General features: G+C 37.7%; 1 protein-coding gene and 2 pseudogenes across 3 annotated transcripts; 2 read left to right on the top strand and 1 right to left on the bottom strand.

The window, feature by feature from the left end:
- Window positions 1–74,536: 74,536 nt before the first annotated feature.
- Window positions 74,537–177,723, top strand: HACE1 (HECT domain and ankyrin repeat containing E3 ubiquitin protein ligase 1). 3 transcript variants are annotated; one of them, XM_045806983.2, is made up of 24 exons: window positions 74,537–74,852; window positions 80,423–80,477; window positions 81,832–81,921; window positions 82,678–82,782; window positions 87,210–87,285; window positions 97,988–98,119; window positions 107,324–107,406; window positions 114,752–114,848; window positions 115,121–115,222; window positions 116,096–116,202; window positions 121,339–121,489; window positions 128,616–128,950; window positions 129,450–129,518; window positions 129,759–129,846; window positions 144,187–144,298; window positions 144,391–144,488; window positions 144,669–144,756; window positions 148,930–149,079; window positions 149,597–149,793; window positions 158,117–158,248; window positions 165,118–165,216; window positions 165,492–165,562; window positions 173,946–174,059; window positions 174,602–177,723. In XM_045806983.2, the coding sequence occupies exons 1-24, from the start codon at window positions 74,777–74,779 to the stop codon at window positions 174,702–174,704; spliced, it is 2,730 nt and encodes a 909-aa protein (XP_045662939.1). In that variant the 5' UTR covers window positions 74,537–74,776; the 3' UTR covers window positions 174,705–177,723. The 3 variants fall into 3 exon arrangements, with proteins under 3 accessions (XP_045662939.1, XP_087721471.1, XP_045662940.1); XM_045806984.2 differs by lacking the exon at window positions 74,537–74,852 and adding an exon at window positions 81,279–81,419; XM_087865345.1 differs by lacking the exons at window positions 173,946–174,059; window positions 174,602–177,723 and adding an exon at window positions 168,214–168,480.
- Window positions 177,724–177,917: 194 nt separating this feature from the next.
- On the top strand, window positions 177,918–178,525 carry LOC123798577 (cofilin-1 pseudogene; annotated as a pseudogene).
- Window positions 178,526–187,766: 9,241 nt separating this feature from the next.
- LOC123798578 (piezo-type mechanosensitive ion channel component 1 pseudogene) lies at window positions 187,767–190,313 on the bottom strand (annotated as a pseudogene).
- Between the last annotated feature and the right edge of the window lie 98,045 nt (window positions 190,314–288,358).

The raw sequence follows: 288,358 nt of genomic DNA, 5'->3' as shown, positions 1-288,358 counted from the left end.
AAGCAAAAACAGTTCTTGTTTCAAAAATATGAGTAAGTATTGATGTTTCTAATATATGCACTGGCAGATGTCATGACACAATAAAACTTGAAATAAAGAGGTTATCCAATAATGAAGTATAGCAATTGGAAGAGAAACTCCTGCTGACCACTGAATTATCATTTTTTCCCTGGGTTTAGAGTTATGGAGGTTTGGAAAATAGATGGGTTTGAACATGCATCCACTCACCTGCTACCACCCAGGGTTGTCTTTCTTCCCTTAACTAAGTTTTACACACTACATCTACTACATCAACTCACGAAAAATAAACCATTATGTGTAAATTCTTTAAGTTGCAATCTAATTTTCTTCTCAAAACGAAATGGAGGTTTTTCCAAGTTCAGAGTTCTACTGAATGTTGACCCAAGATTCTTCTTACAAAGGATGACAATCCCACTGAGTAAGATTTGAAAAGAATAGAGGAAGAATGTGAACAAAAGGCACGTGAACCTCTGTACATTAAATCCTTCAGTTATCCTGTGTTTACAACCAAAAGACAGAAGACAATGACAGACCCTAAAGTTAACAAAATTCATTATTAAAACTTATTGAAATAGTTTTCCTTTATATTGAACCTATATTGTTTTAATTTATAATTTGCTTTAAGTGGGAGTGTATTTAAATATTGTACATAAATTTCAGCAAAACCCTAGCTCATGTTTCCCTATTCCAATAGCCCAGAGCCTATGCTTAATCTTCTCTACGTGCTTATAGTTACAGAAAAGTTCAAACCAACGTATTCAAAAGATGTGTAAAAACAGTCAATAGGGATTTGTCTAAAAATTTAATAATTTATTTAATTATAAATGGTAGCTTTAATAAAGAGAAAATCAAATGGTGTAAGAAAGTTAGCTAAATAATACTATAAATTTGAGTGACAGAGATGTTCAGATTTTTCACTACCCAAATTTGTCATATGATGTTTTTTGGTTATTGGCAGTTTTAATATTATCATCCCTTTCAAAAAAAAAGTAAGATGGAAATTATTTTGACGTTAATATATTTCATTGATTTTAAGTAACGGTTTAAAACTTTTCAAAAACAAGAGCAGGTAAAAAAAAATTAGAATTAAATTTAAAGATGGATATTAAAATCTGTCCATCCAGTGTTTACTGAACAACTATCTTACGAAGGAGATAAATATTAAATGTTCATATCTTTACTACAGACGACTATTTTTTGACATGAAGTAATAATAAAGAATAAAAAATAAGCCTTTAAATGCATGAATACTCCAGCTTTTTGTAATTTCATAGATGGGTATTTTCATTTGATACTATAATTTTTGGTAAGTTTTAGAAAACAAAAATCTAATTAAACTGTGATATCCTAAAATATGTTTCTCTGCTCCTTCACTAGAACAATCTCTGTTAATCATTTAAATCTCCACTTAGATCTCTTTTTCTTATTGTTCCATACTGAGTACAATGCCTCTACCATGTAATACTGTAATGTAATTGGCTGTAATAGCCCATGAAAATGTTCCCTGTCACAACTTGACGCTATGCTTTATGGTGGTGAGGGTGGAGGGGGCTGTGTATATTTAGCTCATCATTGTAATCCTAGCATTCTTTAGTGTCCAATACAAATTTTTCAATGAATCAATGACTTAGTGAATTTCTGAACCCCAGCTGACTATTCCTAGGATGGTTTTTATGAATTAAATGGACTTGTATACAAAATTTTCTTAAAACCATCTTTTCATAAAAGAGAATGTGATAGGGAATTAATCACTTGACTATTGCTAATGTGAAATATATACATGTGAAGTGATTTCAATAATTTTATTTTAAATATACACTATTATAAAATTGCTTAACTTATAAACACTATTCACTACATTCTTAGATTTCACAATTCCTCCTATTAAAATATGTAACAGTATTCTTCTCAAGTACTTTATATGTTGCTATTAATCCACTATTGTAACTATTCAATGTAAAAGAAAATGGTTACTATTCTGTACTACATGCTGTAATTTATTTAAAAATTGCCAAGTTCTTAAGCCCAAAGAATTGAGTAGTAATAAATAAAAATAAAATGCTTACTACATATTATTCAGAACTTTATTTCAATTCAATTTACATCATGTTAGTTTTTACTTCTAAAAAAACAAAAGTTACTTTAAGTTGGCAAAAAACAATTTAGCAATAAAAAATATTCACTATAATAAAAGGAAAATTATTTCATTACTTATTCTCATCAATCAACTACAATTTCTCAACATTTAAAAAGATATCTAAAATAACAAATTTTCTCTTATTATAAGTATTTTCCAAAATAATGTTAAGTATAAAGTACATTATAGTTTACTAAATAAAATATTCACTTTATGGCTTATAACAAAAATTAGTCTATTTACAATATGTCTCAATTATCATTGACTAAATACATTCTTCTGAAAGCAAAATAGGCAACAATGTGACTTTTCCTTTCTAGAATATTTAGGAGAAAAGGTTTTTAAAAATGACTACTTAAGATCATATAGCAAACATTCTATACAAACAACACAGTAAAGCCTAAAGCACAATATTTATTACATTTGTGGTAACTTAAATATAACATATACACATTTGAAATAAAATATTAGATGTAGAAGTTCAATATTAAAGTTGATGTGTATGCTTCATGAAAATGTTTTCTCACTCTGTCCTCTAAAGGAATGGTAATATGTATTAAAACCCTTCACTGTAATTTTTTTTTTTTGCAAATTGAGTCAATAGACAAATCCAAATGCTGCTTAAGTAAACTTGGGATAAATCATTTTGTAATTTAACTGAACATCCTATTGTAATTTTAGATAAAACTGAAAATGCTATATTTTCACCTACACAGATACAGAAAAATTAAAGAAAATAACCTACTTCAAACTAAAGTAAAACAAATATTTACATGTGACTTGATACTGTTGAAAAACTATTGGTATTGGAATATTAACACAGGAAAATTCACATTTACTAAAATATTTAGAACCTCATCTTGAGAGAATGAAAAAATTTATATTACTTTAAGAAAACATTTTAAAATTGTATTTTTATATTTATGAAGTAAATTATAATACATTATCTTTTATTATTTATAATACATTATGTAAACACTTAATCTTAGAGGCCAATATTTATAATACAGCTGAAATACAGAGATGAATTTAACTTTCTCAACCATTTTACAAACTGCAATTTTATTGGTTTTGCATAAGATATGAGCAGCTGTAGCATTCTCTTCAAATACTACAAGTAAAAAAAAATTTTTTTCTAGAAAATAAAAAACTTCAATAAGTAATAATTTAATTCAACTGGCAAACTGTCATGATTGTTTAAAGGCACTGACTATGGCACAAATGTTAAATGTTACTTGGTAAACAATTCTTTAACTTGAATGTGAATGTTGTAACACAATTAAGGCACAGCAGCTGGTTCTGCTAATGAAAACTGTATTTTTCACCATAAGAAAGAATAGTTTTATATAATAAAGCTCATAGTTGAGTCACTGTTGAGGTTACACTGAGTAAAAGAAAATAAAAACAGTAGTGATTTTAGATTAAACAGTCAAAATAATGGCAAAATTACTGTCTTAATGAAGTTAATCACATATACTTTGAAGGTCCCCCATAACTGTAAGATGAAAACTTTAGAGTAGCTTCTTGATATGATAAACAAAAATGACCCTAAATAAACCTGAACACTTCTAGTTAATTACAGTATTAACAAAACTATTTTATTTGATAATACATTTTAAGTTTTAATATACAACATGAATGATTAAAAATTTGTATCACAAGAGATTAACAACTAAATGAAAACTCTCAGTGCATTTGAAATACTTTCAATAAACATTTAACAAAGATCAAGAAATGTTTTAGAGGCTGCTCACCCTTACATCACTGCCAGTGATCTAATGGTGTAACAAATATAATACTAAATAAAAATAACAGGATTTTAACTAGCAGAGAAGATTATATACTAAGAGGCTAATACAAAAAGATAAAACATAATTTACAGATTTTTTCCCCAAAATTTTAAAACTACAAAAAAAGCAAAATCTGTTTTTAGCCTATGCAGCATAGAATATTTTGGTTGAAATGTTTTTGTAGAGTCTGAAAAAATATACTACATAAAAGAATTGTTTGAAAAATATAAAAGTAGCATTTTGGCTCTTGCATTCCCAAATAAAAAATAGTGATTTGAAATATGTAGCAAATTTAAAACATGTTTTTCCACCATTAGAACTGGTCATTCAACACTAAGTCCTTTTTTCTATATAATTAAGCTTTTGTTCAGCCATGAAAAAACTAGAAACTGATTGCTTGAAAATGAGCTGCATGCCCTTTGTCCTGGTTTGTCACCTTTGACCCTTAATTTGATGATCCTGCATATCAACCCATTCTATTTTTAGGAAAATAATGTCAAAGTTCTATGCCTAAAATAGTACTTTTTACTGAAATTTTAAATGTATTACAACATTCCTTTTCAGGTAATTTCTACAATGGTTTCACATCAGTGTTCATTTCACAGAATGTAGAACTCAGTAATATTGTAAGCAATGACAGCCTTGTGTTTATCTTGCTTCAGACAATAGAAAATTTCCCTCAAAGTGCTAAATCAAGATCATTATAATTTCAAAATTTATATTTTTCTCTTTATCTAGAAATTGCTTATATTATTGTTTCTAAGTAGAATTTAGTCATGATTTCTAACTTTATTAATTTCAATAATCACATGTTGTCATGTTGATTTTGACAGTGCCAGAATATAAACCTGAATAAAAACACAAGTATCAAGTTCCCACTCAAACTTAAATAGTGGTATCAACTAAAAGTGTAGTTTTTGAGAGAACTCATTGGTTGGTTAAATTGGTTTTAAAAACCTTCATCTAAGTGGCAGCTTTCAAAGAAAGGAAAAACCTCTAGCATTGATCCTATTGATTTTACTGACATTGAATAAAATCAATTTTATACAGTAAATTAATATACTTAAGAAATAAAATTTCTCTATCACAATTTCTGGTTCATTCCAATGCAGTTGGGTAAAAAGAATACATAAAAAACTATGCATGAAATATAATGTATATATTTCCTACGATGATGAAATTGAACCTCTATACAATTTCTGTGTACAGTTTTCAGTCAGATTTAGCAGTGACCAATATGGCTGTCTTGGTTCAGCACTATGGTCAGCGACTTCATAGAGTCATTGTGTCAGAGAACTACAACAGTGTACACATGTACACAGTGGGCAAACCAATGTGAATCTATATTTCATATATTCCTAGATGTGTTCATATGAATCAATTTTACGTTTTTTAATGTAAGGAATTTTCATTGTTCTGAGTGGCAAGCTAGAAATTCTTTTTTTCTTGTGGTTCATCAAAATCTGTACTTCTTTGAAAAAATACAGTGTCTTTAAAAGGCAAGAAAAATTAGGTACGGGTTCTAAGCATTTAAACATTAAAACTTGAGGCATTTGTGGACTTAAGAATTGTAAAAGGAAATAGGATTCCATTAAAAATTATCAAATAAGAAAACTCTTCAGCTGACCAAAATTTTTCCATGGCCCTTTCATAATCAACAGTTTTAATTACTTCTGAATTGTTTCGTCTATGAATCTCCACTTTCCTTTTTTTAAAAATCAACTCAACTATGGATTAAGATAAACGTTTATAGGTCATTTTCTGACTGGAGCCTTCTAATATAGTCCCCAAAATTGGTACTTATGAATAGCACTTTAATTATTTTAAAGAGATATCAGTCCTAAACCTGAGGGCTGTTTTGCATATATGTTTTATTTAATAACTTATTTTTCCTTTAATCATAGTTCATAAATTATGATAGCAGTGTGTTACAAATACTAAAAAAAGTTACATGATCAGATAGCAAACTATCAAACTATCAGAGAAGTAGGATCTGCTTACTCTTAATCTTCTCAGAGTGAATAGGATTAAAAAAACTTCAAAACAACTATATTTACTAAAATCCTGATTTTTTTGGAATTTACATGCACAACACACTTTAAGTCATTCTTTAGACTTTGAGCACTATCACATTAACACTCAGTCTGCTTCACTTACAAAGTATAGTTAACTGTATTTCCCCCATAACACAGATTTTTTTTAATATGCTGATTAATTTCACAACAAATTTTTCATTGTTTCTGAAAGAAGTTTGGCACAGACAGATAATAAGATGCTACAACTGGACAATGATTAGTGAGAACTGATCCTTGAATCATTTGGTTCCAGATCTGTTAGCAGAGAAGCACATATAAACAGTTCTTATAACCAATATGTATTACAAATTGATCCAGATACTTAAATTCTTGACATTTTATTATCAAACAATGATTAGTTGATCCTAGAAAAGCCAAATAAAGCATTTTGTTCATTTGTAGTATCTTCCCCTCCTTATCAAGTACTAGAAAGAGGCCTGTGTGAGTTTAATTCCTAAAACTGTTTAGTAAATTTAGGCATGCTGTATTGTCCTATTTCATACATTCAGAGATAAAGAATTTGGGAAGCAAGAATTCTCCCCCAAATGGACAAGGGTCTAATTATTAATCTAAATGGAATACTGATTATTATATGTTCTGTTGTTAACTTATAATATGACTTCTCTCTCAGATATGTGCACATCCATAGCAGAAAGAAAATGGCATAAATTTCATCACAAATTTATATTTTGAAAATCACATAAACTGGCATAAATTTTCAAGAATTTAATTTTAAATTTTAAATTTTCCCTGAAATCTTTTACAAAATCAAATTGTGATGTTTCATAACTTATTGTTGGACCAACAAATACATTTCAGAAAGCATTTTTACATTATCACCTAGCTAACTATGGTAATAATCTGGACAAAAAAAGAAGCATGAGGATTTTTTTGATCAGAGTAAAAATCACTTTCAGTCACACTTTCCAATGATACTGTAAAATATTTTAAATTCATTCTACATTAGTTGTCATGTATAATTTTAACTTCCACAATATTTGTGACTAAGAAATAAAAACAATAAAACACAAGTATAATTTATTTTTCCCTTGCATTAACAATTGTAGATATAATAATCTTCACTGGGGAATTTAGTTCTATGAACTGTAATCATACCTGGTAACCTTAAAAACCTATGGATGAAAACAAATCCACAGAAAGAACAGAAAGGAACTCAAAGAAACACAGGAACCTAAGATTTCAGTCTGTGTTACATGAAACAATTCAAAATGGCGGACTATTACTTACATTTAAGAAATTTCCGCAATGAGGACACTAAATACATACTGTAAGATGTTACTCGAAAACACTCAATATTTACCAACGTGCAATTAAAAAAAAAAAAAGTTTTGGAGTACAAATCCTCGTAATGCACCCGCTTCCGATGTTCCAGTCAGTAGTCTGTTAATGCTCTTGCGAATGCATCGGGTTTTTTTCTTTTCAAAAGCAACCTAAATCCAAGTGCGTTTTTCTCCGTTCTCCTCAAATCCTTAGTTTTAATTCATTAATTTACACCACCACTACCGGAGCAAAAAGGATCCCCGACGCCTGCCTGCTACAAAGCAGCACCGCTGGCGGAGTGCGCGAAGGGCAGATGCGGACGCCCTCTGCTGGTGCGGCCCCGCGTGTCCGAAGAGCCAGCACCGGCCGCGGGAACCAGCCGCCGGGACCCCAGCCGGCTCAGCACTATTGCGACCCGAGACGCCCGCGCCCCCTCCTCGCCCGGCCTTCCCGCTTCCAGCTGGCTCTGACCGCCGGGCGGCGACCGCGGCGGAGAGACTGGGCGACTGCGCTGGCGACGCAGCGCCGGCACCGAGCGCCGACCCAGCTGCACGGAGCAGGGAGAGAAAGGTGTGAACCCGGAAGTACATCGACCGCCCGCATCTCAGTGGTAACACCGGGGCAATAAATCAGGGCCCGCGAAGGAAGGACGCGGCTCCGGCTCCCGCACGACAACTTGCTGCGAGACCTGTCACTTCCCCACCTTGCCCTGTCCTTTCCCCTCCCTGGCGCTCGCGCCTCCTCCTTTCTTCCTGCTCCTCGGCACCGAGCTCCCCTCGACGTTGCTCACGTGCCAGACCCGGGGCCGCGAGCGGCGTCCGCACCCGCGCGCACACCCGGCCCCACTCGCACTCGCCCCGCTGCGGTGCGCGCTGCTTACCTCCGGGGCCTCATGGTCGCGTCGCTAGCCCGGGTGTGAGCGGGGGAGAGGGTGTGAGTACGTGAGTGGCGTTCAGTCCGGGGGGACGGGGCGGAGGAAGGGGCCTGGAGTCTGTCACTTCCTGAGGGAGCGCGGCGGCCGGAGACCCGGGATGCGCGCGGCGGGGCCGGGAGGGTCAGCACATTGTGAGCCAGAGGGTGGACGCGGTGCGGAGGGGCCGGGGAGCGAGGGCGGCGCTCGGCTGACGGGCGCGGAATCTGCTGTAGCCGCCGCTCCGCCGCCGCAGCCCGGCGGGTGGCTGGGCGCGGGGAGGAGGGGGCCGGGCCGGGGGCGGATGGGGGCCGCGGGGCGCGGCGGCGGCGGCGGCAGGCTGCACGGCTCGAGCCCTGCGTCAGGCGGCGGCACGCGCACACCTGCCCGCCGCCGCTCCCGGCCGCGTCATTGGCTGCCCGCGCCAAGCGCGCGAGATTGAACTTTCCATTCATTCTTGGGCCGGGCTGGCGTGCACGGCGGTGGTGCAGCTTTCCCCGCCGGCTCCGGGGGACGCGCGCAGCCTCTCACGGTCCCAAGGGCGCGTCCCCGCGCGGGGTGGGGACGCGCCCGGTCGTCTCCGCCCGCTGCTCTAGTGAAGGCTTCAAGTGTCCGGGCCTGTCACTCTGATCCCACAGCGCGCAGCGCCTGATCCTGGGAGAGCCTTAGCTGGCGGTCTCTGGGGTGCGCCTGGAAGGAGGCGGGAGCGAAACTGTAGGAAGGTATCAAATCGTATCCTCAGCCCAAGTCGTCTGCTGCTTAACTAACAAACGCTCTGGAGGTACCATGCAATAGTGAACTGCTAACTGTGCACTTCCAAGTAATAATTGTATGTATCTCAGAATCCATTGAGTGTCAGAAGTTTGGGGAACCTGCTATCAGCTGTGTTCCATATTGTACTTTAGTAAACAGTAATTACTCAACCTCAAATTGAATACAAACGTTAATTATCTCACAAAGTACCACAAGATCTGTGGCCCGAAATACTGTTATGTGCATACCTAACCATGGTGTTTTGGTATATCTTCCCAAAATATCACTGCCTTCTCTCCTATTGTTTTCTGTTTCATGACTTCACAGTTGTTTCTTGTCAGAGTTTCTCTTTATACTCTCAGAACTAAATAGTCCTGGTCAACCACTGTCTGACACATAGCCTGTGATCTGTGATCTGGACTGATCCAATATAGACTACAGACAGTCCCTGACTTACAATGATTTAACTTAACCATTTTTCTTTCGACTTAAAGATGGTGTGGAAGCAATAGGTATTCAGTAGAAACCGTTCTTCAGAATTTTGAGTTTTGATCTTTTCCAGGACTAGGGTTGTGTTACAGATTCTCTCTCCTGAGGGTGGGCAACAGCAGCAATCTTCAACCCACCCCACCCCCCACCTCCCTGTCAGCCAAGTAATCTCAACGGTTAATAACAGATTCACTTATAACCATTCTGTAACCACACAGCCACTGTGTTTTTCATTTTGAGTACTTCACTTTTTCACTTTCAATTTGAGTAAATTACCTGACATATTCAACACTTCATTATAAAATAGGCTTTGCGTTACATAATTTTGCCCACCTGTAGGCTAATGTAAGTATTCTCAGTACGTTTAAGGTAGGCTAGGCTAAGCTATGACGTTTGGTAGGTTAGGTGTATTAACTGCCTTCTCGAGGGGCACCTGGGTGGCGCAGCCGTTAAGCATCTGCCTTCGGCTCGGTGTGATCCCAGCGTTCTGGAATCAAGGCCCACGTCAGGCTCCTTCACTGGGAGCCTGCTTCTTCCTCTCCCACTCCCCCTGCTTGTGTTTCCTCTCTCGCTGGCTGTCTTTCTCTGTCAAATAAATAAATAAAATCTTTAAAAATTTCTCGAATTACAATATTTCCAACTTGGAATTGGTTTATCAGGTCATAACCCCATTGTAAGTACAGGAAGAGCTATATTCTGTGCGAGTGATTAAAGGGGTTAAATCTTTCAGTAAACTAAAAGACAGATGTGTTAAAAAAAAGCATATATGGTATAAAAACAAAAGTGGAAAACTTTGAACATGACTACTAAAGCCCAGTTAGCTGGATAACCTATGACTAAAAAGCAAATCTCCAAAGCATTACTGTATAATGATGACCATATTCTCCCTTCCAATGCCTGAGTTAGGATTAGGAGACCAGTTCATTTCTCAGGGATAACCACAGTCTAGAAAAAATGTTTCTGACCTGGGGATGAAGTAAGTGCAGACAAACTAATCAGAAGCAAAAGCCCGGGGTGCCTGAGTGGCGCAGTCGTTAAGCATCTGCCTTCGGCTCAGGTCGTGATCCCAGCGTTCCGGGATCGAGCCCCACATCAGGCTCCTCCACTAGGAACCTGCTTCTTCCTCTCCCACCCCCCCTGCTTGTGTTCCCTCTCTCGCTGGCTGTCTCTCTCTATCAAATAAATAAATAAAATCTTAAAAAAAAAAAAAAAAAGAAGCAAAAGCCCATTGTGACTCCCTAAGAATTTTCCAGACTTGCTACTTTTGGCAAATTCCCTAGATGGCTACCAGACTTTCCATTGAGCCTGTGTAGAATGTGACTGACTTTGAAGATGCTTTTTCATTGGCAAGTACATAAAGTAGTTCTTACATTACTCACTGAGTAGTGCAGAGTAGTACAGAGGATTCTTTTAGATGCAATTCTTAGTTATATCCATTGTATCAATCGATTGCAATTGATTTGTTATAATGCTATATACTTTACACTATGATTCCAAATATAATTTAGTGGAAAAGGATGCAGACATTGATCACTAGAAATGAAAAACAGCAATTAATTATATATCACCATCTGAAATGTGATATACTTTGACTTAAAAGCATTATAGTAATTTTTTATTTATGAGTAGAGCTTACAAATGATGCACTTATAGAGTGGGCTTTATTTTCTTTTAATAAGTATGTCTTTTAGATGCTTTATTAGACTTTAGGTATGTTTATGTAATACCTATGTGAAGCCCTGAGAAGAATTGCAAACAGAAAATAAAAATTAAAACATTGAAACACAACCTAGAGTCAGTATCCCAGACACATCAAGAGGTAATTTTCCTTTTTGATTTCAAATTAATTATCATCATGGCATCATGCTGCTGTCACAAAAATGAAAAATAGGACATTATAATATTTAATGTATAATTTCATATCAGGTGCCAGGAAGGGGAGATAATGAACTTTGATAGACTAAGCACTTGCTAAAGAATATCTTAGTATGATTAGGAGTGGATGAAAAGCTATAAGAGAAAGTTAAAGGCAAATGAATTTATTATTTGTGTATGGCTCTTGGCAATTTCTCTCTAAAAACTTTTTTTTTTTTTTAAGATTTTATTTATTTGGCAGAGAGAGCATAAGCAGGGGGAACAGCAGGGAAAGGGAGAAGAAGACTCTCTGTGGAGCAAGGAGCCCTACGCGGGACTCCATCCCAGGCAGGACCCCAGTACCATGACCCAAGACGAAGGCAGACTTTTAACCTACTGAGCCACCGAAGTGCCCCTAAAAATATATTTTTCTACCTGGGGCCATGTTGATAAGTTACTTTACTCTTACAATTATGTCTGATAATTACTCTCTAAGAGAACAGGCTCTATCTTACTATTCTTAATATTTCCAGCATCTGCCAACAGTGCCTGGCGCATGGTGGGTGAGAAAGAAATATTGTTTTTTATTTTTATTTTTTATTGAAGTATAATTAGTATACAGCATTGTATTAGTTTCAGGAAAAAAATGTGTTTTTCAATTAATTAATTTATTAATTAATTAATTTATTTTTAAAGACTTTATTTTTAAGTAATCTCTGTACCAAATGTGGGGCTCAAACTCACAACGCTGAGATCAAGAGTCATGTGCCCTACCGACTGAACTGGCCAAGGGCCCCATTAGTGCATGAAAATGCTCCCTGATTACATTTTCAAGCAAATAATTAACAAGATATTTAGAAAATACAAATGCAGTTGCAGTGTCTTATCTCTCATCCCCCCCCCCCCCCGCCTTTTAAATGACTGGAGTATAAAGGGGTACCTGGCTGGTTCAGTTGGTGGAGCATGCGACTCTTATTCTCCGGGTTGTGGGCTCAAGCCCCACTTTGGGTGTGGAGATCGCCTAAAAATAAAATCTTAAAAAAATAAATGACTGGAGTGTATGAAAGTAAATCCTAGATAGCATGTCCTTTTGCTTATGAATTACGAGTATTGAGCGTTATAATACTGAAAACTAGTCTCTTTATATATTCATTCTCCTGTTCTAAAACTATTTTTATTTATTTATTCATTTTCTAGGATTTTTATTTATTTATTTGAGAGAGAACTAGCTGGGAGAGGGGCAGAGGAAGAGGGAGAAGTAGGCTCCCTACTAAGCAGGGAGCCTGACCTGGAGCTCAATCCCAGGACCCTGGGATCATGACCTGAGCCCAAGGCAGACACTTAACCATCTGAGCCATCCAGGTGCCCCACAAACAATTTTTAAAATAGAGTTTAAGAATAGGAAAGAATAGTATTGTATTTGTTTGCTAGAGCCCACCCTAATGACCTCATCTTAACCTGATCATCTGCAAAGACTGTTTCCAAGTAAGGTCACATTTGCAGGTATTGGGGGTTAAGACTGCAACATCTTTTGGAGGGGAAGCAATTAAACCCCTAAGGTATCATTTTTAGAAGTAGATGATTTTGCTTCTTTGCTGAAAAATGAGTATCTTTCTGGGTGCCTGGGTGGCTCAGTCGGCTGGGTATCTGACTCTTGGTTTGGCTCAGGTGGTAATCTCAGGCTCATGGCATCAAGCCCCGTGTCAAGCTCCATGCTCAGCATGGAGTCTGTTTGAGGCTCTCTCTCTCTCTCTCCCTTTCTGCCCCTGCTCACACGTGCTCTCTCTCTAAATAAATAAATAAATAAAATCTTTTTTAAAAATAAAAAAAGAGTCTATTTCTGCAGAAAACTGATTAGATCCACATCAGTTTTTTATAAACTCTTGTGTTTTTTTTTAAGTTTTAGGGTTTTTTTTTTTTTTTAGTATTTTCTACACCCAGCACGGGGCTTAACTCACGATCCTGAGATCAAGAGCTACATGCTCTTGGGATGCCTGGGTGGCTCAGTTGGTTAAGTGCCTGCCTTTGGCTCAGGTCATGATCCCAGGGTCCTGGGATTGAGTCCTCCTCGGGCTCCTTGCTAAGCTGGGAGCCTGCTTCTCACTCTGCCTTCCTCTCCCCCTGCTTGTGCACTCTCTTTCTCTCTCTCTCTCTGACAAATAAATAAAATCTTAAAAAAAAAAAAAAAAGAGTTGCATGCTCTTCCACCTGAGTCAGTCAGTTGCCCCTCACATCAGTTTTTTTCCCTATTATTATAGAAAAAGAAATAACTCCAGTCACAAATGTTTGCTTTAGAATTCTGTATACCTATCATAAATATAATTTATCTAGTTTTCAAAATTAAAAGTTTATAAAAGAATCACTATCATCCAAATTATAAGGTATCTACTGGACTCTCCCTCACATATAGAAGAGAAAAATGAAAACTGGGCAGAAAGTTTAGCTTTCATAAAAATTATGACAAATTTGTACTTGCCTATTAACCTGACAAAAATCCTCTGGTTTGACACTGTTTGGACAAGGCTATGGACAAGCCACTATTCTCATACACTGCTGTGGGAGTGTAAAAGGGGCACAACGTTTAGAGAGGTGAAATGAAATGAAAACAGAAAAAGTGGAGATTAATAGATTTATCCCTATTCCCTTACTTCTGGAAAACTAAAGTCCAAGACTTAATTATGGTGCATCAGTAGTGTCATTTTCGTATATTGCAATGTAATTTAGTTTAATCCCATGAGGAGGTGTTTTTCTTGCTTTTATACTTGGGGTAGGTACCCAATAAATAGCTGTAGAATAGATTGAATAAATGAATGCTTGCACTACTTTCATCCAATTCTCCCAAGCCTTGAGGCAGAAAAGGATTTATTAGTACTAGCCACAAGAGAGTCAGAAATCAGGGTCTTGCTATATTTAAAATGGCAACTGCATTTTCACTTCATAGGATAAAACATAAAAGTTTGTAAAGGTTTGGCTAATTAAAAATTGGTCTTGGAGCAGAAGCTAAACGAAAACCTTTAGAAGGATTAAGATATCTCAGAACAAAGATCAAATTAAGGATATGGCACCCATGCATTTATATTGAGACATACTTAGAATATATCTGAATATATAAAAGCAACAAAAGAAATACAAAACAGTGACCTAAGTAAAATTTAGTCCACTTCAATTCCAGGGGCTGGATCCTTGGCCTGGTAGAGTAAGTGTGAGAGAAGCATTTACCTCTGACCACTGCCTTCAGTCTATACTCTCTCCCAATGAAAATCACTTCCCAACCCAAAGATACATTGGAAATAATGTGTTTGAAGTTTTAAGCCACTACATCTTGGGGTGGTTTGTTACACAGCAAAATTGATATGAAAGTCTGTCTGCGGGTCCTTTTCCAGCTTCAGTCATATGATGTCTCCAGGTCATGGGAACCCACTTGTCCACAGTCTAGAGAAATGAGTCAGATCATTTTTGCATGGCCTCTTTCTCACCCTTCCATTTTCATCCAGAACCACTTGCTCTCTGATGAGAACTAACCTGGTAAATAAACTCTTTGTGCACACGTAATCATAGGCTAGTATTTCTTATGTGGCTTCTCACACAATTTTTCCTATTTTTTCTTTCTAACCAGGACTTGGGGGAGAATTTCCAGGGCAGGCAAATTTGTTCTGAGTCACTTGGAGGAGTAAGGAGTGGTATTTGGGGAGCAGAGATGGAGAACACTTTGCTAACCTTCAAATTGCGCCCATCTTCTTTACCTAAAATCATTACTGACTTGGAGCGCCTGGGTGGCTCAGTCAGTTAAGGCATCTGCCTTCCAATCAGGTCATGATCCTGGGGTCCTGGGATTGAGCCCCACGTCGGCTCCCTGCTCAACGGAGAACCTGCTTCTACTTCTCCCTCTGCCACTCCCCCTGCTTGTGCTCGCTCTCTCTGACAAATAAATATTTTTTTTAAAAGGGGGGGGCTTTGTGAAATAAGACATTTAACCCCTCAGTGCCTCATTTTTCTCTTCATAAAATTAATTTCATATGCTAACATCTATGCCTTAGTTAATAGTAAAGTTATATTAAAGAAGGAAAAAGACAGGGCTCTTTCAATACTTGTTTTAATTTCCTCAGGCAGCCAAAGACCATCTCTGTATCTGCTGCCCTGATATCGCATCTCTGTAATGAGAATTTATAAATTATAAGAGGTACTAATATGGTTCAAGGTTCTGTTGTATGATCATTGTTTAATCTAGAAAAGGAGTACCTGGAATCATCTGCTTTTAGTTTTGTCAGAACCACAACGTATGAGGCAATACATTTAAAGTAATTTTTGTAATGCTTTTTTTTTTTTTAACTGGAGACCCCTCTCCCCCCATCATGGTTGTAGGTGGTGATAGACATGAAGAAGATGTTTCTGCTAATTTTTATAGTCCATTTCCAAGTTTTATTTCATTTGTGGTTTTTAAAAATATTTTATCTATTTATTTGACAGAGAGGGTGAAAGATCAAGCACAAGCAGGGGGAGCAGCAGAGGGAGAAGCAGACTCCCTGCTGAGCAGGAAGCCTAATGTGGACCTTGAATTCAGGACCCTGGGATCATGACCTGAGCCAAAGGCAAAAGCTTAACTGACCGAGCCACCCAGGTGCCCCATTTTCAAGTTTTAGATATGAAATATCTCCCCCACCAAAAATTCATAGAGTTTAAGGATTGTCCATAAAAATAGATCTATTGAGAAAAGGAAGCACTGGATTTATTTCATTGCAACATGTTTCGAAATGTCAAGAAAAATGGAGGATGCCTCAAAACTTTGCAGATTAACACACAACTTTTCTTATTACTTAGCTTTAACATAGATTATGTTAAATGCTTGATTTTTAAAAATCATTCTGGGGCACCTGTGTGGCTCAGTCAGTTAAGCGTCCAACTCTTGATTTCAGTTCAGGTCATGATCTTGGGGTCATGAGATCAAACCTCCATCAGGCTCCATGCTGAGCATGGATCCTGCTTGGGATTCTCTCTGTCCTTTATCCCCTGCCCCTCCCTCCCCCATTCAAACTCCTCTCTCTCTCTCTCTCTCTCTCTCTCTCTAAAAGAATAAAATAACAAAATAAAATAAAACAAAATGAAATAAATCATTATAGAGTTAGGCCACCTGGCTGGCTTAGTTGGTAGAGCATGCAACTCTTGATCTCAGAGTAATGAGTTTGAGTCCCATATTGGGGATAGAGTTGACTTAAAAAAATAATTATAGAGTTGATGGGTAAGGAATTCCCAACCAGTGATCTGCCTGGAGTCATTCTTCCATTAGTCTTACCTTAATAACTGAAATTGCTGTGCTTTCAGCCCTACAAATCAAGTCGTGGAAAGATAGTGTTAAAGTACAAGTGGTATGTGGTATTTAAGATAGTGACAAACAAGTTAGCTCAAATTATGGGACAGAATTAAAATATTATAACAGCCATCTTGATTTTCATGTATTAGGATATAGTATAACAGATGTTAACCTGGAGCAGGTGGTAGACCAGTCAGTAAAGCTATTCAGAAATAAACCTAACGGAACACCAAAATACATTCATTGTGATTTGATTAAGTAGGGAGAAATTATATTGTAATCCAGCGTTTGTCCTTTTTGTATAGTGGAAAACAATTTCTAAAATAGGAAGGGATATGGAGTGAAGAATTAACATGTGTTGAGTCCTTACTTAGTGCCATTTATATATCATAAAAAAGCCTATGAAGTGAGCATAATTATTTTCATTTCCAGAGGAGGAATCCTTTTTTTTAAAGATTTTATTTATTTATTTATTTATTTATTTATTTATTTGAGAGAAAGAGCAAGCGGGGGGGGGGGGAGGAGGAGCAGAGAGAGAGGGACAAGCAGACTCCATGCTGAGCTTAGAGCCCGACTCGGGGCTGAATCACAGGACCCGGAGATCATAACCTGAATTGAAATCAAGAGTCAGAAACTTAACCGACCGAGCCACCCAGGTGCCCCTCTAGAGGAGGATTCTAAGACTGTTTACTTCATGTTTCTCAAAGGGTGTTCCGCAGATCATTCACATCAAAATCGCCTGAAGAGCTTAATAGAAGTTTAAATTCCTGGACCTCGGTTCAAATTCCCCTGAAACATGATTTCTGGGACACTTTCAAAAGAATGATTGAATTAAATGTTACTAAATTTCTAAAATACATGAAAGTTTTCTCTTTTGGTGGGTGGGTGTTAAAGTCATCATTTAACCTCCCTCTGTTCATGATAAAGTTGTTCAGTGACCAGTATCTGTATCTATAATTACATTTCTGTGCTATCAATGGTCAATTACTAATTTTTTGTCTGCACACAATGGCGGCATTATAAAGAGGAAAGAGGTCAACATTCTAGACTTCAGCCTACTGAGTCTCTTCAATTGGCTGTCAGGAATAACACTGAAAGCAATTGTTAGTGCCATTCTTACCACTTTTAGTTGTTTTAAAAATATATTCTTCCTTTGTTGTTATTTTGCTTTTCTTATTTCAGTTTTTTTAAAGTTATTTTGTTTTTATATTTTTATTTTTAGAATTCCTCTTTTAAATTTTAATTCCAATTAGTTTATCTTTTCTACTTTCTTATTGTACATTAACTTTTCTTCTTCCCTTGCTATGCCTTGGGTTTGTCACCAATTTCAGATGATTTGGTAAGGCATTAAATAATACTCCATTTTCCTTTTCCCAGTCTGAACCAGTAATGATAAGCAGAGGAGCAAGACAGATTGAGACTAAACAAAAAAGCTAGATTGAAAACTAGGCCTTAGATCAACAACCAGTCAGGCCTCCTAATATTTCTCACCAATTCTAGACTTTGGAATGACCCGCTGACTTGGAATCACTACTTCAAATGTCAAGCCCAGGGAGCAGTAACAAAGACAAGTAGTAACCTTCAGCCATATTTCTAGAAGATTGCTTTAAGTTAGGTATGGTTATTAGTACATTTATATTGGGATGTATTTAGAATACATATGAATATAAATAAAGGCAACTTTTTCTACAAAATGGGGACCTAAGTAAAATTTAGTCAACTTCAGTTCCAGGGGCTGGATGCTTGACCTGGGAGAATAAGTGTGGGAGAAGCATTATCTCTGACTATTGCGTTTAGCCTATGCCCTCTCTCCCAATGAGAATATACAGAAATAAAATAATACCATACAGATTTCCTACCAGGTTCACTTTGCTTGAAAATTCACCTTGCTTGAAGAAATTTAAAAAATCATATAGAATCATGATCAATTAAGTGAATTAATTATGCTACATCATCCAATGGGAATTAACATATGGTTCAAGAAGTCACATAGTGTTGGTTAGAAATGCAGATGCCCAGGCTCCAATGCCAGTCCTCTGTGACTCTGAATGGGGTTTTGAGAAATAAAGAGCCAGGGATATCTCTACTGCCTCCTGGTATATTTGGTGATATCATAATAAAGCAAGTATGGGATTTCCCACCAAATTAGAAGGCTGTTGTGACAGTGTTTTTGTAGCTATGTAGCAGAGAGTTCCGGTTAGAGAGGTATAACAGAGTCTATGGCAAAGGTGGTGGCAATAGAAACTGTGAAAAGGGGTCAGTCACTTTCAGATAAAGACTCCCAAAATGGTATACAGAGATGATTAAGACTGTCCTGACCTCACAAAATTTATAATTTAGTAAATAAAGGATATCAGAACAACTTAATTCGATGATAAAGAAGAGTGATAATAGCCAACATTTATCAAGTGCTTACTATATTCCAGGCACTGTTGAGCAACACAGTTGATCTTTCCACAGAATCATGATATAGGTACTAATATAATTCTCATTTTATAAATGGGTAAACTGAGACATGGTTGTGGGGGGGGCTGTTAAATAGTTTACTCATGGACACACAGAACATAGGTCCTTAAACTAGGATTTAAACTCAGGAAAAATTATGTGTGAAGTAATATAAACGCAAAACTCCATTAATCAGACGGAAAGAGAGGCTTAACTGGGGAGATGCTCAGTGAGGCTGCTGCCTGTTCCCTTTTCTCAATAGACCATTACCTTGCCTGGGATACAATAAGCACTTGTTGAAATTTATTTTTTAATAACCATATGAGCTTGTCGTGAATTTGGGGGAAGGAAGTGGCAGGAGCCACATTTCATGATTTGTCATTTGAGTCCATGTTTTCCTGTTATTCTCCCTGTCTAAAGAGAGCCAGGAAGGAGTGGGTTTAGTGGGCAAGCTTCAAAACAGAATGAAGCCAAATCTGACAAGTGAGAGAAGTGCCAAGAATTCAGGTCTCGGGGATTATGGTGGATTCAGGGATAGATAGCTAGGGCAATTAGAATATGCAAGTAATTAGCCAGAGCTAATTTGTTAACAACAGACTTCCCCTAAGCTCTGAAAGCCTAGTTACAAAGCAGTTGAAACAGCTAAAGTAGGGCTTTAGATGTCAAAACTGTTCCCAAAGCAGAACATACAAATTGAATCAACAGGCATAAGTGCGAGCAGTTTCAAAACACCATAAGGAGAAGATTTGTATTTTCCTGGGGTGCCTGGGTGGCTTGGTTGGTTCAGCGTCTGCCTTCACCTCAGGTCGTGATCCCAGAGTCCTGGGATCAAGCCCCATGCCGGGCTCCCTGCTCAGTGGGGACCCTGCTTCTGCCTCTGCTGCTCTCCCTGCTGGGTCTCTTCCCCCCGCTCCAGTACATAAATAAAAAAATCTTTTAAAAAACATGACTTATATTTTTCTTAAAGGTAGCAAAGAAAACCAAAGATTAAGGAGTCATTGATAAAAGTTAAGATTTACTCCGAAAAGGATATGACTTATATACCAAAAAAAAAAAAAGTTTCTTTTATACTTCTTTTTGTATATTTTTTAACTTTGTATAATGAGTAGCTAACTAATTTATAATATCTCAATAAAAGTTTATATATTTAGATATAAGCATTTACTTTGCAGATTTACAGAGCTAATTTCTAGAGTTCAAAGGATTATTATAGATAGATTCCAGACTGTGCTTCTGAGTGCTGTTGGGGCAGCCCAATGCTGTCTCATCTGAGGAACCATTAGAAATGTCTGTTGGATGGGAGGTGGAAGGATGCAGAAAGTGACATTGATTGTTAATCTACCCAATGAGAGCCTTGAAACAGATTACAAAATTTCCTTTTTGCTTAGAGTCCCAGGAGCCCTTGGTGAAAGCTTTGGGACTGATAGCTAGGTAGGTCCCTGTGATAATGAAATTAGGATAAAGAAGGAAGATGAAATCCATCCAGCTGGACGGGAGTGGGGTTTAATGCATCAGAATGGGAAACAATTCACCTCATAGCAAAAGAGGTTCTTGTTGATCATCAGGGAAAGGGTATTCTCTTCATGAAGTCTAGTTTCTTTTTTCTGTTATTCAGATTTGGTGAATTCTATTTATGTTCTCGAGTTTACTGCTTCTGTCCTATCATCTGCATTGTACAATTGAGCCCATCTAGTGATTTATTGATGTCGGTTATTGTATTTTTTTCAGTTTTCTATTTTCCATTATTTTAAACACCTATTTCTTTACTGAGATTTTCTACATTTTCCTTTGTTTCAAGAGAATTTGTATTTGCTTGTTGGAGCATTTTTATGATGGCCACTCTATAATCCATGTCAGATAATTCCAAAATCTGATTCATCTCAGTGTTGATTTCATTTCATTGTCTTTTCTCATCCAGGTTGTGATTTTCCTGGCTCTAGGTATGGCAGGTGATTTTCCATTATAGTAGACACTCGGGCTGTTGTGCTAGGAAATTCTAGGTCCTGTGTACATCTTCTATTTTAGCAGACAGTCACTCTGTGTAGGTTTAGCGTGCAGGTCACATTCTATTTATAGACTGTGGTTCCAATGACAAGTTAATTTTTGGACGCTTTGCTGTGTTATTTTGGTCTGCTTGCCTCCCCTGGTGCCACTAGGGTTCCCACTGATCTCTGCTGTTGCCACTTGTGGGGATAAAAGGCACTTCCTCAGGCCAAGCCCCCTGTGCCTCTAGGTGGGAAAAGGAAGTCTTCAGCCCACAAGGATGAAGAGTAGCTCCCCAGGGCCACTTGTTTTCAGAGGAGCTTCCACTCTGTCTTCCTTGTCAGTGCCCCTTGACCTGCCTGATGTTATTGCAGGACTCCTATTTGATCCAGGGGAGGAATGAGCCTACCTGGTCCATCTTTTGCCACTAGGTTGGGGTTCAGGGGACATAGGGTCTGGGTTGCTTTCTGTTGCTGGGTGAGGAGGATAATTAAGATGACTGGCCGCTTTGTTTTTCCTCTAGTCTTGGGTCCCTAGCCAGTCTGCCTTTCCCTTTTCATTTTTCTTTTCTTTTTTTTTTTTTTTTAAAGATTTTATTTATTTATTTGACAGAGATAGAGACAGCCAGCGAGAGAGGGAACACAAGCAGGGGGAGTGGGAGAGGAAGAAGCAGGCTCACAGTGGAGGAGCCTGATGTGGGGCTCGATCCCGTAACGCCGGGATCACGCCCTGAGCCGAAGGCAGACGCTTAACCGCTGTGCCACCCAGGCGCCCCCCCTTTTCATTTTTCAAAGTCCTCCTATGATTGCCTCTTTCGTCATTTCCAGGGTGTATATCTGTACTTAGCAGGAGCAAGGAGAGAAGTCTATGCCATCTTGTCTAAAAAACAAGCCCACCAGAAAGAATATATTTAAAGTCAGTGTTGTCATTTATATCCTCTCTAGCCAACCCTTGAAAGACTTAGTCCATTCATTGAACAAATATGATTGAGCACTTACTACGTGCCAGGAAGTATCCTAGAAATATGGATGGTTTGGTGCCTGCCTTCATGGAGGGGACATTTCAGTAGAATGAAGAATCATTTCATAGTGAGAGTTACATTTGGAGACCAAAAGAGTATCATAGAAAGCAAAACAAAACAACAAACCACTTTATCAACTCTCTGTCTTCCACTGTGGTGTCAATACAGCAAAGACCAGGGGAATATTGTGGCTGGAGATGCAAAGGCCTGTGCCAACATCAGGATGATAGTGAAAACAGTAGCCCAGAAAGCACTGCCAAGGAACAGAATCCTGCAGTGTTTACCAAAGAAGAGCATGAGCCAAATGGGCTAGTCAAAGGAATGGACTTTACCCAATCCTGATAGTGGGTAGAGGCTCCAGCAAATTCTCATTGCCTCCTAGAACCACACTGGGCAGAGATGTAGAGGATGGTATGACTATCCCAGTGGTTGTTTGGATAATAATAAGATACACAACCATGAGACAACTGGGGCTGTGTTTCACACAACTAGTAAGCAGGATTGGGACTAAGATAAGACTATGATATTGATTCATAAAATGTTGTTTTTCTCTAACGACCCACTTCACTATAGTGATGCTTATCTTCAAAACAAGTCTGTGGGGCAGTTAGCCATAAAATAAACAGCTGGTTCAGAGGGGTATGGAAGTGCTCAAATTCCTTAGACTCTCAGGTTTCTGCAGGGTTCCTCAAGGGCTTGGAACACAGGCACCCCTACTTAGATGAACAGGTGAGTTGGAAGGGGTTTGAATAATAATTAGTGCATTGTGAGGGAATTTTCTGGTTCCAATTATAATATCCATGTGTGAGAGAGCATCTATAATATAATCACTGTCTCATAGAAATACCTGAAGTTTGTTTTAAGGGCTTGTGGTTGATGCCTACGGCCTACTGAAGTGGGATAGTTTTCATGATAATTGGGAAAATCAGTTGGAGCACTTCTATAAATGCAAAAGCACTTTTAGCATCCTCAAATGTTTTAACATTTCTGAAGTCAGTCAGTTAATTCCATAAGCAGCTCTGGACCCCTTTTCCTTCAATATTTTCTTCAAATTGATATTTAGATTATGCTGAATACAATTTTCATTACATTTCAATAAAATTAGTGCCCTTCCTCAGTCCCTGTACTTGCTCTGGTGTATTTATCTTCATTTGGAAAAAAAATTCATCACTGCTACTTCTTTAATCATAATTGTATCTACTTTTTCTACAGACTGTTTTCTTATTAGTTATGTATGGCCATGCCATATTTAAATTTCCAGTGTACTAAATTTTATTTGCTGCAAAATTAAAGCTGACAAATTTTTAAAAACTAGTTTTTTTAAAGATTTTTTATTAATTTATTTGACAGAGAGAGAGAGCACAAGCAAGGGAGCAGCAGAGGGAGAGGGAGAAACAGATTCCCCACTGAACAGGGAGCCTGATGAGGGAGGGACTCAATCCCAGGACCCTGGGATCATGACCTGAGCCAAAGGCAGATGCTTAACCATCTGAGCCACCCAGGTGCCCCACTTTAATCTTTTTTTAAAAAAGATTTTATTTATTTATATGTCAGAGAGAGAGAGAGAGCACAAGCGGGGTAGTGGCAGGCAGAGGGAGAAACAGGCTCCCTGCTGAGCAAGGAGCCTAATGCGGTACTCCATCCCAGGACCCCAAGATCATGACCTGGGCTGAAGGCAGATGCTTAACTGACTGAACCTCCCAGGCATCCCTGAAAACTTTAGTCTTAAAATTATGGAAATGAGACAAGTTAATTGAAAAAAAATTAGGACATGATAGGGTCCATAATGTAACAAGTAGAATTCTCAGAGTTAAGAATTTGGTAAATGCTTGGGGCTCCTGGGTGGCTCAGATGGTTAAGCGTCTGCCTTCGGCTCAGGTCATGATCCCAGGCTCCTGGGATCGAGCCCCGCGTTGGGCTCCCTGCTTGGCGGGGAACTTGCTTCTCCCTCTCCCTCTGCTGTTCTCCCTGCTTGTGCTCTCTCACTCTCTCTGTCAAATAAATAAATAAAATCTTAAAAAAAAAAAAGTTTGGTATATGCTTTTCCATGGCATCAACAAAGCATTTCCCTACTTGAGGTCATACAATGTTATCAGAGGTAAGTTATGGTAATAAGGTACCCACCCTTTTGAAGATGGAAGACTAAAAGAATGGGAGGCAGTAAGAAAGGCAAAGACCAAGCCTCCTAGAGCCATTTCTCCATTGCAGAGTTTCAATTGTAATACACCTGTGGCCACTAGCATTTAAAAGTTTAATCTGACTCCTTAATCAGGATGAGGGAGCTCTGAAGGATAAGAGGGGATTCTATATTGGGAACTAAAGTTGCAGCAGATGAACATCCAGTTGGATGGAGAAAAGGATAAGCTGACCTGCAAAAGAAAAGAAAGAAAGGGAAGGAAGGGAAGGAAGGGAGGGAAGGGAAGGAAGGAAGAAAGAAAAAGAAAGAAAGAAAGAAAGAAAGAAAGAAAGAAAGAAAGAAAGAAAGAGAGAGAGAGAGAAGGAAGGAAGGAAGGAAGGAAGGAAGGAAGGAAGGAAGGAATCATGAGCTGTCATGCTAACCTGATTTTTTACCAAATTCTGTAACACACCCTTAAATTACAGAATAGACCAACATCCAAGGACATCCCACTGAATAAGAAAGATAAAACATTTTTTGTAATTTGACATCAGTAGACACTGGTAGAGTTGTTAACATAAAGCCCTAATACTGTGGGTTACCTATAGCTGTGGGTTTTTACACCCACCCCTTGCCCCCCTAGGCAACTAGGGAACTAATTACAAAATAATAGCATTGAAATGAAACTTCCACATCATATTCTAAGGTAAGGATTCAAAGGGTCTCCAAATGAATAAGAAAGCTATTAAGATAATTCTATCACACTATTTTTTTAAAAGATTTTATTTTATTTATTTGACAGAGAGAGAGACAGCCAGCGAGAGCGAGAACACAAGCAGGGGGAGTGGGAGAGGAAGAAGCAGGCTCCCAACGGAAGAGCCTGCCTTGGGGCTCGATCCCAGAACCCCAGGACCACGCCCTGAGCTGAAGGCAGAAGCTTAACGCCTGAGCCACCCAGGCGCCCCGTATCACACTATTTTTGACAGGTAATAAGAAACACCTCACATGGGACCTGTACAGAAAAGCTGAAACAGAAACAGAATGAAGTAGATGTATATTACAGATGAAGAACACACTTCAAAAGAACAAAATTTTACTTAATTGCCTTGATTCCCAAAAAGATTAAAAAATATGAAATCTGCAAAATAAGAAAAGACCATGTGAGATACCTTCTCTCTGACCCATCATATAAACTTGACTGAAACAAATAAATAAAAGCCCTTGTGTGTTTTTTTTTTTTTTAACATAAGCTCTACACCCAACACAGGGCCCCAACTCACGATCCCAAGACTTGGTCACACACTCTACCGACTGAGCCAGCCAGGCACCCCAATAAAAGTACTTTGAAACTTTTTTCTTTATCTTTAAAATGTAAATGAAAATAAATGATCAAGTTATGTAGGAAAAGACCATCAATACACATTGAACTCACTTAAACACAGAATTAAGTTTAAATAAGTCTGGCAGTTATAGAAAGGAGAATATAAATCTTATTGAAAGAGAATCTTAGTGTATAATAATTCAATTATAATAGTCTAAGACCAAATTCTTAGAGCATGCAAACAAAAATTTGAAGTTGGGAGAAATGAAAAGTAATATTGGTGCCTTATTTTACTACTCTGTCATAAGGCACCATGAATAGAAATTCTAACTTTGGGGGTACCTGGGTGACTCGGTTGAGCAGCTGCCTTTGGCTGGGGTCGTGATCCCGGGGTCCTGGGATTGAGCCCTATGTCAGGCTCCCTGCTCAGCAGAGAGCCTGCCTCTCCCTCTCCCTCTGCCCCTGCCCCGCCTCTGCATGTGTGCTCTCTCTCTCTCTCTGTGTCAAATAAAATTAAAATCTTAAAAAAAAAAATTTAATTAAAAAAAATTTAAAAAAGAAATGCTAACTCTGTGATGTAGTTTTACCATGTTTTTTATTTTTAAATAAGAATAACAATTTTCACTTTCTTTAAACTAAGTGCAGATGGTATAAGAAATGGGCTATTTAATTATTCTCCTGCATTACAGAATTTCAATATGGAAGAACTCTCTGAGGCTACCTATGAAAGTATCTAATGGCCTAACAAATTCTATTGTTTCATTTCAGACTGTGATCCAAATGATGCCAGTCCTCTGAGCCAAGTGTGTACATTCCTCGCTCAACCCCAGACAGCTTAATAATGGTTCATTAAGCAGCTAATTAGACTTGCATTACTCTCAGCCACAAGCTCACAGACCCCGCCCTGTGGACACACCTTTGCCATACTCCTTGCTCTTTTTTTTTTTTTTAAGATTTCATTTATTTATTTATTTATTTATTTATTTATTTGTTTGTTTGACAGACAGAGAGAGAGAGAGAGAGCGAGGGCATGCACAAGCAGGGGGAGTGGCAGGCAAGGAAGAGGGAGAAACTGACTCCCCGCTGAGCCCAAGGCAGACGCTTACCCTACTGAGCCACCCAGGTGTCCCGCCGTACTCCTTGCTCTTGATGCATCTTACTTTGTTTGCTATTCAGAAACAGCCAAAGAGAGACTTTTGTTTATTTGTTTTAGGAAAAAAACAAAACAAGTGAACAAAGGTTTGTAATTTAAAGGGCCTGTCAGTGCACTGATTTTGATATGTTGAATGTGTTTCAAAAGCAAAGGGAATTTGGGGCGCCTGGGTAGCGCAGTCTTTAAGCGTCTGCCTTCGGCTCAGGGCGTGATCCCGGCGTTGTGGGATCGAGCCCCACATCAGGTTCTCCCCTGGGAGCCTGCTTCTTCCTCTCCCACTCCCCTGCTGTGTTCCCTCTCTCGCTGGCTGTCTTTCTGTCACATAAATAAATAAAATCTTAAAAAAAAAAAAAAAGCAAAGGGAATTTAATGATTGCATGGCTTATATTTAAAAGGAGAAACTGGGATGCCTGGCTGGCTCAGTGGGAGGAACATGAGACTTTTGATCTTGGAGTCGTGAGTCTGAGCCCCATGTCAGGTGTAAAAATTACTTAAATAAAACTTAAAAAAAAAGGGGCGCCTGGGTGGCACAGTCGTTAAGCATCTGCCTTCCGCTCAGGGCGTGATCCCAGCGTTCTGGGATCGAGCCCCACATCAGGTTCTCCCCTGGGAGCCTGCTTCTTCCTCTCCCACTCCCCCTGCTTGTGTTCCCTCTCTCACTGGCTGTCTCTCTCTGTTAAACAAATAAAATCTTAAAAAAAAAAAAAAACTTGAAAAAAAAAAAAGGAAACGGAAGAAAGTGGATCGGTGGTTGACAAGAAGCAACATAGAAAATGCATGTGCAGGACCATAACTAGTATGGTTTTGTGAAGAACATCTTGTCATGATTTGAAGACGATCCTAGATGCATAGATTCAAAGTCCACTTCTTTAGTTCTTGAGATGATAGGGTATTGGCTGTGGGAAATCCTTGCATGTAGAATCCTGTCCTGATCTGTTTTGGCAAGGTACCAGTTGGTGAACCTCCCTCCAGGATTTGCAAAATGGTCACTTAAAATGTTAGAATTGTCACCATAATTGCGTTTATTATTTTCTAAACATATTATTTTATCTATTTCAAGCAAACATTTCTCATGTTTTCCAGGTATCTTTTATTATAAATCATTATCTTGAAAACAAAAAATTAAACCGACATCAGAGACATTGATGGGATTACAGTTCTTAAGTGCTGACATCTAGTGGTTGTTGCTCTTCTTTGACAAAGAACTTTCCAGGTACTCTTCGTGGGTTCTGTCATAAGTGGTTAAAAAGTAATTACTTTAAAACATAAGTAATTTCATTTCTCCTTATAAAACTCTATGCATTTAAGATCCTTTGGTTAAGAAAAATAATTCTCAAACCTTCAAATTCAACAGAATTTTCAAACATTTTCCCCCTGCAAGCGTATCATTCACAAGTGCTTTCCCATCATAACGTCTGCTATATATAATGATTTTCAAGAGAATCATGGAAGAAACATGGGAAGTCCTAGAGTACAGGTAAGGAGTTGCTTAAACCTTTTGAAACTTAACTAGTTTTCAGTTTTTCTTTAGTGTCTGATTATGAATGCAGACAGCATCAGGCATGGTCATAATGCTTAAATTAACTGGGATTTTCAGGAAGCTTAGATCTGTTTTGGTGATCACAGCACTGAGAATGAAAACATACACTTATTAGTTGTGTGCTATTCCCAGACAAGCCCTAGGGATGCAAAATGAATTTTTCTGGACCCTAACAGTAAAAAATTTTAAGGTAAGGAAAACGAATGTGTCAATGAGATCATTGCAATTTATTATGATAGGTAGAATTTTTGACTATGGTAGGTTGAAAAGCGGAAAGGAGGAAATTATTAGGTGAAGAAAAAATGTCATATAAGAATGATCTCCAAGGGCACCTGGGTGGCTCCGTTGGTTAAGCGGCTGCCTTCTGCTCAGGTCATGATCTCAGGGTCCTGGGATTGAGTCCAGTGTCAGGCTCCTCGCTCAGTGAGGAGTCTGCTTGTCTCCCTCTGCCCCTCCCCCTGCTCATAGTCTCTTGCTCTCTCTCAAATAAATAAAATCCTTAAAGAAAAAGAAAAGAATGATCTCTAAAACAGGTTTTGAACACTGAATTAACCAGGTGGCAAAAGCGAGGCTTCTACAGAGCCATTTATTCATTAGCCATTCATTGAATATTTATTGAGCACCCACCATATGCCTGGATACAGCGTGTGCAAAGCCTAGAGAGAGAAATGGTACTTTAGAGTATGTTATTGCTGAAGCAGAAAATAGAAGAAATTAAGGGAGTAGTAGGAAATGCAGGTGTGTAATGGGAAAGACAAATCTGAGTTCCAATCTCATATCTACCACACTTAGTATGTAAACTTAAGCAAGTAACATAAGCTCACTAAACATCATTTCTCCCACCCGTACAATGCAAAAAAAGACTTTCACAGATTATTGAAAGTTAAATGAGCTAATAGGTGTGAAACTTTCTGGCATGAAATAACAATAAATTTTAGTTATTGTATCCATCAGTTTTGCTGCATAATAAACAACCACAAAAAAATCTTCACGACCTCCAACAATTAGCATTTATTTTCGCTGGTCTGCAGGTCAATGGCAAATTGGCTGCGGTAGCGTTGGCTGAGGGGCTCTGCTTCACGTTGTGGGTCCAGCCCACATACTCCTTCTGGGCTCAGGTTATAGGGACAGAGGCTATCAGGTATGTTCTTCTTATAGTGATGGCAGAAATGCAAGCCTCTGCCCATGTCACATTCCTAACATCCCGTTGGTCAAAGCAATCACATGGTCAAATCGAAGGTCAAAGTGGGAAAGCACAAAATGCCTCCATGAAGCCATGACATCGGTATGATGTGTAATACTACCGAGGGGAACGAGATTTGGGAGTGATTTATTTTGCTAGCTGTTTGTTTGTTTGTTTGTTTGTTTGTTTGCAGAGGCCTGTATATCCTAAGAGGCTTGGACTTCATCCTGCAGGTAATGTGAGACACCTGGTCAAGGCTGTAATGTTAGAAAGCTCATTCCCTTGATGCCATGGAGGGTAGAATTGAAGAGGAACAAGTTTAAAAACAAAAATACCAGTTACAGTAAGTTTTTAGAGATAACAAAGGCCCGGGCTGGAAACATGCTCTGGGCTGCATAGAGGCAGGAGACTATTGAATGAGGAGAGTAGTATAGTTCATTGAATCCTGCGTCTGGATCCTGAAGCGTTTATTAGTTTTATTTGCTTTGTTTTTAAAAATTGCTGAATAACTCTGACCAGAGTTGTTCTTCTTAGGGCCATGGAATTTAGACTAGATAAACTAAAAGTAATCTTAAATTGTATAAAATAATGTGTATCAATTGATGCAGAAAGTGAAGTTCAGGGAGAGGTGTGCTAGCCTACACCGGCTTGTGAGAGCCAGTTGTTAAATTTTCAGGAAGTTTGTGGCCACGTAATTTATTCAGCCATTATAAAATACTAAATTGTGTAAATTTATACTGAAATAAATTATACTAAAAATGAAGGTAAGCACTTTTGCTTCCAGCCAAGATGAAGTAATAGGAAATAGATTTACTTGTCCACCTGAAAAAAAAATTTAAGACTCCAACAAAATACATGAAACAATTTTCTAGGCACTGGACATCAGTTAACAAAAGACAGTGATCTCTAAGAGATGAGAAACAGTTGCCCCCAGCTCTCCTCCTTGAGAAAGGTTCTAGGCCAGGAGCAAAGGGGGAGAATGTGGGCAGAGCCCAGGACTCCCTAAGTTGAGGAGACAGAGCTGAGAGTCCAGGAAGACCAAGGCAGCTAAAGTTCTCAGGACAAAGTACCAGAAAGGAGAGAGCTGCAGAGAGAAAGCATCTCAGAGCTCTGTAGGGTCCCTCTAGGGTATTCTGCAGAGTACCATCAACACATGCCTTAAGGAAATCTCTTGAGGCCTGCCAAATAACTATCTGAAAGGATTAGAGGAAATAGTATTCTGGGCTCACACATGATCTGACATTGTGCCTGTTCCCACCAGCTGGAAAAAGTCATAATTTGGGTACAATACTCAGAGGGGTCTTGCCTCAGTAGTGGAGAATAATTAACTCTTGACTAAATGCTGCTGTGGCCTCACCCTAAAAAAATCTGAAAATTGAGACCCAAAAGAATCTGTTTTCAAGTAACAACTACTTCTCAGAAATAGCTCAAGAAAATACAAAGGAGCATAAAAATATGCAGTAGCCAAAAAAGTAAAATTTACAATATACAATCTAAGATTAAGAAGCAGGAAAGAAGCTGTAAGAAGAGAAATTAATCAATTAAAACCTACTCAGAACAGATACAAAGGTTACAATTAACAGAAGAAACTGTATTTTATTTTAACTATATTATTTACTTATTTTATTTTTTAACTCTATTATTTATTTTAACTATATTCTATGTATTCAACATTTAGGTAGAAACTTGGGAGATATAAAAGAAGACCCATATAGAATTTCTAGGGATGAGAACTACACTGTCTGAGATGAAAACACACTAGATTGTATTAACAGCTCATTAGACATGACAGAACATTGGTGAACTTCAATACACAGCAATAGAAACGGTCTATCATGAAAACCAAAGAGTAAAAAGAATTTTCTTCTTTCTTTTCTTTTTCTTTGCAGTAAAATATTTCTTTTATTAATCTTATAGAAGGGGGCTTATAAAAAGGAACTAAAATAACCTATATGATAAGTAACCGCAAGTAATCTTTTTTTTTTTTTTAAATTTCGGTATTTCTTGTTTCGGTTTCTTAGCATCTTAAAAGAGCATAATGGCCTCACATATTAAAGCCTAATTATATTGGACTGTTTTGACCAGATTTAACTGGGGTTTTTTTTCCAAGTTTTTATTTAAATTTCAGTTTGTTAACATACAATGTAAATTTAGTTTCGGGTGTACAATATAGGATTCAACACTTCCACACATCACTGTGCTCATCACAAATGCACTCCTTGATTCCCATCACCTATTTAACCCTTCCCCACACCCACCCACCTGCTTCTGGTAACCATCAGTTTGTTTTCTATAGCTAAGTATCTGTTTCTTGGTTTGCCTCTCTTTTTTCCTCCTATGTTCATTTGTTTTGGTTCTTAAATTCCACATAGGAGTGAAATCATATGGTATTTTCTTTCTCTGACTGACTTATTTCATTTTGTGTAATACTCTCTAGCTCCATCCACATTGTTGCAAATGGCAAGATTTCATTCATTTTTATGGCTGAGTAATATTCCATTGTCTATATATACCACATCTTCTTGATCCAGTATCAGTTGATGGACATTTGGGCTCTTCCCATAGTTTGGCTCTTGTTGATAATACTGCCATAAACATCGGGTGCATGTATCCCTTTGAATTAGTATTTTTGTATCCTTTGGGTAAATACCTTGTAGTGCAATTGCTAGATCATAGGATAGTTCTATTTTTGACTATTTTTAGAAGATTTGTTTATTTATTTTACAGAGAGAGAGAGCCCCAGAGGAGGGGGAGGGGCAGAGGGAGGAGAGAGAGGTAAAGAAGCAGACTCCCCACTGAGCATGGAGCCAACATGGGGCTTGATCCCAGGATCCTGAGATTATGACCTCAACTGAAACCAAGAGTCAGAGGCTCAACCGACTGAGCCACCCAGGTGCCCCTCCTTTTAACTTAATGAGGAAATTCCATACTGTTTTCCAGAGTGGCTACACTGGTTTGCAGTCTCATCAATAGTGTAAGAGTGTTCGCTTTTCTCCAAATCCTTACCAACACCTGTTGTCTCCTGTGTTGTTAATTTTAGCCATCCCGACAGGTATAAGGTGATATCTCGTTGTAGTTTCAGTTTGTATTTCCCTGATGGTGAGTGATGTTGAGCATCTTTTCATGTGTCTGTTGGCCATCTGTGTGTCTTCTTTGGGAAAATGTCTATTCATGTCTTCTGCCCATTTTTTAACTGGATTATTTGTTTTTGGGGGTTGAGTTTTGTAAGTTCTTTGTATATTTTGGATACTAACCCTTTATCAGATATGTCATTTGCAAATATCTTCTCCCATTCCAGAGATTGCCTTTTGGTTTTGTGGATTATTTCCTTCACTGTGTGGGTTTTTTTTTTTTTTTTTTAATGAAAAGAGCATCACTGAACTTCAGGATAGAAACAACCCAAACATCAATAGATGGGTGGAGGGGTGCCTGGATGGCTCAGTCAGTTAAGTGTCTGCCTTCAGCTCAGGTCATGATGCCAGGGTCTTGGGATCGATTCCCACATAGGGCTCCTGCTCAGTGGGGAGTCTGCTTCTCCCTCTCCCCACTGCTCGTGCTCTTTCTTTCTTTCTTTCTTTCTTTCTTTCTTTCTTTCTTTCTTTTTAAGATTTTATTTATTTATCTGACAGAGATAGAGACAGCCAGCGAGAGAGGGAACACAAGCAGGGGGAGTGGGAGAGGAAGAAGCAGGCTCCCATCGGAGCAGGGTGCCTGATATGGGGCTCGATCCCATAACGGTGGGATCACGCCCTGAGCCGAAGGCAGACGCTTAACCGCTGTGCCACCCAGGCGCCCCGTGCTCTCTCTTTCTTAAATAAATAAAATCTCCAAAAAAAATGGATGGGTGGATATTCATACAATGGAATACTGCTCGGCAATAAAAAGGAATAAACTATTAACATAGACAACATAGATGTATCTCCAAGTAATTAGGCTGTAAAAGAAGCAAGACAACAAAATATACATAGTTGTGATTCTACTTATATAAAGTTCTATAAAATCCAAACTAATCTCTAGTGACAGCAGATAGTGGTTGCCTGGGGATAGATGGTAGGAGGAACAGGAAAGGGATGATTGCAAAAGGGCACAAAGAAACTTGGGAGATGATGGATATGTTCTCCATCTTGATTTTGTTGATGATTTCATGGATGCATACATATGTCAAAAATTATCACAGTGTACACTTTTTTTTAAAGATTTTATTTTTTAAGTAATCTCTACACCCAACGTGGGGGTTGAACTTACAACCCCAAGATCAAGAGTCACACGCTACACCAAATGTGCCAGCCAGGCACCCACCAGAGTGTACCCTTTAAATATGTACTGTTTTTTTTTTCTTTCAAGATTTTATTTATTTATTAGCATGAGCAGAGAGAGAGGCAGAGGGACAAGCAGACTCCACGCTGAGCGCGGATCCCGACGCAGGGCTCAATGCAGGGCTCGATCTCAGGACCCTGAGATCATGACCTCAGCCAAAGTCAGACACGTAACTTATTGAGCACCCCAGGCACCCCTAAATATGTAGTTTATTCTATGTCCATTATACCTCAATGGAAAAAACAAGCTGACCCACAGTGGTAATTCAATGAAATTTAGCTCCTATGAACACACAGACACACACACACAGACACACACACACAGACACACACACACACACACACACAAATGCAAACACATAGGTAAGAAATACTGGGAACTCATCATTTGCTAATTATTTCACTACATTTTATTATCTGGATTCTTGGGGTTATCTCCACCTACTGCATCTGTATGGTGGCAGTATTATATAATGATGTGCCACTTCACATCTCTTCACAACTCTGTGTTCACTGGCATCATGCTGGTACCCTGAAATTGGTTACATTGGGGATATTTACATCATGAAAATTAGCAAATACTACAAATCATGGCCACTCCTCTCCCCCACCTCCCACCCCCATCCCAACAGCCAGTTAGCTGGTGAGAGAGACAGGTCTAAAACCCCATGTCCTATTCCCAACTCCAGGGATTCTTTCACCAAACCACGCCCCCATCTCACCAGCATAACTACAGACTGCTGAGAGACACACTGGGGTGGGGGGTCTGAAGCAGAGACTCAGGGGGTCATTTCCTCCTGCCCTTCAACCAGAGGAATAGTACTAATTAAGACTGTGAAGCAAGTAAAACTAGAAATAATATGCACTCTCCAGGTTTGGACTTTCAGAAAAAAAAAAAAAAAGTCTGTGAAGCACAAGACATGTTCCTCATTTCTTCTCATTTTTACTTCTTCACTAGCCCTTCAACTCCCTTCATGACTCCTTTTTCACCTGATAAAGAAATGGACTATATTATTTATGCTGGGCCTCAGCAGTCAATGAAAATGTTTGTTCTCTGATGATCACATATGAATATGGTAACTATATTTCTGCCCCCAAATCAGGTATATAGTTTGAAGATGACACTTGTGGCTTTCCATGGTTTTTAGATAACACGGGAAGAATATTTGAAATCTGGATTTTGCCAGAAAATCCATATAAGCTAATTCCTCAGTCTTCACCAGCCTCTGGGTACAAATGGACTTAAACAAGTGATTGATCAAAATCCACATCCCTGCCCCCTCCCACTGTCACAGGGCTTCCAGCCTCCCTTGAACTTCCCAGGCCATGCCTCGCACCAGCTTGGGAAGCCCTCTTTTTTTTTTTTTTTTTTAAAGATTTTATTTATTTATTCGACAGAGAGAGAGACAGCCAGCGAGAGAAGGAACACAAGCAGGGAGAGTGGGAGAGGAAGAAGCAGGCTCATAGCAGAAGAGCCTGATGTGGGGCTCGATCCCAGATCGCCGGGATCACGCCCTGAGCCGAAGGCAGACGCTTAACCTCTGTGCCACCCAGGCGCCCCGGGAAGCCCTCTTATATGCTCTGGAACTCTGGTCACCTGGTTAACGTGCTGCTTGAGAAAGGAAGCCCCTGGAAGTGGTGCCTTCCTTTGTAGCCCACATCAAATATGATACTGAATCTGTTAGAAGTGTCATCTTTCATTGCTTTCAGAGCTGCCAAATATGATGCCAGGTCATGCTGTACTGTGAGAAAACGTGGAGAATGCCCCCTTTCTTTCTTATATCCAGCTGTGTTCCCTTGGCTCCTAGAGTGCCATATAAAGTATTCCTTGGAATTCTTTTTGTAGCTTCTCTTTCTAGAGGATTCCACTAGCCATCAATGGAGCTGAGCTAGAGCTATGTCATCTAAAACATGACATACTATTTTCTCCATCTTTGGCCTCTGGGATGTGACTTGGGTGGCTGGGGGTGGGGTGGTGCTGTGCGGGGTGGGTTGCTCAGGTATAGGAAATGGCAAGGGAGAAAAGAAAAAAAGCAAGTTAAAAATCAGGTCCAGGGACACCTGGCTGGCTCAGTTGGTTAAACATCCACCTTCTGCTCAGGTCATGATCCCAGGGTCCTGGGATCAAGTCCTGAGTCAGGCTCCTTGATCAATGGGTAGCCTGCTTGTCCCTCTGCCTACTGTTCCTGCCACTCCCCCTGCTTGTGCTCTCTCTCTCTGACAAATAAATAAAATCTTAAAAAAAAAATCAGGTCCAGACATGTCTAAATGCTCTTTATTTTTCTTAAGGTTTTAAGTTTATTTAAGTAATCTCTACACCCAATGTGGGGCTTGAACTCACAACCCCAAAATCAAGAGCTGCATGCTTTTCCGACTTAGCCAGCCAGGTGCCCCTAAATGCTGGTTTTGACTCACGAGGGGCCTACTATATCCAGTCATGTGAGTAACCTTCATTTATTCCTACAGTGGTAAAAACTGGTCGTATTTAAACTCTCTGACCTAATTCTCATTACAGAGATGCGATATCAGGGCAGCACATATAGAGATGGTCTTTGGTTGCCTAAGGAAATTAAAACAAGTATTGAATCATATTGCTCAATAGCATAACTTTCTTTTTTAAAATTTGGCCAATGATCTTTCTCATTCTGTTACTGAATCTGGTATTTTTATTTTTGAGAAGACTGAGAAGAGTGCATTTGAAAGGCAGGGAGAAGTGCAAAATAAAGAACCCTGTCTTTTTCTTTCTTTAAGATAACTTTACCGTTAACTGAGGCATAGATGCTAGCATGTGAAATCAATTTTATAAAGAGAAAAATGAGGCACTGAGGGGTTAAATGACTTATTTCACAAAGCCCCCCTTTTTAAAAAAAATTATGTATTTGTCAGAGAGCGCACGCACAAACAGGGGAGCAGCCTGCAGGGGGAGAAGCAGGCTCCCATGCTGAGCAAGGAGCCTGATGCATGGGCTCAAGCCCAACACCCCAGGATCATGAGCTGAGCTGAAGGCAGATGCTTAACCGACTGAGCCACCCAGGTGTCCCTTCACAAAGCCCCTTATGGCAGAAATGAATTAAGGGTCTGTGTCTCTTAACTCCTAGATCAGCAAACCCTCTGTGTTGGCTGCTTATCACCTTATATTATCTATTCAAATCATAAAGTCCTACCTGCTGATAAATGTTATGGAGGACCATCTTAATGCTACATTTCGATATTTGTTCATGACTGCAGCCCACGTAGTTGTTGAGGGTTTTCACGTTCAGAGCCTTTCTAGGATGGGTATTAGGGAAATCATGAAAGCCTTACAGAATGGGAGGATCTTTTGCCAAATCATAAACCTCTAGGAATGCAGTTTTGTTAGTGTGTTTTTATATCTCTTATAATTCTCCAGAATGTAATTATATTTACATATCTTATAATTCTTGAAGAAGACTAGCAAATATGTGAAAATTAAAAACTCCAAATGTTTAAAGTCACCCTTTAAGTTCCAAAACTGCAGAAGCAATTGGATGATTTAGTTCAGGCAGGGGGTTTGTAGGGCTTGGTTCTAATATTAGACAAATCAGTTCACTCATCTCTAGCTGACCTATTTGTTCATCCATCCAAGTCATTACCCTAATCTCTCTATAGCTTCTGTGCTCTATAAGGTAATTAGCACATATGAGAATCATTTGTAGCAGGCAGTGTCACCTCCTCGACAATTTTTTTTATTTTACTTTTTTTTTTTTCACATGGGCTTGAACTCACAACCCTGAGATCAGACCTGAGCTGAGATCAAGAGTTGGATGCTTAACTGACTGAGCCACCCAGGCGCCACTCTTTGACAGTAAATTTAATCTAAATATATACATTTATGATTGCACGGAGCACTGGGTGTTATATGCAAACAATGAATCATGGAACACTACATCAAAAACTAAGGATGTACTGTATGGTGACTAACATAATAAAAAATTTAAAAATATATATATACATTTATGAAAAACTTCCTCTTATAAGAGGAGCTGCTGATTTATTAATGAAAAAGGGTGTGATGTGCCTTGGCAATGGTTGTTGAACAAGTGTAGAAGAACCCTCATCACTCTATCTATGAGTACTGCTCTATAAAATGACACTGGAGGGGCACCTAGGTGGCTCAGTTGGTTAAGCATCTGCCTTCAGCTCTGGTCATGATCTCAGGGTGCTGGGATGGAGTCTTGCATGGGGCTCCCTGCTTAATGGGGAGCCTGTTTCTCCATCTCCCTCTGTCCTCTACCCCCATCCCTTCACCCCTGCTCATACTTGCTCACTCACTTTCTTTCTTGGATGCTCTCTGTCTCTCTCGAATGAATAAAATTGTAAAAAATAAAAAATAAAATGACACTGGAGACCTCTTTGCTACATGAATGTGTATGTCCTGTGTCTTATCGGCATGGGAGGCAATAATTGACAAAACTAGTTAACTAGATGTCTGAGCAGTAACCATTCCTACTCATTCAATTATATTCTATTAGTTCCCTTATATATCTTTTGAGATTATATATGTGTTTTGTGTTCTGCAAAAGTAGGACCTGTGAACTAAATAAAATATATAATTGTGTTTATATATTTATTATATATACACATTTTATAAATTCATTATTACATACGTAAACATGCACATATATTTTTATCTATTTCCTAAATATATACACACACACATCACATACAGATACTTTCTACATAATATGGAAGGAAAGTTTTCTTTTAAATTGTTGCTTAGGGGCACCTGGTTAAACATCTGCCTTCGGCTCAGGTCATGATCCCAGGGTCCTGGGATCAAGCCCTACATCAGGCTCTCTGCTCAGCAAGGAGTCTGCGTCTCCCTCTCCCTCTGTCCCTCACCCCTGTTCATTCTCTCTCTCTCTCTCAAATAAATAAATAAAATCTTTAAAAACAAAACAAAAAACCAAATTGTTACTTAAATAGTTGATATGAGGAAGAAAATAGCTGATACGAGGTAATGAATATTCCACTTGAGTTTGTCAGAAGTGTTTCTTACTAGTTTACTCCAATGAACATCATTGCTTGTGTGGAATGAACAAGCCATATCATTTTCTAAGCGGCAAATTTGTTTTAGTTGTCAAAACCAAAACATAGATGGCATTCCTTTGAAAAAAATAGTATCACTTTTTTTTTTTTTTTTAGGAAGTTATTTATGTTTCTCTGGTTCTATTGATGAGACCTCATCGTATTCCTTTCTTTAGGTCAGGTAATTCTAATCTTCTGAACTTTTTCTTGCAGAAGTTGGTAAACTATGTTCTATGGGTCAAATCTAGTTTGTAGTCTGTTTAAGAATGTTTAATATAATATATATATATATATATATATATATATATTTTTTTTTTTTTTTATTTGACACAGAGAGAGAGCACAAGCAGGGAGAACGTCAGGCAGAGGGAGAGGGAGAAGCAGGCCCCCTGCAGAGCAAGGAGCCTGATGCAGGACTTGATCCCAGGACCTTGGGGAGACAGATGCTTAACCAACTGAGCCACCCAGGTGCCCTGTTTTTTATACTTTTTTAATTACTAAGAAAGTTTATATATTTTTTTAAACATGTATCCTTTTTTTTAAAAAGATTTTATTTATCCATTTGACAGAGAGAGAGAGAGAGCGCACAAGGAGGGGGAGCAGCAGGCAGAGTGAGAGGGAGAAGCAGCCTCCCTGCTGAGCAAGGAGACCGACGTGGGGCTCAATCCCAGGACCCAAAGGCAGACGATTAACCAACTGAGCCACCCAGGTGCCCCTAATTGTTACGAAAGTTTAAAAAAGAAAGGAGATAATGTGATCGAGAAGAATATGTGGCCCACAAAGGCCTAGAAATATTTACTATCTGGCCCTTTACAGTAAAAAGTTTGCTGACCCCTATTCTAGAAGTTCACTCAAAGCCCCTAATCATGGTATCTACAAAAGAAAAATCATTATGGTCCAAGTGTGGCCCTTGATCATCCTAGATATTAGGCAAGACCTGAATGTGCTTTAAGCAGAAGTATAGTTTTTTTTAAACATATCTCTGAACAAAGAATAAGTCTCTTATCTAGAAAGGTATTCTATAACCAAAAAAGCATACATTTGGGAAAAGTACACATGGAGCACTGAAGAAGTTTGAGAACATCCACATAGTCACATCATACCAAATCTATTGTAAAGGCTGATGAAGAGACTTACCTTAGTGCAGATGACATTTGCACCCGTGATAATTATGCCAGTAATGCAGCAAAATCAAGTGGGTATATGGTCTTCCACTACTTCTGCTTGCTTCTTTGCCACTCTCAAACTTCTGTTTACAATTTCTTCCCACTAAGTGGGCAGCATTGTCGATCTCTGAGAAAGGAATCTCTGATTTTAAGAATCTTACCCACTGTATCCTTGGATTGTTTTCTCTAAGGAGTCTGTCCTTTATTTAGTATACATTTAGTAAGTTTAGTATTTAAAAAGATAGTGTAAGGAATCTCTTGCTCTTAAGTGGTGCTTTTCTTCTTGAGTGGAAAAAAAAACTTTATATACAGTGTTTAACTGTCCATTTCTCTCAGTTGTGTTGGCACCCCTTTATATGTTTTGGATAAAATCAAAACAAAATTTCTCAATTTATACGCACATGTATGCATACACACAGACACACACGTTGTTTTCTTCCTAAAGGAGTTCCATATTAAGTCACTTTTGACTAGAGAGATTGAAAAAAGTGTTAAAATGAAACACCTAATAAAAGGGTGGGGATAATCATGTCAGTATTCATCAGTTTCCCCTTCCCCAATGACCTCATTCTTCTTTTCATTCTGTTTTCTTTATCTTCTCTGAGTTAGTGCTAAAGAATTGATGGTGAATTAAGGTACTGTTTCCAGATGTCAAGATCTTGAGGCTCCAGAAGACCTAGGTCACAGGTATAATCAGTAGCATCTGTTCAATTTTGTTTATGCCTCTGAGCAGTGAAAATCTGTAGCTCTTATCTGTCCACACCAGGATTACTGCCTAAAACCATTGTCTCACTATTGGTGTGCATTGAGTGCTTGTGGATTTGAATTAACTTGAACTGAATTCGGATCCAAAGGCAAGGACACCTTACTCTAGTTGCATTGTTGTGTAGATCTTGTTTCCTGCTTCTATACTTGAAAGTGCTGTTTCTAGTCTTCATCTCTGAATGGCTTCCCTTTTCCATTGTATTCGGCCTTATCTTATACTTCACTCCTTTTTTACTTCAAATTTGACTTTTTATTTCCCTGAGTGTGATTCCTGCATTTCTGTCTTTGGATTTTAAGGCCTTTACCAAGGCTTTACCTGGGCTCTGTTGACCCTAGAATGGACTCTGCAGTTGACCTCTGAACCTAGCCTGTGCCTTAGCTCTAGCCACTCCTAATACACATATACTTCTACCACTGGGATGGTAAGAGAGGAGAGAGCACCACTGTCCATGGTTCTGAATCACCATTGCACTGAAACACCATGTGATTACATTCCATTCAGCTTGCTGTCCGGCCTAATGCGTGGTCTCGATCTCTGAGTTCTACTCTGTCTTGCATTGGAAAAGAACCCTATTTTAACTTGCAAAGCACTCCAGGAGGATGCTATGTGGAGCCACTGAAATAGTGAACTTGGCTTGCATCTGCCACCTGGCTTATTTTCATTGAACCAAAAGATGCTTAAAACCAAAGACCATGAAAGAAAACGTTAAGTGTGGAAAAACTTTTAGGTCATTTCCCAGATTATTTTCTTTTCTGATCCCCCCTATTTTACTCAACTCTTTATCTGTCAGTGCATCTGATAGCTTTAAATACACAATTACCATTGTAGTTCTTTGCACAGGATTTTTATATTTTTGAAATGTCACAGGGACAGAGAAAATCTTAGGGGATTTAGATTTTAAATAAGTTTGCCCCAGATAGTTGTGAAACTCTGATAAATAGCCATGTTATTAACGGAAGATGATTCTAAAGGTTAATTAAAGTTGTTGAGAATGGTGAATGAACCAGAGTCCAGATATTCATGAGATCTCTTCTTCATCTTTAGATAAAGATGATTACAAAGAAAAAGAAGTTATATGAGTAGAGAAAACGAAGTTTTCATTTAGAAAAACCAGTTTTGCCATAAATTGATAATTATTGAAGCTGGGTTATAGATACTTGGGGGATTCTTATATATATGCTATCTAATTTTGGTTTTGGAAAACTCCATAATAAAAAAGTTTTTAGGGCACTGGGTGGCTTAATCGGTTAAGTGTTTGCCTTCACCTCAGGTCATGATCCCAGGGTCCTGGGATCGAGTCCCAAGTTGGGCTCCCTGCTCAGCAGGGAATCTGCTTCTCCTTCTACCTCTCCCCCCTTAGTTTTTAAATTGTTTTAAATAGTTGGAAACAAAATAAAAGACTTAAGAATAAAATTATACTGTATCTGTATAATAAAATACTAGATACATATTAAATTACTTCTAGACTGTGTTATGTAACATGCTCATAGTATAATTGTGTCATAGTATCAGAGCTATTAAGGGCATGAGAAATTTTATCTTGCCTGAGTCAAATTCTGCTCTATCAAGTCACAAGGGTTTTTTTTGTTGTTGTTGTTTGAACTGGCAAAATTGATACTTAATACAACTTGGGATATTTTTGGCAAAAACTTTATATGTCTCTATATTTTTTTTAAGTATAAATTGCTGCATGTGACCTTAATTTTTCTTCTCTCAATATGATGTGATGATGCCATTATTAGGTTTATGGGTATTAGCCTTGTGACTTTTAAAAAATGAATTAATATTGATGTATAAATGTATGAATATGTAATTATATTACATACATATATGTTGTGTTATGTAATGTTTTTCTGCCAATTGATTTTTAAATTTAAGTGTATTTGAGACCTAGCAATAGTCATTAAATAGGTATTTACTCCTCTATTTAAAATACCTGTTGCATCTGTTAAATAACAAAATTCAGCCAAGTAAATTTGAAGATCTAATTTCTTTATTAAATGAATGTATGAATCAGGCCACACCCCATCTAGGAAGTAGTGAGGTGCTCCAAGGAGTTGTAGAAAATGAAAGGTTTTTAAAGAAGGAGAATAGAGGCAAGAAAGTTATTAGCAAAAGAAAAGGATTGTCCCAGGTGAGGCCACTTTTAGGGGGAAAAGCAAAGTGTCTAAGTGTCTTATGCAGATTACCTCATCTTTTTCCGTGAAGTGAAGAGGACCCAGGCGGCAGATTCACAGATGCAGGTTGAAAACTTCCAGGCTGGCCAGTTAAGAGTACATTTCTGGAGGAGGTTGATATTGCAGTTAGATTATATATTAAGCACTGGTTTGGGAACTTGGTCTAAGTGACACCATATTGGGCCTGTGTTTTGGGGTTTTTTTTATGTTTGTTTGTTTGTTTAAACACATTTTAGGACTAAATCTGTTGTCTCATTCTAATGACAAGCTTCTGAGCCTTCCTGGTGTAGAGAACAAAACAAAGGATGAAATTTCAAAGATAAAAGAAAATATTTATTGCCTCTTATTACTGCAGTCCATGTAGGTATGATAATTTGTTAACCTGAGATTATAAAACCCCTGAGGCACTAGTGATTTGGAAATATTTCTTTAATTTTCCAGGAGCTATGGTACAGAGCTATAATTAGACTTCTAGTCATGGTGGATTCTGCTCTGATCTTATAATTATAGCCTCACATGCAAAATCTAACAACTTTGTTCTCGGTCATCCATACGCTCACGGCTGCTTGTCAGTTGCTTTCTGTTACTTTTATTTAATGTATTTAATTTATTTATATACTTATATATTTATTTATTAACATAATCTTTACACCCAACGTGGGGCTCAAACTCACAACCCCAAGATCAAGAGTCACATGTTCTACCGACTGAGCCAGCCAGGCACCACTCTTACTTTTATTGAGCAATTACTACAATTACAGCATCAAAGCACTGGAGGGAGTATAAATAATAATCTGATTTGCTTAATAAGAGAGATAGAACAAAGCCACACCATTTTATTGACAAGTCAGTGCCTTAAAACTTTACTTGGTTCCTTAAAATCCAGATTTTTTTCTTTGCATTAGCTTTTTTATTCCTTTATTGAGATGTAATTGATGCATAACATTGTGTAAGTTTATGGGTGTTGATTTGATATATTTTTAAATTACAAAATGATTACCACCATAGTATCAGCTACCACTTCCATTCCATCACATAGTTAACCATTTCTCTTTTGTGATGAGAATATTTACGATCTACTCTCTTAGCAGTGTTCAAGCATATGATACAGTATTAGCTCCCCAAAGTTGTTCATAACTGGAAGTTTATACGCTTTTGCCAATATCTCTTCAATTTCCGCATTCCCCATGCTGTACGTTAGTTCCCCAAAGTTGTTAATCTTATATCTAGAAGTCTGTACCCTTTGACCAATATTTCTTCAATTTCCCCACTCCCCAATGTGGTGTCTCTTCCAATCAGATGAGGGCCCCCAAAATGTGGGGCAACCCGATCAGGTGGAAACTGGTGGTGCAGGCAGTGAAAGGATTCACCTGAGACAGAACAAAGGAGATTATTGAATACACCTCAAGGGAGGTGTGGGCAGGACAGCAAAGGAGAGAAGGCCACAAGGCAGTTGGTAGGGGCTGTTTTTAAAGGCGGAAGGTGAGGAGTATGGGGATGAATGGAATTTTCCCTTATTTGGAAACTGCTGGTTGTAAGTAACCCATTGGTTAGTTAGGGCCTATGGATATTTTGAGGTGGATTGCCTGATGGGCCTGTCTGTATTCAGCCAGGGGGACACTGTGGGCCCTTTCTACTTTCCACTGCTCAAGCCTGTTGCCTAAAAGAGATCTCTCTACCCAACACCTGGTAACCACCACTCTAGTCTCTATTTCTCTGAATTTGTCTTTTTTAGATTTCACGTAAGTGATACCATACAGTACTTGTCTTTTTGAAAACCCAGATTTTTGCCTTCACATAAGTACCATCATTTCAAAGATTTCTAAGGCAGATCAGGTGACTACATTATAAGATCATGACTTTTAAGTACTTTATGATGGAAAGAGTTTCTATGTATATGAAGTCAATACAATTTGGGTAACTTTTTCTGAGGTGCTATATAGTCTCTTACTCATAAGAGTTGCTTCTGGGGCAATATTCTTGAATATTTTCTACTTAAAATCATACGTGTCCCTTCCATATGTAGGGGCAAATTTCCAGAATCAAATCTGCAGTGAGATTTTTGTAAAAGGCAATATGCCTTTTAGAAGGGAAGTTGTAGTAGAGAAGAGTGAGTAATGAGTTAGGTATTAAGAATTCTAGTTTGGGGGTTGGGTGCCTCACTATCTCAGTTGGAAGAGCAGTCAACTCTTGATCTCAGAGTCATGAGTTTGAGCCCCAAGTTGGGCATAGAGATTACTAACAATAAATAAGTAAACTTTAAAAAAAACCAGAATTGGGGTGCCTGGGTGGCTCAGTTGGTTAAGCATCCAACTCTTGATTTCTGCGCAGGTTGTGATCTCAGGGTTGTGAGAAAAAGCTCCACATGGGTATGGAGCCTGCTTAAGATTCTCTCTCTCTCTCTCTCTCTCTCCCACTGCCTCCCTCCACCCCGCAACTCTCTGAAAAAACAAACAAACAAAAACAACAAAGAATTCTATTTGGGGGCCCCTGGCTGGCACAGTTGGTAGAACATGAGACTCTTGATCTCAGGGTCATGAGTTTAAGTTCCATGTTGGGGTTAAAGATTACGTAAAAAAAATAAAAGAATTCTATTTTTTGTTTTGCTACAACTAGCTGTACAGCTTTGGACAACTCATCCAATCCACTTAGATCTCAGTTTCATCTGTCCAACGTAAACTTCTTTCTTTTCTGCTTCCAGTGATGTTTTTTGTTCCATCACCAAATATTTATTGAATATTTAAGACAGTGAGGATATAGAGATAGCAAGACTCGACCTCAAAGAAATCACTAGTAAGGGAGACAGACAGTAAAGTAACCTAACACATAGTGATTAAGCTGATGTATGTGTATAGAATAAGCTGTGTGATCAGAGAAGGGTGAACCCCTAACTCATCCAGGGGAGGGATGAGCTGAGTCTTGAAGAAAAATAGTACTTAAGCAAGTAAATGAGGTTGGAAGACATTCCAGGGAGAAGCAATAGTATATGCATAGATGTGTGAGAAAGCACTATGTATTTGGAGAACAAGTATTTTGTCGTGATTGAAGTGAAGGGTTCACATAGCAGAATGTTGAAAGAAGATGAAGCTGAAAATGGGGCCTCAGAAGGGCCTTGTATGCCATTCCAATAGTCTGAACTTTATTCTGAATGTGATTAAGACTGCTTGACAGACTTTAATTCGGGGACTGATACAACTGTGTATTAGAAAGACATTTGTGTAATAACAGTGTGGAAGACTGATCGAGTGGGGGGTAAAGGCCTGGCTCAGGGTAACCAAGCAGGACACAATAGCAAATATTGCAGAGGAAATGATGAAGGGTCAATTGTGGCCATAGTAATGGGGATAGAGGTAAAAGGCAGATAAAATATGCTTGATGGGGAGCAGGGGGATGGTGAAGATGGTCAAAAGGTACAAACTTCCAGTTACAAGAAAAAAAGTTTTGAGGAGGATATAAAGTACAGCATGGTGACCATAGTTAACAATACTGTGTTGTATAGTTGAAAGTTGCTAAGACAGTAAGATCTTAAAAATTCTCATCAAAAGAAAAAAAATTTTGTAACTATGTAAGATGATGGATGTTAACTTAAACCTATTTTAGTTATCGTTTTGCAATATACACATATATCAAATCATCATGTTGTACACTTTAAACTAATGCATTCAATACATCTTTTTTTTTTTTCTCAAAAATCCTTGAGGGAAAGAAGAAATGCTTGAGAGGCGGGGGTCAGTGAGATGCAATGAGACCTTATTGGGTGAAGCGGTAAACAGTTCAAAGATGCTGCCATGATTTCTGGCCTATGCATTTGGATGGATATAGATTAAGACTGAGATAAGGAACACAGGTAAATAGCCAAATAGTGGACATCTCTTGTTTTTGTGGCTGCCCAGCAGGAGAACTGCCTTATTTTGGGGGTACAACTCCCCATAAAATAGTCTAAGCTATAGTCAGAGCTCACTTTCCACCCTAGAAGCTAAAATGACACACTCACTTTCCTAGCCTTCTTTGCAGCTTGGGCAGAATCACATGTCCTAGGCTCACCCAATCAGACAGACGCTCCAGCCCCAGAGTTTAAACAGGAAACCTGTGATATGAAGAATTGACTCTCTAATCCGTTCTTATGGTAGTAGTGGCAGTAGCCAGAAGCTCTGCGGTGGCATCCAGTATTTGCTCTCAGCTGCTAACAGCTGATAGTAGCTATGTGGCTGTGACGCCTGGCATTCGTCAGCAGTCACGTCAGACTCGTTCTGTGGAATGATCCCAGTTGTAACCCCGGTTGCTGTTCAGACCTCCTTGCCTGGTTTTCAAGCCTGGCTGTATGCTTCCTAATGACTCTTCAGCTTAAATCAATGAGAGTAAGATTTTGATGCTTGCAATTAAGGTCCTTGCTGGATACTAGCAAATTTGGAGGGTAAGATGGTGGGGGGCTGTAGAGAAAATATTTTTAGGTTTCTGCACAGCCAGGGCTTTCTGAACAAATGTAAATGAAACATGGTTCCAGCAAGCACTGAAAGGTAACTTATGACTAATTAGATAATGAGAGACTTCCAGAGAGATTTGCCTCACAGAGGCATGTGTTTATAGTTGTATGTGTGTGTGTGTAGGGGGGGTGTTGTGAAAGCCAGAACCCTGGAGGCATCGCTGGGTTTTAAAGCTGAAGACAATGATCTTATCTTTCCCCTGAGAGATTTATTTATAAGAGAATCGAGTATCCTCTCCATCCCATCTCCAAGGGGACTTTCAGTAGGGAAGGGGACATCTGTCTCTCTCTCTTTTATACACATGTCCAGATTCTTTTGGGGGGCGTTACTCTGCTACAATAGAAGCCCTGTATTTATGGAGTCATATCTAGCTTTTATTTTATCATTCCAGGGGAAAGAATTGGGACACGGGATACCATAGGGGAGTTATTTGCTTTTAAGTGAATAATAACAATCTGTCTCTACTCTAGGAACCTAGTGTGTGTGCATTCAGGATAATATTAGTAAACACAGAGATAGAGGAAGAAATAGTCAATATGTTCATGTATCTTGGACACATTGATGACCTGGAAGCAGCAGTTTTCAGGACGTCATTGAGGAAGGACAGGGGGACTACGAATTTAAAGTGGTAGCAAAAGATGAGAAATTGGATCAAAGTTGCATTTCAAGAAAAAAGTTGTTCTGATCAAGAACTGATAGTTGGGGAGAAATAGGAGCAAAGGATTAAGGGCTCAACACCTAGAGAATGTATGTCCTCAGGGTCAGGGTCTAATCCATTAACCAGGAAATTAGAGTAGGAGTGCTTTTCCCCTGAACCTCAGTCTAGCCAACAAATACTGTGCTCCTACCCTTGACAAGTATTATGCTAGGTTCTGAGGATATAGCAAAGAACAAAAATAAACAAAGGTCCTGCCCTCAAGGAGCATACATTCCAATGGGGGGGGGGGAGTAGACAGATAAACAGCTATATGTGTCAGGTGGAGATAAATACAATGAGAAAAAATAAGACAGCATAAAGGGTCTAGAAAATGGTAGGAGGGGTTGGATGGATACTGTTAAAAGATAAACTGAGTGTATTACAATTTTAAGGTTTATTTGAGCAAAAATCTATTCAAATTTGGCACCATCCAACTGGAGGTGGCTAGAAGTGCTCCACTAATAGGAGTTAGGGGAAAGACTTTTTTTTTTTTTTAAATGATTTTTTATTATATTATGTTAGTAACCATACCGTACATCCCCAGTTTCCGATATAAAGTTCGATGATTCATTAGTTGCGTGTAACACCCAGTGCACCATGCAATACGTGCCCTCCTTACTACCCATCACCGGTCTATCCCATTCCCCCACCCCACCCCCGTGAGGCCCTCAGTTTGTTTCTCATAGTCCATAGTCTCTCATGTTTCATTCTAGGGGAAAGACTTTTATAGAGAAAACATGGAACCAAGCAAGGAAATTTGATTGGCTATAGCTTAAATGGTTTCCTTATTTGGGACAGCCTAGTTGGCTGTTCAAGATTGGTTGTCCTTAAGTTTTGATTTCTTGACCTTGAGACATTTACAGTCTTAGTATCTGGTTTTCTTACATAGGCTGCTAAGGCATAAGAACCATCTCTGTCTAATGGCCTTCTTGTTTAATTAATTTAACACTTAATTTATATAAGATGGTGGTCATAGAAAAAGAAAGTAGAAGAGTGTTGCCGGGGACTGGAGGGAGGGGGAAGGGGAATTATTGTTTAATGGGTACAGAGTTTCAGTTTTGTAAGATGAAAAATGGTTCTGGAAATAGATGGTGGTGATGGTTGCACAACAAAGTGGATGTACTTAATTCCACTGAACTATTCACTTAAATATGGTTAAAGGTCATAAATTTTGTTATGTAAGTTTTACCATAATCTTTAAAAATTACCTTTATGTATGTTATTTTGTACATATTCATGTAAATCTACAGATTAAATTCCAAGTTGAATTGCTAGGTCAAAGACATGTGCATTTGAATTTTGTTAGCTATTGTCAAACTGTCCTTTAAATGAATTATATGGATTAACACTCTCTTCAGTGATACAGGAAAGATGTTCCATTTCTCATTAAACCCATTCTAATCAGGTTTTACACTCGTCACGCCAATAAAACTGCACTTACCAAGAACACAAATGACCTCTATGCTGCCTCATTCAGTAGTCAATTTTCAGACTTTTTACTCTCTCAGGTGCACTTTAAATACTTTCTTCACTTGACTTCTGGTCTACCAACTCTCACTGCTGCTTCTTAGACTGCTTTGTTAGATCTATCTACCTCTTCCTATCTATACATGCTGCATGGCTTATTACCTCAAATTTCTCTATCTACAGTCATTTCCTAAAGGGTCTCATTCAGTTCTGTGGTTTTAATACTACAATGCTGATGAGATAGGTAATGTAAATATGGTAAAAAAAAAAAAAAAGGCATGTGTCTAGTATTGACCTCCTTCCTCAACGCCAGACTCATCTATCCAGCCTTCTCTTAGATGTTTCCTCTTAGATAAGCATCTCAAATGTAAAGGACTCTTGATTTTTCCCTGCCCCAACCAGCTCCTCCTCCAGTGTCCTCCATATCAATAAATAGCAACTTCAGTCACCCAGTAACTTGGGGCCAAAATCCTTAGGTTCTAAATCTTAGGCTCTTGACTTCTCTTTTTGTCTTAAACCCCTCATCCTACACACCAGAAAAATCTCAAAAAACATATATCTCACCACTTTCACTGAATACTTTTGGTTCAAACCACCACCATTCCTCTACTGAATTATTGCCGTGGTCTCCTAACTGACCTTCTAGCTTGTCCTCTTGCACTCTTATACTTTGCTCCCTACTCAGTAGCTAGGCAAATATTTTTAAAATATATATGAAATTATATCATTCCATTGGTTCAAATCATTTGGTTCATCAGACTATAACTACCTAACCCAATACCTGTTTAAAAAAAAAAAAGATTATTTATTTGACAGAGAGAGAGAGAGAGAGAGAGAGAGCACACAAGCAGGGGAAGCAGCAGGCAGAGGGAGAGGGAGAAGCAGGGAGCCTGATGTGGGGCTCAATCCCAGAACTCTGAGATAATGACTGGAGCCAAAGGCAGACGCTTAACCGACTGAGCCACCCAGGTGCCCCCCCCCAATACCTCTTTGACCTTATGTCCTACACTTTCTCCTAAGCTCATTGTATTCTAATTACACTGGGCTTTGTCTATTCCTCAAACACCCCAAACTCTTTTCCACTTAATGACTTTTGTACTTGTTCTCCTGCCTTTTCCCCCCAGCACTTTTATATAGCAAATATCATATTATTTACTTTTATTTTTATATTTTAAGTTTTCTCTACTAGAGTGTAAACACACAAGGATAGGAATATCCTTGTTTATTGCTATATCCCCAGTACCTAGAGCAGCACCTGGAATGGAACCGATGCACAATAAAAAGGTGCTCAGTGAATTAAAATGTGCATGTCTTAATCTGTTTTCTGCCATGTATTTGACCTCTCCCCTATGTCCACCACCAGTTCTCACTTGTTATTTTTTTATCGATTAGAACATTTATATTTATCATGATCTCTTTTAGCATGAAACACAAGTCTCTGCACTTCTTTCATCTGTTGAGCACATGGTGAAAATCAGAATTTGGAGAAATAAGGAGGTGTCAAAGGATGAAATGCTATTTCTTTTAGCCACAGTCTGATGATATCTTCCAAAAATGATGAAGTTATAATCAACCCAATTATGAAAAGCTATTCAGAATAGACTACTATGCTGTAGCTATTATACTAGCTATAGTATTATAGTATAGCAGCTATTCTGATAGCAGTAATAGAAGAGTGCAAGCTCTAAGTAGGACATGGCCATGTGGGTCCCTCAGTGAAAATCAGACCTAGTTTCACCTTCAATCCTCTTGGGAACAATACCTTCCCGAAATGAGGGAGTCAGGGGCATGTAATCCTCTAACAGGAAGCTCTTCCAAGTATCACTGGGTCGGAACATAGGAATGCAGATGATCTCCCCTCCCCCCACTATTTCTCAGGCATCCAGTCTAGAACACCCACTTCCCCCTTTATCTGTCTTCTGCCCCCATCCCAGCAAACCTTTCTCTGTAATGACCCAGGAAGTATAACTGGATCTATTGTGTTGAAATTCCGAGATACTAAAGATCCTTCATAGATTTTTTTAGGAAGATAAAAAAAAAAAAACAGCCCTCTCCAATTGATTTAGTGATCATCTAAGAAAGTACTGTTAAGCATCAAAGATTTGCTACATTCTATTTCTAAATCTATATACATGCATTTACAGGTATCCACATTTTAGGTAATTATGAAGAAAAGATAGATCCAATATTGTTTTCCTGCCAGGATTTCCATATGAAGCCAAGCCCTGCCTTTGTGAATGCTATAGGCGTACTAAGTTGTAGATGTGATTTGAAGAACCAGTGCCCAAAATGTTGAAATGCAGGGGTTAAACTGTAACTGTGGAGTTTGGTAGGAAGCAGGTTGGGGTCCAAAAGTCAATGGTTACTTAGGTAGAGCTGAGGTTAAATAAGGACTTTGGAGCTGTAATATGTGTCCAGGTAAAATAAAGCTATAAGCTCAAGTTCTACTCTTCCCTTGATAACATGAAATCTACCATTTCCAAGGCTCAGAGTGGAGAGCGGATCAAGTATGCTTGACCCTGGGGTGCCTGGGTGGCTCAGTCGTTAAGCATCTGCCTTCAGCTCAGGTCGTGATCCCAGGGTCCTAGGATCAAGCCCCGCATCAGGCTCCCTGCTCAGCGGGAAGCCTGCTTCTCCCTTTCCCACTCCCCCTGTTTGTGTTCTCTCTCCTGCTGTCTCTCTCTGTCTGATAAATAAGTAAAATCTTAAAAAAAAAAATATGCTTGACCCTGTCCCAGATGGCCAGTTGGGGTCAAGAGAGTGGTGAGAGGGCAGTCTTCCACAGGGGCTATTGTGGAGAAGAGATCTGGCAGATCAGTTCAGTGTACCTGTTTTCCTAAAGGCAACAAGTGCTGTGAGAATTCCTGGGGGCGTGGTAATGCTAAAAATGAAGGATTCAGGAGATAAATGCAAGGCTGGAAGTACAAACAAAAGAAGCAAAACATTTACAGAACATTTTGGAAGAATAGATGTCAAGGATGTGCCCAAAAAAAATGTCATTTCCCAGACACAGACTTTTCGAGTTGAATAAATAAGTCCACATCCTCTGTATTGGCCAAATTATTTCATTTTATTTTGCTCCTATTTTTTGGGAAACTATATCTCTCATGCACATGGTTCCTAAGAGAGCAGCCTATTAAAATAGCTTGACCTTGCACCGTGGTCTGAGAATGGGCCATCAAGGAAAGCTGTAAGATGTGAAACTCGGTTTCCTACTGTGAAATACAGAATGAAGTAAGTGAAGTAAGACAGATACTGTAATCACTCCCATTTTGCAAATGATGAAAACGAAGTCCTCCAGGGGTTGGGGAAGTTTTTTTCACAACACATGGTTAGTAGGGATTGACCCATAAGTTCTAATCACAGCTTGTTTCCCTCTGGGACAAATCGTGGTTGCAGTAAGTGCTCAACAAATGCAGACAATTATTAAAAGAAGACTGAAAAGGTGGTTTGAAAACAGATTGTGTCAGGTTTTGAATAGCATGCTTAGGAGTTTAGACTCTAAATTATGGAGAATGGGGAAAAATGCATAGATTCTGAGGTGGAAAGTGAAATGTTTCGAGTTGTTCTCTAGAAAGATAAACCCAAGGGAGAGCAGAGAGAGTTCTAATGGTGCTTCCTCCCATGGAGGTCTATAAGCCATCCTCTTGTGTTAATAAACTCCTTATTTAACATAAGCCGGCTGAAGTCACATTTCTGTCACTTGCAACTGAAAAAGTCCTGATTAATAAATCTCTGTTTGCAGATGAAGAAACTTGAACCCGGACAGTTTGAAGGAATCACAGTGTTCTGGTGTTCGTGGCCACACCAGAATGCCCACATCTCCATTCCCAGTCCCAAACCACTCTACTCGGGCAAATTAGACCCTTTACTTTTTCATGGCACAATTTGGCTTGAAGAAAAGGTGAACAAATCAATTCTTCTTCATGGTGATTTAAGGTGAGTTTATGTAAATTGAACACAACTGACACGTGGATGTGGAAAACCAGTACTCATATGACAGATGCACTTGTTACATGTCTCTTTAGATCATCCCATACTCCAGACTCAGTCTTGAGAAGGCTCTTCAGACTCTGCAGTCTAATGATTTGGAGCTAGAGACACAGCGTGTGCACATAAATAGTAAGAAACATGGTAACACGTGCTTGTCAATAGGCCACTGCACAAGTGAAGGGGAGACAGAACCAAACATACATAACACTAAATTTGGATGCCTGAGACCTAGCTTAATGAGAAATGGATGACTTGAATTTAAAATAATTGTCTTCCTTTGTGAAAATCTGTTTAAAAGTTTCGACAACTTTTCTTTTAAAAAAGATTTTATTTTTATGTAATCTCTACACCCAATGTGGGGCTCAAATTTACAACCCAGAGATCAAGAGTTATACACACTACCATCTGAGCCAGCCAGGTGCCCTAGTTTTAACTTTTTTTTTTTTTAAAGATTTTATTTATTTGACAGAGATAGAGACAGCCAGCGAGAGAGGGAACACAAGCAGGGGGAGTGGGAGAGGAAGAAGCAGGCTCATAGCAGAAGAGCCTGATGTGGGGCTCGATCCCATAACGCCAGGATCACGCCCTGAGCCGAAGGCAGACACCCAACCGCTGTGCCACCCAGGCGCCCCCCTAGTTATAACTTTTGAATGAGCTTTTCTTGCTCAAAAGGACTTGCTCCTGATTACCACTAACTTTGGAGTCATCTTTAACTCTTCTCCATCTAGTCTGCTGCCCCTCTAGATTCTAGATTCCGCATTCTGTCAATCTGCAGTATGCACATCCATCTTTTTTCTTAATACAGTGTTTTGTTTCCACTCACCTGTATAATTGTAGGTCCTGTTAACTCATTTACTTGTTGCCATTCTCTTCTACTACCATGTAATTATGTTGCTCCTCGCTGCTTGCAGAACTGGCCTCTTGCTCCTACACACAGTATCAAGGCTAACTAAAATCTGACCAACACATGTTAGCCTTAATTCTCCAATTGCCCATAAGCCTCAGCTAAATCAGCTGTTAATGCTCAACAATTATCAGCTATTATAATTTGTTGTTAATCAGATTGTCCTACTTGTTTCTATTCCCCATGTGTTAATGTGACCTCCTTTTGGGCATGAAAATTTCCTTGATTCCATTCCCTCCCTGCTATGAAGTGATCATTCTCCCCCCTCACATCTCCAGGGTTTTTGGCACAACTTGAAGGACTCTCCACAGTTTGCCATGTATTACTATCGTATTTGCACATGTCAGAACTTTCTAGACATTGAACTCCTTGAGAGTAAAATAAAAAAAAGTTTATTCTTTATTGTATGTCCACCTTCACCTTGCATATAAATATTCGTTTGCATCGAATTTGGGACTAAGTTGTTAATGATGACACAAACTCACCAACATCTTTTGTCTAACCCGAACTGAATGTTTAAAAAAGGCAGAATTTTACTGAAATGGGAAAAAACAATAAATATAAAAATGGTTTCAAATATACACAAATTCAATGATACTAGTTTCCCTGACACTATTATTTTTTGGTAGGAAACATGATCTTTCATGCTCTCAAGTGACCACTAAGGCCATTAAATTACTACAAAATTTCATAGGACTAATTATTGATTTAATTTCATTTATTATGAAATTCAGAGACTTGTGCAAATGCTTTAGAATTTTGAAATCTTAAAATTCTCAGAATGAGTCTCATTTTGGAGGTTGCCTATCTCTATTTATATCCTAATGCCTCACTTTGGAAGACATAGGACTGCTTTTAACATTAGCATAAACCATGAAATTTTTGCAACAGTTATATGAAGGTTTTAAACATCAAAATTATTTTAGTCATAGCTTCTATTACCAAAAGCTTCTACTTTACACAATCACAATTTATTTTTGGGATTTATGGAAATCCCATGATTTACGTCTCTCCCAAGAGTGAATACATTTTTTAATCCTAAATTTCATGTAGGCTTTTAATAATCTGCTCCCGAGAAAGTTCTAGTGCCTTGCAATTTGTATCCATGAGGAATGGCTGCTGTTGGCATGTACTTACCATGGTTGATATGTGAAGAAGAGAACTGGTATCTATAGTGCTTTGAATTCATAAAGTTAGGTATGGATTTTTAATATATATGTCCTCAATATTTGTAGTATGTATCTCAAGACTCAAAAAAAATTATTTTACTACAGTTAGGGTTTTCCAGGACTAATTATCTCCCATATATTAAGCATGAATGTTGTCTGGAAAGGAGAACATCTCCCACCCTATTCCTGTATTATTTCATTTTAGTCTTAGAGAAGAAGCCTCCTGCCTTATTAGAATAAATACTAACTTTGTATGTCATAAAAGATATAAGAATGTCTTTCTATCTCAGGGCTGATTATTTTCTGAGAGTACTATAGCACAAATATCTCCAATTTATTAGGTTGTCTTTTATTTATTGATTTTAAAAAACATTTTTTTAAGCAAGCTCTATGCCCAATATGGGTCTTGAACTCACGATCTGAGATCAAGAGTCTTCATGCTCTGCTGAATGAGCCAGCCAGGCATCCGTACTGTGTTGTCTTTTAATTGGTAGGAGTTTTTCAAATAGAAATTCTTTTTTTTAAGATTTTATTTACTTGTTTGTGAGAGAGAGAGTGCATGAGCAGGGGGGAGGGGCAGAGGGAGAAGGAGAAGCAGACTCCCTGGTGAGCAGGGAGCCTGACTCGGGACTCGATCCCAGGACCCTGGGATCATGACCTGAGCCAAAGGTAGATGCTTAACTGACTGAGCCATCCAGGCACCCTCAAATAGAAGTTCTTTAGGAGGGGTGGCTGGCTGGCTGGTTTGGTTGGTACAGCATATGCCTCTTGATCTTGAGGATCTTGGGGGTCATGAGTTTAAGCCCTAAACTGGGCAGAGAGCTTACTTAAAAAGGGGAGAGCACCTGAGTGGCTCAGTCAGTTAAGCTTCCGTCTCCTGATTTTAGCTCTGATCATGATCTCAGGGGTCATGAGATTGAGCCCTGTGTCGGGCTCCAACCTGGGGGTGGAGCCTGCTTAAGATTCTCTCTCTCCCTCTCCCTCTGCCCCTCCCCCCGCTCCTCCACCTGGCACACATCAGCTCTCTCTCTCTAAAAACAAAAACAAACAAACAAAAAACAACAAAGAAATTCTTTATGAGCTATGAGATACGTGCTTTGTGAGTATTCTTTCCCAAGTTTGTTTGTTTGTTTTTGTTTTGTTTTAAGTAGGTTACATGCCCAGTGTGAAGCCCAGCCCGGGGCTCAAACTTATGACTCTGAGATCAAGAGATGGAGGCTTAACCGACTGAGCCATCCAGATGCCCTCCCATGGATAATTTGCCTATTCATTTTCATAATGATATCTTTTAATGAGCATGAGTTCTTAACATTGAAAACATCAAATGTTTGCTTTTATGCTTTTTGCTTTTGGTGTCGTATATAAGAAATCTTTGCCTTCTCCCAGGTGATGAAAGTAGTCTCCTATATTTTCTTCTTGAAGCTTTATAGTTTTAGGTCTTATTTGCAGATTTATGATCCTCCCCAGATTAATTTGTGTGATGCGACATAGAGATTGGGATTCTTTTTTTGTCTCCAAATGAGTATTAAATTATTCCAATACTGTTTTCACTGATTAGGACTACTAGTATAATGAAGAGAAGTGATGAAAACAAATATTCTTGCCTTATACCTGATCTTAGGGGGAAAATGATAAATATTTTGCCATAAATATGGTACCAGAGAAAGAGAAGGAGATGGGGTGTGGAGAAAGAAAGCATACACGAAGTACTTGAGTTCTGGAGGCTTCCTTAGAAGAGTGAGGAAGCTTCTTTCCTGAAACTTTTTAGCAACTTTTTATTTCTCATTGGTCTGAATTCTGAACTATCAACTATCAGTAGTGGCCTGGGATGAGATTACATCTGAGCCACATGGCCCTAGAGTCAGGGATGGTGTCAGCACATGGGCTGCGCAGAAGTTTGGACACCTGAATGAAAGTAGGAATTATAAATAAGTGTTCAGGAAAAAGAAAGGAAAAAAAAAAAAAGAGGAAGAGGATCCTATAGAATAAAAGAAGCTTTTGTACCATATCAACAAAATGTGATATGTGAGCATTATTCAGATGCTGATTCAAATAAACCAATTGTTGGGGCACCTGGGTGGCCCAGTCAGTTAAGCGACCACCTCTTGGTTTCAGCTCAGGTCGTGATCTCAGGGTTGTGAGATTGAGCCCCACATCAGGCTCAAAGCTCAGTGTGGAGTCTGCTTGAGATTCTCTCTCCCTCTCCTTCTACCCCTCCTGTTCATGCTCTCTTTCTCGAATAAATAAATAAATCTTAAAAAAAAAACCAATTGTAAAAAATGTCTAAGATATATATATATATTTATACATATACACAGTGGAATATTACTCAGCCAAAAAAAATGAACGAAATCGTGTCATTCATGACAACGTGGATAGACCTGGAGAGTTTTATGCTAAGTGAAATAAGTCAGAGAAAGAAAATACCATATGATTTTACTTATATCTAATACAACAAAAACAAACGAACAAACAAGTAAAATCAGAACAGACTCATAAATACAAAGAACTAACTGATGGTTGCCAGAGGGGAGGGCAGAGGGAGAGGTGGGTGAAAGGGATTAAGAGTTACAAATTAGGGGCGCCTGGGTGGCACAGCGGTTAAGCGTCTGCCTTCGGCTCAGGGCGTGGTCCCGGCGTTCTGGGATCAAGCCCCACATCAGGCTCCTCCGCTATGAGCCTGCTTCTCCCTCTCCCACTCCCCCTGCTTGTGTTCCCTCTCTTGCTGGCTGTCTCTGTGTTAAATAAAGAAATAAAATCTGAAAAAAAAAAAAAGAGTTACAAATTTATAAGTCACAGGGATGAAGAGTACAGCATAGGGAATATGGTCAATAATATTGTAATAAGGTTATATGGTGACAGATGGTAACTATACTTATGGCAAGCATCAGGTAATGTATCAGTTTGTCAAATCACTATATTGTACATCTGAAACTAATATAACATTATATGTCAACTAAACTTCAATTTAAAAGCTATGTCTAAAGGACACCTGGGTGGCTCAGTTGGTTGACTGACTTCGGTTCTGGTTGTGATCTTGGGGTTCTGGGGTTGAGACTCATGTCCCCTAGAACTCAGTGGGGAGTCTGCCTCTTCCTCTCCCTTTACCCCTCCCCCTGCTTGTGTTCTCTCTCTCTCAAATACATAAATAAATAAAATCTTTAAAAATAAAAGATATATCTAAGACAATTGAGAAAATTTGAACATCATCCGGATATTTGACAATATCAATGTATTTTTGCAAATATTTTATATACAATAATAGTAATATAATAATTTTTTGGAGTCCTTTATCTTTTAAAGATACATGAGAAATGTTTATAGATAAAATGTTATGATGTCTGAAATTTACATTAAAGTAATTCAGTGTGACGCCGTGCTGCTCTGAGACTGATCCAGACTGTCTCTTGGGCCCAGCCAGGAGGCTTATCCTGTTGCTGCTAGTTTTGGCAGTGGTTCTGTGGATGGTTTTGGAAGGCCCAGCTCTGGCCCAGGTAGCCTCACAAATCTCCAGAACCTTGGATTGCATCCCTGATAAGCTGACGGAGTTTGGTAATGGCCTGGAGGACAAGGCCCAGGCAGATATTGAGAGCATCAAACAGAGTGACATTCCTGTGAAGACCCGGAACTGGGTTTTGGAGACTTTCAACAAAGTGAAGGAGTGGTTTAACACTATCTTCTCCTGAACACCAGGAGAGCCGCCCCTCCCTTCTGCGGCTGTGCCCCTGGAGGGGGCTCCAAGATTTCCTATGCCCCGTCTCCTGTGCCAAGAACTTAATGATACCCCCATGTTTGCCTCCACCCCCCCAATAAAAATCCCACAGGGTGGGGGAAGTAATCCAGTGTGAGGGCGGGGGAGTAAATGGGAATATTGACCAAACAAGATTGGTTGGGTGATGAGTATATTGGGTTTTATTTTGCTATTTTCCTTACTTTTATGTAAAAAAAATTCCTTAATAAAATTTTTAAAATCCTCTACCTTGGAAAAAAAATTAAATACGGATTGTCATAAAAGAAGAGGGAGACTGAATGTTTTGGGAGCAACCACAGTGCTCCCTCTATTAATACTTTTCATATATATAATTGTTTCTTGTTGTTTAAAATTATTTACTATGTTTATTTTTACAGTGTTGAATAAGAAATGAATTTATAGAGGTCAAAATTAGGAAGATTTGCAAAGGTATACAGTGATAAGTCTCCCTTTCACTTAGTCTTCCATTCCCAGAACCCCCCTCCCACCTTGCCCTTCCCAGGATCAATGCAATCCTTTTCTCATACACACCATTTTTAATGGCTGCAAAACATTGCATTATGTAAACATACTGCAATTTATTGAAAATTTTTCTTATTGTTGAACATTTAAGTAGTCCGCATTTGTTTGTTTTATTATTCATTTATTTACAAAGCTCCTTGTGATTTAAATCTTACATCATTGATTAATCCTTATTATGGACCAAATGTTTGTGTTCTTCCAGAATTCATATGTTGAAATCCTAACCCCCAAAGTGATGGCATTGGGAAGTGGGGTCTTTGGGAGGTGATTAAGTCATAAGGATGAAGCCTGGTAAATGGGATTAGTGCCCTTAAGAAAGAAACCTCACAGATCTCTCTAGCTCTCTCGGCCTGTGTGAGGGTACAAGAAAACAGCAGTCTGCAACCTGGAAGAGGGCATCATCAGAACCCCACCATGCTGGTACCCTGATATTGACCTTCCTGTCTCCAGAACTGTGAGAAAAAACCTTTCAAATCACCCACTCTCTGAGATTTTTGTTATAGCAACCTGAATGGACTAAGACTTTCTTTTTTCTCTGAAAAATTCAAGTAGTTTCAACCAGAGCGATTAAAACATCTTCGATTATCTGATTACTTGAAAACACAAAACAAAACCTTCTCTCAACCCCACATTCCACTCCAGCTACCTCTCTGTTACTCTTTGCCCTGCACACCCTGATCCAACACCTCAATATTCTATTGGGGTAGCCTACCTTTACCACTCAGATTTATCCAGTTTCCATTGAGCTTTTCATGAAGATGGCTCCCCCTCTGAGAAGTCAAGCTGCAGGGATCAATCATGGCCAAATTAACTCTACTTTTCTACTTTATACTCTTTTCTTTTTTTACTTTATACTTTTTTTTTTTAAAAGAGTTTATTTATTTATTTGACAGAGTTAGAGACAGCCAGTGAGAGAGGGAACACAAGCAGGGGGAGTGGGAGAGGAAGAAGCAGGCTCACAGCGGAGGAGTCTGATGTGGGGCTCGATCCCATAACGCCAGGATCACGCCCTGAGCTGAAGGCAGACGCCCAACCGCGGTGCCACCCAGGCGCCCCTACTTTATACTTTTAACTTAGGTTTCAAACACCATCTATACAGTGATATCTCCAAATATTTATCTCTAGCCCAGAATAACTATATATGTTCAATTATCTACCTGATTTCCAAACTTCAATACCTCAAAGATACTTCAAACTCTCATGACGTGATCTCCTTCTCTAAAGTTGGTTCTGTTTCAGTGTTTTCTGTTCCAGGCAATGGTACTATCAATTATGCAATTGCATGAGCCACCTTTCTCTTATTTCCCATATCAATCCATCATCAGTTGTTATTTAATCAGCAAAATATTTCTCAATCCAGCCTGTTCTCTCTACTTACAGTCATAATGCTAGTCCAAAAGACAATTACTTCTCACTTAGACTAGTATCCCTAACCAGTCTCTCTTTACCTACTCTACCATGAATCTAATCCATTCTTCATACTTTAGGTGGAGAGATTTTTTTTTTCCTTCTGGAAATGGTTCTGATCATATTACTCCCATGAGCTTACAATTCTTTAATGCCTTTCCACCACTGTTATGGCAAAGGCCCTACCATGGCCTTCAAAGCCCAGTGGGGACTGCTTCCTCTCATGTTTCATCTCACAGTGTACTCCCTTTTACTCCTTAGCTTTTAGTGACATAACTGAAAGACAACTTTCTTCAGGGTTCTTAAACATTCCATGCACCACAATATCTTTTCAAATACCTCTCTCTCCATCCAGAATGTTCCTCGCCACCATTTCTCCTATGTGTAGATATCTCCTATTCATCTTTTGATTCTTAGCTTAAAAGTCTGTTTCTTTTTTAGGTCTCCTTTTTAAAGTCTGTTCCTTTTTAGAAAGGAAAGCCTTTCTAAATGGCCTCAGTCTATCACAGAATGGTTTTCCTTTCTTTCAGAACATTTATCTCTATTTGTAATTATATATTCATGAGTGTAATTATTTGAACAGTATTACTTAAAGATATATGGTATAGTGCTTGGATGTGGGACATACTCAATACATACCTTTGAATGAATGAATGAACATATTTATCTTTAATTTTTAAAAAAATTAAAATATTTATTTGAGGGAGAGAGAGAGGAGAGAGCATGAGTGGGAGGAGGAGCAGAGGCAGAGGGAGAGGGACAAGCAGATCCCTGCTAAGTGCAGAGTCCGACTCGGGGCTCAATCTCAGGACCCTGAGATCAAGACCTGAGCCGACCTGAGCAGACGCTTAACTGACTGAGCCACCCAGGCACCCCTGAATATATTTACTTGTTAATCTTTGTCTTTATTTCAGATCATTTATTTGGGCTATATTTCCAGAGGTGAACTGAATGGATTAAAATGTGCACAACCTTTTTTTTTATTATTATTATTGGCTTAAAACAACATTTATTATCTTGGTTTCTGTAGGTTAGGGAGTCAGGGTGCAACTTAGAGGAGTTGTCGGCTTCAGAGTCGTTCACATAGCTGCAGAGTGTCAACCAGGGCTGTGGTCACCTGAAAGCTTGACTGGAGAAGCATCTGCTTCTGAGCTCACTCACGTGGTTGTTGGCAGGATTCAGTTCTTCACTGGCTCCAGGCTGGCCTCAGTTCCTCACCACACAGGCCTCTTCATCAGGCAAAAGGTGCACAACCATTTTTACATTTTACATTTTTTCATTGATTCATTTGAGAGAGAGAAGTAGAGTGAGAGCAAGAACAGGGGGAGCAGAAGGAGAGGGACAAGCAGACTCCCCGCTGAGCAGGGAGCCCAATGCAGGACTCAATCCCAGGACCCTGAGATCATGACCTGAGCCGAAGGCAGACACTTCACCGACTGAGCCACCCAGGTGCCCCAGAGCCTGAACTTTAATTTAAAAATTCTGTTGCTTATAGGGATCTCTTCTCTTTCTTCAAAAAAAAAAAAAATAAATAAAGATAAAAATTCTGTTGCTTGTGTGCTAAATGAGAGAGTATGGCTTAATGAGACCTGTAGCTGCTTCCTGTGGCTCAGCCCCAGAGTTAGTTTTTCTGGCTGCTGTGTTCTCTGCCTTCCTTGACCCACACGCTGCTTCATTTTCCTTTGATAACTGCCTCTGTCCACTCCATTCCTCGGGGTTACCACCCTACCCTAGTCCAGCTTCTCTCATGGTCTCCTTAGTTGTGTCCTGATTGATACTGTTTGGAAGACAAGCACTGCTGCCCTTTGTGTTTTTGTAGATGTAACTTAGGTACTTTAAAATAATGTGTATTCCTTTTATGTTAGGGGAATGAATATTTCACCAGGCCATTCATGAGGCTTGTATTTCAATTTTCTGAATCTTGTATCTCCTTACCTTTCTTTTTCTTCTAGCTCTATCAGTTTCTGAGAGAAGGGTATTAAAAATCTACTGTTCAGGGAGTCTGCTTGGGATTCTCTCTCCCTCTCCCTCTGCCCCCGCCAAAATAAATAAATAAATCTTTAAAAAAGCGGGGGTGCCTGCGTGGCTTGATTGAGTGTCTGACTCTTGATTTTGGCTCAGGTCATGATCTCAGGGTCGTGGGATCAAGCCTGTGTTGGCTCCTTGCTTGGCAGGGAGTCTGCTTGGGATTCTTTCTTACCCTCTCTCTCTTCCCCTCCTCCCCTCAAATAAATAAATAAATAAATCTTTAACAAAATCTACTGTTGGTGGTAGAACTTATTTTTGTAATTCTGTTGAGTGTAGATATATTTTTAGTCTGTGTTATCAGTATAGATATAATATGATTATAAACATCTTGGTGACTCTCTTTGACTCTAATAATGTTTTTTGCTCTAGAGCTCATTTTGCTAATATTAATAGTGTTTGTGATAGTTCAGTTTATGTGTCCATTTGGAGGATCTTTTTGGATGAGATTAACATTTAAATCAGTGAACTCTGAGTAAAGCAGATTGCCCTTCATAACGTGAGTGGACTTCATCCAATCTCTTGAAGGCCTGAATAGAATGAAAAGACTGGCAAGAGGGAATTCGTTGGCAGACTTCCTTCAGACTTGATCTGCACCATCTGCTCTATTGGGTGTCCAGCCTCCCTGCCCACACTGCAGATTTTCAACTGGACAGCTTCCATAATCACATGTGCCAACCTTATAATAAATCTCTTTCTATATATGTACATACATCCTATTGGTTCTGTTTCTCTGGAGAATCCGGACTAATACATAACAAAACCAGTTCTTTAAAACTTATTAGGTATATCTTTTTTCCCACTTCCTCTTGGAAATGGTGGTCTCCTGCAAATGGTGGTCTTTTATTTTTTTATTTTTTAAAGATCTTATTTATTTATTTGAGAGAGAGAGAGGGAGTGAGAGAGAGAGAGAGAGCACACAAGCAGGGGGGAGGGGCAGAGGGAGAGGGAGAGGGAGAAGCAGGCTCCCTTCTGAGCAGGGAGCCCAATGTAGGGCTCGATACCAGGACCCTGGGATCATGACCTGAGCCAAAGGCAGACACTTAACTGACAGAGCCATCCAGGCGCCGCAAATGGTGGTCTTTCAGAAATAGGAGATAAGTATTTTGTTTTACATTTTCATGCAATCTAAGACTTCTGTCTTTTAACCATTAAGTTTCCCCTGTTTATGTTTTCTGTGACTATGGCCATGGATGTATTTGGATTGATTTCTACTGTCTTATTTTTGTGTTTTGTTTTTACAATGATGTTCCTTGTTCTTTGCTTTTGTTTTTGTTTTTTTCCTGCTCTCTTCCTGCTTTTTGTTGAATTGATTGTTTTCTTCTTTCAAATGGAGAAATTTAAGCTTGGGTATCTCCAATAAAACCAATTTCCAGGGAGAAAAAAATATTCAGAAATAGAAAAAAAGAAAGTTGAAACGGGGCCACAGAAAATTCTGACTTTTTTTTTAGAGAGGGAGGGGGGTGTGTAAGGGCAGAGGAAGAAGGAGAGAGAGAATCTTAAGCAGGCTCCACACCCAGTGCATAGAATGATGCAGGACTCTGATCCTACAACCCTGAGATCATGACCTGAACTGAAATGGAATTGGACAGTTGACTGACTGAGCCAACCAGGTGCCCCCGAAATCTGGATTCTTACAAGTGAAAAACTCTATGCTTTAATAATAGAACTTCTGATAAAAAATGACCTTTAAAATTTTTTCATTTGATATTATTAGGTATAATTAGGTATTGACTTCCACACAAGTGAGAAAATCTTCAGCTAATTTGATTTTTCTGTTGTTGTTATCCTTCTTGATGTGATAAGCTGCTCTGTTCAATATAGAAGCCACGAGGCAGATGTAGCTATTTAAATTAATTTAATTAATTACATTTAAATACATATCTATTTATTTTTAAAGATTTTATTTATTTATTTGAGGGAGAGAGAGAGTGTGTGTGCTCAAGAGCAGGGGGAGGGGCAGAGGGGGAGGGAGAAGCAGACTGCCTGCTGAGCAGGGAGCCTGACACCACACTCAACCCCAGGACTCCGGGATCATAACCTGAGCCCAAGGCAAACACTTAACCAACTGAGCTATCCAGATGCCCCTTAAGTATGTACTTAAAATTCACTTGCACTACCCATATTTCATGCACTCAGTACCTCCACTTGATTAGTGGCTACTATTTTAGACAGTGCAGATTATAGAACATTTCAATCTTTGTTTTTTAAATTTATTGGGTTTTTTGGGGCGGAGGGGCAGAGGGATGTGGGAAGAGAGAGAATCTAAGCAGGATTCATGCCGTGTGGAGCCTGACACAGGGCTTGATCTCACAATCCTGAGATCATGACCTGAGCCCAAATCAAGAGTCAGACGCTTAACTGACTGAGCCACCCAGATGCCCTGAACATTTCTATCTTTGTAGAAAATTCTATTGGACAGGAGGTGATAAGCCTGTAATCGTATTGTAGCTTCATACACCTTAGAGCTATTTAAGAGACTGCATTGTGTTGCAGAATTTAGGCCTGACAATCTATAACAGCAATCTTCCAGCATCTTCTGCTCTTATAGAACAGTGACCAGCATGGGGAACAATGCCCCCTGTGGAGATTACTGGGCAATCCTGCCCTTCAGACTTTCAGGCTTGGTGCCCACAGGACATTGGAAATAACTTATATAGAGTAACAGCTTAGGGAGTAGTAGTGATAACAGGGGCTGAGGTATTAACTTCTGTACAGTAGTAGTCGTACATTGACCTGAATGGTAATGGGGGGGCCAAGAAAGGCTGAAGCATTTCCTGTTGAAACCAAGTTGCAAAGGGTTGGGCATGACCCAAACTGGGCTGTAGCATTTGGGATTCCTTTGAAGCTTTGACCTCCCAGTCTTGTTAGACTGGTTTAGGTTTCATCTGAACCAACTAGTTAGGAGGTCTGCCCTGAGCCTGTTGCACGGCTGACAAAAGTGACCAATAGCTGCAGTTTGAAACTGATTTAGGTTGGCATTGGCAGGGAACACCATGCCAGCTACCATATGCCCCTGCATATCCTGGATGGGCAGATGAGACTCTTTCTCTAGGTCAGCCAACATATATCATCAACATACCTGTGCCCATTCATTGCAGGAACAGCTTTGCTGCTTTTTTTTTTTTTTTTTTTGAACAGCTTTGCTTCTTTGAGGGAGAAGTTGAGAAAGTCCCAGTTCTTTTGCTTCTCTATTACTTCAGCATCCAAGAAAATTCCTCCCATAACTTTTGTCAGTGGCGTAGCCAGGTTTGTATTTATCTGGATTAGATTCTTTCATGTTTCAGCTGCTCAAATTTCTGTTTTTACTTTGGCTTGTGCTCAACTTCGGTGATGAGCTGACAGATATGGTTTTTCCCCACTGATTTCCTCATAATTCATTTCTTCCACACTTTGTTGGTATTGTCAAATTTTTTTGCAACTCACAAAATCAAAGTCTGGATTCCCCACTGGGATCTGTCATCACCTTGACAATTCGGCATTGTACCAATAAAGCCAAAATTTTCTTTCAGGATGTCATCATCTAGATCTTCCTTAAAGTTTCTTCTTTCTGTCAAGTGGTAAGTATGGGAGTACGAGACACAAGATAGAATGATGTTTTGCCCTCATGAAGTCGCCCCAAAGGGGAGACAAATAATTAAGCTACTTGCAGTGAGAGAAAATATGTATTCTGCTTTGCATTTGTTTGCGTTTATTCTTCTTTAAGTTTGACATATGAAAATATACTATTTCCACAGTTCATGAATCTGGGAAACAAATGTACCCAAACTAGAATGAGGAGGAGGATGGATTTATATTAAGAACATCTTACAGGGGGGCGTGTGTGAGAGACCTAAGAGCGAATGTGTGTTGGTGCGCATTTGTGAGATTGTGAGTGTGTGTGAGACAATGTACATTAAGAGACTGTATGTATGTGTGTATGTGTGTGAGAGAGATTGTGTGTGAAAAGTCTCTGTGTGTATGAGATTGTGTGTGTGTGAGACTGTTGGAGTGTGGAGTGATTATGTACACAATACACTGAGAGGTTTTTAAGAGATTGTATGTGTGTATGTGAAAGTGTTAGAAAAGGAGTGTGTGAGAGAGACAGTGTGTGTATGTAAGAGTGTATTTGTGAGGGAGAGAGGAGAGAACGTGTGTTGGGGTGTGTGTGTAATACACAGTTACACCCCAGCGGGATGCCTCTGTTCTTCCCTGGCGCGGGAGCTGTTCCTCGGTGTGCTGCTGGATGCCTGTCCTGAGTAGCTGTCCATCCTTTGCAAGAGTTGGAAGGAAGTACCTGCAACCCATCTCTAGAAGATTGCCCCCGTGTCAGGAAACTGATTTTACCAAATAGTAGACTGGATATTAAAGTTGTCACACATGGACATATGGAGAATGGAAATGTGAGGAGAGGTTACACCACACTTGAGAAGGGAAGCACCTACACTTGGGCCCATTTCTCCTTGAAATACCTCCTGAGGGAGAGTCCCGCACTTGGAGGGAGGAGGAGCCGGATCCAGGGACAGCTGATCCCGAGTGGAGCTGGATATCTACCAGACCATCCTGAACACCCATGAATTCAGCCTGAGATGTAGGAAGATACATCTGGATCTCTGCAAACGAACATCTCCAGCGCTGAGTATTGAGGTGCAAAGCGGGGAGCCGTGAATCCGCACACAGATATCAGAAGATAAATGGAAGGGGGAGGGAGCTGAGTGCTTGGGGCCGGGAAGTGGTAGCCACCTGCACTGGGGAGTGGGCCGGACTCGAGGACCGGCACCAGCGAGAAAGCAGACTGAGACCGTGAGCCCGGGAATGTGTGCGACCAAACTGAAAACTGGAGCTCTGGAGCGCTCCCTGGAACGGGACTGAAACCGGGAGCTAGGGAGCACTTGCGACCAGACTGAAAACCAGAGCTCCAGAGCACGCGCGAACCACACTGAAACAGGGAGCTCGGGAGCACGGGTGGGAACGGGGGGCGGCTGGCAGTGTTAGAAGCACAAAGGGCAGAGACATGCCAGCCCTGGAAGTGAGGGCTGGGAGAGCGGCTGTGGGCGCACATCCCCGGATGCTGTGGGGTTTTTAGCAGCACCGAGGGAAACAGAGTTAGAGTGGCCAGTAGAGCTCAGTGGAGACCAGATTGCGATCTCTCTGTTCTGAGACAGAGGCTAGGATAAGGCCACTGCTGCTCTGACTCTCAGAAGAGCCACAGAAAACCACCAGGGAAAGCCGCCAGAGAACAAAAGCCCAGAAATACCGGTTCACATTGTACCCATCCCCATCCCCCCTTGCAGGGGACAGGGCAACTCTACCCAAACAGGGCTGCCTGAGTGTCAGCACGGCAGGCCCCTCCCCCAGAAGGCAGGCTGAAAAATCAAGAAGCCCACATCCCCAAGGTCCCTATAAAACAAGTACACACTGTGTGGGTCCTCGTCAATAATTTGGGCTCTGGGCATCCCTGCAATCTCTCCTCATCAGAATGACAAGGAGGAGAAACCCTCAGCAAAGAAAGGATGCAGAGACTGTGGCCTCTGCCGCAGAACTGATGGATATGGATATAACCAAATTGTCAGAAATGGAGTGCAGAGTAACAATGGTCAAGATGATGTGTAGGCTTGAAAAAAATATTAATGAAAACATTAACGAGAATATAGAATCTCTAAGGGTGGAAATGAGAGCGAATCTGGCAGAAATTAAAAATGCTGTGAATCAAATGCAGTATAAACTAGACTCTCTGAAGGCCAGGGTAAATGAGGCAGAAGAACGAATTAGTGAATTGGAAGATGGGATGGTAGAAGAGAAAGTAAAAATGAAAACTTGGCTCAAAAAAATCCAATCTCAAGAATGTAGATTATGGGAGATTACTGACTCAATGAAACATTCCAATGTCAGAATCATGGGTATCCCTGAGGGGTTGGAGAAAGAGAGGTCTAGAAGAGATATTTGAACAAATTGTAGCTGAGAACTTCCCTAATCTGGCAAAGGAAGCAAGCATTCATGTCCAAGAGGCAGAGAGGACCCCTCCCAAGATCAATGAGAACAGATCTACACCACGTCACATCATAGTGCATTTCACAAATATTAGATCCAAGGATACAGTCTTGAAAGCGGCCAGGGGGAAGAAAATCCTTATGTATAGAGGGAAGAATATCAGAATAACGTCAGACATGTCTACAGAGACCTGGCAGGCCAGGAAGGGTTGGCAAGGTATTTTTTTTTTTTAAGATTTTATTTATTTATTTGACAGAGAGAGGCACAGCCAGCTAGAGAGGGAATACAAGCAGGGAGAGTGCGAGAGGAAGAAGCAGGCTCCCAGCAGAGCAGGGAGCCCGATGCGGGGCTCAGTCCCAGGACCCTGGGATCATGCCCTGGGCTGAAGGCAGATGCTTAACGACTGAGCCACCGAGGCGCCCTGGTATTTTCAAAGCTCTAACTGAGAAGAACATGCAGCCAAGGATCCTTTATCCAGCAAGGCTGTCATTCAGAATTGATGGAGAGATAAGGACCTTCCAAGATTGGTAGAAACTGAAAGAATTTGTGACCACCAAGCCAGCCCTACAAGAGCTATTAAGGGGGGGTTCTATAAAAGTAAAAAGGCCCCAAGAGTGATACAGAACAGAATTTTACAATCTGTAGAAACAAAGATTTCGCAGGCAACATGACATCATTAAAATAATATCTCTCCGGGGCGCCTGGGTAGCGTAGTCGTTAAGCATCCGCCTTCGGCTCGGGGTGTGATCCCGGTGATCTGGGATCGAGCCCCACATCAGGCTATTCCGCTGGGAGCCTGCTTCCTCCTCTCGCACTCCCCCTGCTAGTGTTCCCTCTCTTGCTGGCTGTCTCTCTGTCAAATAAAAAAAAAAAAATCTTAAAAAAAAAAAATCTCTCAATAATCACTCTCAATGTGAATGGCCTAAATGCTCCCATAAATGCCACAGGGTTGCCGATTGGATAAAGAGACATGACCTATCCATTTGCTGTCTACAAAAGACTCATTTTGAACCTAAAGATACACCCAGAGTGAAAGTGAAGGGATGGAAAACCATTTTTCATGCCAATGGACCTCAAAAGAAAGCTGGGGTAGCAATTCTCATATCAGACAGATTAGATTTTAAACTAAAGACTGTAGTTAGAGATACAGAAGGACACTATATTATTCTTAAAGGATGTATCCAACAAGTGGATAGACAATTATGAATATCTATGCCCCCAACAGGGAAGCAGCTAGATAACAAGCCAACTCTTAAACAGAAAAAAGAGACATATAGATACTAATACGTTAATATTAGGGGACCTCAACACTCCTCTCTCAGCAACAGACAGATCACCTAAGCAGAAAATCAACAAAGAAACAAGAGCTGTGAATGACATACTGGACCAGATGGACCTCATAGATATGTACAGAACACTATACCCCAGAACAACAGAATACTCATTCTTTTCGAATGCTCATGGAACTTTCTCCAGAATAGACCATATACTGGGTCACAAAACGGGTCTCAACCGATACCAAAAGACTGAGATTATTCCCTGCACATTCTTAGACCACAATGCTTTGAAACCGGAACTCAATCACAAGGAAAAATGTGGAAGAAACTCAAACACTTGGAAACTAAGAACCATCCTGCTCAAGAATGATTGGGTAAACCAGGTAATTAAGAAGGAGATTAAACAATTTTTGGAGACCAACGAAAATGAAAACACATCGGTTCAAAACCTATGGGGCGCTGCAAAGGCAGTCCTAAGGGGAAAATACATAGCCATCCAAGCCTCACTCAAAAGAATAGAAAAATCTAAAATGCAGTTTTTATATTCTCACCTCAAGAAGCTGGAGCTGGAACAGAAGAATAGGCCTAACCCATGCACGAGAATGCAGGTGATCACGATTAGAGCAGAGATCAATGAATTAGAAACCAGGAGCACAATAGAGCAGATCAACAGAACTAGAAGCTGGTTCTTTGAAAGAATAAATAAGATCGATAAGCCACTGGCCAGACTTATTCAAAAGAATAGAGAAAGTACCCAAATTAATAAAATTATGAATGAAAGGGGAGAGATCACGACCAACACCAATGAAATAGGAGGGATCATTAGAAACTTTTATCAACAGCTTTATGCCAATAAATTAAACAACCTGGAAGAAATGGATGCCTTCCTGGAAACCTATAAACTACCAAGACTGAAACAGGAAGAAATTGATTATTTAAACAGACCGATTCATTATGAAGACATTGAAGCAGTGATCAAAAACCTTCCCCAAAACAAGAGTCCAGGCCTGACGGATTCCCCGGGGAATTCTACCAAACATTCAAAGAAGAAATAATACCTATTCTCCCGAAGCTGTTTCAAAAAATAGAAACAGAAGGAAAATTACCAAACTCATTCTATGAGGCCAGTGTTACCTTGATCCCCAAACCAGGCAAAGACCCCATCAAAAAGGAGAATTACAGACTGATTTCCCTGATGAATATGGATGCCAAAATTCTCAACGAGATCCTAGCTAATAGGATCCAACATTAAAAGGATTATCCATCATGACCAAGTGGGATTCATCCCTGGGACGCAAGGGTGGTTCAACATTCGCAAATCCATCAGCGTGATAGATCATATCAACAAGAAAAGAGTCAAGAACGATATGATCCTCTCAATTGATCCAGAAAAATTATTTGATGAAATACAGCATCCTTTCCTGCTTAAAACCCCCCAGAGTGTAGGGATAGAGGGTACATTCCTCAATTTCATAAAAACCATCTATGAAAAGCCTATAGCGAATATCATTCTCAATGGAGAAAAGCTGAAAGCCTTTCCCTTAACATCAGGAACACGACAAGGATGCCCACTCTCGCCACTATTATTCAACATAGTACTAGAAGTCCTTGCAACAGCAGTCAGACAACAAAAAGGATAAAAGGTATTCAAATAGGCAAAGAAGAAGTCAAACTGTCTCTCTTCACAAATGACATGATACTCTATATGGAAAACCCAAAAGACTCCACCCCCAAATTACTAGAACTTATAGAGCAATTCAGTAATGTGGTGGGATACAAAATCAATGCTCAGAAATCAGTTGCATTTCTATACACGAACAATGAGACTGAAGAAAGAGAAATTAGAGAATCGATTCCATTTACAATAGGACCAAAAAATCATACATTATCTCAGAATTAACTTAACCAGAGAGGTAAAGGATCTATATTCTAGGAACTATAGATCACTCTTGAAAGACATTGACGGAGACACAAAAAGACGGAAAAATATTCCATGCTCATGGATCGGAAGAATTAACATAGTTAAAATGTCTATGCTACCCAGAGCAATCTACACTTTCAATGCCATCCCGATCAAAATACCAATGACATTTTTCAAAGAACTGGAACAAACAGCCCTTAAATTTGTGTGGAACCAGAAAAGGCCCCGAATTGCCAAGGAATTGTTGAAAAGGAAAAACAAAGCTGGGGGCATCACAATGCCGGATTTCAAGCTATACTACAAAGCTGTGATAACAAAGACAGCATGGAAATGGCACAAAAACAGACACATAGACCAATGGAACAGAATAGAGAACCCAGAAATGGACCCTTGGCTCTTTGGGCAACTAATCTTTGACAAAGCGGGAAAAAACATCCAGTGGAAAAAAGACAGTCTCTTCAATAAATGGTTCTGGGAAAATTGGACAGCTACATGCAAAAGAATGAAACTTGACCACTCTCTCACACCATACACAAAGATAAACTCCAAATGGATGAAAGACCTCTATGTGAGACAGGAATCCATCAAAATCATAGAGGAGAAGATAGGCCGCAACCTCCTTGACATCAGCCACAGCAACTTTTTTCATGACACATCTCCAAAGGCAAGAGAAATAAAAGAAAAAATGAACTTGTGGGACTTCATCAAGATAAAAAGCTTCTGCACAGCCAAGGAAACGGTAAAAAAACCTAAGAGGCAGCCCGCGGAATGGGAGAAGATATTTGCAAATGACACTACAGATAAAGGACTGGTATCCAAGATCTACAAGGAACTTCTCAAATTCAATACACGAGAAACAAATAAACAAATCAAAAAATGGGCAGAAGATATGAACAGAAACTTTTCTAATGAAGACATACAAGTGGCTAACAGACACATGAAAAAATGTTCAAAATCATTAGCCATCAGGGAAGTTCAAATCAAAACCACATTGAAATACCACCTTATGTGTTAGAATGGCTAAAATTGACAAGGCAAGAAACAACAAATGTTGGAGAGGATGTGGAGAAAGGGGATCCCTCTTACACTGTTGGTGGGAATGCAAGTTGGTACAGCCACTTTGGAAAACAGTGTGGAGGTCCCTTAAAAAGTTAAAAATAGAGCTACCCTATGATCCAGCAATTGCACTACTGGGTATTTACACAAAGATACAGACATAGTGAAGAGAAGGGCCATATGCACCCCAATGTTCATAGCAGCATTGTCCACAATAGCTAAATTGTGGTAGGAGCCGAGATGCCTTTCAACAGATGACTGGATTAAGAAGATGTGGTCCATATATACAATGGAATATTACTCAGCCATCAGAACGAACGATTACACATTTGCAGCAACATGGACGGTACTGGAGGAGATTATGCTAAGTGAAATAAGTCAAGCAGAGAAAGACAATTATTATATGGTTTCACTCATTTATGGAACATTAAAGAAATAGCAGGAAGATCGGCAGGAGAAGGAAGGGAAGAATGAAGAGGGGGTAAACAGAAAGGGGAATGAACCATGAGAAAATATGGACTGTGGGGAAACAAACTGAGGGCTTCAGAGGGGAGGGGGGTGGGGGACTGGGATAGGCTGGTTTTGGGTATTAAGGAGGGCACATATTGCATGGTGCACTGGGTGTTATCCGCAAATAATGAATCATTGAACATTACATCAAAAACTAAGGATATACTGTATGGTGACTAACATAACATAATAAAAAATTATTATAAAAAAAATAAAGTCACACGTGGAAAAAAAAACCAAACAACTGTGCAACCCCCAATCGGCTATATAGGAGAGTGACAGAATTGAAAGAAGCTGCTCCTCTCCTGTACGACTTTGGAGGGCAGGAGAGGGCGTGGGGCCACACAGCTAGTCTCTCCAGGAACTTGGGGGTACGCCCAGTCTTAGCTTCGCTTCCCCCGCTCGCCTCTTTACCCGGGCTTCTGCGTGGTCTGGGCGCGGAGCCACCGGCGAACCTAGCGTGGCTCCGCCTCAGGCGCGCTGGTCGGCTGGCTCTGAACTACCGTTCCCAGAAGGCCATGCGAAACCGGGAGGGAAGCGGCGGCGGTGGCAGGAAGGGCGCGAGCGGTGGCGGTCGGTGTCCCGTCAGTGGTCGGTCCGGCTGTCCCCGGCTCCCAGACCCAGGACGCGGTCCCCAGCGGCTCGTGCACCTCCGGACGTTAGCTGGGGCGAGTCTGTGCCTGCGCCCTCTGAACGGGCCGGGGGCGGGATGTAGGGCGCTGGGCGCGGAGGCCGCCGGGGCGGCGGGGTGGGCGCGGAGGGCGCGCCGAGGATGGAGAGAGCGATGGAGCAGCTCAACCGCCTGACGCGCTCGCTGCGCCGCGCGCGCACCGTCGAGCTGCCCGAGGGTGAGCGGGGCGAGGGGTAGTGGTGTTCCGGGCATACGTGGCGTGGCGGAGGCGGGGATGGGGGGGGGGCGAGGTCGGGTGGATAAACTAACCCAAAGCCGAGAAAACGCCCACATTTACTTTCCTTAGCTGGGAGGGGCCAGGCTGGAACCCCCGGCCACCCCTCGCCCGCTGGTCCCACCCAGGCAGGTGGGAGTTTGCTGGAGGGTCTGGGCTCTGCGGGCCCTGGTGCTCGGAGAAGCAGGAAAGAAGTCTCTCCCGACCGTCGATTTGGGGTTTTGGCAAAGGGGCAGAAATAGTCGGATGTCGGAGACCCGGATTCAGAAAACATTACAGTTGTGGGTCATTTTACAGTCGTTGATAACTGGGGGTAGAGAGATGCACCAAAATAGTGTTTTTTTTACTTTAAGCTGCAGAGCGGGAATCAAGTAGCCTTTCTTTTCTTTTCAGAAATGGAGAGTACTGTGTTTTGATATTTTGACAATAAACACAAATAAAAGGGTGTTAAGTATCAAATATGTACTCTTAAAGTACTGTGCTTGTGTATACATACACTTTGAAACTATGCCAGCCTGTCTTCATTCATTTATCAGACCTACGTGTGGGTTGGGAACCTTCCTTCCACAGAGAGGAATAAGGCATGATCCTTGTAGTTCAGGAATTTTAGTTCGTTGTGCCCCGGTTTCTTTAGAGCAGGTAAAGCGCTAGCAGTAAAGAAGGTGAGCAATAAAGCCGTTTTGTTTGCAGCCTCATGAATTCTCACTTTTTAGTGGCAGTGGGAGATGGTAGTGCTTCCTCTAGGAGGCTTTCTGTTCCCTGTGCCCCGGTGAGAGAAGGGTTAGGAGGTTAAGGCTGGTGATTTTTTTTTTTTTAATGCATTGTATTAGTGTAGCTTTCATTTTTGAAAACTTTCTTTGAATTGCTGCTGGAGAGGTGATTTGTAGGTTATAGGAGACCTTCGGAGAGAGTCATCTAATAAATGTGGGACTGGGAACTTTGGGGATAATTTTCATGAAAAAATTTCTCTACTTGGGATTAAGAATAGGGATGATTTGTGAGACTTTCTGAAAAATAATTTTCTACTTGGTACTTTGCTAGTATGAAATAGTTGTCTGAAAATGATTATGATTTTGATAACTAGACTTCCAAGTTGAACTACTTTCTGTGTTTTCTTTCCAACTTTTACCTTTGAATCCATACAAATTATTCGTATGGGTTAGTGAAGAACACAGCATGCACAGTTTCATTGAATTGGCAATTGTGTTGCTTAGTTTAAATCCCACTATTTTTTACACAAATATGATTTAGAAGACTTTGATAATGTTTCCTGGTCTTAAAATTAAGTAATATATTTTCATTGTAGAAAATTTCAAGAAGAAGGAAAAATTAAAAAATCTGTTATTCTTCCATTCAGTAACAATGTTCATATATTCTTTATTCCTTCTATTATTTTTTCTGTTTTTCTCTACCAAATTAAGATCATACTGTACATAGTCTTTTATTTTGCTCTTAGAAAACATCACTTTTAAAAAATATCTATAAATATGCCTAATGACATTGCACAATTTCATAGGAAACGTGTAACAAATAGTGAATTTAATTTTTGTTTTGATACTAGATTTTATGAGGAGCAGCTTTGTAGTTTTTAAGTCTTAGTCTTCCTCTAAGTCTTTCTTCAGGATTAATAAGTGGAAGAGGAATTACAGATCTAATTATGTCAACATTTTTAAAGCTCTGAGTCTCAACCTCTCAACTCTTTAGAAAATTCCACCAACAGTCTTGAGAGTCCCTGGAAACTAGAGTAGTAAGTAAAAATGAAACATTTTCCCATGTTGCTAGGCAAGAGTGGCATCTTGGCTTTCATTTGTTTTTCTTTCATTAAAATGAATCTGCTCATCCTTGTTCCTTTGTCCCTAAGTTCTTTTTTTTTTTTTTAATTTTATTTATTTATTCGACAGAGATAGGGACAGCCAGAGAGAGAGGGAACACAAGCAGGGGGAGTGGGAGAGGAAGAAGCAGGCTCATAGTGGAAGAGCCTGATGTGGGGCTCGATCCCATAACTCCGGGATCATGCCCTGAGCCGAAGGCAGACGCTTAACCGCTGTGCCACCCAGGCGCCCCTGTTCCTAAGTTCTGATGGATCTTTCTTTTTGAATTCTCTGAGATTGGCTCTTTCAAGTACATATATGTATGTGTTATAAAAATCTAGTTATATAAATCCGGATTGTTGTGCTTGCATTTTAAAGATTGCACGAAAGTTCTGAGACCTCTCTAAATTTAGAAAATCTTCAGCTACTTATTTTGCTGTATTGGAATTCAGTGATTAATAAGCATCTAATTGGAACACATTATTAAGGTTAGAAAGTTTTTAATCAGCTTTTACTCCAAAATTAACTTTGTTGCATAGGATTAAGCTGCAGATTTGATTTACTGTATTGGATTCTGGTAGAACACATTTATGTTTCTTTGGGATGATGAAAACCTGTGTATTACTGTGAAGTAATATCACTAAATAATGGAGTGCAGGTTGTTGAGTCATCCTGGGCAGGGCTAATATAGGAATATTCTTGTGAGACAGGAAGTGAAGAGAAAGAAATAACTCTAGGGATATGGATTCTCAGTGGACTTTAAAAAATTGGTTTATTTTGTTTGATTATGTGGGAAAATAGTCTTAAATTACTGAATTTACAGTGAATGTAGCTTGTGTTGTAAGATAATGGAACTTGAGCCCATATTAACCTATATTTGAATGTTGCTTAGGGTGATAATCAGTTTTTTAAAAATTACCCCCATTTGCTGGTTTAAAGAGAAATAGTATATAATATAATGAATCTGAGCCCCCTATTCTTTAAGGTTTCCTTTTAGTTGTGGAGTCCTGGAACTTTATCAACTAATCAAAATGGCCAACATATCTAAAAAAGTGAGAGATTAAGCTTTTTTTTTTATCACTCTGAAAACTTTAATTATATACCTAGTTCTTAAGGTATGTTCCTGAGTGTGGAGAATGAAGCACATGAGAACAAATTTTATTCTGTTCTTTCATAGTATACTATTTCCTGGATAGTCTCCTCCTAGCATCATAGTTGTGGTTATATTTATTTTCTCATACCATTTAGTGTATGTGAGCTATATTTTTATAAGGTTATATGTAAATTAAAAAGTGAGATCTATATCTAAATTTTGTCTAAATAAACACCCTATTAAATAAAACCCATGCAAACCTTATGAAGCTCATGCTCACTTTAAATTATGTACTAACTTGATTTATAAGTTAAAATTAAAAATAAGGGTACTTCCTGTTTATGACTTTGTTTATTATGGAGAGACTTAATGAAATTGTCATGGTTTGGAAGTTCAGATGTTTGTTGGGGCATGTATCACATGAGAGATAAAAAATGTTGCTATGCCCAGTGAGGCTGAGTGGAGTATTTTTCAACTGCTGGTGGTGATTCACTGGTAGTTAATGAGAACAATTTAGTGCAGTCAGCATTTTAAAAAATGAAATAGAAGAGAATAAAACAAATTAGAGTGTATTGCACATAAAAGACTAAGTATTGTATTGTAGACCTTTTGGTTACTGTATGTAGTATACCGGGTGTACTATAAGATTTTTTCTGTGTGGGCTCTGGAATCAGCCAGGTTTGAATTCAAGCTTAATGACTTAATGCTACCATCACACAGTTTGTTACTTAATTTAGTGCTTAGTTTTTTCATTTGTAAAATGGTGATAATAATAGTACCTACTTCATAAAGTGATAGGATAAAAGAAATGATGCATGTAAAATGTTTAGAACAGTGCCTTTAAGATAATCATTTAAAACTTTTGGGCTTCTAGGACTAGGATTTTTTGGTATTATTATTTTTTTGTAGTGAAAGAGTTGTTGCTTCTGTATGCTGAACTTGTGAACAGTCCTGACTAGGACTAAATTGCTTTTCAGGGATATACTTACACATAGTGAAATAATGAACAAAGATGTGAAGAAATGGTGATAACTTTTTTCCTTCTCCCTGGTGTATATTTCTTCAGTATATATTTCTAAATATGTAAACTGCTTTTTTCAAACATAATCACAATACGATTGGTAGAGCCGACACAAATGACAATCATTTTTTTTTTTTAAAGATTTTATTTATTTGTTAGACAGAGATAGAGACAGCCAGCGAGAGAGGGAACACAAGCAGGGGGAGTGGGAGAGGAAGAAGCAGACTCATAGCGGAGGAGCCTGACGTGGGGCTCGATCCCACAACGCCGGGATCACGCCCTGAGCCGAAGGCAGACGCTTAACCGCTGTGCCACCCAGGCGCCCCGACAATAATTTTTATTATCATCAAGTCCTTATTAAGTTTTCTTCTTGCAGAAACATTCTCTTACAGTTGGTGTGTTTGGATAAGTACCCAGAGTCCACATACTATACTTGGTTGATCATTTCTTAAGACTCTTTTAATGATAACAATTCCCCTTTTTTCTTCTTTTGTTAAAACTTTTTATTTTAAGTAATACAAGACTTACAGAAAAGTTGCATAAAAGTACCCAGGTTTGTCTGATCTTTTTTCATGATGTGCTGTTCTTAGTGGATCGTATCAGAGGCTACATGATATTACATGATAACACTATGTATTATATCTGGTGGTATTGCTGTTTATCAGTTGGTCAGGGTGGTATTTGCTGGGTTCTCCACTGTAAATTTACTGTTTTCCTTTGTAATTAGTATTTTGGGGAGATACTTTGATACGATGCAAAAACCCTTTTTCCTCCTGAAACTTTAACTCTTTAATTTTAGCATTGGCATTAATGTTTTAAGAGTTGTCAGAGTTACTTCTCTGTAAATAACTTACAAAAAACCATAAACCTCTAAAATGCATTGATTTGAGAAATGACCATTAGTAATATATAAAAATAAATCCAAACAAAGCTGAAATTTACATAAGTATAGTCTAATATCATAGATATTGTTGACTTTTAACCTCTCTCTTTGGGTCCTATTTCTGTGAACTTATTCTATAAAAGATATAACTGAAAATGTGAATAGTGTAAAGTAACGGGAAAGTAAGATTTTAATGCTGTTTTGTAAAAGCTTCTAAAATAATTTACTTTGTTATAATATTGGCAAGAAGCAAGTACTAAGTATATTTAATGTTTTAGAATTATTTTAACATATATATGTATATAAAATACCTATATATGCTTAAAGTTCCTCCAAACTACATGTAAGTTTGATAAAACATGAAGTCAGTAAACACTTTTTTGGAAGTAAAAGAAATTTCTGTTGATAAAGCTACAGAAAATATTAGGTCTCATTTTCTCCGTCAAATCCAGAACCTAAGCATTTTGGTGATGATGTAAAGGGGCCTAGCATTAGAATAAGAAATTCTGCATTGTTGCAAATTTTGAAATGCTTCTGGTATTCTGCACTATCTTTAGCCTTCTTTCACCTCTTCTCACTTTTTATATGTAATTAAGAAAACTCTGAGGTAGTTTTAAATATCACCCTTTGGGGAAAAAATAGGACGTAAATTAATTCTTTTTATGTTTTTTGTTTAGTTTTTGTTTTGTTTTGTTTTTTACTCAGATAACGAAACTGCTGTTTATACATTAATGCCAATGGTTATGGCTGATCAACACAGGTGAGTGCCTATTTCAAATTTATGCTTTTTGTATAAATATACAAAAGAAGGGTGCCTGGGTGGCTCAGTTGGTTAAGCGTCCGACTCTTGATCTCAGCTCAGGTCTTGATCTTAGGGTCATGAGTTCAAGCCCCATGTTAGACTCCACACTGCATGTGGAGCCTACTTTAAAAAAGAAAGAAAGAAACAAAACCCCCCAAAACTAAAAAAAACCCTCAAAAATATGAGAATTATAAGTTTACCTATGTTATGTACACATACAAGCACACACACAGTTTGATCATAGATGTTGTCCAGGGACACGTTACTTAACCTCTGTTACAGTTTATTGTCTGTGAAATAAAAACCAGGATTATCCAAGGTCTATCTCAATTGTAAAATTCTATGGTAAGAGATGTTCTCAACAAATTATCAGATATTAAGTTATTCAGTTGGTCACTGACAGAAAAAACATGGTGATGGTTGCAATCAGAGATCACTACTGATCTTTATTGCAAAAGGATAGGGCTGATGGACAGCTTACTTCCTAATGTTCTACTTTGTTGTTCTTTTGATTGATGTAGTGTGGACACTCTTTTTACAGGGCTCATATGAAGTATAGTTATCTGGCTGGGTGATAAGATGTTTATACTTGTAGCAGGCACTGCTATGGTTAGCCATTGGGTAGTTGGTATAATAAGGTGACAAGGAAACTGTTTTGAAACAAGTTTAAAATATAAATAATTTTTTGCTTTAAACTTCCTGTGTGATACAACTAAAACATGTTTAAATCTGATTTTTATTTGGCCAAAATTAATATAGATAGGCTATACGTTTTGCAAGGGGAGCAGCCAGCCCAACTCTGTTTCTCAAGAATCTAGGAGGAATTGAAGCCAACTTAGGTGTCTTCAGAGCAGATGATACAGATCAGTAGATGAGGAAAACTTCAACACCAGTTTATAGGTCAGTGCAGTTTTTTTTGTTTGTTTTTGTTTTTAAGATTTTATTTGAGAGCAAGAGAGACAGAGCACAAGCTGGGGGAGAGGCAGAGGGAGAGGGAGAGGGAGAAGCAGACTCCTCACTGAGCAGGGAGCCTGATGCGGGGCTCCATTCCAGGATCCTGGGATCATGACCTGAGCCGAAGGCAGACGCTTAACTGACTGAGCTACCCAGGTGCCCCAGTGCAGTTGTTTTTTGAATGAAACTGTGCTGGCTACCATGCTATGCTTAGAGAATAGTGCTTTGTTTTTTTGTTGATGTAGGACAGAACTTTTTGGATAATTGGTTAGAGTAACTGAAGGGCTATTAACTTGAGTTAATATGTTTAAAAAGCATTTTTTTTTAACATATTGACTTTTATTTTCTTTTGGCTTAGGTCTGTTTCTGAGCTACTATCAAATTCAAAGTTTGACGTCAATTATGCATTTGGACGTGTGAAAAGAAGCTTGCTTCACATTGCAGCAAAGTAAGAAGGAAGATATTTTGGATTATAGTCTGGTCTAGCACAGTGATCAGTAAGCCTTGGATCAGTGTTGTCCCACAATATTTATGGGAAGAGATGAGAACGGACTGCTGAATGGTTCTTTATTCTGTTTAGAGCATAGTGTGCTCTGTTTGCATTCTTTTCTAGATATGTTAACCTTGAGACCAGACTCAAGTCTCACATCTACTATCTTAGCTTGCTGTAGAGCAGATCAGTAGGTTGTCTTTCCTGCATGTACTTGAGAGGGTACATTCACTGACGTTTTTCTCTCATCCTACCAGTATGACATTTTATATGTTAACTGCACATGAAGCCATTGACTTTATATTTTTTACTTAGGTGTGAGAATGATTTTTATCCATAATCTTCCAGCATGTAGTCAATCAATTATTGATATCTAACTTCCTTTCAGGACTTAGGTAGATATGTTAAAATTAATTTTTCATAATAAATTTGGCTTCTGGAAGGCCAAAAAATTGAGAATACTGTGTTTCTTTTATGTATTAATACTTTATTTTGCTTTATTTGAGCATCTCAAATACTTTATAGCTTTCATAATAGAATGTACCTTTTTGAAAGTAGAGGATATTTACTATTTGTGACAAGTTAAATCAAATTGTAGGTGAATAACGGACCTCAAAAATAATGTGTGTAATAGAGCTTTTTGTTTTTTTAATTAAGGTATGTCACTGTGGCTGTTTATTGAATGTATCTGAACTGTTTTTAATATTGTTTTAGTTGTGGATCGGTGGAATGCTTGGTCCTGCTATTAAAGAAAGGAGCAAATCCTAACTATCAAGATATTTCAGGCTGTACACCTCTTCATTTGGCAGCTAGAAATGGGTAAATATTTTGTCTCCTTGAGTAGCTTAAGTTGTATTATCAGTTATGAGTATTCAAGGCACTCTTGATTTGGTGATTTTTTTTTTTTTTACTAATATTTGCCTTGGGAAGAGGATTGTGGGTAATTATATTCAATATTTAAATAACTATCATATTTAACAATTTATTAAATTGTTTACTAATACTTTTTTCTTGAAAATATTCTTGAAGTTCATTTTTACTTGTATTATAATGATATTTTATTTTCTAAAAAGCGTCATTGTCACCTCTTTTTTTGGTGTCCTTTTTCCTGACCATTCTTTTCCACATCTACTTCCATACCTTATTTTCTAAATTGCTTATTCAGTTAATTTTATTGATGGGATTAAAGACAGAATAAATATACCCAGCTTATTTATAACTTTTTGAGAATGGGCTATACCATAGTAAGCTTTCGAAATTAGGGTAGCTTACTCCTTTCAGTGCCAAAGGTTATTTTTCCTTTTAATTATGACAAAATTTTTCTAAATAAATAATGTCTTTAGTACTCTTCCTTTTGAAATTTTTTATTAAATAATTTTTCCCCTTATCAAGGTAGTATTTCCAAAATGTAAATATATTTTTGCCTTTTCCTGATAACTCTGGTCTTCATTATGAGCAGCTTTATGTTATTGTGTGCTGTTTTATTTTATTTTATTTTTTAAAAAAATTATTTATTTGAGAGAGAAAGAGAAAGAGAGATGCTTGAGGGAGAGAGTGGAGGCAGGGGCAAAGGGAGAGTCTATCAAGCAGACTCCCTGCTGAGCATGGGGCCTACGACTTGGGGCTCCGTCTCAGGACCCTGAGATCATGACCTGAGTTGAAACCAAGAATCAGACACTTAGCTGACTGAGCCTCCCAGGCACCCCCATTGTGTGCTATTTTAAACTCTACTATACTTTTTATGGCTTTCTTTCTCCCTTTTTTGTTGAGAATTTCAGATGTCACATCTCTGTGTCTGCCTCTACTTACCACTATTTTTTACATCTTAAAATTCTTTTGGGCTGAGGGGTGCCTGGGGACCCAGGCTCAGTTGGTTAAGTGTCCGACTCTTGATTTCAGCTCAGATCATGATCTCAGGGTCCTGGGATCGAGCCCCACATTGGGCTCCACACTCAGCAGGGAGTTTGCTTGTGATTCTCTCCCCCCATCTACCCCTCCCCCCTCTCTTGTGTGGGAGTGTGTATGTGTGTGCGCTGTCTCTCTAAAATAAGTAAATCTTTAAACAAAATTCTGTTGGATTCAGAAACCATACCAAACGCCTAGAATTATGTTTAAAATGAGATAAGTAGCATTTGACTCAGTGTTTGAAGAACTTATATTTATAAACATGTTTCAAATGATATAAAACATATATATAAAAGTATATTGCTGGGGCACCTGGGTGGCTCAGTTGGTTAAGCTTCAAGCTCTTGATTTCAGCTCAGGTCATGGTCTCAGGGTTGTGAGATCCAGCCTGGTATTGGGCTCTGTGCTGGACATGGAACCTGCTTAAGATTTGCTCTCTCCCTCTCCCTTTGCCCCTACCCCCCTCTGTCCCTCCCCCTGTTTCTCTCACACACACATACACACAAAGGTATATTCCTATGTGTTTCTTTTTTTGTTTACTTTCTCTCTCTTTTTTTTTAAAGATTTTATTTATTTATTTGAGATAGAGCATCAGTGGCGCGAGAGAGAGGGGCAGAGGGAGAGGGAGGAGCAGACTCCCTGCTGCGTCCAATTCCAGGACCCTGAGATCATGACATAAGTCGAAGGCAGATCCTTAACTGACTGAGCCACCCAGATGCCCCTCTTTTTTTGATTACTCTTGAAAATATTTTTGTTTCCTGTTTTGACCTGGAATTCTAGGTAGTTGATGTAGTTGCCTAACTGAGATATGGGACTAAAATTGTATACTGCATCATTCTGAGACCAAATTTTTGCATACAAGGATTGAAGTGGAACCAAAAATATAAGAACCATAGTGATATCTAGGTTGGACAGGGGAAAGGCATACTCCTTTGATCCTGTTTTGTCTGATCCATTTCTTGATTTAGCATGTGAACCAGTTGTCCACTGTTCTGATAGGTAACAAGGTATCAATGTGCTGATTAAACAACTGGTTTTATAATAATTAGCCACACTGGTTTTGTTTGTAGGGTGTCACACCCAAGGTGATAGATCTTGTTGAATTAATTCCTTGCTGAATTGATCTCAGATCTAGATACATTATCCCAAGCATTGGTAGGATAGTGACAAAGCTCTTTCAAAAAATTACACGTAGAAAAATATCTCAGCAACTGCAAGTGGAAAGAGATTAATGCAATGTGGGGATGAAATATCTATTGCCATTGTAGTCAGAGACTTAAGTCATTTAGGAGATTATTACTTTTTTTCTTCTTCTAACTTTGTTGAGGTATAAGCAACAGAATTACAAGATTTTTAAAGCATACATCGTTATGATTTGATAGACCTATACATTGTGAAAGGATTCCTTGCATTTAGTTAATAAACACATCCATCACTATCACCTTACATATTTATCTTTTTTTGGGTGGGTGTGTGAGAACATTAAAGTTGGAGACTGTTACATTTAAAGGTGAAGAAATATGACAGAAATCACTTGATTCACACGGCAAGTCAGTGAGGAGGGAAGGAATAAGAAGAGTTTGTAACCCTAACGTAATATCTAATTTGGATGCCTTTCTGTTTCTCTAAAGATTAATTTTGATATTTAGTACTTGACTATTTTAGTTTTTGTTACTGGGTGCCTTGTACAACTTAGAGTTGCTCCATAAATGTTTGCTGAGTAGCTTGAGTACATGTTACTTCCCGTAGCTTCTGATGTTTTCAGAAATAGCTTTTTATTACAATTTCTTTATGAGTTCAAATTTGTCTAGATTGAAGCAGAAGTTGGAGGGGACTTCTGCCCCTTTTGCTTGGCCATCAGTTTTTGGGAGTTTGTTTTTTGTTTTGATCCCTCAGTTATCATTAGATGAGTAGTATAATTCTTCTGGCCTGTTTTATTATTCCTCTCTTTAACCGTTAGTGCTGGGTGCGTTGGTGCTTAATTGCCCTCCTTTCCAGTAGAAGACCCATTAAGCTACCACCGAGCACTAGGATGGTTTGCCCCTGTGTCATTTGGGTTACCATAAGCTTCCCATAATTGTTGCAATATCTGGGCAGGAAAATAGTTGCTTCCTGTACAGGAGGATCCAGTGTTGCTCATGATTATACGAGATTGTTAAAAAAAAAAAAAAGACTTCAAAATTGTTGTGTATTCTTAGGTTGCATTTTGGTCAAATTTGAAACATGATTTTTTTCTGTATTTTTTGGGCTAGGTTGTGACCTCATAAAGGGCAAAGCCCATGTATTAATTAATATTTTAGCTCTAATTCTTGGCAAAATAAGTGCTCATTTAGTGAATTGTTTTGACATACTGAGATTCTATAAAGTATCAATAATGATTGTTAAATGAGAAAAAAAGCATGCATTTCTCTCATCGTGCTCTCTGTCTTTTGTGATTCATTTTTGGGATAGGGAGCATTATGGATTGCTCCTTTTCTTTATCGGCTCCTCCTAAACACCTCCTTGGGACTATTTCCCGGCTCATTTCCACCTAAGTGTTTATTTTGGCCATATGCCAGTAGTCTAAGACAGGCTCTTGAAGATGTTTTCGAAATCCAGTTGTCACACAAACACATGTTGTAAACAATGTATTAATTTTAATAGGGCTGTCTGGTCTGTTGTCTCAGGATTATTGAAGATTTATTAACTACGGTGTTCAGAACAGTGTATTAGATAAGATTTGTAAATGTTGAACTTACAAGTTTACTCAGAACTTTCTCTTTCTTTTCTTTGATTATAATGCTGTTTTTAAATGACATTTAATTTCATTTCAGATACAAAAACCAAAGCTAGAAAAGTAATTTGTTCCACTTTAAAAAGATTTATTCAGTTAATAAAAATTTTAGCTATTAACTTAAAAGATTGAATAATTAATAGTAAAGTTTTATTGAGTTTCATTGAGAGCAGCTAGCTGTGCTTAATATTGAGTTTATTAAAGAAATACACAATTCATGGCTTGAAATTTATGATCTAATTGAGTAAATAGTAACATATACACGTACATACTCTATTTAGTATCTGTTCTGTATATATCATATATAGTACCATATATGTAGTATATCCATATGTTAATACCATATATGTAACATATGGTACATAATATGCTATTACATATACACTGTTACATATTTTTTATATGTCCAATTTTTCATTTTATTTCAAATGTTTTAATGTTTGTTTAAAAACCTATAGATTGATACTTGCCATCAGTTAATGTTGAGTGTAGTCAGTATTTCAGTAAAATAATTGTCATTTGCTTATTTTTCTCTTACCAGTTATCTGTGTCTCTTTTTTCTTTTCAGGCAGAAGAAATGCATGAGTAAATTATTAGAATACAGTGCTGATGTCAACATTTGTAATAATGAAGGCCTTACAGCAGTAAGTGCTAAGAATTTTATGTGACAGTTTTAAAATACTTTTTAGAAAATAATATTGAAGGTGATAATAATGCATAGTATAGTGCAAGTGTTTCTGCAGGTTACTTCTTTGTGTAATTAAGAAGATGCAGAAAGATTTGAAACATAGTTCTCTGCTGTGTTTATTAAGAGAAGTTATGGGTTCACTATGTTTCTCCTTTCTCCTTTTTGTTTGTGACCTTTCATTTAATTTGAAGGCTTATTCCTCTAGCTTTTGTTACTGACTTTCAGGGGATATTTTAGGAGCATCTCTGCTGTGTTATGAGTTCATTATAGGAGAGCTATTTTTCATTATGACTTTTAAATTTAAATTATTTTAATATGTACATTTCAGAAAAATTGCATAGCTAGGTGGAAAGGAAAAGTAATGAATGGACTGATCACTAACTGTATCGTCTGTCCTCAGAGATAATCACTGTTAATATTTTGTTCTATATCCTTCAAACTTGTTACAGCTTACCTGAACTAGTACTTTTACCCATTTTGCTGTGTCACTTTCTTTTCAAAAATAAGTTAATGTATTTTTGACCCATATAGATGTTTATTTGGAGGTAGTGTGGGATATTTCTGAAAAGATTGTTGAAATCCAAAAATTTTTTAAAATTTGATTTTTATTTTGATTCCAATACAGTTAATATACAGTGTTATATTAGTTTAAGATGTACAATTTATTGATTCAATAGTTCTGTACCTGAAATTTAAAAATTTTAATCATTGTCGTCATTTAATGGAGCATTCTTCATTTTAGAAGTAGAGATAAAATAGAATTATGAGATTATTGAGAAATTATTTTGAAGTTGTGACAGAAGATGTTAAATTTTATATATTAAATTTTACCTTCCTATATGTGATGTTATGCATGTATGAATTAAGTGGATGGTGAGAATCCTTTCACAATGTCTATCAGGTCAATATGTTATATACTTTAAATATCCTACAATTTTATTTGTCAATTTTACCTCAATAAAACTGAAAAAAATTTTTATTAAGTTTTTAATTTTAAGTCCAGTATAGTTAACATACAGTGTTTTATTAGTTTCAAATGTACACTATAGTGATTCAACAATTCTATACATTATTCAGTGTTCATCATGGTACGTGTACTCTTAATCCCCTACACCTATGTCACCCATCCCCCCACCCACCTACCCTCTGGTAACCATTAGTTTGTTCTCTGTAGTTAAAAGTCTGTTCCTTGGTTTGAAAAAAAATTTTTTTTTTTTACCTTTTTGGTAGTATTTGTAGATTCTGAATCTTTTAATTTGTGGATAGAGAATATTATTTATATACCATGCCAGTTTTCAAGACTTTCAGATTAAAAAATTTTTTGAAAATGGGGGTGCTGGGCATAAAAAAACAGCTTCCCTAAGATTTGCTTTATTCCGTGAATGCCTCAATCATTATTATATGGAATCCACAGTTCCTGTGATAATCTGGATTTTGTTATATATTAACAACATAATGCCATCTACTCTATAAAGAAAAACTGTAGAGTGAGTATTTACAAGATGCTTAGTGATATGGTAGCTACTACTGAGGATTATAAAACTATGGAACTGACATAGACCTATCCTTAGGACACTAGTATAGGCAAGATAAGATGATCAATATTAACATACTCTGTTTAATCACTTAAATTTTTATCTGTTAATTTCTCCCTATCACTCCTGAACTTTTAAGAAAAGTAGAGTAGAAAAGTTTTTAAAATCAAATTTTTACCTAAAATATATATTAATGCATATATTTAAAGAGTCAAATGACTCTACAAAGCTTGTTATAGAAAAATAGTCTCTGCACTCTTTCTGCCTGGGACCAACCTTCGTGTTTTCTCCTATGGCCCTGCATGGTATAGTGTGCCTCTTGGAAACTATTCTGGCCACCAACATGATTCTGCCTAGTCCCAGACCACCATGATGGAATTAATTCAACAGCTGGGCCCATTGACCCCCCCCCCCTCATCAGATGAAGGAAGCGGGGCTGGTGAAAATGTGTTGCTGCAGGACTGAATAGTTGCCACCAAACATGTGGGACAGTAAAGCCAATGGCTCCTGAGTTGGAAGAAACCTTCAATGAGGAGCCAAGAGCCCCAGGATTTTTCTTACAAAAGGAGAGAACTGTTGATTGCATGCTTTCTAGGCTGATCACCCTCACAAAGGACTCCTCATATTTCTTGCTTCATTTGTTGTTTCAACAGGAATTTCTTGAATACCTACTATGTGCTAGGCCTTGGCTCTTGTGGGATAGAGTGATGAATGTGGTCCTTGTCCCCAAACTTATAAGGAAGATAGGAAAGTTTTTTTTTTCTTCCAAGTTTTTATTAAAGTTCAAGTTACTTAACATCTAGTGCAGTATTGGTTTCAGGAGTAGAATTTAGTGATTCATACAACGTCCAGCGTTCATCACAAGTGCCCTCCTTAAAGCCTATCACCCATTTAGCATATCCCCCCACCCGCTGCCCTAGTTCGTTCTCTGTAGTTAAGGGTCCTTTATGATTTGCCTCCCTCCATGTTTTTATCTTCTTTTTCCTTACAGAAAGACTGGAAAGTTAGCAGTCAGTGGTAATACAGTGTAATGAATGTCAACATAGGAGACCGAGATGCTATGGAAGTCCTAGCAGGGGACTCATCCTCTCACCTAGGGCATTAGAAGAGGCATTCCAGGGACATAGCACATGAGCTGAGGCCAGAAGGACAAACAGAAATTAGACTGGTGAAAGTGGTAGTTGTGGGGTCGGGAGAAAGCTGGGGAAGAGAATTTTGGCTCTATGGAATAGATTAGTGAAGGCTTGGAGGTGAAAGAGAGCATGCTACATTAGAGTGGTGAGCTTAACTGTTGTTCAGGTACCTTGGGGGTTCAGAGCCTTTCCAAAGGTCTTTGGCATGGATAGTTATGGGGATCACTTTCCAGATCTTTAGCTTCTAGATGTGCTTTTTTCTTCAAGATGATGTGCTCAAGAGCAGCCTGCAGTAGAGAGCCTGCCCTTCCCACCTTCAGCTTCAAAATCACTCTCCCACCACTTTTTTTTTTTTTAATATTTCACGTATTTATTTGATAGAGAGAGAGTGAGAAAGCACAAGCAGGGGGAGCGGCAGAGGCAGAGGAAGAAGCAGGCTCTTTGCTGGGCGGGGATCCAGGATCCCTGGGATCACCACCCGAGCTAAAGGCAGATGCTTAACTGACTGAGCCACCCAGGTGCCCTCTCCCACCATTTTTTGAACGAAGTACATTTTATGCTCACCCATCCTGAATATTACTAAGGCACATTGTCAAGAATGGCCTGGGGATAGTGGCAAGCAAAAGAACAGTTCAAAGTATTGATGTCTGCAAAGGCTCTGTCATTCAGCACCGTAAACCATAAAATCATGGCAGGATTTCGTAGATTTTTCCCTGCCTTATACATATTGTTGTTAGGGGTGAGGTAACTGGACTTAATTTGGTTTGTTTTGAACTCAGCAAAATTATAAAAGTGGAGCAACAGGAGTTGTGGAATAATTGTTTGATGAAGTTGCCTATAACATTCCCCAACAACTGTCAGAGAATTCATTGCCTCTAACAGAGGTCTATGAGAACAAAGCAAAAGAACATCAGTAAAAACTACTGAAGGCAATGTTGACTTGCTTTACACAAAATCAAGGTGAGACATGTATCTTACCTATCTATCTCAGGACAAGGGAGGAAATAGGCAGTGACCGCTAATGGTATTGGGTTTCTTTTTGGGGAGATGAAAATGTTCTAAAATTGATTGTGGTGATGATTGCACAACTGTGAATATACCAGAAACCACTAAGGTGTATACTTTAAATAAATGGATTGTATGGCATTTGAATTGTATGACATTATGCCTCAAACAAATGTACATCTATGTTGTGACCACCCCCGAAAAGGAAATACTCTCTTGACTTTCTTCCCCAGCCTCTATAAACTTCTAACTCTGTAGTTAGCTCTTCTCAACTATTTTAATAGATGTAAAAATTTTGTTTCCTCACATCTAAATAACACGCTACTATTGCTGTTTTTTGATTTTTCAGTTTTAGGCATTACCAGTTGACTTTATGGAAGATAAGGTTATTTGCTATCTTTTTCAGCCCCACCTCCCCTTATCCCATCATGTACAAGCACATTTCCCTCACACCTTTCCAATATAGTTGTAATTTTAATTAGATTGTTTTTCAGTATTTTGATTTTTTTTTTTAAAGATTTTATTTATTTGACAGAGATAGAGACAGCCAGAGAGAGAGGGAACACAAGCAGGGGGAGTGGGAGAGGAAGAAGCAGGCTCATAGCGTAAGAGCCTGATGTGGGGCTCAATCCCATAACTCCGGGATCACGCCCTGAGCCGAAGGCGGATGCTTAACTGCTGTGCCACCCAGGCGCCCCCAGTATTTTGATTTTTTAAAAAATTATATACGTACTATTCATAGACCAAATAGTTTGCTGTAGTTACTTTTCTTTATTACATAGTATTTTGATTTTCATGTAGTTAATAATTGCATTCTTAAAAAATTGAGATAATTGTACATTCATATATACCTGTAAGAAATAATACAGAGGAATGCCTTCTATATATTGCCCAGTTTCCCTCAATGGTAACATTTAACAAAACGGTAGTATATTACCATGACTAGGATATTTATACTGATATGATTCGTTCCGATTTCCCCAGTTTTACCTGTTTATTTGTACCCAGTTTTATATATGTGTGTGTGTATGTATAGTAAGTTCTATACAGTCTTGTTACCTGTGTAGGTCCGTGCGTCCACTACCATAGGCAATATTCTGAACATTTCCAACTCTACAAAGATGTTTTGCGTTGCTCTTCTTTTGTAACCACACCTTTCCTCCCTTTCATCCTATGCCTAACCTTGGCAACCACTAATCTGTTCTCCATTTCTAAAATTATGTCCTTTTAAGAATGTTATATAAATGGAAGCATCTTGTATGGAACCGTTTAGGATTGGCTTTTGTGTGTTCATCATATTCCATGGAGAGTGACCTAGGTTGTTGTATGTGTCAGTAGTTTGTTCCTTTATATTGCTGACTGGTATTCCTTGGTGTAGATGTACCATTGTGTGTTTAACCATTTACCTGTTGAAGGACATCTGGGTTATTTCCTGTTTGGGGCTATCTTGAATAAAACTGCTATAAACGTAAACATTAGTATACAGGTTTTTGTGTGGAAGTAAAACTTTCCATTTCTCTAGAATAAATGTCCAAGAATGCAATGGCTGGGTTGTATGATAGTTTCATGTTTAGTTTTAAAATGCACTGCCTGGCTTTTCCAGAGTGCCTGCAACATTTTATACCCTCAGCAGCAATATATGAGTCATCTAGTTTTTCAGCATTCTCCCCAGCATTTGACGTTGTCATTGTTTTTTATTTTAGCCATAAGAATACGTGTGTAGTTGCTATCTCATTGTGGTTTTAATTTGCATTTGCCTAATTGACATCTTCTCATGTGCTTTTTTGCTATCTGTGTATCTTTTTTTTTTTTTTAAGTTTTTATTTAAATTCCAGTTAGTTAACCTACAGTGTTATATTAGTTTCAGGTGTGCAATATAGTGATTCAGTGCTGATTACAAGTGTACTCCTTAATCTCCATCACCTGTTTAACTCATTCTTCCCCTGCCCCCTTACCCACCTCCCCTCTGGTAACTGTCAGTTTGTTTTTGTTTCTTGGTTTGCCTCTCCTCTCTTCCCCCTCCTTTCCCCCCATCCCCCTGGCTTTTTTCTCCCTTCTCTTGTTTTTTTTTGTTTCTTAAATTCCACATAAGAGTGAAGTCATATGGTATTTGTGTTTCTCTGACTGACTTATTTCACTCAGCCTAATACTGTCTATCTGTGTCGTTGCAGATGGCAAGATTTCATTTTTTATGGCTGAGTAATATTCTCTTGTATATATATATCTCACATCTTTTTATTTATTTATTTATTTTTTATTTTTATTTTTTTGGTTTTTTTATATCACATTTTTATACATTCATCAGGTGATGGACACTTGGGCTGTTTCCATAGTTTGGCTGCTGTAGATAATGCTGCTATAAACATTGAGGTGCATGTATCCCTTTGAATTAGTATTTTTGTATTCTTTGAGTAATTTCGCTGTCCATATATCTTTCTATGTCAAATATCGTTTCATGTCATTTGCCCATTTTTTAATTGGATTTCCTTTAACTCTTGAGATGTGAGAGTTCTTTATATACTGAAGATATAGGTCCTTTATCAGGTATATGATGTGCGAATATTTTCTCCTAATCTCTAGTTTGCCATTTTAATTCTTTATAGTATCTTTCATATGAAGGTTTTCAATTTTGCTGAAGGCCAATATATCAGTTTTTCCTTTTACGGTTTATGCTTTTGGTATCAAGTTTAAGAACTCTGCCTGACTCTAGATCTTGAAGATTTTTTCAGATCTTTTTTCTAAATTTTTATTATTATGTATTTTACATCTAAATCTGTGATCTATTTTGAGCTAATATTTGTGTAAGATGGGATGTTTAAGTTGAGGTTCTTTTTTTTTTTTTTTTTTTTGCTCATCAAGTCCAATTACTCGAGCACTGTTTGTTGAAAGACTATCCTCCTGCATGAAATTGGTTTTGCATCTTACTCAAAAATCTGTGGGGCATATTCATATGGACTTTTCCCTGGGTTCTTAATTCTGTTTCACAGATCTATGTGGCTGTCCTTTTGCCAATACCACACCGTCATAGTAAGCCTTAATATCTGGTTGAGTAATTCCTCCCACTTTATTTTCCTATGTCAGGATTGTGTTAGCTATTCTGGTTTCCTTGCCAGAAATTTACAGATAGAATAAATTTATTTATAGTATAAACTTTACTATGACAAAAAAAACCTTGCTGAAATATTTACTGAGATTATATTAAATGTATAGATGAGTTTGAGAATTGATATCTTTACTATAAACACAGTATGTCTCCTCATTTATTTAGGTCTTTGATTTCTTTTTGTAAATGAAATTTTACATCTTGTACTGCTCACCATAAGATCTTGTTCGTGTTTTAAGTGTATACGTATAGCCAAGTTTCATTTTCTTTGGAGCAATACTAAATGGTATTATGTTTTTAATTTCGGTTTCTGCATGTTTACTGATAGTATGTAGAAATTAGATTCCTTTTTTGTGTGTTGATCATGTATTCTTGTGACCTTGCTGAAGTCACTTATTAGTTCTGGAAGTTTTTTTGTAGATTCCTTAGGGTTTTCTATGTAGACAATCATGTCATCTGCAAGTAGAGATAATTTTATCTTTTCCTTCCCAATCTGTATGTCTTTGTTTCTTGTCTTATTGCAGCTTAAACTTTTTTTATTATTTATTTAAAAAAATTTTTTAAAGATTTTATTTATATGTTTGAGAGCAAGGGTGCGCACACACGTGAGAGAGAGAGGGAGAGAGAGAGTGAGCAAGCATGGGGGGGGGGAGCAGAGGGAGAAGCAGACTGCCAGCTGAGCAGAGAGCCAGGCTCAGGGCTCGATCCCAGGACCCTGGGATCATGACCTCAGCAGAAGCAGGCAGTCAACCAACTGAGCCACCCAGGTGCCCTGCAGCTTAAAATTTTTTAAAAAACTTTTCTAAGTACTTATTATTCATTATGAAACTTTTCCTGAGCTTTGTAAATACCCTCATGGTAAGTATTCACTGTCTTTCATCTTCTTGATTAGTTTTTTTTTTTTAAGATTTTATTTTATTATTTGACAGAGATAGAGACAGCCAGTGAGAGGGAACACAAGCAGGGGGAGTGGGAGAGGAAGAAGCAGGCTCATAGCGGAGGAGCCTGATGTGGGGCTCGATCCCATAATGCCGGGATCACGCCCTGAGCCGAAGGCAGACGCTTAACCGCTGTGCCACCCAGGCGCCCCCACCTTCTTGATTAGTTTTGAAGGAGTCTTTTATGGAGACTTCTGTCCTCTCTAAGCTGGTTTGGGTGATTTCTAGGCCTCCTTCACAGTTGTTGTTTGGAATGACTCCTCACCATCATCCTGGAGATTTCTTTTGCCTATCTCTTGTTTTGGGTTCTTTTTTATATTGATTCTGTGTCTATCTTTGCAGATAGCCATTCTTTCACTTTGGTGGAGCACATTTTCCAGTAGTTAACTGAGAAAGAGTTAATGGGAGGTAAATTTGTTGATACTTTGCATTACTTGAATCTTGAGTCTGATTATGTAATCATTAATAATAATTTAGCTGGTAATAAAATTCTAGGCTGGACATTCTTTTCTCTTAGAATTTTGAGTGTTGCTTCATTGTCTTCTAGCTTTCAGTTTTGAAGTTTGGTGCCATTTAGATTCTTCTATTTTTTTAAAGATTTATTTATTAGAGAGAGAGAGTGTTTGCATGGGGTGGGGGGAAGGGCAGAGGAAGAGGGAGAGAGAGTCTTTTTTTTTTTTTAAGATTTTATTTATTTATTTGACAGAGAAAGAGAGAGAGAGGGAGAGAACACAAGCTGGGGGAGTGGCAGGCAGAGGAAGAGGGAGAAGCAGGCTCCTCGCTGAGTAGGGAGCCTGATGCAGGACTTGATCCCAGGACCATTGGGATCATGACCTGAGCCAAAGGCAGACGGTTAACCTACTTACTGAGCCACCCAGGTGCCCAAGGGAGAGAGAGTCTTAGACAGACTCCTCACTGAGCACAGAAAGGGATGTGGGGCTCGATCTCACAACTCAGATCAGGACTGAAGCCGAAACCAAGAGTCAGAAGTTTAACCAAGTGCGCCACCCAGGCACCCACCATTTAGATTCTTGACTCTTCATGAAACCTGTTATGTTTTTTCTCTCCAGAAACTTATTGAACCTACTTTGTATTTAGAGTTCTAAAATTTCAGGATTATAGATCTGGGCTTGGTTTAATTTTATCCATTTGGCTGGGTAATACTGAGACACTATCATCCCGGAAACTCATGTAATGGGAACTCAGGAAAAATTTTCATAAAATACTTCTTTGAAGATTTCACTCCTCTGTTTTCTCTGTTCTCTCCTTTTTGAATTCCTGTTATTTGAATATTGGACCTCTTGGGCTAACCTTTTAATTTTCTTACCTTTTCTCTTGTTTCTCCATTTCTTTGTCTTTTTGTGCTTCTTGGGAGGCTTCCTCAATATTATCTTCTAAATCTTTTGAGTTTGCATGTCTCTATCATAGTATTAATTTCCAGGAGTTTGTTTGTTTTTCACTGTCCTTTAAAAAAAAATATCCTGTTCTTGTTTGAAGGATGCAGTCAGTATGTTTTCTCTCTGAGAGTATTAAATATAGCTTTAAAAAATTTTTTTTGTTTTTTTTCTTTAATATTTATGGTTCCTTCTCTGCTCTTTTCTTCCTGTTTTTTGTTTGTTTGTTTGTTGTATTTTGTTCTGTTTTGTATTTTGTCTTCCAAACTAGATGCATTTGTCAAATGTTTGGTGGAATTGGGAAAAGCTATTTGAAAGCCCTGTTTGAATGAATGAGGATTATTCACCATGGGCTTCAGTGTAGGGTGATCTCTTGGGCATTTGCCTTTAGATCCTTCCTGGTATCAATTTCTTTAGGCATTTACTCTCAGGCTGGTTAGATTCCTCAGAGAAAGCTCTAACAATTGCCAGGAGGGTGTTAGCATTCTGGATATCAGGTAGAGGAGAATTCTTTGGCATTTCAGTATTCAGTATGTAAACTTGACTTCATCTCCCTTTTTCAGTGTGATATTCTTGCTTCATTGTGCCTAGCGTCACTTATCTAGAGATTGTTTTCAAGCCTCTTGTGTTCTCTCAGAGTGGGTAGGGGCAGTTATTGGCCTGGAAGTGTTGGGGAGGGTTGGGGATATAAGTGTTTAAATCTACCAGTTCATCCCTACTGCAGGATATGCAAGATGCTTACCACCGATTCTTGAGTCTTCTGGGATTTTAGTGACTTGAATCATCTTCCTTGGCTTTTTCTATTACTTGTTTAGGATTCACCTTTTTGTTCTGACAAGTCAGACAAAAGCTTTTAACTTGCAAAACTTGTTGCTATTATAATCTCTTTTTTTTCTTTATTGTAATGGGTCTGTCTTTTAAGAAAAAGTATATCTTTATTGTCATTTCAGTGGTGTTTGGGGAAGAAATAGAAGTTGATTCATGTGTTTAAGCTGCCATGTTAAAACAAGTTTCATGATATATTTTTTAATGGAAAACAGTCAATTGAAAAATGCATGGATAGCATAGTCCAAAGTTTTAACATTGATTATCTTTGAGTGGTAGAGTTACAACTATTTTATTCTCCCTATATATGATTATTTGTGTGTGATACATGAATTACTTGGAAAATACAGGAAGTAAAGAATATGATGTCTCCTGTTTGCTTCTGGGGAAGGAAAAGTATCCAGTACATTTTGTTAAGAGACAAGCTGTACATAGAGTCCAGTATCATCTAGGAAGCAGGGTATTTGTTAATCCTAAGTCTAGGATACGTTAACTGTTTTGATCCATGAAATGCTTGATTTTGAAGTACATGGTGCTGTAACCTACATCTTGATGCGTATTTTTTCCCATAAAAAAATAGAAAGAATGTAGGAAAACATATGGGCTTTTCTTTTAATCTTTAGTGTGTGTATCATGCTCACATTTGAGAAATAATAGCATTATTTATCTGCTGTTTTTATGAAACACTCCTTGCACAAATGTTAAGTAACTAACTGGCTGTACAGATACACTGGCTGGCTGTGAATGGGCGGACAGAACTACTCCATGACCTTGTACAACATGTCAGTGACGTCGATGTTGAGGATGCGATGGGGCAGACAGCACTGCATGTGGCCTGCCAGAACGGTCACAAGACGGTAAATTCAGCCATGAGGACTTTAAGTTGCATGTATTTATTTTTGAAAACTTCGAATTCATAAAAAGTTTTTCACTGTGCATAATTGGGAACATGAAGGCTTGTAGCAAAATCTTAAAATATTTTCTGCATCATATGGAATTATGATTAATATATATTCTTTGTGGGTAAAAGGAATAGAAAACAGTGTTTTTAAATCTGTTTAAAGTATTTGGATTTCACATTTATTTCTGATTCATAGAGTTTGATAGCTGAATATATTAAAATTTTAAATGTATGTTCACATGTAATTCTAAGTAATAATGTTCTTATTCTCAATTTTACTATCACATAGCTTATTTATATTTTATTTTTTACCATTAAGCCCCAATTACTTGGATTCGATAGTCAGAAAGTGAGCAATGATGTTGCTAAAGTATTTCAGCTTGGATTATCATATTTTTCTGCTGTCTTAGAATATGATGTAAGAGTAGAGTGATGGTTGTTTTCTTTCTTAGATTTCTAAAATCATGCGTTTGTTTTATGTCAGTACTTTCCTGGTTACTCCCATGTACAAACATAACTTTAAATGTTGCTAATAGATTTCTTCATTAGGAGACTGCTGCATTATATAAAAATTGGTAGTTTAAAATTTAAAATCTGCTTTGTTATAATTCCCTATCCTGGTTACTAACTTTTTAGTTTTTTTTTTCACATTTAATGTTATTGATAATAGAAATTAATTTACTTGTTAACCATAACAATAACAAAAACCAGCTGAAAACAGAATCATCACCAATAACTGCAAAGATACAGAAATTTGTGTGTTTAATATGTTTTTTTTTAAAGATTTTATTTATTTGACAGCACAAGCAGGGGAAGAGGTAGGCAGAGGGAGAGGAAGAAGCAGGCTCCCCGCTGAGGAGGGAGCCTGATGCAATGGGGAGAGCGGGGGTTGGTTCTCGGCTCCATCCCAGGAGCATGGGATCATGACCTGAGCCAAATGCAGGGCTTAACGAACTGAGCCACCCAGGCACCCAGTATGTATTGTTTTGGACACAGTCTCTCTGAGTCTTTGTGTTGGGAGAATTCCTACTGGAATCAGGATTTTCATCTCTGCAAACACTTTTTTCCTAATCTGGGTTCAGGATGTAGAAGGCTACATGTTTAGATGCTCTATGTATGACTACAGTTCACAGAGTTTTGCACTTTAAGATAGTGAGGCCAAGAGTAACATTTTCTTATGTTTAATGAGTTGGATAAGAGGAGGGATATAGAATTTTTTTTCTTCCTTGTAATTTCTTCTAAACACTAGTTGTTCATTTTTATTTATTTTTTTGTCTTTCATCATCTGAAAACTAACCCAGTGTTTTCAAGGAGTATTTCCTTCTCATTAGTTTTTACTTTTTGAGAGTCAACACTATTAATTTAAAAAGTATTCTGTGTAAAAAAAAAAATTATCTGAAATGTCCTAATCTTGAATGACCTAGGTTTTTAAACAACTTTTGCATATTAGAGAATGAGTCCTGCTGGTAGTTGTTATAAGACAGAAAACGCACCCACTTTAATATAAACACTTTGCCATAACAGGAGTGGAGTGTCATATACTAAGATCATAAACCTTGCCTGTTGCCCAAGAACTTTTGTACAAAAAACTGGGATTCAGATCAGAAGTGATCTACAAAAGCTAATTTTAGCTCCCTTGAGCCAATGAAGAAACAGTAATTACTAAGAAAATCTTATTTCAAAACATGTGCATTACAGGTTGCATTAAAAATTTAGAATTGCCTTCTGAAGTTATTGAAGAATAGTTAGTATGAGTATAATATATTCCATATGGTTTACAACCTAAAGCAGGTGTGGTGAAGTAAGGGAGAATTCCTCATAGTCAAATGCCTTTGAAGAATTATATTCTCCGAAGATTTGTAAGGGGGCCTGACTTCACTGCAATGATGAGTTTCACAGAGTGAGATTTTGCAGATATAGTAGGGAGGAAGGGTACAAAAAGCCTTGTTGACTTGTGGTTGATTGTATTGGTGAGTGAGATTCCATTCTATTATAGTTGGTCAATTATAGTTATCTGTGAGGATCATGAACAGATAAAGAGTATGTTTAGCACTGACTGTTTATGAATCATTGTATAGATCTTTAATTGATCTCAATTAAGATAAGAAGGAATCTTGAAAAATTGGTCTTTTAGCCTCCAGGCTGAATTATACCCCTAAAAATCTTTGTTGGTAGTTGTGCTAATATTACCTATGTCTTGTAATTACTTGTATACACATTTCTGGGACATGTTTAAATCTCAGTGGATGAGCATATGATATGATAAATTATTACAGGGTAAGGATTATTGATTTTTTAACTCTTTATATCTTTCCATAAGTTGAACACTGAATCTAAAATGCTTTGTCGGGTATCTTAGTGACTTATTTTAGCAGCAAGTAAAAATGGCGTTTTCGTTGTCTCAAATAGTCAGTTCATGCATAAATTCATTAAAAAGTCTTCAAAACTTGGTTCCATGTAGACATATAGCAGTGCATATAGGTTTCAAGATTTATTTTTTAAAAAGCTTAAAAGTTTGCATATTGATTATATATGTTTTACAAAATAGAAAACTTTAAAGGGAGAAAGAAGCCCCATTTAAAAAATATTTTTAAAAGAGGGGCACCTGGGTGACTCAGTCGGTTAAGCATTTGACTTCAGCTCAGGTCATGCTCTCAGGGTCCTGGGATCGAGCCCTGTGTAGTTGGGCTCCCTGCTCAGCAGGGAGTCTGCTTGTGCTGCTCCTTTTACCTCTGCCCCTCCCCTGCTCGTTCTCTCTCTCAAATAAATAAAAAATCTTAAAAAAATATTTTATTTTCAAATTAAAGAGATATGATAAATCCTCTGAAATTTACTTTCTAATCTCACTTTAGGGTAAATCTCAGGAGTGCATGAAAAGATTTTGATCAACTGGCTAAGAGCTCTAAAGCTTTTCGGAATTTGTAATTGAATACTGTTATTTTTGCTTTGATAACAAGAAGTGCTGTTCAGATTTACATTATTTTTTAAAAGACAAAAGATTTAGAAGAAAAATTCAGTTTTGTGATAAATAAGAAATTGAATAATCTTTGCCATGATTTCATATAGATGTGTTGGTTTTGTTAGAGGTAAACCAAGATAAAGGTCTTGTTGAAAGGAAGTGGTTTGGGCTGTTAATGCATTTTGACCATTTTTTGTCCTTGCAGCATAATAGCACTATGAGGTTGGGTTTTTGTTGTTGTTTTGTTTCTTTTTTTTTTTTTTTTTTTGAGAGATGTGGGGGAGTGGGGAGGAAGGGACAGAGGGAGAGGGAGGGAGAGAATCTTAAGCAGACTGCATGCCCAGTGTGGAGCCCGACACGGGGCTCCATCTCAGCTCCATCTCACGACCCTGAAATCATGACCTGAGCCAAAATCAAGAGTTGGACTCTTAACCGACTGAGCCACCAATAGGTGCCGTAATAAATAACACTATGATTTTAAACTACTCTGTTCCTATTTAAATATGATCAGATGAAAGAAATGAGCATAACAACTTCTTAGTAATTTAATTTTTTATAACTTTCCTTGGGTCAGCTGTTATTAGCTTTACAATAGCAAAATTATGGTTTGTCTTGGGATATTGATTTTAAAAATCATTTCAGAGTTCCATTATTCAGCTGGCCTATTATACAGTCTTTGGCAAATTTTTCTTCCTCTGTCCTTACCTGCCTCCTAAATATTAGGTGGTAAAACCTAATATTATTTTACATGGATATAATTGACTCCAGTTTTTTGGGCAATAAACTAAATCAGTGACTTTATTCTTTGTTATTAGTTTTTTAAGATTTGTTAATGTGTTAAATTGCCACAAATGGTTGATTATTGTTTTCCTAGAATAACTTGGATTTAAAAACCCTAGCGAATTGTCGAATGGTTTAGTCGCAGTTTATATAAATTAGAGTGCACAGCGGGATTAGTTTATGGACTAATTTCACTTCACTCAAAAAAGAAATTTTATTTTTATCAGAATAAACTTTATGTTGCTAAGTTTGTATAGCTAAATGTGAAGCTTCACAAACAACATAAAACGATAGTTGAACCCTGCTTAGAGTAGATTTAAGCTCCTGGAACTTAAAAGTGTTGTTTGATGCTGGTATTGTAGACTGTTTTTGATAGAACTGACTGTGTTTTACTGGAATTGTAGGCTTGGTAAGGAACAGTGCTTATCTACATTCAGTTAGCTCTCTTGATACCTTTTACTCAGCTTTCAAGCTTTTCATCCAGAGAATTACAGGACAGCGATGCAAACTTAATTGAAAGCTTTTGCAAAAACATTCATTGGATTCAGCCTTGAGGCACAAGGTAGATAGACAAACATTTTGGATTGCATTTTTAGATTCAGAGTAATTTTATTTATTCTAATGTTAGAATTCTCCTTTAATCACTTCTGGGAAATGTGAACAAATAATAAATACTTCTATTACTGTGATCTTCAAACACAACTGGATAATGATTTTTACTAGGTGTTACATAAGACTTCAAAGTTTTGGTAGGTATAGGTGGACAGGTTTCTATAGAAAAACCTATATAAACCAGTCATTGATTAGTGAGTTGGCCTTTTTTCTTAGTGGATAAGTAATTTGTGCTTTGCTGTCAAGTCATATTATCAATTATTTTTAATAAAAGATAAAGATGCTGTTTTTGTTGTTTTGTCTTTTAGCAAGTAGAAATACCACAACTCAGATGTTTACTTGTAATTTTAATATTGAATATCTGTTCCTTTTTACTTTGATCAGTGTTATTTAGAGAGTTGACATTGATAAAGTAGTGCTGCCTTGGATTTCTTGCTTTGTAATTTTTCAGTGTATTGGGCACAGGTGGTCTTGGTTAGTCACTACCTTCAATTAAATGACTTTTGAGATTGACCCAAACATTAGCTTTGCACATTAGTTTTCCACTCAAGAATATTGTTTTATCACTTGAAAGGTCACAAAATCTGTTGAAAATGTGTTGTTTCTTCTCAAGGATTTCTTGAAGCCATATGAAAATTCCCTTTTAATGCTTTTCTTTCAAGGATCCTTCCTAGCAGTTTCTTATGCTATAAGGAGGAAGGACCCCCCCCCTTGTAGATTATCTAGGAAAAGGAGAATAGTTTTTAAATTTTTTTCTTGTTTTTTTGCTGGGGGGAATATTTGACAGTGTCCTACTTTAAAAGTAGAGAGAATATCAGTTTCCTCACAGGATGTGTTAAGTTTATTAGCGCAGTGTCCAGGCACATGTTAAGGTTACTCATTATATCATTATGTATTTTAAACAACTATATGATTTTTCTAAATGCATAGTATGTTTTGTTAATGATTTATTTCTGCTTCTGGGACGCCTGGCTGGCTCAGTTGGTAGAGCGTGCAATTCTTGATCTAGCAGTTGTGAGTTCGAGTCCCACATTGGGTGTAGAGATTACTTAAAAAAAAAGTCTTTAAGATAATAATAATAGTAATAATAATAATTTATTTTGCTTCTATATGGATTGCTTGGTTTTAATTGCGTATTAACGTATATTTTCAGTATATATATTGCATTCATCTCTCCTGAGCCTTTTGAATTATGGCTTTTTATCAAATTTTTGTAATAGCTAATGAACATTATTGCTGCTGTCCATCTCATTCTTGTTTTGGACCATGTAGACACAGCCTCTAGGTCAAAACTCAGAAAGGAGAAAGCCATGATCAAAAGGCTCAAATAGGCCTTGTCTTATAAAATAATGACCTAATGCTTATTTTTCTTACATTTGAAAGTTGTGCTTGACCACTTGTCTTCAGTCTAAAGGAATTCTATATCTGATAATAAAATTTTATGTTGCAGTGTTTCTATTCTTCTTGGGATAGAAGTGAATTCAAGTAGTAATACATGAATACTATATCTTAAAATATTTCGCTTTTATCAGAATCTTTGCAATAAACACAATAATCCCTTAAACCACCCTTTTTTGTCCAGTCATGAACACCAGGCAACAATTTTCAACTCTTTTAGTTTTCCTTTTGATATCTATTTCCAAATAATATGCTTCTGTTGCTCTTCCTCAACTTTCAGATATCACTGAATCATTTCTTGTCCTGGTGAGTGAGGATTTAACTCATTTAAATCCTCTTCCCATGCCTTCTCCCCCATTTCTAAAATTAAATTGTAAATTTTGACAGAAAAGATTCGGTGTATGTATATATAGTTAGGTAACTGTTGTTTACTGCTGAGTCAAGTAATGAATTATAATAACACTTTCTGTCAATGGTGACTATTTTTCTTGAAGTTAATAATTGGCTTTGTTCAATTTTCTTTTTATGACTCAGTAATTCTTTCTGTGTACTCCTACAGAATATGTTAGGACTATTTTCTACAAAGACAAATTCATTAGATAATATCGGTTCCATTTTTTTAACTTGGGAATTTCTTAGTTTCTCCTGTGTTCAATCCCCAATAATCTAGCTTCTATATCTTCTATATTTTGATGTATTTCTTCATTTATAGCTTCTTGAGAAAAGGTGCATTGGATGTAATTTTTTTTTCAAAATCTTACATAGCTAAGCATATTTTTAATTTAAAACCATATATTGGAATGATAATGTGGTTGGCTATAGAGTTCTACATTGGAAGTCATTTACCTTACAATTTTGAAGGCACTTAATGTTTGAAATTCCATTGTTGCTGTTGAGAAGTTTCATGCTAATCCCATTTCTGTTTATCTGGAATTTTCTTTCCCCAGTATTATGAAATTTTACTTTGATGTGCCTTGTTCAAAGTCTTTTAATTTATTACATCACTCAGTTGGTGAGCTTTTTCAATCTGGCACTGCATGTCTTTCAGTTATGGAAATTTTTTGGTATTATTTCTTTATTACTTCCCTTTTGTCTCCTACCTCCTTCATTCTCTTTATTCTCGATTTCCACAGTGTCTCCCTGGATTGATCTACTAATTTCTTCCTATTTTCTTTGTCTCTTTGTTTTACTTTCTTTCTTGTGGAGTTTTTCAACACTGTCTTTCTAAACTTCTGTTGAATTTATGGAGTTGCCTGGCTGGCTCCGAGAGAAGCATGCGACTTTTGATCTCTGGGTTCTGAGTTTGAGCCCCATGTTGGGTGTGGAGATTACTTAAATAAATAAATAAAAATAAACTTTAAAAAATGTTTAATCTCCTATTGCATTTTTACTTCTTCCATCATATTTTTGATTTATTGTTGAATATTTTTCTCCCAGCATCTTGTTCTTGTCCTATGGATGTAATCTCTTTTCTGTTTGAGGGTAATATCTTTTCAAAATTTTGTTTTTTCTTTCATTCCCTTTATTATCTTTATTTTTCTGACTTCCTTTTTCTGTTTGTTTTGATTTTGTTTTTCAGGTTAGAGACCTGCTTTTAGTTAGTCAAGTTAGTTGTCCCTTAAATGTTGTGTGTCCATTTGGGTATAGTGGTGAGGCACTAAAATGTTGGCTGGAAGCATTGTGTATGTGGGCTGGGTTTGTTGACTGGCCTCGCAGAGTGCTTTGGTTTCTCAGTCTTGCCACTATTGATATTTTGGGACTGAAGATTCCTAGTTATGGTGGTTGTCTGTAGATTGTAGGATGTTTAGACATATCCCTGACCTCTACTAACTAGCTGCCAATTGCACTCTCCCTTCCCCAGTCATGAAAAAAAAAATCTTCCAGCATTGCCAAATGTCCTGTAGGGGACGACTGGGCTATTTCATGGCACTCTGTAATGCCAGTATTTGTAGGACTTTTCTCTGGTGCCAGTCTGCAGAGAGGAAACTTTCAATCTCCAGCCTTTGAGGTTTAGCCTGGCTACTGGATTTCTGGGAGCCTAGTGGAATGTAGGGGCTGGAAGTTTTCACTTAACTGTGTTCATCATGGCTCCTTATTTCTGCTTTACCTATGTATCTTGCCTGTCAGTCTAGAGCCTCCCTATTCACTTTGTTCAGATGATAAACCTCACTATTTTGTGACAGTGTATGGTGAGAGAGTGGCATGGGGAGGAAGGGTCCTCTGGTAAGGTCCAGCTGTTTCTTTTATAGGCTTTTACTACTATTCCTGTTTAGAGCTCTTTGTAACTATTCCTATCTTCCAAGATACCTGGTATTTCCAATTTTTGTATTTTGTATGTGTGTTCTACAGGGAGAATTTGGTGGTTTGTTGGAATCCATGTTTGCAGGCACTTAATCCTTAGCTGCCTTTGAACTGCTTAGTCGGCCTCTATTTCTCTCCTTGCTTGCCACTTTCCCCAAACTTACTGACTTGTCTAGTATGCTGTTCTGTTTTTTCTTTTTCTTCCTTGTGGGTTTATAGTCTTATTATTTTATTGACCTTGTACTAGGTTTTAGAGCAACAATAATGAACATGTCTGTTCAGTCCAGAAGTAATATTAAACAGTGTAATTCCAAAAACTTTTAGGTTTTTACATGTTTTCTTCCTTTTTGCAGGAGAAACCCAAATGAAGATCAGAGGAATAAAACCAGAAGAGATTCTTTTTTTTTTTTTTTTAAGGTTTTCAGGCGAGCCACATTCTATATCTAGTTACTGAATATGTGTTTTTAAGATTTTACATTAACTTGCTTTTTCTTAGTATGACTCAGATAATTGCAGAAGTAGAGCTTAGGAGACAGAGTACGTATGAATCAGACTATCAGAGAAACTGAGTCAGTATTGGTTACTATTAATAGCAAAAGGACTTCTTAGCTTTTTAACATTTTGAGCTTTAATAATTATGTATAATAACTATGTTTGAGTTTAAGAAAGTGATAGTTCTGGTACCTATTTTTTGTTTTTAGAGGCAAAAATTCTGGTTCCTAAATTCAAATATCTAGAGTAGCGCTGTCGATTTTACTAGTCGTATGTGGCTATTTAAACTTAATTATTATAAAATAAAATTAAAAATTAAGTTCCTCAGTTATTCTAGCCATTTTTCAAGTCCTTGGTAGCTACATGTGTCAGAGATTTTCTAGAGCCTTCCCGGGTTAACACAGGCTATATTACATTGATAATTCCACATATATTGCTTCAAGAGAGCTAACCAAAAAGTTGAAGTAGTTCAGCCATCATAATTGTCATGTTCCACTTGTTCTACTTTAAAATTTCAGGTAGTGGCAAGAGCATTCCTTATATCTATTTAAATTGTGATAATTGTGTCTTTGTTTGACTTCTCTGGCTTTACTTTTTAATTGTTTCTTTTCCCTCCAGACAGTGCAGTGCTTGCTAGACAGTGGTGCTGATATTAACAGGCCAAATGTATCTGGAGCTACTCCCTTGTACTTTGCTTGCAGGTAGGATATTTTATATTTTCAGATGCTCTCATTAATGGATTTATTACATTTCCAAACACAAGCATTTCTGTATATTTTCTAAAGTTCTCTTATTTTCCCACAAATACTGTGCTTACTTAACTGGGCAGGGAAAAACATTTTCTATTGTATTGCCAGTGTTTTTATGTTATAGGTGGGAGCTTTTGATTTACTTGATTATTTAAATTTTAGACTAATTACTTTATAAATAATGAAAAAAGATGTCTCTATAATCGAGTAATTTCCATAGTTTTCTTTTTTAAGTACTAGGTCAGTTCCAGAAGGATGAGCCATTAAAGTGTGTCTTGGACCAGAGCCATGTCTTTGCTTTCTTTGGATTTGTAACTTCAAAAAAAAAATCTTTGAATTTGTCTAGTTAGATATTAAATTATGCATTATTTTTGTACTTCTGTCTTGGTTCATTTTCTTGAAGCAAACATTTTGTTCGTTGGTTCATTCATGTAATAAGCAAACATTTAGTTAGCATTCGGTGTGTACCATGTATTATGGCATTAGTGATACTGTAATAAATAAATCTAAGTCCATAAGGAGCTAACAACATAACAATTATACACATACTCTACCCCATACATACCCCACATAAATACATACATACTATGTTCTATAAATGCAGTTAGAAGCAGTTTACAGTAAACCAGTGTTTCTTATCTTTGGTTTGAATTATATGAAGTGCAATATTTATTTAGGCTCTTAAATGCAGATACGGAGTTCTCCAGAAAGCTCCTCTTTTCTTATCCATTTTTCTGTTATATATCATTTTCCTGGAGGTTTGTTTTAGACTAAAAGACCTACTTTTGTTCTTGCTTAGCTTCTCTTTAGGGTCTCTGATGTTACTTTTATTAGACTGCTTCAAATCATCATTGAACAACCTTGAGTTAGAATACAAGGACTTTTGGATCACTGGACTTCTATATGCTATCTGAATCCAGCCATTTTCTTAAATTATACTTATGTTTTGGTTGGTTGCCTAGAAAACCAGTTCTTTCCATGGCGTCCTGAATTTATGAATAATGTCATTGTTTGATTCCCTGAAATCATATCCTATCTTAAGGGGTTATCTCTAGATCAGTCCTTTCTTTGAAGCTTCAGATTTGAATGGCCACCTGCCTGATTTACATCATCACTTGCAAGTCTTATAGAATCTCAGATGTCAACATGTCCAAAACAGAGCTTCTGATTTTCCTTTTCAAGCTTTTCATCTACCTTTTCTCATCTCTGTCATTGGAACTGTTATCCTTTCAGTTGTTTAAACCAGAAACTAGATAATTATTTTTTTATTTTTCTCTGTCTCTCTCTGACCCTGAACTTGGAATTTATTAGTAAGTTCTGTAAATTCCACCTTCAGAATATATTCTGAATCTCTTAACTTCTCTCCAACTCACTGCAATGACCTTAGTTAACGTTGTTAGTGCTTGTCTAAAAGTGCAGTCGTCTCTTAACTGGTCTCTCTGATTTCTCTGTTGTTTGTCTCTCATCTGTCCTTTCGTCAGCAGCCAGAGTGATCTTTTAAAAAAATGAATCCAGTTGGGGCGCTTGAGTGACTCAGCCAGTTGAGCGTCTTGATTTCAGTTCAGGTCATGGTCTCATGGTCGTGGGATCGAGCCCTGAGCCGGACTCTGGGCTCCGTGCTCAGCACAGAGTCTGCATGTGATTCTTTCTCTTTCTCTCCCTGCCTCTTGTCCCCCTCCCCCGCCTCAAAATAAATCTTTAAAAAAATCAGCTTTTGTCACTTTCTGTTTAAACTTTGTATTTAAAATTTCTCAGGCCTCTGTTGCATCAAGTAAAATACATACTCTGCCTTTGCCTGTGAGAAGACCTGCATGGTCTGACCCCGGCTTAGCTCACTATGCTTCTGTCATGTCAGCTCTCTCTGAGTTCACTAAATGCAAGGGACTCTTTCCAGCAGGCTTTTCTGCATACTGTTTGTTTTCCCTGAAATGCTTTTTATGTGGCTGACTCTTTCTTTATGTTACCGCTTAACTGTTACTTTTTAGGAAGGCAGTTCCTGACCAGTCTGAGTAGGCCTCTCCTCAAATTTTCTTTCACAGCATCACAGTCATTTCTTTTTTTTTTTTTTAAAGTGGTCTCCACGCCCAGCATGGGGCCTAGCATGACCTCATGACCCTGAAATTAAGATAGAGTCAGACACTTAACCGACTGAGCCACCCAGGCGCCCCACAGTTATTTCTTTTATAGCACTTTGTATTTTGTAATTGTTTATTTACTTGTTTATAGTGTATCTCTCCTACTAGACTGAAAGCTCAATAAAAGCAGGAATTTTATTTACCATTTTATGTGCAATGTGTAGTTACAGTGCTTTGCATTTAGATGCCAAGTGAATGTTTTGAATGAATGAATTGCTGTAATGACATGTTTGAGATGAATCTTCTATAAAATAACGGCATGTATAATAGTTAAATATAGGCACGTTAGTGTTGTGCAGAACATGGATATTCTTATGGTTAGTCTGAGCATAGAGTACTTTTAGAAGTACTTTCTGAGTAAAAGAGTTTTTTAGAAATACTTTCTGTTAGTTTTATATTCCCGTCATTAACTTTTATTTCTTCAATTTCTTAAAGATTTTTTTTTTTTAAGTAATCTCCACACCCAGTCTGGGGCTCGAATTCACAACCCCAAGATCAAGAGTCGCATGCTTCACCGACTTAGCCAGCCAAGTGCCCCTCCCATCATTAACTTTTATTCTAGCAAATATTAGATTTCTTTGAACAGAGATAGTTAGGCAAGTCTGATTAAAATTGAAACAAGAAAAGAAATTTATCATTGTAGCAGGATCATAGATATGGAACATGGTTCATTTGTAGGCAGACTTTTTTTTTCTTTAAATTTTTATTTAAATTCTAGTTGGTTAACAGACAGTGCAATATTGGTTTCAGGAGTAGAATTCAGTGATTCATCACTTACATACAACACCCAGTGCTCATCACAAGTGCCCTCCTTAATACCCATCACCCATCTAGCCCATCCCTCACCCACCTCCCTCCATCCACCCTGTTTGTTCTCTATCTTTAAGTCTCTTATGGTTTCTTTTCCTTTCTCTCCACCCCCCACCCGCCATATGTTCATCTGTATTGTTTCTTAAATTCCACATATGAGTGAAATCATATGGTATTTGTTGTAGGCATACTTTTATTTGTGATATCTAAATAGGTATACATTAAACATATAAATTATTCCCAGTGTATTCTCTCTCATAAATAAAAAGGGAAAGGAATGTGGGAAACAGAACAAGTTGACCCTATAGACAAATTAAATTTAAAAAAAAATTAATGGAAGTTTTTATTGGTTGAGAGGTGTTAAGATATATCATCATATGCTTTTAAAAAATTTTTAAATTACATTAGAAAAGTATTGAGATATATAGGAGAAGGAGCCTTGGAAGCAGGGTTTAAATCTCAGCCCCAAAGCTATGTAACTTCAGTCACGTTTCTTGACCTCTGAAGCTTTTGTTCCTTTTTTGCGAAATGGAAATGCTTCTCTCTGGCTTGTGGGACTATAGTGAGAATTAAGTGAGATGGCTTATAGAAAGCATCTGGCAGAGTATTTTGCACTTAGTAAGTGCCTACCGAACTGTAGCACACTTCTTCACTCCTCAGTGAGCACAAAGTATAGTTGTCCTCATTCAGTTTTGTTGCTGTACAAGATTTTCATTTTAAGCAATAGGATTCTTCTTTCACCGTACAGACCTTTTCTTTTTTTTCTTTGTGTTACTTATGTTCTAATTCTGAGCCATATTTAATTATGTAGTGCTTCCGTGAATGAGTCATTTTCAAACTCATTTTGACCTAAAATTATGACGGGAACTATTTCCCAGCCACTTTTTTCCTCTAGGTATTTTGCAGAAGACATAATTCATTAACTTTCTTTTATGTATATACTATAGGCACATAATGATTCCCCCCCACCCATTCCACCCCGATTTTTTTTTTTTTTGAAGATTTTATTTATTGAACAGAGAGAGGCAGCCAGCGAGAGAGGGAACACAAGCAGGGGGAGTGGGAGAGGAAGAAGCAGGCTCCCAGTGGAGGAGCCTGATGTGGGGTTCGATCCCATAGCTGGGATCATGCCCTGAGCCAGAGGCAGACACTTAACAACTGCGCCACCCAGGCGCCCCCACCCCGATTTTTAGGTACTCTTGTTTTTAGGACTTTTTTTTAGGAGGGAGAGGGGAGAGGGAGAAGCAGACTCCCCGCTGAGCAGGAAGCCTGACATGGGACTCTATCCCAGACATGGGACTCTATCTCAGGACCTGGGATCATGATGTAAGCCAAAGGCAGACTCTTAACCGACTGAGCCACCCTGGTGCCCAGGAGAGAGAGAATCTTAAGCATGCTCCAAGCCCAGCATGGAGCCTGACATGGGGGTTGATCTCAATCCTGAGGTCATGACCTGAGCTGATATCAAGAATCAGACATTTAACTGACAGAGCGACCTAGGCGCCCCTATTTTTAGGACTTTTTTTTTTTTTTAAAGATTGGTTTATTTATTTTAGAACAAGAGAGTACGAGTGCATGGAGGGGAGGGGCAGAGGAAAAGGGACAGAGAGCTTTTTATTTATTTTTTAAGATTTTATTTATTTATTTGAGAGAGAGAAAGAGAGCATGAGCAGGGGGAGAGGGAGAAGCAGACTCCCCAGTGAGCAGGGAACCTGATACAGGGCTTGATCCCACAACCCTGAGATCATGACCTGAGCCAAACCAATAGTTGGTCGCTTAGACAACTGCACCACCCAGGCATCCCTAGGACTTTTATATAGTATTTACAAATGCCTCAAGTCCTTAAATTGCTAGATAGATTTTATGTTCAGTGGTATGCTTCCCATTCCCTTAACTGAGTTCTTTAAGTAAAGGTTTGAATGTATAATGATTTTCAAGTATTTTCTGTATCTGGGATAACTTTTTTTCTATTAGGAAAAGCAAGGTTTAGTTAGAGTTATATGGATACAGTAAATTAGCGAGATGTTTATGTAATTGTAGACGTTTGCTATAGAGAAATAGAAAAAGGTATGATTCTGGACATGGGTTTGTAGCTACTGCCAAGCAGCTCCTTTCAATTAGTGGAATTCATAATCAAAGTCATATAGAACAGGCCAAAGACTCAAAATTGTAAACTTTAGAATAGGAAAGATCATTAGAAAATATGGTCTCTTTGTTTTAGAAGTTGTTCCAAAAAATATTGCAGTATTTGTACTGTATGCACTTTAGCCAAGTTTTCAGATCATATTGCTTGAAAGCCTAAAATTTGTAAACTGAAAGTGCGTGAAAAATCACCTCTGAGTGTGTTTCAAAGTACTATAGCTTTCTTATTAAATCGTTGCCAACTTAGTTTCCAGAAAATTCATTGGCATTTCCTTGAAGGGACTATTATCTCAATAAAAAAAAAAAAAAAAAAAAGAATTGAATTGCAAAGAATACATGTTCATTGAGCAAATTTTTGCAGTTATTTGAACTGGAAAATCTTTCATGCAACACTCTGAGCAGTTTGTTATAGCTTAGTCTTAACGTCATGCAGTATTGTAGGTGAGGCACTTGAAACCCTAATCGGGTTATGCAGATTTTATATATTATTTAGCTCTTGTTTCTTGCTTTTAATTTATTTTTGAAATGAAATGTTACCTGATCGTAGATGAGATTTTAATGTAGTTTTAGAAATTACTCCAGTTTCCTAAAAATGTCAAAATAGTATTCTTTTTCCTTCATGCTGATTATCCCTTTTGCTATATATGATAAATAAAATTATTTGGAGACTTTTTAAAAACCACATATATTCAACAATGTCCCAGTTGTACATGGTGGTCTTGTCTATCCATTGTGTGTGATCCTCAATGTATATAGCATATATCCCCTTGCACCTTATACAGTACTCTCTTGAGTACTAAATTGTTTACTCTTTGAGGGCAAACTCTATGTTTGTTTGTCTTGGTGGAATAATATATAGGTGAAAGATTTTGGAATCAGACTGACCTAGATTCAAATTCTGCTCTGTTACGTAACTGTTGATCTTGAATAACTCCGTGGTTTTCTCAAGTCATGGTTTTAGCCTCTTGATACTTGTATTAAGCTAAGTAATCAGTATTAAAATAGAGTATTGAGGGAGTGATAGATCTGTAATATCCGCCATCACATTCGTAGTAGGGTTTTACTAACTTTAAAAATTTTTAAATTAAAAAATTTTAAATTGTTTATTGCCGTTTGGTTATAAATTATACTTTATGCAGTGTCATTTTGTGGAAAGGAATGAGTAGGGTTTTTTTTTTTTAGCTTTCTGAGAAATCTGTATGTCTTTCTCTTTGGGAAATGACATACTGTTTTGGGTGTAAGGGTATTGTAGAAAGAGTCTTGGTATGGAAGACAGGGATCTGAGTTCTAGTTTCACCTGTGCTTGAGTTAGTAGCTTTTATCATCTACATAGAAATTTTTGATCAGATACTCTTCCAAACCATATGACTTCCTTGGGTGTTTTGTATAATTAGCTTTAAACTGTAGTGTCTGTGCATCGTAAATTTATTTTTTTATCACCTAGAGTATCTAGGATCAGATTAGCTCACTGAATAATGAGACCTAGAGTCTAGTGGTTGCTGTCCCCAAATTAGCTTCCTCCTAGATGAAAGAATGGTGGTTACTAATTTTACTCTTACTAGAAAGAGAACAAATAGAGAATGGGCATGTAGGTAAGAGCATTGTTCATTCTAGATCAGATTAATTAGCTGTCAACAGAAGCCAAACTGAGCAGGTTGATAAAATGGAGGTTGAAAGCTAGATAGGATTTTTGGGTAATTAGTCCTTACCCTTCCCCCCTTTTCTTATTTTGATATTTGTATTTTCTCCTTCCTTCCTTTTTATTTTTTTGCCAAGTATTAAAGTGACATAAAATATATTCTTGTTTTGAATATTGGAGGGTTTTTTTTTTGACGTAAGAAGTCTAGAGACTTGAATGGGTGTGGTAGAAAGAGGGTCAGGCTAAAGTTGAGAAGGGAATGATTGAAAGAAAAAAATGGAGCATTAAGCCTGAGTAGTAGCTGCTTATCCCAAAATATTATGATTTATTGAAGGTAATGTGTTCTAAGTTCAATTCTAAGATTTAATAGGTCAGTTTCTTACCTACATAGTGAAGGTGTGCTTTAACATTGGAAAATGTTTTCCTGGATGTTGAGGATGTAATTCAGATCTTTCTTTCAATTTTTAAAAATTGTTAGTCTTCTGTTGGTTCATATTGACTGCCCATAATTCATTGAGAAAGACTTTAAATTAAAAAGATTATTTTTTAACATGGTTTTACTTCTGTACAGTCATGGTCAGAGAGACACAGCACAGATTCTTCTGTTACGAGGAGCTAAGTATCTGTCAGATAAAAATGGAGTAACGCCTCTGGATTTATGTGTACAGGTATGTTGTTAATGTATATTCTTAGCCCTTTACTTTATAATAGAAACCGAGACTGGTAAAATCACTTTTTTTCCTCTGGGTAGTTAGTGTCAGAATTGAATTAAATTGTATGACACTTAGTTGGTGTCCACAGACAGTTGGAGAATTGCTTGGTGTGGAAACCCCACACATTTAGTGTCAGACTGGTGTGTAGAGGAAATAAGTTTTCCATTGGGAACGTTTTTTTAAACCTAGGTAATTTTAAATCTTTCTTTTCTTTTTCTTTTTTTTAGGGTGGCTATGGAGAGACTTGTGAAGTATTAATTCAGTATCACCCTAGGCTTTTCCAGACAATTATTCAAATGACACAGAATGAAGATCTCCGAGAAAACATGGTAATGTAATTGTGCTAGTGGCTTGTAAATGAACAAGCTTTGTTCATGCTTAGCATATATGGCATTTTAAAATGTGCTTAGTAATTTTATTATTACAAATGTTTTAATGATTCAAATTTGCTTATCTGCATATTAGGAAAATATGAGTTATATACTAATAAACTTTGTGTTAGTGTTTAGCCCTATGAGTCTTCCGCCCTCTGGGTCTTTGTTTTGTTTTTAAAGATTTTATGTATGTATGCATGTATGTATGTATGTGAGAGCACACACATGGGCGGGGGAAGGGGCAGGGGGAGAGGGTGAGAGGAAGAATCTCAAGCAGACTCCTCACTGAGCCCAGAGCCAACCTGGGGCTCAGTCCCACAACCCTGAGATCATGACCTGAGCCGAAACCAAGGGTCAGATGCTTAACCAACTGAACCACCCAGGTACCCCTGAGTCTTTTGTTTTTGCTTAAAATAATTGGAATTTTCCCCATAGGTAGAGGGAAATAATCTAAGGGGGAATATCGTAGTATCAATGGTAGTCACTAGTTTGTTGAGCTCCATATTTACAATAGCTTTACTCGGAAAAATTGCAGAGTTTAAACTTCTCTTATATTTTAGAAATTTGGAATTAAATTTCTGTAAATGAACTTCGTGATTTCTCTTCTAACTATTTATATTTTTATTGGTTATTTACTGGGTGATTTTGAAAAGATTTTATGATATCTCTATATTAGCTTTTGAATTTATGCAAGGCAAAATAACTGTAAAGGACTTGATTTCAGCTAATTGGCTTTGGGATACTTTTTAAACTAATAGGTACTTAATTTCTTGATAAAGTTTAATGGATTATTGTATAATCACATTTTTTTATTTGTAAAAAATTTAGTTACGGCAAGTTCTGGAGCATTTGTCTCAGCAAAGTGAAAGCCAGTACCTAAAGATTCTAACAAGCCTTGCTGAAGTTGCCACAACAAATGGGCATAAACTGCTTAGGTAAGTGTTTCAATATGTAAGCAAATCAGTAGGTAGCAGTATCTGTCAACTTTGTCTCCTTTCAGGCTTTTCTGGGAATAGCTTATTTTGTTGGATGTTTTTGTCAGTGCTAAGATGTTCTGAAACTTTACTGACTTATTATTGTTTCATTTTAAAGGACTAGAGCAATCAGCTATTACTGGGGGACTTTAGTCTCTCTAGAGAGACTAAAAACAGAGACTTACTTAAGTAGCTTTGGACAAAAGTGTCTAAAATTTTATAAGATGATAGCTTAGATTACTCATCCAAGTAAAATGTACATGAAGAAGAATCAAGAAAGTTTAGGAGTCTTTTTTTTTTTTTTTGTCCTTCCCCCAAGAAAATAGTTTAGGAATGTTCATCACTAATTTACAGAACTCTGTGTATGGGCTATTGTTCAGCCTCTCAGTATATCCTCATGATCCCTTATAAAGTTTTTGCCCTAAACTGTCCCCTTCCATTCAGTTCTTTCTTTCCAAAAGATGCTGTGGTTTTAATGGCTCATTGCTATGTCCATGGAGGTCATGCCTTTATATTACTTGTGTTTATATGTATTGCATTTTCCTGCAACTATACTTCACTGTATGTATATGGTTAGCTGCCCCAATTAGGAATAAACAGCCCCAGTTAGGAATAAACAGCAATTTAGGGGCACCTGGGTGGCTCAGTTGGTTAAGCATCCGACTTTTGATTTTGATTCAGGTTGTGATCTCAGGGTTGTGAGATTGAGCCCTGTGTTTGGCTTCATGCTCTGTGTGGAGTCTGCTTGAGATATCCTCTCACCCTCTCTCTCTGCTTTTCACCCTGCTTGCGGGCACACAAATGCACGCTCTCTCTCAAATAAAAAAATCTTAAAAAAGAAATAAACAGTCATTTAGAAATGGTTGATGTGTTTTTTCTTAGCTTATAAATTTGGCCCACTTCTAATTTGGGCGCTTTCCCCTCTGCAGTTTTCTTTTAACTTCTCTTAATACGTTGACAGTCTTAGAATAGGTCACGGTCTTCTTTCATCTCTGTGGTTGCAACTGGAGTTTCTTCCTTCCAACTCCATGCTGTTTCTATAAATCAGCTACATTGTTGGATCCATTATTTTAACCCTTTGTTTCTGTCTTCCTTTGGGCTTTTCATATACTTCAGACCAGAATCACACTCTATACCGTTTACCTAGAAGGATCTTTGCTAGGCCCCTTGCCCTTCATGATACCAGGGTCACCCCCTTGTGTTCTTTTATCCATTAAGTCTTTCTTCAGCATTTCTACTCACTGTACCATTTGCTAATTTTTTTTGAGACTACTTTAGATTCCATTTATTGAATTCATTGAATTTCAGCTTTACATAATACTCTTGTTATATTTAGTCATTCCTATTAATCCATTTATTTGATGAGGACTTTCTGCAATTCAGACATACTAAATAAAGGCATGGCTTGGGAGTGAGCCAGACTTAGGTTTAAATCCAGATATCACTATTTGCTGTGTTATCTCAGCAAGTAACTATTTTGAGTTTCCCTTTATCATCTATCCATATATCTCATACATGTGTCTGAGTGCCTACTATCCACCAGGCCATCTGGTAGGTGATTATGAATAAAACAGATAAGATCTCTCCCTATATTTAATATACAACCTAGTCAGGATTTTATTTCCTTGTTGGAAAATGGTATTAAGTATCTTATTAATGAATTGTTGTAAAAATACAATGATAACGTGCTATAAAGTGCCAAGCATATTGTCTGGCACATGGTAGAGATGATGATGATGATTATATAAATGGAAAATGCCAGAGATAATGATTATGGTTATTATAAATACTCTACATTCCTTCCTTCCTTCCTTCCTTCCTTCCTTCCTTCCTTCCTTCCTTCCTTCCTTCCTTCCTTCCTTTCTTTTTTAAAGATTTTATTTATTTGAGAGAGACAGAGAGAGCACAAGTGGGGGAAAGGGACAGAGAGAGAAGCAGACTCCCCACTGAGCAGGGAGCCTGACGCGGGGCTCAATCCCAGGACCTGAAGACAGACGCTTAACCAACTGAGCCACCCAGGCACTGCAATACTTTGCATTTCTTATGTTAGAAAACTTACCTGGTTTTTTTCTGTTTCAATCTTTGTCCTATTTTTTGGTTTTCCACAGTAATGAGAAAGCCTATATTTTTATGTATTTATGTTTTTAAGTTTACCTTTAATATTTATTAACCAAGCACTAAGCTAAGGAACATTCAAATACATTATTTCATTTAAATCTCACAGTAATTTGTTATTAGGTAGTTATTTCCTTTGACATATAAGAAAACTGAAGTTTAACCATTTACCAAGCTAACACATAGAAGAACCAGGATTCCTATTCTTACTAATAGAGAGCATATTCTGGGTTGCAGTCTAGCTCTTAAAAGTAACAGGGAGATTAGTGGAATAGAAGTAGAGTGGGAAAAAAGGAGCCATGACCATAACAAGTCTTAAAACTATTTTGCTAACCTGTACTGCCTCACCACTTACAATTCTACTTTCTTTCTTTTTTTTTTTTTTTTTTTTAAAGATTTTTTTTATTTATTCGACAGAGATAGAGACAGCCAGCGAGAGAGGGAACACAAGCAGGGGGAGTGGGAGAGGAAGAAGCAGGCTCATAGCAGAAGAGCCTGATGTGGGGCTCGATCCCAGATCGCCGGGATCACGCCCTGAGCCGAAGGCAGACGCTTAACCGCTGTGCCACCCAGGCGCCCCTACAATGCTACTTTCATATGCCCTATGAAATCTGTTAATTATGGCCATTTTGGGGCTCTAGTATCTTTTTCTTGAGATTGGTAGTGAGTATTGGTTATTAGTTTTTTATTAGAATTATTGTATTGTTTACTGTTTTAGGAAATCCTGCGTTTCTCCTTTACTCTCATACTTCTGTGCTCACCAGAGGTATGGGTTTTTTATTGCCCACACCAAGAAATTCTTTAGACATCAGCTGGCGTACAGTTTAACTAAGCTTGGACAGTTGTCCATCTAGAGATACATCAGATCTCATAGGTTAAGGGCTCATTCCTACAAGACCGCTCCCACTTTCAGATACCAATTGCAAGTAGTAGATCCCAAGGTTACCCACAACTTCTGTCTGACTTCGCTTCAAATCAGAGGTTCTCATGACCTCCTTCCCCTTGGATTTGGAAGCTCCTTGAACCACATATTTTTGGGCTTTTTGTGCAGGCTTTATCTCGTAGGCATGTTCATCATTGACTGCATTTCCAGGCCCTTTCCTCTTTTTGGAGAATGTGGGGTGGCACTGGAAATTCAAGCTTCTAATCATGGCTTCATCTTTCTCATGACCAGCCTCCATCCAGGAGCCCACTAAGAGTCAGCTCAGTAGAATCAAAGACACTGCTATCACCCAGGAAATTACAAGGGATTTAGGAATTCTGTGTCAGGAAATGGGGTCAAAGACCAAATATTAGAACAAAAGATGCTCCTAGTGCTCTTATCACTTAGGAAATTATGAGGGTTTTAGGAGCTCTGTGCCAGCAACCAGGAGCAGAGACCAATATATATATTTTCTATTATTTCACAACTGCCAAGGTAGAGTCTTAAGGGGATCTCAAATACAAATTATTCCCCCCCCCCAGTTTATGTTTCATGGTACTTTTGCAAATTGTCTCCCTTTTGTTTATTCCTTTGTGAATCATTTTGTGTTTCATAACCCACAATGTCATGTGATTTTGGCCAAAAACTTTAATAGAAATTTTAATTAAGGAAACTGATTCAAATATATATTTAGTGACAATTGAGATGTTATTTAGCTTACTTTTGAAAAAATGGATATCCTTTTGTCTGACTGATTCTAGGAATATTTACTAAAGATAATAAATATTTACTGAAGGCCCTTTTGCACATAATGGTGTGTTTCACTAAATAAGTGAGTTATCTTGCTTTCTGTATACTTATGATTAAGGATAAAGATAGTTATCAATGTGCAAATGAACAGAGAAATTATAGCTGTTTGCTTAGTGAGACACTGAATGAAAGTATACTCTTAGATAAACCAAAGGTAAGTATATTGATAGGACTTTGCATTAGGAAACTGATGTTAAAACTTATATATTGAAACATCTCATGGCTTGGGAAGAAGTTATCATTTTATGATCAAGGATATGATTAAGTTTGGATTTTATGATCTTTTTGCTTAATACTAAAGAGATATTTCACTGATTGTAAAGTGAAAAATAACATTTTTTAGATCCAGTGAATCAGCTTGGGAGAAGTTTAAACTGGGTACAGTAATAGAAAATTATTAGATGTATTAAGAATAGTGATATTCAGATTCCACTGTGTAAGAAAATACTTCTTAAGATAACTCATAATGTGTTTCCTAGATCAGTCTTTATATATGTGGTAATTTTGCAGAGGAAAGTCAGATTCACTTCTTTCTCATGGAATTTGAGAGTCATCATAGTTAACTTTTCCAAGAGTCACAATACAATTAAAGAAGGAAATAGTTTCAGCCAAACTACATTTCTATTTTGTCAGTCTCAACAATCTTAGGATAAAATTAGAAGCACTTCATAAAGACAAATATGTAAAAATCAACACAAGCTGATAGTAACTTTAAGATTATTCAATTTGTAAATGTTCTACTGTACATGAACAATTGGTTACTCTTCTGGGTAGAGGAGGGGAAATGAGGTTATGGATGAGAGAAAAGAAAGTTCAGCTTCTACAATTGAGTTGTGTGTTGACTTAAGAACATAATCAACATTTCTATCATTGTTTCTCTGAAATGTTCTGAGAGTTCTAAAGACTCAGTGTAATTTACATATACATTTTTGGAAGTGAAAGTTTGAGATTGCCTTAAGTTGGTGCCTCAAGAAACCGTTTTACAGTGGTGCTTTTCTTTGTATTTTTATGCTTTGGTTATCGGTTATATTCTGGTTGCTTAAACATTAGTAATTTATTCATATGCAATTCAAATAATGTATAGCAACTTCCTATTAAACAAAACATTCTAACCCTATCATGATAGGAATTTTGCTAGTTATATTAGGAAACCCATGGTCAGTATGATGAAAAGACCTTAAATTAGGTATTTTAAGATGCAATTTGTTTTATTCCACCTAACCTGTTCATATTTTAATTTTTATTTTCAGCCTATCTAGTAATTATGATGCTCAAATGAAGAGCCTTTTAAGGATTGTGAGGATATTTTGTCATGTCTTTCGAATTGGTCCATCCTCTCCCAGTAATGGAATCGATTTGGGCTACAACGGGAATAAAACTCCAAGAAGCCAGGTGTTCAAGGTCAGAAAAATACATGATGTTGTTAGGAAGACAGTTGAAAAAGAGATGAATATGACAAAGCATGCATTCATTAGTCAGAAACCTCACAAACTAAGTTTGGTTCATACTCATACCACTTTTTAAGTTAGGCACACCTTTCTCCCTTCATTTCTGTCTAATCAGCAGCAATCTTAAGTGGTAAGTTTTCTGTATTTTTCTTACAACTAACATTTTAATTCCATTAGTGGTGTATTCTAAGGGTAAAGGTATTTATTATTTAATCTACATTTTTACTGGATTATAGGTTTTAAATGTGACAATATGCAGCCATCATGCTTTTTTTTTAATTATTATTCAGAAGGAAAGAGAATATCTCATTTTTTTTCCTTGTGTCCACTTTTTAAGTTTTTATTTTAATTCCAGTTAGCTAACATACAGCGTTAATGTTAGCTTCAGGTGTACAATATAGTGATTCAACAATTCCATGCATCACCTGGTGCTCATCATGACAAATGCACTCCTTAATCCCCATCATCTATTTAACCCATCCCCTCACCCACCTCCCCTCTGAAAATATCTAGTTTCTATTTAGAGGTTATTATCATGTGTGTGTTATGTGTGTGTCTGTGTATGTATTTTTGAAGGAAAATTACTTTCATTTCCTAGGTTTACTACCAGTTAATTCTTGAGATCACTTCAACGAAAAATCATTGAGATATTTCCTTTCTCCCTCCTCCTTCTCTCTCTCTCTTTCTTTCCTTCTTTCTTTCTTTCTTTCTTTCAACATTTTATTTATTTGAGAGAGAGAGAGCATGTGTAGGGGGTGGTGGCAGGAGGGCAGAGGGAGAGGGAGAAGCAGGCTCCCCGCTGAGCAGGAAGCCCGAAGGGGCTCCATGCCAGGACCCCGAGATCATGACCTGAGCTGAAGGTAGATGCTTAACCAACTGAGCCACCCAGGCACCCCATATTTTCTTGAATTATTTTTTATCGCTTCAGCTGCTTCCTATAAGGCCCAACACAATGTTGCTACCCAAATTAAATTACAATTTTATAAATTAAGCAAAGTGAAATGGCTATAATTGCTATTGTTAAGGCTTTTTTGTGGCATTATATTTTTAAATAACTCAGATGGACAAGTGTGTAACTTTATAACTGTTTTCATGTTATTTTTTTAAAAGTAATTTATCTTAAGAGATTTTCATAGTGGGGCGCCTGGGTGGCACAGTGGTTAAGCGTCTGCCTTCGGCTCAGGGCGTGATCCCGGTGATCCAGGATCGAGCCCCATATCAGGCTCTTCCGCTATGAGCCTGCTTCTTCCTCTCCCACTCCCCCTGCTTGTGTTCCCTCTCTCGCTGGCTGTCTCTATCTCTGTCGAATAAATAAAGAAAATCTTTAAAAAAAAAAAAAAAGAGATTTTCATAGTATACAGTTTGCTTTTGGGTTCACAAAGGTTTATATTTCTTTAGTCTTTTGAGTATAAATATAGGTTATCTCTCCAGAAGTGATAAAAATATTTTTATGTGCCAGTTCCTCAAAAACTAGTTAGGATTAGCAGCTTTACTGCCTGTAAAATTTGAAGTAAAACTAATGACCTATGCTAAGTGATTCTTTTCTTCCATAGAAATTTTTTTTGGCAGACATTTACAAATAAGTGCTTTTGTAAGCATTTTGACACTAGTAGATTCCTTAATAACCTGAAATAGGTATGATAGGCTTTTAGAAAGGTATGTGTCTTTCATCTCTTTGTCTGCTTCAGCGTTTTTTAAAGAATTAGTGTAGGAAAGAGTTTTCAGCCGTGTGTGTGTGTGTGTGTGTGTGTGTGTGTGTGTGTGTGTGTGTGAGAGAGAGAGAGAGAGAGAGAGAGAGAGAGAGAATGTGTTTATTTTTCTTCCCTTTTTTTCCCCTATTGTGCCACCTCCTGGAAAAAGTCAGTAGTACATCTTGTAATTCAAATTTTGGCTTTTCACATACCACTTCTTCAACACTAGTTTGGAGTGATAACTTAATGTCTTTGCAAGATTTGAATCTGATTATTGATCCACTCTTTGTCAGGGATGTTTTAATTAAGTTTTGCTGCTTAAACATTCAAATTACATGCAGTCGTTCTTAATGTATTCTGGTGTGGCCCATGCTATTAGTTACTGAATCTAGGCTTGATTTGATTTTCTGCTTATCCTTTCTACTTATCTATAATGATGAATAGTAAATCAAATCAGGTGTAGATACAGTCACTGTTACCCAAATTGTGTGTAGATTATATTTACTATTGTCTGATTTTTTGTTGTTATTAAAATTTAAGTCCACCATGTGTTTGCTAATATCAGAAAATAAGTAATGTGCTAATTAGTAGCCTCTGTATAGGAATTTAATGCATGATTTAAAATGTTAGTTTTCTATGTAGCTCATCAGTAGAGGTATAAGAGAATAGAAAAGGGTGTCACTGGTTTTCTTTGAGCTTTTATGAAATCTAAACTCCGTTTCGATTGTCATATATCAATGATGTATATAATATAAAAAGTTGTTTTTTTTCTATTTTATTTCATTTGTTAGTTTCTTTTTTTTCTTTTTTTAAGGTATTGTTTTCTGCATCGTTGACAGCTGCTTTTGCCTCTGACCACTTATTTTCTCTTAAATTTTGACCTTTCACTTCGGTAAAATATTTTTATTACAAAACTCACCTGATTTTTTAAAAACATTAGGTGTTACTATTAAAAATTCATAGTCTCTTTCATATAATTTTATGAATTAAGTGTAGACTGAAGGATGACAAAATGATCTGCCCTCCAACTTATAAAGATAAAAAATAGAAACTACGTTGTCATCTATTTATATAAAGTCTTCTGTTCATTGTAGGGTGATTCACAGTTGTAAAGATCATAACCATTTCCTGAGTTCCTGCAATGCTAGACTGGAAATACCATTTTAATTTTTACCACATTTTGTTTAAGGTAGCAACTGATCCCTACTTTCCATTTCATTAACTAGGTACTCTAACATGTCACTTTATTGTTAGGATTAACTAATGGGTTTTCCATTAAGAATGAGTGGGTTTATAGGCCATGTGGTTTTAGTAGGTGAAATTGTTTAACATCCTGTTATTAGTTTTCTGATTTATCTTAGAAATCCTTTAAGTTAATCTTAACACTTAGCCATTTTTTTCAGTGTTAAAAGATTTTTATCTAGTGCCTTGGGAACTTGGGGGGATCCAAAGGAAATGTAGTTATGATTATTGAAGCAGTGTGAGCATGGGGAAGACAATTTAGGCTTCCTGAATCTTGATGTGCTCTGTGTGTGTGTGTGTGTGTGTGTGTGTGTGTGTAGTAAGCTGTGACTGTTAACACTTTCATAGAGTTATATAATTGGGAAAATTTGGAAGCCAGGAAAGATTGAGAAACTTTTAACTTTAAAATATTATCTTTGGGTTATAACATTTGACATTATCAATTTGAGAATAGTCAGACTAACAGAAAACTTCAGGATACTATTTAAGAATTTAAGTTAGTAATACTTTCCTGTCAAATTTGTATCTCACTTTGCCAAATGGATCTTAAATTTTTAAAAATTGTCCAGCAAGTCTGAGATTATATGTTATAGTTTTGAAATAGATCTTAAAATATTTTGAGAACTGTGTATGATTGTCATAGCATTGTTACTATGTATAGAATATATTTCTGTAGTGAAGACCATTCAATAATATGAAATGAAGCAATATTTCACAATGCTAAGAAGCCTACTAATGGCTTCCATATTCATTGACTCATTTTCCATAGTTATTGTTTTCCATAGTCATTTTTTTTAAAAGATTTTATTTATTTATTTGACACAGAGAGAGACAGCCAGAGAGAGAGAGAGAACACAAGCAGAGGGAGTGGGAGAGGAAGAAGCAGGCTCCCAGCAGAGGAGCCTGTTGCGGGGCTCGATCCCAGAACTCTGGGATCACGCCCTGAGCTTAAGGCAGACGCTTAACGACTGCGCCACCCAGGCGCCCCTGTTTTCCATAGTCATTGACTCAGTTTTCAGTAATAGTTGATATATATGTTGCTTTGTATCTTTTTTTTTTTTTTTAAAGATTTTATTTATTTATTTGACAGAGATAGAGACAGCCAGCGAGAGGGGGAACACAAGCAGGGGGAGTGGGAGAGGAAGAAACAGGCTTATAGTGGAGGAGCCTGACGTGGGGCTCGATCCCATAATGCCGGGATCACGCCCTGAGCCGAAGGCAGACGCTTAACCGCTGTGCCACCCAGGCGCCCCTGTTGCTTTGTATCTTATCTAAAGTTTTCTATCATTATTATTTATGGATATAGAAAACATCATAGATAAGCTTTGCAATGTTTTATTTTTAATTTTAAAAATTTATTTGAATCCTTTTTTAGCTGCTACCACAGTTAGAAATTGAAGTTATTTTCACAATTTTCTTTTTGGTATTGAGGCATGAACTTTCTGAACAAATCTTCAAAGGGACAAGTCTCTTGGTAAAAATACCTCAAGGTTGGAATTTAGTTTTAATGCATGTGTGAATGATGAAAGAAAAGATAGGTAAAAAGAGAAAAGTAAAGAAAGGCCTAAGATGACTTACTACTTTTTTTCCCCTCATTCTCTTTTAATTTTTGCTGTGTTCCTTTGCTGAAAACTCTTTCTAGAACTATCATTTTTACACAGATCTGGGTTTAAAAAAATATTTCTGGATTTTTCAAAATTTGCCTTTAATTTTTACACAGTGTCAGTCTTTAAAGTAGGACTGCTGTTGGTTCAGGCTCAGTGCTCTCATCTGTGTGAGCAGCGGGTATCATTTCTTGCCTTAGGCTTCAGCTTGATCCAGTGTGTTGATTTTCTGGGTTTTAGCCCTTCTCATTTAGAGGCCAATTATTTCTTTTGCCTTTTGTTTCAAGAAGTTTTATGTTACCACCTGTTCTTTCTATTTTGGAAGTTTATTTTGTGATGTAAAACTAAAAGATTTGCTGACATAAAAAGTTCTTTTTCATCTTTTACAGTGTGTTTAATGTTTTGCTCGTGAGGAGAATTAAGACATTTTCGGTGCACGTCGGTGTTTATGGCAGCTGGTGCTTCTTACCCTTCCTTTAAGCAGCTCAGGGATCCTGAATCTCTCAACTGCTGTGCCTAACCATGGAAAAGCTCTCTTTGGGGGGGGGGGGGGCAGGGGTGCTTATTTCAACCTCAGAGAGAGTATAATTAGTTTCTCACTCTGCTTACCTGTTACCTAGTATGTACTAACTAAATATTTGTTGAATGAAGGAAGTAGGTTTTTGTTGGTGATAGTAGGGACTTTTTGCTTTATTTTATTTTGTTTTCTGCTTTTTGATTTAATGTTACAGTGAAGAGTTCGGGCTGATGTAATTGTTTGCAAATTCAGTAAGTCAAGTATTCTCAAAAAGAGAATGTTCTGGAAACCTGAAGAAAGGCTGAACATACAGCAGAGGAATTTGTTAGAAAATAATTGTAAAGAATTTCCTGGAAGAAAGATTACTTAAATATTTCCTAAACTTCCAAATATAGTTGTGGAATCTGTTTCTATGAAGTAAGATTTTAATATTTTAATCTTTAAAAGTAACATTTCTTTTGGTTGAAATATTGTAGGCATGGGTCTTTCTGAAGCACATGGTCTAATTTGTAGCATTCTGTGATCCTATAAGAAACAAAAAGTAGGATTAACTTTTACATTCATTTGCAGAAAGACAATTTATATTCTCAATAGGAATATTTAGCACCTGGGTGGCTCAGTTGGTTAAGTGTCTGCCTTTGGCTCTGGTTATGATCTCGGTGTCAGTAGGAATATTTAAAATAGTGTAGGAATGAAGGAGCATTTAACTGGTATCCTTGGCCGCCCTCCCCCCAACTGTTAATTTTTATTTGGGGTTAAAAATGTTTTAGCAGGTCTCCCCCCCCCCCCCGTTTTATTGAGATATAACTGACATATAACATTGCATAAGCTTAAGTTGTACAGTGTGATAATTTGATACATGTGTGTATTACAAAATGTTTACCACAATAAGGCCAATTAACATATCCTTCACTCACATTATTACCATTTTCCTGTTGTTATGGTGAGGACATTAACGCTTTACTTTTATAGCAGCATTCAGGTAAACAGTACAGTATTGATAACTAGTTATGGTATTGTGTATTAGATCCCTGGTAGCATGTCTTTTGTGATAGTATTTCTCCTTGTTAGAAATTACTGATTATTAGGGATGATGCATATATTTCATCTTCCTTAGTACTTAGTCCTTTTGTAGCTTTCGCGATTACATAATATTTTAAAAGGAAATTTCATTTGCTGTTAATTTACAAAAGACATTTCATTATTCTTAAAAGGAATATTTTAAATAGTGTAGAAATAAGCAGTTTACTCTCTCCCTCCCTTTTTCTTTTTTAAGCTGTTACTCTTTAGTTGGAATTAAGAATTTGCTAGTCAGTATTTGATATTTACTAGTTATTAGAGATTGATTTTGTGTATATGTGCATGAAAACATGTATGTTATATATGTATATATATTACATACATGTTTTTAAATTTCTTACCATAAATTTTTAAAATCTGTGAATTACATGTAAAGAAAACAGTGCACTAAACTTTTTTTTTAAGTTTATTTATTTCTTTTAAAACCTCTGAACCCAATGTGGGGCTCCAAACTCGCAGCCCTGAAATGCTCCACTGACTGAGCCAGTCAGGCACCCCAAAACTAAGCTATTTATTAAGCTTTTAGGAATTCTCTATTTTTTAATTGAGCAAAGATTTATAATTGAAAATTGTTAACACATGAAAATAGTAAAGGTTGGGGGATTGTATATATAAAAGTAGTATATGTTTTTAAAGCTAAATATTTGAAAATTTTTAGAAGAGGAAAGATTGCTTATAAATTTTTCGTTAGATTTTAGTTTTACCTTTTTATTCCAAGGAAATAAATAAATGCAAATTAAATTTTTGCTATACGCAAAGTAATTGTTATTTATGTGGTATTCATATGTTTTTGTTACTTACCTTAGGCATTGCTGTCACATTAACTTGAGAAAATAGAAGTATCTAGAATAAATTTTCTCTTTTATATTATTTGTTTAACTATGTGAGTTTTTTTTCCTGGAGTTTAAGAATGATGTTTAAACAACACTTCTGTTTTTCTCCTAGCCTCTTGAATTGCTTTGGCACTCATTAGATGAATGGCTAGTTTTAATAGCTACAGAACTGATGAAAAACAAAAAGGACTCAACGGATATCACTTCTATTTTACTGAAACAAAAAGGCCAGGATCAAGATGGTACTTCCATTCCTCCATTTGAACCTCCAGGACCTGGGAGCTATGAAAATCTATCCACTGGCACAGGGGAATCTAAACCAGATGCTCTTGGAGGGAAACAGGAAGCCAGTGCAGACTGTCAGGATGTTATTTCTATGACAGCTAACCGGCTAAGTGCTGTCATTCAAGCTTTTTACATGTGCTGTTCTTGTCAGATGCCTCCAGGGTAAGAAGGTTTCTGCTTATTATTTCCTTTTCTGATAGATGAAGAAAAGCTTATGATTTTTTTGGCATTTCAGTAACAACAAATAATAATTTGTTGATTTTAGGTTCTGTTTTGATCTTGTTTTAGGACACTTATTGTACTAATCTTAAACTATTTGCATTATATAAGTTATTTAAGCATTATATAAGTTCTTAATATGTAGAATGGTGAATGTCACTTTGTGTAGGATCACTTAATTCCTTATTCAAAATGTAAAGAGCAGAGACATTTAAAATTTCAAGGTTTTTAAAAAGTCACTGTTCATATCCTCTATTAATGAAAAGTTATATATATATTTTTAGTCTTATAAATTGGGCATGCCTCGGTTTCTCAAATTTAGTCCAAACCCAGATCTTTTTTTTTTTTTCTGTCTAGAAGCCAGTTCAATTCTATACATTGTTATCAAATTTGCTGTATCACCAATTTCTGTGTGTTCTGATTGTTTTTTTATTCCCCACAGAATGACTTCACCCCGTTTCATTGAATTTGTCTGCAAACATGATGAAGTTTTAAAATGCTTTGTTAATAGGTAAGGCTTTCTTGGATTTATGGATTGCCCTTGTAGACTTTTCTTTACTTACAGTTTTGATCTCGACAGAAATAATGTTATTTCTGTTACTATTCAAAAAATGTTACATGACAAGTTAAAGTATGGTAGGTGTGGATTAATATTTTTCTTCTGTTTCAGTATCTGTTTATCTGAATTTGCATTTCACTTAATGCAACTCATTTTTCCTGTCCATTTAAACAAATTATATTTTTCTTTTAGAAATCCCAAAATTATATTTGACCACTTTCACTTCCTCCTTGAATGTCCTGAGTTGATGTCAAGATTCATGCATATCATAAAAGCACAGGTAGAGATTTCTCTTAATCTTGTTTTTTGTTTGCCTAATGAAAATTAAGTTTTTTAATTTGAATACTGTTTAGTGACGTAATTACACTGAGACATCTGCTGTAAGAGGAGTGACATTACCTTATTCTTTACTTTAGTATGTGGAATTACATTAGTATGTTACTTCAGTATGAGGAGCATTTTTTTTTTTAAATCTTAAAGGAAGTGTGTATTGAGTGCCCACTGTGTGCAAAGACAACAGAATACATTGCCACATTTCCTGAAATGAGTTATTGGAGTGTTAGTCCTATAAGTCCTTGAGAAAAGAATTTTATTCCCAAAAGGATTTGGAAAATATAATATCCCTGTTGGAGATTTATAAAGCATATCAGTAGCTTGTTAAAAGGTTTTGAGAAACCCTCTACTAAAAATAGTGATTTAACTTTGTTAATCCTCCAAATTTATTTGGCCTGAGACCCTTTTCCCCGGCAAGGTTCATTCATCATATCTCATGTTTCATGGAGCATGCTAGGGAAAAGCTTGTTTGTTTTGCTACTTACCAGCTGTGTAATTTGGGGTACATTTCCAACATCCTTGAGCCTTGGTTTCTTCATCTATAAAATAGAGATAACGACACCAACCCCACAAAACTATTGTGAAGAATAAATTTTAAATAGTAACTGGATATATGTTCAATAAATGGTAGCTATTTGGAGATAGAAAGCATATGTCTTTTCTCTAAAAAGATCTTAATTCACTCTAGCAGGGGAGATAATAAATGTACCTATAAAAGTAATTACATTATTACCGAGTTGTTTAGGAGTTTAAGGGAGGAACACCTTGCTTCTGCCTGCTGTAGTAAAGGAAAATTGTGAAGACGAGGTGGATCTTATGCTGGACCTTGAAAAGCATTGCAGAATTTTGCTGGGAGTAAATGGGGAAGATGAACATTATAGCCAAGATATGGGCCAGGGCTTGTAAATGGAAGACTGTATAAAATTACAGTGGTTGAAGTAGAAATTTTGTGTAGGTGAGGAATGAGATATAATTCTGGAAAGGTAGGTCAGGGTCACACTGTGTTAAGCCTTGATTGCCTGATTGAAGATCATCTTTGTTTTTTAGGCTGTCAGCTGCCCCTGATAACTTTGCTTCAGGAGAATGATATGACCTTGGCAAAATTTTAGGAAATAATTTGTCAAAAGTGTAGGATAGACTGGAGGCTCTGGTTTGGTTACTAGTCATAAGATAGGTACTATAGGTGTTTTTAAATGTTTTTAGGGACACTGACCCTTTCATAAGTTAAAGAATGCAAAGAATGAATTTTTATAAAATTATACACATGTATGTAGGTATCGTTTGGCATCTGTTAAAAAATGACAATGTAAAAGAGAAGGTAGTAATAGTACCTTATATTTATTAAATGTTAACTTTAGGTCAGTTACCATATATTTGCTTTACATAGATTACTTTCATAGCAATCATGCAAGATAGGTACTCTTTAACTGAAGACGTTAAGCAACTCGTTGAAGTCATTTAGCTACTAAGTGGAAGAATCAGAATTTAAGAGTCTGTGGGTTTTTTTTTTAAAGCTCATTGGGATCTTCAGTTAAGTCTTTTTTTTTTTTTTTAAAGATTTTATTTATTTATTCAACAGAGATAGAGGCAGCCGGCGAGAGAGGGAACACAAGCAGGGGGAGTGGGAGAGGAAGAAGCATGCTCATAGCGGAGGAGCCTGATGTGGGGCTCGATCCCATAATGCCGGGATCACGCCCTGAGCCGAAGGCAGACGCTTAACCGCTGTGCCACCCAGGCGCCCCTAAGAGTCTGTTTTTTAAATTCATTTTCTTAATTTAAACTATGTGACTCCATTCTAGGACAAATGAGGTTATATGTGAAAGAAGCTTTTAGTTTTTGAAAGAGTTTGTTATTCTTAATATTATCTCTGCTTTTCAATTCTGTTTTCCTCTTTCCTTCCTGAACAATTTAGTCGAAAGCATCTGCATTAAGCTATCCACTTTTTTTTTACTCACAGAGGAGGTTTTGTTGCCTGACCAGGGTGAGGAGGGTGTTCACATGGACAATGGTGGCCTAGTGTGGGGTTTGGGACTTGGGTATGGTAAGGAGGTTGTCTCTGTAGAAGAGGGGCCCAGCATAGAGTATGTGAGTTGGAGCAGCATATGGAGGATGTCCAGTGTCGAGGATGGTGACAGTTGCTCAGAGCGGACTGAGAGAGCTGGAGTAGGGTAGAGGGCATCCATGCAGTAATGTGTCCATGTCAGCGACAGGACATTGGTTATATACAGTGGGGCAGTTCATCAAATAAGTAAGTATACGTGTTATGGGTGCCTGGTTTCTCACTGTTGGAGAAAGGAGTTACGAAATGGAGGAGAATAGAATGAACCATGTGCTGTTGGATTGGATTGGAGATATCAGTGTGAACTTGAAGTTTTCAGTGTAGATTAATAGATATGCAAACTTGGCACCCAGTTCTTGGCCCCTAAACACTGTTCTCAATTAACCAGGGCTCTTTGGAGAAATGGCTAATTTCAGGGCTGGGTCAGAGAAGGTACCTATGAGCCTGGATCCTCTTATTATGCAAGAAAGCTGTTCAAAGAGTGATAGGATTATGTCAGAATGACACAGAACCAGTTTGAATGGACTCCACTGGCCAAAGCTGAACAATTTGAACATCCAAATAAATGATGATGGCAAATAAATAAATAAAATTGGAATCCATAAATCTATACTGAAAAAAATTAATGAATAAATGGGAAGTTTGATGAGGAGTGGGGTGTGTTTATAGTCTCAAAGTATCTACTCACAGAATACTTAAGAATTACAAAGATTAAAAACTACAGTGGAAAACTTGGCAGTGACCAAACAGACAGTTCAGCGTGCCTGCCGGCTGATAGGATGCACCGAGGAGGATGTGGCATCACTTCTTTGATATTCCTGCTAAAGATGTACACCCTGAATTTAATCATGACAAGAACGTCACACTAACTCCAGTGGAGGGACATTCTCCGCAATAACTGACCTACGGTTTTTAAAAGTATCAATCAAGGTCATGAAGGTTAAGAACACACTGAAGAGCTGTACCAGAGTGAGAGAGACAGGACAACTGAGAGCCATTCCTACGCTGTGAAGAACAGTATTAGGAAATGGGCAGAGCTTGACATAGGGGTCTAAGAATTAGCTATAGTAAGGTATCAGGGTTAATTTCTTGATTTTGATGGTTGTTATCTGGTTATGTAGGAGGATTCTCTTGATTATAAGAAATACACACTGAAGTATTTAAGGGTGACTGGACATCACGTTGGCAGCTTACTCTCATATCAGGGAAAAAATACTTTGTACTCTATTATTAGAAATTTTCTGTAACTTGGAAGTGGTTCACAAAAAAAACAAATAGAAAGTGTAAAAGAACAAAAACAATTACCTATGGTAAGGGATTGACTACTTCTTCTACCGGTGGCTTTCAGGTGGCCTGTAGTTAAAGGGAGAGACATTTTGTATTGCTGTGCAAATGCTATTAAGAGGAGCCTCTGTGATCAGTCTTGTTTTGCGAATTATTTTATGGAAGTGCAGGTACTCAGAAAGTTTACATACAAAGACATGCCCTTTGGTTTTTTAGGTATATATAAATGTGTGTGGATGTTTTGATCTTGCACATCTCTTATTAGCTTTTGAAGGTAACGTTGTGTACGTTTTAATGTTCCATTTGAATTACTTTAAAAAATGCCATTTGCTTTTATTTCTTGGTTCACATTTTATAGATAGTTTAATATCTTACAGTGGTGAGAAAGTTTTCTGTCATTTTCTGTCATGTTAAATAATTTTAATATTGTTCTGAGTGGTAATAAGAACACCTACTTATGGAGCATTCTGGGTATTGAGTATTTCCACATGTTACTTAACTTCTTGGTGCTGCATTTTTCTCTTCTGTGAAATGGGGATGATATGAGGCCCTTTTTCTCATAGTGTTGTGAGGATTATGTGTGAAAATGCATGTTAAGTGCTTAAAACAGTACCTGACTTATAGGCGCTTTAATAATTGTTAGCTAATTAATTATTGTAATTATGATTATGAAGTTCCGTATTTTCATTATTTCATTTAATCCTCACAGTTAGCCCTTGAAATAATTTCCCTATTTTACAGGCAGGAAAACTGAAGTTCTGAGAGGTTTAGTAATTTCCTTAAGATCACAAAACTAGTAGTGACAGAGCCAGGATTCCAAACCATGTTTATCAAACTTCAAAGCCCCTACTTAAATGCATTACTTCTGTGTAATGTTTTTTTCTCTCTTTTACCAAAATTTTAGAAATAATCAGCATTTAAACTGCAAGCACTTTATATTCTAGTTTGCTTATTAAAATTTATATGCCTAGTAGTTATAAAAACAGTGCTTTATTCAGAATGCAAAAGACTATTAGAAGTATGGATAAAATTATACGCTTAACTTTTTTTTATTTTTTGTTTTTTTTAAAGTTTATTTATTCAGGTACACCCAGTTGGGGCTCGAACTCATGACCCCAAGATCAAGACTTACATGCTCCTCTGACTGAGCCAGCCAGGCACCCCAGTACTTTTAACTTTTAAAAAGAGAACATTTATTCTTTTCTTACTGAAAGAAAATATATTAAAAGGCAGAAGTTAATCTCTTACCAGTTACCTTCATAATAATAGTATTTTTATTAAGAATTAATAAAGAGTGATGTTTAAGCCTTTTGAAGCAAAACTAATATTTAGTTTAACTCAGATGAAGAAACTTCCTGGTGTCCTACAAAGTGCCTGAAGGATAACCTTTTTGTGGTCTTGGATACTGGTCATATTTATTCCTTGAAACTCTGGGCTTTGTGGTATTACACCACCCTGCTCCTCCTTTGACTTTTCTAGCTGTGTGTGTCATTCACTAAGCAGATTCTCAGTTCTGACCTGTGGTCATAAACTCTTTTCTGGGTGTTTGTTCTGTATATCTTTAATCTCTTGAACAAAGGACCTTACCTTGTGTCCAACTTCAGCTTTGTTCATGACTCTATTTCCAGCGTTTCAGCTGTGGCACTTTCCAGTATTTATTTCCAACCACCTAGTAGTTGCATCCCAAGTAAACTGAAATTCGGAATATATAAAACCTCATTCATTATCTTTCCACCTGTGCCTTCTAGGAGTGTAGGGGTAGATTGTGAGGGGAAGGTTTTCCCCCTCTAAGCTGTTTCTGTCATTAAGTTCTCTCCCTAGAGATCTCTTACTTTCCATCTTTATTCAAAGGAGTAATGTCTTTCAGATTTCCTTTTTGTTCCTCTTTCATCCTATGACCAACTCCTTATCACCTAATACTTAATATTTTAACTGCTGCCTCCATGGTCTCGCTTTATACTGCAGCTACTCTCATTTTAATTACCACATTTATTATATTATCCCTCTGAACAAACACCTACAATGGTTCTTGTTTCCTTCGCTTGATTCTCAGGATCCATGATTATGTCCCCAGTGAACTTACACAAACTTGATTCCTTCATTCTGTGAAGGGATGGGACTCTGTTTATGGCAGTTACCCTCACTGCATCTTCCAGGGAGACACAGTTTTACCTTCTGTGCCTTTTTCCTTGACTCCCTGAGCCTGGTGTGCTCTCTTCTCTCCCTTTTTGAGCAAGTCTTACCCAGCTTTATGTCCTGGTTCAAACTGAGACCTCCTGAAAGCTTTGTACTCTCCTCATCTGCACAGTCTCTCAGTGCTTAGGGCACTATACCATGATAGTGAAAGTCTGTACTTCACCATTTAGAACTTGATATTATGTACATATTGTTTGTTCTGTGTTAGTCTTACCTCTTTAACTGTCTTAAATAGTTTTAAACAATGAAATTGAGGTTTTTAAAGCTCTTATGTTACCTGCAGTGTTGGCACTTATTAGGCATGCAGTACTTCCTGATTAATTTAGAAGTAACAAGTCACTTGCAGTTTGCAAATGACCAAAAGGTAGAGACTTCTTTACTGTTCAAGAAATCTTATTTTTCAGTTTTTGGGGAGGAGGAAGGGAAGAAAACAGGGTAGTAGTTCCTTTCTAGTTGCCATATATATTCTGTTGTGTGTTCAATCTCAGCTTATCAATAACCAGTGCTGTGGTTGGACCAGCTGTTGTGGTTCTGAGTGATACCTTTCAACAATAACCATCAGGAGACTTTGAAAATATAAAGGTCTATTACTTACAGGACCTGGAAATTACTCAGCATACCTGGGGCCACATAGTGAGGGCATGGGTAAAGAAAAAGAGCACGAGTGAGCACTCCAGAGCTGGGGGTTCTGCTTTTATGGGGTTGAGGTGGGGGCCTAGGGTTTTGAGGGCTCACTCTTTATTGGTGAATTTAAAACATAAGAGCAGGAATTTAAAGCACGGGAAGAGAAAAATAGAAATGGCCCAAATAGTTACTACAATTAACCAGGATCTCTTGGTTACAAAGGTAACAAAGGAACCTCCATGTGGTGAGGTAGACTGGCTCTTTATCTAGTTTTGTGGCTGGCAGTGTGTTCCCCACCCTCCTCCCTTTGCCCCAATCCCCCTCCTCCAGATAGCCCATCTTTGAAGTGGCTGCCACAGCAATCAAAGTTTAAGTCAGGCACCTGCATTATGAAAAGGAAAAAAACCCAAACAACTGTCAGTGTTTAGACACTCTGAGGCATTAGAGTCAATGGTGAGGACCTTAACTGCCTGGGTAGCTGATATGCTAAAAGTCCATTGCAGGGCATTTTGTAACCCAGAATGTGCACATCTAAACAGAATTATAATAGCAAAACTTAATAATTATACAGGCAGTAGTCTGAAATCCAGTCTGTAGCTATTGTCCCAAACCTGAAAGGTCCAGCCATGAAAATAGGTCAGTTAATTAAACAGTTGCATCTCATTTCAGGAGGCGGTCTTGCAAGTGGATTTCCAAAGTTAGGCCTGTATTTGCGAGAAATCAGGTATTTAATAAGAGGCATTTCTATGGAAACAAAGGAAAAATAAAGGCTAATGGTCAGAGTAAATTATAAACCAAATCTGGATCCTGAGGGCAGGATTTCTAGATGTTAGGCTCAAAGCAGCTTGGCAGTTTGAGTTTTTCTGATGGTGCCATCAGGTATTCAGGTAAACTTGCTGTTGCCCACACAGCAATAGGCACAAAGATTGTCTGTATATGAGGTGTTGTGATGATTTCTCTGAAGTTTATATCAAGTTGTTCTATTCTAGCTCTCATAGCTTTAGGAAAAAGGCACTTTTAAGTTCTCTGTGATTCCAAGTCAGAGGGTGGGAGAAAAATTGGGAGTGTTAGTTTGGAGAGTTGTAACCAAATACTGGAAGAAACTAGAAGAATTCGTGATCTGGTTCAGTTCACAGGTAGAAAACAAAACCTCAAGGACAATTAAAAACACTAAAATCTGATATCCACAAAGATATATTACTGAAACATAATTTGTTCTCTCTATAGTCATTCTTATTTCTATCAGAGATAAGGAAAATAAGGCTGAAGTGTTTGTAAAGTAAGTCCAGTCTCTTTAAACTTGGCCTGCTTATTTACGTAAGTGCAGCACGAATAGCAGTTGATCATGTAGACTCTTTTAAGTCATCTTTGCTGGAATTTTTCATAAGGAATCTCAGATTGAACTTTTAAAAAGCTGCTCAAGATGGGGAAGCCAAGCCAAAGACTTGATGTCAGACTTCATCTATAATACCTATAGATTTGGGTGAATTCCTCATTTTTTGAGGTTCTTAAAATATTCTGATGTTCCTGGGCCGGCCAGGAAGTGACCTTCCTCACTCACCTGGTAAGGCTGCTGGGAACCCTAGAAGTGAGTTACCAGACTGATTTTTCCTAAGGGGCTTGATTGGTTCCATAAAGTCAGCCTTATTTTTTTAAAGCTGCTGGGTCATATCTGAATCTATGCATATCTTTCTTAAATATGACATTACATTCAAAGCCTTGGTGATGTAACCTGTGTTTCTAGTTGTGTCCTGGTACAAGGAGAACAGATTCTCAATTGAAATTATGCAAATAACTATACTGCTGTGAAAATACAAGACTATTCACTGAGAGTTTCCAAAATCTGGAGGAATCAGATGTGGGGTGGAAATAAGTGATTGTTTCATCTTGGTTCACAAAGGTATACTTTACCAAATTGCTGTAAGTCATAGCTATCTTAAGAGAAAAGTTTCTTTAAATCCAGAAAACAAAAGATTAAAGAACCAGCAGTATTTCAAACAAAACTCGTAAAAAATTATAATCATTCTCATCAGTTCATCCAGGCCTAGTGATTCTTTTTTTTTTTTTTTTTTTAAGATTTTATTTATTTGACAGAGAGAGACAGCCAGCAAGAGAGGGAACACAAGCAGGGGGAGTGGGAGAGGAAGAAGCAGGCTTCCAGTGGAGGAGCCTGATGTGGGGCTCGATCCCATAACGCCGGGATCACGCCCTGAGCCGAAGGCAGACGCTTAACGACTAAGCCACCCAGGCGCCCCAGGCCTAGTGACTCCTGATCTTGATCTTCTCTTAGCAGTTTTATGAATCTAGTTTTTCCTTAGAGTTTTGTCATTTCTTACCCAGTTCATTATATGATCTGAAAGTTAACAGAAACGTGGGCTTGTCAGAGTCCTTTTCAGGAATCTCCTTGAAGACGAAGCATTTGTGCAAAAGCATCAGAGTGAAACAGTAACTGTCTATAAATGATAAAAGACTTAAAAATGCCCATGTTTAAAGTTCCGATGAGAGTTAATTATAACACAACTGACAAGGAAATTTGACTATTTCTGTGACATTTTAAGATGATAACTAGAATGGTGACTGATAATACTTCGTATCAGATTTTTAGGAATTTGATAGAATTTCTGGAACACTTATATTAATAGCATATATCCATACACAGATATCCATAAGGAAGGGTTAGCATTATTTCTTATTTGACATTGCTTCTCAAATAATTTTACCTATCAAATAAGCCTAATTAATTCAGTGTTTCTCTTTTTTATAAGGAGAGTGAACAGATCTTTTGAGATGTTCCAGGGTTCTCTAGAAAATCCCAGAGTTATTTCCAGGTCACAAAGACTTTATTTAGAATTTGATTTTCGGAACTTAGTCAAAAACATCAAAAGGTTTTGCACACTTGACTAAATAGGATCACAGATAATTATGAAACAGTACTTAATTATCTACTTCGCTAAACTGACAAAAGATTTTAAAGGCATATCCAGAAGATTACATAGTTCTAAGCAAAATTCAGCTCCTTTAATATTGAAAAGACTCAGTTTGCTTAAGTAATCAAAGACCCGATTAAAACAGCATGAAACACACGTTGATTATTTTGATAAAACATAGAATCTTTGCCTTCTAGCTAGATTACTTAAAAGGTAAGGCAAAACCTTTCATAATCTGTTATCAAGAGCTGACCGATACTCCCAAGAAAACTTTGTCCTTTTAAGAGGAACGAAAACTATAAAAGCGTAGTATTGATATTAAAGCTTATTAAAAAAAAAAACCCTTGTAACAACAATTTAGTTTTAGCTAACTCAGTTACACAAGGTAAAATTTTTTATCTTTCTTCTCAACTTTCTATACCATTTTGTCCTTTATTTTCCTCTTTCCCATTCTGAAATAACCAGTTTTACTTTAGGACAAATTTACTTTCTTTTCCCTTAACAAAAATGTATCTTCATACCTCATACCTTCTCTTAGCTAAAGACACATTCTACTTTCTTGCATGCAGAGATGTTTCCCATATTATTTCTAATAGTTGTAATTACATGTATTAATTAGGACTCTTAGCCCTTAGAAGCCTTAATTTCTAACAAAAAGCAAGAAGTAAAATTTGTGAAGCAAGAAGTACAATTTACACCAGCATTCTTTACACTGGCAAATTTATGAGTATATTTTGTAATTTCTATCAACATACATTTCCTTGTAGTACAGCTTTTCAGTGTGTCAGAAGACGTGCTTACTAACAGGCCCAAATATCTTTAGTTCCTCTGTAATAAGAGGTCAAAAGTGGTAAACTTCGACTTGTTTTGCAATTAATGTTTCAGTATTTTGTATTTTATCTTATTTTGAAATGATTTAGACATTCAATGAATTCCCTTCTTTTAACTCGCAAAATTCTAGGGGTGGAAGTTAACAATTTTAGAAACTAGTTTTAAGTAGACGTATCATAACACATAATCATTGCTGGAAAGTTTACCTAGAAACTCTTAACCCATTTAACATTTATCTAAATCTCTTGATCCCAACAATTATGTTTAGATGACCCATGAAAAACTTCATTAGATAGCATCATCCCGTTATTTTTCTTGCTGACAGATTTTGTAATAGAGATAACATGAATTTATTTGACTAGTACACCCCAGTAGAATATGTTTTTAATCTGCATTTTATTTAACATAATTAGTTATAATTAATATGATCTCTGTTATATTTCATATATATATGTGTAAAATATAATTATGTTAATTATTGATTATTCTATGTAGATTAATAACATATAATCTGCATTATATTAAATATATATATATATATATATATATATATATATATATATATATATATATCTCCGAAGACATACTTTTTAAAAATCACACCAAATTTAAACTAGCTTTTATTTCCCAAAGATCAGCGCAGATCATGTGAAGTTGTAAATATTTGGGTTAGTTTTGGGAGCGCCTGGGTGGCTCAGTTTGTTAAGCATCTGCCTTCAACTCAGGTCGTGATCCCAGGATCCTGGGATTGAGCCCACGCATCGGGCTCCCTGCTCATTGGGAGTCTGTTTCTTTCTCTCTCTCTCTGCCCCTCCCCCTGTTTGTGCTCTCTCTCTGTCTCTCTCAAATAAATAAAATCTTAAAAAATATATATTAGTTTCAATTGTTTTGAGTTTTAAGAATACTTAATTCATAAGTGCTTATTTTTAAGCCAATTAAGTAGAGCCTTTTATATATTAATTTTGGCAGTACCATCTGGAGGTTGAGAGAAGAAAATCACATAACATATCCTTAGACACATAAACATGCAGACAGACAGAGACCTATAGCTTAAATTCCGGCATTCTAGTCATGAATCAGGTACAGCAATATAAAACTCGCTAGTGTTTAAGTAACAGCTGAATCTAAATTGGCAGACAGAGTAAGTTAAGGTTGCCTGTTCCAGTGGCTAAAGGTTTTTACTAATATCTGTGGAGAAGACTTTTAAGATTTGTATTTATCCTTAACAAATAATCTTAAAGAGGCTGTGGACTAGAGTTTGGGCAGAAGAACTTTTATAGCATTTTGTATTTTAAAAGGCCTCTTTCCCTTCTTTTTTTCCTTTAGTCTTAGCCAATCATGGGCAGAGTTTTAGTTACCACCTGGGATGTTTACTTTTCAAAGACACTGTAGGATTTACATCTTCAAGGGACAGAGAAAGGATGTAAGTTTTCTCGTAGGAGTTCTAGTGCTTTTTCGATGGTTTCCGAGGTCACAGTAAAATGTAGTAGTGCCACCCTGTAATTAGGGGGAATGCCTAGTAAAAATAATTCTCTAGCCTCAAGGTCAGATAAGGCCTCTTCAGGTTGAAAACGAAGAAGGGGTTATTTGGATCACTGTGGTCATGGAAATGATGAACCCATTGGACCACGGGAATTTTGTGTAGGAAGAGATGGGCTTCCTCTGTGAGCCTTAGCAGTGATCACTGTGAATGGAAGGATGGGTACAGTGCCAGGCAGTGTATATCCAAGTAAGGAGGGGGAGGGCCCAGGTATGAGTATCAGTGACTCTAGTGTCCTTTGTCTTCCCATTTCCTTCTTCCTCCTCAAGAGAGGCCTCGATAACCCTGTCTGCTCTGCCCTTGGCAGCAGGAACACCTCATGAGGTGTGCTTGTAGTTATGCTCCCGTTCCGCAGAAAGCTGAGGGGCCTCAGCAAATGTGCTGTCTCAGGAGGAATGAGCATTATAGTTCAGATGGATCTTTAAGAGAGTTATGGATTTTAGGGTTTTTAGAGATGGCAGCCAGTTGACGCGTTTTGGCCGCCATGAGTAACACTTAAGAGCCTGTTCCAAACAAACAAGAAAACCTGTAATAACCAATTAGTTCCCCTCTCTCCTTCCTGCTGCATAAAATATTTAAGAAAGGTTTGAATTTCAGTTAATGTATAGCTTTTGATCTCAATTTCTTCTTCTTGTTTTTATCCTGTTACCTTAATCTTACTGGAAAATTGTTGTTACCAGAAAATTTTGGATGGTTTCACCGTCAGCCCTCTTTGTAGGTGGCTGCTTTTCTTTTCAGGGTGTCCCAAAAAGCCTCTTCTGGATGGAAGTCTGCCTTCAGTAGCATGATAGGCACGGAGTCTTTGGGAAAAGTCTCTAGGCCTCTGGAGCATAAACCAGAGTCTTGGCATTTCGGCATACATAATCGAGAAACACCTAAGGAAGCATCTGTGGGGTATTACATTTATCAAGGAGCTAGTGTATCTCCTTAGGGTTCTTAATTGTTCAGGACATTTATATTCGTCCATTAATTTTTTAGCAATACCACACCAGGGATTGGACTGGTAGTATCCTATTGGGTCAGGGGACAAGTAGCAATGGTAGTGAGTGAAGTGCTGACACAGAGACTGTAGGCCTCTGTTGTACGTTCCCTCTGTGGTGCCATTGGCTTCCAGTTGCAAGGCTATTTCTCTCTTCTGGGTTAGGACATGTAATTTGGGCACAACCCACTTGACTCAGTGATTGCAAGTGGAAATTTCCAATCCTCCTCACCTAAGGGAATCATTTCTATCTACCTTTAGCCCAGAACCCTCCGAGGGCAGTGACAGTAGCCTTGTAGTCTAATCCACCCTCCCTCGCTCTCCTTGGCTTTGGAGGCCCCTTGTACACATTAATAGTCAATTAAGACCTTTATAATTAGTAGTTTGATCATCTCATTAGACCATATGGCCTTGATCATGCTGCTCTGGGGATATTCTTGAATTATTATGGCATCTGTGACCTTTTAGGTTGGATATTGCAGGCAACACATGACAGAGGCAGTGTGTGAAAGCACATAGCAGCATGGCAGATCCCAGCTAAAGGGTCTCCTTTCTCAGACGGTGAGTTTGGCATTTAGTAGACAAGTTGCAGGTAAAGGCATTCCCCTTGGTTAATTGCAAGAGCAATCATGCAGTCCTTCTGACTATGCCAATTGTGTGTTGGTCTCAGCCTGTCGATAATCAGTCTTGTGCCTAGACCAGCCCTTGTGGTTCTTACCATGATTGCAAGATGCCCTTCAGCAATAATCACAGGAAACTAAAAAAAATAAAGGTTTATTACTTATGGGACCTGGGTATTACACAGCACACATGGTGGAGGAGGGAGAGTGGGAGAGTGCATGATAACGCACATGGGCCTGAGGTTCTGCTCTTAGTGGGGTTGAGGTTGGGGCCTCTCGTTCACAGGCTCACTATTGGTGAATTTAAAACGTAAGAGTGGGAATTTAAAGCACGGGAAGAGGAAAGACAACAAGTGGGCCAAATGGTCAGTTATGTAAATCAACCAAGATTTATAAAAAAGAGGAGCCCTCTGTGGGAAGGTGGCCTGGCTGTTTATCAAGTTATGTGGCTAGCATTCTGTTTATTTGAGATGACCATCTTTGAAGTAGATGCCTCTTTGAAGTGGTTGCCTTGGCAATCAAAGCTTAAGTTAGGCACTTATAATTAAATTAAGAAAAAATACTCCAGTTGTCAAGGTTTACACTACATATTCAAAGGATAGAAATACGAATAAAATTAGATAGGGGCACCTGGGTGGCTCAGTTGATTAAGTGTCCAACTCTTGATTTTAGCTCAGGTCATGATCTCAGCCCTGTGTCAGACTCTGGGCTCAGTGCGGAGTCTGCTTGAGATTCCCTCTACCCCTTCTGCCCCTCCCCCAGCTCTCATACATGCTCTTTTCCTCTCTCTCTCTCTCTCAAAAAATAAAAGAAAGTTAGATCTAGAAGATTATTTTCATGAAAAATTAAATGTAACATGCAATGTAATTTTTCTGGATTTGGAAATTTATTCTTACAAGCATTGTTGGTCTTAAAAGAAATTGGGAGTAAATGTCCTCAGTTACATATCTGATATTAAGTTTTCAGATACAACCTTCTAATTTATCAAGTCTTTTCTGTTAAAAATGGGAATTAAAAAAAATACTGTATTTGTAATCAAAGTATTTCAGCTAAGATCTGCCTTTTTGTGAATAGTTTTTGAGATGTTAGAACATTATCTAGAACTATTTATTATAAATAAATGTCTAAGAATGATTATTTGTAGAAAGGGCATTAGCAGGCTCATTAGGTAATCTGATAGGTAACTGAAATACTGCTAACATATTTTACTGTTATTTGTTGGGGTAGCCATTTAAAGATCGCTGTGAATGGTTCTATGAACACTTGCATTCAGGACAACCAGATTCAGACATGGTGCACAGGCCAGTGAATGAAAATGATATCCTGCTGGTTCACAGAGGTATGTTTAAAAAGAAACTGATGTGTGTGAGGTACAAAATATTAATTATTGTAAGTTTTAATACATAAAATTAACCAATGCTACATATTCAGATTCTATTTTTAGGAGTAGCTGTGAAGTTGTGTCAAAAGCAAATTGTGCAAAGCTAAAGCAAGGAATTGCTGTGCGGTTCCATGGAGAAGAAGGCATGGTGGGTATAAAAAGAAGTGCTGCTAAGTTCACTAGATATAAAACATTGAAATGCACTTGAATAAAGTTTGGTATATAATTGATAATGGAAGAAACTTGAAATGCTTATAATTTATTATTATTCAGAAAAAAGTTCCCCATATATTTCTGATGATACTTAATTTTATTTTCTTGAAATCAGGGTCAAGGTGTTGTGCGTGAGTGGTTTGATATTCTGTCTAATGAGATAGTCAATCCTGATTATGCATTGTTTACCCAGTCAGCTGATGGTAAGTTGTATAGTCTAAATTACTTTTTCTGTGTCTTGTCATATTCTCAAACTACGTCAGTGCATTTAATCCTTTGATTCCCATAGTAATCCTGTGAGCAAGGTGTGGGATATTCCCATTTCCTAGAAAAGAAAGTTGAAATTCAGAGTTTTGTTAACAAAATTAACGAGTAGTGGGATCATGAGTGGAACCTGATTCAGTCTAGCATTCTTTCCTCTAGACAGTTGGTCTCAAATATTTGTCTCAAGGGCCAGTGCTGGCTCTAAGAAAGTTTTCATCGGTCCTTTGTAAAGTAAAACTAGATTTATATAATTTAAGGATTGTCCTTAGACTACTTTTTTGAGTTAAAATTTCCTTTTATGAAATAGTGGTAGTAGATGGATTTAGAAAAATACTTACTTGGGGCGCCTGGGTAGCGCAGTCGTTAAAGCATCTGCCTTCGGCTCAGGGCGTGATCCTGGTGATCCGGGATCGAGTCCCACATCAGGCTCTTCCGCTATGAGCCTGCTTCTTCCTCTCCCACTCCCCCTGCTGTGTTCCCTCTCTCGCTGGCTGTCTCTCTGTCACATAAATAAATAAAATCTTTAAAAAAAAAAAAAATACTTACTTGGAAAAATTAAAATTTGCTAACCCTATTTGAGTTTCCAAGTCTTAAAATTTGGTCATAAAAAACAGAGTCTAGAAATCATGGTGTTAAATCTCAACTTATAATCTATGTATAGTAACTTAGTTTTCAGTCCTTTTAAAAGATAAAACCTGGCAACTAAAAAGCTCCTATTATCTTATAAAACAAACTATTTGTTGAAATGGTGCTTTTGACGCGCACAATTCTAATTTGATATTGTAGGCTGAATGGAAATGGTTACCGCCTCACCTATGTGGAGAATACTTGACAGTTCTCTAACTTAAGAAAGACATATACAAGTGAAGGCGGGATTTCAGTTTTAAAATGCTTTACACAGTTGTTTTCATTTCCTGAAGATCTTTTCTTTCCCAGTGTCTAAGTTTTTTTTATAAGGAGAGAGTACATCATTAATTGTACTTTCTGATTGTCTGCAACCAAACCAGCAGGCACGTCTGCATTGCATAAAGATGACTGTAGGAGCAGCAAAGGGGTGGCGGGCTGCAGTGATGCTACGGCGCTGCAGGTATTCACTTGTGCGATGGGATCCTCAGTCACACATGGGGTATTTGAAGTTATTGAGGACTATGTGACTGCTTTAATTTATGACTTCTGATTATTTGCTCTGAGGTGAATTTGGTGTCCTTTGTTGTTTTTATGACAAGTTTGATGAGGTGCTGGGTTCAGTTAGGCCTAATCTTTGAAGCAAGATTTAGCATGGAGCATTATATTTTAGATTTATTTCATTACTTTGTCGTCCCTTATTCTGAGTCTGCCTGTTTAGTTTCATACCTGAGAAACAGATTTGGTGTGGAATTATGAGTCGAGGTAATTCCTCATACTATGAATATATTGGCAGGGCATCTGCTGAAGCACAGAGATCATAAAGGTTGTGATGTTTTCCTATTTGTAAGCCATATAACTTTTCTCTTTGGGATCACAGTATTTATAAATTAAAATCTTGGTGAAATATGTCCTGTTCTTACGTTTAGTTGACATGAAGGGAATTATATTAAAATTTTGAATTAAAGATTCCTACATTTGGGAAATGTGTGGGTAGTCCTCGTGTCTATAATTTCTTTAAAACTTGCTTTCTAATTAAATTAAGATGCTTACTGTAGAGTTTGGCCTTTGGTGTCACACTGGATGTGAGTCCTGGCTCTGGTCTTCTTGTTGTTATCATCTTGGGCCAATAAATGTAACCTTTCTGGACCTCAATTTCTCCATTTGAAAATGGTGAGAACGTATGTTTTGTAATGTGGTGAGAGAGAAATCAATTAGCTGTTATGTAAAAAAATGCTTAGCCTAGTACCTAAGAAATACAGAAAGCACATAGAAAGTAGAAATAATTATTAGAAGCTATTATGATATGGAAAATGATATTTTCTTGTTCACTGGGATTTTTCAGAGGCGATGAAAATAGCTGTGTCATATTTACATTTATTTTTGAACTTAGAACCTAAACTTTGTGTTCTAAGTAGTTTTTAAGTTAAAAGCTATTATTTCTTTCCTGAAGATTTTTTCCCTGTTTGTTTCCTTATTTATTTTTTGGTTTTGATTTCTCCTTATCTGTTCTTATTAATAACCTAAATATCCCAGAAAGTTCTTAGCAAAGGAATTATAAATCACAGACCTAGGGGTGGAAAGTTGAGTCATCAGAAATCTTTGCTGATTGATTCATCAATAACCCTAAGCATTCACTATTTTATTTTATTATTTTTTAAAAATATATTTATTTATTTATTTGAGAGAGAAAGCCCGTGCCTGTGCACACACACACAAGTGAAGTGGTGGGGAGAGGCAGAGAGAGAGGGAGGAGCATAGTCCCCACTGAGCGGGGAGCCTGATGCGGGGTTCGAGCCCAGGACTTTGAGATCATGACCTGAGCCAAAGGCAGGCACTTAACTGACTGAGCCACTCAGGCACCCTAAGCATTCACTATTTTAATAGGTAAAAAATATTTGTGACTATTCTTAGATTATTTGTATTTTTGGAATTATTGTTATGTTTGTCCTGGAAGTCTTTCTTCATCTCACAAAACTTTTCTTTGACTTTTATTACCCAGTCCTACCCATGACTGGGAATGATTCTCAAAAGGTTCTTGACAGTGAATGACCAGCTTCATGTAGCCCTTTTAAGTCATCAGTCATAAGCTTTCAAATTTGTACCTTATATCTAAGTAAACTGGACATGGCAATGTAGTCTAGTGCCAACAGTGAGAAATCAAAGACCAGTAACGCACGAAGTGAATTATTGTCAAAATATGTATACTAAATGACCAAACATCTCATTTTCCAAAACTTTCTGCTTTTCCTTTATTTTCTCTTTGGATACTATTTCATTAGATTTAGAATTTATTCTTTTAGTGTAGCTAGAAGAGTAGCAAATAGCATGAGCTCAATAAATATTTGTTGAATGAATGAGAGTTGACTTCGGAGTTAGTGATCATCATAGAAAAATACAAAAAGAGTTCTTCAAAGTTCAGGTCTTGGTATTAGGTTTTTCTGTTGTACTAGATTTTTTTTTAGACTTTTGTTTTCATTGTGATCAAATATGTAACATAATATTTACTATTTTAACCACTTTAAAGTGTACTATTCACTGGCATTAAGTACATTGACAGTGTCGTGTAACCATCACCACTATTTATTTCTAAACCTTTTTTCATATAGGTGGAATCATACTAGGTTTTGGCAGTAATTGCCAATTAACTATTGCCTTTGCCATTTTTACTTTTATACCTCAGTGGTACTTATTTAAGGTTGATTATTTGTGGCACACCTAGGTAGCCAGTTGGATAAGTGTCCAGACTCTCAGTTTCGGCTCAGATCATGACCTCAGGGTTGTGAGATTGAGCCGTGAGTCAGCCTCTACGCTCAGTGGGGAATCTGCTAGAGTCTCTCTCTCCCTCTGCCCCTTCCCCTGCTTGTGTGTGCTCTCTCTCTCTCTCTCTCTCAAATAAATAAAATCTTAAAAAAAATAAAGTTGATCATTTGTTATGAGGAATAATTGGTTGACTTGTGGATTTAGGTGATTTTCTGATAACTGGTAAAAGGCATCAAGTTCATCACTTAAGAACAGTTGTACATTTAAAATTTTAGTTATTCTCTTGTAGTTCTGTATTCTATAAGGAGCAAAAAGTAGTGAAAATCTACTGCACTGGGCATAGATAGATGAATGAAACAATGCCTGTCCTGATTCACAGCCTAGTATTTCTACATTGCTGAGGAAAACATGTTATATGTATTATCTTTTAATATATTATTTCCAGGATCTCTCTGACACATCTTCCAACTACTTTCAGTTAAAAGTATTCTAAAATTTTCTCTCTGCAAAGACTTGCTCTGATAAGTATGTGTGAATTAATGATTATCTTCTGACAATTCCATTGTCTGTTATATATTCCACAAAGAATGTTCTGGTGGAAGTTTATGCATAATGTAACCTTGGTTTTGCTGAATTTGTATATGAACTGATTTATCTGCATTGAAATGATCTTTCTTCTGCATCTAGATTCTTAGAAATAAATTACTTTGTATTTATTTTAATAGGAACAACTTTTCAGCCTAATAGCAACTCCTATGTAAATCCTGATCATTTGAACTATTTCCGGTTTGCTGGGCAGATTTTGGGATTAGCTTTGAACCACAGGCAGCTGGTCAACATTTACTTCACAAGATCATTCTATAAGCACATTCTTGGTATGGCTCTATTGTTATTTCCAAAAGCATTTATTGGAAGTGTTTTTCTTAGACTCTTTAGGAAAAACTAAGTAGATAAATGGTGGCATTTTGATTGATGTAATTTTTATTTCAATTGGAAACTGTATGTAAGGCATTTGGAAGCCTGAGGGAGGGAAAAAAATCTACTTTTTTGCTAAAAAAAGTTGTTTATCATTTTAGCATGTATGTATGTTTATGCTAAGAATGTGTTTTAATATAAATATGCTTAAGTGAATTGGCACTTTTTGAAGTTTATAATAATTTTTCTGTATAGCTCTTTTAAAGAAAGATTGCATTATAAAAATGTGGAAAAAAACACAAGCTTAAATTAACAGACTTCCAAATCCAGGAATTAGCCTCCAATTAAATCATGCTGTGAGTTGTATTATATTTTGCAGTTTTATGGAATATCTGTAGAGGGCAGTATTTTACCATTAAACAAACAAGGAAAGGCAGACACATTTAGACTATAACTGCTGTATGTTTGCATTTTTAGGTATTCCTGTAAATTACCAAGATGTGGCATCCATTGATCCAGAATATGCCAAAAATTTGCAGTGGATTTTAGATAATGACATTAGTGATCTGGGTCTAGAACTAACCTTTTCTGTTGAAACTGATGTGTTTGGAGCAATGGAAGAGGTGCCTTTGAAACCTGGGGGTGGAAGTATTCTTGTGACACAAAATAACAAAGTGAGTATTTGAATATTTATCTTAGCCATTGTTTGTAACTTGGCCCTGATAGTTTGCTGGTTACTCTAGCCTTCTGACACTAGCTAGAAACACTTTTGCTGTTATAGTTTCATAACATTTTATAACAGATAAAATATTTAAATTAACTAAACCATCAAATATCAAACTTTGAGTTAGAAAGGATCTTTTCACTGTTGTGTTAGATAGCTGAGGCAATTCCTGAAGCAGCCTAGAGCACAATTCAGTCAATTGTGTAAAGTGGGCTTCTCTTTATTGAAAAATTCGGTTAGAAATAGAAGTTTACATCAAGATCATATTTGCATTAATCACTGTTTCATGTTTTAAAGTATGATGTTAAGAGCTCCAATAGAGAAAAGAAGAATTTCCTGTGTTAAACTTTGTACATGCTTTTGGGACCCAGTAAATCTGTTAGACCTCTGAACTTGATTTTTTTTTAAGCTTTATAACTTGATTATTTTTTTTAAGATTTTATTTATTTATTTGACAGAAAGAGACAGAGAGAGAGGGAACACAAGGAAGGGGAGTGTGAGAGGGAGAAGCAGGCTTCCCGCCGCAGGGAGCCTGATGCAGGGCTTGATCCCAGGACCCTGGGATCATGACCTGAGCCGAAGGCAGACGCTTAATATAACTTGATTATTTTTTATTTATTGTTCTGTTTGTAAATATTTTTTCTAGTTTATTGAGAAATAATTGACATGCACCTGCGCATATTTGTTTTAAATTTTGGCATATATTTTAAATTTCAGTTGAAAAATAAGTTATTTTAATATATAATTCAGTTTTATGTTATATTTTGATATGTAGGATATTGGGAGTCAGGAAATCTGGTTTGGGAACTCCACTTCTGTCATTTACCAGTAGCAACTTCTGGTTAAACAAGACTAAAATCCTTTTCCTTTCCATTAGTTGTATTATAATTCCAAGACAGCTTCAGAAGCAACTAACTTTAAAAAAGAATGTCCATTGATTTAGTAAAATACATATATATATGTATATATATATATTTTTTTAAAGACCAAGAGACTTGACTGCATTTTAACCTCTTTGAGCCTCAGTTTTCTATTCTATAGAATTGGGATAATAATACCACCCATACAGAATCATTACTAGCAAAATTTTGCAAACTGAAAGCCACAACACAAAAGTTAGTTGTTATTGGGTAGTGTTCTATACAAAGAAGCTCTTAGTTTGAGATATGTACAGGGTATTAGAAAGTTATATTAAGCTATATAGTTTTACTTTTTGCAACTTACTCTACGTATAAAAAAAACCATGGGGGCGCCTGGGTGGCACAGTGGTTAAGCGTCTGCCTTCGGCTCAGGGTGTGATCCCGGCGTTCTGGGATCGAGCCCCACATCAGGCTAATCCGCTGTGAGCCTGCTTCTTCCTCTCCCACTCCACCTGCTTGTGTTCCCTGTCTCCCTGGCTGTCTATCTCTGTTGAATAAATAAATAAAATCTTTAAAAAAACCAAAAAACAAAAAACCATGAAATTTAATTTTTGAAAATAAGATCAGAAGCTAAGTTTTTGCACATACATACTTAGATGTTTTTATAGTTTGCCCTCTCATTTTACACATGAGGACACTGAAGCCTAAAGAGTTAATGTAAAGTTGGGGCCAAAACCCAGGTCTCCTAGTTTCAAGTCTAATGTTCTTCCTGTTTGCAAAATTAATCATGTTGAGGAAGATCTTACTTGATTTTTAATATAATGAGTCATGTCAAACTCTAGAAGATGAAAATAGTAAAATGCTTCATTTTTAAAATATGTATAAGCTTGCCAGTGAATGAAAATACTTTTTAAAATCTTTTAATTATTTGATTGTCCACTCTATTGTGCACTTATAATTTTGTTTTACACTGGAGACCTATTCTCAATTAAGGGTAATGAAGTTACAGAATCTTTATTATAAACAAGTGATTGTTTTTCACCAGAGAAGCTCAAACATGATTCTTATCTGTGAATACTATGGTGAGTAGAGAGTAGACTTGTCACCCTCTCAGATATATTTTATATGACAAAGTGGAAAGACCGATTAACAATTGCATGATGCACAGCTATATTTTACTTGTATCTCCTAATGGTCTCTCTCCCGTTATGACATGATTTTTGTTTGGATTTTTAAAAAGACATATTTTATTAATTCTTTGGTGTTCGTGTCTTTTAGTGAAATCTAGAAAGAAGGAAGATACTGAGTAAATAATAGTAAGAGTATACACACATTGAGGGTGTACCTATCATTGTCAGTCTAGTTTGAGACTGGAATACTTACTATTGTAATATTAAAGAGCCTGAAACTTTTGCTTCTAAGTTAAATACATTTTTATTTAACTATATTAACTAATTAGTTGATTATAGGCTAATTTTTTTTTTAATGATTAGCTTTTGGTAATAAAGCAGAATCTCAATCACTAATATGTTAATTCTTTGCAGCTTTCATTTTTGTGATGTAAACATTTTTCAGAATAATTGAGCCTCTTCATTTTCTAATATTACCAGAAAGAGTCAAGTACAGTTTTTTTTTTTTTTGAGTCAAGTATAATTATATATCAAATTGTTGATGCTTAAACATTTAATGGTTACTCAATTAGCAACCTGATTAATTTTTTAAAATTAAAAATCTGTAGAAACATACCTGCATCTTAAATTGATCAATTGTTTTAAGATTGTTAAAGTATTCAATTTAGAAATAAAATTTTCAGTTTTTAGAGATTTTGTTATTTTTTAACATACATTTCTTTCATGAATTTTTATTACTTTATGGTTAGCCTTTTACTTACTATCTCTATAGGTGTAAAGTTATAATTGTCACGTTTGGAGTTCAGCTTCAAAATCAGTAAGCATGTTGAAGCTTAAATGAGTTACTAAGCTTGTTAGTACGAGAAAATCTGTGTAAGCTGATCTCCACATGGGGGAGTCATTTATTCCTAAGTTTTATGGAAAGGCTTTGGTAATTGAGACCAAATAGATGAAAATACCTTGTTTAAAAAGCAGTACATTAAATAAATACAATTGATGTAGGCAGAAGAGTATATATCTATTCTATATTTGAAATATACTGGTCTTTTAAATTTAATTTTGTATCTATCAATTTGTTTAAAAATCTTAAAAAATAATAATAAAACTAAACTCTGGTTTCACTTTTGAAAATGGCTGAATTACTAGGACCTGAACATTTACATATAAATAGTATTTTCATCTTCGTTTAAAAGTTTTGCTTTTACTTTTCACATTCTCTTTTTTTATTCTTTTTTTTTTTTTGTAAGGTTTTATTTATTTGTCAGAGAGAGAGAGAAAGAGAAAGAACACAAGCAGGGAGAGCGGCAGACAGAGGGAGAAGCAGGCTCCCTGCTGAGCAGGGAGCCCCGATGCGGGATGCGGACCCGATCCCAGGTCCCTGGGATCATGACCTGAGTGAAGGCAGATGTTTAACCAACTGAGCCACCCAGGCGTCCCCTCTTTTTTTATTCTTGACCAAAAGCTGGAATCATGGAACCATAAAATTTGAGTTAGAAGTGACAGGTTTTCTTATATCTTCAGTTCTACCTCCTAGAACTGAAGAGTAAGCTGCATGAGTTTTAAATGCTAACACTTTTACAATACTAATCATGAAGTTCATTCAGGCTGGGAGGGAAAGAAACGGGGGTAGGATAAGACAGGATATCAAGGAATGGAGGAGGTGGCATGGAAGTTGAATTATAGAGGAGAAGCATTAAGGGCTCAGATAGGAGTAAGGAAGGGGAAAAGGAAATGTTCTGGGCTTATAGGAAATTAAGGATGACAGAGCATGATGTGTTCAGGGAACCACAGGTGGTAGATCATAGCTTAGATTGCAAAGTAAATGAGTGGTAAAAGATGAGGGGAGTAGACAGGGGCCAAATTCTGAAAGACTGAATTCACAGTTAAGAATTTGAAAATTATTCTGAAGATTGCAGGGATGATTGTAGGTGTTATAGAGTCAAGTTTCATCAATGGATTCTGTTTCTTAAAAACTCACACAAAACAAACTCAATTTAGAGTGTGAAGAATGAATTGAACTGGGGCAATACTGGAGTCAGGGCAACTGATAGGTGGTTGTGGTATTGGTCTGGGGAGCATGCATGAGGATTTTATAAGACAGTGGCAGTGAGGATGGAGAAAATGAGGTAGTTTCTTGCCTTTTTGGTATATCTGCTTATTCCTACAAAAGAAACCTGGTTATCCTTTGGAGTTCTCAGTGGAGAAATTTTCAATGGGAACTTTTACATATCAGAGCAGTAATAAGTGCATAAACTCAGGAAAGAAGCTTTTATACAACAAAGGATTTATATTCAAACAGTAAATTGAGTTATACCAACAATAATGCCATTTAAACTGTTAATTACTAAAAAAATAACTGTTCCAAACTGTTTTACAAATGTGGCCCAGTTTATTCCTCTGCTTCGAGGAGGGGAAAAAAAGAACATCTTATTTTCACTAGTAAGTTAACTATTGTTTAAGTAAATATGGTTTATTTAGATATCTTTCAAGAAATAATGAAAAAGATTTTCAAGAAGAAAAATAGCTTAAAAAATGCATTCATTTTCAACATCACCACCATTTCTTGTAAGAAGACATAATTTAGTTTCAAAGCCTGAAGAGAAGTTACAATTTTAAGGAAGATTTCTGAGAGATGAATATTATTTATTCCACGCATTCAGAAGACTAGGAGATTATTAAAACAAAATGTTTCTGTAAATACAGACATATAATTTAACTGGAACATATTGTCTGAAAGTTCAGTCTTCTTAATCTCAGTATTTTTACACAGTTTCTTTTTCACTTACTTATTTTATATCAGTTACCAGCTTGAGAGGTTAATCCAGAAAAAAGCTGCTAAGGCTCTTTTTTGTTGCTGTTGTTGTTTCTATACTGAAGTTTCCAAGTTTAAAGCTTTGTATGTATTAATATAATTACTTCAGTACAAGTACTACGATTCTGTAATATGATTAATTCTTCAATTTAATTCTTTGGCATCTGGTATTATTTTATGCCTTCAAAGAATAGACAACAAAACTCAGGTGGGAGCAAACATGACTCCCAGGATATGCCATCTGTTAGGGATAAAAAACGATCCCCTGCCCCCAAGTTATAGCAATCTCTTGTAATAACTTAAAAGAAAATGATAGTTTAGGTTCGGTTTATATTTAATGTTTAATTGTGCAACTCTTTGTGCCAGTGTTTTGTGGACTGATTGTCATCAGCATATCCACTGTTTTCTTGTTAAAGCGTATAAGATATTTGGTGTAGTTATGCAGGGCATAAAGTGTGGGGAGGTGAGTCACTTGGATACCTGCATAGATAATGAGAATGCAGCCAGTAATTTCTGCACAGTATGAATAGTCAAAATGTTAGTGTGTAACAATAGTGGATGTTTGTAGTAATAATTGTATCATTGAGAAAATATTAATTTTTGTTATTCTGTTTGAGGATGTACTGCATTTAAGGAAGCAGGGCAACATTTTAGCTCGCTTGGATTTATAGTTTTGTTAAACAGTTATATTTCAGCTACGTGGAAAACTTTATTTTACTAAATATCTCAGCAGGATTTGTGATAGCTATGATTTTATTATTTTCCTGAGAAATAATTGAGACCAAGATTCATCCACATATAAATTAACTTAATATGGAAATTGGTTTTTGAAGGAGCTGATTTCCACAAATTGACATACAATGACTATGGGTCAAAGTTACATAAATAAATGTGGAAAATATTTAGATATTAGAATAATACTCATATTAGAAGAATGGAAGGGAACATGTAGGGAAAGATTAAGATACTTGTGGAAATTAATTTTTAAAAAGAGAATGTGTGAGGAAATAATAGGAATTAACTGATTGAAACAGAATGTGTACTATTCTGATAAATATGGAGTGCAATGGCAAATTAAAATTGGTAGAGCGTACTTGAGCAATTCACAAATCTTTTCCTTTTTTTTTTTTTTTTAAAGAAAGAGAGAGTACACGTGCACATCTGAATGGTTGGCGAAGGGGAGGGGGCAGAGGCAAAGGGAGAGGGAGAGAGAGAATCTATTTATTTATTTATTTATTTATTTATTTATTTAAAAGATTTTATTTATTTATTTGACAGAGATAGAGACAGCCAGCGAGAGAGGGAACACAAGCAGGGGGAGTGGGAGAGGAAGAAGCAGGCTCATAGCGGAGGAGCCTGATGTGGGGCTCGATCCCATAACGCCGGGATCACGCCCTGAGCCCAAGGCAGACGCTTAACCGCTGTGCCACCCAGGCGCCCCAAGAGAGAGAGAATCTTAAGCAGGCTCCACGCACAGTGCAGAACCCGACACGGGGCTGGGTCTCACAACCCTGAGATCATGACCTGAGCTGAAATCAAGAGTTGGACATTTAACCTACTGAACCACACAGACGCCCCACAAATCTTTTACTTTTATGCTTCATAATTTAAGGTCTTGAACAATGATTATTGAATAGTACCGTAAGATTCTAAGAGCAATACCTTTTGGGGAAAAAACTGTTCTTGTTAAGGGAAGATAGGGTCTCATATAGCATCTTAAACATTAACGATGGAGTGGAGCAGAAAAATTGTCGTAGTTGAGTAAGTTTAGGTAGAACGGACATAAACTAAAAGATAATGATGTGCTAGTATTGGAATCACTGCTGGTTATCACTTGGAAGTGTGCTATGTATATTATTTCTTGGATTGGATGTGAAAATCCAGTTTATGTTTCTGTTTGATTGTAGGCACACATTTTTATCTCCCTCTGTCTAGTAACTACTTAAATGTAGTAACTGATTAATTTCTGTACAGTGGAGAAAAACTTGGGTGGTAGGGAGTATGATTTGGGGTTGGGAGTAGACTGAATAGCAGAGATGAGAGCTTTCCTCATGCTATATTGCACAAGGGGCTATATGGGATTTGGGGAGAACTGTGGGGAATCCACCATGACACTTCTTTAGCTTTGACATGTATGGAGAATTCATAGCCAGTGGTTATATATAACTTGCTAGCTCAGTGCTTGTGGGTCCCCCCACCCGGGTAGAGTTGGGGAGTGGGGTGGGGCAGAGCATCAGATTAGTGCCGCCCCCCCCGCCCCCCCGCCCCCCCGCAAAAAAAGGAAGGAACCTAAAATAGGGTTTCTCTACTCTCTTTAGAACATTCATACCTGGGAGGTAAGACCTATATACAGCATATTGCTTTTAAGTCACAAAGTTTCACTTAGATGTAACTTAAAATATATAAATGATAACAATTGATAGGGCTGATTGATAGGTAGGTATAATAATTGATTCTTGTTTGAGCCAAAATATATAGAATATTACCAGTTAATTTTAAGTGACACTATTTTCTATCATGATGTATTTTAAAATGAAATGTGTAAAGATAGTTTACCTTAATTCAGAATCAAATCAGCTATGCTTAAATGACCCATTTTATCAAGTTCTAAGTATGTATTAAAGCAGTTGTTGAATGTATGCATTCATCCAATATTTGTTGAACATTTGCAAAGTAGCAGCCACTTTTTTAGGAGCTGGGAATATATACTGGAAAACAAAACAGAGCCCCTGCCTGTAGAGAGATTACATTCTAATGAGATACTTCAGTCAGAGACATGAGGAAGTGTAGACACTGAGGTCTGAACAAGCTTATGTTTGGAGAATAGAGAGAATGAACAAGGGGGAGAGCGGAAAGAAATGAGATGAGAGAGCAAAGCAGAGGCTGCACCATTTAGGGCCTTTAGGCTAGGAAAGTAATTTGTATTTTACTTAAGTCAAGGTAGAGTTGTTTTGTTTTGTTTGTTTTTTTTTAGGGAGGGAAAGAGGTGCTTAACTGACTGAGCCACCCAGGCACCCCTCACTGTAGGATTTTGAGCAGGAGTGATGTGATCTGAATTATATGTGAAGTTATATATAAAATATATTTTTATATATTTAAAAAATCACTTGGTGGTATGGAAGAAGCAGTACAGGGCAAAAATGGAAACTGGGACACGACATGTTACAGTAATCCAGGTGAAGATGATGATGGCTAGAAGTGGACGGAGATGGTGAGATGGGTCAGATGGAGAATGTTTTTTAGAGGTAGTTCTGATAGCACTCACTGATACAGCATGTGAGAAAAATCATTTGTGATTGATTCCTAGGATTTTGGCCTAAGTAGCTTAGTGATTTATGGGTTTACTGAGATATTTGAATAATGGTGCCAACTAATTGCAAACCTTTACCTCTTAAATGAGAAATGATTATATCAATAGTACCTGAAGTATGTGAAATTGAAAAAAAAATCATCACTTTTTTTTTTTAATAGGCAGAGTATGTCCAGCTTGTTACTGAACTTCGAATGACAAGAGCCATTCAGCCTCAGATCAATGCTTTTTTACAGGGCTTTCATATGTTCATTCCACCTTCCCTCATACAGCTTTTCGATGAATATGAATTGGTAAGGAAAAACATCAGTTCATTTGTGGTTACAAAACAACACAAAACTCCACTTGCTGTAATTTGGAAATAATTTTGGAGTACTATGATGAATAAAATAATGTATAATAAGACATTGTGGTTTAATGTTCATGTTTAGAGATTTTTACAAGATTTGTGATTGTGCTTCTCTTAAGCTTAATATCAGAATAATGATTCCTTAGTGTGAAATGGAGGTGGTGATAAACAAAAATGGAGTACATTTTCAGAGTGTTTTACATGGGAGATGTTGAAGGCCAGTCTTCTCAAAAGCAGTATTCATATTACAGTTAACCCTTGAACAACACATGTTTGAACTGTGTGGGTTCAAACTTAAACACGGATGTTTTATAGCATAGCACTGTAAATTTTCTCTCTTCCTTTTGATTTTCTTTTTTTTTTTTCTTTTAAGGATTTTATTTGAGAGAGAGCACGTAGGCACAACAAGCGCATATGCGAGTTGGAGAGGGAGCAGAGGGGGAAGGGAGAAGGAAGAGGGGAAAGATCTCAAGCAGACTCCACACCAAGTGTGGAGCCCCATGTGGGGTTTGATCTCACAATCCTGAGACCATGACCTGAGTTCAAACCAAGAGTCAGACACTGAACCAACTGAGCCACCCCAGATGCTCCTTCCTTTTGATTTTCTTAATAATATTTTCTTTTCTCTAGTTTACTTCATTTTAAGAATAGATATGTGTAATACATATAACATACAAAATATATGCTTATTGTTTGTTATCAGTAAGGCCTCTGGTCAACAGTAGGCTATTAATAGTTAAGTTTGGGGGGAATTCAAATGTTACACGTGGATTTTGACTACAAGGGGTCAGAGTCCCTAACCCCTGCATTGTTCAAGCAAGAATCAGCTGTACTTCTGAATTTTTTATTTGACCATGAGGTACAAGATAATGATACTAACTTCTTTTCATTCCGAAAAGAAGAATTAGAGGGTTTTTCTTATTATATTTGTTTAATTTTCTCTAACTTCTTATTTTACTGTATATATAATTTTATCATTTTCCACTTTAAACCTATGTGGAGTCTTCTCTTCATTGGCCGCTAGTTTATAATAAATGTTTTGCTCTTTTAATTTGCCTGCCTTTTACTTTGACCTAACAGGATTTCTAATTGTATATGCTTTATGTTTGCATTTTCTCTCATATCCTTCTCTCTTATGATTGGTAATCAATTATTTTCAAACTCTTTGAATTGTCTAACTCTTTAATTAAACACAGTATTTTTTTTAAAGATTTTATTTATTTGAGAGGCAGAGAGAGTAAGCGATAGAGCACATGAGCAGAGGCAGAGGGAGAGGGAGAAGCAGACTCGCCACTGAGCCGAGAGCCCAACACAGGGCTTGATCCTGGGACCCTGGGATCATGACCTGAGCTGAAGGCAGACGCTTAACTGACTGAGCCACCCAGGTGCCCCCACAGTGTTTTAAATAGAGTATAGAGTATAACTAATTTTTTATTTAAAAAATTAAAATTTGGAATAGTACATTTTAGATTAATGGAAAAGTATCCTTTGGTTTTTATTCTTTCCCATAAAATTAGTTTTACCATATGCTTTTCCCCGTACTATATGAATAAGTACACTGGTTTATACCTTTTAATTTTACATATATGCCAGTATTTTTGGTTTATCATTCATAGTATATCTTAGTATAGTAGTGAATAAAATTTGCAAGTTAATTTTGAAGTCTGTTGTGACTTGGTTTCATTAAATGTCAGTTTTGAGGTTTTTTTTTTTTTTTGCTTGCATTTTTAGGTTTAAGATTAATGGTTTTGTTTAGTATAGACTGACCTAGTTTTTGCATAGCAGTAAGTTATTGTTAGCATTTAAAAATCGAGGAGTACTTATGAACTATTATTAAACTGACTGACTTTTTTTGTACTGTACATATATTAAATTGGTCTTGTGAAGTTCAAAACAGAATTTTACATTATTTTCTGAACCTATTTGTAAAAATAGCAACAAAGTAAATAATTGACAAAAACTTTGCCCCCTAATTTACTGATACTGCTAAGTTTTATGAAACTTAGTGATTTACAATGTATGTAGAGAAAAGTATATGCATCATAAGTGTATAGTTTGATGAATTTTTACAAACTGAACACATTCATAAAACTGGCACCCAGAGAAATCCTAGCACCCCAGATGTCCACTCCTGTCCTCTTCCAGTCACTATCCCTCTTCATAGGGAACCACTTTTCTGACTTTTTTTTCCCATTAACATTATTTTATTAATTTTCTTGTTTTTACATTTATTTAAATTCAATTAATCATATAGGTAGAGTTCAGTGATTCATCAGTCTTATATTTTTTCTTTAAGATTTTATTAATTTATTTTTTAGAGAGAACCTGAGAATGGGGAGGGGCAGAGGCAGAGGGAGAGAGAGAATTTCCAGCAGACTCCCTGCTGAGCACGGAGCCCAACATGGGGCTCCATTTCACGACCCTGAGATCTTGACCTGATCCAAAATCATGAGTCCTACGCTTAATGGACTGAGTGACCCAAGCTTCCCCTTCTGACTTCTAAAAATACCGTAGATTAGGTTTCCCATTTTTGAACTTAGTAAATGGAATAGTCACCTAGAATATATCTGCCTTCTTTAGCTCAACTTTTTGTGAGAATTGTACGTATTATTTCATGAAGTTGTAATTTGTTCATTTTTATTGCTTTATAGTATTTCATTGTGTCAGTTTATGTATGTATATAAATATATATATATATAGAGAGAGAGGTCTATTCTGTTGTCGATGAACATTTGGTGGGAACTTTTCAGTTTTGGGTTATTTGAAATAGTGCTATTATAAACATTTTGGTACATGTCTTTAGGAGGGTATATGTATGCGTTCTTAAAGTGGAATTGCTGGGACATAGGATGTGCATTTATTCCATTATAGTGGATATTTGCAAACAGTTCAAGTGGTGTGTCAGTTTCTATTTCCACCGTAGGTATGAGAGTTCCGGGTATTCCATATCTTCATTAGCACTTGATATTGTGTCTTCTTCATTTTACAATTTTTGTGGATCACTAGTGGTGTTTCATTTCCCTAATGACTAATGAGGTTGAGTGTGTTTTTGTGTTCACTGGCCACTTGTACTGTGTTTTTAAAGTGTTTGCTCAAGTAATTTGTCCATTTTTCTATTGTGTTTTCTGGTTGTTACTGATTTATAGGATTCTTTATAGGAGTGTTTGCTAGTTATCTATATTGTGAATATCTTCTTCTCTGGTATCTTTTAGTGAATAAAAGTTTTTAGTTTTAACACAGTTCAGTGTATCATTTGTTTTTTTCTTTTTATAATGAATGGATCTTTTTTGTGTCCTTTTTACATTTAAGAACCTGTCTCTTATTCCAAGGTCATGAAGATGTTTCCCCATGTTTTCTTCTAAAAGCTTTATTCCTTTATCTTTCATATTTAGGTCTGCTACTGTTACGTTTTCAGTTGTGGTTTTTATTAGAAGTTAGGTCAGGATTCCTCATCTGTCTTGGACTCTGGCTTTACTACGTTGAGCTGATTCGGATGGAGGGATATGGGAAGAGCAGTGTTGTCAGCATGATCCTGATTTATGCAGTGATGAAAATTATTATTAAAAATGCAGTATTTGCCAGGCACTGTCTGTCTTCACTTTTAATATTTTCACAACGGACCTCTGATATAAGTATTATTATTCCCATTTTACAGATGAGGAAAACTAATCCAAAGAAGGTACAGAACTTCCTCCTGTTCATAGAGTATGTGTTAGAGCCAGACTGGGAACCCATGTTCTGTGACCTAGAGCCTGGTCTGTCTTCATCACTATTGCCAAACTGCCTCTCAGAGGCATAAGTTATAAATGGGACTTGGTTTTAGAACCTTTTGTATGACTTTATGTCTTTCATAGGAAAGGGCTATGCTACACTGGGATAGGAAACTTTTTTAAAAAGTTGGCACAGACATCTAAGCTAGGTATGCATCTGGTATTAACACATTGAGCCATATGAATACTAGGTAAGCTAATGGCTACAAACATTTGCATGACTTAATCGCTGGCCATTTGTATGGGATATATACGTTAACCCATTTCCAGCAGACTAATTCATTTATTTTGTCATATTTTTAAAAAAATAAATTATTGATTGGGACTTGAAATCTTCTTGCTGTATATTCTTTTTATTGTGGAATTCCCATTTCATCTTCTTTTTTTTCATCAGTGTAATAATTTTTTTTTTGCCCAGGTGTTCAGTGGCATAATAAAGATCTTTCATCCTCTTCACAAAACTCATAATTTGATATTCATGAAATGCTTCAAATTTCTTGAGAGAATATAATCTCAGTCATTTTTATTCATAATTATTAGTAATGAAAGCATACTTAATATTATTAAAAGCTTATCTTCAGTTTAGAAGGGAAGAGGATTAAACTCTCATGGCTTCTAAGAAATGTGTAAAATTCATCCCCACTCCCTTTTGGCAGATCTGTATCAGTGTCTTGCCAGGGAATAGAATTTCCCCAGATGGCTCAAATCGAAACTTTAACAAAGGGGCTATTACAGAGGTGTGGCAGTGTTAAGAATGACAAGAGTATGGTGAGGCATTCAGAGACTAGCAACAGTGGAAAGCTTTATCATCCCTAGAATTGAAGAGAAAGATGGAGGAATTACAGTAGTCCCCCCTTATCAAGAGGGAATCTGTTCCAACACCCCCAGCAGGTGCCTGAAACCATGGATAGTACCAAATCTTGTATATATTTTTTCCTAAATATACATACCTAGGGTATAGTTTAATTTACAAATTAGGCACAGTAAGAGATTAGCAATAATAACTAATAATAATATAATAGCTAGTAATATTTATAACAACAATAATTATAATAATATACTCTAATAAAAGTTATGTGAATGTGGTCTCTCAAAATATCTTATTGTGTGGTGCTCACCCTTGTTCTTGTGATGATGTCAGATAAAATGTCTGTGTGATGAGGTGAAGTGAGGGGAATGACATAGGTATCATGAGTTAGCGTTAGGCTACTATTGACTTTCTGACAGTGTGTCAGAAGGAAGATCATCTGCTTCTGGACCACAGTTGACCACAGTAACCGAGACCACAGAAAGCAAAATTGTGGGTAAGTGTCGGGGGCTGTTGTACTGCGAGGACCCTGTGAGAGCCTGAAGTACCAATAAGGGGCAACCTCATAGTAGCTATAGTTGAGGATACATGGCCACTGCAAATACGTGCTGAAGCAAAGTGGGAGCAGAAAATATCCTCATGTCCAGAATGCTTCCTGTTTCCAGGTGAATGAACCCAGCCTAAAGCTGATAGGCAAGAGAGCCAGTCTGTGAGAATTGGCCTCCTGAGGCACAGAAAAGTGCAAAGAATGATGGAGAATATATTTAGATTGTTAAAATGGAGACTAATCAGAATGTCCATCTAGTAAAAGTATTTCACAATACTATGGAAAGGAGGACTGAAATACACCCTAGACCAGCAGTTCTCAAACTTTTTGGTTTTAGGATACCCTTAAAACAAAAGGTTTTGTTTATGTGGGGTTTTATTAATTGATATTTACTGTATTTGAAATTAAAACAAAAATGTAAAATATTTTCTTGATGTAGAAATAACAGTCCATTACATATAAATAACATTTAAAAATTGAAAATTGCATTTTTCAGAATAAAGCTAAAAATAGTGGGAAGAGTGGCATTGTTTTACATTTTTGTAGGTTATTTAATATTTAGTTAATAGAAGACAACTAGGTTCTCATATCTGCTTCTGCATATAGTCAGTTGTAACATGTTGTTTGCTTGAACTAAATGAAGAAAATCCAGCCTCAGATATGTTGGAAAAGGGAGAACCTTGTAGACTCTGAATAGATCTTAGAAACCCCAAGAGTTGTCATATCCCACCTCTTAGCCTTCATTAATTTTCTTCAGAGCATACCTCTGTACCAGTCAGATGTATGTATGAGTAGTTGGTGTAGGAGACATGATTTTGAACCGCATTGTATCTATGTCTGTGACAACAAACTGCTGATCTGGCTTGTCAGTATTTAGTTAAGTGTAGTATAGTCATTGCCTTGTCTGACTGTACAGACACATCCAGTTGTGAGATATGGGCTCATTGAGCCATTTGGACAAGCTCTTTCCATGTTCTCTTTTCTCTTGGAAAACATAATGGTAAATATTTTTGACATTCTTAATTTCATTTTTATTTATTTGGTTAATATTTTGTTTGATGATCTTCACATAAGAAAAAGATGACTACCAAAAGTCATTAGGAAATTACATTTTTTTTTTCTCACACTGGGGAATGTTGGCTTTAGAGGATCCAAATCATGCGAAAATCGAGTTCTCTGGGGACCTGAGTCTGTTCTGTTTTTTTTTTTTTTTAAATAACTAATATTGCCTCTTTTTATTATATTACTCCTTTTTCCTAGTAATTAGAGTTTCTCAATGATCTTTTCCTTTTGCTTAACCCAGGATTTATTCAGGTTGTTGTTGTCACTTTCATGTTGAGCATATGGTCTCTTTAGAATTTAACAAATCCTAAAACAAAAACATAAACCAAAAATAACATTCATAAAGTTGTTGCAGATGTAAACTTGTTGCCTATGTGTTTATGTATTTGTCTCTTCTTATGTTTTAATGAAATTGTATCAGTGTGTAGACATTTCCACATCTCAGCAATATTTGAGATTATCCATATGAAGAGTTCTCTCCCATGTAGTACTTGTTATTGATGACATGCAGAAACTGTCACAAAAATAAATCAGTTTTACATGGGATTAGTTTCTAATTAAGGCAAATTTATAATAGCTTTTTGTCCCAATGAAGATTAATGAAGTACTTTTCTTCTTCCCCAAAGGAGCTACTGCTTTCTGGCATGCCAGAAATTGATGTGAGCGATTGGATAAGAAATACAGAATACACAAGTGGCTATGAAAGAGAAGATCCAGTTATTCAGGTAAAATCTCTCTAGAGCTTAGAATGAAGTTAAGTTTGCCATTTAATTTTATAAGCTTTTCAGCACTATTGGATGAAAACCTACATTAATTAACAAAGTAAAATTTTTCCCTAAACTCTTCTCCTGGGAATATTGCATATGAAAGCTTTGTATGAAAGCATTTTTGATAAATGAGTTTCATAGAATATATGCTTTATGAATATTACATATTTCTCGGGTATTAAGAAGTCTACAATTACTCTGAAATATGAATTAAGTTTTTTTTTTGTTGTTAGTGGTTCTGGGAAGTTGTGGAAGACATTACTCCAGAGGAGAGAGTTCTTCTCTTGCAGTTTGTTACTGGCAGGTAAGAAGTGTTTTTATGCTAATGTGGAAAGAATTTAATGTGTTGCCGTTTTGATGGCTTAAACAACCAAAATGCATTATTACTTTGAATTATCAGTTTCCACCTCCCTTTCCATTTTTTTAGGTATTAAGCAAAGATTTATTAGCCATTAAAGATAAAACGTATGGTAATGCTCAACAAATGTTTATTTAATGTATATTAATGTATAAAAAATAAACTTCCAATCAGGACTATCAGTATATATATTGTATTTTATAATTTGGTAATTTTTTCATTGTGTAGATAAGTCAGTGGTAGTGCCAAATTTTTAATATTTATGTGTTGCTGGACAACACACACACACACACACACACACACACACATGTAATATCCATACTCAGCAGTTTTTCTCCAGTTCTTACCAATTTTTTTTAAGATTTTATTTATTTGAGAGAGTGTGCTCGCATGTTCGCGCACAAGTCGGGGGCGGGGGCGGCAGAGGGAGAGGGAAAGAATCCCAAGCACACACTGTGCTGAGTGCGGAGTGTGACGTGGGGCTTGGTCCCACAACCCTGACTGAGATCATGACCTGAGTGGAAACTAAGAGTCAAAAGCTTAACAGCTGAGCCCCCAAGTGCCCCTCTTACTAGATTTTAAAGTCTCAAGATTCATGGCCTAAAAAATAATTCGTTATACCGCACATCTTTGCAAAGTTCACTATTGGACTGATGAAAGATGATTTTAACCTTCTTCAACTTATATTTCTGAAAGATGTTTAAAAAAAAGCTGATTTTCATTTGTGGCATCTTAGAATTTCATCTGTGCCCTCCTCTTTATGGAAATACAGTTCATATGTTCCATTATAAATGTACATGGTTCTTCTAGGAAAGTTGGAACACACATAAAATTAGAACAAATAAAGAACAACACTCCCTGCCAGCAGTAACTACTATAAACAATTTGGTGTATTTACTTCTTTATTTTTTCTGTCTATTTTAAAAATTGTTAGTGTGTATCTCTATAAAATATATATGTAATTTAAAGTTGTCTATATTCTTATTTTAAAAGTAGTCCATAACCATTACAGAAAATTTGGAAAAGGAAGAATATAGATAGAAGAAAATGAAAATCCATTAATTCCACTATTCAGAGATAATTCTTTAACATTTTGCATCATTTTCTAAGTCCTTTAACTATATAATTAGAAAAATAGTTGGAGTCACACTACATATCTAACTTTAAAAAATAAATAAAACATGAGTATTCATTCAGGGTACCTGACTAGCTCAGTTGGGAAAGCATGAGACTTGATCTTGGGGTTGTAAATTTGAGTCCCATGTTGGGTGTAAAGATTACTTAAATATAAAATCTTAAAAAAAGAACATGAATATTAACAGATTATAGACTAAAGATACGAAAGAAACCTAGTTTTAGTGTTGTATTTTGGTTTTTTTTGACTTCTTAGTGCCAAGAAATACCCAGATTTGAGTAACTTAATGAAAAGAATTAGAAATTATATAGTCTATGTAGGAAGATTAGACAATTTCAATAAAAAAAATCACTTCTAATCTCCGTGCCTGAGATTCCAGAATTTTTCCCACATACATAAATTTTTACCTTTTTTTTTTTTTTTAAGTTTTATTTAAGTAATCTCTACATCCAACCTGGGGCTCCAGCTCACGACCCCAAGAAGAGTCACATGCTTCTCCAACTGAGCCAGCCAGGTGCCCCATAAATTTTTACTTTTTAAATACATTGTTCCTCTTTTATAACTTTTGAATTTAGCTATATATATTTAAGATTGTTCCATTTTATAGATCTCATTTTTTCATGGCTATCTGTTCAGTTTATGGACCTCCCTTAATTGGTATTGTCCTTCATTGCTAAATTTTCCTGTTTATGAATAATGCTGAACAAATAAGAAATTCTTGCTCTTGTACACTTGTGGGCCAGTTTGATTCTTTATATAGAAAAAATTCTTAGAAGGGAAATTTTTGAATATGAAAGTATATAAATTTTTATAACCTGATAAATATTGTTCATTTAACCTTCAAAAAGATATCAGTTTTCGTATCAATAAGGAAGGAGAGGGCCTATTCCTTTTACTGTATCAGTACAGCATGTAATCTTTTTTTTTTTTTAAAGATTTTATTTATTTATTTATTTATTTATTTATTTATTTATTTATTTATTTATTTATAAAAAGATTTTATTTATTTGTTTGACAGAGAGAGAGATAGCCAGTGAGACAGGGAACACAAGCAGGGGGAGTGGGAGAGGAAGAAGTAGGCTCCCAGCAGAGGAGTCTGATGTGGGGCTCGATCCCAGAACGCCGGGATCACGCCCTGAGCCGAAGGCAGACGCTTAAGGACTGCGCCACCCAGGCGCCCCTAAAGATTTTATTTATTTATTTGAGAGACAGCATGAGAGACAGCGTGAGCACAAGCAGGGGGGAGGGGCAAAGAAGCAGGCTTCCCAGCGAGCAGGCCCGATGCAGACTTGATCCCAGGACTCTGAGATCATGACCTGAGCCGAAGGCAGATGCTTAACCGACTGCGCCACTCAGGCGCCCTCATTTCTATTTTTATATAATTTTTTATTTATGTAATTTTTATGTGAATTGCCTATCTTAATTTTTATTCATTCTATTGTCATTTATTTTTTTTTTAAAGATTTATTTATTTGAGAGAGCGCTGGGGGTTGGGGGTGGAGAAGGAGAAGGAGAGAATCCCAAGCAGACTCCCCACTGAACACAGAGCCAGACACAGGGCTTGATCTCATGACCCAGAGATATGACATGAGCTGAAATCAAGAGCCAGATGCTTAACTGACTGAGGCACCCAGGTACCCCTATCTTCATTTTTAAAAATTCAGTTCTAAGTGTTCTTTTTGTGGGACATCAACTCTGCAGATACTTTTCCCAGTTTATCATTTGCCTTTTAACTTCATTAAGTTAAATATACAGATTTCCATGTAATTTAAATTATAAATTTACTTTATAAAGTTTATAAAACCGAAATATTAATTTTGTCAGTTGATTATTAGTACTTTTCTTTGTGATTTTTATAAATCTTTCCCCACCCCCAAAATTTTGTATATATGTTTATCTGCATTTTTTTTCCTGTAACTTTTTATAGTTCCTATTTTTACTTTCCTATTTTTAAGCCATCTGGATTTTATTTTGGTTTGTGTATTGAGGTAGGGTTCTTATTATTTTTCTAAATGATTTATATCTAAACACCATTTAGTGGATTATTATATCTCCGCCACCATGATTTGGTTGGTATGAGTCTTTAAAGTGCAGATAACAATTAAAATTACTCAAGTTGTCTGGTACTAAAAATGTTAAGTTGCTGCTCTTGTAGAATGAAAAGCTGCTGTATTAGTAATACAGAGTGCATCTCCCAGGTCAACATATAGTGATTGTTAGCAGGACTGAAAAGAATTGCGCTGTTTATTATTTAACTGGTCATGAAGTGTAGCTTGTGAATCCATTTAAACTGAGGTGAGGGATGTGAGTAAAAAAAGAAGCCAAGGAAACTAAGGGGAACAACACAGAGCTAAGCTTCACCATCATGCTGAAGAAGCCACCTTTCAATGCTTAAGTCTACAGAGTCCTTGTTTTGAATTAAGGCTGAGTAAATTTTAAGTTTTTTTGAACCTTAACTTTCATTTAATTATACTTAAGTATAGCATTTGCCATTCTAAACTTAGTGTGTATTTTTTTATTCAATACTCCTTCTGATTATCTGTTTACATTTAGATATTAAAATATCTCCCTCCATGTCCATAGTTTAGTACAACCTTATTGAAAAGTCCATTGTGTTCCAATTATTAGAACCAAGAATCAATGCAAAAAGTAAATTTTAAATATTTTTTGGTGTAACATTATTTTCTTGGTCTATAAGACTGTCTTTTTTTTTTTTTTTTTAAAGATTTTATTTATTTATTCGACAGAGATAGAGACAGCCAGGGAGAGAGGGAACACAAGCAGGGGGAGTGGGAGAGAAAGAAGCAGGCTCATAGCGGAAGAGCCTGATGTGGAGCTCGATCCCATAACGCCGGGATCACGCCCTGAGCCGAAGGCAGACGCTTAACCGCTGTGCCACCCAGGCGCTCCTATAAGACTGTCTTAATTAAATGACTTACTCTTGTTTCATTACCCCTTAAGAATAATGAAAATCAGACTTGATGATTTCTTTGTGTATAAAATATAAGTATGTCATTTTTATTGACTGTAATTTTACATTGTGTAATCCAAGTGTCATAATATTCAACCAAAGACCATTTCATTTATTTTTCTCATACATCCTTTTTTTTTTTTAAAGATTTTATTTATTTATTTGACAGAGATAGAGACAGCCAGCGAGAGAGGGAACACAAGCAGGGGGAGTGGGAGAGGAAGAAGCAGGCTTCCAGCGGAGGAGCCTGATGTGGGGCTTGATCCCAGAACGCTGGGATCATGCCCTGAGCCGAAGGCAGACGCCTAACGACTGAGCCACCCAGGCACCCCAATTTTTCTCATACATCCTTAAGCTTGATGAGCCATGATCTTAGCATAAGAGTCATTGATTATTCAAGTACGGGGCCCAGTCATATTTGTTTGTAGTTTAGAAGAGGAATAAAGTTTCAGAGATTGTTTCTAAATATCAGTTTACAGTGTAATTTTAATTTAGATCTTAAAATTGGGAAATCCTCTGATTTTTAAGCTTATTTTTCAAAATTTAGTTACACAAAAAACATTAGTTCATTCTGTTGTTGAAATAGTGTGTATTAATTTGTGTAAGAATCAGTGTCATACCTCATTTTCTCATCCTGATAAAGTGGTGTACTTACTTTTAAATTCTATATCTACAGGAAATTGAGAACAGCTTGGCTTTTTATCCCTTTTCATTTTTGGTTGCCGTTGTTAATTTTTAAGGCAAAGGTTGATATGCATAGACTAATGTTGAATTTTATTTCAGTTTACAGACATGCCTAGGCCTTCTTTAGCTGTTTTTTTGCCCTAAGTAGGAATTGCTCATGTATTAGTATTTATTAACAAGACTTTTAATATTCACATGGATTTCTAAGGTAAACTGAGGCATTTCATCAGTAAAGCATTTAATAGCAACCAAACAACTTCCCAGCTATAGAAGAAAACTCCTTTTTTTAAGAGATTTATTTATATTGGATTGTTATTTTTTCCCCTGTAAATGTATACATATCATTTATGATTTTAAACAGAAAATCCTGGTGCATTTTTCCACAGTTTTTATAGCGTATGTGGTAGAAAATACGTAACATTTAACATTTTAACCATTGCTAAGTACAATTCTGTGACATTAAGTACATTCACATTGTTGTGCAACCGTCACCACCATCCAACTCCCAACCTTTTTTTATCTTCCTCAGCTGAAACTGTACCAGTTAAACACTAACTCTTCATACTCCCTCCATCTAGCCCTAGGCAACCATGATTCTATTTTCTGTCTCTATGAATTTGACTACCCTAGGTACTTCATGTAAATGGAACCATGCATCATTTGTTGTTTTGTGACTGGCTTATTTCACTCAGCATAGTGTCCTCAAGGTTCATCCACATTGTAGCATATGTCAGAATTTTCTTCCTTTTTAAGGCTAAATAATCCACTGTATGTATGTACCACATTTTGCTTATTCCTTCTTCCATGGATGATCACTTGAGTTGCTTCCACCTTTTGGCTGCTATGAACATGGATGTAAAATAATCTTTTTTAGTCTCTGTTTTCAATTATTTGGGCTATATACTGTAATTCTCTGTTTGTTTTTTGAGAAACAGCCATACTGTTTTCCACAGCTGATGTAAATTTTACATTCCCACAAGCAATGCATAAGGGTTCCAATTTCTGCATATCGTTTCCAATACTTGTTATTTTCTGGTTTTTTGTTTGTTTTTAATTTTTGATTTTTCTTTAAAATGGTCATCCTAGGGGCGCCTGGGTGGCTCAGTCGGTTAAGCATCCAGCTTTTGATTTCGGTTCAGGTCATGATCTCAAGCCCCATGTCAGATTCTGTGCTCAGTGGGGAGTCTGCTTGAGATTCTTTCTCCCCCTCCCTTTGCCTCTCTCCCTGCACACACACTCTCTCTAAAATAAATAAATAAATCTTTTTAAAAAGTTTTAAAAAAAAGGGTCATTCTAATGTGTATGAAATGGTGTCTGGTTGTGGTTTTGGTTTACAGTTCCCTAATACTAGTAACGTTGATTGAGCATCTTTTCATATGCTTATAAGGTGTTTATGTATCTTCTTTGGAGAAATGTCTATTTGGATCCTTTCCCTATTTTTAATTTGGGTTTTTGTTGTTTTTGTTGAGTTGTAGAAGTTCTGTTTATTTTCTGGATATCGATTCCTTATCAGATATAAATCTGACTTGAAAATATTTTCTCCCATTCTGTGGGCTGCCTTCTCATTCTGTTGATGGTGTCCTTTGGTGGACAGGTTTTTAATTTTGATGAAGTCCAGTTTATCTGTTTTTCTTTTGTTGCCTGTACTTTTCGTGTCATATCTAAGAAATCATTGCCAAATTCAGTGTCATGAAGCTCTTTCCCTGAAGAGCTTCTAAGAATTTTGTAGTTTTAGTTCATGTTTTCATCTTTGATTCATTTTGAGTTAATTTTTATGTATGGTATTAGGTGAGAATTCAACTCCATTTTTCGGTAGTGTGGATATCCAGTTTTCCCAGCACAATTTGTTGAAAAGACTGTCCTTTCCTCATTGAATGTTAGACTGTAGTTGAAATTGGTCATATATGTAAGGGTTTATTTGGGATATTCTATTCCATTTCTACGTGTCTGTCTTTATGCCAGTGCTACATTGTTCTGATAACCATAGCTTTGTAGTTTTGGAATCAGGAACTGTGAAACCTCCAACTTTATTCTTTTTCAAGATTGTTTTGGCTATTTAAGGTTCAACAGTTGTCTTTTGTTTTGTTTGTTGTTTTTTTAATGAACTGAATTATGCTTTCTACTAAGAATCCTATGCTAGAAAACATTTCTAAGACTAGTCAGACTTCTGCCTTTGAGTATATATCTTTAGTACTTATACATTAAATGTTTTTTTTGGTTTGGTTTGGTCATCATTCTTATTTATCTAAAAAGCACTGTAGCATCTCAATTTAAAAACAAAATGTTTTAATCATGATACATACAAAAGCTAATTTGAAATAATGTCTTTCAAATGTGAACAATAGAATTTAGGAAGTTGTAATTATATTCTCTGTAGCCATGTACCCAAGATTAAATTTTCTAGTACTGTGTATGCATTTTGTTAGGGTTTTTGAATTTGAATGTGGTCTTATGTTTTTGTTAGGTGACATTAAAAAAGAAATACATCTGATATTGTGAATCTTTGGAATAGAAATGTAAAGAATATTCTAGTTTTCCCACAGTGAAAAACAAAACAAAAATCCTTTGACCTGTTGGGGAGGAAAAATTTTCTTTTACCTCTTAAAGTTATTCTGCTTGGTCTAAAAATTAAATTGACATGGACAGATTAACAAGAAGAAAACATTTAATTCATATGTTTTGGAGCTCATAGAAGTATGAGTCTCAAAGACGTGACCAAAGTAAGCAGGATTTACACCTTTTAGACAGAGGAAATACATTTTTGAGGAATTGGAAAGACGAAGTTTGTGAAATTGGTGAAGAAGTAATGAGGTTTGTTTCTATAGCCTTCTCAGCCCTTAATTCCCTATCTCTGGTCATAGGATGTTTCTTTACCTTCTGATACAGGGTGAGTACCTTTCACATGGGAGATTTATTTCCTGCTTTCAGGAAGACAGGAAGGTTAAAGTATCCTTTTTGCACTGGTTATTTTTAATTTAAAATAATCAGTATGCCTAAGTGGCATATTTGGGGATCGCCTGCCCTGAACCCTATCAGACCTAGATATTTTTCACATATAGGGTAATTGTTTGGATTATGTCTAAGAGCCTCTCTATTGCTTGAATTAATCAAGCAAAGATTCATATATTTGGCAAATATCTAATGAATGTCTGTTAGATGCCAGTCATTTTGCTAACCCCAAGGATACAAATGCAAATATGACACATTTAGGTCCTCAGATTAGTCCCAGTTGAGTAGGGAGAGACACATAGAAGAAAATAATTGTACATGCAGTATGCTACGTGCAATAATAGAGGTATGTGCAATGGCCAGTTGAAAGCATAGTATGGCTTATAGAAATGTGGAGGAGGGTCTCCATGGAAGCTTGCTAACTGGCCACAAAGCATCTTTTAGTAATGAGCTGGAGTTTTGCAGAACCAAAAATGTTACCTTGCCAGTGCCCTGGAGTTGAATATATTCTTACTCTAAATTATAATTTGAACTATATCTGTCACAAAGGTTTTCGTTTCATGATTACAACTTAAGATATGAACTCTTAGTTCCAGGGTCCCACATGGTGGATTTGCTAATATCATGGGTGGAAGTGGATTGCAAAACTTTACAATTGCTGCAGTGCCATATACTCCAAATCTCCTACCAACTTCAAGCACATGGTATGTTAAATTGTTTATTTAAATGTATTGTGAATTGTCTTGATTAATTTTGAACGATTAAAGGTCTAACTACTGTACTGCTGCATTGAGAGGAAAATCTCAACAGTAATCTTTTTTCCACATTTTGGAATCACTATAAATAAGTACCAGCATAATCCCTTGTCTCTCCCTTTTTTGGTAGGGAAAATATTTGAGGAAACTACCTATAATTTAATTGAATGTAGTTCAAGTATCACTGAGGTTAATACTGTCATAAGTATCACTGAGTTATACCGTCACTTCAGACTAAATTCCCTTATTGCTTATTTATTTTAGACTGAAAGGAACTTATTTTCTTCCACTACATTTGCATGCTAGAGGAAACTGCAATGCAGCAGTTTTTTTTTTTTTCTTTTTAAATACTACTTCAGGGTTTTCCAATTTGAATGCAAATTTGAGAGGGTGGTTTTATGTTAATTTTGAGTAGTGTTTTCACTGCTAGACAAAATAATCAGAAATTTCATAGATTTCCTATTTAATGGTGGTATATTTTTCTTTTAAAGCATCAACATGCTCAAGTTACCTGAATACCCAAGTAAAGAAATACTCAAGGACAGACTTCTTGTGGCGTTACATTGTGGCAGCTATGGTTACACAATGGCATAAAGAAGTCTGGAAAATTCATCTGATTACTGATGCGCAATTCAGAGTGGCAGAAATAATTTAGGAAACTGTCAACAGAAAAGGAGCCTAAATGCAGCCCATAGGCAGGGCTGATGTTTAAAATTCATAAAGGATCACGCTTTCTACCCTCCCTTCCCGTTTGCCTTTTATGTTTTCTGTTTGTGATACAATTAGAAAATATAAAATCACAGTAGTCTTCAATTTAAAAAATGCTAATTGAAAGTAGTAGAAATTGTCCTTTTTCATATTTCTTTACTCTTATCCAAGATTGTGTTAAGGCAAAATCTTATTCTACATTCCGCCTCCACTATGTAACTGTCTTGTTAAAAGGGTGTTTTCTCTTTATTTTCCTATATATTAAATTATATTAGGACACCCAGCCTGGTATGTTTTGTTGCATGTAAAGTGCCGTTTATATTTTGGAAAACTATTGTATAGAATGGATTAATTTAGATTGTGTATAAAGCCACAAATACGTATTTTCCCATATTGAATCTATATTGCAATGATGTTTTTTAGCTTTTTAATATTTTAATATATAATGTAAAGTTTAGACTGATGTGACTAACAGCTGATGAAATGACATTTAATTTATATATTAAAGCTTATATTGTATGAATTATTTGCATCTTTCAGTGGTCAGTTTTCTATATACGTATTGTGGTTTCAAAGTTTTTCTTATGCTCTATTTTAATTTATATTTTAAGTAAAATTAAATATAATATTTTACCACTTTCTTTTTATTACTTTTGTTTTATCTGTGAGTTCTGATAACACATTTGAAGAAGCAATCCAATGTGCAGATTACAATTTATGTAATTTTTTTATTCTTGTTTGTTTCTCATGATTAAAATGTTGAGATAAATGACATACCTAATACAGAGCTTTGAGTTTTTAAATTTTGGGGTGATCTAATCAGTTTTCTTTTCAAAGGACATACTAGAGTCATTACAGCATACCTTTTAAGGGGAAGTAGGAACACTCACATATTTAGAAGTGCTAACAGAGGAACTTGTAATGTCTAGGACTTTGCGTTTGGAAACTAAAAGTACACTCTCCAGTGGCATCAATTTGGTAAAATGATTCATGCAGATTTTTTCTATGAGTAGCTGGTCATATTTTCAATATATGTTGAAAGCTTGGTTACATTATAAAGTAGCTTCTTTAATGTATGTATTTTGGGCCTCTTTTGTTATTGCAGGTGTATGTGTGTATATATATATTTCATATATATTTACTTATATAGAATATATATTTATATTATATATATTTATATTTATATATTATATATATGTAAAGAAAGCATTTCTGAACAAATTAATATTAAAACTATAGGAATTCTTTAAAAATGACAGCTTTAAAATTAAGACTCAGATGCATGTTTATAATAAATGAAGCTAATAATTTTTAAAATTTGACTTTAAAAATTCATTTGTATTAGATGTTGCCCTCTGAGTTTTCAAATAGGCAGCTGACCTCTTTAATATAACATTGCTTATAATTTAAAATTTATAAACATTTATTTCTGCTTATAATCATACAATGCATTGGGCTTTGTCAGACTGGTCCTTTTGCAAGTATTTATGTAGAAGAGATAATGAAATACTAAAAATCTCATGGTATTTTACCCCTGAATTTGAATATTTTTTGATACAGATTTAGCAACTTCAGGGTTTATTTTTTTATGTTGCTTTATTTTTTAACTATAAGAATGTAGTTAATATAAACTACTTTATATGGATTAAAAATACTATTTAAGCGAAAGGCAGCAAGTCTTTTTAATAAACTCTATTTCCACAATTTCTTATGTAAGTAGGTGGGTATGTAGAATGCAAAGTAGTATAGGAAAATGACTCTGCCCTTAAAACATATGGTGGTTCCATATAATGGAGAAAACAGAGGAATGCCACACTCTAAAGGAATAAAAATGTAGGGCAAAGGACCATAATGTAGGAAACTGATTAATAAAAACATCTGGACAAGAGTAGAATAAACTGTTCACATAGTTTGAGGGAACAGTGACCACGTAGTTAATAAAATCTTCTAGTTTGTCTAGAAATAAAATGTAATCTAAGGAAATCCCAGCTTTAAAACAGTATGCTAAATGCAGCCTAAAGCCATGACAGTCTTTGTTGGTTGGATATGGGGACGGAAATGAAAGCTTTAAAGTGTAGGACACAATTTGGAGGCCCAGTAGATGGTTTCCACTCACAGTTTTGTTTATCGTGCCAATTCTAAAATTCTAAAATGAGTTGTCAACATTTAAGAAATCTGGAGGTTTCATGCAGAAGTCCAGATTTTAGGCTTTTGAGAGACCAAGACACTAACAATATTGATTCCTAGAAGGCATAGTTGGCTGCCATTGAGGAGAAACCACTTCTTTCAGTGACTGAATATTCATGCTTTTCAGTTTACCATCTTCTTACCCCATCCTGCCTACCTCATTTATGGTACCTTCTTGGCCATTGACAGCATTGGAATTTGCTTTAAAGAATTTTTTGATCAGAAATGTTCCCTTGGAGTATAACTTGGTACAAATTCTTTGGAAGGCAATTTGGCAATCTCAGATTTTTTTAAATGTACACATATTCTTTTACTCAACAATTCTAAGAATTTATCTCGTGGATAATCTTGTTCATGTACATAAAGATATTTGTACAAGAATGTTCCCTGAAGCCTTGTTTGTTATAGAGAGAAACTGAAAATAATTTAAATGTCTATCAGTAAGGGGTTACTAATAAATTACAGCCATCAGTAGAATATTAAATAGTATTTACAAATAATAAAATGGATTTACATGTACTGATATGTAAATGTTTCTAAAGTATGTTAAGTGAAGTAAGGTGTATAGAAGAGTGATTAGTGTATAAATACAATACATGTGGGGCAGTTTTACACAAGAATGATTTCTGGACCATGGATTACTGCTATATGTGGGAAAGCGTTGTAAGATGGGATGAAGACTTTTTCATTAAATAACCTTTTTTTCCTGTTTTTCTAACTCACATGCCTGTGTTATTTTCTGTGTGAAATGTGAAAAGAAACAGTGGTATCTTTAATCAAGGGAAGTAAGCATCAGTAATAGGTTTTATTGGATCTATAAAAATGCCATAGCAGTAGCAATAAGCATTATTTTCATAACCACAAAACTTAATATTTTATAATGTGGTTAACTTAAAATAAGTCTCTTTCCGTCGGATCCCAGCAGCAGTGGCAGTGGCCCTCCTCTCTTCTGACTCTCCTTGTTATCTCCCTTTCGCCTGGAAACACGGCCTCTGGTATGGCAATCTCTGATGGCATCATCAAGGTTTTCAGTGACATGAGGTAAGTGCGCAAGTCCTCAACACCAGAAGAGGTGAAGAAGTGCAAGAAGGCGGTACTCCTCTGCCTAAGCGAGGACAAGAAGAACAGCATACCTGAAGGAGGGCAAGAATATCCCGGTAGGTGACATGGGCCAGACTGTAGACCACCCTTGTGCCACCTTTTTCAAGATGCTACCAGACAAGGACTGCTGCTTTGTCCTCTATGATGTAACCTATGAGACCAAGGAGAGCAAGAAGGAAGACCTAGTATTTATTTTCTGGGCACCTGAGTCTGCATTCCTTAAAGCAAAATGATCTCTGCCAGCTCCAAGGACACCATCATGAAGAAGCTCACGGAGATCAAGCATGAATTACAAGCAAACTGCTATGAGGAGGTCAAGGGACCACTGCACCCTGGCAGAGAAGCTGGGGGGGCAGTGCCATTATCTCCCTGGAGGGCAAGCCTTTGTGAGCCCCCTCCAGCCCCCTGCCTGGAGCATCTGACAGCCCCAGACCTGCCCATGGGGGTTGCAGACTGCCCCCTTCCTGCCAGACCGGAGGGGCTGGGGGATCCCAGCAGGGGGAGGGCAATCCCTTCACCCCAGTTGCCAAACGGCCCCCTCACCCCCCGCGCCTCCCTCCTCCCTCCATCCCTGCTGGTTCTAGCCTTCCCAAACCACTTTTGATCAGATTCCTCTTGGGTTGAAACAGACCAAGTCTCCCCCAGGCACCCCAGTTTGGTGGTGGGGACTATTTTTTTTTATGACACCCCAATTCCCCACCTGTTCCTTTTCCCATGCTGGTAACTTCTAACCTCAATAGTGACTCTGTGCTTATCTGCTTAGTTCTGTGTGTATATGGAGTGTTGTGGAGATGACCCCTCCTTGTGCCTCTTGGTTCCCCTCCCCTTTCCCCCTGGTGACAGCCATTCATGGAAGCAGGACCAGTAAGGGGCCCTCAATTAAAACCACACACACACACACACACACACACACACACACGTATAAAATAAGTCTAATTAAACTCTTCTGCAAACGAAGTTAAAGAAAGGAATGCTCTTTTGTCCACAAAGCTTTATTTCCACATTGCCTGATAATCAGCACTATTTATAGCTCTCTAAAATTCTACCAGTTAGGGATTTATTTAAATTTATACTTTTTTCTCGGATTTTCCTTTTTTTTTTTTAAATAGCACTTATTTGATATAGGAAAATCTGGAAAGCATGGATTCATGTATTAATTGGGAAAAAGCCATAAATTATAAGTCTACCCAGCAGTTTTCTTAGCTTCTAGTCTTAGTGCATTTTTTCCATAATTGAGTTCATAAAGAACATAGCATTTTAGTATCTTTTTTATTTATTCAGCATTATGTTTTGTATATTTCCCATGTAATTACAACTTTTACACATTTTTCAAATGTTGGCATAATACTCTGTTGTATGAATGTATCATAATTGGTTGGACCAGGTCTCTAAAATTTTTAACATAGATTTCTAATATTTTTGCTTTTATAAGTAACAGATGGTCTCTTTCAACACTAGTTATAGTTTAAGAGTGGTAACATTTTCTGGGTTATTTGTTGAAATGTCCATCAGTTGCTCCACAGTTGTGGAATTACTGTTTGAAGGTGCAAGGAAGGGCTGTTGAAATTTACAGTACGTAGGACTGGATAGCATTGTTCCAGCAACATAATTAGGGCTGGGTGCCCTACCCGAGTGTAAAAAAGGTTAGAAAGAGAGAAGGGTGTGACAAAGGTAAATCAATTTTAATCATTGTTTACTTGAGTCTTCTTTCTAAGAGCAGGGGAGGAAACTCAGCTACATGACACAAGCCCCATTCTCAGGACCCAGAACTTGGAGCATTTATTATGATGTTATATAGTACAGCTATGTCCACATTTATACTCTCATGCATTGAAGTACAAGCCTAACTTCCATTTACAAAGTTTTCCAAAAAATGGACTTATAAACTTTTGAAATGCAATCATTTTGTCAGTTGCAAAATGTATTTATAACAGCTGTCTCTCTGAGGTGGTTTTTAGCTAAAAGTAAAATTTTGGTATAGCCCAATTTAGGCATCCTAACACATATCTGTATTCACTATTTTTCACATATGAAACATGCTCCTGTTCCTGTGCACATCCACAGTGGTTAGGTAACAAAATTGACTTTTAAAGTTAACTAGTAACAAATCTCAATTTTACACTTTATTTTTTTGTTTTGTTTTAAAAATTTTTTAAAATAGTTTATTTATTTGACAGAGGGAGACAGCCAGCGAGAGAGGGAACACAAGCAGGGGAAGTGGGAGAGGAAGAAGCAGGCTCCTAGCAGAGCAGGGAGCCTGATGTGGGGCTTGATGCGGGGCTCGATGCGGGCCTCAATCCTAGGACCCTGGGATTACGCCCTGGGCCGAAGGCAGACCCTTAACGACTGAGCCACCCAGGCGCCCCTCAATTTTACACTTTATCATAAGCTAATTTAATGTGGAGAGATTTCTGTTAGAATGTCCTTTGTGAAATTCTTGGGTCCTGGGTTATGGTTACCTGCCTACCAATCTGGTATAAATGGCACAAACGCATTTACTTAATTTGTAATAAGTCCTCTCATTTTAAAGATGAGAAAACTGTAGAGATCAGAGAGGTGGTGACTTGCTTAAGGCTTTGGGGCTACTTTACTACTAGAATTTAAAACCTAGGTTTTCTGATTCTTAGCCCACCAGTTTTTCTTTTACTCCATGCTGTCTCTTTATGACATAACTGCATTATAAAAAGACTCTTAGAAAAACACCTGCAGCCTATTAACAGTCATGTAAGACAAGCCTGTTGGGAAACTATAACTTAATAAGCTGATAGTTAAGAGTGATTAATAGGACTATAATTCTTCTCTCCCACTGTGCCACAATAAGCTAGGGTGGGTATTTTACCATCTCAAGATGAAAAAGAACAGATGTATTGTCAGATCATAGATCATGGGTAGTCATTAAGTTTTATTATCTTTATAAAAATGTTCAATTTCAAGCATACTTGGTGCTTGGAAATATGTTGTGAATCTAATGTTGCAATACCATTAAAACCATAAACTGAGAATATGATGACTGTTACAGTATACTTGTGCGACTGAATTAAATTAGTTGAGTGAAATGGAGGGCGAGTCATCCTAGGTGAGTGGTGGATATACAGTTAGTGGAGACAACTTTCCAAATGAATTCAACAAATTTCCTTTAAATGTATTCAACACTGGTTTAGGGACTGGGTCACAGTCCTTACCCTCAAAGGAAATAAAATTCGTTTGGGCAGATGAAAGGCATATTTGAAACATTTTAAAACTGCAGTATAGCATATGATTAAGCGTAGAAACCAGCACAGAAATGTAATAGTGTAGGGGAAGAAGGGTTTAACGTAAACTAAATATCCAAGGAACTTCAAGTATTTGGCCTAACTGAATTATTTCTCTCTAGATTTGGAAACAAATAAATTGATCACCATGTTGATTGAACAAATGACTGAAAATCAGGTTAAAAATGATAAACGTAATAACAAGGCTAATGTGTGGCAGTCGCTGGATTCTCAGTTTTTAATCAGTGAATTATTAGCTTGCTCAGTTTCAGATTCTAGTCATTCCTTGAGAATTCTGATCTAGTAGTTTTCATAGTTTGGAGACTGTTGTGCCCATATGCCAACCATATTTGAAGATGACTGTATTTTTCTCAGAAGAGTCGCAATATCTGATTCTTTTTGAGAGCTGACTGTAGGAGTGGAGAGGAGTGCTTAGCTTAAGGTGGTGTCTGCACTGTATTCTCTTACACAGTATTTCTCTTTTCCTAATTCTAGGAATAGAGAAAAAAAAGTAAAATTCAAATTCCAAAATTCCATGTGAGTGGCCTACCTGACATCTTCACTTGGATATTATTAAGAATCAGAAACCTTAAATATATCCCAAGAAGATCTCTTGTTTCTCTGTCATCTCCCTGCCACCTGTCACCCCATCCCAACCCCCAAAGGGCACCCTCTACTTCATTGCTCTAAGCCGAAGACCAAAATGTCATCCTTTATTCTTTCCCTTTTCTTATCTTCTACATCTGACCCATCACCAACTCTTGTTGAGTTTACCTGTTCTGTATGCTTTAGCCAACTTCTACTGCCCTATCCAAGTCGCCATGACCAGTTCCTTGGGCTAGAGCGGTCTAACACAAAGGGAAGCAGTAGAGCATTATTGTTAGGAATAGAGGTTCAGAGCTGGACTGCCTGGATTTGAATTCCAGCTTTCCTACTATTAGCTGTTGTTAGGAGTTCAGCTGAGCTGGGGAAGTGAGCTGAGCTTCAGATGTTAGAGTAGCTGATTAATGCACAAGCCAAAAATGAAAGAGTTAAGCCTTTAACACCTGCTGGGATGATTATACGCAAGAGTCTAAAATGAGAAGGCACTGACTCCCCCTGTTACATTTCCCTTATGGACGGACACACTAGTCCTGGGTCAGGTGCATCAACACAGATGTGAGAGATGGCTCACTGTTGTTGGGAGCCTCAAAATAAAGCCTCCAGCAATTTTATGGACCCTATGGGGGGAGGGTGAAGGAGGTGAGTTAGGAGTGGAAAAGTATAGGGAAAAGTCAGAGTGGAACAAAGTGTTTTCAAGGTGTCCCCCACTGCCCCTCAAAAGGAGGACTCAGCAGAAGCACAAAGGCTTCTGCCCCAGGCCTCAGATAGAGATCCAGAAATGAAAGCACCAGGCTAGGAATGCAAATATATGAAAAGCATGATTGGGCAGGGGAGTCTGAGTTGTCGCCTGCAACTGCCTTCAGAGACTGCAGTGCATTGGCTATGTGCCAGGCTTGGGTGGTGGGCAGCAGCCTTTTTCCCGTGAGGCCTGCCAGGTAAAGCCTTTGTAATTGCCCATAGGCACATCTGAAAAATCACATAGAGTTTTTTTTTTTTAAGATTTTATTTATTTATTTATTCAACAGAGATAGAGACAGCCAGCGAGAGAGGGAACACAAGCAGGGGGAGTGGGAGAGGAAGAAGCAGGTTCCTAGCGGAGGAGCCTGATGTGGCGCTCGATCGCGTAACGCCGGGATCACGCCCTGAGCCAAAGGCAGACGCTTAACCGCTGTGCCACCCAGGCGCCCCCACATAGAGGTTTTTAACCAGGAGCCGAACTCCTCAGCCTTGTGAACTGGGCAAGCTTCTTAACCGTTCTCTGCTACAATTTATAAAGGAGATGTAAAATTATGAGAATCACATATTGTATGTTAGTTTTCTATTGTTGCTGTAACAAATTACCACAAATTTTGTAACTTAAAACCACAAATATTATCTTAACAGTTCTTGAGGTCAGAACATTACTGGAATAAGGGTGAAAAATCACACGATTACATCAATAAATGTAGAAATAAGCACTTGATAAAAGATCAACTGTCTCCCTGGTTTTTTAAAGATTTTATGTATTTAAAGAGGGCATGCGAGTAGAAGGAGGGGCAGAGGGAGAGGGAGAGAGAGAATCTTGAGCAGACTCCACGTGGAGTGTGGAGCCCGATGTGGGGCTCGATCTCATGACCCTGAGATTATGACTGGCACTGAAATCAAGAGTCAGACGCCCAACCAACTGAACCACCCAAGCACCCCAAAGTTCAACCCCTTTTGATAAAAACTGTGAGAATTCAAAATTTAGAAGAATTTCCTTGATTTGACAAAGACATTGTATACCCAAAATTCTACAGCAAATATCATGTTAATGGGGAAACTTCACTCTCATCGAGATCTGTCCTAAGACAGGAATACTCGGTATTATTTTTAATGTTTGACATAATACTGAAGGTATGGCTAATGTTATGATGTAAAGAAAAGAATAGTTATCAGGGGGCGCCTGGGTGGCACAGCAGTTAAGCATCTGCCTTCGGCTCAGGGCGTGATCCCGGCGTTGTGGGATCGAGCCCCACATCAGGCTCCTCCGCTATGAGCCTGCTTCTTCCTCTCCCACTCCCCCTGCTTGTGTTCCCTCTCTCGCTGGCTGTCTCTATCTCTATTAAATAAATAAATAAAATCTTAAAAAAAAAAAAGAATAGTTATCAGGATTGGAAAGAGAAAAAATTACTTGCAGATATGATTGTGTACATAAGATATAAGTGGATTGAACAGAACAACTATTAGACCTAATGGGAGATAAGAATGATAGTATTTGTCTTTATCAGCAATATCAGAAAATTTAAGTGGAAATTAAATACTACCTACAATAGCTGCTAAAACTATAAAGTAAGACGTAATCTCTCAAAAATGCAAAAAAATAATTTACAGATAAAACCTTAAAACTATTTAAAGACTATGACCTTAGGGTGCAGAAAAACTTTTAAGACCCAAACAACTCAAATGAAGAATTGCTTGCTACAAAATTAAGAGGTTCTTTCCTTCTGCTACAAAATTAAGAGGTTCTTTCATTTGAAGGACATCATAGAGAAAGACAGATGACAGATTGGGAAAGGATAGCCATAATGTCTAAGTCCAGCTCTACTGGTGTGTTTATATATTTCTTCTTGTAATGCTTTTAAGTTTTGCTTTATTTGGTTTCAAGCTATATTACATAGAGTTTAGTTGGGAATTTTTATATCTGATGGTGAATTAACCTTTTCTCATTATGTAGTTTGTCTCAATGGCTTTTGTCTTAAAGGTCTATTTTGTCTGATATTAATATATTAACATCAGCTTTGTTTTGGTTATCTGCACTGTGTATTTATTTTTTCTTCCTTCTAATTTCAACATTTGTTAACCTTATGTCACAGGATTCTTTTTAAAGCAACTTATAAGTGGATTTTATTTATTTTTACCCAACCTAATAATCTTTACTTTTAAACACATTTTTTCACTTAAATTTACATAATAATTAATATTTTGTATTTACATCCATGTGCTATCTTCAGGAATTCCAATTTGACTTTCATAGTACCTACTTCACAGTGTTGTGATGAGAATTCAATAAATTAATATACATAAAGCACTTACAATAGTGGAAAATATTAAGTGCTCAATATACATTAGCAATTATGTTACTATTATTCTTACTATTATTATTACTATATATTATTCTTCCAAGCTTATCTTCTAGCTAATCTACTCTTTCATTGCCCTCTGACTGAATTGAATGTGTTGTCATTATTTCTCTTGAAGTTCTCTTCCAACTGTAAGTCATTCTCAAAGAACACCTGTGCCATACTTAGGGAGAATTTTCAGCTCAGCCCTACATGAGATCCCACTCATTATTGCTGCCTCCCCATCTATTCTGTCTCCTTATTTAAGTTTGGTAGGGTTCTCTGTGGGGAGCAGAGGGAACCTGACAGGCCTCCCTATTTGGGGATAAGACTCTCAACAGTGCTATCCCAACCTATCCCACCTATCCCGGTAATCCTAACACTGGAACAAAAGCTGCAAAGACAAGATTTATAGCATCAGGAAGACCTCAAAACATCACGCTATCAGATTTAGGTTTGAGTCTCAGTTCTGTGACTTACTAATGATATAAATGATGTTACCATCTATACTGACCTCTCAAGTGTTGTTGCAATATTTAAACAAGAAAAAGTAGTTAAAGATCCCGGTAACAGGAAAGCCCTAAATTGGTAGGAGCATTTTTAAGAGGTTAGGAACCCTTGTTTAAAAGATAGGAGGTGATTTTTAAAAATCACAATGACAAACCTTTATTTACATCTAGAGGAATTAAGCATACTGTTGATAAATGCTTGTGAACATTATGCAACATGAAGCCTAGGGGATGTAACATCATCATTAAAAACAGACTGAGGGGCACCTGGGTGGCTCAGTCGGTTAAGTGTCTGCCTTCAGCTCAGGTCATGGTCCCAGGGTCTTGGGATCGAGCCCTGCATGGGGCTCTCTGCTCAGCCTGCAGCCTGCTTCTCCCTCTGCCACTCCCCTGGCTTGTGCAATTTCTCTCTCTCTCAAATAAATAAATAAAATCTTAAAAAAAAAATAAACATGAACTGACATCACTACACACATTACTCCTCCCTGGACCAAATGCAGTGACCATTAACTTATGTACGAGAGGGTAGAGTTTGTGTGTCAACATAGAGTTCAGCTGTATGTACTAATTCCTCTAAGTACTTGTGACATTATGTCAAGAGTTCAGCAGCTGAGTTTCACATAGGGCAGTGTGATTCATCGGGATTATTAGGATCCTCCTGGAATAACTTCCCTGAGTTGATTGTCTTTGACAGATCAGTTTGCTTAGATTAAAAAGCAATTGCTGCTGTCTAGTCAAATTTAAACACTTTGGCTAGAAGAAGCTGAACTCTAACTCTGTCCAGTCTATAGAAACACCTTGATGTGAAAAATACATCGAATGCAGCGATACAAAGAGAAAACTGAGTTAGCAATACGCTGGGGTACAGTTTTGTAATAATGTGAAGGGGCAAACATGCCAAACAAAAGTGATCGCAGGTATATGGGAGGGAGGGAAGAGTACATTGCTTTTAATAGCAACTATATCTGTGCCCAGTGTACTGCTAAGTCAGTAACAATGTTTGAGGTACCACTCTGCTTCACATTCATACAACATTCTCTACCATTAGACTTGGGGTAAAATGGATCCATCTTCTGGGCTGAACAATGGAAAGTATTTGGATATATAGAGATCTCTCCCTCCCCTTTCTGAATGGACCTAATAATTTAATAGAAGAAACAATACTATCAAGAGGACTAAAATAGGAGTATGCTAAAATTGAAACCATCTTTTAAAAAAATCAATGAATATCTGATTTAAGTGAAATTTAAGCTTAATGCCTGACATTGCATTCCCAGCCTGCATGAGTTGTAGATAAAACGGAGGCTGAGATGATATTAAACTGACATCCAACCTATCTCTGGTGGATCAGCAAATAGAGTACTGAAACTAGTGTTAGAGGAGTCTCATATATACCATCCCTTTCATCACAGCTTCCTTTTATGTTTGGGCTTCTTGATATCTTTGAATAGGGAGGCTGACTGGGATGTTTAAAGTGGAGAAGATGAGAACCCTGGCTCGATGGCCTTCTCTCTTCTTAGGAATTTAAGTCTCCTGAGAATATAATCCTTACATGGACCCAGACTACAGAAAACATTGGTTACACAGAGTTTTAATTTTAGTGAGTTTGTAGTGAATCTTTATCGACAAAGAGCACCATTGTCATGTCATCTATTAGTGTATTTGTGGACTTGTGCAACCATCATGATGATCTAAGTTTAGACAATTTTTTATCACCCCAAAGAAACCAGGTTTCCATCAGCAGTCTGTCCAGCAGAACCCTGTGTACGTAATCAATGCCAGGATAGGACTCCAACGACATGGAGGATAGAAAAGATCGTTACAGTGCCAGCCACCCAGTATAGAGTCCAAACACTTCTGTCCACTTTATCCTGATATCAGAGTCACCAAGGAAAACACAACATGACCAAGCACTGGATAGAACAATGCTTTTTATTCACACAGAGAAAAGCCAGCCTGGAACTTCCACAGGGACTTGGCCAAATGCAGCACCATGGAATACACCACGGACCTGTGCCCCAACAGCACCATGCAATGACAGCTGGCCAGATTGCTGGAGGGCACCCCGGACAGGTCAGTAATCATCCCCAATCTCTTCCCCAAGTATATTTTTGCACCCAACAGACCTGAAGCCAATCCTATGAAGCTGCTGTAGCCCAAAGAGGAGGGTGACTACCATTATATATGTGCATCTAGCTTTGCAGGGAGTGTGTGGGCTCAGGAGTTGCTGGCTTCCTTGAGTGGTGGGTCATCGAGCTGCCAGACCAGCTGCCACCTGCAGCGATATACACTCAGTGCCAGGGACAGACAGAAGCAGCTCTGCAGTGAAGTCCAGTTGCCCTCACTCTCTCCTGGGGTGATTCCACCTCCTCTCTCTCCCCAAGCAGCTGCCTCCCCCTGCTCCTGCGCGTCCTCTGGGTTTGGGGCCCTCCCAAAGAGGGCTATGAGCCGCACCAGGTCATACTTGGTGTAGCCGTCAGTCTTCTTCAGGCCCAGGATGCATTAAGCAAAGTAGGGCTCGTTCTCGTAGCGCCGCATCACTGCGTGACTGTTCCCGGGGAAGAAGTCAAACTGGAATAGGTACTTGGTGACCCTGTGAAGACAATGGGCTTCATCCAGAAACGCTTGCTGGGCCACTGGACGGACAGCACGGTGCATGGGAAGACGAGCATGGGCGGCACCAGGAAGGTGGCCAATGCGGTGACCACGTGGTTAGGGACGATGAGGACAGAGCAGAGCAGGTCCGAGCGGGCGGCCGCACACTGGTTCACGGCCTGCAGCAGCCCCAGTGCCCGGCCCTGCCCTGTTGTGAACCGCCGGGCCTCCTCCAGCTCTGGGATGCACAGGTGCTTGGCGAGGAGGAGCCCAGCAGCCATGCGCGACCGGCCGCCTGTGTTGGCCGGAAGCTCCCAGGGCCGCACAGGAAGTCCTGGGCTCAGCACCGCCTCCTCGCTGCTGTTGTGGGTGTTGTAGCCAGTGCCGAGGGGGTACTTGTGTTGTTGGTTGTGCTGCTCCGCGGCTCGCGGGAGGCCGTGTTTGGCACAGGGCGGACCTCCCAGGGGCCTTGCAGCGTTGCCTGGGCTTCGCTCTCCTACAGCTGGTCCAGCACGCGCCAGTGCCTGTCTCCCCTGGGGAGGAGCTCCCGGGTGCTGAGGCGGCACCCGCGGCGCAGCACTTAGCTCACGGCGCTCACGCGCAGTCAGTGCGTCAGCTCCGGACGCAGTCCGTCTCCTGTGGGCAGCTACCTTGCCCACTCCTGCCACGGCCGCTTCAGCACCGCCAGGACATTGGTCACCCATCCCTGCTGCGCCGTCTGGAAGGCGCTCTGTGCTCACTGCCTGGGGTCCTCGGGCTGGGCCTTCTCCTCCTCACCGTCGGACTCAAACACATAGTGGTCCCAGGCAGGAGTGGATGGCTGTGACGTGGTCCAGTCACAGCCACCACCACTGTCGCTGCAGCAGGAAGAGGCCCTCTGGACTGCTGGGCCCTGGCTCCTGATTTCTGGAGGGGCAACCGCCCGCGGGGTCCTGCCTGTGCTTCTCCTGCTTGGCACAGCTGCGCCAGGGACTTCTCGCTTTGTGGTGGAGATCGATGCTTTTGAGGTCCGCAGCACTGTAGCGGGCAAAACTCCTGGAGGTCTGCAGGGTGGTTGGCGTGGAGCTCAGCCTTGATGTGCAGGTCGTAGTGGCTGAGGAAGATGCAGTGCTGCAGCAGCGCGGACCGGGAGCAGAGGCTGTCCCAGAGGACCTGGCCTCCTCCACGTGCAGCGGGCAGTCCTGGTCCCTGCCCAGCAACCAGAAGAGCAAGCAGAAGATGGCTACCTTCACGTTGAGGTAGGACCTGCAGGGGATAAAGCTGGGCATGGGGTTGGGCTCCCCCCACAGGTTCCAGGTGATCAGTATTGATGCCAGCCACTGCTTGGTGTGCTTGGGAGAGAACACCTGCCACTGCTGGGAGGTACAGAGCAGCAGGAGGAAATCACCTATGAGGTTGGTGGAGTTGGGGACCCTGAATAAATTGGGTAGGTACAGCCATTTGAGTGTGGAGTTCACAAGGATGGTCTTGTTTCAGTGCCACAGGTAGTTTATGCACAGGGCAGGTGGAATGCCAAGGATAGCAGGTACTGGTAAAGCAGTAAGAGTATCAGGAAGAGGCAGTAGTTGGGCCAGAGGCCAGCAATAGCCCAGAATGCTGATGGGTGAGGATAGCCATGCAGGGTGACCATGAAGTTCCTGCACAGTCCAAACATGTTCACGGCCATCAGGAAGATCTCCTGTCCAAGTTTGTAGGAGAAGAATTTGAGGCAGTGGAGCAGGCCCGGCTCAGCCACTGGAGAGTATTGTCATTTATAGACAGCTTGGGCAGCTGGTGGGGCCAGCAGGTGCTATGGGTGGTGATGTTCCTGGCATTGGTACATGGTAGCCTCACATGCCAGCAGCAATAGGGTCTGTAGGTGATTCTGGATGTAGCCCAGATTTGGGAAGCCCTTCCACACCCCCAAACCAGTTAGCAGGATTGATCTCTAGTGGGTGTTCTCTAGCCCCAGATGCCCAGGCTGACAGGGCTCAGGGTGGTGGGGAGCTCAGGACACTGCTCCATGGCCCACATGTAGTGCAGGCCACACTGTGCCAGCCTGTAGAGCAGGATGGAAGGTGCTCCGAGCATGGTCAGCTGGTGGCAGCTGCACGTGGTCCAGATGAGGCAAGCCCAGGGCAGCAGCATGAAGACATGAAGGCCAGCCAGCTGTGGCAGGTGACGCTCCATATGGTCATGGTGATAAGGGCACACCTGTACAGAGTGCTGGCCCATAATGAGTGGGCCCACATCTCTCTAGGCTCAGCCAGCCTGGGGCACAAACAGGTGTTGCTGGGTGGGGTTGTGGCCAGTCAGGTTGTGCCTGATGTAGTTGTTTGCCTCTGTGTCAGGCCTGTGAGCATCATGTGCCGGGCAGCCTCCTTTTGCATGGCAGCAGCAGCCCTGGCCTGGCTCTGGGCCACAGTCCACCTTGGTCAGCTCCACCTATTGCTCTTCCTTGCTCCTTACGCTCCTTCCCCTGGTCCAAGCGGTGGTGTGTGCAGAGATTCAAGAGTGAAATTTAGAAGCTTAGCTGAAAGACCTCTGAGGCCCTGGAAGAGGTCTTTAAGAGGCTGCAGTTCAAGGTTGGGGGTCTGGAGAGATGAACCTGGACAAACATGGCCTTCTTGGCCTTCTTCACCATAATGAGTACTATGAATGGGTCACCCTTCTCAAATGTCCTTCAATAAGCACATTGGCAGTGGGGACTGGAAGGCTGCCACAAAGGTCTGGGGGGGTACACCTGTCAAACAGTAATGCAGGTGTCCTAAGGTGAGGCTCAGGAAGGTGAGTTCCCATGGAGCAGAAGGACACTCACTCACTTGATCTTGATTTTCAGTGTGAATGCACATTATGAAAGCAGGCCCTCAACATCCTTCTGATCTTTTGGGTTTTAAGCAGGAGGTGTCAGAAAAGTTACGAGGATAGCTGGCTTGTGATGGCCAAGCATTCATAGCAATGCTGCTTTAGGATCCTTTGATGTTGTCTGTTCCCATCATTGTGAAGCAGAATTCACCAGGCATCAAATTGTTCATTCACTAATAGGCAAGGTGAGCTGGGATTAGACCATCATAGGATAGGTTAGTTTTACCTTACTGATAATGTGTTGTTGCCATGGTAATCCTGCTTAGTACAAGAGGAACTTCCCTGTTATTTTTTATAATAATTCCGAAATTCACTTTTATTTCAGAGAAGTGTTCTGAGCTTCACACCTATGAATTCTATTTTGTTAATGCTATTTGAGTGAAAAGTTTAACAACAAACTAAGTACAGTCTTATTTAGATGCTCAGAATTTTGTTCCTGGAAGGATTTTGGAGATTATCTGGTCCATGGATTAAGTACTAGCTACTCATTGCCAGTCAATTATTGCCAGACCGAAATGAGGGCCTAGGGATGCTGGATCCTATAATTGAAACAAAAAAATCCATAAATCTGGATATTTATGGGAAATATCAAAATTTTAAAATGGCAGCAATGAATTTGAAACTCTGTTAAGGTGAGAGGCTCTGCTGTTTTAGTTTCTTTGTATCCTGCTTCGTCCCTCCTTGTGCTGTGGTTTGGTGATAGAGGTTGCAGAAGAGTTTAGTTCAAAGAGTTCTAGGAGACTGTAGATCTTGCTAGATCTTCAGACTCCTACAGATAGGAAAATAGTTATTAGCTTTAGCCTTTTGGTATAAATATTGGCTATTTGGAACTAGATAGGTATTAAGAAGCTATGTCAATGAATTTTCTTCCTTTCTTAAGCTTTTACTTTTGATTAACCCATTGCTTATAAAGTTGGAACTTCAAAGGCCACCCTGGGAGTTGTCCCTTCTATTCAGCTAGAACCTGACAAAATGCTGTAAATTCAAGCATCTATTCTGTTCAGCTTAAGTTTTAAGGAATGATTCTTCTGGAAGTAAGACATTCCTAAGGAAGCGTCCTGGGCAATTTGACATTCAAGGAGAATGGCCTGGGAAAAACACCATGGAGAATCCAGCAGCATTATTCAAAGCAAAGGTCTCAATATATTTAAAGCTACACTTGGAAGTGACTAAAGATACTCACATTTTAAAAATTGAGAGTGGGTGCCTTTTTTTTTTTTGGAGCTAGAGATAGAATATTCCCTATGATCTTTTTCTCCTTGGCTGAACTTGGGATTTGATTTATCTGTTTAAAAAAAGAACTTGGGGCGACTGGGTCAATTAAGGGTCCAACTCTTGGTTTTAGCTTAGGTCATGAACTCAGGGTCATGAGATTGAGCCCTGAGTTGGGCTCTGAGCTCAGTGTGGGGTCTCCTTTAGACTGTGTCTCCCTCTCCCTCTGCCCCTCCCCCTGCTCTTTCTCTAAAATAAAAAATTAAAAAGAAAAAGAAAAAGAACTTGGTTGGACATTTTGCTCTCTGAAGTATTTTGAGCTCTTTATAGATGACTGGCATAGTCCTTAGTTTCCTGATAACTTACTTAAGATTTCCTTCCTGAGGAAACTTTGTCTTACAGCTGAAGAAGGAAGCCTCTGGCCACATCCTGGTGTTCTGGTGTGTGGTTGATTAGTCTTTCAAATCTTAGGAAAAGCCAAGGTGAAGTGGACTCCTAACACTTCTTTTTTCTATCTATAAGTATTTAGAACTAGAAGCCCTTGAAACAACACAACTGAGTATCTAAATATATTTTGCCAAGTAAGGTGATCCTTTTAAAATGGGACCATTTAATGGTGAAAATGAAAATCATGAAAATTTAGTATGGGAGAATGTGTGTTGCTGGAAATCTCTAAGAAATGCAGTGTAAGAATTTCTCTGCTGCAAAATTGAAGTGATTTTGCACCCTTGTTTGTGACTTCTGTGTTGTGCTTTGTTTAGGCAATATAGATTTTTTTCCCTTTAACGAGTCACAGTTGAACTATATGTTTTATATATTGGTAGGTGGCTTAGAGACACTTCTGAAAATTAGTGACTAGCAAGTGCATTTCATGTGTGAAGCAACATTTTAGCAGATGGAGTTAGCCTGAAATTCAGACTGCCTGAATTGGCTTTCAGGATCACAAATTAATTCCATGTGGAACCCCACCAAACCTTTTGGCATTAAACAGAGCATGGTAGAAATACTTGAAATGTACATCACACTTGATGAGATGGGCTTTCTGATAAAAAGTGAGTCCAGAGGCTAGACATCTGGTGTTGTGGTTTATGCAAAATACACTGTCAAATTGCAGCATATAGAAAAACAATGATCATCGTTCTTTTTTGATGCCATTCTTCCCAGGAGCATATTATAGTCTGCACTCTGGTCAAAATTATGTTATTATTATTAATAATAATAATAATAAATAAGCTTCACAGTTTTTCAGACTTACCGTTACCACTTGGTTATTCTTAAGGAATGTGACTTATGACCTGTTTGTGATGCTGCAGTTTTTCTTTCTCACACATGGAGGTAAGATCTGTTCAGAGGGTAAAGCAGGAGGATGCGTGTTTTTCAAATGCTGACTTCTCTTTTTACTACCTGCTTTTATTTATGAAAAGAACATGTTGTATTTCTTCTTCTGAAAGTAATTTATTCCATTTTAGTTTGCTGTCTCCTCTGGTTAATACTTATTATTTTGAAGGTATTCTTTATAATTTTCATCAGATTCTTCGTTTTACTTTTGTAAACTTTAAGTTCTGTGACGTTACATTGTTATTCCTTTATTCATTATGAATAACCTTTACCTGTTTAACAGAACTTCAAAATACTCAAGTTGAGGAAGACAGTATGTAAAGAGTGGTTTAAGCCACCATGGTAATCCTGCTTGAAGTTTCTAAATGTGAGGTTAAAGGTTTCGGTCCATATATCTTATCTATTTAGGTTAAGGTCTGTAGGTGAGGGTGGGAAAGAAGTGCTAGTATCCATTCATCTCTCTTCTGTGTGATAGCTGCCCCCTCCTCCTTTGTACATTTGTCAGATTCTACTTACCCTTCAAGCATCTTGGTATAGGTAGCATTAATTATGTGTTCTGTAGGCCCCTTACATGGATACACTGAAAACCTTCTTTCATGCAATGTTTCTTTAAACATGGGAAGTTTTAACGGACTGCCTTGGGGCCATGTTTTCAAAAACAAGTTGAAACTTTTTACAAATTGTTACTGTCAAAGAGAATCTCGACCTGTGTTAAGGGAGGCAGTACAGGGCAATTTATATCAATGGAAAAAAAACTAAACCTTATTGAAATCACTATTGTTCACCAACAAAAAGGGAGACTATAATTTTGAAGGCTTCTTCCAGTGACTGTGCTACCATTTGGCCGAATTGTCCTGGCCTCCTATGAAGAGTGGGTCTCTAACCATAAAATGAAATCTCTTTGTTACTTGTGGTTATAAGCTTTTGTTCTTTAATAATAAATCTAGCTCAGAGACATTTCTTTACTGTAAATTTGTCTCCACTGAAGTGCTCATAAACAGTATCTGCTTCCATTACCAGTGGTAGAACCAGGTTGGAGCATCTTGTGGAGTAAGCATATGCACTAAGAATCAATATGTGTTTTATTAGCACCAGGAGACTCATTGGATTGATTTTTTTTTCTTTTTACCTTTATGGGCAATTGCTATAAAAAGGTAAATTAAAAAGTTAACCATCTGCTACCTCACTTTTTATTTAAAATCTTTCATTTGATTACTCTTTCCAGGTAATCAATGCTTTCTATTTTGCTATTATGCTTGCTGGTGAATGAAGGTGGGTTTAATTTATAGCTTCTATTTATCTAACGGTATTGTCAGAGTCACAATCTTTATGCATCCTATTAGTAGTCTGGAAAATATTTCTTACTACATCGAAACAGAACAAAATTCAATTTAGAAATATAATTTCCTGCCATGGAGACACTTGATAACAGGGGGGAGATTAATGGAGCCCAGTGACAGAAACTTGATTTAAAGCAGGAGATTAATACTGCTTTATCAGCCTACACTGCAAGTGAATTGGCTCTGAAAGAAAAAAAAATCTGTTTGAAGTTGCTGAGTTGTTGGCTTGTTGGTTGGAAAAAGGTCTCTGGACATTTATTTTGTTATTGCCGAGTATTTGCTGCATGCTTGTCTACTTGCCAACATAGGAACAAACCTGCGGCACAACACCAGACTTGCTTAGTTTACAGTACTAACATGTTTCTTATTATTCCTTTTGATCCCACAGGAAGCTTGAATGCTTGGAGGTCAGCTTCTGACTTAAGGGGATTATACTCAGTAAATCATGTCAAAATTAACGAATAGAATTGCGCTGACACTCCAGTTTGGTTGGATTTAAGTAAAGTGTTTAAATGGTATTTTTAATTGCAAAGCGCCTGCCCCTAAATCCCATTATAAGTACTCTTTTCTGTCCTTTACAGAAGTCATTAATTTTTTCCCCAACTATGAAAGTGTGAGTCTTCCAGAAGAATTTAAAGCAAATCTGAAGATTACCTCAAGGGGTTGAAATGCCCACTAGATCTGTTTCTAAACAAAATACAGAGCTTGGTAAACTGTTAGAATGCATGCTAAAGGGAGTGGGTCTAGATTTTGATTTTTAAAATTTTTATTCCCAGGAAATTAAAGTATTCATAGTGCTGGAATTAAAGTTTTTGAACTTGTGCTTGAGGTATATGAATTTTAAACTTGGTATTTGTCTAATAAATCCCTCCTGGGAAATAAAAAAGAAATAGAATGAATTCTTTACCCAGTGGCATCACAAAAATGGCTCTGTGTTTTTTTAAAGCTTGATTTTTTTACATAATAACTTACAAATTACTTAGTTACCTTATTTCTGAGGGAAAGAGGTACTTAACAACTTTTATTTGTTTTTATTAACTTTGAAATTTTGTAGAAGTGAACTGAAAAAAATTCTTGCATTAATTTTTATTAAGTTACATAGTAGAAAAAGGGTTTTGCTGGAAGTCATACTATCTGGGTTATAGTTTAAGGTCATTTAACAACTTTCTGTTTTCTTAAGGACATTTTAAAACCACCTTCTGTTTCTAAGACAGCTGAATTGTGATAATATCTGCATTACTACATTGCAGGGTTATTGAGAATGTCAAATGGGACGAGTCATGCAAAATATTTAGATGTGTAAAGGGCTATAGGAACATAAGCAGTTTATAGTATTAGTATGTATAGACAACCTTAAATATATTGCGTCTAGCGTTTTATTGGAGGGAGATGTATCATTTCAAAGACATCTATGTTAATTTTATGTTGGTCTAACTAAAACTGTCAATATTTCTTGGAATTGATCCACTGTAGGTTGTTTAGATGTTTTTGAATATATGGAGAGTAATGACCTGTAGCACACTTCTCTTTGGAACTAGTCGCATGGGATAAATTAAGTAAAAGAAATTTAGGGCCAATTTGATTTGCTCAGGGTGGGCTCTCAGTGCATTAAGAAAATGAATGATAATGGATCAATGATAGAAGAGATGGTCATGAGTTCTAAGTGCTCTGAACCATGTCTTTGGGGTGGTGCTCTGTCTGATATCACTTAAACCTCTTTAGGCATCATTAGCTTGTGGACTCTGTTTGGTGCTTGAAAAAATACATATGCCTGAAGGGAGTATTAGACCCTCTTAAAACTCTTCCTGGCTTGAAGGCACGGACCAAACTCCCAGGTAAAGCACATTAAAGTGGCTAAACATTGACTCAGGGGAAGGTGTTGCTTTCAGGAATTTAAAATCATTTCAAGTCATAAGAATTTAGCAGAGAAGACAACCTAAAAGGGTTTTTAGTTTCAACAAACATGCATATGCTTTTATTCCCTCTTGTTTCACAGATCCAGAGGGACCTTCTTGAATATGCCCCTTTGACCTTTGCCTAGTCATCAAATTACCCTTATCCTGCTTTTTCTCTTTTGCACTTCCTTTCCCAAATGGCCTTTCTTTGGTGATGCAGTTTAAATTGTGCAGTGCCTACTCCAGACATTGGCACTTGGATTAATTTTAATCCCCTCCACTCTCATTTTGCTGGGATGTGACCATCAAGTGTGCTGACCTTTTGGGAGCCAGTCTGGGTTTTGCCTGGGGTTCATGGAATCCCCAAATATTTGCAAATATTTTATTTTCCGTCTTGGGGAACATAGTATTGGAGATTTTTCTTCTCTTGTGTGTGTGTGTGTGTGTTTAACTCCCCCCTTTTCTGTGCTGTAAGTGACATTTGGTAGCAGGAGAGCCAGGTGTGAAGATTACAGACTGTGACAGCTAGGTTGCCATTATGAATCCGAGCTGGCAAATAAGACTCAGGAGACACAGACAGGCTTTAATCAATACTACTCTTACTGAACTTTCTGGAAAGAAACTAGCAGGAGACCAGCAAGGAGATACAGTGTTGTCAGCTCATGCGGAGGCCTAGCAGCTACCCACGTAGCAGTTTTTGTTTGCCCCCTTCCCACACAGGGACAAGGTGTGAGAGTCAGGATATGTGGGGTTGCGTTGTCACAGAGTGGCCACTTCCCCCACCAATCTCGTATATGGTTTTCATCAAGCCTGAGGTCTGCATGCCTGCTTGCAGATCCCCAAGCTCAGGTTTTTGTTTCACACAATGCACAGGGAGAGACAACTGTTCCCCATTTATCTTAACTCTACTGTTTCCAAGGAAACAGGACCATGGGAGACCGGAGGTCATTCTCAGGCAGGCCTGTCTCAGCCAGGCCTGATGTTAACCCTTTATTCCCACTCATACATGCTGCTGTAGAAATGGTAGCATCATGGGGTGCCTGGTTGGCACAGTTAGTGGAGCATGTGACTATTGATCTTGGGGTTGTGTGTTTGAGTCCCACACTGGGTGTAGAGATGACTTAAAAAAATAAAATCTTAAAAAAAAAAAAGAAATGGTAGCATCACTATGTGCAATGCTAATGCTAAGTTTCAATGTGCTAATAGAGTGTCTTTAATATCAATATTTACCACTGTATGTTTCCCAGAGCAATAAATAGAAAAGGAAAGCATTAGATATTTATCTTTTTATCCAACCGTTCACATTTTTTGAGTGTACACTGCATGCCTCACCTGATTTTAGGTACTGAGAATGCAAAAAAGGGCAGGACACCAACCTGGCTACTGAACACTTCAGAATCTGGAGGGCAGTTCTCTCAGCATTTGGATTACTACAATACAAAGCTCCCAAGTTCCATATAGAACTGAGCGCTCTCTGTGGGAGCTCTAAGAAGAGAACTCACTCTTTTGCTACTATTTTGTATCTTATAGACCTTATTTAGCCTTTCCTTATAAGCATGACCATATAGAAAAGTAACTGACATTCACAATGATTACTCTGGAATGTTGTAAGATCATAAAGTACCCTCTGAATCACTGAAAAAGGACTTTGGGATTGTCTATAATTTATTATATTTTAAACTACAAACACTAAGTTCATCCTTGTATACCTCCCAGTACATGAACACAGTATTGTATGTCTGGAAAGTGAATGATCAAAGTTTCTTGAATTAAGTCTGAATAATACCACTTTGGGCATTACACAATATTCAAGACATTAAGTTATAGAAAAATAAACAAGATTATTTCAAATTCAAACTTACGAAGCTTACGCTTTCCAAGAGTTTATACAATCTGAAAAAAGAATTACTCAAAACACATTAGATAAGTCCATTAACTGTATTTCTGTAATAGGCTCTGGGAGAGTAGGGTGTTGAGGCATGTTGCATCCCCACCCTTGAAACAGATGTCAAGGGGCACAGTTGTGCCTTATACAGCGTGGTTCTGGATGTCACCGTCAGATGTAATTCTAAGCAGGGAGAGCCATGGATCTGACCCATTCATTCTGATTTCATTACCTAGGATACTTGTTTGTAACATTCACAGACGGTTTTTTTTTTTTTTTTTCATTATTTGACTAGAAAACTAATTCATGAGTCTTTTGCCTGTTTGGGGGAGAATCCAAATTAATGTACCTGAGAACATGTTCAATATTTGGATTTAGTTTCAACAATTTTTGAATACCTACTATGTGCCAGGTGCTTCCACATGAGTCATCTTATTTGATTCTCACTATAAGCCTTTTATAATTTTTCACTTTTCAACTGAGGACATTTAAGTTCTGAGAAGTTGAAAAACCTGACTGAGTCACATAGCTGGAAAATGGAAGAACTAGAATTTGAACTCCTGTCTTTTGAGTCAAAAGGTAATGTCATTATATCACCAATAACTACAAGTTGAGAAGAAAAAACAAGAAAAAATTTTATGGTACAATTTAGAAGTCAGAAGGTAGGACATTGTAAAGGTAGGAAGCCATAAGGTCATAGTAACATACTTTTAGTTCCTGAAACAAAGCAAGTTTATCACAGTGCTTTGCTTGGTGACTTCTAGGTCTTTTTTGAAGCTTACCTCAAGTGTTACCACATCAAAGAGGCCTTCTCTTACCTCCTTATTTTCTATCCCAGTGTACTATTTATTGCATGTTTCTTAATTTTTTGTTGCATGTTTATCTCCTAAAAATTTATCTATTGTCTCTTTATTTCTTTGGGCTATGAGGTTGATAAAGCCATTGTCTCTCCAGTGTCTGTCATAATGACTGCGGTGTAACAGATGCTTGTGGAATGAATGTATGAGTAAATGAAAGATAACCGATGAAAGGACCCAAAGTAGATGCCTATCGTGTTCAGTCCTTATTAAAAATTAGAATTGGTGAAATCAGAATTGTTTCAAATGGGCAGCACTCCCTCCCCAATCCCATTAAAATAAGTGTAAAAGGTTTTATTTAACAAAGAATACATCTTCAAGGAAAAGGAGATCAGAAAAAGACAACAGCCATGAAATTCGGGAAAGTAGAGAACAGATGGGTTATTTGCAAATGCCAGAGCAGACTAGAGAAAGCTGAACCCTGGCCTACAGTTAGGAAAGTTAAAAAAGCAATTCTGTTAACACTACAAAACCCCAAGAAAGCTCCTGAATTGGCTTCACAGCTTCTTCTAGAAGGGGAAGTGGAGGTGGGGCTAAAAACAGAAGGACTGATTGAAAATTTGTTTGAGAAGCTATGGCAGAGAAGGCTCCTGTCCCCAAATCCAATCTCCCTTTCTTCCTTTTGGAACCCCCTTGTCACCGAGTTTTAGTTAAGCAGGTGCTGCCCATATATCAATGACATTTCTCAGGCTTTCTTGCAGGGAGAGATGGCTACATGAATAAATTCTAGCTAAATAGGATAGGGTGCGCCAGGCTCTTAGAGAAGAAGTTAATTGCCCTTCAGTTTCTCTCTCCCTGCTTCCTGAGAGCTGGCAAAACAGGGAGATTAAGTGAATGCTTACCTACTGACATTTGTGACTCCATTCCCCCTCTGTTTCTTCTACTGGTTCCCAGAATATGGAGTCAGACTTCACCTATATATAGGTGACTGGGAGAGTCTTGTCTGAAAGATCTGACCAGCCCAAGGCAGAGGCCTTCATTTCTTGACATTGAGTGTTTACCAGTGAGACACCTAGGCAGATGACTAGAAAATGAAGTTGCCAAGCCTCACTGTGCACACGGAACTTTAATAAATTTGTTAGTGCAATACTTCTAGAGACAGACAACCAGGAATCATCAGACCTTTTAGGAGAGCATCCAGTAAGGCTGACAGAGACAGAAACAACCTTAAAAAAAAAAAAAAAAAGAATCTTGGAGGGAGTAGGCACTAGGAAGGCAACAGGAAGAGGAAAATATGACCAAAGGAAATTATTAACCAAATGGGTGAAAGAAGATATGGCAGCCACAGACAATAAATACCGGCTACAAAAAGGAACATTCAGAAAACTACAAGAGATCCTAAAAATTAAAACTATGAAAGAAGAAATAAAAATTCAGCAGAAGGGACACCTGTGTGGCTCAGTTAAACATCTGCATTTGGCTCAGGGTCCTAGGATTGAGCCCCGCATTGCATCGGGCTCCCTGCTCATTGGGGAGTCTGCTTGTCCCCCTCCGTCTGCCCCCTGCTTGTGCTCTCTTGCTCTCTCTCTCTGTCAAGTAAATAAATAACGTCTTAAAAAAAAATTCAGCAGAAGGGTGAGAAGAAAAGTTGAATAAGCCAGCATGTAGACCAAAAAATAATTTTAAAACTATCTCAGTATTGAAGGATAGGAATTTCCAGAATCAAAGAGCCCATGGATTTTGGGATTGTAAATGGATCCAACCAATTTAGAAAACAGTTTGGTGTTGCGTTTCGAGTAGAAAATAGGCATAATGTAAGGAGTAGTGTTTTTATGACAAGAGTGATAGCCCTATTTGAACACATAAAGTATGTGCATGGGTAAGTTTGTTAAAAATAAAACTAACATTGAAAAGAAAGCTATTATACTAGTTTCTTTTCATAGCAGTAATGGCTACTGTTTACTGAGGACCTTCCATCTGTTAAGCATGAAAACAAGTTTTTTCAGACGTTATTTCTAATTTTTACGTGAACTTGCAAATGAGCTATTATTACCATTTACAGAGAAGAAAACCTCTCCTACAAGAGGTTAAATGGCTTTTCCAATACTATATCTCTCTGGCTCCAAAGCCCACCCTCCATCCCCTAGACCTGCCTTTACTTCTCTGAGGCTCTAGCTCAGGTCAGGGTATTCCTGACTTTATGGAGGTCCTGGAAAGAGGTTCACATGGCTTTGCTGTGTAACATACGGTCACGATGGTGACAGCAATAGCAGGAAGTTCTGAGTTTGATCACAGATCTGAGTTTCTGATCTGAATTTGACAACTTTGTTCTCTTCTAGCAACTGGAGGCATTTAGAAAGCTTTTCTAAATCCACAGAAGGAGAGAGAGCCCTCTGATGCCGGGGAGCTTTCTAGAAGATACACGTTGAGTAGAACTGGGAGGGTGGATGAAATATGGCTGTTGATTCTCTGTCTTTTGTGAACTCATTTTAAACTGTTAGGTTCTATAGAGGCAACTTCTAAGTAAACTAGAAGTGACAGATAATAAACATATAGCTCAGTCTGTAGCAACAGAAATCGATGCATTTCAAGTTCCACATAGAAGAAAACAGTCGAGATGTTTCAAGTCCTTTTAGAGTGATAAATGCAATTTACACAATAAGCAAGAGGCAATGATTGGGAATAGATAGTGTAAGATCCCATCTAGGAGATAGAAAAGAGGTGTTTGATGGGGGTGATGTTGCTAACCTTAGGAACCAACAAAATTGGCTCTGAAGGTTATAAAAAAAACTTGTGAATATAAGCCAAAAAGACGAAATAAGTTTAGGTTCTCTTTGCTTCACATCACTTGTGTAATGGTGATAGGGCCCAGTTAGATAGTACAGCTGCCTTGCTTGTCTTAGAGAAGTGGAACCAAACAACACTCAGGTCTGTAGACACATAAAGACATTTCATGCAAGTAGAGGCAAGATGAGCTCCTGTGTTTCTCGAGAGCTTTCCCCAGGCCACTGCCTCTCCTTCTCTGTTCTAAAGAGGAAGCTTTACAAAGAGGCAACAAAGTGTCCTTGGGCCAAGCCTGGCCTTTGGAGTTGCCAGAGAAGGGAGGCTCTGAGCAGGACTTCGAACCAGTGAAACCCTGCTTTCTCAAGGCCACTCTGATTCTGGGCAAGTTAGCTAACCTCTCTGAAACGTGTATCATTTGTTGTAAAACAAGGATGATGTTAGTCCTGACTTTATGGCGCAGCTGTGAGCATCTGGTGGATAATGCATATGGAACATACAGCAGACCCTGGACATAATTGCCGCTCAGCAGACATCAACTTTATAAAGTGACTTCATTACTCTAAGCTTCCTTTCGTAACTCCTAGAATGGGGACATTAAAACCCTCCCCATGGCGTTGTTTGTGGAATGAGAGCTAGTGGAGGTGGAGAGTCTGGCTCATGATGAGCCTTGATGAATGGTTGCCATTATCCCTTAGCCCTACAAACCCCATCAGAGCCTGGAGTTTCAGAAGGACTCAGCGGTGTGAGGGTTGATCCCCGGAGATTGGTTAGTAAGATATGGTCTCTTTTCACTCTTATTATCTTACTCTGCTAAGGCTTTGGAGTTGATGTCCCTGGCTCACCAGGCTCCAGGACGAGGCTCCATCCCAGACACTGACTGGTCAGAATGTGACTTGTTTCTTGGGTTCCAGGCCTAGTCACTCTCCAGAATGTCTCCTTTCTTGTTTAATGGCTAACAGCTAGAGAAAGGGCTAGAGAAAGTGTCTCTATTCTTTCTTACTGCTTTTTTCCCTCCTTTATTCATTGAAAAAGATTAAGAATGTATGGCTTAAGGAATAAAATATAGTCTGGGATATTCCAATGTTCCTTTTAACTGTTGTTTAGTAAAAATTAAAAAAAAATCACCCTACTAGAACATTGACACTATTATATGATCTTTGACCATTGCTGTTTGGGAATTTGGAGGGCTTGGCTAGGCAGTTCTGGCTCTGGGTCTCTCAGTGGTTTATAGTCTTTGCTTTCTGGAACTGGAACATCAGCAGCCTAGGTACATCTCTCTTCATGTAGACTCAGCACTTATGGTCTCCTTGGGTGGGATCGTTTGGTTTCCTCATAGCATGGTGGCCTCAGGCTAATTCGGAGTGCTCATGTGGTGGCCTAGGGCTCCAGCACAAGTGTTCCAGAGAACCAAGTGCGAGCTGCAGTGCCTTTTATGACCCAGGCTCAGAAGCAAGACTGGCTATGTAATCTGTGGGGCCCAGTGCAAAATGAAAATGTGAGTCCTTTGTTGCTAAGAATTGCAAGATTGTAGTAGCATAGCGTTAAACCAAGTAAGGAGCTCTCTGAGCATGGGATCTGTTATGACTTCCTAGGTCTTATGACTAGGAAAGTCACCCTCACCAAACTATAGGTGAAGTGATCACTAAGGTCAACCGAGATTCAAGGACAGGGAACATAGAAACCTAACTTCTGAGGACAGGAGTGTCAAAGAATTTGCAGATATGTATTAAAATCCTCACATCCAGATTCATCTGGTTCCTCTTTTTTTTTTTTTTTTTCCACTTTTCTGTGTTCTGCTGGTCATTCTATTCATTCTTACGTCATGCACATTATCCTTTCCTTATCTTAGGTTCCTTAGTATTACTTGGCAAGTTTTTTTTTTTTTTCCAGTTTTCATTTGAGGTTAGTCAAATTTAGATTTTAAATTACATGTTTTTAACGATTGTATGGAAATTTGACTTTCAAATTTACTTGACCAAATGCTTCTGGTCCACCTGGAAATGGCTTGTCATGATTTTCTGCCTTTCATTGAGCTCTGTGCTCTGTAGCCAGCTGCCTCTGGGTTGTGTCACTTTGTGTTCAGCATCTGCCAGGGCAGAAGGAGGGGCTGAATTCATTAAAATCCTTGAAGAGGAAGACATACTTCTTCATTGGGGTTCAAGCTGAAAGGAAAAAATACATATGTTCCCCCCAACATGGACACACACACACACACACACACACACACACACATACACACACACATACACCACTCTTTGGAACAAATGTGTGATAGTGCCCTCTACTTGGGCACACTGAACATTTTTGCCTGCTGCAGCTGAGGGTTTTTAAAGTTAATCCTCATTATCATATGACCTTCATCAAGACTTTCCAGATTATTGTCTTCTACTCAGGCCATTGAGTTTCTTAATTCTTAAATGAGTTTCTTAAAAAATTAATTACATACTAACTGGCTTGTTTATGTCACTTTCAGTTTATATGGCACTAAATTCTTAGATAGGAATTAGATATTAATTAGCATGTTTATGTCATATTAGGCTGACGTGGCACTTACAGTTTTAATATTACCCAGTTGGAACCTCACGGGAAACCCCTACATGTTTGTTCCTATTGATAGTTGAGAAAGCTGAGGTTCAAAATGTAAGTTCCTTTTTCTAGGTTATACAGCTTTTAAGACGTGGAGCTGAAGACTGAACCCGGGTCTTCCAACTCCAGATGCGTACTGTGCTCTCTCCTACTGCATTTCACACTTCACTGAATTCCGTGTTCAGCAAAAAGTGAGAGATTATATACATTCAGTTTTTCCTTATCTGTGTCAACAACGCGGCTCAATGGTGCTAGCAATGGTAAATCACAGATAATTGCCTAAATATTCAAGGCCTTGCTCGAACATGGTTTTCCTTAATTTTTTTCATATTGGTCATATGCACATGACCAAAAGTTTTCATCTATCCTTGATCCCACAATGAACACAGGTGACTAACACATATATCCGTTAAACACTCATAAATGGTAGTATACTGTATGTTCTTCCTGCACCTTGATTCGTTTTCATATAGCGATATAACTTGGAGCTCATTCATTTAGAGCTATCTTGCTACCACTATCGACTGCAGAATATTTCATTGTGTGTATGTGCCATCACTTACTTAGCCAGTCCTTCAACAAAGGGTGTTTGGTTTTTATCTGATTGTTTTCTGTTACCAAAAAAAAAAAAAAAAAAAAAAGTTACATTTTAATTCTCTTTTACATACTTGTTTGTGTATACGTGAGAGCATTTTTATAGGATATATTAGGATTAGAATATGTATATGTAAACTTTTCATAGATATTTAATTTTTATATGAGTAGAATTTATGTGTCAGCAATTTGTACATTTACATTTTGGTAGACACTCCCAAATTTCTCTGTAAAGATGTTGTTGGAGGAGCGCATGGGGAGGATGTGACTGCTAGTTGAGCTGTAAGCTGGACCTGAGGCTCCTCGCCCCCTCCCTTGTCCTTAGAATATATGTTCTACCCACCGTGCCCACAGCTGGAGTCGTTTTCAAGGACATAGCCTTGCAAGAATAATGTGTTCTTGAGACCATCTGGATGGTATACATGACTCAACCCCCTTAAGGCCTCTCTATAAAATTTTACAATTCTGATGGGTGGGTGAGGAGATCTACTTGTCTTGTAGCCACTTAAGTCAAACCTTTATGTAAGTTCCCTTATTAAACCTGCCACCAGCTAGTCTGGAATGAGTGGTCTGCCTCTTTCTTGGGTTTCTCATTGCCCTTCATTTATGGGAGCTCATCTCAGGTTTCACATGGGCACTCCCGAGGTTGTGAACCAACGATTGTTCTAGTTACCTTCCCACCAACATTGTTATAAGAGTATTTGTTTCACCTGTCCAATATAATATGCAATCAAAGTTTTGTTTTTCTCCAATCTGATTGTTAAAAAGTGGAATCATTGTGTTATTTGAGTTTCACTTAATTTGAATAAGGTCGACTACTTTCTAATATGTAGGAAAGCCATTGTATTTCATTTTCTGTAATGTACTGTTTTTGCCCATTTTTTTCCTTTGAGTTGTTGATATTTTCTGATATGTTGGAATCCTTATATGTATTGCAAATATGTTCTCCTGTTTGTTATTTGCAAACTGGAGAAAGAACATTTTTAGGCAGAGGGAATAGCAAGTGAAAATACCCTAATTTTCCCTAATTGGGACTAATTTTCTCCACTTTGTGATTTCTTTCCAAGCAGAAATTAAAAATTGTTATGGAATCAAATTCATTATTTTTTATATTACAGTTGTAACATAAGTTCAAAACCATCCTAATCTGAGATTGTAAAAATTTCTTCCATGCTTTCTTTTAGCAATTATAATGGTTTTATTTTGTATGTTGAAATCATATATCCATCCATAATTCATTTTTGTGAGAGGTAAGAAGTAGAAATGTATTTTCCCCTAGATGGTTCCTCAGTTCTGACAACATTTACTGGACAATTCTTTTGCTTACTGATCTGTAAGGATAATTTTTTTTTTAAGATTTTATTTATTTATTTGACAGAGATAGAGACAGCCAGCGAGAGAGGGAACACAAGCAGGGGGAGTGGGAGAGGAAGAAGCAGGCTCATAGTGGAGTAGCCTGATGTGGGGCTCGATCCCATAACGCTGGGATCACGCCCTGAGCCAAAGGCAGACGCTTAACGACTGCTCCACCCAGGCGCCCCTGTAAGGATACTTTTATCATATCTTAAATTCCTGAATGTAATTGAGTCCATTTCAGGACTCTGTTCTGTTCTGTTGTTCTGTCCTTTTCAGGCATAATACCATACTGCTTTAATTAGTGTAGCTTTATAATATCTTCTCTGGTTGGGCTTACCTTCTAATTACTTCCTTTCTCAGAAAAAGATTACTTTGCAAGATTACTTTTCCATATTTAACTTTAAAATTAGCTTGTTTCATTCCAAATGTTGCTGGTGGTATCTTTATTGGGGTAGCATTAAATGGCATCTTTATTTTAATACTGAGTTTTCTAGCTACTCGTCTGAATTTTAATGTGTGTTTCCTTGGAGCCAAAAAATGTATGAGGACAAGTGTTAATAACTCATTTTATAGAGGAAGCAGAGATCTTTTTAGAGGTTCCAAACATCCTTATTGCTCAAAGTCACAAAAATGACAAATCTTGAAAAAGGCCTAAGACCGGATGTTTTTCGTTTATACTCTTGATCTTTCTATTGTTAAATGGTCTACGCATCCAGTCAGCCTCATCTATCCCTTTATGACAGGGAAAGACAGGTGCTTGAGACCAGGGGTGCACCTGTCATGACACACAACGATGCTAAGAAACATGAGGTAGTGAAAGTAGCTTTAGAGTGGGGAAGATTCCAGTTCCTCCCTGACTTTGCCATTTCCTATCTGTGAGATCCTGGGAAAATTATTCAACTTTTGTAGAAACTCAGCTGCTTCTTCAATAAATAGTGGATGGTACTTAATTTGTAGAGGATTAGTGATAATGTACCCTACCTTATTTGGATTTTGGAGGTATTCAATAAATGGTAGCTATTTCCCCCCTGTAGAAATGTGAAATACTTTCCCATGTGACATTGTGATTTTGTGATCACTTTGCAGTGTGAAATTTATCAGACTGGTGATTTTCCCCCCCACACCTGAAGTTTCAGGCTGTAATAAGGGGAAAATCTTTGGCCCAGGAAGGGAAACGAGCTCTTTTTAAGGTAGTATATAGCCTTGGTCTCCACAGATTTCTCTCTTCAGCTGCTCTATGGCTTTGGGCCTCTTCCCTGCCACTTTAGGGTACATTTTTGTTTTCATTGGTGGGTTCCCCCAATTACTTCTTTTCTTCTAAGACTCATTTTTACTAGAAAATAGCTATTTAAAATGAGTCCACTTAGAATAGGGACCAAAACTCTGTAGTAAAAATGAGAAAGATCTAAATTGGTTTCTTGCCTTGAAAACTAAAACTTATGAAACTAAGTTTCCTATTGGAAAAAAAGTAATAATAATTATGGTTACAAACTTAGAGTCAATAGGGAATTAATCAAGGTTGATTTGCTTTTGGTAAAAAATTTCTGAGACAATTGTATGATTATATATGATATCATTTCACATTTTGCATCATAAGAAAAAATTTGAGGGCTTCATCAGTTTTCTAAGATTCTCTCTTAATCAGGTGGTATTTACATAATTTTTTCTTTGTTGTACCCAGCTGTTATTCTTCCTGCTGATTTTCTATGTTTTTCAATTGTAAAAGGTTCTATCTTTGCTGAATCATCGTTTGTCAGTGGCTTTGCTCATAATCCCAGCAGTTCTCAACCGTAACTTTTGTTGACTATGATTTCATTCATCTTTTGCAAGTCTCGCAATTTCTCTTTGTGATTGTCTTGCATGCAATTTGTACTGGTTTTTTAAAATAAGGTTTGTGACATCTGATAGTGTGGTAGGCTGAATGATGGCCTCCCCAATCATGTCTACATCTCATCTGTTTACTTTATGCATGTTACCTTATATGAAAGGGACTTTGTGGATATAATTAGGTTAAGGCTCTTAAGATCATAAGGATCTTATCCTGGATGATTCAGGTGGGCCTGATGTAATCACAAAGATCGTTCTTAGAGGAAGGCAGGAGATCAGAGTGAGGAGTGGATCGAGGCTGGAAACAAGAGATTGTAATGATGCAGCCACCAGCCGATGAAAGCCTCTAGAAGTTAGAAGAGGCAAGGAACAGATTCTGCCTTGGAACTTCCAGGTGGAGCAACCCTGCCAACTCCTTGGTATGAATCCCTCAGGACTCATTTCAGAGTTCTCACTTCCAGAACTATAGAACGGTAAATTTGTGTTGTTTTAAGTCACTTAGTTTGTAATGATATGAAACTGATGTAGCCAGATGCTAACCAAAATGCTGACCTCAGAGAGCACAGGAGACGATAGATGTTGTTGTGAAGAGCGTGGGGTAAACAGAGTCAGTTCATTAGTGAATATTTGAATGACTTTAGCTTCTCCATATAGCCTATCACTGTGCTATGTGAATGTCTGTGTGTGCTTATGTGTGGGTGTGCAATGAAAAATGAATATTCAAAGATCAATTTATACAATCCTTTTTCTTCTTCTGTCTTGTTGGGAGTTGGGATTCTTGCTTGCAAAGCTACTGGATCTAGGTGGGGAAATGGTCAGAGATAAAAACGGAAGACACTGCAGAGCGTTGATGACTGAACATAATAAAGAGCCCGAAACTATCTGAGGAATAAAGGAAGGGTGCTGACAGGCTAGTGAGAAGTAGAGCCTACTGATTCTGGAACATTTTAAGAAATGGAGAATGAGAACAGGGGCAACTGTGCCAAGAAGTAGGACTTTCAGGAGCAGAGGAAGGAGGATTTTTAGAAAGTATTGTGTATTGTAATTTATACCTCTTTTGCTTCCCAATCAGCTCTCCTTAATGAAAATCTTTAGTTGTGATCCAGAGTTAGGATTTTATTTTCTGTTTTTAAATATATCTTTGTAGTGAGGCTTGTCCTAGAGCAGGAGAAGCACAACTTTATTTGGATTGCACTTTATCAAAATAAACTATTATTATTTCTTACCAGGGACTTCTAAGCCAGCTCTTTCTGACCTGTAATGTTCTAGGCAGGAAGCAAGATGTCTGCAGATTTCTGATCTTCAGCATTTTGGGTAAAGCCTTCTTGTTGATTGTCTTCTTAGAGGTGCCTTAATGGCAGTCTCTACTCATTGAGCAGCTGCTGTTGGGCAAGGCCTTCAAGAGAGAAGCCTTTCTAACCTCAGCTTCATGCTTCTGTTTCTCATTTTCTTTGCTTTTTTGAACTTAGAGCAGTCAAACATCTGTCATATTGGAATTCCTTTCTCTGGCTGCACTGTCCTTGGCCTATCTTTAAACTGACGGGTTTGGATGGATATTCCTCTCTGGGGTAGCTTCTCTACTGTTTTGATGAGCACGGTGTAGGAGTTGCAGAGTAAAGCCAATGAGCTGTGTACATTTGCACATAAGAGCACACATCCTTATACCACTTCATACACCATCAACCAAAGTCCGGTTCTGATCACTAATAACCATGATTATAACCAGATCCCCAGGATGTAGCACAAAGGAAATGCAGACTACCCAGCCAATTTTCACATCGTGCTTGGTAACTTTCAGCCTGAAGCACTTGGAGGCTTCTAAGCAGTTTCAATTAGATGTCTCCTTCACTGCGTCCTCTGTCCTAGCCCCTGGGAGAATCAAAGGCAGTTTTCAACTTTGAAATACCCCCTCCATGTTATTGGGCTTGTGGATGCCACATGAAATTATCCTGCCATGTGCTAGGATAGATGAGAATTTTAGTTTTAGTATTGTAACTTTTCCGTGAATTTAAGTTTAGCTGAATGATCAGCCGTTGGGCAGTGAGGTCATTCAGGGGGCACAGCTTACTGGGAATGTCATTGCAGAGCCACTTGTGTGCTTCCCATTCCCAGCAAAGACTCCCTCATGGGAAAGAGGGGCTCTTTGCAAGTATTTGTGACCCAAACTGATATTCGGAGAACGTAATAGATTGTATTTTCCTTGATGCTCTGAAAGTCCTGTATTGCTGGGCCCATATGGACCATCTTGTTCTGCCAGTGCTTCATGAAACATGGCTGAGTCCATAGAGCCAGGGCCTTCAATGGGCCTGTGTAACTGACAGGAGGGCATGTGGTTGTGGCTAGGAGATGTGTCTTTCCTGGCTTTGAAGGTATAATTAAGTCCTGAGTGATTATTGAGAGAACTAATAGCTCCGGAAGAGCAGAATAAGGAAACGAATCCTTCATCCAAGTGAGAAAGCAAGAACTAGTGTCAGCAAATTTTTGATGAAGGTAAGACAAATGGACGAGCCCTAGTTATCCTCCACCCCCCCCAATCCGGATTTGGTGAGCAGAAGGAATCTGTTGCAGACAGAATCATTTACTAAACAAATATGAAAATTCTTAGATAAAAATCTATGTTTTGCCTGGTGGCTGGCATGCTAGGATTATTTTGACAGAAAGTAAATAGCAAGGCCATATGTGAGATGTGAGAGAGAAAAATTTGGATCAACCCCTGTGTTATTTTATGAAAAGATCCAATAAATTTTACTCCTGTTGCCAAAGGAAGAAGTTATGTAGCCATGTTGGGTAAGGTTCACAAATTGCTCTCCAATCAAGAAGTAAATAATATCTAAACCCTGCAAATTGAATTTTTATTAAGAAATTCATCTCTGGTTACCCCAGGGTTTATGAAATCTTTTAGAGCTTGTGGAGGAAGGCAGTATATCTCAATGTACAAAACCAGATTGATTGGGGTGAGGGATTTTAATTTTTAGGGTCAGGAATATACCTCACCTTTTAAAACAGGCTTAATGAGAAAGGAACAGACAAATGTTGCTTTAAAAGCCATCCTAATTCTTCTTGTGTTGTCCTTTATCTATATTACCACTCGTATTGCTAGTTTCATGTACTTTACAAATTGGGATTAATGGCTTTTTTGCATAAGAGTTTCAAGGTCACAAATTCATAAATTGAGTAAATAAATAAAATCCCTCTCCATCATTGACTTGCTGTGTACTTAACATCTATATATTCATTATTTTCTATATTCATAAGATGCCAGTACTGCTATTAATAAAATTTGTATTTCCTGGACAGGGCTTGTTTAACTAGAAAATGTGTCAGTGCTTAACATAACATTTTTTAAGGATGAACAAGTGGAAATGTTTATTCTGCTCTTGCACTGTCCATTTTCAGATACTCTTCTATAAGAACAAGTGACAATAATAGCAGCTATTCTTAAGCTATATTGAAATTTTACGGTGTGAAGGGTATTTTACACATAGGTTCTTATTTAGGAAAGGTATTATTATCCCCATTTTTGTGGTGGAAGGAACTGAGGCTCAGAGATATGAAAGAACTTGGCTGTGTAATGAGGGTAGGTAGATATCAGAGTCAAAATTTGAACCTGGCCTGTCTCAGTTTTGAAAGCCTAGTTCTTTCTATAGGTCCCTACCACTTTTTGAGAACTAAATCCCTCTGTCGCCTTGCCCAGTGGTATCTTCCCTGACCTCTGCTTGTTACAAAGCCTGGGTCCTGGTGCATTATTAAGGTATGCTTTTCTGATGGGGCATCAGTCAGGATATGCTGGAATATGCTGTGGTCAAAAAAGAACCCCCAAGTCTCAGTGGCTTAAAACAGCAAATATTTATTGCCCATCAGTCGTGGATACCACATTTCTGTTTTGTCTTTGAGAAGCCTGTGATTCATGATTTTTTCGCTCAGCTCACACTACATAGCTGGACGCTGCGGCCGTGTAAGGGGAATAGGCCAATCAGGCATTGGCTCTTACAGTGTTCACTATGCTGGAAGAGATGTGTGCATTCATTTCATTGGCTGAAACAATTCATTTGGCCCCGCCTAATTTCGCAAGGGCGGGGAAGCGTTAATACTACCACCTGCTGGGTAGGCAGGCAACAGGCAGTGTCAGTGAATAAGATAAATACCACGTGTTTTCAAGAGAAACCTCTTCTGGTCTTAAATATATTTTAGTTTAAAAAATTCTAATACATATTAGCTTCAATTTTAAAAGGTCCCTACGTCTGTTCTAAGATTCAGAAAAGACATGATTATTCAGAGATTGTTCTAAGTTTTAGTTACTGTTAATACTTCCTTGTAGAAGAATTCAATGGTAGTATCTTTCATTTCCCTAAAAAGGCACTATTTATAATGATTTGTTTGTTAGCTGGATTTTAAAAAAGAGGTGGAGGTAGATTTAAAAGTATCCAGCTTGGGGGCACCTGGGTTGGTTAAGCTGCATTCCGCTCAGGTCATGATCTCAGGGTCCTGGGATCTAGCCCCCCCCACAGGCTCCCTGCTCAGAGGGGAGTCTGCTTCTCCCTCTTCCTCTGTGATCTCACTTGCTCTCCGTCTGCCTCTCCCTCCTGCTCATGCTCTCTCTCTCAAATAATTTTTTTTTAAGAAAAGTAACCAGCTTGGATATGTTGAGAAAATAATTGAAAGGATAGAAAAATTTTCCTAATTCATCTGAGTGTCCTCCTCAAGGGTTCCCATTTATATAATATGTAGAAGAAACCGAAAATCAGAATTTAGACTTCTAATTCAAATGGGAGAGATCATTTGGTACCTTCTTCTGGGATTGTTTTTGTAAAATAGGAAGGTGTAAAATAACTCTCAAGTGTCAATTTGAACAAACCTGTGAGGCAGATGACAGGAACATTGGTTAGAGAAATTTCTCCAGCAGAGGGGACTATGTTGGTTGGGACTTGAAGGCAAGAGAAACCTTAGCTGTCCTAAAATAAAAATTCTGTGCAGTGATTGCAATTAATAGCCTGTCACATAAAAATAGAATGAAATCATCTGGAACTCTGTCTTGTAGTTTAGTCCAGAATTTGTGTGTTTAACTTTGGCATTTGAATTTTGTGCTGCTTTCGACATTAACTAAGCATAGCAACCCCACAAAGGCATAATATAACTACTGGAGCTCTTAGCTTCTGCCTTGCAATGCCCGGCAGTGCTCTCGTGTGCTCTGTGAAAGATGCAATCATACAATCAAAGTCATATTTTCCCTGAGGTGTCCTGGGGCGGACTGGTTCCACAATTTTCCAGTAATTGTTTGGAAGAGACAGCCCTAGATTTGGTCTTTCTCTTAATCTCCCCCACCTCAATTCTCTGCGCTGTGTCTCCTGGCTTCTCTTTTGCCAGTGTCACTAAAGTACCTGTGATTGGTCTGTGCCATTAATTACTGAGTGGGATTTGGTGCCTCCCTGAGTGAAATTCTACTCCAGAAATCCCCTCTATCTCTGCAGGCCAGTGCCCAAAATAGTTGTGCACAATAGTGATAAGGTTAAAGAATTCTTGAACATCAGAACTTATGAAGAACTGAGGTGGCCTTTTGGGGTTAACACACTTCTTTTGTCTTGAGTTCATAGCCTAGATATTTTCTGAAAGATAACTAATGTTTGTGCATATAGATTTTCTTTCCTTTTACTCGTCGGCCTTGAGAGCAGACCTGTGATGTTGATGAGCCACATGAGATTGCTATTTGGTTTTATTATTTTTTCCCTCCATTTCACTGAAAAGAAAATGGAGGCTCTGAGTTCTTGACCAAATCAAATAGCTAGAGAATGCTGGAGTCTGGCTTTTCAGACTCCAAGTCCTGTGCACTTTATCTATACAATGCTGACATTTCCCTGTTAGTATTCTAGCCATGAGAAATAACAACACGGAAGCAACAATAATAGTCCGGTGTACTCCAGCATCCCCATAATTGCCGGCAGTTGCAGACCTGGACTTCCTGTCAATTACTACCTGTGGTTGGGGTCCTGCTTGTAATGTGGTCTGCCGCCCTCTGCTGGCAAAATGGCTCACTTGTCTTGTTGCTTGGTTTCCTCTGGCCTTAATCTTGATCTTCCAAGTGCAACCTCTTTTCTCAGTGTATGCCACTCTCGTTTGGAGGCGAGAAAGCGTTCTGGTTGGCACTTCACTTAAGGAAAACATCAGAGAATGTCAAAGAAAGCAGGACTTGATGTTTCTTCAACAATACACTTGTATGTGTGAAAGCTCCCTTTTCTCCTGCCATCTACTGAGTTACCAAGTATGGCTCTTGCCTCACCTCAGCTTTGTCATGCTTCTAATTCCCTTTAAAAGAGAGTGAACATCCTCCTCCAAATCGTGTCAGTGGGAGGCAGCCAAGAGGACTGATGCCAGAGATTTATCACATACCTACGAGCCCTGAACCCTGGAAGGAGTTGGGTCAGAACTCCTCAGGTCCTCTAGGGAGCCAAGATGGAGGGGATCCCTGATGAGATCAGAAAGGTAGGTTGGGTTCTGCAGGGTAGCAGTGGCGGAGGTGTGTGGATTCATGGTGGGAAGAGGCAAGTCTTCATGTAGTGGGCCCATGTCCAACAGATTCACGAAGACTATAGGCAGGCAAGTGGAAATCAAGTGAAAGTGCTTCCAAGGTGGGGGGACAGCTGAAAGATTTGGCTAGTTAAGATTTGGTTAACAAGTAAAAGACCAGAGTTCTCATGTGCTAACTTGAGATTTTTGTTGGAAAAAAAAAATTATATAGGGTGCTCTGACCGCTGTACTGTCAAAAAGGAGTTGTCAGTTTGCATCACTTCTTTCTTCTTTAAAAAAATTTTATTTTTAAGTAATCTCTACACCCAACATGAGGCTCATACTTACAACCCTGAGATCAAGAGTCACCAACTGAGTCAGCCAGGCACCCCTAATTTGCATCATTTCTAATATACCATCTAGGGGTTGTTAATTAGGATGATCACTCTGATGAGTCTTGGAACAATTTACATAAATTACAACACCGGCCACTTTATCTGGAACAAATACCAGAAGAAAAGTGGCAAATTACCTTATTAGTAGTGGTTCTCAAAATGTGGCCCCTAGACTAGCAGCATCAGCATTACTCATTAGAAATGTAAATTCTCAAACCCCATCCTAAACCCACTGAATCAGAAACTGTGGGGGTGGGGCCCAGCAATCTGCATTTTAACAAGCCTTCCAGATGACTTTTTCACGTACTCCAATTTGAGCAGCACTGCCTTAGATGATAAGTGTAAATGACTACCATCAGATCATTTCTACTGAGGAAGGATTGTAAATGATATGTTAGAGCAGCAGGAAAGGATGCAGAAAGGTAAGGCAAAGATTTGAAAGACCTATGTTTCTGCTGTGTTATGAATGGCTAAGATTGCTTGAAGTTTGACCACTAGATCAATCTGGGTAATAACAATACAATACAGCTTAAAGGTGGATTGCTAAAATCACAAAAGGGCAAGGTGGAGAGTCTGAAAGAAATGATGACAGCTAGGATTGATCAGGCTCACTCTATCATTGTTCTAGGGCTTTGCTGTGAAGCATTGCCCTGTGTTCTGACTCTGTGACCTTCTTTGATATAGACACAGTAAAATTATATCTTCCTGAAAAGGGCAAGACCAGAATTATTTCATAGAAATTAATTTTCTTGAGGAAAAAAGGAATTGGCAATGCTATCTGAAAATATTGTTAAAAATATTTATTCAATTTGGGGAATAATAAATGATAAAGCACCAGCTTTTTCTTTAATCCTTTATTAAAACTATGATTCATAAGGCTTCAATTAAAAACATACAAAAGAACCATAAGCATCAGTCTAGTCTTCACCATCTAGTTATTTCTTTCTTGAAAAACCAGCATTTTAAAAAACAGGGTGCTATATGACAAAGTGCTTCTGGAGAATTTAGTCCTTATGGCTAGAATTCCTGAAATTGCAAAATAAGTCACTGATTGTCGTCTTGTGCCAGAGAGATGAAGGGAAACCTGTTCTCAATTACTGGGCAGCTGGTATGTTTTAATTGTTTGCTTTTTATAAGCAATAAAATAAAGGGAGTATTCCTTAAGTATCCTTATACACTATTAATGCAGTGCTTCCCACACTTACCGTGCATCACAATCCCCAGGGAACTTGTTAAAAATGCAGATTGCCTACCCCTTGAGGCTCTGATTTAGTAGGGATATGATTTTTAACAAGCATCCAAATGATTTTGGTGCAGGTGTTTTGAAGACCACACTTTTCCAAACTCTGCCCAGGGCCTACCCATAATTTATGTGCTCATTATTTTAGCATATCTAAAAGTGATTGACAATTCATAAAAAGCCAGTTTAGTGTAGATAAAGACTTACCTATGAGCAGCACATGCTTATTCCAACAGAGCTTTGTTATTTGGCGTTTGGGGAAAATGCGTATTACATAAAAAATAAAAAATAATAAACTTTTATTTTTTAAAGCAATTTAGGTTTACAGAAAATCGAGCAGCGTATCCCATATACTCCCTCTCTCCCCTAATCAGTTTCCCCTCTTATTAACATCTTGCATTAGTGTGGTACATTTGTTATAATTGAACCAATATTGATACAGTATCATTAGCTAAAATCTGTAGTTGACACATTATTATTAACTAAAATCCATAGTTTATATTAGGGGTCACTCTTCGTGTTGTACAGTTCTATGGGTTATGACAAATGCATAACGTTCTGTATCCATCATTATAGTTTCCTACAGAATAGTTTTACTGGTCTAAGAGATCCCCTGTGCTCTGCTTATTCATCCCTCTTCTACTCCCCTCCCTGAACTCTTGGCAGCCACTGATGTTTTTTATTGGTAGTATAGTTTTGGCTTTTCCAGAGTGTCATATAGTAGTAATCATATAGTATGTAGCCTTTTCAGATTGGTTCCTTTCACTAAGAAATATGCATTTAAGATTTCTTTATGTCTTTTAGTGGCTTGATAGCTCATTTCTTTTTATTGCTGAATAATATTGCATTGTGTGGATGTCCCACAGTTTGTTTATCCATTCACTTTTTGAAGGACATCATGGTTGCTTCTGGTTTGGGACAATTATAAATAAAGCTGCCATAACATTTGTGTGCAGGTTTTTGTGTAGGTGTAAGTTTTCAACTCATTTAGGTAAATACCTAGGAGCGTGATTACTGGCTTATATGGTAAAACTGTTTAGTTTTGTCAGGAACTGCTAAGCTGTCTCCCAAAGTGGCTAAATCATTTTGAGTTCCCACCAGCACTGAATGAAAGTTCTTGTCATTCCACATCCGTGCCACCATTTGATATTGATGATTTTTTTGAATTTTGCCATTCCAATAGGCATACAGTGGTATCTTATTAATGTTTTAATTTGCAATTCTCTGAAATGTGATGTTGAACATCTTTTTATGTGTTTATTTGCCACCTGTATATCTTCTTTAGTGAGGTATCTGATTGAATCTTTCACCCATTTTGTAAGTGGGTTGCTTGTTTTCTTATTGTTGAGTTTTAAGTGTTCTTTATATATTTTGGATACAAGTCTTTCATTAGATGTTTTGCAAATATTTTCTCCCAGTCTGTGCCCTGTTTTCTCATTCTTTGAACATTCTCTTGCAGAGCTGAAATTTTCCAGTTTCATGAAGTCCAACTTATTAATTTTTCCTTCATGAGTTGTGCTTTAGGTGTTCTATTTAAAAACTCATCTCCAAACTCAAGGTCACCTGGATTTTCTTCTTTGTTCTAGAAGTCTTATTTTGCTTTTTACATTTAGGTCTATGATCTATTTTAATTTTTAGTTAATTTTTGCAAAAGGTGTAAGGCCAGCGTCTAGATTTTTTTTTCCTTCTGCCCTCCTTCCCTTCCTTCCTTCCTTTTTTCTCTCCTTTCCTCCCACCCACCTTTCCTTCCTTCCTTCCTTCCTTCCTTCCTTCCTTCCTTCCTTCCTTCCTTCCTTCCTTCTCTCTTCTCTTCTCTTCTCTTCTCTTCTCTTCTCTTCTCTTCTCTTCTCTTCTTTCTTTTGTAGGTTGATGTGCAGTTGCTACAACACCATTTGTTAAAAACACTACACTTTCTCCATTGAATTGACTTTGTTCCTTTGTCAAAGATTAGTTGACTATATTTATGTGGGTCTATTTTTGGGCTCTCAATTCTGTCCCCTGATCTATTTGTCTATTCTTTCATCAATACCACACTGTCTTGATGATTATTTTAGCTTTATAGTATATATTCAAGTTAGGTAGTATTAGTCCTGAGACTTTGTTCTTTTTTAATATTGTGTTGGTTTTTCTAAGTCTTTTGTCTTTTCATAGAAAGTTTAGTTTGCATATTTGTTGATACACAAAGTAACTTCTGAGAATTTTGAATGGGATTGCACTGAATCAATAGATCAAGTTAGGGAAAATTGACGTCTTAAGAATATTGAGGCTTCCTAATGTAGGAAGCCACTCCAACATTTGCCACTCCAAAATGTGTCTCTTTGGCATTAGGATTATTTTAGGCCGATTATTTTTAAGACACAGAAGACTTAAGAAATTATTCTTTTTACCTCTCCCTTAATTGCTCAAAATAATTTAGGTAGATAAGGAGTGTGCACCAAGAAGAGAGCTATCACCAAAGATAACTTTGTTTTACATAAGAAAGACTTCTCCACATAGCATGACAAATATTTGGTTACCAAACATTTGTTCTTTCCTTCTCCTTGTGAATCATCTTCCTCCCCTGTGAAGTCCCAAACCTCTGTCCCCTTCTTCTTAGCTTAGGGTAACATATAAGCCTCATTTGCCTGACTACCTGTGGGTCTTATATTCTTATGGGGCCCTGGTAATGTACTTAAATTTGTTTTTCTCCTCTTAATCTGTTTTAGGTTAATTTGATTATTAGACCAGCCAAAGAATCTAGAATAGTAGAAAGAAATTTTTTTCCTCCCCAACACTATCCAGGGAAATAAAATTTTTAGTAAGTAAAAACATTTCTCTGTAAACTTTAAATCTTTAGTTTATTAAAATATTTTTTACAGTAATATTTATAAAATATAATGTTAATTACTCTAACTTTCTAAATGTATATAAAATGAAATTTGAACTTTTGCTTCTGACTCAGGGTCATTATTGTGAGTTTCATTTCTCACTAGTTATCAATATAGTTATATCTACTATTTAATATTCTTTCTCTGTATTAGATATCCTAGTTATTGTTGTGGTTCTTTGTTTGCATGTCTCTGTTGCCAGCTGGATCATGGGCTTCTTCAGGACCAGGATCATACCTTGGTCATTGCTGTTTAAGTCTGTAGATATTTTATAAATGTTTGTCAAACGGATCATGACTGCTTCTAACATCCATTTCTCTCTCTTTTAATTTTTGGCTTCTAAACTGTTATACTCAAAAACAGAAAAGACACTTAAAGAGAATCAGTGATGCTCTAAACAAAGTTTTTAGTACACTCTTTGTGAGAGCTATTGTGGTTTTTGGTGAAGTATAGTGATATTCTGTATTTTCAAACATACAGAAATTTGAATGTCCATGTGCTCTCCATGTAAATAAAATAATTCTTAACATTTTTTCATAATTTCTTTATCTTGTTCTCAATATGGTAACACATGCACACACATATTAACACACACAGATGCATATGTCGTACCATTTGAAAATTAATAATGAGTTCCAAGGCCATAAATACATCAGGCATCATCTAAGAATAAGGATAATGGAAATATACTTATTTTTTATAACTGATAATTATATATATTATTATATCTATTTTATAAGTATATATTAAATATAAGTATAGTATATAATAAGTACTTATTTATATGACTTAAATAATTATTATGTATTATTATATTGTATAACTAATTATTAGAAGTTATTATACTTAAGGAAATTAACAATAATTGTATAACACTATTTAGTAGCCATTCCATATTTAAATTTCCCCAATTGTTACAAGAATGTCTTTTATATGAACCAATCTATGTTCCCACATTGAAGTTAACTGGTGTGTTATGTTGTGTGATGTGATGTATTAAGTTGTAGTATGTGGCCTCAGGTAAGTCCCTTCACATCTGTGGGCCATTTAAGATAGTCTATAATATCATTTTGAGCTCTGAGATTGTTCTCTCTCACATTCTTATAGTTACCTGAAAGTTCTAATTTCATCTCCAATATTTTTCCTTATATGGAGCTAGAGAGCCGCTAAAAATACAGTAAGGTTGATTCTGAGTAATTTGACTGTGATTTTAACTTAAGACTTTGTTTTGGAAAACTCTTCTTAGAACAAAACGCAGGAGTGAAAAAATATTAGTTAAGCACTTGCATGACAGAATTGGCTGCAAACTCCAGAAATGAATGTTGGCATCTTAGCTTCATCCAGGTTAGAATTTTTAAAAACTTATTGCTCAGAAGTGCTTAAGAGATTATGGCCTTTACATTTCCTTTTAAAAGCTAAAAAACCCTGAGAATAATTTACATTCACACTGCTTATTTTTGTTACTTTTGAGATGAATATGTAATGTTTAAATAGTGCTGGGTAGTGCTTCCTCCCCCATCCCACAGCTGTAGTAAACTGTTATATCTTTCATACATAAGCATTTTATTTTAAAAGTATGTTCTAGACTAAATAAGCTTAGCATCCTCAAGCAAAACATTTAAAATCTAAGTGTAATTAACCTTGACTTGTGTTATGATTTGTAATTAACATAGGCCTTTCAATTGCTCTGGTTGATTTTATGAATTCTGACACTTGTCTTGATAAAGCTCACACAGAGGGATGTTTGGAAATAGTATTGGTGAAAAGATGGCTTAAATCCAGAAATTTGGGCAGGAAGTATAAATTCAATGTGGATTCATATTTTATTTTTATGTATACAATTTAATCATTTCAAAATTTAATAGAATATTTCTTATAGGAAGTCGCCATTATGTTCATCTTCCTCAGGGGATTAGTGAGATTAAGGGAATAGTATTAACTCAAAGCTAAGAAATTAAACTGTGAAAGCCAATTAGTCAGGCTTCAAGGAGTTGCTGTAATGAAAGTCTATCCAAAAAGAGTTTGGGATAAGAATTAGCTTGCACGTATAACAAAGTTTTTTCTTTCCATTTATTTATTTATTTATTTATTTATTTATTTATTTATTTATTTATCTTAATAGGGGAAAGTGTCTTTGGTCAAGATGGATATGCTCAGCTATCAAAAAGCACTGTAGTCTCATATTGCTATTTGCATGACCTTAATAATATAATTAGTACTCCATGAGTATGGTAACCAGATATCTTTGATAAGATTCAGTTTCTTTTTTTTTTTTTTTTAAAGATTTTATTTATTTATTTGACAGAGATAGAGACAGCCAGTGAGAGAGGGAACGCAGGCAGGGGGAGTGGGAGAGGAAGAAGCAGGCTCATAGTGGAGGAGCCTGATGTGGGGCTCGATCCCATAACGCCGGGATCATGCCCTGAGCCAAAGGCAGACGCCCAACTGCTGTGCCACCCAGGTGCCCCTAAGATTCAGTTTCTTAAAGTAGATTGCCAAGGTAAAGTATAAAACATGAGGATAAATTTTAATTTGTTGCTAAAGAAGGCCAAAATCTACCTACATAAAAATGTTAATACCAATTAAATTTTGTTAAGAATGTTTAAAATGTTGGCTCAATGGAAAAAGAGAGGGATAACAGAGAGAACTAATTCATATGCACCAATCTGGATGGATTTATCTGCTAAGTAACAGAAAACTGACTAAAAATGGCTTGAACATGAGAAACGTTTATTATCTCACATAACAGAAGTGTGAATATGGAACAGCTCCAGATTTATTGATTCAGTCACTCAACAAGAACAAGAACTTAAGTTCTTCGCATCTTTCTATTCTGCCCTCCTGCACCTGTTGACTTAGAACCCCACGTGGTTGTTAGATGACTGCCGTAGCTCTGAGAACCCTCATAGACACAGTGACCTCCAGCAGCAGGGGATGTTTATCCCCAAACTTTTAAAATTGTGAATAGGAGAGCCTTCCCCAGATTTCCTACACACCACAGTATTCAGAATTATACTACATGCCTTTGTTCAAACTAATACTTGGCAATGAGAACAGGAAATCAGGGGATGTGGAGTGGGTCTCCTTTCCTCTCCTGAGGAGTAGCGTATACAGAGGTGAGGGGACACCCAAACAACACAGGCATCCTTTTAGCAAGGGGGAAGGGAGGGCTGGATTTTGGTCTCTCCTATGGGTAGCATCATTTCCCCCATCTCTAATCAAACTTCACTACGTCGTATGAAGTGATTGGGAAGAACTATCAGCTGAATTTACTGTAAAACAGTATGTTAAATGAACTCAGCTTAAAGACACTGAGGGAGAGAAGGAAATGGGAGCTAACATTGTCAATGACTAAAAGTTCAGCCGTGCTCTGAGGGTTGAAGCACATCAGTGCTGTGACCCATAAGAGAGCAGTTAAATATCTTCATCTCAGATTTTCTTTAGCTATTTCTAGAAGAGAATTTCTACTTTAAGCTGAAGAGCCTTCTGAAAAATATCTGGCCATGGAGTTTATGAAAAAGATTCAGAAAAAAAAAAAGAATGCATTTCATGTTATCTTAATGATATATATTATCCCTAGGCTTGTTAGAAGTTGGTAAATAGAAACATGTACTTCCTAAAGAGAGTTTAATATATATACCTATATGAGAAATGTGAAGATTTTAAGTACTTTTGAAATGTAAAAATACAATTCATAACTTAAAGTATATTGAAGACAAAAAATGCAATTGATTTTTTAAATAAGATTTTATTCATTTGACAGGGAGAGAGAGAACACAAGCAGGGGGAGTGGGAGAGGGAGAAGCAGACTCCCCACTGAGCACAGAGCCCCGATGTGGGACTCGATCCGAGGACCCTGGAATCAGGACCTGAGCTGAAGGCAGATGCTTAACCAACTGAGCCACCCAGGTGTCCCAAATATCTTGGGGAATATTAATTGATTCTCTTCCAGATCAGGTCAGTTGTTTTCTTTGCTCATGTTGGTCCTTCTCTCCTGGATTGTTGCTGTTCCTTAGATACCATTAATGCTGAATTGTCTGCTCAGATTTATGAATAAGGAACAAGGCTGATTAATATATGAAGCTGAGGTAGGTTTTCTTTGTGTCATTTTGTTGAGGCAGTGATTTTTTAAAAACCCTTTTTTAATTGAAAAATTAATGTATACCAAGACTAAAAATTAAAGGCAAAAAGGAATATATATACCCCAAACCATCAATCTCTCAGAAACCCCCCAATTGTTAACCACTGTTAGTAGTTTCCCTAGTCTCCTTCTAGAAAATCTCTAAGTATATACAGGAATATCTATATCTCTGTCTGTGTTTTTATATTTTCTACTTTTTACAAAAAATGGTAATAAGCTATACATGTTATTCTTCACTTTGGTGCTTTTTTGGATTAAAAAAATTCGTTTTGCAGAGGATTTTGCATGTGGGTATATTATTCTTCTTCATGGCTGTAGAGTGTACACTGAACGAATGTGCTGGAATTTATCAAACCATTCTCCTGTTGACACAAGTTAGATTCCACCTGATCTTTTGTATGATAAATACTACTGCACCAAACATCCTTGTACAGATTTCTTGGTGCTTATTTATAAATATTTTTAAAAGAGACATTTCTGGGTTACAGACTCTGTGTATTTGAGGCATGAATTAAGAATAATTCTATTAGGGGCACCTGGGTGGCTCAGTTGTTAAGCGTCTGCCTTCGGCTCGGGGCGTGATCCTGGAGTTCTGGGATTGAGCCCCATGTCAGGCTCTTCCGCTGAGAGCCTGCTTCTTCCTCTCCCACTCCCCCTGCTTGTGTTCCCTCTCTCGCTGGCTGTCTCTCTCTCTGTCAAATGAATAAATAAAATCTTAAAAAAAAAGAATAATCCTATTAAATTAATTTCATGTATATGTAATACGTATTCACTTGACAAAAGTGCAAAGGCACCAAAGGACACAGTAAAAATTAAATATCTTTCCACCTCTCCTTTTTTTTACTCTGCTACCCTCCTTATACTCAACTACTATTATCACATGTGTGTGAGTGACTGTGTGTGTGTGTGTGTGTGTGTATCTGTGTATTTCTTCTTCTTAGGTAAATTCCTAGAAGTGAGATAGCTAAGTCAAAGATTTGGAAACCTTTTATTTTTACAAGTGAATAAAATTTGTTTCTGTGAAAAATATTCATATTTGACTACTTTTAAATTGAGCTGTTTGAGCAGTGTGCCATGAGTCAGGCCTTGAGAGTCCATCCAATGCCTCCTTCACTCACTTCACCTGTTCCCAGCCCTCCATCCCGTCTAGATACCAAGGGTTTTTCAAGGGACACACATTTATCTTCACCAGTACTAAAACAGAGTAGATTCTTATAGTTCTGTATAATGTCTACTCTTCCTTCTAGTATTGGAATCCATGGCAAATGACAGTAATAAAGAAATGATGCTTGGCTCTTTTGTTCTCTCTACAGCACTATAGGAGGTAAATGGTGCAATTAGGTTTTTGCATGACAACATAAAGAGGCCAATATTTGATGATGGACAGCTTTTTGTGCAGAACAATGTAATCACTGAAATGCTGTTTGTCTTCTTACCTTTTCATTACTGTCTTTTTTATTCAATTCCAGTGCGTTTTACCAGCTTTCATTTCTCCATCTGTGGACAGTGTTGGTTGAGTATATGAGGTTTCTAATGATGCAGATCTACAGAGAGGCATATTCTCCTTATTACGGCTCTAAAAGAGAACAGTATCAAGAAAGCATTGAAATTCTCAAAGATATGTAGTTTATTTTATTAATTTTCATTGTAAGTTTTGGTGAGCAATGTGGAGACTTATATCAGTAAATAAAGCAAGACTGGGTAGTAGAATGTTAATAGCATTTTAAAATGGGATTGGGAACCATCTGTGCCACCTATAAATTGTGTGACCTTGGGAAAATCAAAATAATATCTCTCTGTGTCCATTTTCTCATCTGTAGGTGTTCACAGGGTTGTTGTGTGTATTAGAGAGATAATGTATGCAAAGTACTTTGTCAGGTGTTATCAAGGGTTATATAAAACTATAATCATAACGTTGAAATGAGAAATGGACAGAACTTATTAAAATCAACAAGAATAATTTTCATGATAATCTCCAACATTTCTCATTATGCTGGAGTTTTAGCTTCAGAAGTGTGTTTTTATAGTTCAATAAATGGAAAGCATGAAAGGCCATACCCTTTTTAGGATGGGGCATCTCAGTGATTCAGACTCTTATTGGCCTTAATGAATGTGGCAAGCAGCCTACTGGGACCAGATCAGAGGGTAGGAATGAAGGTGTGGAAGATAAGGCCAGAAGGACTAGTGAAGCCAGATTGGGAAGAATCTAGAATGCCAGCTCTGAGGAGAATGGATCTTAATTGTTAAATATTGGAGATCTGTGCAGGTGTCTTTTTGGGAGGACGATGTGGAATATAGAGAGATGCCAATAGATGGAACAAGAGGATGAAAGTTCTTCAGTGTAAAAGGATCCAGAAATATGCCCATTTGGAATTAACTACATAAAATAGGAGACTGTTTGGCATGTTCTCAAGTGGAGACATGGGTCTCCCAAAGTTCCGAAGAGGTCACTGCTGCTGCTGAATCTATTTCTGTGGGTGAAGATTTGGCCAGGAGCCAGAGGCTCACCTTTGCATTCTTGGGAGATTTTATAGCCACCTGCTGACTATGCAGTAGACTCTGGATTGGGTTTGCCTGTTCACCAGGTGCAAAAAACTATTCCAAAACAGGCACAGCACATCTCTGAGTCTTTACTCAAGGGAGTGGGTGGAGTGACATAGCTCAGCAGACCCAGGCTGTAGGCCTAAGTCTGTTCCTCCAGGGTGCGACAAAGATTTGTAAGAAGGGGGAAACATAATCGTGAAGCACAATGGGCCAGTTGAGGAACAGGCTGGGAGCAGTGAGAGTACTAAGGACCATTGCCATACGTCAAGCATGAAGTAGCAGTGTCTTAAGTTGGAAGGTATAGTGGGAATGGGGAGACACAGCCAGATGGCAGTGAGAGAAGAAGCAATATTAGATGTAAAGGAGAAGCTAGAAGGAGGAGTCAAGGGTTGTGTCAAGATTTCACACCCCAGTGGGCTGGAGAATGGAAACATTGTAATGGAGAATTGGGAGGAGGAGAAGATTTGGGAGAAGAAAAGTAGTAATGTCCACCAAGTAGTTGGAAATGCAGAAGTAAAGTTGGTAAGGGTGTTCAGAATTGGAGAGAGAGAGAAGAAAGATTTGGAAGGTTTCCGTTTATAAGCCAAGGGAAAAGGCTTGGTGTAAGAGAAGTTCTACAAATTATATTCCAGTGAAACAAACAGTTTGCTTTCACAGAAGGGTTTATTCTGATTATACAGGATCTACTTTGAGAGAGGATGGTCAGCCCCCGGTCCTGGCTCGGCCAGTTCCATTGCTTTCCTTGAGGGCCATGTTGCAGGCACAGCTTGGCACTCAGAAGTCCTTGTTGAATGACTATATAAAGGCACACTGTCTGCCAGACCCTGAAAGCAGCAGTTCGCACAAGTGAGAGTCATCAATTTTGAATAGTCATCCACCTACTTAGTCACCAAGTATACCAGTGGTGCACTACTTTGCTGCACTTTAGAATCACCTGGGGAGCTTTTAAAAAATCCTGAGGCCAGGCTACAACCCATATGAATTAAATCCCTCCACTCCAGTTATTTTAATGTACACTGCCAAGTATGCCCTTTGTGTGAGAAGCAATGGATGCTTAACCTGTGATATTGTCCTCTCAAAATCTGCTGTGTGGAGTTTGTTGCATAGGCATTGTCTCCATATGAACATCCCCATCCTATACTACAAGGTAGTATAGAAGGATGTGGGAGTTGAAAAGGAGGAAGAGGGACTGGAGAAGTCAGAGAAGGAAGAAGAGAACCAGGAAAACATGATGTCACGGACACCAAGAGAGGGGACTTCCAGGAGCGTGAGTTGGTCATCAGTATCAGTGACTGATGTCAAAGGCTGTGGCTATTTAGGGATGAAAAGAACTGAGAAGAAGCCAGAGAGTGTTGCACTGCGTTTCAATATAGTGATGTGGTTGGAAGCCAGACTGCAAAACAGGTAAGGAATAGGACACCGGAGACATGAAGGTAGCAGGTGTAGACAGAGGTAACAGACCGGCAGCACACAAGCTTCACAATGTGCTTTAACTGACCTACACAATGTGCTTTAACTGATGGTTGTGCTCCATGGTGTTCAAAGACCAAAAAAAATTAGTTTCCAGCATTTAAAAATTCGGGGTTTCATATAAAATGTAAGTTTTTATTTCTTTTGAAAAAACTGGGAGATCTGACAACAATGGCCTTTGCTTCCTCTTGGTGATAATTGGTCATCCACTTTAGAAATAACATGCTTTTTTGGGTTAACCACACAGTCCCTAGTCCTGATGGTTATCCTTTCTACCTGCTTATTTCTCTCATTTGTATGACCTTTCTAGCCTCTGTAGGCAAGTGAGTTTGGGATTTGGATTTGATCCAGATCTGTCAGGTGGTTTGTCAGAGAGCCCTGTGCACCATTGGAGGAGGGCAGGGAGAAGCCTGTGTTGAAGCTGCTGTGGGGAGGCAGGGAACTGGAACAGGCAGAGGGCAAGTGGAATAAAGGAAGCGGTTCTCCAGGTTAGTCTGAAATAGGAAGAACACAAAAGTAGGGAGGGAAAGAAGGATGGTTGGCAATAGAGATTTGGGGGAAGAGAGGAGAGAAGATGAGAGCCTGTTTGTGAGTCTCAGGGTCACAGGCTCATCACTGCAAGTTTGGTGGAGGACATAGCATCGGGGTCTGGGCAATATGGAGAAGATTTGGAGCAACCATAATAGGAACTAATGAAAAGACACCTCAACTTGGGGTGGGAGGTTGGAAACTAGCCCTGAAAACTACTGAATACATAAAGATTTCTGGACTTATTTATTTATTTTTAAAAAAGTTTTTATTTATTTATTTGAGAGAGAGAAACAGAGCAGGGGCAGGGGGAGGGGTAGAGGGAGAGGGGAAGACTCCCCGCTGAGCAGGGAGCCCAACAACTATGATGACAATGAGGGGCTTGATCCCAGGACCCTTGAGATCATGACCTGAGTCAAAAGCAGCCACTTTACTGACTGAGCCACCCAGGCTCCCCTGGACTTAGTTAGAAACAGCTTTTCCTTATTTATTTGGAGACAACAGTTTTAAAATAGAAAATTGTACTTTGTAGCATTTGAAGTCATCTTATGTCATTTTAAAACTCATCTTTTAAAAAATATGGTTTTAAGGGCATTAAAGAATAAGTCCCATATAAGCCATTAACAGCATAATAAAGCTTAACTGCTTTTATAATGTTCACATTTTATGGTAACTTGATCGTATGTTGCAAAGTGTTCTGTTCCATGATTTTCCAATGGTACTGCCATTTTTATTAAATTATGTAAAGGAACGGTTTAAAAGCACCTCTGCCAAAATATTCAAACGTTGTGGTTCAATGCCAATATTTCTGTTTGACTAAACCTTTTCAGATAACATAAAAGCAATTTGTTCTTATTGAATGGAACAAATGTTTGTTTGTTTCTTAGGGAATTTTTTTTTTTTTTTGTTATTCAGGTCTGCTTATTTTTAGAAATGGAAGGCATTGTATAAACTGAAATGGTGTTGCATCAGAATTATCCTTCATCAATTTGTTATACACCACTTATTTTTAATTGATGCTGGCAGCTTCTGGGTTGCTCATGGGTAAATTTGTTTTGCTGATTTAAGTATTTGGAGATTGTTGCCTGGAGTCTGGAGAGCATTACAAATCCTGAGTCTGTATTTGAGGAGGCTATGGCTTATAGAAAAACAGGAGGGTAAAAAAATCACATTGTTTTATTGAAGACTTTATGAGTTAGGGATAAGATTGATTTTCATAGTTAGGATTTACGGGTCTTTTTTTTTTTTTTTTTTTTTTTTTTTTTAAAGATTTATTTTATTTATTTATTCGACAGAGATAGAGACAGCCAGCGAAAGAGGGAACACAAGCAGGGGGAGTGGGAGAGGAAGAAGCAGGCTCATAGCAGAAGAGCCTGATGTGGGGCTTGATCCCATAACGCCGGGATCACGCCCTGAGCCGAAGGCAGACGCTTAACCGCTGTGCCACCCAGGCGCCCCTACGGGTCTTTTTTTTTTTTTTCCTCCTCAGAACTGTGTTATATATTAATTTGTACTTATATTTGTATTCATAAATAGTTAACTAAATTATATAATTTAAGGGATGTTGTATGTTGGGGTTTCAAGGGGCCCATCAGTCCCTTCCATCTCCCCTCTGACTTCTAAACCAACTGAGAAATAGATACAGGAAATGGACAATGAGAAATAAACATGGGAATTTTATTATGCATAAAACTGGAGAATGTGGCTTAGATGTGGGGCCAAATGGGCTTCCTACGCCCTCTCCAATGAGTTTAGGACATGCATGGGGAAAGGGGTTGGGTCTGCAGAGTAATAGTCCCTCTGCCATCTCCTTGAAGGACTATGGACTAACTCATACCCATTGGGCTCAGAGAACCTGAGTAAGAGGCCACTCATGTAGAGCAGCCTTGAATCCATTGATCCACCCAACAGTGCAAAGTGGACTAATGGATATCAGGTTCTCATCACAAAACACAGAAAAAAAAATGTTCCTCCCACTAGTATTCAGGTAGCTACAGGGTTTTTACAGCTGGAGCAGGAGTTCTCATTTTGTGAGCCAGCAAGAATGTGAGGATATGAAATGAAGGTTTCACTTATACTGGGAAGCTCAGTTCCTATGGACCTCTAACTTAGTACTATACTGCACAAAGTTTTACAATTAGGGATTATTTCCTTGGGCTGACTATTCCTTCTTTTATTCCTGTGATTCACTAAAATGAATTTGATAGAAGGAGAAAGTCCTATATAAAGTCATGAGAAATACCGTAATGTGTGTCAGGTAGCTTTTTTATGTGTTGGGAGAGGATAACATAACATGAAACATAGAATTGTTTGTCCTTTCCTTTCCTTCCTTCCTCTTGTTCTTCTTTTCTACTTCCCTTTCTGGCATCACTGGTGAGGGAGGTAGCAAATCCATTACCCTCTGTGACCCCACCCCAAACCCAAAGCTCATTTCTGTGCTTGAATAACTGGGTCATGGTATAGTAAGGTGTTTACTCTTGCTCTGATTAAATAGTTGCCCATGGTTTAAAAAAAAAAAAGGCAAGATGCTTTTTCTCCTTTTAAAAAGATAATTTTATAAATTAATCTGTTGCCTGAATTTTATTTGATGAAACATGATCTGGTGGTTACACAAAGCACTCACAAATGGTGATCAAGTAAGCCCAGACTTATGCTATCTCCTGCCTGGTCTCCTAGCCTTCAGACTAGCTTCCTGCAATTCCTCTTCTCCATTTCCCTTGAAAACAACAGCCAAATTATGTGGAAAAGCAAGAGAAGGCTATTTGCAAAGTTCACAGTGATTACCTTTGAGGTGGGTGGATGAAAATGTTCAGGGGAGTAACTGGGGAAGGTCTTATGGGCCATCAAAGGCACTGGTAGATATTTTAAAATTGGGTAGTAAGTACATGCATATTAATTTATATTGGTATTTTCCACCTTTTACAAATATTATTTATATCTTTTATAAATATTTTCTTATTTGAAATTACAAAAATCTTTTTAAAAGGAATCCAAGTCACCTGTCATCTTGGCTCTCTAAAGCCTCTGTTCAGCTTCTAGGAGTATGAATTTAAGAACTCCATATATGCTTAGCGTACGAGGCTGTATTAGTCAATATTCTGGTTGCAAGTGACAGAAATCCAGTTCACATTATTGAAGCACTGTACCCCCCCCCCCCACAAAGAAAAATAATTTGTTGACTTACATAACAAAGAAGGACAAGTGTGTCCTTAACTTTGGTCTGGCCACACCCAGTAGTTAAAATGACAGTATGGGTTCTTTCTTTTTGTCTTTCTCATCTAAGTTACTCTTTGCATTTTAGCTTCTGTTTCTCTTACTATAGTTGACTTTAGCCACCTGACTAAGGAAGATAGTCACATGAAACTCTAGCTCACACTGCCCTTCTAACTTGGGATCTTAGGGGAAAATAAACATCTTTCCTAATAGCCAGGGCTAGCTATGCAATTTGTGGGGTCTCTTGTTCAAACACCAGGAAAAAATGTCATTAAGGGTACTAAAATATAAAGTGCTTTTTAAAAAAAATTCTGTGTGCTCTCTTTCAACTTTTCATTGTGTTGTTTAAAAATTTCTTATGTAATGTCCTTCCAAGTAAAGAAAAACTAAAATTTTAAGAATGAGTATATATCTTACTAATGTTATCATTATATTGTACAACACTAGTTTTCAATGCAAATATAAGAGCATTTAACTCATATGAAATTATACAAGTTATGCACACATATAATTCATATATATTTTATTCTTTTTTTTTTTAAAGATTTTATTTATTTATTCGACAGAGGTAGAGACAGCCAGCGAGAGAGGGAACACAAGCAGGGGGAGTAGGAGAGGAAGAAGCAGGCTCATAGCGGAGGAGTCTGATGTGGGGCTCGATCCCATAATGCCAGGATCACGCCCTGAGCCGAAGGCAGACGCTTAACTGCTGTGCCACCCAGGCGCCCCTCATATATATTTTATTCTTACTAGACCAATGGCAGTGTTGTACAAAATGAACTCAACTGTTTTTATTTTACTTCTTGATATGCTTACATTCTATTGTTCCCTTCAGCTTAGCAATGAGTAAGGAATCACTGAAAGGAAAAGGAACTATGAATTTCCCTGTCTTTCCTTTCCTTCTATGTCATCGTTTTTAGTGAGTTTGTCTAACAAAGGGAAGTGACACAAGTAAGAAAGGATATGATGAAGTTATTCTAGTCTTGTTTCCTAAAATGCCATTGCCTTCTTTCTGCTTTGGAAGAAAGCTCTGGTTCAAATGGAAAGCATGGCCTCTTGGATCTGTCAGCACCCCCATTTATTCAGTTTTAAATGTAAAATACTTACCTTGTCCTTTGAGTCTTACAGAACTGCTACACATTGGGGTCCCCTGGAAAGCTGTGCTTATGGGCATCATAAATGCTATCCTGCAAACAGAGTGTGTATTTTCTTTGCTTATGAGTATGCCCCATTGTACTATGGGACTTCACTTACTAAACACAAGTTCAAGGTAAAATTATTGAGAATTTCAAAATGGCAACAGCAGAGCGTTAAACCAAGTACAGGACCCTTTTGAACTGACTAAAGGGGCCTTTGTGATTGAATAGGTCATAGACACCAAACTGGATCTGCTGGTAGCCTTGACAAGGATTCTGATTGGCCAAGTTTGGGTTATGCATCTATTCTTTTTTTTTTTTTTTTTTTTTGAGGAATGGGGAGGGGCAGAGCGAGATGGAGAGGGGTTATGTTCTATTCTTGAATCTATCACTTGGTCCAGTGTATGGAGCACTCTGATGAGTCAGGCTTGGCTTACTTGTCCAAAAGCTAGGGCCAAAAACATGGTGCTGTCAGCCTCCCCAACTAAGAGGAATAGGGGAGTGCTTCGTCAACAGACCCAGTGATAGGCAGACAACATGTGTTTACTCTAAGGGGGTTTACATCTGTCTGCTTCACTTTCTCCTGCTAGGGCTTTAATCCTCAAACACCCCACAGCATTGTTTCAGGGACCTTTTTTTTTTTTTTTATCATTTCTAGGATATACCAGCTTCTTGCATGACTGTGCCTTTGCACATGGTCTTCCTTCTTGGAACGTATTTCCTCTTCTGGAAAACTTTTACTAATTCTTTAACACAGTTCAAATTCACTTCCTCTCTGGGGTTGGCTCTGACATCTGCGGGCAAATTTGTTGCTCAGACCTTAAACATTTACAGTTCTTTATTTATTTCTGAGTCACAGCACTATTGCTTCTATTCCGAAGTATTTATTTTCTTGTCTACTCATCTCACTAGATTCTGGGCTCCTTGAGTGCAGGAATAGTCATTCTTTTTTTTTCAGTGTTCAGTGTAAGGCAAATGCCTGTTATGTAATGGGTTCTAGGTAAGTGTCTGTTGAACGAAACACAGTAAAAAGCTGGTGTCATAAAATAGTGTTTTCAGACTGCTTTCTCTGATTTTTGAGAGATCATTGGGGGGCATCCGAGACACTTCAGTTTCTTTTTTCTGAAGCACTGGGCTGTTTTCTGAGTAAAGTAAAACATCTCTTGGTTAAAACACTCAGAGGGAACCAACTGAATGCAAAGCTCAGAGAAGTAACGTTTCAAATTCAGATAAATTTCCAGGTAAATTCAGTCTATTTCCTAAGATCAGGGACACTGTCTAGGGGTTGGTCCTGGGGTACTGTTTGTGGGCAGGCAGTGGACACTCTTTCCCACCTTGCCCACTGGGCTGATCAGCCTGGGCTCCAGAAATTCTGGAGCCACAAGTGTCATGGATGTGAGACCAGTCATAGATCACCTTTGTCATTATATTTGTTCTCACATAATTATGCTGTTCTGTAGCAGCGCTGTCCAGGGGGTACTGGAAAACAAATGATATGGTCCTATGCTTACCTTGAGATCCCCTTTCCAGTTCCGCATATTTAGAAGCTCTATTCCAGCACATGTGAAGATGAAAGGACCCCTGCTCAAAATTCTACCTTTGAGAAATTTGCTCCAAGGAAGGAGCACCCATTGGAACAATGTAGGCAATTGCCTTGTGTTAGAAAGAGGGCTAACCTGAGAGTCCAGAAGGTCCTCCGAAACTGAATGTATGTAATGACTAGGTTCCAACAAGAAGGACAAAAAATGAAGGACAAACAAGATGAAAGTGGCAACAAACAAAATCACATAAAGGTAAATTTAAAAAATCTGAAAATCAGTTATCTGTAGGATAATGGTATGAATGTGTGAATTCATCTAAAGAGTAAAAAACAACAGTAAGAAATATTATAATAATTCAAAATTTTGAGAGGAAATCTTTATTGTTATAAGATCTCAGCTCTGCTTAGTAAAATCTTGATCTATTTCTTTTGACCATACTTTAGGTGTAATCTTTAAATCTTGACTGTTCTCCAAGGAAATAGAACATACACAGATGGTTTTATATAGTTCTACGTGAAACATTGTTTTCTCTGGATAGTTCGTATGGTTAGCTGTTATTTGCCGTTTGACATTGTATAAAGTGCAGAAACAGCTCCATGTTTTGAACTTGGTTTCCGTTGCTCCATAATGATAAAAACAAGCTAATGAAAGAAACCCTTAAATACAAGCTAAAATGGAGTTTATAATTAAGAGACTGCTGGAATTTTGAAAACATGTACAAATTAAGCAGGTCGTGTGTCTGCTCCCATATTTCTAGTGCAAATAGTTTTTTGCATTTATTGATCAAAAAATATTTGCTATCCATCATGCCTCTAAGAAAACTGTAAACTATGATTAATACACCTTGTAAACATTATATTTGATTGGCCATGATGCTGTATCATCATAGAAAAATTAATCACTTAAATCAATATTGAATTGAGATATATGATTAGGATATTTAAAAACCCTCTGTCTCTAATCATTGTTTGGTGATTTTTCTAATCCTGAAAGAAGATGAATGTCATATCATCTAATGACATCTGATTCAGGGCATCTTGTAACTAACAGCCCCCAAGGAGAGAAAGTCCACTACTGGAGGTTGTTACAAAGGGTAAAGGAAAAATGTGACCAAAAAAAAAAAAAAAAAAAATTAGAGGTGCCAGAAAAAAATAGGCTGTAAATTGATAGTAATGAATGTGAAGTTTTCCTCTTACATGGCAACAATCATCTATCACCTCCCACACCTTTCTCAGATGAAAAAACCTAACTGGCCTTGGAGATAACATCTGCTAAATGTAGTGTTGAATAACAGGTGGTTAAAAATGTGTTAAATAGCACATTAATTAAATTGATACTCATGCATTTTAAGACTTTAACTTCCTATTAAATAATTACATACATTTGAAGAAATGTGTAGCTGTTTTTGTAAAGTAGAGATACTCTAAATCCAAATACAGTAGAAAACTGTCTTTGACTTAAATTGCAAATAAAAAAAAGTAAAACTCATTTTTTTTTAACCTTTTGATACTTCGTAACCAGAAAAAGAGAATTCTTGAGGGGTGGGGAAGATTGAGGCAAACAATAAATACTCGTGGACTTTATATATCCATGTGCATGTGAGTACATACGACCAATGAAATATTCATTGGTTCCACTGTTATTAAATTTTACACATATATGTACACCAGTAGTGCAACAGAGGGTGTCTGTGTTTAAGATTGGCCACCAGTTAGCCTTGCCTTTATATTTTGGAATTCTGTAATTCAAATCATTCTTTTATTTACACAATCAAATGTTAAGTATAGGACTTTTGAACTGTTTCTGTTTAAGAGGAAGGGTGAATTCCCTAATTCCATTTGGTTCTAAATGCAGAATGCTGGTCCACACATATATTCATACTAATAGGTGCTCTGTGGATGAAGGGTTCTGTGCCCTACTGATTTTGCAGAAATACCTGGTAAAACAAAGTTAAACATGTTTCTTCAGCATATGACTCCTTAAAACCTATGATATGACTAACGTACAGTGTGACTCTCTGAAAGGTGGGCATAGTACTTAGCTTTGACCTTAATGTTTTCCCCATGAAACCCTGGACAGTAGAGTCCTTCATCATAGGATGGAGGAATGTATTGCTTGAAGTCAGTTTCCCTATTTGTGAAGGTCATCATCTACCTCTGATGAGGGTTAGAATCTGAACTGTGAGTGCAGAAAGTGACACCTGCCTAGGAGGCCAGGTCATGGGACCCCCACCCAGGAATCTAAAGTGTCTTTCCTGCCACACAGGATGGACCTTAGAAACAATGGATGACCCGGGCAGGTATCCTGAACAGCACAAAGCCAGGAGTGAAAGAGGCTGGGTGAGGTGCATGAGGACTCTTCCTTCATTGTCACATTTTGAGTTGTTCTTTCAGCTTCATAGAATTTATTCTATATGTAGGATTTACGTTCACTGTCTATTTTTTTTCTTTTTACATTAACCTATCAACTAACGATTAATACATCAGTGGATGGATACTGAGGGCAAACCAGGATTGATCCTGATGAAGTAACTGAGGCCAATTCTTTTGGTCTGAGGAGGTTGAACAATCTAGAACAGTCTTTCATGCAGTCTGTGGAGCTTTCATGTGCCATGTACTCAGAGCTCTTTCATCCAACATATCTCCTAGATATACTTTGAACTGCTTTTCACTCATTGCTACTTGTTTTTATACACTTTACTAAGATCTTAAATGTTTTCCAGTGTTTCTCTAATATTATTTCTACCCCTGGTGACAATATTTGTGGCAGTGATTTGTGCCCTTGGGTTATCCCTAAGACTCCTACCTGCAGGGGCAGATGCCATCTGCAGTGCCCCCACCCAGCCATGCTCTCTGTTAAAAACTCCTGTTGGAGAAACTAAGCATGCTTTGTATATTTTATACTTTCCCCTCCTAATTTGTCTCAAGGACAATTTAATTTCTCTTATTTGGTAAAACAGAATTATTTAAAATTAGGACTCTTACCCACAAAAATTTAAAACTGGTTTCTCACTGAGTTGCTTCTTGATTACTGGTGGAAAAATGCCTATGTGATAAAAAGCACTAGACTTAAAATACATGAACTCCTAGGCTTTTCTTTGTTTTAAGAGAGGTGGCATCATACTGTCGAATTTACTCTTGATTGCAGAGACCTTGTTGTAGTGGTGGCTCTGAAGCTGATAAACCTCAGGCACGGCATCAACTCTCTGGGCCTCAGTTTCCCTCTTTTAAAGTCAGGCTGATGTTCTCAGAGGTCATTAATGAAGAAACTAGGCAGTTGCTTCACAACATGGTCATTTTAACTAATTATGCCAAAGTAAAATGATTTTTAAAAATCTGAATTAAAGGAATAATAATTGATTTTATAGCCATCACAGCCTTGTTCATTTTCAGAAAAAAAAAATATGTAAGATCTACTAACTCCTAAATACTAAACTCTGAATTTCTAGAACTCTCAAATGCTAAACCCAGATTTCTGGAATTCAAATGGGAAGAGGAGGAATTCCTTCATGAGCCAGAAATTCTCCTGCAGACTTTAAGGGGTAAAAAACCCCACACAAATCCAGAAAGACATGATGTTCGCAGATGGCAGATGCTTTATAATCAGGCTGAAATTGACTGTGTGATGACGTTGCTACTCTTACTGCCTCTGTACCTCAACACTGTTTTAAAAAAAGTTTTCCCCGGGTCTCTTTCCAGTGTTGGAACCCTGCAGAGTATACAAAAGCACTCAATATCCATGGTGGACATAATTGAATTGTCCTGGTTTTCACCTGGGGAATGGGTATTTTAGACATGGTTCCAAAGATCTATGAATGGCAGCTGCTTTTTCTAGCAATTGAAAAGACTGTTTTTTCTTCATTCACTTAAGCATTCATTTAAAAAAAAAAATCGCTTGTCAAGTCTGTGTTACTGCCATTGTTGGAGCTGGGATAGAGCAGGGAGTAAGTTCTCTGACTTGAGTTTGCCTTCTTCCTTCCCCTCATGGGATGGGGGTAGGAGAAAACAGATGGAGTCAAGATGTGCAGATGTAGTTTTTTTGATTCATTTAGAGTCCTTGCATAATAAACCTTTTATTCTAAACATTGAGCACAGCAATGTGAGAGTAATGCACTTTTGGGGGTCAAAAGTTCCTACAAATATTTCCAGATGTCAATTAAACCTTATAGTTTTGACTTAGACTGAGTGGTCTGTCTGTCTTTCAAGTCAGACCAGTCCACACTCCCTAGGCCTGGTCCTTGTCACTTTCCCTGAGCCTGTGCAGTCATTTCAGCTTCTATAGCAATACTTTCCGTGCCAGGCTATGCCTCAGAATCACATAAGAAATCACTTAAAGTACTAGTTAAAAAAAAAAAAATATATATATATATATATATATATATTTTAATTATAGATATATAATAAAAAAGATATATTCATTCTCTTAGATATACTCTAAGTTACTAGGAATGAGGGACTCGGGATCTGTGGCATTCATAAAGTGCTCCAGGTGATTCTAATTAGGCCAGGTGGCAGCATTTTTCCAATCAATGTTAGGAACTACTACCAGATTAGTCTTTCTAATGCAAGGATTTCTTCAAGCTTCTCTTTTGAATGCTTAGGACTTTTATTGTATAAGGTATAAGATATTTGAGAAGTCTGCCCACCTTTCCAACCCTGTCTTTGTTTGCTTCATTACTGGAACCCTCTGCTTCAGTCAGACCTGCTTGCTGACTCCTCCATGGATGTCATCAACTCCTGTGTCCATGTCTTCTTCGTGCCTTTCCTCAGGTCCTCAAGGTCCTCTTCCCCTTTCTTCAGGTCTTCATTTTTCCAAAGCCCAGCTCCAGTCCTATGTCAGACATGAGAACCTCCATTTTTGGACTCCCCTAGCCTTTATCATTTGGGTCACTCATTTATCTCTTGTAGTCATTTGTGACCTCAAAGTCTAGTTGAATTCTTGGAAAGTTTTCTAAGTGACTGGTACACATGCCATGCCATTTATAGCATTTCATTAATGATAAACAAATACAAAACATTTACCAGTAGATACTAGTGCTTCTATTTTGTATTTCATAAGACAATGTGTAAATACAGTGAAGGCATGCATCGTACCTGTGTTAATCACTAAAATCTTGCTCAGTGCCTGGCATATAAATTATTTGTTGAACAAAGTTAGGAAAAAGCCTATATTATTGTCTCCAAACCTTTGGTGTTGCTTTTTGTTAATAGTTTGGTGCCTGCTATAATGAGGGTTTGAAGCTTTGCTTTTCACTCTTGTGTTCTCATTATTTCTTTTTTAGCAGATGGTGGGAGTTTAAGCTACTTGCTTGACACCATGCCTAGTTCCTGTCCCAGAATGAAGCTGTTTATCAAGACTTCAGAAGGCAAATAGAATAACCTGAATTACTGTGTTTTTATTTTATTTATTTATTTATTTATTTATTTATTTATTTATTTATTTAAAGATTTTTTATTTATTTATTCGACAGAGACAGAGACAGCCAGCGAGAGAGGGAACACAAGCAGGGGGAGTGGGAGAGGAAGAAGCAGGCTCATAGCGGAGGAGCCTGATGTGGGGCTCGATCTCATAACGCTGGGATCACGCCCTGAGCCGAAGGCAGACGCTTAACTGCTGTGCCACCCAGGCGCCCCTGAATTACTGTGTTTTTAAAGTAATGTATAAACCTAGAGGCTACTCCATAGTGAACATTCCATCAGCTCAAAAAAAGCTCACTGTGCTCCATAAAACTGATCTTGTTGGCTATGTGGGCTTGTTTATTATTATGGAATTTAGGGCAACTTTGAGGATCTGACCCTGGTTCACTAGAGAGATTTCTGTTTTATATTCTTTACAAGCACACTAACTTAAATTCTCCCAGTTTTAATTTTTTTCATGCCTATATGATATACTCTGTCTTCATTGGATATCATCTTTCTGATGACTATCAGAAATAACCCTTGTTATACCTCAAAGCAGACGTTTCATTGATTCTTAGAGTAAATCTTCAAGAAAAAAGGTACTTGATAAAACAGGAGCCTATATGTATCTGAATTTAGAAAGCATCTTTTGCTGTCAACTCTGTGGTTGTAAATATTCTTTGGTAACACAAATGCCCCAGTGAATGGCAGCCAGACTTTGTTTATTTTGGTGTAGATATTTACTAGAAGCTGAAAAATGGTTCCTTGACATATTTTACTAAACTACACAATGAATACAGTATGACTCTAAATGGACTCTTGAGGGTCAGGCTGTTTTACTGAGCTGCAAGCATAAACCTGGATATTTTTACTGGCAGCAAGTATTGGTTTTGTTCATTCATTTATTCAGTAATTACTTATTGAGCATCTTTTCTAAGTCAGATAGCACAGGAGGACCTGGGATTCAAAGACAGGTACATCTCTGTCCCATGGAAGTTATAGTTTACTCAGATAGACATGAAGCAGAAGATTATACTACTAACGACTTATTTATTGTTGTGATAGTGGTATAAAGTAAAAATCTAGTGTATAAGTGAGAGAATGTAATTAGAACCTCCAACCTCATCTGAGGTGGTAAGTTGGGGGGAAGGGTAGGAGTAGGAGGTGTTCAGAAAAGGCTTTCCAGAATGGGTCTTATTTAATATGAGATCTGAAAAAAATAAGTGGGAATTAGCAAGACAGACAGAAGAGTTGCCAACTCCACAAATATAAGAATGATGTATGCTAATAGAAATGACATACTTATGATAAAACCTCAATTATGCTCATCTAATCCTATTTTATATTTGTTCTGTCACTGATACTAGGTAAGAAGGACTGTATGATCTACAAAACCTGGTTAAAATAACTATATTATAAAGGGCTAGAATGCTTTTACGGAAACTTTGAAGGGCAGAAGATGAGACAGAGACTGAATGTTCCCGAGAAGAAAATGCCCACTATAAACATCACAGGAGGGTTCTAACCCATTCTAATAATCATTGACACTAAGCAGAATAAAATCTTTCTTTGATATACTTCTTGACATATGGGGGTTATAACATATTTTAGCATTATATAGATCAAATTGTACCTGATAAATTATCCAGCTATAAGAATATACTTAGCATTTTGCGTGTTTAATAAAGTAACTGTTGCATTGTCCACATGTCCAAAATAATATAAGAAAGAAACAAAAACATCAGGAAGGAAAATCAGACTGACAGAAAATAAACAAGATGTGTTAAATGTAACACAAGTTCTGTTGTGAAAAGGGTGTTTAAAATCAAGTAACCTTATTTTTCACTTTTGTTCAGAAAGTTAAATGGTCATTAATAACTGGAATTATTCTACAGTGACCAGAAAAATAACCAATGTTGACTGGCAAAGACTATCGAATTTTCTCTGTCGCTCAATTTGTAGCCACTGGTATTTTAGCTGAATCTAAAATACGTTCTTATGTGAGATTCACTTGTGTTTCCTCACAATTAGGAACGAGATGCCGGGTTTCAGGCCGAGCATGAGATAAAGGAACGTGCATTACAGTTGCCATCAGGTGTCAGCTGGGGCTCTAGTCACCTGAGCTAGCCACTTGACTTATGCTACCGAATTTAATTCTAATAGCAACTTTTTTTTACATGTGGGAAAACTCAGGCTCAGGGAGCTTAACTAATTTGCTGAAGTATTTGAACCATGATTCAGATGTAGTACAAAGCCTATTTTATTTCTTCTCAATTAGAGAAAAAAATGTTTTTTCCCCTCTACAGAAAGAATGCCTGATTTTCCTTATTATTCTCTATTAGTGGTTGTCTATAAAATGCTGAAGGGTCTCATAAAGGTAAACTTACATCTGGTGTGTGGTTCAAAGAGAACTTTCTTAAGTACATGGTAAAATGTTCCTTAAAAGAGCTGAGCATAGAAACAGAACCTGGATTGCTAATGACTTTCTTGTTCATATTTACTTTAAAGTTTTACTTTTTTTCATTACAAATGTAAAGATGTTTACTCTAGAAAAACAAACGCAAAAGAGCATGAAGAAAAAAAAATCACAACATACCAACACCCAAAGAGAACCATTTTATTAACATTAACATTTTCTACTGGCCTATTTCTTATGAATATATATGCCCAGTGATGTAGTCACACTAAATATCAGATCTTGTCATTTTCCCTTGACACTATAGGATGACGTTTTTTTTATCCCTTGCTAAAAACTACTCATAAAACTAATTTTTAATAGATGCGTATTCTATTATGTAACATAGAAACAAGCCAGTGAAATATTCACTTTGTATATATACAGCAATTATTATGACTCATGTTCAGAATTATTAAGGTAAATATAAAGTTCAATAAAATGGAATCTTTTCTTCCAGTGAAAACTCTTCTAAAAAATAATGAACTTGCTTTCGATTAAGACATTTGCCAAGTGGGATAAATTCACAGTAAACCTTGTAGGTCAAGCTGTGTATCTTTCATCCAGAATTTTGGAGAAAATTTTAATCCAGTTCTTTAAATTTAACTGTAATTTGGGAAAAAGCATTGCTCATTTTTCCTGCATCTGAACGTATATTTGGTAGGAAGCCTTTTTATTCTTTTGCATTTTGGTTTGATAAAACAAAGATTTCAGTAATTATAGAAAATAACAAACATATCCTTTTTCTTGACTTTTAATCAGTAAATATTTTATCCCAGAAAACCTGAAACATTAAGACCCACTTCATATATAATTCTACTTGTAGTCTGACATTCTTCTACCTGGCTACTGAGTCAAGAGCATAGATTCCAGGGGCGCCTGGGTGGCACAGTGGTTAAGCGCCTGCCTTCGGCTCAGGGAGTGATCCCAGCGTTATGGGATTGAGCCCCACATCAGGCTCCTCCGCTATGAACCTGCTTCTTCCTCTCCCACTCCCCCTGCTGTGTTCCCTCTCTTGCTGGCTGTATCTATCTCTGTCGAATAAATAAAGAAAATCTTTAAAAAAAAAAAAGAAGAAAAAAAAAAAGAGCATAGATTCCAGAATTAGAGAGCCCAAGGTCAAATTCTGATTCTCTACTTAAGCTCCGTGTGAATTTGAGCAAATGACTCAACCTCCGACTTCATTTTTCTCACCTCTAATGTGGGCATAATAAACGTTACCTATCTCAGGGCACTCCTGTGGGGATTAAATGAATCAATGCACGTAAAGCATTTAGAATGGTGCCAGTACATTGCAAATTCTCAATAAACATCAGTTATTCTTTTTGTTATTATTATGCCCTTATCTTTCATTTGGTAACAAAGATTTTGTTAACCACAGCTTTGGTTAACATGCCATTTTCAGATTAAAGCCTGATCTGTTCTGTAATGCCTTTAAGGGTGCAGAACCTAGATTCTTCAGGAAGGCAACCTTTTCTTTTAGTTCATTACCTAGGTCAGGTGTCTGTTTCTAGATGTTTATTTCTGAGGTTACTCTTTGGTTTAGTTACTAATTTGATTATCAATATAATTTGGGACATTGAAACGCACTGAATGGTGAGTTCAAGGAATGGAGCTGATTCTGTAGCTACCTCCAGCAGAACTCTGCCTGCCCTGATCTCTACTTAGAGGGAAAGAGGAAAGCATGAACTAAGGACAATGATTATGCTAGTCTGGAACAAAGGGCTTTGTTGTAGGGAAGGTGGGATATGAGTTGGCAAATGTAGGTTGGCACTAGATTGTAGAGGGCCTTGAGTGCATGGGTAAAGCCATTGGATTCTGTTCTTTGGGTTATGAAGGGTGATAGGATGGAAGAAGAACATTTTTCGAGAGAATCCAGAGTAGGAGTCACCTGTCTGTTTATACCATGTGTCCCCCAATTCTTGTGTTCTTTTCTTTTCTTTTTTTTTTTTTTAAATTTTATCCATTTATTGAGAGAGCACGCATGCACGTGAGCACAAGTGGAGAGGGGGCAGAGGCAGAGGGAGAGAGAATCTCAAGCAGACTCCATGCTGAGCATGAAGCCCAATGTGGGACTCAATCCCACGATGCTGAGATCATAACCTGAGCTGAAATCAAGTGTTGGATGCTTAATTGAGCCACCCAGGTGCCCCGAGTCTTGTATTCTTGAATTCAGTTCTTTCTCAGAGAATGTAAAAGGGCATTATGTTCACATCCGTACTACTAACCAAGTAGCCTAGTCATTGAGGAAGATTTTTTGGAGCAGCTAGGTTTTCCACAGTCCCCAAGTCACTATATGCAGATAGCTGCCTCTTCTATTTCTATAGTGTTGGCCCTGGGACCCAGATATTTTTTGTGACATTTCTATTTTTTGGAAGCTAAAAAAATTAAGATTTGACTGTTTTAGAAGCATGATTTGAGGATTATCATTCTTTAATCTTTTAGCTGTAATAAAATTTTATTCTTATGAATAGTTATTTACTAGGTTATGCTACATACACATGCAAAACAGATGCTATGTATTTTCCAAGTAATCAGAATCCTTGCGAGTTGTGCCCAGCAGCAACTGGTGCCTTAGTCTAAAAGGTTAATTCTTTTATCAGCTAAAGAAGTTCTCAAGCATCTTCCAGAACATAATTGTCTATGTAACACAGTTGCTGGATAATGAGGGGAAACATTTCCATTAATAATATAGTGCAGGAACTACAAGGCAATTGCAGGGAGGTTAAAGGGTAAGAACAAAATGCCAGAAGGAAGTTGTTAATCGAAAGGCTATCTAATGTTTATTGTGTTTTGCAACGAATTCTGTGGAGATTTTATGTACTGCCCCAGACAGAAATTAATTATATCCAGCTCTGGATTTCTGCAATTTATTCATGCCCTCATTTTTGCACTTCCATATCATGTTGTAATTTATCAGTTTATACCTGTCTTCCCCACTAGATTGTGATAATTGACATTGGGGATGGGCCACTCATCTTCTGGTGTCCTGCACCTGACACAGGCATGCCACATAATACGTGTTCAATAAATATTAGATTCTTGTTGAGTGAGAATCTGTTTATAAAAGTCAGTATAAAGTAATAGATGGTTGCCACAATTAGTGGCAGCTTAAAAGAAAACAGTTTTACCACAGAGAGCCAGGCTTAGTAATAATATTCCACAGGGACATGTCAGTAATGACGGGGGCTGAACCTGACACTTGACCTGTTCTCTGTGGCCAGGAAAGACACCTACCAGATAATGTTCACAAGTTGTATTTTGCCGTGTTTTGGCAAAAAATGGATATAAAAAAGAAGATGGATTGATGGATACTGTTTGGATTGATCACAGAGGTAGACTAAGAGTGGATCTTAGGTGGTTCAGGGCTGATTTCCTTTGCCAGCTGACAAAGAGGCCACAGTGGGAATAGAAAACAGCTGCAGCCTTACCCCATATCTGGAGTTACCACAGTCCCCAGAACTCCTGGGTGGTAGGGTGGCCTCTGCCCTGGCTGGGCTGGGATTGGTCTGGGGATCCCAGGTGATGCTTGCCTCAGCTCATTCCTGTCATTCTGATCCCGATCATCCTTAGGTCATGTCCCACTCCATGGTGTGATAATACATGTTTGTCTCTAGCTGTGCCCTTGGTGTAGGTATAGAAAACCTGTGCCAGGCAATGATTGGCAAAAGAAAGGGAACTGTTATCATGCACTTTAATGGACCAAAAACTAAATGCACTCATTTTTTTTCCCCATATGATTCCATCTCTACCACCAGCTCTAGTTTCATCCACCATAGCCTCCTAACTGGTCTCCCAGGCATATACTTATGTCTGTGTCCAAAGCATATCAGGCAGGAAGATCTCAGTATGCAAATCTGATTATGTCACCACCAACATCCCTTGCCTTTCAATGCTTAAATTCCCATAAAGTTTCCTATTCTCCTAGGATAAAATCTCTAGTCCTCACCCTGGCCTCCAAGCCCTGCATGGTGTGACACTTGCATACCTTGCCAGTCTCTGCTTCTATTATGCTCCCCCTTTTTCCAGTCTCCAGTCACTTCCTCTGATGTAACATGCTCCCTCACCACAAGGCCTTTGCATATACGGCTCCCTCTCCCCAGTCCTCATTTCCTACTTAACTTCTCATCCTTCAGCTCTCAGTTCAAATGCCTCTTCCCTAAGCGAAAACTCCCCTGTTTAATTATGTTTTCATAAAACCATTCCCTTTTTTCAAAGCACATATCTCAGTTTGTAAATGTACATTTACCTTTGTGGTTATTAATGTTTAACTGCCCATCAGACTCTAAAGTTCATGAGTGCAGGGATTATACTGTTTTTGTGTCCTCAGTGACCAGCACAGTGACAGATATATAGTAGTTGCTCAATAAAAACTTCATTACTAAATGAATAATGGCAATTATCATCATAACTAATACTTGCTGCTGTCTAGAGGCTCTTCGGGAAGTAATTTATAACTCATTCAATCCTCACAATGCCATATTAGGCATATTCACCATTATTATGTTCATTTTACAGATGAGGAAACTGAGGCACAGATAAAGAACTCAAAGTTACAGAGCAATTGGCAGCATGAGTGTTTGTATCCAGTTTCCATGCTCTATCACTATCTGCCATCCTGCCTTTTGGAGTGAGGAGCTGTATTATTTAATCCAGACACAAAACCTATGAACTAAGTATTACCATGTCCGTTGTACATGTAGGTAAACTGAAGTGAATTAAAGTAACTTACCCAAGGTCATGAGCTTGTTAAGTGGCAAAGCCAAAATTTGAATACAGGTCCCCCAAAAGTCATGCAGTTTCCTTTGTAGCAGTCCTTCTCTGGGTGTGTTATTACCTATTGAATGAGAAATTCTGGTCTAGAGAAAATAGCTAAAAAATCACTAATTATGATAATACTAAATATAACTCATGATTTAATGAGTACTTGCTATGTATGAGGTGCTGTGTGGTGCTCTTTTTGGGGATTGCTGCACTGAATCCTGACCAAGACCCTGTGAAGGAGAAGTACCCCGGTACTTTCAGGGGCTTGGTAAAATTGGACTGTGTGAGTCTAGGGAGCAAATATTCCCGCAAAGAATCAGAAGATAAAAAGCTAGAACAGTTTGCAATTTATGTGGCTGGATGCTGATGGCTGGATTCATTTTTGAAGCTCACCTGAGGTTACAGAGAATGAAATACCAGTAAGGGATGTTTAAGCAGGAGAAAACGCTTATGATTTATGTGTTGTCCTCTTTGCATTTAAACAGTGCAGACACTGCTCAGGATAGAAACCACACAGGGAAGCCCCAGTCTGCAATGTCGTTTCACTCTAGTCTCTTCAGTGGTATGCAGTGTGGATGTGAGATATGCTGAAATGGAAATTTCCGGCTGCCGTATTCTGAGATGTATTTACACGACGTTTTTGTAGTCTGTGCATGTACCTTCTGTTTATTACTAAATAAGCTCTATATTCATCGTCGTTGATTCAATCAAAGACTGACATACTGACATTGAAAAGATGAAGCAAGATTATATCTCAGAGTAAAACATGCAGCCTAGAAAATGAAAGCTCAGAAGTAAATACCGATATCTGAATAAAGAAGCAATTTTCATAGTTTACTTTACATGGTTCTTAAGGAGCCTATCACATTTGTATCTGTGTATGTTAATTCTCACGACAAAACTAGCGAATGCTTGTTTAATACTTTCAGATAAGGGTGAGGTTTTGCTGAGGACTTGATTCTTCCAGAGAAGCCAAAAATAACAAAAACAAAACAAAACAAGGGTAACATTATTGCCTGCATTGATTACAATACCTTTTTCCCCAGAAGAAGGTTCTGGTTCTTACAATCCTAGTAACAAAGGAGTGATTTGTGTAGAGCTGTCATTTACATTACTTGCCTCCAAATTATGGGCTAAATATATATCAGGACATGAATGAAAATCTCTCTTTTTGAGAAATGCACATTCATGTTTCATATATGATATGAAACATGCCTATTGTCCCACAGATTCTTTTCCTCTATTAGCCTCTTCCCTATACTTCAGAATTACCTCTAAAGAAATGAAATGGAAGTGCATTTTCTTTTTTTTCCTTTTTCTACAGAATTGAAAGATTTTTTTTTTCGAGACAGAAAGATTTGCTGCTACCTGTATCTTTGGGCTTTACCTAGCTGATAAACAGCCCATGGATTATACAAACATAACTGCATTTCCATTATCTCTCTCTGACAAATTACAGCCTGCCAATAGAACTGCCATAGCCGAGAACAGGCATTTGGTTTTAAACTGTCTTCTTTTGCTGAAATCCTTAAAACAAGGCCATGATTCTTTATATTTAGTTGAAATAGAAAATGCTCAGGCTCAATGCACACAAGGAAATTGCAGCTTCCCTCTCTCCCTCCCCCTCTCCCATCTCCTTTCATTTATGGAGACCCTTTACTGCATTGCAGTCCTGCAAAGCTCTCAGGGAGCTGGAACCATGGGCGGGGGTGGGGGGTGGGGGGTGGGGAGGTGGGACTGCATGCCAAGCACCACCGCCTCTTTTATAGCCAAACCACAGAGCCTCACTTGAGGTCATCTATTACATTGTATTTCGATTTTATAGACCTGCTTTCAATAAAGAGAAGACAGACACATTGTTGAGATGTGTGCAGCATGACAGTTTTATAAGAAGAAAAGAAAAACCCAACGGTTATTCGGTTACTTACCTATCTTATCCAATGCTGTAGTTTGGGAGAGGTGGTGGGAGAGAGAAAAGTTCTCACTTTAGTAAGTGGCAGTAGATACAGGATGCTGTTTTGGCCTGATTAATTTTCTTATTTTTCCTTGAAAAAAATTAAAAGGGAGAGAATGTACTCACTGTCCTGCTTTTTCTCTAAACTTTTTTATGTTATTATGAAATAATATCATATTTTGAAATGATTTTACTTGGTCTCTTTTGACAAAGTACATTTGTAAGAGATTCTTCTGTTTTGCTGGGGTCTCTAGAATGGTAGGGGTGGGATATGTTCCTCTTTGGACCGCAGAAGACAGACATGCCTACTCTTACACTTATTGAAGGTTATTTAAGGAGGAAAATCCTGGTCTTGAGGATGTTTCTTGGGAATGGCCTCTGCTGTACCTCTGTTGTCCTGCAGTGCAGCAAATTCCTCTCATTGTGTGGTTAGGGTGTGTGGCCCCACTGGGTTCACCCCAGTGAAGACCAACCACAGAGGGTTCATTGCCTAGCTGGTGGCACTTTAGGCCAGTGCCCTTACTCTCTGAGCTCCAGTTTCCTGGTGGGAATAATCAGGACAATAAAACTTAACCCTCTCCCTCCCCCACAGGGTTGTGAAAATCCAGTGAGATAATGCGTGGGAAATACTTTGTAGCATAGGATGATCTCTCCGTGTAGGAGCTGTTTCCAGGTTCATCGTCATTGCCGTTCTTCTTCAAGGAGATGGATGTTCCTCTCCTTAATTGCCCCATCTCCCTAAGTGTATTTTGACCTCCTGTCTAGCTTGGAGAGCTTCCTTCTCAGATTCTCCTTCCTTCTCAAATTCTTCTTCCTAGCCATTATCAGAAGGGTGAATCAAATATTTGTTTGTTGTCTGCCTCTCTTACTGGGCGACAACTCCAGGAGGAAGGTGCTATACTCTTTGGCTCATCAGTGTTTCCCTGGAGCCCAGTGCCAAGCATAGGTGCATTCAGTAAGTATGTATTGAAGAACAATGAAGGGTGCTTCGAAAGTTCATGAGTACACTGTTTGGACCTCTTTTGTGCTTCCAGTTGTCCCTTCTGGTAGAGGCTGCCTTCCCCAGGGAAGATGAAGATGTGGAGATATTTTGAGCAAGTGTGAGTTTAGTCTGGAATAATCTAATGATTTTACATCTTATTAAAATACCCCCCATTTCCATTATACTTTGATTTTCTTAGCACCTATAATCCTTTTAGGAAAGCAGGCCAAACGTCTTTACTAAATCATTTGATTTAAAAAAAATGCTTCAAGGAATTAAAGAATAAGTGTTTTTATACTTGTCCATTGAAACCAGACCTCTAGCTAAAAACATTTGCTTATTTCATTGCTGACCTCTCATCTGAAGCCAGTTCAAGTGAAGTTAGATTGTTTTTAGAAGCTTACAATTAACCTTAAGTCATGAAAGTGAGGAGAAAATGATATGAACATTTATTTTATTTCAGTGCATACTCAAAACTTTTGGAGACTTGTGCAATGGACTATAGTACATTTATAATTTAATGGATTTAAAAAATAATTATCTTTACTAATATTAAATTATTTATTTTGAAATCTTAATAAGGTATACAACTTTTATGAACTGTGGAATTACTGTAATGTTTTGAAAGTAGTTTCTTATTCTTTCATTGATTCAGTGCATGATACCACAGAGGGCTTTGTGACTTTTGCATTGAGTATTTAAAACTAAGATAATATGCAGTACTTTTAGCTACCTCTTTGGAGGAATGCAGAGTGAAAATGAAATATTTCCTGGAAAACAGTTTTGGAAGAGTAAATATGAAGGCTATTATATATGTTTTGTATCTGTAAATGTTTATATACACATACATATGTACATATGTATATGTAAATGTCATTTTAGAACTTTCAGCAGAGTCCTTTTTCTTTTGAATTATGAAATATTTATACAAAATAACATCTGTAATGTATTTTCAGCATTATTGAGATAATAATAAACAAGCAGTTCTTAACATGGATAAATCTCAAATATTCTTTTTAAAAACAAATACTTCGTTATGGTTCTTTGAGCCCAGTGACAATTTCTACTTCATCTTGTCTTATCTTATCTTATCTTATCTTATCTTATCTTATCTTATCTTATCCTTTTATTTTTTAGAGGGGTGGGTAGGGACAGTGGGAGCCGGAGAAAGAATCCCAAGTAGGCTTCACACCCAGCATGGAGTCTGATGTGGGGCTCGATCCCACAACCCTGGAATCATGAGCTGAGCTGAAGTCAAGAGTCAGATGCTTAACTGACTGAGACACCCAGGCATCCCCGTACTTCATTTTAAAGGTAAAACATAGTCAAATGAATGATGTTTTAGTTTGGAGCCCCAGAAACAAGGCCTGGTCGAGTAGCATTCTGCATTAGAGGGTGAGTGGCAGGTCAACCTATAACGCCTGCCGTCCTGGGCCCCTCCAGGCACAGAATGAACACCATTATCTGTGTGGCCACTCAGTCTGGTGACCAGGCGGGATTACCAAGACCTGGAAAGTTTCTTTAACTCAGGTTTAATACAATAAATGTATCGAGAATGAGTGAACACATGCTGTGGGATGTGAGTTGTACTTTATTATTATTTATTATATATATTATATTATTATAGTGTTGTTTTAAGTGCAATTATATTAAACAAAAATACCAAATGGTATGTCAAAGGACTCAGCTATTCATTTCTGACCCCTCCTGACTAGGAATTGATGACCTGTAATTTTATAGCTCTGCTCACCATGGAAACTGTTTCTGTTCTGGTCTGGTTCCCATTTCTCCTGTTTGTTAGTTGTTCAGGCTTTCCATGTCCTCTTTTCTCCATGCTGTTCTGCCTTGTCTCATTCATTTGTGCTGGAGTTAGAACCCTCCTGGTAACAGGATGCTTTTTATTACTTGCAGATTTGAGTAAAGTAAAGATTTGATCTCTTTTGCCTTCGTCATTTATAGATTCCATGGGTTGCTTTCTCTGATACACTCCAAAATATTTGTGTCCACTATTATTTCAATATAACTTTTCTATTTTCTTAGCTATGCATTTTTAAAAAAGATTTTATTTATTTATTTGGGGGGCAGGGAGAAGGAGCACAAGCAGGGGGAGGGGCAGAGGAAGAAGCTGACTCCCTGCTGACCGGAGAGCCTGACATGGGGCTTGATTCCAGGCCCCTGGGATCATGACCTGAGCTGAAGGCAGACACTTCACTGACTGAGCCACCCAGGCACCCCTCTCAGCCATGCATTGTATCCATTTCTGTCTGAGTAATTTTCTTGTTTAGCTCTGTGGTAAAGTGAAGAGGAGGGTTTTGGGTTCCTTTGGCTTTTCGTCAGGAAGAATAATTTTCAGTATTGGGTTCGAGCTGACAGTGGGATTCTTCATTGGACAGATGTGTAGACACCATTACACTTTGGTATAAATGGGATTTCACTATTTATTAAGGGATTAAATAATATGCTTGCTGGGCGTAAAGACTTCAACATTCTCATGAGTCAAGGTAGATATTAGTTCTACATGGAATATTTACATGTAAATAATGAACGTGGACAGGTAAGCCCAATATTCCGCTTTGTTCTATGAATACAATTTTTCATCATACCTGTTTTTAAAAATGCTTTCCTGCCACATTAATGAATTGCTATATGAGTTCTAGTACTTTGGGGGTCGAGTCTTTTGGGTTTTCCACATAAAGTATCATGTCATCTGCGAAGAGAGAGAGTTTGACTTCTTCTTTGCCAATTTGAATACCTTTTATTTCTTCTTTTTGTTGTCTGATTGCTGAGGCTAGGACTTCCAGTAGTATATTGAAAAATACTGGCGAGAGTGGGCATCCCTGTCATGTTCCTGATCTTAAGGGAAAAGTTCTCAGCTTTTCCCCATTGAGAATGATATTCACTGTGGGCTTTTCATAGATGGTTTTTATGAATTTGAGGAATGTTCCCTCTAACCCTACACTCTGAGGGGTTTTAATCGGGAAAGGATGCTGTATTTTGTCAAATGCTTTTTCTGCCTCAGTTGAGATGATCATATGGTTCTTGTCTCTTATTAATATGTTCTATCACCCTGATTGATTGCGAATGTTGAACCACCCTTGAATCCCAGGAATAAATCCCACCTGGTCGTGATGGTTAATCCTTTTAATGTACTGTTGGATCCTATTGGCTAGGATCTTGTTGAGAATTTCAGCATCCGTATTCATCAGGGATATTGGTCTGTAATTCTTTTTGATGGGGCATTTGCCTGGTTTTGGGAATCAAGGTAATGCTGGCCTCATAGAATGAGTTTGGAAGTTTTCCTTCTGTTTCTGTTTTTTAACACAGCTTCAGGAGAATAGGTATTATTTCTTTGAATATTTGGTAGAATTCTGGGAATCCATCAGGCTCTGGGCTCTTGTTTTTTGGGAGGTTTTTGACCACTGCTTCAATTTTGTTACTGGTTATTGGTCTATTCAGATTGTCAATTTCTTCCTGTTTTGTCTTGGTTGTTTATAGGTTTCCAGGAAGGCATCCATTTCTTCCAGGTTGCTTAATTTATTGGCATATAGTTGTTGATAATAATTTCTAATAATTGTTTGTATTTCCTTGGTGTTAGTCATGATCTCTCCCCTTTCATTAATAATTTTATTAATTTGGGTCCTTTCTCTCATACACTGTTGGTGGGAATGCAAGTTGGTACAGCCACTTTGGAAAACAGTATGGCGGTTCCTCAAAAAGTTAAGAATAGAGCTACCCTGTGAGCCAGCAATTTTACTACTGGGTGTTTACCCCAAAGATACAGATGTAGTGAAAAGAAGGGGCACGTGCAACTCAGTTCATAGCAGTATTGTCCACAACAGCCAAACTGTGGAAGGTGCTGAGATGCCCTTCAGCAGATTAATGGATAAAGAAGATGTGGTCCATATATATGATGGAATATTACTCAGCCATCCGAAATGATGATTACCCAACATTTGCATCGACATGGATGGAACTGGAGTGGATTATGCTAAGCAAAATAAGTTAATCAGAGAAAAACAATTATTGTATGGTTTCACTTATGTGGAACATAAGGAATAGCATGGAAGACGTTAGGAGAAGGAAGAGAAAAACGAAGGGGGGAATCAGAGGGGGAGATGAACCGTGAGAGACTATGGACTCCGGGAAACAAACTGAGGGTTTCAGAGGGGAGGGGGTTGGGGGGATGGGTTAGCCCGGTGATGGGTATTAAGGGAGGCACATACTGCAAGGAGCACTGGGTGTTATACACAAACAATGAATCATGGAACACTACATCAAAAGCTAATTAAGTACTGTATGGTGACTAATATAATAAAAATAAATAAATAAAGTGCTTTCCTCATTAGGAGAATTTTAATCTAGAAATAACTGCTTCCCCTATTTTCTGTGACTGAAAGTAGATGTTGATTTACAGAGACTGAAAGGCTGTGGTCTGAGTGAGAATACAGATATATTGTGCTCATGTTGGTCATAACCCTGTTGCCTTAGTGTGGTCTCTAGATCCATAAAATAGGCTTAATGTCAGAAGTCAATTGAGAACACATGTTGGTCTGTTAATTGGATGTTTATGAATAGGTTCCATATAAAATGTTAGAAGTTTTTCTTTTCCAAATGCCTATCATATTGAAATTCAAAATATGATTTCTTTAAAAAACTTTTATTTTTAAATAATTTAAAATTTACAGAGGACTCACAAAGACAGTACAGAGAGGTTCTGTATATTCTTCACCCTGTTTCCCCTAATGGTAACATCTTACATAACCATGGTACATTTAGCAAAGTAAGAAATTCACATTGGTATAATACTTTTAAACTATAGACTTTATTTGGATTTCACAAGTTTTTTTGAAGGATAGACTTTTAAATCGTTTTATTTATAGAGTACAGAATTATTTTACTAAAAAAGCTTAATTAAATTACACCTTTAAGGGATTGGGAAGTCTAATGTAGATAGAGTTTTGGGAACTTCTCAGGAAAGTTAATGAAGGATGCTAAATAATTTTATAAGATGAAAACATGAAAACATTTGGCATTTTAATTTTGATGCACAGAATTGATTATTCTGACCAATATATTTATTATTCTATATAATGAATATGGTATTATGTGTGTGAATGCTTCTTTCAAATGAATGCAGTTTTACTTTTCTTAAAGGTCAAGAGTGTGAATATAAGGACATTTCTACAACAATCTTTTTTTGTTCTATAGTCTTTAGAGTTAGTGACTCTCTCCCAGGCTTTCTTCTGTAAACTTGATGAATTTTGCATGTTATGGAAAATACTGCCAGTTTTGATGAAAGCTAGCATGATTTTTATTTTAAAAAAATACATAAAAAAACACAACAAACAATCTGATGAATAAAAAGATAAATATAATGATGTGTAGGAAAATAGTGTAAATAATTTTGTTTTCTTCATAGAAAGATGTTACATTAACCTTTTTATTTTTTCATTTCTTTTGATAGCTTAGCAAATTAATACATTTTATTTTACTTTTTATTTTTAAAATTAATACATTAAAAAAAACCGTTGTCTTTGTCCCACTTTGCTCTTTTGTGTTCCTTGTGCTTGATGCAGGTATGATACCTTGGATCTCTGACTTTTCAAACATTTGTTTTCAGAAATACCTGAGAATTAGTGTAAATATAGGGGAAGCAGATTTTTTTAAAAAAAGATTTTATTTATTTATTTATTTATTTTATTTGAGAGAGAGAGAGAGAAATCGTGCAAGGGGAGGGGCAGATGGAGTGGGAGAGAGAATCTCAAACACACACTGTGCTGGGAGCCTGACCCAGGCATCAATCTCAGGACCCTGAGATCATGACCTGAGCTGAAATCAAGAGTCATATGCTTAACCAAGAGCCACCCAGCACCCCATGTAAGGGACATTGATGAAAAAATGTATGCTTGAATAGTGGTGGGGGGTGATGTCACCAAAATGATGACATAGACTGTTCCTGACTTTGCTCCCCTCACAAGAAAAACAACTAACAAGTATTAAAGAACAAGACACCACTGAGCACATCCTAGAATACATAGGTGAAGTTGAAGCATCTCCTGTACCACAGAGATCAAGAGACATTGCATCAGAAGAGTAAGAGAAGTGGCTATAGCTGACTGCATTGCCCCTCCCCCTGGCCAGTGCAGCAGTACACCAACAGATCTCTGCTGATCCTCCATTCCTTTAGTGAGAAAAGAGAACATAGTGGGGACAACCAGTTCCTCCCCAGCATTGTAGGTTGTTTTGTGGGAGCCCCTACTCTGATCTCACACCTCCAGGGATTGCAGGAGAATCCGTAGTGCTCAACCAATGGGAATCTGACTATAATGGGGGAGTGGGGAGAGGCTTGCAGCAAACAGTACATGGATCATGGCAAGCTGAGTTCATACCTATGATGCCCAAGTCGTAATCCCAACCAGAGGTTTTGCTCTCTGACTGGGGAACCAAACTGGATTGCCCTTCCACTGGGGAACTCAGCAGGGTGCAGATATGTTTGATGTAGGTCCTCAAATGAGTTTTGAGGTTCCCAGAGCCCTGTTTACTCATACCCAGGTGATGAGCTAAATCACAGCCCCATCTGCTGTGGAGTATCTTCCAGCCCTGACCAGAAGGGCTGGAGACAACTCCTGGAAGATGTGTGGTCCAGTAGCCCTTGAGCCAAGAGGTGGGTGGGCAGAGCCAACAGTTTGCAGAGCAAAGCCAGTGGCTCTGCTTGGTCAGGGAACTTGGGGTGCAGGTCAGCATAAGTTAAGTCAACAAAGAGCTTTACCAGCATTACAGCTGTTTCTCCCACTGTGAATTTAATTTGTAGCCCTTCCCATTGCTGAACATAGCCTTTAGACTGTCTGACCAAAGAACCTAACCAGAGCACATGGGAAACTATGTAGCTTATCCAACAGTCCTACACACAGTGGTACTTGAATAGAGAGCACAGCCCATGGCTTAGCCTGTCTGAAGAGCAAAAGTCTTAGTCTCCCCTGACCAGGAAATTCAGTGTACACTCTGGCCTGATTCAGGTTCACATACAATGAGCTGTATAGGCCCTGGCTCCCATTCTGTGGCCCTACCAGGTCAGGGAAGCTAATTCATAGTATCATCTATTACTGAATCTAATACCCTGTCCCAGCTATCTAGTGAGCTTGACCAGAAAATCCAGGCAACCATGGAGTCCATCCTACAGGCTCTTGTGCAGGGAACCAAGCCAGCAGTCTTATCCAATTGTTATCAGCCAGCAGTACACCCCCATCCTTGTCCTCAGAGCTTGAACAGATGCCTTGCCTCCAAATAGACCATGGTAGCAGGCTCCCCCTGCCCAAAGATATAACCCAGAAACCCAAAGTGAGCTGAATGATGAAGAACTGCTGCTGCCAAAGCAAACCTGTAAAGTCTGGAAGAGGAGCTTGATTACTCCGTGTGCAGATACCAACATAAGGAATCAAGGATCATGATAATCAGGTAAATGACACCACCAAGGGAACTAGTAAAGCTCCAATAACTGACTCTAAACAAATGGAGATCTATGAACTGTCAGGGAATTCAGAATAATCCTCATAAGGAAGTTTAGTGAACTACAAGAAAACACAGACAGACAAGTAAATGAAATTAGGAAAACGATGCATGAACAAAATGAGAAATTTGACAAGGAAATCATAACCATAAAGAACCCCAGAAATTTTATGGTTGAAAAATGCAGTAACTGAGGAATTCACTGGAGTTTGAAAAGTAGACCAGACTATGTAGAAGAAAGAATCAGTGAGCTGGAGGATAGAACATTTGAAATTACCCAGTCAGAGGAGGAAAAAAGAAAAAAAGAATGAAAAAGAGTGAGGAAAGCTTATGGGAATTATGGAGGACAAAGAAAAGAAAGAGTATTCACATTATGGGGATTCCAGAAAAGAGAAAGCAAAAGGGACAAAGTATATTTCAAGCAATAATGGCTGAAAATGTTCTAAATCTGGGGAGAGAAATGAACATCCAAATCCGTGTAGTCCAAAAGAGCTCAAATAGGTTGAACCTAACTAGGGCTACACCGAGACACATTATAATTAAACTGTCAAAGACAAAGAAAGAATTTTAAGAGCAGCAAGAGAAAAGAGAGAAGTTACATAGAAGGGAGCCCCCATAAGATTACCAACAGATTTCTCAACAGAAACTTTTCAGGCCAGGAGAAGATGAGATGATATATTCAAAATATTGAAAGAAAATAACTGTCAATCCATAATTCTATACCTGGCGAAGTTTTCCTTCAGTAAAGAAGGAGGGATAAAGACTTTTCTGCACAAACAAAAGCTGAGGTATTTCCTTACCATCAGACCTGCCTTATGAGAGATGCTAAAGGGAGTTCTTTGAGTAAGTAAAAGAATGCTAGTTAATATAAAAACAAAGAAAGGTAATGTAAGTCTCACTGGTAATGGTAAATATATAGTCATAATTAAATTCTGCAATATGGTGTTAGTGGTGTATAATTCATTTACAATGGTAGTTTTAAAGTTTTAAAAAAATGAATGCATTAAAAATAGCTATATCTACAATGATCTTTTATTAGTTACACAATATAAAAAAACATGTAATTGTAACAGCAATAATCTAAAATGTGAGGAGGAGAAATTAAAGTATAGTGTTTATGAATGCTATTAAAGTTAAGTTGCTATCAGTTTAAAATAGGGTGTTATAAACTTAAGATATTTTATGTAAGCTTTATGGTAACCACAAGGGAAAATTTTATAGTAATTACACACAAGAACATGATAAAGAACTCAAACAAACTGATATTAAAAGACATCAAAACACACACAAAAAGACCGTAGGATAAGAAGGATAAGAAACACGGAACAGTGGATCTATAAAACAACTAGAAAACAATTAACAAAATGTCAATTGTAAGTCCTTACCTATCAATAATTCTTTTAAGTGTACCAGATTAAACTCCAATGAAAAGACATAAAATGGCTGAATGGGTTAAAAAAAAATCCCCAAATCCAAATATGCTGCCTACATGGGGCTCCCTTTAGCCTTAAATACACACAATGAGAGTGAAGAGATGGAAAAAGACATTTTAAGCAAATGGTCACCAAAACAAGCAGGGTAGCTCTCCTCATATCAGACAAAATAGAGTTTAAACTAAAAATGTTAAAAAGAGACAAAGAAAGTAATTACATAATGATAAAGGGGTCAATACTTCAAGAAGATATGACAGTTATAAGTATTTGTGCACCCAAAATTGGAGCACCTAAATATATAGACCAAAATGTAGCAGAGTGGAAAGGAGAAATAGATAATATAGCAATAGTTGGGAACTTTATTACCCCACTCTTAGCAATAGGTAGATCATCCAGACAGAGAATCAATAAAGAAACAGTGGATTTGAACAGTGCTATAGACCAAATGCATCTTACAGACATCTATAGAACGTTCTATTCAACAACAAAATACACTTTTTTTTCAAGTGCAAATGGAACGTTTTCTAGAAAAAACCATATGTTGGGATACAAATCTTAGCAAATTCAAGAAGGCTGAATTCATACCAAATATATTCTCTGAACACAATGGCATGGAACTAGAAATCAATAGCAAGAGGAAGACTGGAAAATTCATGAACACATGGAAATTAGACAACACTTTCCTGAAAGACTAATGGGCCAAAGAAGAAATTAAAGGGGAAATTAAAAATTTCTTGAGGCAAACGAAAATGGCAATACAACATACCAGAACTTGTTGGGTGCAGCAAAAACAGTTCTAAGAGTGAAGTTTATAGCAGTAAATGCCTACATTAAGAAGCAGTAAATGCCTACATTAAGAGGGAAGATTCCAAATAAGCAACCTAACTCCACACCTTAAAAACTAGAAAAAGAAAAACAAACTGAGTCCAAAGTCAGCAGAAGAAAGGAAATAATTAAAATTAGACACAGAAAACCAAACTTAGAAAACTTAGAAAGGATTAACCAAACTAAGAGTTGATTTTTGAAAAGATAAAATTAACAAAACCTTAGCTAGACTAACCAAAGAAAAAAGAGAGGATCAAGTCAACAAAATTATTAATGGAAAAGGAGGCATCACAACTGATAGAAGAACCTGATGTTACAACCTAGAAGCAATGGAAAAATTCTTAGAAATGTATAACTTACCAAGACTGAATCAAGAAGACATAAAAAATCTAAGGAGACTGAGTCAGTAATCAAAAATCTCCCAATGAGGAAAAGCTCAGAAGCAGATGGCTTCATTGGTGAATTTTACCAAACATTCAAAGAAAAATTAACACCAATCCTTCTCACACTTCTTCAAAATAATGAAGAGGAGGGAGCACTCCCAAACTCGTTTTACAAGTTCGGCGTTATCCTGATGCCAAATTCAGAAAAAGGCACTATTAGAAAAGAAAATTATAGCCCAATATGCCTGATGAACATAGATGCCAAAATTTTCAATAAAATACGAACTGAATGCTGCAGCACATTAAAAGGATCATACAGTATGATCAAGTGGGATTTATGCCTGGGAAGCAAGGATAGTTGAACATATGCAGATCAATCAATGTGATACATCACATTAATAGAATGAAAGAAAAGAATTGTGATCATCTCAGTAGATGCAGAAAAAACATTTTGATATAATTCAACATCCATTCATGATAAAAACTCTAAACATATTAGGCATAGAAGAAATATGTTTCAACATAATAAAGGACATATATGGAAAGCCCACAGCCAACATCATACTCAATGGTGAATGGTGAGAGGTTGAAGATTTTGTCTAAGATCAGGAATAAGACAAGGGTGTTCACTCTCATCACTCCTATTCAAAATAGTGCTAGAAGTGCTGGAGCAACCAGGCAAGAAAAAGAACTAAAATGCATTAGAATTGAATATAAGGAAGTAAAATTGGCTCTGTGTGTAAATGACATGATTTTATATATAGGAAATCCTAAAGACTCAACCAAAAAAACTCATAGATCTAATCAATGAATTCAGTAAAGTTGCAAGATATAAAGTTGACATACAAAACTCAGTAGCATTTTTAAACACTAACAAAGAAATTTCTGAAAAAAAATCAATCCCTTATAATAGCATCAAAAACAATAAAATACTTAAGAATGAATTTAACTAAGGAGGTGAAAGATCTCTACTCTGAAAACTATAAGACACTGATGAAAAAAAATCAAAGAAGACACAAATAAATGGAAAGATATCCTGTGTTCATGGATTAGAAGAAATGATATTGTTAAAATGCCAGTACTACCAAAGGCCATCTTTATCTGGATTCCACTGTCATTTTTTACAGAAGTAGAAAAAAAGTCCTAAAATTATATGGAGTCACAAAAGACATGAATAACCAAAGAAATCCTGATGAAGAACAAAGCCAGAGGCATCACACTTCCTGATTTAAGCTATACTATAAAGCTATAGTTATCAAAACAGTATGGTACTGGCATAAAAACAGACAAATAGACCAATGGAGCAGAATTGAGAGCCCAGAAATATACCGAAGCATATACAGTCAACTAATATTGACAGGGGAGCCAAGAATACTCAATGATAATGTTTAGGAGAAAAGATAGTATTTTCAATAAAGAGTGCTGGGGTAATTGGATATTTACATGTAAAAAATAAAATTGGACCAATATCTTACCCCACTCACAAAAATTAACTCAAAATGGATTAAAGACTTAAATGTAAGACTTCAAACCATGAATTTATAGAAGAAAACATAGGAATAAGACTCCTTGACATGGGTCTTGGTAATGATTTTTTAGATGTGATGCCTGAAGCACAAGCAACAAAATAAAAAATAAATGAGCCCGACTATATCAAATTAAGAAGCTTTTGTACAGCAAAAGAAGCCATCAACAAAGTGAGAAGACAGTCTATGGAATGGGAAAAATATGTGCAAACCATCTATCTGTTTAGGGGTTAACATCCAAAATATATAAAGAACTGCTACAGCTCAGTAGCAAAAAACCCCAAATAATCCAATTAAAACATGGGCAAAGGACCTGAATAGACATTTATCCAGAAAAGACATGTGAAAGGCCAATAGGTACATGAAAAGATGCTCGACATCACTAGTCATTAGGGAAATGTCAATTAAAACCATAATGCGATATCCCTTCATGCCTGTTAGAATGGTTATCATTAAAAAGATAAGAGATAACAAGTGGTGCTGTGGATGTAGAGAAAAGGAAACCCTGTGCACTGTTAGTGGAGTTGTAAATTGTTACAGCCACTATGGAATACGATATGGAGGATCCTCAAAATAGTTAGAACTACCATATGATCTACCAATTCTACTTCTGGCAATATATCCAAAAGAAATGAAAATGCTAATTAGAAAAGATACCTGTACCCCAACGTTCATAGCAGCATCATTTACAATAGACAAGACATAGAAACAACCTAAGTGTCCATTGATGGATGAATGGATAAAGAAGTTGTACACACACACACACACACACACACACACACACACACACACACACACACAATGGAATATCTTCCAGCCATTGAAAACAAACAAGGAAATCTTACCAGTTGTGACAACATGGATGGGCCTTGAAGGCATTTCACCTTGAAGGTGAAATAAGTCAGACAAAGTCAGATACTGTATGATCTCACTTATATGTGGAATCTAAAACAAAGAAACAAACAAAGAAACAAACAAATAAAAAAATAGAAAAAGAGATCAGACTTGTGGTTACCAGAGGCAGAGGGTGGGGGGAAGGAGGGTTGGAGGAAGATAGTCAAAATGTATAAACTTCCACTTATAAGACAAATAAGTAGTAGGTGTGTAGTGTACAACAGGATGACTATAATTAGTGTGATATTTAGGGAAGTTCTTAAGAGAGTAAATCCTATGTGTTCTTATCACAAGGAGAATTTTTTCCCTTTTCTTCTTTCTTTTCTTTTTATTGTATCTAAATGAGAAGATGGATCTTAGCAGAACCTGCTGAGGTAATTATGTCACAATATATATAAATCAAGCTGTCATGCTGCATGTCTTAAACTTACACAGTGATATATGTCAATTATTATTCAATGCAACTGGGGAGAAAAGGATACATTAAAAAAAGTGTAGGCTTGAAATTGCATTGAATCTGGCAAAGGAAACCTTAAAATTGAAATTAGATTTCTTTGTTTGTAGATGAAGTATATCAGGAGTGGTTTACAGGAAAAGTGTGTTTTTCCACTGTTTCCCATAAAGCAGATTTTAAATGGCGGTGGGGAGGATCAGTGTTGTTATGGCCAAGTTCTATTTTAGGTATTCCTATTTGGCATTCAGTGGTGCCACAGCAGAGAGTCTGGCCTTAAATCTGTGGCTATTCCCGGAATGGAAGCCTATTTAAAAAAACTGCTGATGATGAAAGGTTGACATATGTATTGATTTTTATGTAGGCCAATGCTGTGGAAAGGTTAAAACAAAGGGGTGGAAATAGGGAAATTCTCTTAGCCTTTCCTCCTTTGGATTGGACTGGTTCGCCCCATGGTGAGGCCATGGGGCAAGGGAGTAATGCTTTCCAAGGTCTATTAAATGTATTTTTTATCTTCATATTTGGAAGTTCTCTGTAGTCCAGAGCTGCCTCTTTGAATTTGCAAAACCTAATATCACTGTAGTTGCTGTGCTCAAGAAGACCTACTGTGTAGCGCCTTACAGCTAATAGCCAGTGGCAGTACTCTATAGGGGCTGTCTGTTTTGATTAGTATTATATTTATTTGGGGATGATAGGAGCAACCTTGTACAGTATTCTGGAGAAATTTCTTAGCTTTTCAAAGTGTTATTCATTTAGATATAATAAAACTCCTCTTCGGTTCAGCTAAATAAATGAGTTTATATTAGAAAAATGATGGTATTTAATCCAAAAGTAATTAAATTTGAATTACAAACTCTAAATGATCTTAATTGATTTAATTTTCTTTGCTGGTGTTAGTTGGGAGTTTATCACATTTTATTTGTGTCTGTGAGTGGTGCAGTCAAGCTGAGAACTTCAGGGGGCTACCAGAAAAGAGTGGCTAAAGTAGAGATTGGCCGTAATACTTCCAATTGGTGGGGGGCTGGGGATGTGTTTCTCTTCTTCAGGTGGAGAGGGTGCGGTAGCCCTTGGTTACCTGAGCTTAAGGATGCTCCAGACTAACCCCAGGAAAGAAAATCATCAAGTTCTGACTGGTTGAGCAAACAATTAAAATTATAGGTGACAGACACTTTGTTAGGGGTAATTAATATCCCATGTCGTGTTTTATGGATTTATATTCAGAATGAAAAATAATTTAATGGCTGTTATTATTGTCCTTTAACTTTTAAGCCACCTTTGTAGGTAGCCTCATTCCATGCCAAACCTTAAGTGTCTCTTCTGCTCAAGAGGGCATGGGGAGACAGAATTTTACTATACAAGCAGTGTTGGGTAAAAGTACAAGATCTTCAGAGGGAGGTGGGACACAGTTTATAGGTTAGTTATCTATTGCTTTGTAACACATAACTCCCCAAACTTAGCAGCCTAAAATAACAAACATCTATTATCTCAAAGTTTCTGTGGGTCCGGAATCCAGACATGGCTTGGCTGGAAGCCTCTGCCTCAGTTTCTCTCTCAAAGCTGCAATTAAAGTGCTGGCTGGGAATGCAGTATCTAGTGAAGGCTCATCTGTGAGAGAATCTTCTTTCCAACTCACTTATGTGGTTGTTGGCAGGATTCAGTCGTTCTTCGGTTTCTTGCCCCATGGGCTCCTCCATGGCAGCTCACAGCATGGCATCTGACTTGTCTCAGAGTGAGTGAGTAAGAAGAAAGCCATGGTCTCTTTGCAACTTCATCTCAGAAGTGACATCTCATCACTTTTCCTGAATTCTGTTTACAGAAGTGAATGTCAAGGTCTAACCCACACTCAGGACGGAGGACTATAGAGGGCATGAATACCAGGAGGCAGGGGCCATTGAGGATCATTGAGAGGCTGACCCAACAGCATCCTACAGTTTTTCCTATTTCAAAAGAAAATTGAACCACTATTTGTTTATGTAAGTTATGTATGTAGAAGTCACTGATTAGTGAAAAAAACTGCCATATCTGTAGTAGGGTTATTATTGGGGAAAATGTGGGTAAATCTGGTGGAGTGTGCTCTAATGATTGTGTTTCAAATCCTATCCCTTCAGTTTTCGGTCACTTTCAGGAAGCATTTTTCCCTTGTGTCCTTCTTTACCAAGGTCGACGACCTGCTCGTTAGTCCAAATCCTGTGTTCCTAACCCATTGTATCCTTCCTTCATATGAAATAGAATTTATTCTCTGTTCTTTTTTTTCTTTTTACATAGCTCTACAACGTGATTGGATTAAAAATCTGAGAAATTAATTCAGAAAGAGATTTTAGTAAATTACTATTCTTTTAATGCCTTAACCTGTTCAGGTCATAATTGTAATTCCCTATGGATTCCTCATTAAGTCCTTAAATGTTACCTTCTGAGAACTGTGTTTCTTGATCATTTTCCTTAAGTAGTTCCTGCAACCCCTGCTGGTTTTTCTCCATATCCTCCAGGTAATTATCTTTCTGGCACTTCCCATTACCTGAGAGAGTCTGCCTCATTTCTGTGTTTGTTTATTGTCTCTCTCCCCTTCCTAAAACTTAAGCTCAATGAAGGTAGGGATATTATCTCCTTTGTTTACTGTTATATCTCAGTACTTAGAACAGTACCTAGTCCCTAGTAAGGACTCAAGAAATATTTATTGAATGAATGAATATAGGATTTCAGGAACCAAAACCAGAAAAGGGAGAACTGTTTTTGGTCAGGGAAGCCTTTGGGTATTCCTTCCACCATACCTGTTTCCTTCAGCTGTGTGCTAAATTTGACTCAGTTCTAGAGTAGACTGTAACGTGACCAGCTGACTTTACTACACCTTTGAGTCTGAGAAATTCAGCTGTAACATGGTACTAGTAATAGTTGCTAAGTGCTTAGAATGTCTTCTAGCTTTAAAATCTATGAATCTATGTTTCTTTTTTTTGACCAATGAAGAAAATGTAAGGCTTTGGCAGAAGAAGCACTCAACCTTTGTAATCCAAGTGTCTTCTAATTGTTATAGTGATGGCTTCTGCTGTCAGGTATGATGGCTGTGTTCTGGGGACCCTTGAATAACTGTGGGATGGCCTAGAAAATGGCAGAGAATACAAGCAAATCATAAGAAACCACATTCCAATACATCTGGAGAAGACAATTACTTAAGGTTGATATTAAAAAAAAAATCATTGAGGATGGTTTGTCCTGAATAGAATGACAGTTTAAATTAAAAATAAAAAAAGTCTTATTCTTTCCTTGCTGTGGTTTCATTTTCACCCAGTGTGGAGTGTGACTTGATAGTTGTGTATTGTGGTTTAATACAGCTCATCATCATGTTTCTTTTCCATTGCAGCAAACTGGGTTGAAAGCTTGAGGGATTTCTTCTGCAATAATTCCCCAGATCTCATTCCTGGTCAGCACCGTGCAGCTCATTTCCATTAAGCAGATAGTCCTCCTTTTTCTTCTTTGCTTCCAGACTCATAATTCTGTGCTTATCTGCACTGAACTTCATTTGCATTTATTAGCTGGGTAGGTACTTGAAATATCTAAAACCCTTTTATCTGCCTCCTTTGTTTCTCATTATTTGCTGTCTCTTCCAATTTAATATTAACTGCAAACTTGAAATGTTTCTTCTGAAACTGTTGTTCAGATTCTTTGCATACCAATGTAGGGCCTGGAACTGATGTCTGCTGGCATCCTAGTCTATAATGTGGTTCTGCCTTGAAAAGCTGTACTTCTCACATTTTATTTTTCTTACTTGATTGACTGAGGTATTGACTGTTTATATAGATTAATTCATTTGTTTTTTTGTTGAACATTTTGAACCACTGAGACTTTTTACTATGGTAGATGGTGCGCTAAGGAACACAACAGTGAACAAGACAAGGGCTGCTTGCGCTCATGGAGTGCATAACCTGTCTTATGTAGAGAAATATATATGTATATTCCATATCATTTTGCCCTCCACCCAACCCCTCCAATTTTCCTGAACTGTACTTTTTAAGGCTTTGGGCCTTTATTGAATAATACTATACAGATGATATTATGAAACTCAGAATTATTCTAAAGGCATTGTTTACTCTCTTTCATATATTTTTTTTTTCATAAAAACCCATGGGAGAAATTCCTTTCAGATTTCAACATCAGGAATGTTTCTCCTGAACCACTGGTTTGTTTTTATCTTCCACTCTGATTCAAGAATAGATTCACCTCTCTGTGTTGGCTGCCAAGTAACTTGTAGGCAAATTTGTAATCCACTTTCAGAAAATGCACCAACTGTTACAGAAGGGCTTTAAATTTAAACTCACTAGGGATTTTAGCCTACTTCTCTTCGGCTTTCATAGTCCTGTCCACTTCACAATCTCCATTTTTCACCACTTAGGAGTTTTTCATTAGCTTGTAAGAAAACTGAAGTCTTACTTGCTTTTAAGTATTTCTCCAAACTGCCCAAGACCTTTTCTGTAACATGACAGATTATACGTAAATACATTATTTATGTGAGCTTGGATGGTGATTCTGTTCTAGTCTGAGACGTAGGTTCCGATCTCTTAACCTTTTTTAAACTGGTGTTCTAGGATGAGTCTAGACTAGAATAAGTCACTTAACTAAGTTCTCTGGTTCTCATTTGTGAGTTAAAAGGACTTGATTAGATTTGCAAAGTCATTCTCAGCACTGCAGTTTTATATTTGCACAAACAGATTTGTAATGTTACTGTCAACATGCCTGTTTTTCACATTAGGACTTAGTTGGCTTTCTAGTATAATTTTCCTTGTCAAGTGCCTCTTGGATACTGTCTGGATCTGGGTTACAGAGCTGATAAACTCAACTCAGGAATCTCAGAGTCTAGTAAATAAGACTGAACAGCAACCAGCAGCAAGGGTTCTCCATGAACCAGCTAAAGGACAGGTAAAGGCAGGCTGTGAGGGGCCTAACAGACTTCAGGAGCTGTCAAAGATGTGGAAAGGGGAGGGCATGAGCAGCATTTAGAAGGGCAGGAAGGGTTAGCTAGGAGGGCACCTTTGACTCCTGGAAACTGCATTAGCCTGCATACTAAGACACAAATGACTAGTTTCTCTTCAGGGCGGCAGTACTAAATTTGTGCTTTTGGGGAATGGAGGGCTAGAAGGTTAGACTGGAGAATTAGCAAAGACCGGATGTTGAAGGGCTGTGCCTGCTCTGCTGAACCACTTGGATTGCATTCTAAAGATCATGGTGATCTACTGAGGGATTTTAAATGAGGTGGGCAGGTGTGAATAGATCTGAAATTTTGAAAGAGACCCCTATAATGCAAGTATGGATGATAGGTTCTAGAGGTTAGCTAAAAATTGGGGCAATTTTTCTTCCAACCTCTAGGAGAGTGCAGGTGTTAAGGGCAGGAATTCCCTAGATTTCTGATTTGAATGAATCTGTAAAGAGTGGCAGTGTCATTCACCATAAAAGAAAATGCAGAGGAGCAGGCTTACAAGACGAAATGAAGCCTTTGTTGTAGACAGGTTGAGTTTGAAGGGCTGTTGGGCTCCAACTACAACTCTGTACTGCCGTGAGCTTAGGAGAGAGTTCTGGAAAGGCCATGTACAGCTGGCATTGTTCTATTTGTCAGTGACATAGGTGAAGATGGAAGCTTGGGAACATATTGGGGTCCAGCAAAGGAAGAGGGGTCTGTGAAAGAGGCTAAGAAGTAGAGGAAACAGAGAGAGATGGTATCACGTCAGGAAAACTGGTGCCACCACATGCTAGCAGGGTCATTGATGGCAATCTACTTATCGTCTCTGCACTTCATCTGTTTTTCTCTGTAAAATGGGGATAATATTACTTACAAAGCTTCTCTCGTGTATTAATCAAGATTGCATTTATCAAGCACTTAATCTGCTGTGTAGCTCATGGCAAGGGCTCAGGAAATGGTGGCTGCTGTTATTACTTCAAAGCAGAAAGTCACAAAAGGGTTTTAAGAGAGAGTAGCCACTGCTTTTAAATGCTACAGTGAATTCAGTTAGTAAGGGGCACAACATAGCATCTGGGATATAAGCAGAGTAGAGTCCAAGAGTTTTGAAAACTATGAAAACAGCAGGAAAAAATTTTCCTCAGTCATGCATCTGCTATTAATTTTACATTACAGAGAATAAGTACTTTGGTATCAGTTTTCTTCAAAATCAATCACAGTGAATTTTGTGAATTATGAATGCCAATACAAATGAAATGAAATGTCGATCATTTATAATTACTTGAAAATAAAATTGCATTCAAAATATTTTAAGGTAGTCTTATGTAGAGTATTAAAACCTGCTGTACATCAATGATAAATGAGAGGATTTGGCTAACGACAAAGACAAATATAGTTCGAGATTTAAGTTTTCCTTTGTTATAGCACTCTTTCCCCATCTCCACTTCATGGTATCATTTTACAGAAGCAAAGAGGTTCAGGAACCCCAAAATCAAAAGACGTATTCATAGTTGAGTGACCATTTTCCTCTTGATAAAGCCCTTGACATTGGACAGTTTCCCTTACCTCCTAATCCTAAATTTTCTCATCTGTGAAATCTGAAGTTTGCATTTTGGATTTGTATATAAAATCTCCCAGTTTTAAACTCATGGCAGCTCGTTACCAAAAATTCACTGTGGGCCAAACAAATCATGTTTATGGGCAGAATTTGGTTTCCAGCTCACTAATTTGCAACTTCTGGTTCACACAGATTTTCAATATAATTCTGAGATTTTAGTTAGAAGAGGTGTAGAGAGCTCTCACTGTGTGCTTAGCCCACAAAACTGTACCAGGCATCCTAATGGGAGTGGGCTGGAAGACATGCTAAAGATAGTTTCAGGGAAACTTTTGGTCTTTAAGGGGGTTATAATCTTCTCGGAAAGAGTATTTACCAGTAAGAAATAGAATACAGAGTTCTGAAAGAGTGCAGTTTAACGGGGTTGAGAGATTAGTTAATCCAACTTTCCCTCTTTTATAGGGGAGAAATCTGAATTCCAGAAAGATCCAAATTCATAGGACTAGTGACTAGCAGAGCCAGCTCTTGAACCAGGTTTTCTGAGTCCTGGTCAAGGTCCCTTTCCAGTCCTCCATGTTGCATTCCACAGAGAGTATATCTTCCTGTGATAACCATACTGTTGAAGTTCAGAGGGAGAGAACGGTTAGGGCAGAAGCCTTCATCAAGGACACATGACAAGAGTCAAGTCCTGGAGGATGAAAGAGGGGTAACCATTCATTTGACTTGAGGGGAAAACAGAATAAAAGCAAAACCAAAACCAAATCAAGAGTTAAGAGTAAGGATGCTACATTAGGTTGTATCATTTGGGATCCAGTCAGATAGCAGAATCCATACCACTTATTTAGCAGGGAGAATTTCCTGTAAAGAATTAGTGACCAGGAGTTGGAGAACTGAAAAGGCAAAACGGTGTGAAGAGGTGTCATGAGAGGTGGTGACTGTAGAAAACCACAATTATCTCTAGGGTTGGTGGGACAAAGAGAAGAAGTTGGGATTATTAGAATTTAGACATTTGGAAGAGTGATCCCAAGAAGGTAGGACTCAAACCACAGAAGAGAACTGGTGCTGGTATCTGTGAAGGGCATGCTAAAGTTGGTGCTGGAAGTCTGGGGAAAAAAAAAAACCAAACTGCCACTGCAACTAGAACCAAACTAACTGCCCCTTTCAGGGCAAAGAACTCTTCCATATGCTGACCCAAGCAGGGAAAAAATAGGAAAGAGCAAGATCCCTTTCCTTTCTCAGTCCTTTCCCCAAAAGCCACTTATTGGAAGAGCCCACCTGGCAAAAAACAGAGATACGATTTGTAGAGCCCAGTGCCAGCACCACAAAGCCAAGTTGAGAAGTCTGTGTGTGAAGCTGCGAGACAAAAGCTACTTTGAAAGCAGCACAGTGGGCACATTGGGGCAGCAGTGAGGAAGTTGACTGGAGTGAAATTCTCATATTGGGTGTGGTAGGAGGTCAGGCTTGTAGAGGTTGGCTGGGACAGGTGACAGACCACTCTGAATGTTGAGAAGAGCTGTTTAGATTTGAATTTCATAAGGGACTTATAGACTAGGAGGAAAGGTGGGATTCTGAGTCATGTTGTGTCTGTCATTCAGTTGTGTTCTCTTAACAAAACCATTTTTCTGTTTAGGTGAAAGGATGGATTATATGGATGTTGGTTTTAAGGCGGTGGATCTTTCTCAGGAGCCAATAGAAAATAGTAACAAGTCAAGTCTTAAGGCATGGGAGGAAGGCTTTGGTCAGAAGGCTTTAGCAGAGAGTCAAGGCTGTAACTCATGAGGTATACTTTAATGTCAAGCTCTTGTCATTCTATACATTGACATGTACAGTTTTCCTCTCTAGTCTATTGGGTTCTAAACGGAAAAACTATATCACATTCATCTTTGTGCATGCTGAGCTCAGATTGTCTGAAACACAGTGAGTCCTAAATAAATTTTAAATAGCTCTACTTACATTATATTTGTAAAACAAAATATTCACCATAGAGGGCATGCTGTGCATCTATCTAGTTAAGAATGAGCTTCGTATAGCTAATGTATTTTTATCATTGGTAGCATAAATGGATTGGATACAGTGCCTTATACAATTGACCCTTGAAAAACACAGGTTTGAACTGCATGGGTCCACTTATGCACAGATTTTTTTTCAATAAATATAATACTGTAAATGTATTTTCTCTTATGATTTTCTTAACATTTTCTTTTCTCTAGCTTACTTTATTATAAGAATAAGATATCTGTTGCATATAACATACAAAATATGTGTTGATTGACTGTTTATATTGTCAGTAAGTCTTCTGGTCAACAGTAGGCTATTAGTAGTTAACTTTTTGGGGATTCAAAAGTTATACATGGATTTTTGACTGTCCAGGGCTCAGTTACCCCTAACCCATGCATTGTTCAAAGATCAGCTGTACTATCAAATGTTTCAGGCTTCACAAAAGATTTGTATTAGTTAGCTTTTGCCAGTGATTTTTCTGTGTAACAATCCTCAAATCTCAGTAGTTTATGAAATAAATAAAGGTTTATTTTTCTGCATATGTTATATGTCAGTGGTGGTGGGTTGATGATGGTGGCTTTGCTTATGCTTCAGCTCTGATCCAGATTGGTGGTTAGATTTTGGTCTGCTCTATACACTGTCTTAATTCCAGGGTCTAAAATAAAAGAAAATCCTTTTGTGGAACAAACCCATTCTCATGACACTAGGGAACAGTCAAAATGAGCTATTCAAACCATAAAATCACACTGAAAAATTTATCTCAGGATGAGCTTGTATTCCATTTGCCAAAGTAAGTAATGTCGTTTCATAGAACAGGAAATTTATATTCCTCTCACTGGGGATAAGAAGGAATGAATGTTTGTTGTTAAGAATACAAATCTATCAGAGTCCTTGTGATGGTTAATTTGATGTGCCAACTTGGCTAGTCAGTGCTACCCAATTGGTCAAACACTAGTCTATATGTTATTGTGAAGGTCTTTTGTAAATTATAAATTATAAATTATAAGAGTAAATCTTATAATCCATTGATTTTATGTGAAAGAGAGTACCCTCCATAATATGAGTGGGATGCATCCAATCAATCAAAAACTTTAAGAATAAAAAATAAGGTTTTTTTGGAGGAGAGGGAATTTTATCTCAAGATCATAACATAGAAATCCTATTTGATTTTCCTGCTTGCTGATCTGCCCTTTGAATTTTGAACTTGCCAGCCCCTACAATTGAGGCCAAGTGACCTCTTAAAATAAGTGAGCCAATTCCTTTAAATCTTTCTCCTCTTCTTCTTTAGATAGACAGTTATAGATAGATACATAGATAGACCTTTGGTTTTGTTTCTCTGGAGATCTCTGACTGGTACAGTCCTATTACTCTTGTTATGCTGTTTTCTTGTTTGTTACCTCACCTAGCATAAAGGAGAGGTATAGTATACAAGAATATTTCTTTTGCACATTAGGGCTTACCTTTAGAGAGTGCAATTTTAGTTGTTAATAGAGTCAAGGACAGAGGAAATAGGCCAGATCCTGAACCAGGATCTATCTCAATTAGCAAGTGAGTGAGTTGGGTGAAAATATAGGTTCAGAGTTGCAGTCTGCTGGCAGGAACACTTTATAAAGCCTAAAAAAACCCCAATGTTTGAACTTGTGAATAATAGTCTGATTATAACAGTTGGCTTCTATAAAACCAAACTCAGATTTAATGAAGTAATTTGGGGTTCTACCTTGTTCTTCTCTTCTTGGTAACTGACACAATGTCTGTGAGTGGGCTTTTTGTTTATATGTCCATTAATTTATAATAAATTAATATTCATTGAGCATTATTATGTGCAAGACACTGTCCCAAGGCTGGAGACAATTAAGACATAAAAGATTCACAGCCCCTTCCCTCATGGAGTTTACATTCTAGTAGGAGAGTTAAATGTGAGGTAACTTATAGACACCATTAATTATTTAGTGATGAAAGTGACAAGGGACTGATCAAAGAAGTAGAGAGTGCCATGAGATCCTCGTAGGAGAGCCTGACCTAGCTTGTGGAAAGTGATGAAGGAGCTGAGCTCTGAAGCAAGAATGGGGCTGGTGGGGCAGGAGAGGTGTTTCAAGAAGAGAAAATATATGTGAAGTACCTGAGACAAGAACTAGATGGACTTATTTTGAGGCCTCAAAAGAAGACAGGTACAGCTGGAGCTTAGAAAGCCAGGATGAAGTTATGAGGTTGCGGGGCGGACAGGAGCTTTGTCACACTCTGTAGGCCCAGTAGGGACTGTTGTCTGTTTCCTATGGTAACTGGAAGGCTATTGCAGGGTGTTAGGCAGAGGTGTGAAGTGTTTGTTGAAGGAATGAAGGGCCTATGAATTACTGATATGGTAATTGTACTAAACAATACAGTGGAATTTTTGATGATTCTATATGATTGTCTTAATTTTAGAGAATATTTTCTTCCCTGGTAGAATGTGTGTGTGTGTGTGTGTGTGTGTGTGTGTGTGTGTCTGTGTGTGTGTCTGTGTGTGTGAGAGAGAGAGATAGAGAGAGAGAGAGAGAATTCTTTGTTGTTTTTGGCCCATTTGTTATAAGTAGAAAGTCTTATATGAACAAAAAACAGAGGTCAAATTTATGATTTATAAAAAATGAAGAACAGTACCACTAACCACAAATAAGGACCATTTATTAAAGAAATACAATTTAAAATTCTTAGAAAAGTATGGCAAGTGAAAGAAGAATTTTTTTCCAAAGTAACGATACAGATTTAATTATTGAAAGTTATAAGGATTCCTAAAAAATTTCTCCAAGGCTGCCACTTTATTCTAAATATTATAAGCCATCATAGTATCTGCACACTATTCATAAAGGATGGTTGAATCATATATAGTCATAGCTAATCAAAAACCATTACAAATGTATTTACTCTCTTTAAACACTTTCATATTTCATTATAAATGGCCGGTTGAACACTTCCACATCCATTACTGTATTATATTTCCATTCAATTTACTATTAAGATTTCTTGAACAGCTACAATGTAATAGTAGCTATTGTGCATTATAAATATTTCATCACCTCTCCATGGTAATCCATTTCTCATTTGCTTGCCAAAACTTATGAAGTGCTTATTAAACATTGATATATAATATTACAGCACATGATATGAAATATTGTTGTCTTGCAAATCAGCTTATTGGTAAACCTTGAAGTTGGCAATACTTTAATCTGCATTATCCAGTCTTTATACTTCATTATAAGCAATGAATATTGCTATGTCATTGGATTGGGGGAAAATGGATCATTTCCAGGGAAATCTTTACCAACTTAAACAATTTTCTTGTTTTACGGAGTTAATTAGGTGTTTGTCTGTTAGTCTGTGAGGGAGGGCAAGTTGGAGTAACAGTGCTCTTTTCCATCTAGAAACTTCTCAGACTCATAAGGAAGCTTCAGACCCACTGTGCCCAACTTTCCTTTTACATTTCTTTATTTTGAATCTCTCTTTTGTCAAATTAGTCATTATATCGTTCAGTATTTCCAAAGTCAGTGTCTTGGGTCTTTGTGCTATGAGTTGAGATGGACATTTATTTGTAGCAATTAAAAATACTGGACAAGAAAAAATTCTTCTAGGTTATAGTTTAATGGAATCAAAGAATGTTAGAATTTGAAAGAAAAGTTTAGGAATCCTTTAATCTGGTGATAGTAAATTCATGCCTATATGCCCCCACGTTCTCCTTCCATGGCAAACAACACTAATTGAACACAACACTCTTCCTGCTGAACCTGGATTCAGTCTGGTCCTCCATTTATTTATTTATTTATTTATTTATTTATTTATTTATTTATTTATTTATTTATTTATTTATTTTAATTTTAATTTTAACTTTATTTTTTAAAATTAAAAAAACTTTCTATTTATTTATTTTAATAGTAATATTTTTATTATATTATGTTAGTCATCATACAGTACATCCCTAGTTTTTGATGTAAAGTTCCATAATTTATTACTTACATATAACACCCAGCTCACCATGCAATACGTGCCCTCCTTAATTCCCATCACCAGCCTATCCCATCACCCCCCCGAAGCCCTCAGTTTGTTTCCCAGAGTCCATAGTCTCTCGTGGTTCATTCCCCCTTCTGTTTACCCCCCTTTTCTTCCCTTTCTTCTCCTATCGATCTTCCTACTTCTTATGTTCCATAAATGAGTGAAACCATATGATAATTGTCTTTCTCTGCTTGACTTATTTCACTTAGCATTATCTCCTCCAGTTGTGTCCATGTTGCAGCAAATGTTGAGAAATCATTCTTTTTGATGGCTAATATTCCATTGTATATACGGACCACATCTTCTTAATCTAGTCATCTGTTGAAGGGCATCTCGGCTCCTTCCACGATTTAGTTATTGTGGACAATGCTGCTATGAACATTGGGGTGCATATGACCCTTCTCTTCACTACGTCTGTATCTTTGGGGTAAATACCCAGTAGTGCAATTGCTGGATCATAGGGTAGCTCAATTTTTAACTTTTTAAGGGACCTCCACACTGTTTTCCAGAGTGGCTATACCAACTTGGATTCCCACCAACAATGTAAGAGGGATCCCCTTTCTCCACATCCTCTCCAACAATTGTTGTTTCCTGCCTTGTCAATTTTTGCCATTCTAACTGGCGTAAGGTGTGGTTTTGATTTGAATTTCCCTGATGGCTAATGATCTTGAACATTTTTTCCTGTGTCTGTTAGCCATTTGTATGTCTTCATTAGAAAAGTTTCTGTTCATATCTTCTGCCCATTTTTTGATTTATTTGTTTCTTGTGTATTGAATTTGAGAAGTTCCTTGTAGATCTTGGATACCAGTAGTGTCATTTGCAAATATCTTCTCCCATTCCGTGGGCTGCCTCTTAGTTTTTTTGACTGTTTCCTTGGCTGTGTAGAAGCTTTTTATCTTGATGAAGTCCCACAAGTTCATTTTTTCTTTTGTTTCTCTTGCCTTTGGAGATGTGTCATGAAAAAAGTTGCTGTGGCCAATGTCATAGAGGTTGCTGCCTATGTTCTCCTCTAGGATTTTGGTGAATTCCTGTCTCACATCGAGGTCTTTCATCCATTTGGAGTTTATCTTTGTGTGTGGTGTGAGAGAGTGGTCAAGTTTCATTCTTTTGCATGTAGCTGTCCAATTTTCCCAGCACCATTTACTGAAGAGACTGTCTTTTTTCCACCGGATGTTTTTTTCCTGCTTTATCAAAGATTAGTTGCCCAAAGAGCCGAGGGTCCATTTCTGGGTTCTCTATTCTGTTCCATTGGTCTATGTGTCTGTTTTTGTGCCAGTACCATGCTGTCTTTGTGATCACAGCTTTGTAGTATAGCTTGAAATCTGGCAACGTGATACCCCCAGCTTTGTTTTTCCTTTTCAACAATTCCTTGGTGATTCGGGGCCTTTTCTGGTTCCACACAAATTTAAGGGCTGTTTGTTCCAGTTCTTTGAAAAATGTCATTGGTATTTTGATCAGGATAGCATTGAAAGTGTAGATTGCTCTGGGTAGCATAGACATTTTAACTATGTTAATTCTTCCAATCCATGAGCATGGAATATTTTTCCATTTTTTTGTGTCTTCTTCAATGTCTTTCAAGAGTGATTTGTAGTTTCTAGAATATAGATCCTTTACGTCTCTGGTTAAGTTAATTCCGAGATAATGTAGGATTTTTGGTGCTATTGTAAATGGAATGGATTCCCTAATTTCTCTTTCTTCAGTCTCATTGTTTGTGTATAGAAATGCAACTGATTTCTGAGCATTGATTTTGTATCCCGCCACATTACTGAATTGCTCTATAACTTCTAGTAGTTTGGGGGTGGATTCGTTTGGGTTTTCCATATAGAGTATCATGTCATCTGCGAAGAGAGACAGTTTGACTTCTTTGCCGATTTGGATACCTTTTATCCCTTTTTGTTGTCTGATCCTCCAGGCTGCTCCTGCTAGATTATTATTTATGGGGCTTCAGGTGATATCTATTTACTGTCCCTGATCTTGTCTAACCATTCATTTTAGAGAGAAAGTAATAAAAGCTTTTGGAAGGGAAATGATTTGGCAGAAGTCACTCTTCTGATTAGGGTCTTCAAGCCCAGGTCTTGTGAATCCAAAACTAACATTTGTCCTATCATCCCCAATATAACTTTTCTTTGCCTATACTTTCATTTTCACTTTCCAGAGGCCCTTCCAAATGATGATCTTTATTTTCTCATGCAATTTCAGTGATGGAAATTATTTTTAGTTTTCTGAATTAGTTATTTGAATTGTGTTGTCATTTTTTCTTCTTTTCTTCTTCTTAGCTTTGATGCTTTCCAGAGGAAGCTATAAATGAAGTATGGATATTCCTCAATACACGTGGTAGAAAACATTTTTATGTATTTTTTTTTTAAAGATTTTATTTATTCATTCGACAGAGATAGAGACAGCCAGTGAGAGAGGGAACACAAGCAGGGGGAGTAGGAGAGGAAGAAGCAGGCTCATAGCAGAGGAGCCTGATGTGGGGCTCAATCCCACAACTCCAGGATCACGCCCCGAGCCGAAGGCAGACGCTCAACCGCTGTGCCACCCAGGCGCCCCGAAAACATTTTTATGTATTACCAGATATACCTGATGCATGTATACCTAATATAAAATTAAGTAAAATGTCAATTTTATGTTACTGATTTTCACAGTAGAACCACTTATTTTGATTCCCAATTCAAATTAATTTTCTAATGAGCAATGGAATAAAGGCTTTTCTAATTAGTGAAAAATTTTCAGAAAAGACAAGCATGACTGTCTTGTTTATTTGTAAAAAAAGAGATGACAGGACTTATATAATTCCCTGAGAAAAATCTGAGACTGTAGGGAGGAGGATGTTAGTTTTTCTTTAGAGGAGGATAATAATGGAATCACTGATTATATTTAAATAGATGCCCAGTGTGGTACCAACTTTATGGGTCCTGAGAATTGTAATGGGTCTCCTATTAAAAGTCACATTAACCCTCCATTGACTCTAATGACTGCTGTCTTTTGGGAGTTGGATTTCTTTCTTTATTCCATATGGGACTTATTATCCTGAGGGAAAGTTAATAAGATTTCTTCCAGACCTGCTTTGCCATGAAGCCTTGTTAAATTCCAAGACTAATAGGAAATGAATTGAGCTAATAAAAGATACCTTAACAGTTAAAAAATTTTGAGGAAAAAATTGAAAAGGCAATTGGTAATAACATTAAAGAACAACCTTAAACATTAGCTACAGAACTCATAATGATACACACACACACACACACACACACATACATATATATATATATGTGTATATATATATATATATATATATATATATATATATATATATATATATATATATATATATATATAATTTGCTTGTCCTGATGATGCATGCTTATTTCCACCTTATCTGTATTAGCTTCATGATTAACTATTTGGGATAGCATTCATGGAACTAAGAAGTTGCTTGTCAGTTAGCACAAAGTGCTGGTAATTAACTTCCTAAGGCACCTCCACCGTTGGGCAAAAATAGGCTCGATAAATTTATACCATGTCATACTGTGTGACAGAAGCTCATCCATCCTCTGATTTCAAAGAAGGTATTAGAAACAGGTTGAGTTTCTTGACAAATATAACCCAGAGTTGACATTTATATAAGACCAGTTCATTTTATAACAGTGATGACTCACTTTGAGAAGGATGTATAGTAACAAACTTAGCAGGTATTTTGAGCTGACTAGGAGTGCACATTCTTGTAATTTGACATTATTTCCAGGGACTCTTGAAAAAGTAAGGTCTAAGTCGCAGGAGGCCTAGGGACTTTCAGTTGCTACTTGCAGATCCCTGGGGAGTTCAGCTGAGGGAAGGATGTCATTTCTACAATTTCTAATGTGTTGGTTGGCACAGATAGCATGATAGGAATCTGAAGAAAATGAGAAAACAGTGTTTTCTATCTTTTGAGCTAAAAAGAAAAAAGAATGATACTGCATTTTTTAAAAAGAAAAGTTAACAAAAGTAAACAGCTAAATTCCACCCATATCACTTCTCAGAGTGATATATTCTTTAAAAGTAAACAATTAAGTCAAAGTTGATATTCTTCTTTAAAAAGTAGCCTTCACTAGTCCATTTCTATGAATATTTGGGCCAAATCACTACATTTTCCTCTGAATAGAGATGGCAGGGGTTTTAAGTTGTGAAGTGTTCAGCACCAATGTGAGATGTGAACATTGAATTTGGAGTCAGATGACCTTGAGTCAAGCGTTGAATCTGCCACTCAGTAGTTACATAGCTTTGGACATGTCACATAACCTTCCCCATCCTCTGTTTTTCTCATCTTTAAAATGGACTCAATAGTACTGCCTTGGCTGGTGTGTCACATGAGTCGAGATCTAGCAAAGGAATTGGTGACCAGTAAAGAATCAGAAAGTCTTGGGGAGCCTGGGTGGCCCAGTCGTTAAGTGTCTGTCTTTAGCTCCGGGCATGATTCCGGGGTTCTGGGATCGAGACCCGCATTGGGCTCCCTGCTCCGCTGGGAGCCTGCTTCTTCCTCTCCCACTCCCCCTGCTTGTGTTCCTTCTCTCGCTGGCTGTCTCTCTCTCTCTCAAATAAATAAATAAAATCTTAAAAAAAAAAAAGAATTAGACAGTCTTAACTGGAAAAGGAGTTTTAGCTGAACCTTATTTTTATTTGAGGAAGTGTAGTGAATTCCTCTCTCCATTTCTTTTATTCTTAACCATGTTTTGTGAGACCCATTGGACTTCTTAAAATATTGCCTTGAAGAGGGACTTAGTGACTGTGAGATCTGAGAAGCTAAGTGAGCCCACTGTCTACTCCAGATGTGATTTCATACATTCCTCCTTGGTTCGCTGGTACTTCTTTGTTATTTATGACTCATTATAAACCATGTTTTAGATGGATCCACAAACATAAAAGAATCAATGGTTCAATGTCTTTGGTGAAGTGGGTAGGTTGATAATAACATTTGTAACAGTGAAAAAATTATGTAAAGGTATATTCCAGTTTTAAGGTCAGTTATCTATTGCAAGCTTGCAATCATTACAAATTACACAAGTTAGGAGAAAAAGGGAACTCCCATCTCCAAAGCCCAGCATTCTCAAATGCAGTATTTGTGACACTGGAGTTATTATGGTAGAGGTAAGGGACCTGTCCTGGCTGATCTTTACACCCTTTCATTTACTTTTATTGAGTGCACATTGATGACAGTGGCAGCAACAGTGAGCAGTCCCTGCAGCAATGTCACATGCCCCTCGTTGAGGATAGTCTAGATGCCAGGTCCAGTGCTAGGTGTTTATACGCATTTCATACTCGCTTTTCATAACAACCTCGTCAGACACTTCTTATAGATTCCCTATCTTACAGACAAGGGGGTGAAGCTTGGAGAGGTTAAATAACTCGCCAAAACACGCACTGCTGGCAAGTAGAGATGGCAGGAGATGGAGCCAGGTTGGTCTGATTCCAAAGTCCAAGCAATTCAAAGCTCTACAATCCAGTGTCACCCCCTAAATACTGTGAATGTCTTTTATTTATAGTCTAATATACTAACTTCTTGTGCAACTCACTGGAGTCTGAATCTTCTTTGTTTCATATTTATTTCCTTTTATTTTCTTTATTGGAATAACAGAAAGGGAAGAAGGAAGGAAGACAAAGAAAGGAGGGAAGAAAGAAAGAAAGATAAGCTCACTTAGGTGAAATCCATTTTCGAGGGTTTTAGTTCTTATTTCTTGACAGGATGATATACTTCTGTTTTTAAATTATCTGTTCTCCTTCTGTAACCAATTTGTTAATCATGTTTTGGTGACTGACTTTTGGGCACATTTCCCAGAAACTTTAAGGCAACCCTTAATAAACACTAATAAGTCTGCATGCAGAAGCAGCCTATTATTATTCATGGACAGTATTACGTAGAATTAAACTTTTGGAAGCTGCACCAAACACATTCAGCAAGACATGAAAGTAAGCTGAATTTCCATTTGGTTTGCTTCTTGCTGAGCCTTCAAATTATAAAGTGAAGCAAAGCCAAAAGATTAATACAATGAAAACAAAGATTGGGAAATTAAATGACACGATGCAATTTTCTGCCTCATCGGGCTGGCACCAATAATATGCAAAGGGAAGTGTGCTTAGTGTTGGTTAGCTGCTGTATAAATGCAGGACAATCAGTCTCCTTCTCAAGGGAGACTATTTACTTGAATCATATGGCCATTGACTCTTCCAATTACCAGAGGCCCCCCCTCCAACAGTTATGCTCTATCTATTTTTTTAACTTTCTGCTCTGCCATAGTATTATTATTATTAGCATTTACACAGGTACATGCTTTTATATTATCTGAAATATTTTAGTGATAGCTTCAAGGCATACATAAAAACCTGGAGCCTACTGCCACATTCATAATTAAATAATAATAATATTTTATAAAATGGATCTTTATGGGTAGTTGAAGGCCATAATGGTCTATCTTTAAATCATGCCTATCAGAGAAATGTTAGCTCATGGTTGATGTCTCACATTTGGGCTTCTATTGGCATGCCACCCATAATGTATCATTGCTGATCATTGTCAAGATTCATTCTAAAGTGATTTGAGTGATAAGAAATGGCTCTAAGGTAGCCTCAGTGCTATTTGAAAATACTTATATCACAGCTGTATTCAAAGGCTGTCATGTCTATACTACCAAAATTCTCCAGAGAATGCAGATATCCTCCGGAGAATTAAATTGTTCATTAACTTTCAAATTTCCCTCTAAGTCTGCCAGACAATATAAACCAGTCAACAGTAATCAATCTCCTGTAAAGTGCAGAGCACCATACTTGATTGGAAGAAGGTAAAATAAAGAATAGACTGCCATAGTCCTCCAGCACCTTGGAGAGGGACGGATCCTTCAGTATCACTTCGGGATCATCTTCAGACACCAAACAGAAGCCAAGCTACTGGCCACCCACCTACTTCCATCATGATCCAAGACCTTCAATAGATTCCTGGGCTTTTCTGCCAAAGGCAAATCCTTTGAAAAGGAAAGAAATTGTGTGGGAGTGCACATACACATGCATGTGCATTTGTTTCATTCTTTGTAGTAATAGTAGAGGGCAAAATGCTCAAAGAAAGTGTATTTACTACAGAGGATGATCATGTCTCTACTTGTTTGGTGGACTTGACTTAGTTATTCCACTCTGGGATTTCCTATAAAGACTTGTTTTTAGAAATAGATTTTAAGTTTATTTCCCCCTTCAGATTTCTCAAGAGTTTCTGGAGATACTGATTTCAAATTTTTCCATTTAAACAATCAGAATGCTTAAAAGATGTGTAAACTCCCTTCAAATCATGGCAAATGGAAACCAAAGCTGCTGGGTGGTCAAGCATCCAGGAATGGGAGGGGAAAGCTTGTGATGAATCATATGGAGTAGAGCAGACTGGAGAGAGAGGATCCATATTCCTGCCAAATTTTATTTTGTTTCCTTTTCTGCTGTTTTTTAATGGTAGACATTTGAATTTTAAAATGATTAGCTTGGGGGCGCCTGGGTAGCTCAGTTGTTAAGCGTCTGCCTTCGGCTCAGGACGTGATCCCAGAGTCCTGGGATCGAGCCCTGCATTGGGCTCCTCTGCTGGGAGCCCGCTTCTTCCTCTCCCACTACCCCTGCTTGTGTTCCCTCTCTTGCTGGCTGTCTCTCTCTCTGTCAAATAAATAAATAAAATCTTTAAAAAAAATAAAATAAAATGATTAGCTTGGAATTTACTTAATTTTTGCAGAAGAACATGTCTTATTTTGATTTTCTGTTTGCTAGACTTCTAATTTGTATGTTGCTTACCTCCCAAATATGATTGGGATGGAGATAGTCAAAATCTGTTTTGGGGCCATATGCTTTGAGACTCTCTGATGTGGTGATTTTGAAACATGAAACTAAACCCTAAAAATAATGAACGTCTCATCCTGGCTCTTCTCATTATGATGTTTTTGTTTTAATAGAAATTAACCACCTTTACTCTAGAAAAAGAATACTTCATATTTTGTATGAAACTTGGAAATGAGGAGCCAGATTATTTCACTTGAGAGAAATTCACTGAGATGTGTAATCTTACCTTTTGGGACCTTAATAAGAATACACAGAAACTGAATGAGTTTTCTTTTTTGTTTATTATTAAAATGAAAGCTTCCAGTTGACCTCGCTGCCTTTCTGAAGATAATATGACATGAATAAGTAAGTGCACAGGCCCTGGAGTATGGCTGCCTTGATTTGAATCTAGTCTCCCCCACTGATAGCTATTGACCTTGGATAAATTACTTTACCTCTCTGTTCCTTGGTTTCTTCAGTTGTAAGATGGGGATAATAATAGGATCTTTATTATAACATTGTTCTGAGTACAAATTGAGTTAATACACATAAAGTGCTTAGAATAGTTTCTGTCTGTCATTCCAGATTTTTTTTTCGGGTCTAAAACATCTTAAATGATATAGCACTTTAAGAAAAATAAAAGTTAATAACAAACTCTTGATGATTAATAACAGTTTTCTGGGTTTAAATGCTCCTTTTGAGTTTCTTTATCCAATATTTCAGAGACTCTTGATACTTTCATTACCTTGGTGGAAGAAAAAGAAGGAATGAAATGCAAAAGCACAGTGGGAAGATTTTTAATAGAGTGTCTTCCCAGATGAAGGAGCATTACAAGTGCTGCAGTCTTCAACATAATCTGTGGCTGCTGAACTTAATAATAAATGCATTTTGGCTTCATCCACTTTTTTGGTTCAGTTAAAGAGAAACATGATCTTTGGTGCATTGTCAAAAAAAAAAAAAAAAGCCTAATAAGACTTCAAGGCACCTAAACATTCCTACAGTGGTACAAATTTGTTCTCATAAAAAATGATTGTATACTGAAAAGAGAAATAAAATAAGGAAAGATTTTGGGAGGTTTCTTAACTATCTAGAACATATCTAACTATACATTCTTTGTTACTAAAAAGGTTCTGAATGGGACTGATGGTAGAAATTGCTATGTTTCCTTGACTTCAGCTGATTTTTTGCTAAAATCATTTATCTCCAGTGGTCTAAAACTGATGTGGATGTCCCTATTCTCAGCCCTGCATGACTCACTCCTATTGAAACATCTTCCTGTAATGCACTGATTTTTCTGTTTCTATGACAATGATGGAGTTAGCAGGACTTTTTTTCTCTTGAAAATGTAAAACTATTGGGCAGAGCCTAAAAGCCTATAAGATTCATTTTTATTTAAATTAAAATATATTTTGATAATGACTCTGTAAATGCCACTAGTAAAATCAACGCTGGCTTTTGGCATATGGAAACATACTTTGACCTTGAAACATACTGTTTCAAGATGCCAGTGGTGGTTCAAAAAAGAGAATTCCTCCTTTCCACTTAATTCACACTCCATTGAATTACAGAAACAGGAGTTAACTCTGCCAGAGTAGTAATTTTCAAGTAAGTGACCCCAGGAACCACAAGGTCAGACTACCCTAAGGTTATTTAGTATTGTTTATAAAATTTAAACTTTTACTTCAATCAGTCCATCAGTCCCTGAAGGGTTAAAGATGAGCTTGGGAAAAGGACAGGGGGACTTTGGAGGCCATTTCCTCAAGCTTTCAGCATTTGTGGCAGGTTGAGTCACACCAGTCTTTATTAAGTGATGCATAATTCAGTGATAAATTGGTTTAGCTCTGCCTGTTACAAGTCGGGCCTGAGGTTTTACAGGGGTCAATCTAGAGGCACTGTGGCTGTTCCATGTCATTAGTTTTCATTCGGTTGCAATGTGTAACCACTCTAGCACATGTCTTTCATTAGTGGGTACAATGCACGCTTTGTGTGTGAACATCCTTAGATGGTAAAAGCCAATTTAGAGCTTTCTCACCTTCCTTTTATGTCAGTGGATTCCATCAGACCCACATGTGTATGGAGCTAAAGGTTTTTGTGTTGGGGTCAGGCTCATTTCCCATTTGCATTGCATCCTGCCCAGCTGATCCAGGCTAGAAGCTTTCTCTGAAGTTAATGGGTGTTGAGCACTGAATAAGACCATAGTGTCAACTTGCCAAACTTCCTCCTCTCTGGATTTTAGAAAGCTCATGTAATCCCACTTCCTTTATAAAGCTTTCTTTTGCTAAGTGGGAGAAAAAGAGTTATTTTTTTCCATGAACTCAGATATAAAACCCAGACTTTTGTTTTCTATCAACACTTGCACCCCTTGCCCGCCCCCTACTGTTCCGAATAGTACTTAACAATGTAATTAGCTTTGGGGAGGGTTTCCGTGTGTGCAAGAAGTTATCTGTGTGTTAATCTTTTGTAGGCATATATAACAGCAATTACTACAAAGCTAGGAATTTTAAATATTTTGTGGGACATCTACAGTAACAGTGAACACGTGGACATTTTATAAAATGAAATTGTTTTTTTAGAATTGTCTTTTCAGTTGAGATTACAGTTGTTTGGGAAGAGAGTAATGTAACTGCAGTGGGACAAGTACTCTGAGTGAGCCAGGTAGTCATCCTTATGTGCTCAGATTGTGTACCTGAATACCTAGTGTAGTGAAAAGAATGTGGCTTTGTGTTTAGACCAACAGGGGTTTACATCTGAGCTTTATCACTTCTGTATGTGAAATTCTGGTGTGATTATCGGAGATTGTTTTCTCATTTGAAACATGGACATCATAGTACTTCTCTCTTGGGGTTGTTGTAAGTATGAAATGAGATAATATATGCAAATAAGCCTAGAGAGGTGTCTGGTACACAATCGGCCCTCATTCATTCATTCAACGAGTACTCTGAGGACCTACCATGAACCAGGCACTGTTTGAAGAATAGAGGATACAGCAGTGAATCAAAGAGACACACACACAAAATGCTTCATAGTGAGATAAGCAAGAAAATACATATAGCAAACCATGTATGACATATGTTTGGGTGAATGCTATGGAGGAAAACAAAATAGGTTATGGAGTGTTGGAGTGCAGGGCAATTCTGGTGTCATAGGATGATCAATAAAGGCTTCTCTAGCAAAGTGTCTTCAGTAAAGACTTGATAGAGGTGAGTAAACAGTGTGGATATTTGGAGGAAGAGTGTTCCAGAAAAGGGAACAGCCAATGGAAGGAGTGTGCTTGCTTGTGGTTGGCTAGTGTAGTAGGGACAAGAGTAGTAAGAGATGAGGCCACAGGGGCCATTTCACTTAAGAATTTAAGGCCATTATAAGATCAGTGGGTTTTCATATGAAATGGAAAGTAATTGGAAGTTTTTGACCAGAAAAGGGATGTGATCTTGACTGGTGTCTTAAGTCCAGTTCTCCTGGAAACAGGCTCTGAGATGCTTCGTTGTGTGTAGTAGGTTTATTTTAGAAATGTTCTCAGATGCAAAATCTCTGAGTGAGTTGGGGAGCAGAACTGTCAGGGGGAGGAGCTGAAATGTGATACAGTTGCAACAGAGGCCTCTGCTGATCCACAGGGAGCCCTGCAAGCTGCCATGGCTCACATTGAGGAAAAGGGGTGGAGCCTTTGTCTCTCCACATTGATCAGTCACTGTTTATGCCTTAAGGGAAAGTCAAAACTTCAGCGAGGCAGCTCCTGTTAGATGAGGGCAAGTCCAAGAGGAGACTCAGGTGTAAGCCATTGGCAGCCAATGCTTCAGGCTGTTGGCATAGCACGTAGTTCAGTTCTAAAGGGGGCATCTTGGTGGTACCCCATAACATCCACCACACTCAAGTTTTATCAAGACCATGCTGGCTGCTATGTTGAGAATATGCCATAGGAGGAAAGGGTAAAAGGAGGGTGACCAGTTAATAGTTATTGAAAAAACACAGGGGAGGGATGGTAGTGTCGTGGATCAGTTGGAGATGAGAAGATAAGGGATACTGGATACATTTTGAATGGAATACTGACAGGGTTTGCTGATGGATTGGATGTAGGCTGTGAAAATAATAAAGGAATCAAAGATAATTTTAAGGTTTTTGCCTGAACAACTGGAAGGAGAAATTTGCTTTTAATGGAAGTAGGGAAGACTGTAAGAGATGCAGGTTTGGGAGAGGGGGAGTGAAGAGCTCAAATTTAGATGTACTGAGTCAGAGATTCCTACTAGACATCCAAGTGGGTGTGTTGAGTAGGTAGTTGGCTATAGAATCTGATTGGGAGAGGTAATTTTGGAATCCTTGGCATGTACATGGTATTTAAGACAGACTGATTGGGATTACCAAATGCAGTAAATATATAAGAGAAGTTCTGGGCGTGATCTCTTAGGTCTAACTTCCTTTGGCCACCTTTGTGATTAGTAATAAGTTAGTTTCTTAGATAAAGAAGGTCCTGGCTCCCCTTCCTCCCCCAGTGAGCTGTGATAGTTGTCTAACAGAGAGTTTATGGTAGACAGAATTACAGCTCCCCAGAGATGTCCATGTCCCAATCCTCAGACTTTGTGAATATGTTACCTTACATGGCAAAGGAGTTTTGTAGATGGGGTTAAGGATCTTGAGATGAGAGGAGTAGCCCAGATTACCCAGGTAGGCCCAATGTAATCATATGGGTTCTTATAAGAAGAAGGCAAGAGAGTCAGAGTTAGAAAAGGAGATACAATGTTGGAAGCAGAAGCTGAAGTGATGTTCTCTGAAGATGAAGGGAGGGCCGTAAAGCAAGGAATGCAGGCAGCCTCTATAAGCTGGGAAAGGCAAAGAAGTGGACTCTCTATCGCAGCCTCAATAAAGAATGCAGCTCTGCCAACACTTGGAATTTAGCTCGTAAAACCCATTTTGGACCTTTGAACTGTAAGATAATACATTTGTTTTGTTGTTATGTGATAATTTGTTACAGCAGCTATAGGAAATTATTAAGCTAACTATTGTCTATTTTGTCCTGTAGGGGCTAAATTGTGTTTGGGGAATTAGGAGTAGGTAACCTTTAAGGGTCTAAAATTCTGATGTTTGCTTATAAATGAAGATTCCTTTTAGTTTTTCTGCCTATATATCTATCGATCTATTGATCTATCTGTCATCTGTCTATCCATCCATCCATCCATCCATCCATCTTCTCTCTTTCTGATAAATAAAAAAAAGTTTCAAAATTGTTACAAATTGCCTAGTCCTCTAGGGTAATTTTACCATTTTGTGAACATGAGACTTATAC

Source organism: Ursus americanus, chromosome 11, assembly GCF_024610735.1.
Source record: "Ursus americanus isolate L20-20 chromosome 11, mUrsAme1.1.p, whole genome shotgun sequence".
In the NCBI taxonomy this organism is placed as follows: Eukaryota; Metazoa; Chordata; class Mammalia; order Carnivora; family Ursidae; genus Ursus; species Ursus americanus.
Note: the sequence above shows the minus strand (reverse complement) of the source record. Positions and strands in the feature narration are given on the sequence as shown.

Coding starts and splice junctions, on each gene's coding strand:
- HACE1 (XM_045806983.2), top strand. CDS start 74,777: ATGGAGAGAGCGATGGAGCAGCTCAACCGCCTGACGCGCTCGCTGCGC. Junction 121,490..128,615: donor CAAGAAGCCAGGTGTTCAAG/GTCAGAAAAATA, acceptor TTTTTCTCCTAG/CCTCTTGAATTGCTTTGGCA. Junction 149,794..158,116: donor TTGTGACACAAAATAACAAA/GTGAGTATTTGA, acceptor TTTTTTTAATAG/GCAGAGTATGTCCAGCTTGT.